Source organism: Indicator indicator, chromosome 2, assembly GCF_027791375.1.
Source record: "Indicator indicator isolate 239-I01 chromosome 2, UM_Iind_1.1, whole genome shotgun sequence".
NCBI classification, from domain to species: Eukaryota; Metazoa; Chordata; class Aves; order Piciformes; family Indicatoridae; genus Indicator; species Indicator indicator.
The window spans coordinates 25,525,896-25,814,253 of record NC_072011.1 but is presented as its reverse complement, the minus strand read 5'-3'; the positions used below and the strand labels follow the sequence as shown (position 1 = coordinate 25,814,253).

The window sequence follows — 288,358 nt, the reverse complement described above, 5'->3', positions numbered from 1 at the left end:
CCTTAATAAAGAACATTAATATTAATATATTTGCAACAACAACATTGAAAGAAAAAACCTGGAGCAAGCCACCAGCACAGCAGTTAGCTGCACAAGTCAGCACCCTGCAGTGAGCAGTAATCTGCCTGTTTTCTATCTGAGGAGATAAGAAATATTCATCCCAGCCTGAACAGCTACCACATGCTTGCTGAGCCTTCACTGCCAAGAACAGGGTTGTCATGTGTGGGAGCAGCCTTTCCAGCAGCAGCACAACTGAGTTCTCTGCTTAATGGCCACATTCCTGTTCTCACCACAGTGCAGCCAGACTCAGCCCTGCACTCCAGCATCTCTCCAGCCTGGCAGCTGTACCAGTGGAGAGTAAGGCTCTGGAGTAAATGCAAAAGAAGACATGACTCCTCCTGATTTCCAATATGAAACTGTACCAGGCAAGAGAAGCAGTGGGGTCAGCGCCTTCAGGGAGAGGAAAATAGAGAGGCAGTCTTGGGAGAGCTGGTATGTGGGTGAAGAGCAGCAACTGTGGCTTCTTAAAGCTTTTGAAACACAGGAGAACTTCCTACTCTCTGATATTTCACTATCCTCTCCCTCCAGAAGTCCCATTATCCCTCTCCAAACTTTCATCACTTTAGAAACTGTCTGTTCAAATGGAAAGGATTTCCACTGCAGGCTGCATTACACAGATGAGCACAAAGATCCAGCAGTGGACCTCAAATCTTTGGACAGACATCTCCAAGTCTTGAAATATTCCTTCACAGCACAAGCTGTTGACCAGTAGATACAACTTCAGAGTCATTCTCTATCAATGCAGTGACTTGAGACAGTCTTAATGGTACTATCCCTACACTTTCTTCTAATCCTCTGACTAGGCTTGTTGAAAGGATGCTACCATTCTTCTGTGGCATTACTGTCTCTTAAGGTTATACCATTAATCTATTGCTCTAATCACAGCCATAATGGAGGACTCACACAAACTTCTTTCATGCCATTATTTATTTTCTAGCAAGTCTTTTAAGAAGAGCTGAAAATGTGAAATGAATACACATCAAACAATGAAGCACAGACAAAAAATCCCTGAAAGAAGTCATGACTTCTCATCTCAGCATGTATGCCAAGGGGACAGCTGAGGTTGGCAACCCAAGAGGTCTTAGTTGCTGACACATGTCCAAAGTGTAAAAAAAAAAAAAAACTTACATGCAAGTGATTGCAAAGGAACTGTAATAGTCACAGGCAACTGCAACAAAGCTACTGAGAGCGCAACAGCAAAACTCACAAGTCTGAATAAGCTTAAAGGAAAAAAAAAAAAAGAAAAAAATACACAACAAAAGAAAGCATCTATGATGAGAGAGAATGAGGTGGTTCATCCAAACACAAGCTTGAGTCAAGCTGAACCTTTTTTTTGAAGATGAGTTTCAGGTGTCTGTGTTAATGCTCCTTGCGCAGGTGTGGTCTGTGTCTTTCTAAGCAAGTTCTGTTGATCAACTTGCCAGTGAAGACCTACATGAGGATTCGGTTGTACTGGAAAAAAAATAATCAAAAATCCCTCAGTTTGTCTGTTGTAGCAGTTTTAACTTATACAGTCCAGCTCAAACATTACAACTAAGTGATTTAAATAATCACACTTCAGAGAGGAAGGAAATGTGTATCACTGTAAAGCCACCAGCTCCTTCCTCCCTTAAGCCTCCAGCAGAACCAGAGAGAAGATACCACAGAAAAGCTCAGCTCATTAACAAGAAGTCTCAGTCTCATACATACATGAATGAGCACAGCATTGACATGGATGTAGCTATCTGAGTGTAATTTCAATTCATCCTCAATCTCTTGAGCTGTATTGATTTAATGTAAAGGTCTATTACCTCAACTTTGCAATCAAGGCACACCTTCAGCATTTATCCTCTGCTTCTTTTCCACAACATTTACTGATTTCACACAGTATAAATTCAGAGACTGTAACATAATCTTAACTGTCATCATATCAGTTGGTACTAGAGAGAAGAGACTAATACCCACCTCACTACAAACTCTTTTCAGGTACTTGTAGAGAGTGATATGGTATCCCCTCAGCCACCTTTTCTCCAGGCTAAACAAACTCAGTTTCCTCAGCTGCTCCTCATATAACCTGCTCTCCAGACCCTTCACCAACTTTGTTTGCCCATTTCTGGACCCACTCCAGCACCTAAAGTTTTTCTTGTAGTGAGGACCCCAAAACTGAACTTTCTCAAGATATGGCCTCACCAGTTCCAAGTGCAGTGGACAATGATCCCCTTGATCCTTCTTGTCACACTGTTCCTGATACAGGCCAGGATGCTGTTGGCTGCCTTGGCCACTTGAGCACACTGCTGGCTCATACTCTTCTGGCTGTCAATCATCATCCCCAGGTCTTTCTCTGCTGGGCAGCCTGTTGTGTTGCATAGGGTTGTTGTGACCCAAATACAGGACTCAGCATTTATATTATTATAACTTCATAGAATAGTTCTGTCCAGGTCTCTCTATAGAACCTGCCTACCTCAAGCAGATCAACACTCTTTCCCAGCATAGTGTCATCTGCAAATTTACTGAGGATACACTCAATCTCCTGGTCCAGATTATTGATAATATATTAAATAGAACTGGCCCCAGTACTGAGCCCTTGCAAACGTCACTTGTGACCATCCACCAGCTGAATTTTACTCCATTCACTACAGACAATTTTTCCCCAGTGCATTGCCCACCCATCCAAGCCATATACACAGTTTCTCCAGGAGAACACTGTGGGACACAGTGTGGTCAATTAGTGATAAACCCCTCCATTTTCATTATAATTTATTTTAATTAAAAATAGATTTTCCCTAAACTTATCTACAAAGGTTTATTATCAGTATGCCAGGAATCTTGTATGAATTTTCAACATTATACAGCATAATACTGTATATCCCAGATCACCACCTGAAAGGTCTTACAGACACCAAAAACACCAACCAAACAACAAAAACAATAAAAAAAATCCTTAAAAGTGCAAAGTATAAAATTACACAAAATGACAAAGGATATATTTTAAGAACGCAGTAACCAGTAAAAGCTACTCCTTCATGTTCAGTCTCCTAATAGAAGAGACAGCCAGATGATTTTATCCAACTTGTATCTACAGAAATCAGCTCTGCCTGGTCCTTATGAGATGCTTTAATGGAAGCCCTGATACAGCAAAGCTATCCAATAGGTGATAATAGCAATCACAAATTTGGAGGACTATAAATATTGCAGCTTTCACAGCCTGCCAAAAACTTGAACTTTCTGTTATGAAGAAAAGGAGATGAACTGAGAGGAGGCAGTCACTGCTGGGCATACCCAGTCATTAGGGAACAAACATGGGGAATATAAAGTAATACAGGCAACATATTGAAGTTTCTAGAAGGACAAAATTGAGCAATAAAGAGAAACAAACAACCCAGAATTTGATTACCAAGTACAGTCTTACTAGATTTGTGCTCTATACCTTACTTTATATTGCATTTCACCAGATAAAAGATTTTAGTAGAAACTGGGGAATGAGGCTATATATGTATGTGTTTGTGTTGATGGGTGGGGGATGTTAAATATGAGAGAAAAAGTGAGAGTTAATTACAAACATTTCTTGTATTTCTATGTCTTATTTTAGTCTCAGAAATATTATTAACTTTAATAGATGAAGCTTTTTTAAAGCATGGAGAAATGTTTTTCCTTTCAGCTGTTTTGCAGGAAGCAGGAAATAGGCATAGACTGTGATAATAGAATAGAATTATCTTCAGAGGACTTCAGCACTGTTTTGAAGCTGCTGAGACAGATTTGGACATACCTATTAGGAACTCTTTTGGTGATAAAGATGAGACCAGACATTTCCTTACTCCAAAGTCTGCCTACACACACAGTCTGCAATTCTGAGTGAAGGAGAAACCATTCTTCTCTCCCTTTACAGGTAGGGACAGCCTTGAGTCATTCCTGTCTCTTCCTGCCTTTTACCAGCTCGCATGGATCACATTATTAAAACAAGATCTTCTCACTGCACAGCATGGTAATATCAGAGCAAGGGACAAAATGCCCAAAGCTGAGAAGTCTCACCTCAGTCTACTACTAGGAGAAGCTGTAAAGTCACAGCACAGTTCAGTGATGTCAAGCATTACCAGTCAATTAAATTAAGTGTTGGAAGGACTAGACTGAGGTCCTGCTATTTCAGCCAGATACATTCAAAGAGATTCTCACCATCACATGCCACATCTGGCCCAGCCTCAAAAATGTGACTGCAGCATGAGACCCTGTTAGCCAATCATCAGCTACTCAGTTGATGGGGAATTAAAATGATTAACTGCTCCTTTATGCAGACTGAGCACATGCTGTCGCCATTTGCACATGAAGTGAGAAAGCAACTTGCCTACCAAGGGAGAGACTTTCTTACCCTGCACTACCTACTCTCCTTTCCAGAACAGGCGAACAGCAAATTAAGTCTATACAATGTATTGGTTTTTTTAAACGTGATTGACTTCTACTGCTCACCCCCACAAGTCTTATCAATTTTTGAGCTACAGCTCTCTCCCATCAGAGGCCCATAGGTGCAATAACATATTATGTCCATGTTGGTTCATATTATTTTAGGGATTTTTCTAAGAAATATTTTCATTGAGCTAAGCAACTAGTGCAACTGGTTTTCCCTTGAGTGCTCTGATAATGATTTTTACCTAGCAGCAGCTGGAAACCAATAGATCAGATGTCTTTCTGGAGAAGTTTCTGTTTCCAGGAAGGTCAATTGTCAAATAGGATTCATTTTGCACCTGAGACAAGGGATGCTGAGGTCATATAGATCTGTATAGTGTTAAAGTTTTGCAAATAGAAGAGAACCAGCTTTCAACGATTACTTCTTCTTTCTGCAAAAGACATCTCTGAGTAGACTGTATTTATTTCACTGGTAAAACAAAACAAAACAAAATCAAACAAAAAAAAAATTAACCAACCAAACAAAAAGAGTAGGTAAAAAGAAAACAATGAGACAATTGGTAGAAGTTCCCTTTGTTACCTGAAATATAAAAGTTTAACCCATATCTAAACCAGTAGTAAACTAGTAGTTCAGATATGTGTCTTTGATTTCTGTGGTTCTGGGCATCATAATTATGAGTGGAAGACCTATTTCAACAAACTTTTGTTGTTGCTGAAAACCATCAATTGTTCGTAAATCAAATCATCTGTAGGAATGCAGCAATTTCAGTTGCCTACCAATGGAAGTGTAGGAACCTGCCAGATTAAGTGCCAAATTGACAACACAGGGCCTCTTCAGACCCCTTGGCCAAATGCTTCTGAACAAGGTGAGATGTCTTCCAGGCTCCCTGAGGTGGAGCTATGAGTTCCCAAATGAAGCCAATAGTCTTTGTGGGTACATGGGACTCCCAGGAGTTTTAGACTGCTGTCTTGCCCATCATAAAGCTGGCTGCTCAGAGACCTTGGCTGAGCCAAACCCCAGTCTTGGATTTGGGTCCTATGCTAAAATTCTGTTTCCAAATTTTCATACCATTTTTTTCAGATTCTTCTTTCCTCAAATATTTCAAAAACTCTGCTTCAATCCAGAACAGATTTTTTTTTACTTTCCCAAAGATGGGAAAGTGCAGGTTTCATTTTAACTCAAAACATCACGCAATCTTTTGCTTTACTAATGATGCATTATTGCATTAGTCATCCTTACGCAGCTTGCTTTGTAGGACTGTTGCAGAGTAGAATCCTACGTCGTATTACTAGCACTCACAGGATCTTCATGATAATACTGGACAGTAAAAATCTAGTAGCAGAGGGATACAAGATAAAAGCAATATTTACTTGTTTATGAGTGACTTCTGGCTTGCCTGAGTACTGGCATCTTACTCTTCAGACATCCAGCATAATGGAGGCACCTGTTTGGTGGTTTTTCCTGAGGGAATGATGTAAAGAAGAGAAGGACAGAGGTAGGACAAACTGAATCATGACATTTAACTCTGAACTGTAGAGCATGATTGTAAAGGGAAAGTAAACCTGATGTACTACTTCCCATCGGGCACTGCTGCCAAAAGAAGGAAGTGGGAAGAGAAAGCATGCCAGGACTTTTCTGGCTTGCTTACTGCAAGGGAAAGAATAACCAAAGTTACACAGAAGCTCCTGAAAGCGATTAATCTTATTTACGCTTTAGACTTGTCTGGCAGATCAAAAATGAGAACAAAAGACATGACTACACTGTGAAACCACCAAAGCAAAATCCTAAAGTAAGAGAAACAGAGTTATGTCAAGGTTTATTGTTAAACAGACCGTACTTGCAAAGCTAAGCGCTCAGGCCAGACAGTATGTAAACTCAGATAAAATTTCCTGATGAATCTGAAGGCTAAGATAGGATGGTCATTCACATGCAGTATTGACTGGTTGCTTGGTTGTAGTTTCCCATCCAAAACCAGACAATGGCTAGTATATTGTCTAGAACTTCCTTAAAAAACTTGTGCATGAGCTAAATAAGGAGGAAATAGGCTGTACTTCCACATTCTCCCACCTTCTTCTAGTTAGCCTGGCTCCGTGGGGCACTCTTCTGGTACTTAAATGACTCTTTCCAGGGCCATCGTCATGCAGTCACTTGTTTCAGGCTTTGGCTTTGCTATACTCATCATCCATCATCAGTAAGTTTGCAGATGACACCAAGCTGGGAACAGGTGTCAATCTGTTAGAGGGTAGGAGGGCTCTGCAGAGGGACTTTGACAGGCTGGTCAGATGGGCAGAGTCCAACAGCATGAGATTTAACACATCTAAGTGCCGGGTCCTACACATTGGCCACAACAACTCCATGTAGTACTACCAGCTGGGGACAGAGTGTCTGGAGAGCAGCCAGGCAGAAAAGGGACCTGGGGGTACTGGTTGACATTAGGCTGAACATGAGCCAGCAGTGTGCCCAGGTGGCCAAGAAGGCCAATGGCATCCTGGCCTGCATCAGAAATAGTGGTGTGGCCAGCAGGAACAGGGAAGTCATTCTGCCCCTGTGCTCAGCACTGGTTATGCCACACCTTGAGTACTGTGTCCAGTTCTGGGCCCCTCAGTCCAAGAAAGATGTTGAGTTGCTTGAACATGTCCAGAGAAGGGCAACAAAGCTGGTGAGAGTTCTCAAGGACAAGCCCTATGAGGAGCGGCTGAGGGAGCTGGGGTTGTTTAGCCTGGAGAAGAGGAGGCTCAGGGGAGACCTTATTGCTGTCTACAACTATGTGAAGGAAGGTTGTAGCCAGGTAGGGGTTGGTCTCTTCTCCCAGGCAATCAGTGAAGAACAAGAGGACACAGTCTCAAGCTGTGCCGGGGGAGGCTTAGGCTGGATGTCAGGAAGAAATTCTTCACAGAAAGAGTGATTGGCCGTTGGAATGGGCTGCCCAGGGAGGTGGTGGAGTCACTGTCCCTGGAAGTGTTTAAGAAAAGACTGGATGAGGAACTTAGTGTTGTGGTTTACTTGATTAGATGGTGTTGGGTGATAGGTTGGACTTGATGATCTTGGAGGTCTCTTCCAGCTTGGTTAATTCTGTGATTCTGTGATCTGAGGTGACACAACAGGATTAGAATCATTGTATGAATATCCACCTATATTGTATCCATAATTTTTAAAAAGTGTATCTAGTCATGTGCACTTTCCTGCTTCATATTAGGCCCACAAACACCTGATCTACCTGAGAGATGTAATCAAGGGTCCAAGCAGGAGAGAATAAGTAGAAAAATTTTAAATATAGTTATGGGATAAGTACGTATGTCCTGCCACAATGTAGTTAGAGCTTAAGAATTTAACAAGCCCTTGTTACTGGAAATCACATTAGCTTGACAATGGTGACTCAGTTATTCCCATGTCATCCAAGGATTAAAAGATGTAGGTGTAGGTGAGGATTTATTAAAAAAATATTTTACAAATAACTATTAGGACTATCATTGCCCAGAATAATCGTAAAGAGCACTAAGAGTTCTTATTACTCAATCTACTGAAGAGTCAAAACCAAAGGAATGGGCACAGCCACATGACTTCTTTCTCATGAATAGGAGCATCAAACTGTACAAAGTATAGTAAAGAGACAGTGGAATCTGCTGGAAGGATCTAAGCATAGGAAGTGTAAGAGCATTAAGGTACTTCCAAAGGTCATCTAAAGCACAGGTATACACACAGAAACTGTGCTTAAAGAGATATTTTTAATTGAATTAACATTGCTATTTTACATCTGCACTGACATCACTAGTTAGCCCCAGCTGAATAACCTCCGGATTCAGCTAGGAAGCAGCTATACCATTGCTCCTCCTTATGCACCATGAAATCAGAGATGAACAGAGACCACCTAGCAGACTTCCAAAGAGCAACTAGTACAATCAGCACTTCCTTAAGAGTTTCCTATAAGGTGCTAGAGCTTTTTTTTTCACCAAAATGATTTTGAAAGAGTAAAAGGGAGACAGCAATCAGTAGACAGATGCCCAGCAGCCACATGCGTCAACAGAGAAACCCTTGTTCTGGCTACCCCCAGGTAATTGTTCCTTGCTTGAACTGATCTGTTACCATAAAAGTTTATAATTACCATGACAGGGGAAAAAAACTCCTGATGAGATCTAACACAGCATAATCAACTTGCTCATTAATCATCCAACTCAGAGGTAAGATCAAGTGCTGGTATCTATTTGTGCTGCAGTCCCACAAAGCTTGAGAAAACTAAACTTCTGCTTTATGTTTCATTATGAGTAAAGGTAATGGAAGATGATCAGATAGGCATTGGTCCATCCCCTCCTATACATTATTAAATCTGATCCATTATATGGGACAATACATTCAAGGTATTGTGGATACGGACATGAGTCTATCAAGTTTATCCACATATAAGAGACAAAAATTATTCTTTCTGCTAAGACAGCTATGTTAGATGGTACAAAAGGAAGCTGTGCAACAGACCACATGGTTTTACCTCTCCTTTCCTGTCTGTATAGGACCTTATCAAAATGATCTGGTGTCCTTTCAGAAAGACAGTTGTTAGGTATCTATAGGTATACAGCAGAGAAAGCAAGGAGCATAACAGTTACACTCAATACTTTTTTGGTGCCTAGCATGGGTGTATAAAGGGTATTTGATGGGCAGATTTACAGGCAAAGAAGCAGCAATTCAGAAAGCTTCTCCAAATGCACTGTATAACACACATAACTAAAATGAAGGTTTCAGAAGCTGTTGTTTTTTGTCCCCAGCTCAATACCAGAGTTTTTGGCAAGCAGCTTCATAAACCAAACACAATGTTTTTAAATGGAAGTCAAAGCAGCTTACAGTATGCAAACACATGGTAGGTAGCAAACACACCTGAAAGATAATTAGTAACCATTCCTCAGAATTCTGTAAGGAAAAAGTCAAAATCCTACTTTCACAGAAATAATATTTTTTAAAAAAGCCCAGAAGACAGCCATAAAACTAAGCAATTAATTCAGACATAATACATGAAATTTTGGGGGAAAACTCCCAACAATTATTTTTCAATTCTGCAATTTCCACATATACACACCAAGGACACTGAAACACTGTTATTTCCAGTTAACCACAATTTCTGCCAGAAGTAGCACTCTGTAACAGTGTGTTGACAGGACCATGTACACCTGATCCCAAATTAACATTTTGTTCCATACGGTTTGCACAAGTCCAGCTGGGGCAAGGGTAAATCCTCCCTCTTCGAAGGTATGGGAAGGGCAGCGGGAGACAATAGGATCCATAGAGAGTAAGAACCCTCTTGTTGGTTCTAACAATGTCTGGCTCAGGTAGTTCACTCATGCATCTCTGAAAATCCTAATCTCCATGGCAATTCTGTCCTTCCTCACAGTCAGTGCTAACCCGAAGACGAGTTTATCAAAGTTTATCACTATTTTTCATTGTTACTTTTCACCGAGATGCTTCTGCAATCCTGGACTATTCCTCTGGAAGAAAATCTACCCAGGAAAGGAGGGAATCCCAGTAAGTCAGACAGGTATCCAGCTACACAGTACACAAGGAGGGAAAAAAAGCTAGAGTGAAATTCACTGGACTGTCCTCTAAACTCTGCCTCAGAGATGTATTAGGCGATACTAAGGAAATTCAATGCCTCAGTTTCCTGTGATTCAAGGTTATTATTGCCACTCAACACCATGAGAGTATGTGAGGCTTAGTTCAGTATACATATGATACTTTGGATTTTAAGATGGAAAGCTATATAAATGCAAACTATTAGAGTATTACTAAAGCTGAACTCAAACATCAAGGGAATATTTTAGTGGAAAAGAAATGAAAATCATTTCTCTTTGTTCTCTAGATTCCCAGATATGAGCAACACTGTCAAATACCTCCAGAAAATAACACTCAGTGAAGAAATAAAGACTCCCTTTTGTGAAGACTTTCATTATATATTCATTTTATTCCAACTCAGAAGACTTACAAGTCTTTCCTGGGTTTTGTTTTCATGTTCTTAGAATAGTTTCCCTTGTTGTCATATTCCTTCTTGCCAACACAGTAAGAATAGGAATCCTAACACACTGCATTATAAACCACCCATCTTTATTAGGTTGCATAGATATTATCACAGATTTAATCCATTAAAGCCATTAGTATTTGAAAAATAAGGAGCAGTTATAATTTTACAGAGCTAGAAACCATTCAGAAATCAGTGTTTAGATGTATAAATAAGACAAAGTAGAAATCAGAATACTTCAGGGCCTTCCAGAGTGATTTTACATTAATCAGATTTCCTGTATCTCTCCTCTCTTCCACTCCTTGGTACATCTCCTCTCATTGCAGTCTCATGTAGTCCTTCCCTCAGTTCTCCTGTCTTAGAGACAAGATTCAATTACAGAGAATATAAAGGTCTCTCCGGACTGAGGGTACTGTCCACTCTACCACAGAAGTATTGAGTGGGAAGAGGATGTTTGCATTTTTTATTTAAACTGAGATAAATGCAGGTTAGTGATCTTGCTGTAAAATACAAGGGGCCACAGGTGCTTGAAGGTTTTTTAGCAGATGGATAAGATCAGCACTATTCTAGACCCTGAGATTTCAACCTCAGCTAATCCACCTCCTAGTAAAATCAAAATTCCTCGGTGCAGCCACTGCCTTTTCATTGTATAACAGTCGTTGTATGACTTGCCCTATGTTAAAAACTGCTTTCTTGTCACTAAAGACAAAGTAAATTGTTCTGCCTATTAAAAACGTTAATGAGCTTCTGTCTAACCAAGCTCTGCTCTGTAAGCACAGGGTTTGCCTACAGCCTGCAGATTGCCCTGCTGATAGTCTCTGACACTCCCTCAGCAGAAATATTTAGGTAGGTTTTCACTCAAGCATCCTCAGGGTGGACATCTAACCATGGCAATTCTCTCATTTTGGCTTTTTAGCCTCTTTTAATATTAAAAAAAACGTTTCTACTAAAAAGCAGGATAGATATGCTTCATATTTAGTGACAGAAAAAGCTCAGCTAGCTCAGCTAAGCATGCAACGCGTTCACATAAGCATATAGGCTACCCATAGGCAGCTCCTCAGGTAATGGACTCACTCAGAAACACAGGCTTTACTGAAATAAATGTCAGAGCTCATATTTACTTTAACAGAGTGGCAATCATATCTTCCCTAGATTGCCAAAAATTACAAAATTGCAGTGAATATCCTCAAGAATAGACAGTCCAGAGATTCAGGTACGTTTGTTTAGTCAAGTTATCAGTATCTCATAAAGAGGTTTGACCATAGCCTCTTAGTACTTTCTCATTAGGTAAAAAGGAACACATTGAAAGAGATATATAGTCATTAACTTTATTCTAAACCAAAAATGTTTTGCTCAAAATTTAAACAGTGCTGAAGTAACTAACTCTGTCTGGTTGTGGTCATCCTCCTCAGATTTTAGGTGCTGCTGGTGCTGACAAACACATTTTCTTCATCTGCTTTCTTCTCTTTCTCTCCCCTAGCAAACTTTTGGATAAATTTGAAGTGTGACTTGTCCTGGGCCACTGCTAAGAAAACTAGACGGTAAAACTCACTACTATACAAGATCACTTTAAAAGCAATCTTAAAAGATTTTGTTCTACAGCTACCTCTGAATTTTCAAGGGGAGGAGTAAGTATGAAGTCACACCTGCAGGGAGGAGCAGACAAGTGATCCTAAATTGACAAACAAGGGATTCCATTTCGTATATGTCGTATTCAGTATAAAGTTTAGGGATCCCAAGGGTTATCTTCTTCAATGGCAAGTGTCCTGAAGAGGACTTTGTCATTCTCCTGCCTTTGTTCCTGGTCTGTGTATTCCTGAAACCAGTTCCCAAATCTGAATCTAGCTCCTATTTGCCATGGAGTCTAGTCTTAGTCTTCCCTAGTGTCTGCCCACAGTGTCAGTAGTGACAGTAATGCGGTTGCCACTGGGGACTTGGGTCAGATTTTGAGGGGTTTATATATTTGTATACATCTCATATTATTGCTATTATTTTCATTAAAGCAGGTTTACGTTTCCAGTCTGTAAGTTTCTCTCCCTTATTCCCTTTCTCTTCCCCTTTGGGAAGGAGTGGTGTTAACAGAGAGCATCTGTTGTTAGCCTAGGTGCTGACCCAGCACTCACATTCCTATGGTTTACTCTTATGGATTACTCTTTCTATGAGCTGAGTTGATGTAGACTGTAAATTTTTAATTATTATTATTTTCACTCTAAGAAGGAGTAAGAAGAATATCCATATCCTAGAATTTATAGTTCACTGACATTTCCTTAGGTGAGGAAAACTTTTACCTACCAATTACCTTACCAGCAGATGTTGGCAGTAACTAGTGGATGACAGAAGAAATACAATAGATTTTTAAAAAATAATAAATGGACCTTTAACAAAAAGGGAACTTTTCATTTTAAATTCAGTTCCTTTTGGAATTACAAGTGACTTGGCCAGGTTTAAGGATTAATGAATATTCACTTGTAAGATTCAGTATGTCTATATATATTGGCCAGTTTACTGAGATGATGCAACCAAGGCTTCCTCCCTTGAGTTTGGAATGACCCTTTAAGGACTTAAGAGAAGGTTTAGCGAGAGAATTAAATTCAAAGGAGTGCCTATAAAATTAAGCTGCTTTTTGATAGCCCCATAATTTTCTGACACATTGAATTTCTTCACCCAAAACAAAGCACTGATAGTAAAAATTGGAAAGCTACCACAAACAGAAAAGTGATCTTATCAAAAATTTTATACTATTTCTGGTATCTAATTGTAGACAGAGAAGATGTTAATGGAACATTACACTCAGGAGTACACATGCATGAGAAAATGCAGGCTTTCTCCCCCTGGATATCTAAACACCAAAACATCTAGTAGACTGTGGTCATAACCTGAGTACTTATGCTTTCATGTGTTAATATTATTTTCTGAAATATCACATATAGAAATAGTGGTAGAAATAGTACTCAGTTGTTGAGGCTGCTTACCTGCAGGACTACAATGATGTACTCTGTGCCTGAGGGACCAGCCCTCAGGACACTAAACCATTCTGTCCCCTAGTCCTGGTGCTCACCAAGCAACTTCATGAGCTTCTGCAGCTTACAGCTATCCATATCATCAAATAGCATCAGCAGAGGGCTCAAGTGCCTGATTTAGATGGAACCAAATTGGGAACTTCCACCAAGCAAGCTGCAGGGATTGTTGTTCTGGCTAATAGGCAGCTGGGAGCACTGCTGGCTCAGAAGGGCTCAGATATTTCTTCATAACATTCTCTCTTCTATACTGTTAACCCAGCTGTCAACTCCAGGTACACAACAGGGCTGTGAGGGCTCTGCCTCATCAGTGACCCTGATGGTAGTACCAGCTGTCACCCACCCTCAAGGGATACTAACAACACTAGGCATATATCCTTCACCAGGCTGTCCAAGCTTATAGTCTAATATGACAGAGTTAACAGAAACTAGTACAGGTATATGTTACCCTTGCCCTGGGCTGAAAACCATGGTGGTAGAGAAAGAATCAAGCACTGAGCCTGCTCCTGAGCACCAGCCAACAAGTTCAGATATTATAGGACTCTAAGCACTGGAAAATCTAAAGCAGGGCTAAATATCAACATGGGTGTACTCAGGGAAAACTGAAATAATGCATGGATCAAATTCTTTCGTTTCTTTGCTCATGGTCACTTATGGCAGAGAGAGTTGTACAAGTTTAAACATTACATTTATTGTGCCCCTGCTGAAGATCCTAACTATCACAATAAAGGTGACAAGGGAAATTGTCATCCCATCCCACTCATGTTAGCAACACTCACTACAGAAAAGCAACCAAAGCAGGATCATCAAGGGGCTTTTCCAGGCTCCTCCGACCATTCAGCTGTAGGCTGGACAGCTCTCTGCTGAGGAATAGTAACAAATAACACATGGATAGAAAGACCACAAATAGGCGCAGCTGTTTCCATCCTTAAAAACAGAGTTGCCTCAGGTGAAAGACCTATTGCCACCTGGTGCCACTGCTGCCTATACAGAAGGCGATCAGCCATCTTTCAGCTGAAGAGGCACAACACATGCAGATGCAGGCAGTGCCTACATACAGCGTCTTTGTATTGACAGAAAATCATTTATAGAATGTTTTTTGTGCATTATGAAGACTGATGAAAAGAACACTCTTGTTTGAAACCTCTAGGCTGTTACAAACACCATGGGTGCCAGGCCTGTGTCTGAAGCCAGAATGGAAACATGGCTCCACCTTCCTCCTGCCACTACTGTGAAACTTCCTATGAAGTAGTTTTCAGAGAGGAAAAGTTGAGTAAATGCCATAGACTGAGGCAGACATTTATCCTTCACTGAAAAACAACTTCACAGAGAGCAACACTGCAAAAACCAAAGGTAACTGATGTTTTGATACAGCAGGAGTTCAGACAGCTGCAAGCCTGTTTCAGGTTGCCCTGTCTCAGCTGTTGTGCAGGCTGGTGCCTGCCTCCTCTCCTCTTCAAAGCACAGTGACCTAGCCCCAGCACTGCCACCAGCCCACGTCACAGTCCTCCAGTGCAATCCCCAGTGCCAGTGCAGGTCAGCTTTCTCTCAGGAGACCTCTGCTCATCCTGCATGCATCTGTCACCCATGACCTGGTCAGCACTCTTTCTGTCAGTGCTCTGCCCAGTTGCCTCTTTCCACCAACCAGGCAAAGAAAGGAGCTTCCTCAGATGCTCTGTGAGATTAATGGTCAGTATGGGACAGATGCTGTGCTTTTTGGCTGGCTGGGCTAATGACCCTTTGCTGTTGCACTTACTTGTCTCAGCTGCTTTTCCTCCCACTTTTGGAGACGTCCATGTTGTCTGAGCTTTTCCTGGACAAGGCTGGTGCCTTGTCAAAATAGCTTTGAGCTGTCTTACACAGGTGAAAAGATGTCCTTTTACAAAGTGAATGTGTGTTTGTTTACTAGTGAGAAGCCCACTGCACAGGTCATTAAGCTACTCCTGCCAGAAGTGGTGCCAGGGGATGCTGTGCTGGGGCTGCTGCCTTCTATCATCCCCAGGTAAGCATTAGAGCCAGTGGTTACTCTCCTGTTCCAGCTTAGCAAAGTCTAGGCAAACTTCTTTTTCTCTCCACTTATGTCAATGCTTGTTCAAACCTTTAGAGATATTTCTCTGAAAGTGCAACCTTCGGGCTGCCACATCTTTCTCACGCAGATCTCCTACAAGGTGATTTGGGAAGGGTCTCATGGATCTTTGGGCTGTGGCATTAGCACCACAGCAAGTTTACCAGTGTGCTGACACCTCTCACCAAGTACTGATGTACACCAAAGCAGGCACTGGGGCATCAACTGTGTGTGGTTTTTAAGCAGCAAGGAATGGTTGGGCTTTTGTATCTGATGGTTCCTCTCTAATATAAAAAAAAAGAAAAAAAAATCTGGGAAAAAAATGCATGATGTAGGAGCTCAAATCTGGGACTGAATCCAGAGCTGGCTTTAGAGGACAGAAGTCATGAGGGATGTGTCATATTAGTAGCTTGCAGCTAATGGGCTGGCAGAGACTGGAAACTGCGCTGGCTCACTGCCCGAGGCCCATGGAACTGCTCAGGTAACAGCTTCCAGTGTCTCAGCCAGTGGACCTTGGCAATTTCTTCATCCAGAGATAATTAGCTAAGGTTTCCACAGTGCACCAGCTTCTTTCATTGGTATGATCATCCCCCCTCCCACCTCAACTGTTTAACATCTATCTTGGATCACAAAAGCACCTGTGTCAGTGCCCTAGGTTAAGCCTATTGCAAATTTCTAAAGGGTAGTAACTGCCTTTCCACATCAGACATAAGCAGAACAATAAGCATTAAACAAAACAAAACAAAACAAAAACAAACAAACAAACAAAAAAAACCCCAAGAAAGTCTGACTATCCTGTGGGCAAAAGGATGCCAAAGAACCCGCTCACAAGGAAACATCATGAGAGTGACAAGTGACAGCTTGTCCCATCAACTTATGTCAGAACCAAATCCAGCAGAAAAGCTGCAAGACGTTGTAAAACATGCATTCATTATGCAAGCATTACCAAGCAGGAAATGTTGATACCCCCATCCAGCAAGCAGGGATACTGAAAATGTTAAAAATTATAAAGGACAAAGGGAAAAGAGCAGAATTATTGAAGGAGATTCTGTTTGCTCTGCTCTGAATAAAAAGAGTAACTCGGAAAACTAAGAAAAGCAGCATTTAATTTCATTAGGAGAGCCTCCTGTGGCAGACAAGAAAACAATACTGTTTGATGAAGCTGAGGTCAGAGGTGCAGGCAAGCCAGGCTGCACTGCACAGCAGTTGATAGACAGGAAATATCATGGCCTCTGGCTTTCTGAAGCCGTAGCTCCCACAGCCAGGTACCTTTTATAGCTGAGTCATCAGCTCTGTATCCACAGTGTCTAACAGACTGCATGAAACCATAACACCTGTCATCACAGCCCTATGGTACTTCATGAAAAACAGCATACTTTAGGCATGGGAAAGAGAGAGCTGTAAGCACAAATCTCCTTATCCTTGTTCCTGATCATTATATAGTTTCTATGGCCTAAAAAAGACTCAGGTATGAGATATAACTATTCAAGTGAGGGAAAAATTTATAACTCCTCTAACAGAGGTGGCTTGTAGGATAGAAGTCCATAGCCTCTCTTTCTCTGCACAGTTCACCTGGTTTGGATGTAACACTACATATTTTCTTCATTAGCTTGTGTTTTACTGCCTCCAGTGCCAAATATTTTGTACACCTAAGTTAGCTACAATTCTCCTGAAAGTAAATCCTAAATGTTTGTTGATAATTTCTTCATTAAAGTTCTTGGCAAAATATGACAGCCATTCTCAATACATAATCAAACATTAAGTTCCTAATTTTCCCATTCTTCTGTTCTCACAAGTATTTCAATTTGCAGAGTTTGTCTGCACTTTCCATTCCAAGCTCAATGAAAACAAACTACTGTCTTGTACAGAAAATGTTTGTTAGTTCTTCCAGCTGGGAGAACCTGTCGTTCGCTTGTTAAGAGAAGATGATTTGCTGCATTTATTTTCTTAGCTGCAAGAAGCATTTGGCAATAATGTGGATAGCTTTTAAAGTTTAACAAGAGTGAAGAAGGCCAGAAAAGCAGCATGGGTCACAGGATGCCTCACAAATTTATCGTGCCCATGCTTTTAATGGCTCTACTTGAACAAATACAATATACCAGGAGAAAAACAAAATCGTTTTCTCCCAAAATGCTCAAAATTGATAGAATTATCCAAAAGTCCAGCAAGTATTTCCCATGTATTCTCTTTGAGACCTCCTGGCTCTGCTTGTCTCCTCTCTTTCTGTTTCTTCCAAAGCTTCTGATTTACCTACAAAGGGGAAACTTCAATACTTCACCATCAAAAGCATGATGCAGAAGCTTCTGCTCTCTTTTCTTAACTTCTGGGAGCTGGATAGGCACTGAAGAGGCAAAAAAAAAACCTCCCACCCAAGAATCCACTGTTTTGACTAGTCTGAGAAAAATAGGGTCCATCTGAATTGGCCAGACCTGGGCATGGACATCTTAAAACATCCATAGAATAATGAGACCTTCGGACTATGAATTTTTCTTGGGGATCATTTCTAATAGGCAGAAAACTGCATATTACAAATAATAGAGGTTTGCTGGGTTTTGTTTAAATCAGTTTCCTGTCACAGGTTTTTCTATTTTTATTAGTGGTTTTAAACTACTAAGTGTGAAACTGCCAAATCCTATTTTGCAATTATTTTTCTGGAGCTAAGTTTTTTGCTGTCAGCTGACAGCTGATGTACTGACATTGCCTTCATATATGTCACCTGGGCTAATAAACCAAAACAAATGATTCTTTACTACAGGAATTGAATTTCTGCCTAGCACCAACAGCTTTCCTTTTACTTGAGATTTTGGATATGACTTCTTGTGACTGCAAGCCTAATGCTGACTTTGTGCCCCTTATGGATTGCATCAAATGTCACCCAGTCAGATTAATCAACAGTGTTGTTATCTTTCAGTATTTCTTGCTTGTTTAAGCAGATAAACGACAACAGAAAAAATTAAGTCAATACATCAGTACTTTGGTTAAACAAACCACTAAAAGATAATCTCAGGTATTTGGGATCCCTAAACAAAATACTTGGCAAGAGAAATGACACTATGGGGTCTAAATGTTTTAGGAGCTGCAAAGTACGTGCTAAATCATTGGAATTTATGGACCCCATTGTTTGGTGCCTGCAACAATAAATGAAGAAATGCAGGAAGAGCTTTAAAAAAATGTGAAGTCAATGCCTCAGACCCAAAATTATGGAAAAAGTGAATCATGACTATGAAGTCTGATTATTTTTCTGTTTTTAAAGAACACACTCTAAGTGAGGGAAAGAACTCAAGGAAGGTAGCGTTGGCAGCTGGGGGATGCTGCTGTGGGTGGTGTGCTTTCAAGCGCACTGAATGTTGTACACAAAACAAACTGATTTAGACCAGATGTAGTTTGTGCTTTTGATATGGTGTTACTGATTTGGTGTTGTATACTGGGTTTAAATCAAATTCAGTGTTGATTTCCTAAAGCTAAAAGTGTAAGATATCAGGCCTTCTACATAAGCAGCTTCTAGCAGTTACAAATAGTGGGTTTGTGTCAGCATAGAAAGACCTTGACATACCTTGTTATTTTTGTAATTTTTAAGAGATTTCCTGGAAAGACATTTCAAGGCAACTCTAACATTCCTTTTATAAACTCTCACCTTATTAAAGAAAAAAAAATGTTTCTTACATCTAAGGCTCTTTACTTTTACCAAAATTATGATTCTCTGTTAAGTGCTGGTTGAGGTACAAATCTCAGAACAACTCAAACAGAATTCAGCCTCCTGCTAATGAGTTGATATTGAGCTGACTATGAGCTGGCAATGTATCAACCGCTCATCATTAAATCATTCCCAAAATGAACATTAATGAACTTCACCTACTCCAGCAATGCAAGGTAGCTCATACTGCTGATTTCCAATTCAGTGAAAGTAACCTGAATTCAGACTACACTGCTGACCTCATTGAATTGCTGTATAACAAGCTGCTCTAAAAACAATGAGGTTTTGCTTACACATATTGGACATTCTCATACATACCAATTTGGTCACACAATTTATTACAGCTACTCTGGTGAACTTCTGTGTGGAAATGCACAGTCCCAACACACTGCCTTAAACTGCTAGCTTCTTGTTGGAATAAGGTCAAAGAAATCCCAAACACTTCAAATGCAAATGTGTTTTCAATGTTAAAGTTTTATAATCTGTTAACATTTTCCACAACAGTAGTGAAAAACAAAGAGAAAAAAATGTAATTCAAATTACCCTAATTTTGTAATTTGCTTTTTGCTTCTCAGAGGTATTTAAGTGGAGGATTAAAATAAGACAGTTTCCTTACCCACATTTGCCTGGAAAAGTCTACATCAGGTCAGGATTGGAAACTCATTTGGAAACAAGCCTCTGTGTGATGGACTGACATTTTTGCACTGAAAAGAGACTATGTAGACTAACACAACTTGCAGAATGATTGCCCAGGAAGGATTATCCAAGTCTCAAGCCTACATGTTGAAATACAGATCAGAAAAGTTACAAACTGACTTAAGGTCTCAAATGTACATTTTACAGTGAAACATTCAGAGGGTAGTCTATTCAAAGAAAAGGTTAGGGAGGTATTTGATCACAACTGCATCCATGGAGATGAGAAGTACCTCAGTCTAGCACATTAAAACACTGATATGCATGCAGCAGCACATCAAACCATACATCTTCAGCAAGAACCAGTTTGGTCTTTGTTTCTTGAAAGTTGCATCCCACGATCAGTTTATCACTGTAAACTGTGTCATTTCAGGAAATGTTTAGCCATTCATTAAAGAGAATAAGAAATGTTTCTACAAATATGTTAGCAACAAAAAGAGGACTAAGGAGAATCTTTGTCCTTCTTGGATGCAGGGGGGAACATAGTGGTGAGGGATGAGGAAAAGGGTGAGGTACTCAATACCTTCTTTGCCTCAGTCTTTAGTAGTAGGACCAGATAGAGATGGGGAGCAGAATGAAGTCTTCATAGTTGAAGAGGAGATGATTTGCGACCTGCTGCACCGCTTATACATACATAAGCCTATAGGGCTAGATGGCACAGAGCCATGGGTACTGTGGGAGCTGGAGGAAGGGTTCAGCAAGCCTCTTCCATCATTTACCAGTGATCCTGGCTAAATGGGGAGGCCCCAGACGACTAGACATTGGCAAACATGGCACCCATTTACAAGAAGGGCTGGAAGGAGGACCCGTGGGACTACAAACCTGTCAGTGTGACCTCGATGCTGAGGAATCACAGAATGTTAAGGGTTGGAAGGGACCTCCAGAGATCATCTAATGCAACCCTCCTGCCAAAGTAAGATCACCCAGGGCAGGCTGTACAGAAACACATCCAGGAAGGTTTTGAAAGTCTCCAGAGAAAGAAACTCTACAACGTCTCTGGGCAGTCTGTTCCAGTGCTCTGTCCCCCACACCACAGAGAAGTCTCTCCCCATGCTGAGGTGGAACCTCCTGTCTTCCAGCTTGTGCCCATTGTTCATTGTCATATGACTGGGCACCACTGAAAAGAGACCACCACCTTCATCCTGACACCCACCCCTCAGATATTTATAGATGTTAATAAGATCTCCCTTCAGCCTTCTCCTCTCATGACTAAACAGCCCCAGGTCTCTCAGTCTTCATCCATAGGAAAGATGTTCAAGTCCCTCAATCATCCTTGTAGCTCTCCATTGGACTCTCTCCAGTAGATTCTGTCTCTCTTGACCTGGGGAGCCCAAAACTGGACACAGTATTCCGGGTATGGTCTTACCAGGGCAGAGTAGAGGGAGAGGAGAACCTCCCTAGACCTTCTGGATACATTTTTATTAATGCATGCCATGATGTCATTGGCCCTCTTGGCCAGGTAACTGCTGAAGGTATTGATCAAAACTGGGCTTGGTACTGATCTCTGAGGAACACTGGGGACAGGTTTTCAAAAGGACTCTGCACCACTGATCACAACTCTCTGAACTCTATTGTGAAGTCAGTTACCAATCCACCTCATGAAGCAGCTCATCTTGAGTGTCATTGTGAAGCATGTGAAGGGCAACCAGGTAAGCTGGAAGATAGGAGGTTCCACCCTAACATGTGGAGACGCTTCTTTAGAGGTTCCACCCTAACATGTGGAGACGCTTCTTTACAGTGAGGGTGACAGAGCACTTGACCAGGCTGCCCAGGAAGGTTGTAGAGTCTCCTTCTCTGGAGACTTTTGAAACCTGCCTGGATGTGTTTCTGTACAGCCTTCCCTAGGTGATCCTAGGGAGGAGGGTTATACTAGATGATCTCTTTGGCCTTCCAACCCCTAACATGCTGTGATCATGTGATCAGGCCCAGCCAGCATGGCTTCATGATGGGCAGGTCCTGCTTAAAGAACCTGATCTACTTCTATTACAAGGTGACCTGCTTAGTGGATGAAGGAAAGGTTATGGATTTTGTTCACCTGGACTTTAGCAAAGCCTTTGACACCATTTCCCACAGCATCCTCCTGGAGAAACTGATTGCTTATGGTTTAGATGGGTGGATGATTCATTGGATTAAGAACTGGATGGATAGAAAGGCTCAAAGAGTGGTGCTGAATGGAGTTAAATTCAGCTGGTGGCCAGTCACAAGCGGTGTTCCCCAGGACTCAGTATTGGGACCAGTTCTCTTTAATATTTTCATCAATGATCTGGACAAGGGAGTCAAGTGCACCCTCAGTAAGTTTGCACATGACACTAAATTGGGTGGGAGTATTGATATGCTTGAGGGTAAGAAGGCTCTACTAAGAGATCTGAACAGGTTGAATCACTGGGTGGGGCCAATTGTATGAGGTTCAGCAAAGCCAAGTAATGGAGCCTGCGCTTGCGTCACACCAACCCCATGCAATGCTACAGGCTTGGGGCAGAGCGGCTGAAAGTTGCCTGGTGGAAAAGGACACGAAGGTGTTGGTTGACAGCAGCCTGAACATGAGCCAGCAGTGTGTGCAGGTGGCCAAGAAGGACAACAGCATTCTGGCCTGTATCAGGAATAGTGTGGCCAGCAAAAGTAGGGAAGCAATTGTCAGCCAATACTCAGCGCTGGTGAGATGACACCTTGAATATGGTGTTCAGTTTTGGGCCCCTCACTGCAAGAAGGACATTGAGTTTCTGGAGGGTGTCCATAGAAGGGCAAGAAAGCTGGTGAAGGGTCTTACAAGGAACTAGGGGAAGTACGGGAACTAGCATTGTTTAGTCTGGAGGAAGAGGAAGCTGACAGGAGACCTCATTGCTCTCCTCAACTCCCTGACAGGAGGCTGTAGTGAGGTGGCAGTCAGTCTCTTCTCTCTAGTATCAGGTGATAGGATGAGAGGAAGTGGCCTGAAATTGTGCCAGGGGAGGTTTAGATTGGATAGTCAGAAAAATTGCTTTACTGGAAGAGTGGTTAGGCATTGGAATAGGCTGCCCAGGGAGGTGGTAGAATCACCATCCCTAGAGGTGTTCAAGAAATGTGTGGATTTGACACTTCAGGATGTGGTTTAAAGTCCATGGTGGTCTTAAGCAGATGACTGTACTTGATGATCTCACAAGTCTTTTCCAACCAAAACAATTCTGTGATTCCATGATCCCTGCTCTGGTAGGTGGCAACCCCTGGGAAGGAGATGTGTAAGCAGCTGAGGCAACAGTTGCTCTAGTGATCTTGTCTAAGCCCAATGTTCAGTACCTGTTAACATCTTTGGATAATGAAATGCAAAACACCAGGGAACTGAAATTAGAAATGTTCAAACATAACATGAAATGCAAGCTTTTGAGAGAGAAGGAATAACTATTTGAACAGCTTCCTGTGGGATACAATAAATTTCTCATTTTCTGATGTGTTTAAAACTGAACTGGATGTCTGCTAAAATCTATGCTCAAAAAGAAGTTAGGGAGTTTACGTAGACATCAATGGACTGAATTCCATTTCTTGCTTTATTTAGAAGGTCACCAGAGGCTTTTCTGGCCTTTAAACACCAGAACTTGGGAAGGCTTTCACAGAAGAGCTGGATGGAGTTGATTGATACTCAAGCTATAAATTTCCTCCATTAGGACAAGGAGAGACTCAAACCACTGCCTTTCCAGAGCAGATTTTAGGAAGAAGCATGAGGCCAAAATGCCTTCTATTTGCTCATGACAAAGAAGTTATCATAGTCCTTTCCCAAAAACATTTGCCCCCCTTCACAAATCACTCTCTCCTTCTCCTGTCACATTTTGTTAATATTAACTCAAACTAGCCTTTCTCTTCTCTATGTTGCAAGCATCTTTCTTTCTTCAGGCATCCAATGATGGAGAAATAGAGCTGGTACCATGATACAGATGAGATATATTCCTGTAACAGAAGGATTTTTCTCCATATTCTAATTCAGATAAAATTTCTGGGTTTTGCTTTTGTTGCTGCAGTTGTTTTGAACTTTTAAATCAGGTCAAATGACATTTGAGCTTTAATTTTTGGGGATTTATGAAGTTTAAAAGAAGAAAGTTTCTTTTGAAAAAGAAAAGAAATAAAATAAATGTGTCATAACACATTTAAAAGACACCCTCTACTCTTTGAAGAAGCAACAAAGTCAGCCAGATGGGTTCTGGAAATTGCTAAATGTACATGGATGTCCACAGACACACTCACATACAGAATTTCCTTCATGACTGAGGACAACAAAGCACACTCTAACATTCAAACGCAGAAACTGGTGCACTATTCAAATAGCATTTCCATTTACTGTGTTTCCTCATTTCAGGACACATAACTATTTAAATAGTTTTACACATAACTGTATAATTAATTGTATAAAACCACCGATGCTGCTGTTCAGTACCCATGTACTGAAGGAATCTGTTTGACGTGTTTGCCCTGCCCACCCACCTAACTCAGCCATTTGTGTAGCTGGTTACTCTATGTTACCAGTATGCTCTTTGTAATTCTCTTTCACTGGTTTGCAAAAAAGTGTCTCCAGTCCTGAGAAAAAGATCCTAGAGAAATCATGTGGTTAATTCTACCAACCAACTTGTGTATATAAACAAAGGAAATACAGATACTGCTCCTCAAAAGCCTATGGTCTAGTTTTTCACAAAAGGGTGGCACACTCACAGAGAACATCCTCTGAGATGCCTTTAACTGTTCAGTTTCCAAAACTTGTTCTGTACTTGTATGTGCACTTGCAGCCCAGAAAGCCAACCAGATCCTGGGCTGCATCAAGAGAAGTGTGGCCAGCAGGTCAAGGGAGGTGATTCTCCCCCTCTGCTCAGCTCTGGTGAGACCCCACCTGGAGTACTGCATCCAGTTCTGGAGCCCCTACTACAAGAGGGATATGGACATGCTGGAAGGTGTCCAGAGAAGGGCCACCAGGATGATCAGAGGGCTGGAGCATCTCTCCTATGAGGACAGACTGAAAGAGTTGGGGCTGTTCAGTCTGGAGAAGAGAAGGCTCCGCGGTGACCTTATTGTGGCCTTCCAGTATCTGAAGGGGGCCTACAAGAAAGCTGGGGAGGGAATTTTGAGGCTATCAGGTAGTGATAGGACTAGGGGGAACGGAATAAAGCTGGAAGTGGGGAGATTCAGGCTGGACGTGAGAAAGAAGTTCTTCCCCATGAGAGTGGTGAGAGCCTGGAATGGATTGTCCAGGGAGGTGGTTGAGGCCCCATCCCTGGAGGTGTTTAAGGCCAGGCTGGATGAGGCTCTGGCCAGCCTGATCTAGTGTGAGGTGTCCCTGCCCATGGCAGGAGGGTTGGAACTAGATGATCCTTGTGGTCCCTTCCAACCCTGACTGATTCAATGATTCTATGATTCTACTTCTGCTCTGAAAATTAGACCTCTCTAAAATGTTGTCATCAAGAAAAGTCTCCTAGGCTCTTTCTGCACTTAAAATGGAGGTTAGAACAGATAGAAAAAGCCCTGTCTAGTCGGGAGGGATCCACATCTACTTCTCCAGACAAGTGAATCTGTTCTATTTTATGACAACAGAAAATGTTCTATCAGCGTTAAAAACAAAGTTGTACACATGGACACAAAGATTTTGGGCAACATAATGATCAAGGAATGGCTTGAACAAGTCATGCCAACAGAAACTAGGTTTTGTGTGTAGATGCAAAATGGCAAAGCCCACAAAAAGTTTATTTCCAGGAGTCTCTACAGAAGGCAGAGAAGTCTAAGAGGATAAAACAAGGAGCCCTAAAAAGGAAACAAGCTGTGCTTACAAGAGTCCATATCTGGTCTTGGGTTTACAAATGATGTCATTTAATCATCTTACTTCTTTGCACAACTCTGCAACCTCTGTCATCAGGGCTGTATTCTCTTTCTCAAGAAGGGCTGCCTGAATTGTGATCTGATTCTCCTTTAATTGCCAAGTATCACAGGAAAGCTTTACTGTCACTTTGTCATTTGTCATTCTTTCACCTTGTCCAATATTTAGCACAGAAGTCAGTAATGACCCAGTCTTGTTCAACACATTCATCAATACCCAGATGGAGGAGCAGAGTGTACCCTCAGCATGTTTGCTGAAGGTACAAATCTGGGAGGCTGACACTCCAGAAGGCTCTGCTGCCATGCAAGTGAGACCTGGCCAGGCTGGAAACATGGGCAGAGGTGAACCTCCTGAAGTTCAACGAGGGAAAATGTAGAGGCCTGTACCTGGGGAGGAAAAATCCCATGCAACAGTGCAGTTTAGGGGCTGACCTGCTGGAAAGCAGCCCTGTGGAGAAGGACTTGGCAGTGCTGGTGTTCACCTGATGTAGGTGTACCTCCATTAGCAGGGAGGTTGGTCTAGATGGTTTCCAGAGGTCCCTTCCAATCCTTACCATTCTATGAATCATTTCAGCACCAAAATTTCTTAGTTATCTTTCATGACCTTGAATTAAAGCTACCACAAAATAAGCTATCTTGCCAGTTCAAACCAGGAGAAATCCTTGTATTTAGCCCCACTCCTGACACTGCTTATACAACTAAGCAGAAACCAGTACTACCAAATTATATTTTAATTTGCTTTTCACAGAACCTCTTAGCACGAAGGAATTGATGGTAAATCAGTCCTTGAAGCAGTGAGGCATTGCAATAGCCTTTGTGCAAATCCTGTCTCATAGTGGTTTAGTATGGGGTAAAACCAGAGCTGGCAAACTCCTAGTATACAGGATGAACCCAAATATGCTTAATAGGGTTCACTGTGCACTACTAAGCTTGTCCCACTGCTAACACCTGCTGTTATGGCTCTCTGGATGCTGATCTTGGCATGGACTATAGCTGAGGAGGTGGGTACATGTTAGAGGAGGTGGGTACATGTTAGCACATTGATCCTCAGAGGCTAACATGTCCAGGTGACATCCATGTGACACAAGGCTGAAGCAGAAGACAAAAACGTAAGTGGTGACATACACAGCTGTACTCACAGCTGCATTGCAGAATATGGTTTGTGGCAGTCAAGGGCACAGGCAGCAGAAGAAAGGAGGGCTAGAGGACTGTCATCTCCTTTCTTTCTTCCTCACATATTCAGTATAGCTAGAATAACTCTATAACTCTTCTAAGGCTTGTGACCACAACAGACATTCTTGCATCCACAGCAGTTGATGTCAGCAGTTCCTTCCTAAGGAGGATTTTTTTTCCTTATTTAACCCTGTTAGTTTGTCATGCCTCCAAAGAGAAAAATATATACAAAAATCCTCTTATGAAGAACATTTGCAAAGTTCCTTGCCATTTTCAAAAATCTTGGGAACTTTCTCTAAGTTTCCTTCTATTCCAGCAGTTTTAAAAATTAGGCCCTTCTGCTGGTAGCCAGGTTTAAGCATCTGAAGGTGCTGTTTATATTTCAGAATTAAATAAGCAGAAGTTACAGTTGGTCTGAACTTTAGGTGGAAAGCCTCCGACAAAGCGCTTTTCCTTCAGACTTGGAGCAATTCCAGTTTAGAGGTGTGTGTTCCCCTCCTTGTGACAAGGTCAGATCCTCATGAAGATGATCTTCCCCTAATAGCAAACTGGCCAGTAGAAATAATCTGTAATACTGCCACCAAAGGTCAGTAACCATAGAATAATGTAAAAAATTGAAGTTTTAGAGGTAACTGATTCACACAAGAGGCAAGTTCTCTGAAAGAAAAATGCTACTTCTTTCTCATTTTCCTGGGACATGGTCTTGGATCAATGTTTATATTTATAGAGTGAAGTATTAAGTGCATCTTTCTTGTCAGCCTGCAGTGGGTCTTTTAAAATAAATGTAATGTTTATGATACCTCAAGTTTTGTATTTACTACAGCATTTTTTTCCTCACTATAGAAGATAATACAATACCTGAGTAAAGCTCAAATATCAGAGGGCACTAGAATGCTGGGGTTTTAATGGCAATCTAAACATGGAGCTTGGAAAACTGCAGTTGTCTTAGTACCAGTGAAAGACATTAAGTTATTCATGTTCCAGCAGTAAATCTACTAAACTCAGTGGGGTAAGAGCTGGAATTATGTTGCCATTTGGAGAAATACGTAAGTGTGAGTCCTGGATGGGAATTCAGGACAGAGATTTATAATGAAACAAGCAAGTCTGGGGAAGTGAAGTAGTAGTGGACTTCTTGAAAGGCTCCCTGAAGGTACTTGATATTGCAAAAGCTGTTCATAGCAAATGGTTTGTTAGCACTTCCTGTGGAGTCACAGGAAGGAGGAAAATTAGATCTGGGGAGGTTGCCAAGATAAGTGGAAATCATAGCTCAACTGGCATAAGTAAATTGGAAGAGGACAAAAACCTTGAGTTGGGGACCTGAATATCCCTTTTACTCAGACAAAGAAGCCAAAACCAGGTAAGATGTCTTCAAAAAGTTGTAAGACTTCAAAGAAAAAAGGCCCAAAGGAATAACTGTAATGCAACAGAGAGTTTATCAGCATAAACTCTAGCATACCTGGTTTGTCTTTTATTTTACTAGCCTGTAAAATCCCCACAACTACTCACAATTTATTAATTTTTGGACTGCTGCTCTGAAGAGACCAGGAAATGAAGAGGAATGGAGCTGAGCCACCAGTATGCCTCCTAGACCCTGGTGACACCGACTGAAGAACTACAGTAAAAATGTATAAAAATCACATTTCAACCAGTAACAGAGGGAGTTCAGCTCCCATCCTGATGATTTATAGATGCATCTTCCTGAACATCAATCTTCATGAAACAATGAAAGTATCCCAGCTGCCCTTTCATATTTATAAATGATATTCAGTTTGGGAAAAAGCCTCCATCTAGTACTGCTCATCATAATTTTCGGTATTAGACTGTAAAAACTAGCAACTAATAATCATAAGGGCCCAGAACAATTCAAATTGTAAGAGACCCAAAAGGTACTTGGCCTAATCTCCAGCTCAAAGCAGGCTCAGCTATGAGGTCAGCTCATGGAGTTCAACAAGGCAAAATGTAGAGTACCACACCTGGGGATGAGAAACCCCATGCATTAGTGCAGGTTAGGGGCTGATCTGCTGAAAGGTAGGCCTGTGCAAAAGGGCCTGGGAGTGCTGGCATTCACCATGAGCCAGCAATATGCTCTCATGGCCAAGATGGCCAATGGTATTCTGGGATACATTAAGACGAGTGTGGTCAGGAGGTGGAGGGAGGTTCGCCACCCCCTCTACTCTGCCCTGGTGAGGTGGCACCTGGAGTATTGTGTCCAGCTCCGGGCTCCCCAGCTTGAGAGGGAGGGATCTACAAGAAATAATCCAATGGAGCACTACTAGAGTGATTAGGGAATTGGAACATCTCTCTTACATAGAAAGGCTGAGAGACCTGGGGCTCTTTAGCATGGAAAAGAGAAGAGTAGGAGAGGATTATATCAATGCATAGCAATATCTATAAAGTGGAAGTCATAAGGATGGGGCTGGGCTCTTAGTGGTGTCTATTGACAGGACAAGGGGCAATGGGTACAAACTTGAATGCAGGAAGTTTCACTTGAACTTAAGGAGTAATCTTTTTATTTTGAGGATGACAAGCACTGGAACAAGCTGCCCAGAAAGACTGTCTCTGGAGACTTTCAAAACCCTCCTTGATGTGTGCCTGTGCAACCTGAACTAGGCATACCTCCCTTAGCAGGGAGGTTGGTCTATATGATCTCCAGAGGTCCCTTCCAACCACTAACAATCTATGATTCTGTGATCAGTTCTCTCCAGCTGAGTCTTGAAAACTTTCAAGGATGGAGACTGCATAGCCTGTCTGGTCAGCCCACTCTATTGCTTGACTATATGCCATCTGAACCTCTCATTTCAACTAATGTTTGTTGTCCCTTATTCTGAGGAATTTATCTCCTTTTTTATTGATAATCTTCCAGTGGTTACTGGAAAATGAAAAGTAAAAGGTATGTTTACATCTACAAACCACTATAGATCTTAATCAAAGAGTGTGACGTCCAAAAGATCATCAGATTTTTTGAAATCATAACTTGGATATAAATTTCAGAAATGCCTTGTGCTGCAACTTGTATCATCAAGAATGAGGTACAAAATTCACTTCCACCTGGCTTGGCTTGTGTAATTTAGAACTTGATATAAAACTATGATTTCCACAAGTCTTTCATGTCATATGCAAGGCATCTCATTCATAGGAGAGTAAACCAGGAGCAGTCCTATTTAAAACTATAAAAAAAAAAATCACACAATTTTAGACTAAACAGGCACACTAGCTGATGGCAAACTCTCAAAACAGAGTAATAAAACACCTTTCCAAGAAAAAAAAAAATAAAATCAAACACCTGAAAAAACATGCTTCTTCCTGAAGGTTTGATTTGTTTATTTTCTCTGGAATCCTCTACCCCTTCTCTTATCCATGTTCCTCTAATCAGTCTATATGGTGCTACTTTTCTGCTGGCAAAGCAGCAAGGCAGCTGTGATACCAATATGCCTGAAGCTTGCCTCAGGCATATCTCTGCCAGTTTAAAACCTTTACCGCCTTCATGAGTTAGACTAGCTCAGCAGAGAAGTAGTGATCCAAAAAATCACAACTTATGGACTTGTGTCCTTGAAAGAGAGAACTGTTTCAAAAGCCTGAAATCCTCAAGTCTTCAAGATATGTATTTTTTTTTTCCAAGAGGTATATATGTATATATATATGCATACATTTATGTGTATATATATATATACGTGTGTGTGTATATATATGTATATAGTTCTTGAATATATACATAAATCTTGAAGATTTATATAAAAGACCTTAAATGAAAATTGTTATACAGAGTCAGGAATTTAAAGCCTTCCACACAAAATGGCCTCCCCTCATTTTTCTTTTCAAACTAGCTTCCCAATAAATATTTCAAACTATTTGTCCTCTAAAATCCAATTTTCCTCACTCGTGGAGCCATTCAGTGTCACCAGGAGGTTTGCCCAACAAAGACGTGCTGAATCAGACTGGGGGCAGCAATGAATAATCAAACCATATTTAGTGTTTTCAGGATAGATCTGAGTCCAAGAATCATGAAAGGCTTTCAGCAATACAATTTGTGCTGCAGCAGCACAGAAGCAGAAGAAAATCAGATGGGTGCTTGTAGCACACTGATGTCTTGTCAAGCGCATCTTAGTCATGGCTAAGTGAATTCAACGGCACAGGCACCTTGTTCTCCATCAATGAAAAGACAAAGCACTCCATTAAATGCCACTCTATAACTGAAAGGCAGAGTCTGATGCTCCTTATGTCTGTGAGAATGGAGGGAAGGAATTGACTCCTGACTTGGGAGACCCAGGAAAAGAAGAGTTCCGATCTTCATGTTGAAAGGTCACTAATACCTCCTTTCGCACTCCCCCGTGGGTATGTGGCATCCCACACAGCAATCAAGAGCAAGTGGACCACATCTAGTCATCCTGGATCTGAGAAGATGCTACAGAGGATGCATTACACTGTATGTAGAGAAACCCCATGTACATCTCCTGTGCTGCTAGGTGGATGTCCTGCAAGCTCTGCAAGGGTAACATTACCCCGTACCTGTCACACTGTGAAGCCACCTGTTCGTTCACTGTTTGTTCCAGCAGTCGCCTCACCATAGATTTGGGGCTGAGGTTGGAGGCAGCAGGAGGAAGGCTTTCAAGTCTATTCCAGTGCCCTCTATTTTTCAAGTTTTTCAGCCTTGAAGTTAGAGGAGATTTTGCAGATGAGTGTGCATGTAGCCTAATGCAGCTATCTCCCACACTGGCTCAAAGAATAGACAAGGTAGGGGAAGCAACTCAAAATTACCAGATAGTACCTGATTTACAGCATGAAGGGCAAGGAGTGCCAAATGACTGCAAATGAGTCTCTTGCAAACAGGGCAAATTTACTGCACTTTTAATATAAGACTCAATCACCCTGGGGGACATTTTTGCAGAAGGGGCACATTTAAGCCAAAACAACACAGAAAACTCTAAAGAAATAAGACATCTCACTACCTCAAAACCACTGTAACATGGCACCTTTAAGGTGTGGGTAGGCAAGACCTTCCTCTAGAAGTTTTTCATATACCCACTCCAACCACCCCATTTCCTACTCTCCTTGAAGTTTTCACATTGACAACAGAGGCGAGAGGACAAAACATAGCCATATCTAAGATGTTACAAGGTAGTCTTCTTGCTTTAAGTAACTCAAGCCAACAGTTTAAATCAAAACTTTGTCCTGTCTCTGACCATTTTAAGGGCCTATGGAAGATGTTACAGGGTTTTATTTTCCACTACAATGTGATAAATTCTACCGCAGTTACAGGCACTCTTTGCTGTAGCTTCAAACACACCGGCCTTGCCTGTCTTGGCTTTCTAAACTCTTTCCTCAGCAAAAACATGCTCTAGAGAAAGGAAGCCTGCCCTGAAAGTCTGCCTCAGTGCAGTCAGAGCACAAGTAGCTGTCACATTTTAGCTTGAGTGGTTTGAGCAAAACCTGAAAATTGCTTGCTGCTACTTCAGTGCTGTTGACACCTGAGGCACTTCAATGGAAGACAGCTCAGACAGACTCCTCCTACTTCAGCCACCTCTGCAACTTCGCCATCCTGCAGGCATACCCTAAGGTTACTAAAGCCTTGCATGATCATTAAAATTCCTTAAAATCAATTTTAACAGGAAAATACTTCCTGTCCAGGGGATTCCAGCTGAGAAACACATGTCCACCCTCCAGACCAATAACTTCAGTGCCTTCCAGAGTCCTTCTCTTACAAGGCATTTTGTCACATCCCCTTGCTCTGCTGCATGAGCAAGCAGGGTCTCTTCAGTGTACAGTCAAGAGGTCCTTGACAGGGTGAAAACAGAATTCAGTTAATTAGAGAAATTTTCCTACAAAAATCAGCACAGCATCATATTGCATCCTGTATGTGAGACTTTTCTGTGGGTGGCTATGGCTTCCTCATTCTCTACAGGATGATAGTGAGCACACTTTGTAAATATATGGCACCCAAAGACTAGTGTCAGTTTTCACTCAGTAGCATCCTGTCACTGCTCTGCCTGCCTTTTCTGGTCCTTTATATAATAATTAACAATCCTCAATATTTATTCGCCTCCTCTTTTCATTGTTAGTAAAGTTGTTTTATTTGTGCTTATGATCATCTGCAAGCAGTTTTAGAACCACTCCGTGCTCCTGACACTCAGAATAAGAGAAGAGCCAGTAGTCTTGGCACATAAGAATACAGTGTCTGAAAGAAATAAAACACAGATCCACATATGAGCCTAGGAAATAAATTTCCTATCAGGCAAAATGTATTTCCACTTTTAGTTGGACTACACTAAATTATATCAAAATGCCCAGCAAGTGATAAAGTGATTAGTGCATCCTCTGCTACACCTTCCCATTAAGTCCCTGTGGAACATAATTAATGTGCAGTTTACACTCCTCTTGCCAAACATTAATAAACACAGTAAACAAAATCTAATGTCACACTACCAAGCAATACCTCACTTCGGCACTTCTCAGTATTCAATATTTTGCTGCAAATCACCACCATTTATTTAGACTCTTTCCATGAATGAGACAATGCTTATACTCAAGTTACTAAGAAATAATTGCTTAGAGTTGGAGGTATTTTATCAAATCCTTTAATAATATTGAGAAATAGCTGTATTTCAGCCATGCAATCATTACTATTGTCTATAAAATCAGTAATTTAAATGATATGGATCAGTTTGATATGTCAGAGATTATTTTATGTGTATATATATATAATGTTATTGTTCATGAGCTGTCATCTGTTAACATTTGCTTCATTACTTTATTAATGAAAAATGGACGTAGCAGATGCAGTTCCAATTGCAGCTTACTAGGCTCTCCCATTTTTACTTCTCATAATTTTCAAAAATTACAAAGTATCACATCTTCTTTTCAACCTCCATCTCAGATTTCTACAGTCACAACAGTTATTTTCAGCTATCTGAAAAGAGTTTACAAATTTATGGCCTAATTTCAGGAACATTACAGAAAAATCCATTAGGGCAACTTGTCATGTACTGCAGTTACAAACACTAATGATTCAACATTCAACTCTTGCTGCTAAAATCCTAAGAATCAAATCAGGCATTTAGTTTCTATGTGAAATCCAATTTGTATTAAAAGAATTATTAGTTAAAAAAATAATAATAATGACAAAAATAAATCATGTCTTAAAGTATACCCTTGAAAGGGTAAACACAAATTTAACGTTTCAAGTTCAGCTTTCCATTTCATTACTGTTTCGTTTTGATTTCTCAGACCTAGTACTGTATTAAAGTTTAAAAGTCAGATACAGAAGAAGTCTGTTTGGATTTTTATTTGAAAAGTGAGGACTTGAGAAGCATGGTGTTGTGGATGGTTTCTTTTGAGAAGTATACTGTTATGGCTGTTGGTTTTTTCTTTCTTTACCTGAGATTATGGACACTTGCGGAGTGAAATGAGGTTCTTTCAGCACAGAAAAACATGGATGCTGAAATTATTTGTTTCAATCTACCCACAAGAGTCTAGTCTTCTTGAAAAATATGCATCTTTAAATATATTGATAAATTCTGAAAAGAAACAAAATATAAGGGTTTATTCATTTATTAATCTATAAGTTTTGCTAGTGTACCCTTTAAGTCCTGTTTGGATCCTTCATATTTCAGCATTTGGCTGACCCATATCCTTATTAGTCTTTAACAGCTGCTATTCTTTCCTCCTAGCAAAAATCAGTTTTACTAGACATGACTGTTCACAATCCTTTTTCTCTAAGTTTCCCCTGCTTATTTGATAACGTGCTTACACTGTACCTTCTGTCTTGAAAAGCACTTATAAAATAATACTGTGAGGTCTTGTGCTTACAGTTTTGCAGTCTCAAATGAACTCAGTCTACAAAGAAAAAATCCTAATCCCTGGTCTTTCAAGGTCTACTTGGACTTTGACTACGGAATTCTGCCCTTTCCAGATATCATGAGAAATCAAACTACAATTTGCCAAATAAATTAGGCCTTTGCCTAAACCTTTCAATATCTACTGTTTTCATTTGACTTGTATAGATGCAATTGATTGGAAATTATTACCCCCTTGTCATAAGTAGCAATCAATAGCCCGCTGAAGTCCTAACCTGCAGAGGCTTCAGTGCTTACTACTGAAATATCTAGCTCATTAGCTCCTAGGTGTATTTGATACTTAGCTATACAGTCCCTGCAGGGCTAACAGGAATAAAAAGCAGTCCAGACCTATTTCTCTCATAAAGCTGAAGATCTGACTGAATGTCAGATCACACAACTAGTGGCCATGCTAAGGAAGAAGACACCCTCATTAGCCATCTGCTTTTCTGAGTAGAGCCACATCTATCTACCCATCAATATTCATGTCTAGGAGTTTAGTGAAATGGCTGAACTTGGTTTTGCTTGTCTTTTGTTAAGAAAACAAACAGCAAATGTTTAACACTTGATGTTTGTAAATAAAGCAGAGAAAAAAATTGCCAAAAAAACTAAGACATTCCATTTTTTCCCAAACACAAACCAGCATAATTTCACATGAAATTCAGTTTAAATATCAAGCAGCTTGAAAAAAATAACTACAACTTTTTTTTTTACAGTTTTAGCAATTATGCCTCCATGTGTCCATAGCACCTGAGAAGGTCATCACAACACCACCAGAACAGGTTCATCTAGAGCAGGTTGCACAGGATAGCATCCAGGCAAGTTTTGAATGTCTCCAGAGACGGAGACTCCACCACCTCTCTAGGCAGCCTATACCAGTGCTCTACCACCCTCAAATTAAAAAAGTTCCTCCCCATTTCTAGATGGAATTTTCTATTTTTAAGTTTGTGCAGTTACCTCCAGTCCTATCACTTGGCACTGTTGAAAAAACACTGGCCCCACCCATCCTTTAAGTGTTTATAAACAGTGATAAGACACCATCTCAGTCTTCTCTTTTCCAGGCTGAAGAGCCATAGATCTCTCAGCCCCTCCTCTTAAGATTGATGTTCCTGTCCCCTAATCATCCTTGCGGTCTTTTGCTGTACCTTTTCAAGCAGTTCCCTGTCCTTCCTGAACTGAGGAGCCCAGAACTGAGGGGGAGGAGAACCTCCCTCAACCTGCTGGACACACTCTTCTTTATGCATTTCAGGATACCATTGGCCTTCTTGTCCACAAGGGCAGACTACTGACTCATGGTCATCCTGTTGTCCACTAGGATTCCCAGGTCTTTTTCCACAGAGCTGCTTTCTAGCAGGTCAGCCCTTAACCTGTACTGATACATGGGGTTATTTCTCTCTAGGTGCAGTACCCTACAATTACCCTTACTGAATTTCCTAAGGTTACTCTCTGTCCTGCTCTCCAGTCTGTCCAGGCCACACAGGATGGCAGCACAGCCTCCTGGTGTGTCAGCCACCACTCCCAGTTTGGTGCTGTATAGAGGAACCAGACCAGAAATTGATAACGACTGTTTTTAAATTTCAGTGGTGTTTGATTTGTTGTGATCATGAAAATTGTTTCATGACCAATGGATGGAGAGCAATGAGTGTGTTCTCCCTAACAGTGAGAACACAGTTTTTCTTTGAGGTGGCTTACAGGCACAGAGCAGCTCCCCTCGTTGCTTTGTCCTGCTGCCTCTTCCAGTCTTCCCTTCTGCAGAGGGAAAGCTAGGGAGAGAAGACTGCAGGAGACAGTTTTCAGTATGAACAGATTGAAAGCTCCAGCACTTTAGAACAGTAAATATTCTTTTTCTCCCATTTCTCTTAGTGGCAGAAATCAATACAGTTGATTATTAACAAGTCTGTCCTTCTTCCAAATGTTCTAAGGCAGGAGTTTTGGGGAGGTAAAACAACCGTCAAAATGCTGCTTCTTTGCATTTGTTAAGTTTTATTTACCTTTACAAGAACTTAAAACAGTTTATGTCACTATTCTCATTTTTTTAAGGGATTAGTAACTTCCCCTTTTCTGCCTGCAGGCCTTGGGGAAAATGTAATCTGCAGGCCTTGTAAAACTATTAGTAAATGCTTGTGTATTAGAAGAGCAGCTCCCAAAAGAAATGCAGATGTGCATGTACAAAAACAAGAGTCTTAAGAGGCCATAGGTTCCCACAAAACTCTTCAAAGTAACTTAACATGGGCAAGTCTCAAAAGAGGTTTTTGACTTTTGAACCTTCCTCATAAAATTTGCAGACCAAAGTTTTTGTTTCTTGGTTTTTTGTTTCACTTCGTTTCTTTTCTAAGTGTTAATTTCTAGACAGGCAGAGATCCTAGCTTTTGCTACATGCTTTCTGGAATTCCTGTCTGGGTATAAGATGTCGGTGGTATACATTATCCTTTTTGCTAAAATGAGAAGAAAAATTTCCCTCATTAGTAGCCCAAGTTAATGGGAATTGATAAATTACTTTCCCTGCCAGTGGACATGAAATCTCCAAAGTTTTAGATTTGAATTGAACGAGAAATTATTTCTGCAACTCATTCAACAGGATGGAATATAACTGTGTTGTTTTACTCTTATCAGAGTATGACAAAAATTAGAAATTCCATAGCTTTGTGACTTCAATATGTGAGTGCACAAGTTGCAAGCACCCTGCTTAGAGAACTATAATTGATGAATGCCACCCTTGCATTCACAACAGCCATTTAAATTTAGGAATCCTCAGGATGCTAAGAGGCATCTCCCCAAGTCCTGCCAGCACCATCATCTGGAATGTCAGGAGAAACGGATCATGCTGAAATGGTTTCTTCTTCAGCCAGCCAAGCCCTGCTTTCACACTTCCCCAGGCACACCTTGCTCTCACAGACACTCAGAGCTCAGGCTCAACATACAGTAAAAATGACATACTAAGCACGAATCCACTGACTAGAGATGGGACTTTTCTCCTTTTTATATCTCTCTATTCAGCAACTTCATTAATAAATGCTTCCAAACAGTCCTTTAGGGAAACTCATTGCTGATGTATTTGTCCTACCCTGGAAGGTGTGGTGGAGGACCACTGGGACTGGTGTTTGCTCTTGTAGCTCTGCACTGTCCACAAGCCCCAGTTTTAGCAGACTGATACAAACAAGCTCTCATTAGAAAAGACAGTTTCCAAGTGACACCTGGAAGAGCTAAGTGAAAAACTGCCTTTTCCACTGGAAGCATTTGCTCTTCAGATAGGGTGAGCAAGACGGAGACTGCGTGAACTGTCAAATTCCATCTCTCCCAGATATAAACAGCAGTCTCAGTGAGACATGCCTTCAGATGGCCAAGAGATTGTGCCCATCCCTCCCAGCTGGGGCTGGAGCTCAGATTCTCTAGTCTTTTCTCACCTCCAGGTGAGTGATTTCTCACCTCCAGCATTGGTGAGTGATGTGACATGCAGCAAAGCTTGAAAAACACAGCGAACAGTGCACATTCGACCAGTGCTCCTGCCCCTCCCAAGCCATGAGGTCCTGGTGCTCATCATGCATCCTGCTTTGCCCCACAACGAAAGTCTTTGATCCACAGGATCCTCCCACATCACATCCCAGCAGTATAGCCCAGTGGGTTTTCTCCTGGAGTAAGGCTTGCACTAGGAATGGTCTAAATTAGGAATTAGAGTTCAGAAGCTTAACCAGAGCTGAAAGAGCAGGTGAACTTTTAATTCTGCAAGATCTGGCTACTTCTTGCAGTCCTTATTGAGGTAAAACTATAGCTAGCTTTAATGGCAATTTTGGCTGAAGGAAGATGAGAAGAAACCAACAAAACATCTTAACCCTAAGTTGCAAAATTTAACTTTTCCCTGAAACTCTCATCAGATCCCTAGTCAGTTTTGCTCAGACAAGAACAATTTCAAGCTGCATTTACCTCTGAGGATCCAGGTTACGACTGGAAGTATAAATATCAAACTGAGTGTCAATGAAAAATACCTGAGAAAAACTGAAGAGAAAAAGAAAACAGAAAAATGTCAAGCACTGGACAGACATTATGAAACCAAGAATAAGATGAGGGCTTGTAAGGAGCAACGAAAGCATATCCTCATCCTTCAGTAACGGGTATGTATTTTAACCACATATGTTATGTAAACATGAAAACTATGTGCAATGCACATGCACAAGAAGCTCTCATGACTGTGTAGAGACTGATCTGAAATATGTACAGCCAGCAAAGGCTGCCAGTGATGTACATACATATATGCAGAGAGAATGCTGCTGCAGTGTACACAGACTTTATTTGTGGAGCCTCTGTATGAGAAATCTGGCCATTTCCTCTCTGACAATAACAAGCTTGATAGCCATCTAATCGTGTATGGTAGGAGTTTAACTGCCTACTTCCCACTATAGCCACGAGATAACATTTTATTTCTGTCTCATCTAGCTGTTCAGTCTGTTGTGTCCCTGAGGATAATTAGTCCTGAACTCAGGGAAACTATTTGTCTTACACAGGGGATATTCTATCAAATACCTCTTCACACACAAACTCATTTAAAAGGATAAAAAACACTCCCTGAGGAGCTGAATACATTTTCAGTCTTCTAGTCATTTCCAGCAGGTGACATATCTGAAATCACAGGGGGTCCCTTTGTTGACTAGGGGGGAGCCAATTAGCATAATTCTGAACTCGGGCGGATGCATCACAACAGCGTTCAGGAGTAAGTCCTATTTGTTGTCAACAAATCTGGTTTGCTCAGTTTTGCCTCCCCACAAAAATTACAAAACAATCATAGAGAAAAGTCATTTTACAGGGCAAGATGCCATCATCATTGAAAACAGGCACCTTTTTTTTTTTTTTCTCCTTGGGAAAGGAAAAATAAGCATTACAGTTTGCATCTACTACAGGTAGTAGCTGCAAAATAAACTCCCTCACCAGAGGTTTCCCTCCAGGCTCCTTTAAATATTCCATGACTAGCACATCCAAACACATCTCCCAAAGGATCAAAGCATATTTTTCTTTCACTTGGCAGAAGGCACTGAGCAGTTGCTATCAGTTTACTCTTACAGTCATTTTGCATCACCTGCTTGCAGAAAGAAAAAATTGGAGCTTTTTTCTGAAGCAGTAACTGTCCATGCCACAGGGGCTTTATTCAAGCCAGAGATGTCCACAATCCTGTTCTGTGAAGACAAGCATCTTATTCACACTCCATTAAAAGAGGGAACTCAGCTCTTACAGCATTTTGGCAAGTTTCTGACTCTGCAACTAGAGGTTTGCTGGTCCAGCAAAAAGTAAGAAATCCCAGTTAATAGAACTAGATATATAAAACAAATTAATCCATCTAGGGTAGTTCTGGATATGTAACAGAGCTTTATTAGCAATGCAGGCATGCTGTAATTTCCATACATGGAGAAATAAAGTACCTCGAACTAATTTAAAAGCAATGCTGTTAAAGGACTAATGCAGGTACCTCTGCCTGGGTCTTCTACTACATGCTGACATCCCTTGTACACTAAAGTCTACTGGATCTGAGAAATCTGAGCAAAGCCCTTCACAGGTCTTGATAACAGACTGTTTTCTCAGGAGTGGAAATACTAGGAGGAAATACTCCCTTATTAAGGACTGAGTAATGCAATGAAGCTGAGTCGTTCTTAACAATTCATCAGGCTAACTGGCCATGATACACTGTCTGGGTAATAAATACCATTTGGTCCTCATTAGCATGTTCTTTTGTAAAACTTATATCTAGAGGGTAGAAAAAGATTACAAGAAAAAGTGCATAAAGATGGTACCACACATGGACCGCATGGTGTAGGAAGAAGGACATGCAGGCTCCTTGGAAAGTTCATCCTTGTTTTCTTGGAGGAACTGAGATTTCCATCCTTAACCATCAAGTGCAGGACCTCTATCCCAACCTGCTAAGTAGTTAGCAGAAAGCTGTGATCAGGTGGAGAACAAAATTATATTAGTACTCATGTTGATCTAACATGTACAGATCTGCACAGACATTACTCAGGTTGGAAGACCTCCATTTTTTCTATACTAAATTCATATCAATGTCCACAAATTATTACAAAATGAAATGTTTATTGACAAAGCTGGTTAACAAAGATCTTAACCTCCCTCGAGTCTCAGGCACTAATTCCTACTCCTCCCTGTCCTGTTTGTGAAATCATGGCTTAAGGAGGCCACTGAGCGTATGTTTGTTTTTTTTTTAAACAGACAAACCCAAAACAAAATAAGAAAACAAAAGCCAACACACAGAAATTTGGAAAGGCCTGCTTGTATTGTTTTATCCTTACAAAACATTTATCTTTACAAAACATTTCTTCATCTTAGGTACAGAGATTTTCTTCCTCTGTGCATGTACAACAAGGAGTACATGATTCTGAAAATACAATTTTGAAAGCAACCGTCATCATAAGGAAAATCTGAAGTCTTGTTTGCTTTTGCTTCCATCTTTAACAAGCAAATAATACCTTTGGTATCAGTCCTCATAAAGAGATGAAGGAGGAGGTAGGGCCAGGAAGTCCAGAAGGCCCTACAAACAACAGAACTGATACGACTGAGAGAGAAATTGCAGGTAGAGCTGTGGAAGGGGACATAAAAATTTGTACAATGACCTAGGGAGCAACTTGGAAAATCTAAGCTTAGTTTTTCTGTCCCTCAGTTTAACTCAAGTGAAACCATCTGGTTAGGATTACTTGACCTTAGGTAATGCAAGTTTAAAATGAACAACACAACCATCCAGAGTAATAATGCAGAAGGTTTTTTTGTTTGCTTAAAGAATAAGTCCTTTAAAAAATTCTTTTAGCACCATTATCAAGAATAACAGTTTTCATGGTAGAAAGGTAGAAGGTAAAAAAGGATATGATCACACCAAGCCATGCAATCTTTATTCATTATGTATCACAGATTTTTTCAGAATTGACTTAAGCATATTAACTCTTCATAATCAATACTGCACTGTGAATTTACTCCTTCTTTGCAGAATTAAAATTCAGTTTGAATTTTATTTTAAAAAGAGAAAAGTGCTTCTGTCTATGATACTCAACTCATTAGTCCTATCTAGGACTTCAGCTGGGATTTTAAAATCTATAAATGCTAGAGCCTGAGTCATACAAGCCATATGGAAAGATAATTTCCAAGATATTGCTAGAGGAATCTGATTAAATACAGGATTACCTATTTTCCTCCTCTATCAGAAACTGTTTAATTGGATGTTAAACGTGACTGCAGTTTTCAGTTTAGTTGTGAAGTATTGTCGAAGGCAGGAGACATACTGGTTAAGCGGCAGATATAGACATGTATATACATTTATAGGTGATACAAAGGTATTCTTTGGTAGATATTAAAACTAAAAATTTTTAAATTGCTGACACACACTGTGTTAGCTTACACAGCTTGGGTGCCACAGCAGTCGCTCAGGCTACACCACCTGACAACGATTGGTCTCCAGTGACTCCGTCACTTAAACACTGAAACAAAACAGGAGAAAACCATTCTAAAGTATGTGTTCACCAGGTGCCAGAATGGAGTATCTTCAATCATTCTTGTGAGTGTGGAAATGCTTTCCCCCCATTCTCTGGCCATGCAACTAGCGTTTTACTCAGTAAAGTGTATGGCTATCCAAGCAACAAGCAGCCGTTCTGTTTTCCATGAGAATGTTATGAGAAACTGTATCAAAGGCTTTACAGAAGTCCAGGTAGATATCATCCACACTCTTTCCCTCATCCACCAGGCAAGTCATCTTGGCATAGCAGGAGCTGAGCTCTGTCAAGCAGAACCTGTCTTTCATAAACTCATACCGACTGGGCCTCATCCTGGTTGTCCTGTATATGGTGCATAATAACACTCAAGATGATCTGCTTCACAACCTTGCCAGGCATCAAGGTCAGATTGACAAGTCTGTAGTTACCCAGATGCTGCTTTCAGCCTTTCCTGTAGATGAAAGTCACATTTTCTACCCTCCAGTCCACTGGGACCTCCCCACTTAGGCAGGACTGCTGATAAATGATAGAAAGAGGCTTGGTGAGCACTTCTGCTACCTCCTTCAGTACTCTCAGGTGTAACCCATCTGGCCCAATAGACTTGTATATGTTTAAGTGGAGTATCAGGTCACTGACCATTTCTTCTTGGATTGTGAAGGTCTTATTCTGCCCCTTCCTGTCTTCCAGCTCAGGGAGCTGCATGTCTAGGAACAACTGTTCTACTGCTAAAGACTGAGACTTAGAAGGTATTAAAGACCTCAGCCTTTTACTCAGTCTGTCACTATGTTTTCCCCCTACATTCAATAAACAATGGAGATTCTCCCTAGTCCTCCTTTTTCTGACAATGTATTTACAGAAACATTTTTGTTGTCTCTAGCAGCAGTAGCCAGGTTGAGTTCTAGTTGGGCTTTGGCTCTCCTAATGAAGTCAACAAGGAAACATACCAATATTTTTATTTATCCGTCTGATGTATGTGGTGTAGACTTTGATACTATGGAAGACCAAAGGGATTTGCCAAAGCTGCCTTTATGTGTCAAAAGGTACCTCACTGGGAAGAGGGCAAATGATTTCAGAGAAGGTCTATTCTTGGTGGCCTCACAAGGGTATTAGCCACACAAATGACTCAGAAAAGATAACTATGATAAAAGCTATTGGCAGTCAAACAAAACATGAGTAAGGCCAGTTTCTGAGCACTTTAGCACATGGCACTCCTAATGACTTATTTAAAATTAAAAGCTGCTACTCAGTGGGAAGCAAGACATTGGAAGCAGCATCAGAAAGTTTTCTAGCAATTGGCAAACCAGCAGCAATGTTATGTTATGTATAAATCATTTGATACAGTTTTAACCACTGTTTTTTAGTGACTGGGATAGCTTTCAAGATAAAGCTAAGAAAAATAACATGAGAAATTAACAGGCTTGCAGAATTGTAACTGTCATTTAGGTGTTTTTAGATCAAGGTAATACAAGCTGCTGTTCCAGCCAACTCAGTCTCAGTCTCTGCAGAAAAACATGAAACTTGTACCCTGTATACTACAGGCAGTCTAATCTCATCCCAGATAGCTCCTGCACTCTTGCTGTGTTTTGGCTTGTTACCTCTGCCAATGCTCTTCCCAACAATAAACAAAACAAAACAATTAAAAATCATACAAAGAATCACGTCTGACATTGATGATCTCATAAACCTATCTTTTAATCTGCTTAATTGAATAAAAATTATCAGAGGCCTTGCAAAAAGCCATTTTAATCATTTTGTCAGATTATCATCTCTATGCTGCCCACTACAGAGGCGGAGTGGGAGGGGAAAGGAGAGAGGACTAGATGTAACAAAAGGGAAATGGCAAGACAGCAGTATTACACAAATTTTCTGGAATTTCCTTTAATCTTTGACATTACGTTACAGGCTCTGTGCTTTTGTAGGAAGGAGATCATGTCAATTTAATGATGTCTTGGCAATGGGCAACAATAACAAGTCCACACTTAATTATCATAGAATCATAGAATCAGTCAGGGTTGGAAGGGACCACAAGGATCATCTAGTTCCAACCCCCCTGCCATGGGCAGGGACACCTCACACTAGATCAGGCTGGCCAGAGCCTCATCCAGCCTGGCCTTAAACACCCCCAGGGATGGGGCCCCAACCACCTCCCTGGACAACCCATTCCAGTAGTAGGAGGCTCTGCTGACGTCTGGTAGCTGTGGCTGAGTGGAGAAGTACTACTCAAGCAACTCAAACTCAGAGAGATCTGGATTGTACAGTAGCAAGGAATACTGAGTACGATGCACATAACCACAAGACCAGCATGAAGCAGTTACTCATGAAACACTGTTCAGGCAGAGGTAAATGCTAATGACTGTTAGAACTATCTTATCTCATTTATAGGAGTTGTGGATAAATCTTTTTAATGCCTTACTGCACTGGGTTGGACAAATCTGACCAGTGCAGGAAAGTATAGGTTCATGATACTGTCAATGTCATCATTAAGATCATTTAAATGCTGTTTCAATTAATTTTGAAAGCCACTGTGCATGAATTTAAAAATTGGCAAGCATTATGAAGAGTGAACTATGTTGATACCCATCAATGAACTCCAGCTCTTAAGATATACCAGACACGTACAGGATGTGTGAGAACCAAGTTAAAGGTGCACATCAGAGAGGCTGATGCTGAAAAGATGCCTGGAAACATTGGAAAATTATGCCTAGAAGGTGGCAGGACAGCAGTCGAGAAGCATGAGGAACAGTGCTCTTAACTATCAACTGAGTCCCTGAAAAAAGGTGCAACAAGTTTGGCTGAAATAGGAGCTGTACCCTCACCCCAATGAATGCATGGCCAAAGAGACAAGTCTCAAGTATAGGCAGTTGTAAAAAGAGCAAGTCACTGCCCATCAGCAAGAAATTTTATCCCATACCCTGCCCAGGTGCAAGAGAGAAGGTGCAGGGAGAGGGCCTCCCTGGCCTCTCAGGGCCTCCAGTATTTTTCAAGTGCTTTTAGTAATAAACTTATTGTGATCAGACAGATGTCTGCTACATCTATGTACTGTATTATGTTGTCCCCAAGGGGTAAAGCTGAAGCCCAAATGTCTCCCAGACAAGGTATGCTACAGGTGTGTATCCTGGTGTGGGTCCCAATCCACACAAATGTGCAATTCAGTAGGGTAGGCATGAAATGCTGCCCTTAGGTGGGAATAGGTGCAATAAAGAAGCATCAAAGAAACATTTTTCATCTCTACAGAGAGTAGGGTATGAAACAGCAAGCTTAGGCTGAAGCAAGAGAGGCTTAGTTTAGACATTAGGAAAACTTTCTCACAATAAGGCTAGTTACGCACTGGAACTGGTTATCTAGCAAGGCTACAGTCTATGGCATAGGAGGATAGTTAAGGCCAGGCTGCACAAAGGACACAGGAATCCCATCTCAGAAAGGGGGATGTATCAGATGGTATTAACAGGCCTCTTGCAGACCTACATTTTTTGCTGATTCTGTCCTTAACACAAAATCCAGCTGTAACTACAGAGCAGCCTATGTTAAGTGCAGGATGGTTTAAGTATTTCCTGAATGAGTTTTATGAAAATAAAACAGCTGAAAAAATAAAAACTCTAGTGCTGCAAGCTCTTATGGCTTTGTCTTCAATCTCACTGTATTGACCCATTTCTTAAAATGCCATCACCTAGAGTCAAGCAATTTCATGAAAGCTAAGTTTAAACAGGCAAAAAGCTGTTTAAATTTATGGTGCAGGAAGATATAAAATAAAGCAGACTAAAAGCATGACAGAAGTGTTTCCAGCAGTTATAAATCCATGAGAGAAATTAATTAATACCCTCAGCTTAAAAAATCAAAAAGCAGTTGATTAAAAAAGTCTTATGATTATGACTGGTTCCACTTTTTAGTGTTCATTAATATTTAATGTCTTTAATGGTTAACCTCTAAGTCTAAGCCTGAAGTCAACAAGAAAAGGAAACTGCGCTGCAGAAGGAAAGATTCAGAAGCCTTATGTATCTCCCAGGAACTGGCACAGAGACAGGGATGTGGGTACCCCCTTTGCAGTTCAAAACTGAAGAGTACCCAATGAAACCAGCAGGTGGTAAGAAAATTCTCAAACAAAAAGTTCTAAAGCAAAAACTGTTCTGCTGTCACAGAAAATACAACTAAGAAAGTGGAAAGTGTTGCCACAGGATACTGTGGATCTTGCGTGTGTGTACATGGCAATGCTGTGAGCATGCCTCCAACATAGGAACTCCAAGACACAATATTTTGACTGGGAGAAATATCTGGGAAAAGGGATCACCCTGTACTGCCTCATCTTTCATGGTACCTCCCAGGCAGCTCTTACAGATCACTGTTGAAGGCAGGATATCAGGGCAGACTTTTAATCTAACCATGAAAAAAACGCTCTCATGTTTTTCCTCCTTGATGAGGTATACTGGTAGGATTTATGAGGAAATAATTTCCATTCTCCAAAGAGCAGACTTCTATTTTTCCAGGCTGTCAGTCACACTCTGCCAATACATTCCCTAAGTAAAATCTTTTAAAATAAATAAAACCCACAAATGAAACTGAGTGAAGAATTTAAGTGAATGAATATAATGATACTTATCAAAAATCAGCAGTTTTCATCTGACCTGTCATCGCTCTGCAATGTTTTTCATTATCATAAATCAAAAAGCATTGTTTGGTTTAAATCATTTACTCCTTAAAGATGAATCACCTTTGATTTCCTGAATTTTGCTCACAGCAAAAGAAAAAAGCTTTCAAAACTGTACAGCAGTGAAAACTTCTAGTCTCACTTTGCATAAAAAAAAACCTCAGAGAGCTCTAAAATTTAATCTAGCAAGCAACATAAAATGAAACTGAACTATGATTTAGGAAAAGAAAAAAAAAATACAGTTCTCCCTCTGTGGAGCTATTAATCTATAGTTTGGTCCAGAGAGTGCATATACAGCAGTCTGTGAAGAGGAACCCCAAGCTCTAACAGCCCAATGAAGATAAGCCCTCAAATATTTAATCTAACTACAGGTGCATATCTAAGCTTTCCTGTAACATCTCTCCCAGAAGATAAGAAATCACTAAGCATCCTGCACTGTATTGCACAGACACCAGATATGTGGCTTAAAGCATATCCTGCATACTGATGTGAAAATCACCCAAGACACCCCAAGAGGTTTTCCCAATGAGCTCTTCCCTTCTGAGAAGCAGAGTCCTCTCCTCCCTTCATCCTGCTGCCATGACATTATACCCCATGCCCAGAAGTGCAATTAAATTTCTGCCACTTTTTCCAAAGACAGGAAAAATAGGGTCATTTAAAAAGTGAGTTGAATAAACCGATGAGCCCAATGGGCTGGAACAGCAAAATGGATCACAGCTTGGCATAAGTCATCCCCAGGGGGGAGACACCAAAGAAATATGCTGCATGCAATTGTATCTAGGTTTGTTCTGCAAAGAAAACTCTCATAAGAAAAGAAATAAGAAAAACTAAAATAGGCTTCATTCTTTATGTCTCCCATTAACTAGAACCCTAATGGCATTTCCCATCAATTTAACTTTTGGATGTCTGGATACTAGCCAGGGTACGCTCAGCCTCCATATGTCAGCAAAAAAGATCAAGAGCAACAGTGCAATGCTGTTGTCAGGCAAAGCAGATAAATCACTACACTTTATTTCACAAGACAAATTTTCTGAAACTTGCCTCCCAACTTAAGGAAACTGAAATTAGCAGAGTTTGTCTATGAGTCCTGGTTGTCCACAAGCAATCTTAAACCTCAGAACCTGCCTGATGAAGCCTTATTTTTTGACCCTCCTTTACACCCAAGAGGACACATGGAGAAAGTTTCCTGTGCAGAGAATAACTATCTGTAGGCCTTGGGAGGCATTACAATCTGAAAGAAAAAAAGGGGGAGAGGGGGAGCAACGCTGCAGAAAGGAAGAGGGCTGAAGCCAGATGCATGTATTTAAATGCTGATAATTGTCTTTGGGGATGACAGTTCATCTCAGCCTTACTTTCCTCTCTCCTTGTAAAACTGAGACGTTACACACAACTGTGACAAAAGTGTGAAATTTATTAAACATATTAAGCAACAAAAGACTAATTTTAGCAGTCTATAAGTTAGTATCTGGTCAAACTAGGTTATCTTTGCAGCCCAGAGACAGATAGGGGTTGAATACATCACCTTCTTTTCCTCCTATTGATTTTAGAAAATCAGACACTTGGACACATTTAGGCAAAACTAATCCCGTCTTCAATGTTGAGTCATAGTAAAGGCCAGGAATCTTCTCTTGCTGGCACATTAGGAAGTTGAGGGATGTGTTCATGGTGAGCAAGCTTGAATCTTCTGTTTGCACGTTAGAAAGTTGAAGGATGTGTTCATGGTGAGCAGGCTTCTGGATTTTTCTGTTCAGAAACTAAATTCAGAAGCTCTCCTTTTCCTTACTTAGCCCTTGATTGTTTATTTGACACATTAGGAAAACACCACACTCTGGCTTTAATCTATCAGTGCTGCTAGGTTACCAACCTGCCCCGTGAAGTACATAGGTTGGATTTTCTGTTTGTGAGCATTATTTATCTCAACTTCAAATATGATTGTGGTAGCATGCCCACATGCTTTAATGACTGTTCCTGACACTGTACAGATAACCAATACAGACCCCTGCTCCTCATGATCTTCAACCAGAAGTTAGGTGTATCTTTTGAAAAAGGAATGAGGGAGGGGGAAAGAGTGTAACACACTGTATAAGCCCATAGTCTCTCTTTAGGAGATGCCTCCAGATCTTTTGCATCTACAGAGATATTGCAGAACACTCAAATTTAACATAAACATAGACAGAGGAAAGGCACAAGTGATCACTACTGCTTGACATTGAATTCACATGTAAGTCACAAGGAGCTTGTACTCTTTTGAAGTATGACCCTTGCAATCATAAGATTGAATTGTTTTCTTCATTCTTGGGCAGTATCTTTCCCTGAAAGATGAAAGTCATCATCATCTTCTTCATTCCATCATATAGAATAACAGCTGGCACTTTAAAAAACAGCTACTGGTGAATCTGTGGTGCTTTTTTGTCCCCTGACTGAGCTAAAGATTTCTAATATACTATATTACTTACATTAACAGTAATAAACAAGCATTTCCATTGCAATTTCCATAATCAAAGCTCTCCACTCAAGAGCTCCTCTGGAACTATCAGGTGTCTTCGAAAAGAGGAAACCAAAGCAAAAGAATTATGCAAAATGCTCAAAGCCACAAAGTGAGTCAGACTCCAAGGGGGGTGGGGGTGAGGGCTGGGAGGTGTGGAAATCTCCTTCAATTCTCCTATCTATGCTTATGCCTCAAGGCAATCCCTGTCTTTCACAGCTAGGGACCAATTCGGATACCATTTACACAAAGATAATTCCACTGACACTTTCAGAGTTAGCCATGATTTATTGCACCGTCTGTGAGATCAGCATGCAGCACAAGACACTCTTATGACTGGAAAATACTTTACTGACAAGAAATATCTATAAATATTCCTTCCTGCTCTCCGTTGCTAATCTTTAATGGCCACCTTTCTTCCAATGTTTTTAGTCAAATTTTGACTGCATCAAGAAATTTTCAACTTCAAACAGCCTTGTTAATTGGGTTGAGTGTAAATCATCATACTGGCTACATAGGTTTTTTTGCATGCAGTTTGACTTTGTCCTAGTACTTCTCTTTTCCATTTGATTGAATTTTCTGCTTCTCGGTAATACAGCCATCATCTATATTTTGTCATTTGCATTATATCTCCCATCTTCTCAGCAGTAATAACAACCTGTCCATGGAAAAAAGAATCCTGAACACAACCCCCTGTATCCTCTACCTTCTCATTTGATTACAGGAAAGTCCTCAGCTTCACTTGCAGAATTCTAACAAAGCACTGATGTCTCACCTAAATCATCAAGCACTGATCCTCTCTGGAATGTATGAACAGCACCACCTGGCACCTGTGATCATCTAGATATAAATGCAGTGAGACTGAAATAAAATGTTTATTAACATAAAAATAAATGGTCTATAACTAGTGCATTTCTGCCTTTCTTAACCTATACTTAAAAAGTCATTGAAGAAAAGACTAACCTATTAACAAACATGAGATTATATCACTCCAGTGCCTCAGTGGAAGACTCAGTTATGCTCACTAACAGTTTAGATTAATTCCTTGCATCACTGGTTGCAAAGCTTCTGAGTCATTGCCACCTGGGATGTTGCCATCCCTGACCCTTCTCATGTCATGTTGAAAATTCTAACGTAAATACAAAGAAAAAGTCCAAAGGAAGCAAACAACCCCCCCCAAAAAAAAAAACAAAAAAACCCCAACCAAACAAAGCCCTACACCAACCAACCAAACAAACAAAAAAAGCCACCACCACCACACAGTTTTGTTGGAAGTAAAAAGTTGTATTCTTCCTCCTAGCTTCCAGATAACAAAGCAAATAAAATATTAGCAACTTCACTCATGCTTTCCCTTAAGCTTACAAAGTAACTGCAACAGAGGAAAAACCTCTGCATCCCACTCAGGCTGCTACCCAGGCCTCTGCTGCAGGAGGACCAGGCTTGTTTGCTCCTGAGAGCTTTGAAGCAACAGCAGTTTTTTTGGAGCTGCTAGTGCTGCCAACAGAGTCAGCACAGATGTTGTCACAGCAACCAAAACATCTGGGTCTGAGGCCCAAAGCATCTGTGTTGTCTTTCTGGTTACTGACATGAGTATCAGAGTTCAATTAAAAATACATGGCCATGAGTAGTTATAAGCATAACACATGCAACTTTTCCTCATGAGCATGTATCACACAAAAAAATATTAATTCTCTGTGGTGGGTTGAAAACTCCCTCCCAGCATTAACTTTGACAGACTATCTCAGTTAGGAAGCAAATGAAAGCTGTATTTACAGGAAAAACTACAATTTACAATTAAATGCAGTGAATATGTACAAATATACAGTATTTACAATATTTACAGTTAACAAACAACACAAGAACTCTGCAACAGCTTCTCCCTCCCTGCCTCCCCCTTGTCCCCCTATTCAAAAGGGACAAGAGAGAGAAGCAGAGATATGAGACTTAGCCAAAATAAAAGTGATGCAGCCATGGTCAGTAAAGCCAGTTATATCTCCCCAAGTGAAGAAGTCAGAAGAGAGACAAATTGTTTTGGGAACCAAATCTTATGGGAGATATCTCTCCAATGGAATTGTTTAGAATAATCATTATGTTCCTTTTTACGCCCAACAGTGATTTATTTACATTTTTACTACTTTCTGCTGAAGATCTGTGAAAAATTTTAAAGGCATAGTCTAAAACTACCACATTCTCATTTCAGATCTTACCACTCGAAAGCCAGTGTTCAGAAATACTTAATTTGGATAATAGTTTTAGGGCATTGCTGTTGAATTGCTGATGATAAGTGTTGTTTCTAAAAGGTGCAATAATTATACTATACTAGGGTTGTCATCCTCCAGAGAAGCTTCAGTTACATTTTTGTGCTACATCTTCTCCCATTGCGAATGCAGCTTCTGTGGGACAAGGTTTAGACAACTTATTAGTTCTTGATTGTACCTGGATTTTTAAACAGTGTAGTGCTCCTTAGCTTGAAAAAGAAGATGTGCAGCTGAAAAAACATCATGTAGAATAGCAAGAACAATTATCTGAAGGACTTTTAAAATCTTAGGAGGAAAGTGCCGTTTTTGCAACACAAAAGATAGGGGTTGTCACAGAAATCATCAGGCTGCAGGGTAAAGGAACTAAAGTACATTCTCACACACCATCAAGTTAAACTGTGGAACCCATTGCCACTGGATAGTGCAAAGATCAAAAGCACAAGCAAATTCAGATGCTAATTGCAAAAGTGTTTAGGAAAGAGCCACAAATTGCAGCTAAAAACAAAGATGTAGACCTAACCCAGGTTATACTGAGAGAAGGATAGACACAGCCATTGAGTAAGACATCCTCATAAATTTGCTAAAATATATATCCTTCTCACTAGATGTGATTGGTATGAACTGATTGAGGCCATAGACAGATGGAAAAATAGGGGCAGAGCCCTGCCTGGGTCTCATTTCAGCTCTGGGTATATTAATGCTCATTCAGGTAAGGAACTAGTAGCCCAAGCAAATCATTATTTGGCATAGATACCCAAATTTAAACCTAAATTTTGTGTTAACAGTCCTGGTTAGTCCCTATCACCAGGAAAACAGGAGCTGTAAAAAACACTTTATTTTCAGATATGTTTTGAGGACTAATTCTATCAAGTCCCCCAAGTGTTTCTTATTCTAGCAGCAATATCACCAAGCCACTTAACATGTTCATATCACCTTTGGTCTATGCTTTTAGAACAGAAGCTATTAACAGTAACTTTATAGATGCCTTTCTTGGCCAGAATCCCAAAACACCCTTTCCTCTTTATCAGCTCACAGATACAAGAGGTGGCAAGGGAGCTATTTCCATCAGCAATGCTCCATTTGTCTATGAATGGAGAAAGTAAAATTTTGTCTTGAAATTGGGAAGTAAGAACCTGGGAAAAAACAACAACAAAACAAAATAACACAAAAAAATCCCAGAATGTAGAAAATGACAAGAAATTGCTACATATGACAAAGTGCCTATATTTAGCCTGTAGCTAAACTCTATCACCTGATGATCCCTCTCCATTAGGGAAGGGGGATCAGGAAGAGGGAAGATCCACAGGTTGAAATGAGAACAGATTTAATGAAATACCCAAATTAATACCAATATCAGCACAAAATATTTAAAGTTACACACAGCCCAGCAAAAGTGCAGCTGTCACACTGTCCAGGAAAGCAGTCCTCAAGAGCAGGATAAGGAGTAGCCTGAGCAGGAAGTTCCCCTCTCCTCAGCAAACTTCCTTCTTATAGCGAGTGTGTTGTTCATGGTTTGGGATATACCTGTGAGCTCCCTGGGGTTAATGATGTAGGAAATCTGGAACTCTTTCCAAAGTATTATCCCTAATTACTGCCATTAGTTGAATCAAGCTGTCTTCACAGGTGAAAATGCTAGAAAGATGCTCATCTCCTGCCTCTGTCTTCTCTCTCTTCTGCCACCACCATGCTGTGGTCACACATACTACTGAAATCATCCTCCAGCTCATGCAGCTCTGACGGCTCTCATGCCTCCCACTCTGCTAGCATACCAGCTCTGGCAAATTCTCTTGTGTCTCTATGTTCCTCTGAATACATGTGATACTTAGGTAGGTGTCACAGCTGCTTCAGAGGTCTGCAGCAGATCATCCATTCACTATTTTTCTTAAGCAAACCAACCCCCACATGCTGCACTGGCTCTGTGATCCCTTATGCTCCAAGCCTGGCACACACATCCTGGTCTTGGTGCTCACTGTCACTGGAGCATAGGATGGGGAAGCAGCTTCAGGCTTCTCCAGACCAGTCCCTTGCAATGGAGGCAGTCATGTAATACGTACTCAGTGCCTACAAACATCAACCTCTGCTGCTCACTCAGCAGTGCAAGTCCTGCCATGGGGGAAGAAAAGGAAAGCCAAAGGTCCAAGAACTTCAAAATCTCCTGTGCATCCTAGGCATCATGCCAGTGCAAGCAGAGAGAAGAGCTGGAGTGCCACTGGCTCCATCCACTACCAGCACAATAGTGGCACATCCTTTCCACTGTTTAGCTGCTGTTTTGCATTTTGAGATGAGGCTGATTCTTACTATTGACCTACATACAATGCAGTGTAGGACCTGAACATCGGCCCAAAAGGTTCCTTCATATCAGTATCTGCAAAACCAGGTCTACCATCAAAGCTGGCATGCAAACCAAGCTCCTCACTGACCCAGCGTATGTTATCATGTCCTTTGGTGTACAAAGTTGGGTGCCTTTTCCACCCTTCAGTATGAGGTAGGAGGGCAGGAAAAACTGGCAGCAGAACACTCACGGTTATCCCAGCAATACCCCAGGTGACATGTGGATGTTAACTAAACTGACAAGAACTACACAGCAGGGAGAGGAAAGAAGGAAAACACCTGTGTTTCCAGTTCAATAACTGCAAATAAAGTTTCTCTACTTTTAGGAGTGTTTCAAGTACAGAAGGGTTTGAGAATCTGGAGGCTCCTGATGAAAGTGCTGTTATTTTCAGTGCCACAGTCAATCAGGGATTGTGTTTTGGTCTTTTGAGAACAGGGAGCTGGTTTATATGTCTGCTTGGGCTGTACCTTAAGGCTCTCCAAGCAACTTCGCTGTACAGAATCAGCATGTATTTACAAAGAGGGAAAACTCTTTCCATCATCTCCTGCACAATTCATCCATTCAAGTCCCAAAGAGCATACATACTATATTTTCCACAAGAATATATGTTTTATTTAAACTCTAAAACCTGGGTGTTTGTTTAACACTGTGAAAAGGGGCATACAGCAGAAGCCTGCTGTTGACATCACATACAGTAACAAATCAGTTAGCAAAGAGTTAGGTGGAAGAGTTAATCCATGACATGAAAACAGGAACTAGGTTTTTTATAGTACCTCCCTGACATGCTGGCATATCTGCTCCTTCCCAGCTCCTTTCAAAGATATTCTCACAGCACTAATCTTCCACCTTGGGATTCAGCAGTTGGTCAAACACAGTATCACCTTGTAGATTTCAGAGGAGTGGTGCCATACAAGTGACTTTGGATGTTGGAAGTCCATGAAATCAAAGGATTTGTGCTTAGGAAGAGTTTGTTCCACATTTATTCCCTTTCAGTGAAGGTTAAGTGTGTAAATCTATCACATCTCCACTTGACTCTGCACTGTGGAGACACACACAGTGACGCAGAGGGATTTTGGCAGTAGAAAGGAAAAAGCTTCAAAAACACTTCACTGAACCCTGAAACACGTCAAAATATACCAGGTGCTAAGGATGAGAACCTGACAGGGAGAAGTATTTCTCTGTTAGTGGGAGGCTAATCTCCCTGAGAGAGAGAGAGAGAGAGCAGGAATACTCTTCTACAACAACCCACACCACTCAATGAAGTATTCCATGAACATAGCAAAGAACAGAAGCAGGATCTGCTATCCCTCCTCCCTTCCACGTCACACATCATTTCTCCAGGCACCCATTTCCTGCATGGAAGCAGAGGAATGGAGCTGGAGTGGCCTGTCACAGTTTACAGCACCTCAGAGTGCTTCTGGAGCTCCAGTTCTGAGTGGAGCTGAAGGACACCCAACAGTGTCTGTGGCAGCAGAGAGTGGATGTTTTTCATTTCCGTGGTAATGCACAATTGTGACAAGTGTCCTATTACACTGCTGATCTCTCAAATTGGTTTCCATTATTCCTCCATATGGCATCCCATGTCTGTCCTCTTTCATTCACCTTGAGTCACAGGAGGCATTGAAGATTTCCACTGCATGCCTTACCTTGTCTACATGATTGCATAGAAAGTCCCCTGGACTTTGTCTCAATTTACTTCATTTTCCTTTGCCTATTCCCCATGTCCTGGCCAAGGCTTGCGTTTTTTGTGCCAGTATACGAACAGTCTCATTTTGCCTTGTGTCCTAGCTTCCCCAAATTCCCCATCCAGGATTAAGACCTTTATCTACTCTTTCAAACGTGACCTTCTTTTAAAAAGGTGATAGACACCCCAGAAGGTGACAAAGCCAGACCCTGCTTCAGAGCTCAGGGATGTGGACCAGAGTCTTTGGAGCTGGCAGCAGCCTGTGTATGGCTTGGTGAAGCAGATTTTGCAACCACTGAGCAGTGAGGGGACAAAGCCACCAGGGAGGACTTGGGAGGAGGTGGCAAGCAGGATGACAGCACCTGCAGCTCCTTGGTTGGGAACTGCAGGGAGAAGGGAGAAAAGAGGCCTCAACCCAGCTTGAAGGGTCTGTGAGCAGCAGCCCCTTGCACAAAGGTGTTCACAGCCGTGGTGTAGCCTCAGGTGCCATGGTGCTTAAAGCAACTGATTTGCTGACAAAACTTCCAGCACTGCTCCTTAGTCTGTGAGATAGGAGTGTAATTTAGATTAAGCAGGAAAGCCTTTATGAGTTAATTAAATACCAACTGCTAAACCATACCCCACCAATCATTATCTGTGTTTTCATACGGGCACATTACATAACTGTTAAACTTGGTATTTAGCAGATAACTTCCTTATTAGAAAGATTAAGCATCTACTTGACAGATTTCGTTTATAAAACGTCACCATTTTGGTTTACTAGATTTCTTGCTGTGCTTAACACAAACAGTGGATATCTAAAGAAGTAACAAATGAGCTGTCAGCTGGGAGTGCTCAGCAACAAGCAGGACCTGCCCTGGGACAGACTTCGCCGGTGCTGCTGGGGAGCTTGTCCAGGGACGCGGCGCGGGGCCCCTCCCCCGGCACGGCAATTCTCACCTTTTTTCGCATCTGCAGACTGCTAGGGAAAAACATCAACATCTCTTTTGAAAAGCAATTCCCCGGCTTCAGTGGGATCAGTCTAATTCTCTCCCAATCATCCCTGGCTACATCTTCTCCCAGGCAACATTTTGCTGAGAACATGATTCTGTGATTGAGTGCACCCTCAGCAAGTCTGCTGACGACACCAAGCTGTGTGGTGCAGCAGACAGGCTGGACGGAAGGGATCCATCCCGAGGGACCTTGACAGGCTGGAGAGGGGGGGCCCATGACAACCTCATGAGGTTGAACAAGACCAAGTGCAAGGTCCTGCAGCTGGGTCGGGGCAATCCCAAACACTGATATAGGCTGGGCTGGGACTGGCTTGAGAGCAGCCCTGAAGAAAAGGACTTGAGGGTGCTGGTGGATGAGAAGCTCAACACGAGCCAGCAGTGTGCACTTGCAGCCTAAAAAACCAATCACATCCTGGGCTGAATCAAGAGAAGCATAGCCATCAGGTCAAGGGAGGTGATTCTCCCTCTCTACTCCACTCTGGTGAGACCCCACCTGGAGTACTGCATCGAGTCTAGAGCCCATAATACAGGAAAGATCTGGACGTGCTTGAGCATGTCCAGAGAAGGGCCACCAGGATGATCAGAGGGCTGGAGCATCTCTCCTATGGAGACAGACTGAGAGAGTTGGGGCTGTTCAGTCTGGAGAGAAGGCTCCGAGGAGACCTTATTGTGGCCTTCCAGTATCTTAAGGGGGCCTACAAGAAAGCTGGGGAGGGACTTTTTAGGGTGTCAAGTAGTGATAGAATTAGGGGGAATCGAGCAAAATTAGATATAGGTAGCAACCCTCTTCCTACCTAACCAGGGGGCCACCAGGCCCCCCGGCCTTTGTCCTCCCCCCCAGTCATCATGGGTACTCACCAGTGATGAGAGAAGGATCCTCAGCCCAGATGGGCTCAGCTTAGGGCTTCTGCTTTTCCTGGGGCAGATTAAAAAGGGGAGTCGGCCAAGTGGCTACACCTGGGATGGGAGGAGACTCCAACAGAGCCCAGGTGCTCTGGGATTTGAGGGGAAAAAGGGGGAAAATGGGGCAGGTGGGATGAAAAAGGGGCAGATATGGTGGGAAAGGGGAGGTGACGGTGAAACGAAGGGGATTTTAACATAATGCTATTTTCTAGAAATCTTTCATAATGTACAACTGCAGTTCATGGTTTGCTTTGCCTCCATGTAAAAAGAACAAACCCACCAATATTTCATAAAATAAAGCACAATGGTGGCTATTCAAATGAAATCTTGCCATGATTTATCATTTTGCTTGGTGGGAAAATCTGTGCTTTTCAGATCAAGATAACAAGTTTTAACAACAACAAAAAAAAAAAATCTGCAAGAGTGAATTTTCTCCTTGGATACCAACAGACAACATGAGGATGACCGAGAGACTAGAGCACATGACCTATGAGGAGGGGCTGAGAGCCCTGGGGCTTTTTAGTCTGGAGAGGAGAAGACTGAGAAGGGGTTTATAAATATCTGAGGGCTGGGTGTCAAGAGGGAGTGGACAGGCTCTGCTCACTTGCACCTTGTGATAGGACAAGAGGCAATGGGTATAAATTACAGCACAGGAGGTTCCACCTCAACATGAGGAGGAACTTCTTCACTGTGAGGGTTACAAAGCACTGAAGCAGGCTGCCTAGAGAGATTGTGGAGTCTCCTTCTCTGGAGACTTTCAAGACCTGTCTGGATGTGTTCCTGTGCTAGATTCTATGGTCCTACTCTGGCAGGGGAGCTGGGCTTGATGATCTTCTAAGGTCCCTTCCAACCCCTAACATCCTATGATCTATGGTGGAGTGAGGTCTGCTGATAGGTATCAGTGTGTGATGTATGCAGAACTACATCATCATCTCAACTCCCAGCTGCCACTAGCACCAGCCTCCATGGGATAAAATGCACACTTGGTGCTCTGTGCACAAAACCAAAGATAATCCCCAGTTGCTCTTCTGCAAAATTTAGCTGGGGTGCTAAAATTTTTCTGCAAAATTTAGCTTAGTGCTTCCATAATTCTTAACAGGTCAGAAACAAGGAAACAGAAATCTATCCAAAGAGTATTTTGGATGAGGGAGGACATCATGGCCAGAAGACCATCCCCGAGTCAGAGGAGACTCAGTGGAAGTAGGATGCAGAGGATAGGGATCACTGGTGGTGCATCTTACCCCCAGTTCTAACAGAGGTGGTAAAACAGCAGCACTTTGGAGAACAGCTGCAGGGCTGATATGGGAGCCACAAAGCCCTAATCCTGACCTTCCTCTGGATCTTGGCTCTGAGGACAGTTTCTCTGGAAATCAACATTTTAAGAGCTAGACTGAGTCACCTGGATACTGGCAGTGATGTGGGGCTCAGTCCTGATACTGGGATGGTACAGCCATGCAGCCTTGCAGCCAAACTGGGTCTTTATTCAATTTTTGTGTAAACGCTTTTATGATTGCTAGAAACAGGAATCTTCAGTTTCTCCAGCAAGCCCCAAGGAGGAGCAGTGGGTCCTGCACTGGCTATCACCTTGGCAAACACTGGCTTACAACTTCAGCAAGAACTGGCAGGGAAGAGGTTAAGAATTAGTGAGCCTAAAAAGGCTGCTTATTGAGAGGTGGGTTTGGAGCAACCTGAGTTAAGGAAGCAGCCTTAACAATATAAGAAGAGGAAGTGCTGGTCGTTGGTTTGTTTGTTTATTGTTTCAGCAGTTTGTACTGTGTATGTCTCATGTCCTATCTTCATTCTTCAGTCTCCCAGCAAGTTAATTATCCAAGGGAAGCGGCGCTTCCTGCCAGCAAACTCCTGGGTCCCCTCCCATTGTTCAGGGAGCTGACACACAGTGCTAGAGATGGCAGAAAGGACTGTTCATGTCTCAGCCGGCGAGAAACACCCCAGAGACTGTAGTTAGTTAATAAAACAGATGGGTTTATTGGCATCAGCAAATTTCAGTGCTAGTGATGCATTTAATAGGGTTCGTCTGAAGAAAATCCACATAAAAACTAAAACAAAGAGTTTAGGGACAGGGTGATAAAAGTAGGAGAGAAAAGAAGATGATCCATACCTCTGGCAGCTGTGTCATGTCTCCATAGCCTTTGCTCAACAACCCTTTTCTGATAGGAGTCATTAATCAGCAAGAGAAGAGATCTCTACCTCTAACAGCCAGGCTCAGCTGGCCTAAATCTCATCCAAACCCTGTGCTAACCAAAGTCTTTAAATTCCCTAACATAGGACATCTGAACACTCCTCAAAGGCCTGGTGCTTTCCCTTCACTTCGTACAGAGGATGGAAGTGAGGATGACTCCAAACTCATCATATAAAAACCTTTTATTCCGAAGCCCCTGCACCCTTCGTCTCCTCAGAGTTTCTTTTCGGTGTTTCTGTAACTGTCAGGAAACAGCACCTTACAGAAGGAGTGTGCTTCTCAAATGCTGTACAGACTCTTCAATATTTATTTTTTTTTTAAAGAACACTTTGTACAATCCCTAAGCATGGCCTGAAGCAATGCAAACAATAACAAACAGCAGGCAGCTTGAGCTGTGGAGCCGGGATACAGTTGTGCATCTCAGTTTAAGGAAAGATTGAGGGTGCTTAAACCAGGTGTGTGTTAATCTCCCAGGAAAATAAAAAAAATCAGAGGGAGAAATTTAACAAACATAAACAGAACATAGATAATAGAACATAAAGGCACAAATCTATATCTCTGTGTGTTTGCTAACTTCAGTTTTTTGAAATATGTGACTCCACCCCCTGAGGAGTCAGGAACTGGAGTTAGTCAAGAGCAAGAGGATTTTTGCTTACAGACATTGTTAAAGGTAAAGCAATTCAGAAGAACTGCTTTAAAGCATGTGTTGCCAGTTTGATTGCACAGCTCTTAGAGGAAAGTAGGCTTTGCTTTGTTGCTTAGTTTTGTTAAATTTTTTCTGCATACTTTCATTTTTGCACAAGCTCTATGCTATGTAACTCCAGTGCCCAAACGTGTCTTAGAAACTGTGCCACATTTATGCCATCCTAATGTCATTTGGGGGTCAAAATTCACTCACAGAAATTTTAGAGAAAAAGCAAAACACAGATCTTGGATTTTCTCTTGAGAAGGAGACCTTGTTTCTAGGGACAAGCTGAGTGCTCCCCTTTGGGACAAGATATGGCCAGAGGGGCACTGTCATTGCAGCAAGATTTCTTTCATGAGGAAATATTATTTACACATGCTACATCCAAATAACAAGTGACAAAGAGGACTAGTACTTGATCCTGCTGTAAATAGCTCATTTTCTAATGCAGGGAGGAGCATTTTCGTGGACATTTCCGTAACAAGATGTTCCACTCACTTCTGGCCCAGCAAGAAAGGATGTCCCCTCCCCTCACTTCTCCTTCTTCCTTCCTTCCTCTCCTCTTCCTTCTCTTCCTCCTCTCTCCTCTTCTCCTCCTCCTCTTCTCTCCCTCTTCCCTTCCCTTCCCTTCCCTTTCCCTTCCCTTTCCCTTCCCTTCCCTTCCCTTCCCTTCCCTTCCCTTCCCTTCCCTTCCCTTCCCTCCTTCTGTTGTCAACTAACATGTAAGGAAAGAATTTCACTATTTCAAGAATTTTAGGATTTTGAAATGGTGCCCACACACTTGACACTACCCAGTCTCAGGACAGAGTTCAGCTGTTGAACAGATGAGAGGTCAGTCATGATTTTCTACAGATGTTTTGGATCAAACAATAGTGCTTAAAAGGAAAAAAAAGAAAAAAATGAAAGTATCTCCATACAGTTCAGAGCCATGATAAATAATTTACAAAGTGGTTAAACAAATCATGTGGAAGAGCTCTAAACCAGGATGTTTTGGCTTTCTAATGGGGATACATTTAAATTAAACAGCCAGTAGATAATGACCCAAAGACCTTCATGTCACTGGATAAGGACAGAACTTAAAGAGCTGGACTGAAATGATGAGTGGATGTTGAGTGCCTGTTCTCATTTTTGCCTCTTCTGCCTTTCGGTGGTGACAAATAAAAGGGAAAATAGTAAAAAAAAAAAAAAAAAAAAAAAAGGAAAAAGGTGAAGGAGCTATTAGAGACAAAGAAACAGAAGGAAAGCAGAAATTATTCATTCCACACCCAGTCCCTCATAGGAGAAAAGGAAGTAAAATAGTCATAAAGATAGGATAAAAGTCTCGACCTTGGGGAATGCAAAGTTGATCAGGTGGAGTAAAACCTGCAAGGGGACAACAGATGAGTGCCATCACCCCCACAAATTCTGTGTTTTGCCTTGTTTCTGTTATTTTGCATTATCACAATATCACAGTATATCAGAGCTTGGAAGGGACCTCAAGAGATCATCAGGTCCCCTGCTAGAGCAGGATCACTTAGGGTAGTCCTCACAGGAATGCATCCAGGTGGGTTTTGAAAGTCTTCAGAGAAGGAGACTCCACAACCCCCCTGGGCAGCCTGTTCCAGTACTCTGTCACCCTCACTGTAAAAAAGTTTCTCCTCATGTTGAGGTGAAATCTTCTATGTTCAAATTTGAACCCATTGTTCCTTGTCTTATCACTGTGAACCACCAAAAAGAGCCTGGCCCCCTCCACTTGACACCCACCCCTCAGATATTTATAGACATTGATCAGATCTCCTCTCTTCTCTTCTCCAGACCAAATAGCACCAGGGATCTCAGTCTCTCTTCATAGGGGAGATGCTCAAGTCCCCTAATCATCCTCATGGCTCTCCATTGGATTCTCTCCAGCAGGTCTCTGTCTCTCCATTATTTAATACTGTAAATAATTATTAAAAGCCCTGACAGTAATTCTTTCAAATGTATTGTGGCAAGCAAACAACTTAAAGAGCTATTTCTCCTGCAAAGTTCCTCTGGAGCAGGAATGAATGCACTGCCACTTTCCAAATTTTACCAAAGCCAGACTGGAAGGAGAAGCAGCTGATCATGTTCCAAAGGACTAAGGAAAAGGATGCACTAATTTATGCAGAATTACTTAAATGCTGAAAGCAACCTAGATTAAATGGATGGGAAGGCTGATTGACAAATGCTTTTGACTCAATGTTACCTATCTTGGCAAAATCTCCAGCATTGCTATTTAAATCTAAAGAATGCATATCATAGCCTGTATGCTTTTGGTGATGAGCAGGCACACAGCCAGCACAACAGTGGATCTCCCAGTGTCTTTCAGAGAGGACAAAAGACAGTCTACTTCATAAGGGACACATTTCTACTATGTACTGAGAAGCAAGCCTCCTTTTAAAATTAATGATAACTGTGCATGAGTAAGGACACTGAAATCAGGCTCTGCATATGAGAAGCTTCCTGCTGCTGCTGCAAAGGCAAAGAGTAGGTGATGTTCAATAACCAGGAAAAACCCAATAATTATATGAAGGCTACCAAGCAATGGCTGAACACAAGGGACACCAGCTGCTTTCTGATGATAGCAGCTAATTTTGGCAACAGGGCAGGAGCGGAATGCCTATTGCAATTTGAGGCAGGATATAGATTATAAACATTTTTCTCTGAGATCTTGCTGTACTTTTCTTAAATTTGTCTTTCAAAGGCAGCTCAAATTACCCCTCCATCCACTCTCCACTGAGGTTGAATCCATGATGTTTAACTTAAAGACCACAAACAAGCTTTGGAGTGGAAACCTGGGCCCAGACTCCTTCTCTCCCTTACTTCAAGACTGTTTCCTTTACAATGCAAGTACTTGGGAACTTTTCCCAAGCTGAAGTGGAAAAATTATGCTTTCGTAATGCCCACTGGCAGCGTACCTGTGCAACCCAGGACAGAGTTTGTTTAATTAAGAAATTCTCTTGAACTGCCTGTTTTACCAAGTAAGCAGCCAGCAAATAAAGAAAAGTGACTCCCATTCAATCTCTGCCAGCTCATATGCTCCCAGCTTTGACTGCTTGTGATTGTTTTGGGGCTCCCATGTGGGGTCTCTAGCAAAGAGTGAACTTGCAGCCCAGGCTTCATGGTGGAAGCAGGAGAAAGAGCTTGTACTGGTGATTACCTCAGAGCTGGTAGAATTTAACATCCATGAGTGCACCACCATGCTGAAATCAGCTTATGAGGACAACTTGGAAAGGGTCTGACACATTCACCCATAGATGTGCACAGAGGAATCACACCAGCTGTATTTCATAGGAAACTGGGTCTGCATTGAGACAATCTTCTTGCTAAGATTAATTTCAAGGCTAGAAGACTCAAGCCACAGACTTTGGCAAGAACTAGAGAGGCCTGAAACGCCCTCCACACCTTTTAGTGTTTCATTACTATCAGTCTTCCCAGTAGTGTTTTACTTCAGGAAATTACATTCAGTTTATGTGCAAAGAAACCTAGACACAGCCCTTCCAAGATACTTCTCAAACATTGGTCACAACACAAAACAAACCTACTTCAAGCATGCTCCTGCTCTGAGGTGCAAAGACATCTCATCAGCAAGGTGGAGGTCTCCCTTGCCAGCCATCAGACCATGGTGTGGAGTTATATTGGTACAGGGCTCTGGTGCATGAGGGCGATTGGTGGGAAGCCTCCTGCCTGGGCAACCTCCCTTCTCCTCCCAGATGAGCTGCATGGCCTGTGCAAGCACTGAAACAATTGTTTTTGCAGTGCCAGAGTCAGTTATGTCTGAAAAGGTACCCGCGAGCACAGCGAGGAGTGTCATTAGGCTGCTGGCTGGGCACTGGAAGATGGATGTGTTGTTCACTTTCGTGCAGGCAGTTAACAGCACAGCTATTTGGTTACATGAATTTACAAGCTTAGCTGCTGAACAAAGGAGACCACAGGTTAACAGCAAGGGGTGAAGGTGCTTGTAAAGGTGCAAGCTGAGCCCTGAACCAAGGCGATTGCAGCTCCCTGGGAGCTCCTGAAGCCCATTAGTGCCATAGTAAGAAGCTGTCAAGATCCACAGATGAGTGGTTAAGTTTGCAAGTTCTGAGGTGACCAAGTGCAAGGAAGAGAATTTGCTTTGCTCTCACATAGTCTGTTTTCTCTCTCCCTCACCAAACAGCAAACTGCAAACTAGCTTCAAGCTTCCCAGAGCAGGGCTAAGGGACTCCCAGACCATTCTTCCCTTGAAAACCACACTCCTACCTCTACATCTGTGCCTCCACAGCTCCATAGGCAATATCCCCATACTCACCAGCACCTCCCAAGGAGTCCTCTCACCATAAAGTATTGCTGACCCCTGACGTGGACCAAGCCCCCAAGCATGCAGGACTGCTCTTCACTTCAAAAAGCAAGAGAAAATAGTTTTCCTTTATATTTCCTCATACTGTCCTATCCCCCCAAAATAAATAATGGTACTTCAAGGTGCCAGACAAGCCTTTGCACTTTAATTTCTCCCTTTGGCAAGCCTAGCCACTAACTCAGTCTTGTTACAATTTTCCCACTAGGGACAAAATATATACTAAGCTTTGAAAACCCATTGTGTAGCAGCAATTGTTGCTGTAAGCCAGTGGCTGTTTTGCTTTGTTCAGCACTGTGTGCTTGTGTCTCCTGTGAGATATTGTTTTGTTAAGACCTGCTATTGATTAACAGGGAGAGGAATTGAATTCCAAATGGAGTAACTGAAACATTCCAAAGTGCTGCATAAAAAATTTGAACATTTAAAATCATCTTAAAGGCAAATAACTCTCCTAAACGAGATCCATTTTTCCATCAAGCTGTACCCACCAGCAGCATCTTACCTCAGGACAGTCTTGCAGTGCAGGCTCAGGACAAAGGCCACATCCTTACCCACATCTTTAGGGCTAGTTGTTGTTTCTGAGCAATCTGGGGTCTATGCCAGGGATGATGTCAAGCTCTGGTGCACTCTACAGGGAGCAAAACTGGACATTTGTCCTGTCTCCTAATGCTCTTCAGAAGCACCACAATCCTCAGTGTGGGTACAGTAATAAGTAAATAGGCTCCTACATCTTTATCTTCTACCTTACAGAAAAGATTCATTATACCCTGGTTGAATATTACATAGATTTTTTTCATCTACAACAGAAGATTTTTGTTGTTGTAACTACTGAGCTACACCAGAATTATATAATTTCTTAATTCCTCCAGGGGAGACCTGATAGCAGCCTTCCAGTACCTGAAGGGGGGCCTGCAGGAAGGATGGCGAGAGACTGTTTACAAGCACCTGTGGTGAAAGAACAAAGGGCAATGGCTTCAAACTAGAGAAGGGCAGACTTAGATTGGCTATCAGGAAGAAGTTCTTTACTATGAGGGTGGTGGAACACTGGAACAGCTTGCCCAGGGAGGTGGTTGAGGCCCCTTCCCTGGAGATATTCAAGGTAAGACTCGACGAGGCCCTGGACAGCCTGATCTAGTTGGGGATGTCCCTGCTGACTGCAGGGAGGTCAGTCTACATGACCTTTGGAAGTCTCTTCCAGCCTGGTTCTGTAAGGGAGGATGCTCCTGCAGAGCAGCCAGCAGTGAGTGGTGGTGTTCCAGGGAAGGGGCTGACCCTACCTGGCTGCTGCCCTGCCACAAGCAGTGGAGAGGGAGAGCAGGGGTCCTGTGGGTTGGCAGGCAGCAGACCTGCCGTACAGTCAGATGTGCTGTCTTGCATTGCCAGCAGCACAGCACACATCTCTACATGTACCCAAGCCACTGGCAATTGCCCCAGCACACTTTGGTCCCTCTTGGTGGCACCAGCTGAACTCTGAGCTCACCACCGGCAGGTTCGTGGAGGTTTCACAGTCTTCTCCAGACACTTGCCCAGGCATTGTTTTAACCCTGTTGTGCAGAAACTCACAGGAATGAGGAGACACTGTGACACTGTTTTTCATCTGTCTGGGCAAAATGTTATTTCACCAATCTTTGTTGTAGTTTGTGGGAGGGGACTGAGGAGAGAAGGCATAGATTTCTAAATCCTCTTGAACCATTTTCAGCATTTTCACAAGAACAATGATTGCATGGTTGCAACATCCTTTGTGCAACCTGCTAAGGGTTGTGCATCTAACATTTAATTTAATAAGAGGATAATGCAAGACTGTACTGTAGGAATTAACCAGAGAAATTTTGATAGGAAATGGTATAGTTCCTCTAGATTCTTCTGACCACCCCATAGACATAATACAGAAGAATAAAACCCATGTCAGGTTTGCTGTAGGATTTAATAGAAAACAGAGGTTTTCATAAGAGCTGACAGGAGGCCTGCTGCTGACAGTCTTCAACGACATCAACTATACTTGTGCCACTTGTGCCAAGCAGGTAGTCTCAGGGATGCACTTTTTGAGGTGAGGTCCTGGCAGTGCTCTTGCCATGAGCAGCACCTTCCCAAGGTAGCCATGCTCAGCAGTGCAGATGTCCCAACCAACCAATTCTAAAAGACACGAACTGTGCACATTTTAGCAAGTCTTAGATTTCAGCATCAAATACAAACACATCTGGCAAAAATAGACTAATGGCTAAAAAATACAGCCACGCACGTTCCAAATGTTATCAGAGAGATTTCTGGAAAAGAGCTGTGCTCAGCAGGGATAGTCCTTCATTTTAACTGAAGGAGCAGCAGCAGCAATGCACCCCATCGTGATGTGAGGCAGTGTTTGTGGAAATAAGGGTACAGGGCGGATCAAGAGCATACACAGATTACGGCAGCCTCCACCCATGTATACATCCCTGGCCCTGGCCCAGGCTGTCACGTAACCCTGCACTGGATAATGATCAAAGGGTTCAGCATGAGCTGAGAAAGTCACACAAGGAGGGGGAGTCACACTATCCCTGGCCTCCAGTCTGCTCTTTGTTCAGTTTGCTCACGAGTTTCCCAGTTGTGTTTGAACTCCTGTCTCACACTCACTGACGCTCAGCCGCTGCCGGTGGTTTCAGTGAGACGAGCAATCAACCTTGACTTCACATTAACTTCATCTGAATTACATTCAAGTCCTTTCCAGAGAAGCATTTTAAAGCTTTTTGTTCAAGAGAGGGTGTAGACAGGAGGGGAAGAAAAAGAAGAGGCTGCAAACATGGGGGAGGGATTTAGATTTAAAAGAGCCCTTTGGAGTTATTTCAATTAATCTGGGTACCAGAGACTTCAGGAGAAAGGCTCCTCTTAGAACTACTGAAGTATAACAGACCATTTCAGGGCCTCACTTTCACACTGAATAGCAACAGCACAGCAAAAGTGCTTTTCCTCCCAATTCATTTATCTTCACAAATGCACAGGGCTGAACCTGATGCCACGTAGCTCTCAGCTGCAGCTTACCTCTGACAAGTTTTACAGAGGAGCGTGCCTGTGCTTTGGTATAGAGGACACACGCAGATACACACAGAGTCATTTTGAACCCTCAGACATGGCAGTTTGAGAAGCAGAAACAAACATTTAATCCCAGTGTTTGTGAAAAACAGGGGCCTGCTGGTCATTCCTCACCTGGCTGGCTGTTGAAGCTAGCTGGGCGGTCAAGGCTTCGAAGCATGGAGTATGAAACAGCACTTGATTTAGAGGATCCATTTATACTAGCAGAGATTTTGTAAGGTGCTTTCTTGATGAAGCAAGCCTTCTTAATCTGCCACAAAAGCAATTTGTTTGCTTTCAATATTTCCAAACATTAAAAATCCAAAACCAACCAAAACGAATCCAAAATATCCTAAAAGGTTATAAAAGGGAAAATCTATGCCTAAAGGTCTCACACTGCATCAGTGACAAGACTGAGAGAATCCCAGGGAGCCTAGCTCCCAGCTGTAAATTCCTGGGCTTTTATCAATTCTTATAACACCAAAAAAGATTATTGAAGATTATCAGGCCAAGACTCAAAGAAACTCACTGCCTGATTTGCTTGAAAAGACTCTTGCCATTTCTGCCTCTGGTAGTTTAGTTGTTTTAGCATGAGATGCTGAGTGACTGTGTACATTGGCTTAAGTGTCTACAGCAAAATTTATTCATAGGAGCAACATGAAACAGCAGAGCTGGCTGGGCTGCACAATGTATCATAGGGGAGATTGTAAAGGTAATGTGCCTGGGACTCTATTTTTGTTGCAAGCTAACAGGCCAGGTTTCTCATGCGCAAACCCCTAACTGGCAAGAGTATGTCCTGAAGGTTGGAAACAGATTGATGGCTGACACTGAATAAAAGCCTGTTTCCTTTTGGCTTGTGGGGGTTTGGCACTGTTGCTGATACCACAAATGTCTGAGCCCAGCTATCAGTGTGTATTTAGCAGAGCGAATATTTGTTGGAAACGGAGCCTAAATTATTCATGAAGGCTTTATAGCCTTGAATCCTTTAATTCCTCACTGTCTCTAGTACAAAAGAAAACACCAATGTTCCCTACTTATAGCTTTTGTAAAGCAAAATTGGCCAGCAGAGCTTGACAGGTGAAACAAAAAAAAATAATTGTTAAGCATCAGTTACTGTACCTCCCCTGCTGAAATTAATAGAGCCACTGATTCAAGCTGAGACAGAGATCTCAAGAAAGCAGTGGACAAGTTTGTTCGCAGGTCATTTGTAATCATCCTTCCCTGCAATATGTGCATCTTCCTCCAAATATTCAGTGCAATTATAGACAAGATTCAAGGCCAGATGAGCTACAGGTCAGGCTCAGGTACCTGGCAATTCCCACCAATGCACATTTGTTTTTCTGCTGCTCCTTCCAGAAGAGGGAATATGAGTTAAATGCTTATTGCCACTAGAAAAAGGAATGGAGACTGGAGTTCTATAAACTGCTCTTCAGACTCTAAGTTCAGTATCAAAGTACTTTATAATTACTAGTCAAGTGCAAGTCCCACTCCCATGACTTTTCAGCAGGAGCTCACAAGTCTCGTTAAATGTTAGAATGAGCTTTTTCATAGGCAGGAAAATTTACCGATGAGCTGCTGGAGTCATCCCTCACCTGCTCAAAGGCTACTGTGGATGCTTTCAGCTGAACAATATCTCTCTACACAGAGCAAAGAAATCCTAGTTTGGATAGAAATGCTTTCCACCTGAAAACCTCTGTCTCTTCTTTCTTCAGAAGACAGCAGGAGGAAAGTAAGCCCTTTGTCAAGAGCAATGTCCAAGTCTTTCGACAGGGGTTGCAACTTACTGCCAATTTTCCCTCTCTATGGAAGGTCATCTCTCTGTTCCCAAAAGGAAACTGGATGCCTGGTATGGGAGGGCCACCAAAATGCAATGCATGCAAAGTTGACAATTACACAGAGGAAACAAAGGGAAGATGGTAAATTTTCTCCACTGACAAGTAATCTTACATGTTACTTGTAACAATGGGGAGTAAACAACATTTGGGCAGAAAGATGATTTTTCAAGCTGACAGAACTGCTTCCAAGTGTTGTGCCTAGGGGAGCCCCAGTCCAAGCACACAGTGAGCATTTGCAAGGCCTTTTCACTTACAGTAGAATAGATGGGGCCAGACAGTCTGGCAGCTTCACAAAAGCACAATAAGCAGGAGCCCTCTCTCCCTGTACATGTATAAACACACACACTCTACAATATTTCACAGCAACATGCCAAAGCAAACACCAAATCGACGGTAGTATTTCAAAGAGATGGCCAAAGCTCACAGATATTTTCCATGCAATCCCCTGGAACAATCCAGTGCTTTCATTAGCACAAAGGTGAAAACATGCATAGTGGAGAAAAGAGAGATGACTTTTAGAAAGGAACATAAACAGAAACAGGCCTTGGTTTGGCTACAATTCACTTTGATCCTAGCAGAGGCAAAGCCCCAAGGATGAGCAGAAGTAATGCCCCAAGGCTGCAGGATCAGGCCCACCACACTTCATGCTTTGTTTCCAGGTGAGGTTAGACAGCAGTTACAACTCCTCAAAATCCTGTCCTCTGTGGCGCAAACAGGTTTGTTTGTTTTTCTTTTGAGCGATGCATTCTCGTCCCTCTGCTTAGATTACAACCTCCAGTTCTAAACTACCAATGAGGCTGAGGCAGTTTGATAGAGGATGGCAGCTGGGCCAGCATTAGTGCAGTCAATATAAAACAACAGCAGGACTTAAAAATCTGCAAGGTCCTGAACAGCTCAGGAGACACTGATCATTTTGTAGGCCTCCAATTATTCTCAGTGCCCAGTAGCAATATGTGATGGGGCCAGTTAAGAAATGGTTCAATTGCAACCAAAAAATTGCAAAACAGCATAAGTGAAGTATTGTGTGCCAGTGTTTAGTTGAGTTTCATCATTCTCTCCAGTCTATTTTTGCCATAAACTTGGCTTGAAATCTACTTTCACAAATGGTTATCTTCAGCTGGTGACCTGAGGAGCCGTGGAGTTGGGAACAGTTTCCAGGGAGCTCTTAAAAACTGTCTATAAAGCCACCGTCTGAAAGCTGCCTCTTCAAAACCCTGCACCAGTTGAAGCACTCCCTGCTGTTTGTTCCTACTGTTGTACCACACCTCAGTTGCACCAAGATGGAACCGTGGGAGGAATCAACCTAAAGACAGGTAAAACCAACCAAACAAAAAAGGATTACTTTTAACCTGAACTGGTCTCCCTGATGATTTGCCATGTAGCTGTAGAAGACCTTTACTGGCATGCAGTTAACAGAACAGGAATGCAAGGGAAATACTCCTCAAATCACATCCTGAGGAAAGTAAGGCTCTTGTCAGTAGACTGCTGTGGTCTGCTTTCCAATGGGAAGTATTTGTGAGCTAGGTCTGTAGTTTCAGCTGCTCAACCCATTCAGCACATAGGATCTAGTGATATTAAAGCTCAGTCAAGGACTTGAGCTGCTGTAAGGTTTCCCTGCATATATCTCTTCTGCAGGCTGAGCAGACCCAGCCTCCCCTCAAAGAGAAGTGTTCGAGCTCTAGCCATCCATGGAGGAGCTCAAGATTTCCCAAACAGAGTTTTATCTACTGGTGTAAACTCTCACTTAAAAACCTGCATTCACAAGACTTGCATACCATTGCAAAATGAAGCTCAGGATAAGTTTCCCACAGGACTTGTGACTCTCATATGAAACCACTACAAAGAAGGTTTAACGCCTGTTGCAATAGGAATCTTATGCAACAAAGATAACTGCGCCAGGCTCAACCTCCAGCACACTAGGGCCATGCGCTAATGTTTCACATGAAGGTCATGAGAAGCTTCAAATGTTTTAGAGTTTCAAAAGAGATAGCATAATAAAGAAGCAGAGGCAGAGGCAACTGACTGCTAACCTAAAGGAATCTGACATTGCAATTGGGTATCTTTGGAGACCCCTTCACATGATACAGACTACAGTGAAGGCAGGGTTGAAAGCAAACCAGACAGAAATAGAAGACGGCAAGAGGTCTGCCTTTCCATCCTCACTTCTCAAAAATCAGTTCCAAGAGTTCCTTCGAAGGAGTTCTTCCCACCAACATCTGACAATTTCAGCTAATTGGCAAACTGCAGTTGACAAGGATTCAGTGTAAGTCACCTTCTCCCAAAGGGAAATAAAATACAGAAAAGCAATGTCAATTTTAAATTAAAACAGGTAGAAAAGCACAACCTATCCCTTTTTAATGCCACTTTACCTATGTCTAATGCCCTAAGTAATTTATCACAGTGTAAGCTACATGTAGTTTTGGTGTTTCTTCCCAGGTGAATAATAAAAGTTAGAGGTTTTTCTTTTACTTTATAATTTTGAAAGACAATTCAACTATGGCCAACAGAAGTTCATATTTCTCTGTATTCAGTGGAGAATGATGGAAGAAAACACCAAGAAGATTGATACAAGACACCCTAAGCAAACATTACCCTTTGCAAATGTTATCCTCTTCAGGACTAAGTGCTATAACTTCTTTGTTGAAAAAACAATAAACACAAGGTTTAAGTAGCTTATATATTATTTTATCTGTTATTTTATCAAACTTTATTTATTAAAATTATCTGTTAATTTATATGCATATTACCCTGGTCATAGGCTTTCTATTTTTATATTTTAAATGCAACATAAGACAAATTTTAAACCTAGAATTATTTCACACAGTTCCTTAGTTTTCAGAAACCCTTTTGTCACCCATGTCTTTAAACTTATCAGCTATGTAGTACATAGAGATAATAGAACGTCTGGAAAAGGAAGGAATAATAACATCAGAAAAGCCTACATCTTAAAATAATATATGAAATTCTGGTTATACCCTTTCAAATATATGAAAATCTGGTTACACCCTTTAAAAGGTGTGTGGCAAAATGAGGAAATACAGAAATGACAAGAATGGTAGGAGGAATGGGTCAGCTTCAGAAAAGGGGAGATTAAATAAGTTTTGGAAAAGGAGACAACAGAGGAGAATGAGGCACCTATCTCTGTGTATATGAAATAGAAAAGGTATACAGCAAACTCTTGTCTGTTGATTTTCTTAGCACAAGAGTAAGAAGGTACTAAAAGAAATCATAGAGCAGAAAGCTGAAAACTGAGAACAAAAAGTATTGTTTTACAAAGCCATGTGACAGCACTGTGCTACTCACCACCACTGTGAAGACCAAGATTGTCTAAAGGCTTAACTGATTAAACAAAGTACTGGAAGCAAGGTCCCTTCAGGGCTCTTAGAAAGGCACAAACATATCCCACAGCTCTGAACATCCTGATCTGTGCAAGATGCAAGGATCAGAGTGGGTTACGTTGTGAACAGCATTATTGTACACTTGCTTTGTTTCTTCTCCTCCTTCTCTGAGCACTTGCTGTCCACCATAGTTAGGCATAGGGAAAGGCAGATTCTAGGGAACTTAAAGCCACTGCTTTTATACGGTCCCTTCAGGAACAGTCTGCTTGAGCTGACACACTCTTACTTAGCAGAGATTCTGAGGTGACAGCACCAGCCAGGCTGAGAAGAAGCACCATAACTCCTCTAAACATTTCCAGGAAAAATGATTCCACTTTCTTTATTATGCTATAGCTTGTCATATAATAGCAGTAATCACAATTGCTTTGTAATATACCTGGAGCAGCTTTGGAGATTGATTAAATGCTTTGGCTTCTCCTCATCTTTAATCAAATCAGCAACTGTTTGTCATGTAGAATACTTTAGATCAATAAATCTTATGCCTTACTTATATGTTTCAAAGGATATGCCTATATGAACTTCCTTGAAGCAGTGAGCAGTAATTACAATAAGTGGTCATACTTTGTAGAGTTAAAAGTAAGTAGGTGTAATAAAATTGGTAGAATCACCAGTGCCACTAGCATAAGACACTATTAAAAAGCTGCCCTTCTTAGCTGAAAGTTGGTCCCAGTTCTTTGGTAAAGGAGGGACTGGAAAAGCTGTGAGCAAAATTCTGCTCAGACCTTTCCATTAGCCTGAACACAGCCTGAACACAGTGACCAGAAGACTGAACAGGACCATTTCCCCATCAACTGCAGAGCTGCCCTCCAAGCACCCAGCACAAGAGGAAAAGCTAAGAATAAGGTTCTGAGGAAATTCTAATCAAAATTAGAATGCCTCAACTTACATGGAAGCACAACAACTAAAACCATCACTTTTAATCATTCTATGGATATACTTATGTCTTCTGACTCCACTCAGCCAGCAGTTTCAGAGGCATTACATCAATAAAGCTTTACATATACTTAGATTACATAAAAATAAGTGATGCTACTGAAGACAGTATAAAAACTTCTGCTGAATTCCTTGAGACTAGGACCTCACTCTCTGTGTTAATCATAGGAGTTAAGTGAATGAAAGTTGAATACCAGGCATAAAATCATCAAATCCAAATGAAACATACTGAAAAAAGTCTGCTTCATTATGCTGCCAGACAAGATAAGACAAACTCTTGGCTGGTGCCTTGAAAAGACAAATATTTGGGAATGAAAAGAAAGAGTGAGTAAAGTCATTGCTTCTGAAATTGTGTGTTATGGAAAATCCTTGCATCATTTTCACTAGCAGTTCACAGCTACTCAATTTTGCAAAATTGCAAAAGCGGTTACTCTCTGAGGTCTTCTGGGGCAGCAGAATGTCTTTCCTTCTCATAAGGGGACAAAAAACAATGCCCAATGGTACAGCTACATGAATTTGGTATATTCTGTACATAGCCAGGATCCTGTATGGAAGAGACAACATTAGGGCTTTTTTTCCACCCACACATCCACAGCAATACAGGTTGTTTTCCCCAGAAGGAAAGGCACTGTAAAGTGGCATTAATGTCATGTGTCAACAAATACATAGTACACCAGGATTTAGGAATCCTTTAGGTGGGCTAGCCCTTCAAACCTCACCTGATCCCAGAAGCATTGCAAAATATGCCACATACTACATTTGCTTTGATAGAGATTGAGTCATATTAAGTTAGTGATCATTAAAAACCAATTAAAAACCTGGAGGGAGTGGGAGAATTCTGGGTACTTAGGAAACCCCAGCCTTCCAGTCAACCAGGCAAGGGAAGGAGAAAATGGACAAAACAAGATAAAGGCAGCCTGTTGTTATCATTGCTGCTCAGAAGAGGAGGAATGCTGGACAATCTAGAGCTTTCCACTTTACTTTGTTTTGCTGTTTTTCTCAGACCTGTCTGGGATTTCAGCTGCTAAAAAGAGGAGGGAGATGGGGGAAGACAGGCTCTTCAAGTTATTTTATGAACCCAGCAAATGCTTCACACGTTTCAATTTCTCCCTCTCTGTGTTCCTTTTCACACTGCTAACCACTTGAAAGCATCTTGCAGGGGAGAAACTACAGGAGAAAATAGCGTTGAATGCTTCTTGTTTATTATATGCAGATCAAGCAGTTCTTATTAACTCAGTTTCCATCCTTCTTTCACAGGTAGCAGTGCTGTGATATTATTTGCAAGCAGCCAAGGTAATTACCATCCAGCAGGGTCCAATTGTTTTCAATTAAAAGCTTGACTGAAGTCTTTAGTTTTTAATACCATTGTGACCATCTGCTTTCACTGAAGTTCATCAGCAAAGGCACAGGCCTCATTCTAGTGCTGCTTAATTATATAGAGGAACTTTTTTTTTTTTTGGTCAGAGATTCATTTTTCCCTGCTAAAGAAATGGGCAGCAAAGAGACTGCCTGGCTTTGCTAATAGCCTGCAGCAAGATGGAGTATTTGGGAAGATCATTATCTTCCTAGGAGATCCAGATGTTACTGAACTGACAAGAAGATCCAAGGGACCAACAGGAGAAAGCAGTTAACCTCAGCCGCCCTCCTTTCCATTCAGTCACTTTTTCTTCCACCTAAAAAGGCCACAAGGAAACTGAGCCAGGCAGTACAATCCTCCTCTGCTGATTACACTTTCAGACTCTCTTCCAGGCCAGGAAGGTAGGCAGGCTTTCCTGCCTGGGTACCCACTCCTTCCTCCTTGCACGTGCAGTGAATCTTTTGCAGTCCTGTGTCGTCTCAGATCTGAGGATCTCCAAATCCCTTACAGGCATTCATTAAGCCCTATGCAATCCTCAGGAGAAGTGAGTAAATATAATTTTCCAGATGGGGAAATTAGGGCAGCAAGAGGTTAAGTGACTAGCCTGGAGCCAAACAACAAATAGAATCAGCATGAAGGTCTGCAAAGTCCCAGGTTTAACAAAAGTCTCTTGAGTGCTCAGCTCCAGAAAAGAAAAAGGAAAAACCACATCCCAGTCCTCAAATCCTCAGGACACTTAACTCATTTACTGCAGCTCTGTTTCATATGTGCCAGTGCTAAGAAGCATGACTCTTAGCATTTCCAACTGTACTGTGAAGAGAAAGGCATTTTGTAGACTTAGTGAGGAAACTGCTGTCTCAAGGCAGGGAAGCACCCTTGATATTGCTCCATACCACCGGCCCAGACAGACACACACCAGACAGACATACACCAGACAGGCCTGCTGCCATTTCTGTTACTCAGGGCTGTTTCCAAGGATCAGCCCCCTGAGAGGCACATACTTTGCCAAGTACTAGTTAAAGAGGAAGAATACATAGTATGACAATGTCAATGCTGGGGAGATGCACTGCACTGCTCTAGTTGCGGTGTGGATCCCTGAAATGAGAAGCCAGAGGTCTTTCCATCTTTTTGGCCAGCCATGTATGTACACCTGTCTCAGGTGTACCTACCCCACTCCTCACTAATCTTTGGTGAGATAGAAAGTTGAGTTTCACTCTCTCACCTTAAGGTGACTCTTTCCTTGGCACAAGTCTTCACTCACAGCACAGTGTTAGACCCACGTAACTCTGCGTCCCAAAGGTCACCAATTCTGCCCTGAGCTGGTGCGTCATCCAGGCTGGCTCTTATATAACCAACACCAGCTCTATGATTCCTGTGCAACAAAAGGCAGAGAAGCTGGAATCTGAGGCTTGGGAGATAATTACTTCAGAAAATGGTGTAAATTACTTCAGTATTTTAAAAGGCTTAAGGTGTTGCTATTCAACTACCTTCAGCTACTGCAAATGTAATGCAATTTGTTTCCATACAGATTTAGTTTAAAGCTTGTGTAGTATGTGTCCTAAATGCGTAATTACACACCAGAGTATAATGGCTCATTTGGATTTATTTTGTAACCAATGTGCAATTAAGAAGCAAATTCTGATGTAATATGCAGCAACAAACATGCAGGACACATTCTGAAAGACGGTTTTCTTACACTTTCATTCCTAAGAAGCTCCCAAAGGCCAATTCCTGCCAGAGAAGCAGACAAGAAAAAGCAAGAAGAAACAAACCTTTTCTTTAAGAATTACTTTGAAGGAAACATAATGACCATGTTAAGAAAATAGTCCAGTAAACATATGTTTTGAATGAGTGTCCTGTGAATTGGATGGCCTAGGAAATTGGTAATAGGATTTTGCATCTTTTCTTCCTGCATTTGAAACTAATCTGTGCTCATAGCTAGTCAGCATAGCTATTCCAAAGAGTTTTTCAATGACTTATGTAAAATGATTTGGCAGTGTCTGTTTGGGCAGCTCTTATGGAACTGTGTGTGAACTGAAAGAACTATGGAGACACTTCTGTCCTTTCCCAAAGTGCTCTCTATAATATTTTCCAAAAAGCTGGTTTCTGGTGAAAGGTCCTACAATGTCATGAGCCATAATGCATCAATATGTCCAAGTGAAAAGATGTAAACAGCACTCAGAGTAATGGGAGCCATCTGGGGCTGATCTCTAAGAATATTTCAGAAAACCACTCTCACTTAAGTTGTTAGTAGTTCAGGATGCTACTTTATTCACTAGTTCTAGCCAAAAAGTATTAGGACTCTTGCTTTTTTTGTACTTCCATGAGTTGCCATAAGACAAAAAGCTGCCTTCTGACAGGACTGCATGACGAGCAGTGCCTTTCCTTACATCTTCTCAGCAAGCTCCCAACACTATGAAGACTGCTATGTCCATCCTACTTAACTGGAAGCATTTAAAATTGAGATACTGAAATCAGTTCCATCTTCATCAGGAATCAGGCACTTCCAAAGGGCACATATGATCTACATCTCCCTTCAGAAGCATTTATCTTTCTCCATCAGCTACCGAGGAAATTTAACACAAGCAGGCTCCTAATTCTGGCACCTGAGTTAGTTGCTTAAAGAAAAATAAAGATTAATCAATTCTGCCTCTTTGAAACTACTTGTTAGCTATATCTAAACAGAGGTGCTACTGGGTGTAAGAAGTTCCCTGTTTTAAAGATGAAAGGGAAAGAAATGCCCTCATTTTCTATCTCGAGGTCATTTCCTGTGTAAATAGATGAGGCAAATCAAGACATCATGAGACTGGACTCCAGTAGGCAAAGTCAGAGGTGTAGTCAGTCTATGAGAGTCCATTGAAGACCAGGGATATGGGGCTGCAGGTCAAGGCAAATATCAGTCTTTGTTTGAATTACAAGGACTGGTTATGCTTGAATATCTGCCAATGACTCTACAGCATCCTTCACAGCAGCAAGCAAATGAACCCACACTGTCATGCAGGCAGGTTTTGCCCATCTTTGTAGAGGGGACTGAAACAAGCATAGGAGGCAGCCTAATTTTAGCAAAGGCAGAAGGAATAGTTTGAAGTGCTTTCTGGATAAATTTGAGACTGCACTATCAGGTACAAAGAATATAGCTCATCCCAATTACTCTCTCTTTATTGGTCCATAGACTATGCACCTGTGCTGTACAGGCAGGTGTTTTCCTGCCCATAATCAATTCAATAAGAATACTAGAGAATGTTTGAATGAAAGTATACAGAAAGTTACTCACAGCTCTAGGATCTGTGTGGAAGGTTTGTAGCACCTCCTTGCTGGAGCTCCAGAGGAAGGAAAACTTTATTCAATTGCCTTCTTCCAGGCAAATCTGATTTTTCAATATACATATTTGAAGTCAAAGAATTGCAGTATTAGCATTCAGCTGTTACCATACTTTTTCAGGCCTGAGTAAAAATAAGATTTCCAGGTGCATTTGCATCATAACACTTCTGTTGTATCTCACAGTCCATTCTCTTCAGATTTAATAATGCTGAAGTTCAAGTCAGAGGCAGCTGAGCCTAATGAGATGGCTCAGTGAAAAGGACCTGTTGGCTTCAAGATGAGAGAGGTGTGCCATACCATTCAAGGAGAGGCTGGCTGCTCTTTTAGATCTCTTTGTATAAACTCAGTGTTCTGTTTTCCTGACTTCTTTCCCCTCAAAGTCAGTTCCCCTTTCTCCTTGTTTTGTTAGAAACACGTGTGGTGCAGCAAAATGCTTCAGACTCAGCTGAGGGTGAGAGAAAGGGAAACTAATATTTCATGGATCATACATTTTCTTCTGTGAAAAGTAAAAGCTCCCCATTTTTCCAGTGTCCTTCTTAATTTCCCTTCTTAATGCACCCAGACAGCTTAAAGACATAGGATGCAGAGTCTGAGTACCAAGAATCTGTGTGGAAAACAGTATTATCAAAAGATCACTCTGAAACCCTGTACTTCAGTGAGCTTTGTGCCATTTCCTGAATAGCACTCTCAGACCTCATGTGCTGTCTTGTAATTACAAAAAATATAACTTGGGGTGGCATGCGCTACATCAGCTTTGATTATGCCAGCAGAGAAAGACATGGGATACAGAGAAAAAATAAAGGAAGAATGATGGCTGTCTACTGGCTTATCAATTTACGTGTCTCTGCAGTAAATCTAAGTCCTTTGTGCTGTCAGTCATGCACTCCTACAGCAGTGATTGCTGGAATATGAAAATCACAGCTTTGAGATCCATTTGTACATTCACACGTTTGCAAAATCTTTCTGGGTTTACTGCTTCAGTGGCTGCAGCGTCCTACATCAGACTCGTGATTTGAAACTTGACATTTCTCCCTACAATGCAGCTTATATCCAACACTTCATATGAACACTCTCTGGACCACCACCTCTCCAGCTTAAATTACAAAGGAAAATGGAAAAAAACGCTCAGGAAACTGTAAAGGTAACAAATGATCGCATGTTAGATGACATGTTTCAGGCCTATAAATCCTAATTATACATTGCGATTGTGCACCTCCTGCACCTTACTCTGACATAAATAGCTGCCTAACCAACATCATGCTTGAACACATTAACTGCAACTGCATATTTCAGCTGAAATGGCACACTGGAAATTAATGAAAACAGGAAGACATGAGCAAAACCCATCCCAGGGCTGCCATTGTCTGTGTAGCAACTGTCAGCAGCAAAACCCCCAGCTTCCTGGAATTTTTAAAGGCATGGTGTTCAGAAAACAAAAATCATACTTGTTAAAGGCACAACATATGGTCATGAACACACACACACTACAGCTAAGTTTCCTATGACCCTTCCCAAGATCTCTCCCATCAGGACCCACAACCCCAGGAGTGGGTCAGAGAGGACTCTTGCTGTTGTAAAATACAAGTAGCTGTAGAAAAGCATTTTTTATGTGCCCAATGAAGACAAATACCCCACCATGTAAGATTTTCTGCAGGACCACAGGTGACTAACAAGAAGGAAAAGAAGAATCAGAAACCATCTTGAGAAATTCCTTCAGATATTACCCTAATGTGGAGTAAGTATTACATCTGTAGCAGAGTACAACCCTCATCTAAATACTGGAATACAATTTGCCTTTAATGGATTAAAAGTTGTGATACAAAGAAAACAAAAGCCACTGGAAAATATGACAGGATAATAAACTATTGCCAATGTTCTGTAAGTTGACCAGAAATCCCTCAAAAACTCCACAAGCAGTGTTGCTGTCTAAAATTCTCTGTATTAAAGCTCAGAAAACTGTCATATTCGTGCATTCAGCTTTTGAGCTGCATTCCGTAAGACAAGTATAATTCTTCCAGATCAGCAAATCTGTACAATATGGCAGTGTTTGGTTCCCATACTGAATAAAACATGCTCTGTCCTATTTGATCCATTTATTAGACTTGGCACAATTTTCTCACTTGCATTCCTAACAGTTTTTGACCACTTTTGTCATGATGTAACAAGAAGAGCATGAAATCACTACAGTCTTTAAACTAAACATATACATTAGGTTTTTTTCTGATATTGAGTCTCCTAACGTTTGGCACTCCATGGGGCTTCTACAAATTACATGTGTCTGGGAGTAAGAAATATTACAAGCAAGTAAACAACAATAAAGAAAGCAGAAGGCCAGTGTTTTAATAATTAACCCCCATTTTTACCTGGAAAATATATTTCAGTCCTGAAATCTGGTTTGAATCAGTAAGGATCCTTATTTAGGGAACAGAAAGTTACCAGCAACAAACACCATTTTGAAGCACTTGTTATAATAAATAACCCAAAATAATATTTGCTTTTTTTGCCAGCTCCTTATACATCCCCCACTTGAAGCATCTGTTATTCCAAGACCATTCCTTTCTGCACCATCAGAAGGAAGAGAGATGAGATTAACCTGAAGTCCACTGAAGCTGGTAGCCTGTTACTGACAGTGGCTGACTGAGGATGTCCAAGAGGCAGTAAAAGAGCAAAGAAAGCCCACAGTGAGCCACATTTATGGCCTTGCATTTCTCTTCTGTGCCCATGTGTCATGTGAACCAGCCTGAATTTTCATTTGAAGGTACTGCCTGACAAAATTTCTTTAGAGAATCAAAGACAGAGACCAGAACATAATGTAGACTACCAAGTCTTGATGATCTTGCCAAAACCCTGAAGATGTATCTGTGCCTATATCATAGAAAATTGCTATTCAGTCTTTCACCTACTGCTTGTTCTTTCACCTTTGAGGCACATTTTTGCATGAAAAGCACTTGAATGAATGACAGCCCTAGCAGCAGCCTATCACACCGGAATAATAAAGGATTAATTACCTCCATCATCAGCACTCTATTATTATTTGAAGCATCAAGCACCTACTTGTGAGGTACAAATGCCTGCAAACAGAAAAGAAGACACTGTGCATTAATTCAATACGTTTTCTAGCCTGCACCTGCATTTAATTAGTTACTCTCAAATCAGACCTGCAGAGCCAGAAGCTGCAAGTGAGAGCATGGCTGACTGCTGGCCTGGCTGGGCTGACAGAGTAATTAATTGTGTTCTTACCACGGCTCCATCTTCTGTGCAAACAAAAGTTAATCATTTACTGGGAAAGTCTGACCTGATGCTTCTTCACCATTTGAGACAGGGCATGGAGCATTTCAATAATATCATCCTCCACTTTACATTTACTGCTTGCATCCTAAGATGACATGCTGACCTCTGTGTCACTGTGAGCCACTGGAGTGCTACACGGAGGCAGGGGGTGAAAAGGTATAAAGCACATAAAAAGAAGTGAAAATCTGAATTAGAGAAGTGCTGACCAGAGAAAACCACCACTGGGCAGCTGTCAAAAAAAAAAAAAAAAAAAAAAAGGATACTTGGGCAGAGGTTTGGCAAAATGTCAGCTAATAACCTGGCTGTGTTGGCATTCCTCTAGCCTTCACATTACAGTGAACATGTAATCTTCCAGATATTCATACATATTAATGACTGTATTCTCAAAGCACTTTGGAAAGAAGAAAGCATCATTAGGGCTCTTAAATACATGACAAAGAAAGTGGCTAGGGGTCTTTTGTTAAGTTTCCACAGAAAACAGCAGAAAAGCAAGGTCCATTGCACCTTGGAATAGGTGCTGTTTTCAGCACAAGGAGGTCTCTCTTTGCAGGAGGACAGGCTACACTTCACCATAGAGCTGACAAGAAAACCATGCAGAAACACAGGGTAGGCATTGAGCTGTTATCTCTGAACTGAGTGGTACCTCCAGAGCATGTCTGAGTGGAAAGAATGGGGCACAAGTCTGAACAGGATCCTTGCACATTCATCACTGCAAAATAGTGAGTGGGCTACTTCTCACAGCACCATGTCTTCTGCTCCTTCCTCCAAGAATGGCCAACACCATTTCTGGGCAGTATTCGTGGGGCTGGAGTAGGAACAGGAGGGAGAGGAATGGGGGAGCTGAGCAAGCCTGGGAATGAGGAGATGTTTCCTTTCCCTGATTAATGGAGTAACCCTCCGGGGTGATGTGAACTTTCTTCCGTGTGAATGAAGACTGAATGGACTGTTTGCTTGCTTTGCAAGCAGAGAGACTTAATTAGCAACCATGTCTGAAGCTTTTGAAACATGAAGTTAAGAAATTAATTCCTTTCTTTTAAAATCTTTTTGTTTTGCTTCTTGAGAGCAATCTGGTACATCTCTTTTTAAAATTAATAGCATATATTTGACCAAAAATGCTAAGATGCTGGTTCCAGCAAATTACACAGATAATTAAGCCTAATTTCAATAGTGTTCCAGAACACTACTAATAAATCTTTGGGCTCCTGAATTCCTTGAATATACACAAGACACTTCACATACACCAAATTCCTCACTCACAGCCCCATTTCCGTTGAGTTTTGGCAACCCTGAGCTAAATTCTACTGTCAGTTAAATCCCTGTAAGTCTGGAGCAATTGCTTGTCCTTGATGGCATAACTCAAGATTACAGCTGTGTAAATGTGCACAGAATGTATCTTGAAATGTTGTAAATCTGACCTTCAGCTTGCTTTCATGAAAGGGGAAAACCCAGAAACTTATTTTCACATCTAGTAGGCTCCTTGAAAAACTACCCTGCATAAATATTATTTCAAACGTAGGTATAGCAGCATTAAAACAGAGTTAAAACTGCCCAGTATCTAGGTCTACTGGGAGGGGGCAAGATGCCAAGTGTTATATATATGAGCTACCACAAGCAACACTTACTTTTAGTCACTCATGCGCACTTTGGCTCCTTACTATGGCACATCAAGACCTTCAGCTTCTTCTTGGTTAATAGGTCACTGTCTGACCTCAAGATACTGAAGCATTTCATTGTTGGCAGCACTTGGGTGTTGATCACCCAACCTCCCAACTCACATGGCTGGCTCTATTGTTTTATGGTGCTCAGGGGGTGTGCAACTCCCAGACAACCAGAGAGTGAGACCTTTACAGACCTGGGCATCACCATTGCTCCAACTGAGCTGTTAGCTCATTCTTTCCCTACCCCCACCCCTCCCCAAAAAAACCCAAACAAACAAAACTGATCCAAGGCATTTGGAGCTACATTTTCACATGGGAACGGACAATGGGGGTTTTGCACTGGCTCAGCAGCACTGAAATACCTGCAAGCAGAGAAGGACTGGGAAAGTGAAATCTCCTTTGTTACCCCAACTCCTCTTCATAAGCGGGCCCAGAAAATATGAAAAACATTCTTGCATCCTTGAGTGCTTTCCCGGATTCCCTTTAGCCACCACTTTTCTGAAGTGTATTGTAGACTTGCCAAATGGAGGGTGTTGTTACACACAGTAAAGTGGTTTAAGGAAGAATGTCACAAAAACTAAATAAAACACCCACAAGGAAAGAGAAAATAACAGTTTCAGTGTCTTCTGTTTGTAGATGCATGAGTTAAATAAATCATTATTTTTCTAAACTGTGTTTGGAGAAAACATCATTTGCCAAAAGTGCAGTACAGTCCTTGCAGAGTTTGCCATTCACAGTTATGAAAGCATGTCCCAGTTATTACTTCCATACATGTACGAAGTCTTAGCTAGAAAGAAGCTAGAAAGAACACCAAAAAGATGCACAGCAAGTTCTCCTATACATGTTGAATCCGATCATCAAAGTGTCCAGATCAGAAATCTCTATCAAGACACTAAGCATAAAAATTAGTGGCCTATCCATTCAGAACTTTCCTTTGCCCAAAGAATAAAATGATGGCTCTGTACTACAACATACAGCTGGACAAAGATGCATATATGTGTGGCAGTGAGGCTATTTATCAACAGAAGAAAAGCTTGTAGAAGATATGGCGGCATTTTATTCAGCTCTAGACTGCATTATCAATCTCTGACATAATGCAAAACTAAAAGTCATTGCACTTGTGCAAAATGCTTATAAACAAGTGGCATCTCTTGCCATAATTGCTGTCTTTCTTAAAGCATAATTCGGTGTATTGCTATAACTGAAAGAGTCATGAAATCTCATTAAAATGTGAAGGGAAACTGGATGCAAATATGATGGCCAGTAATTCACCTCACATGGAGGGGCTGTTTTATAAAATGAACATAATTCACTTTGTGATGATTGCTATTTTAAACACTTTAACTATTTTTTAAAACATTTCTTTTTTTCTTTCTATATTAAGAAGCAAATGTGCTTGAAGCAGCCATTTCATGTACATGTCATAGAATCATAGAATCATGGAATCAACAAGGTTGGAGAAAAGACCTCAGAGATTGTCAAGTCCAACCTATCACCCAGCACCTCATGACTAAAACACAGACATGCACCTGGAGATAGCAGAGGGGGCAATAATCTGGACTAAAATCATCAACAGATCAAAAGACTACTAGGAAACTCTGGTAAGTCAGCTGAGGATCTATATCAGTGATAAAAAATAAGAGACAATTTCTAGATATTCAGCTATGAAAACAGTTTCTGTGATAAAGTCCTCCTGGTTTGTTTTTTTGTTGGTTTTTGTTTGTTTGCCTTTTTTTCTTCTTTTTTTTTTTTTTTTTTTTAGAAACTCTGTGGGCTCTTTTAGAAACAGCTGGGGCCAGTTCTGTGGAATCAGAACAAAATTTTTCACAGGTATTTAAACTAAAAATCATAAATAAAAATACCTAGATTTAATTTTTTTCCTACCCTGCTTTCCAATATCATATCACTTCAGACTTTGTCCTGAGCTAAATGTCACTGCAAACTGATATGCTGAGTGCAGAATAATAAATTTTATCATAGACTTTTTGAGTTACAGGTCATTTAATACAGTAACTGTGGGTAAGTGGGGCCTTCATTGTGTTCCCACTAATGTCAATGAGTATTTCTTGCCCATTAGTTTGGAAATGGACATCATCCCTGGCTGTGACAGATTGCTTCTATGTTTGTTGCAAACTGACACTGTGTGTACCTTAATTTCTGGGCGCCCATCTTAAGACACCCAAAGTCTAATTTGCAGACAGGTGCTATTGGAAGATATTGGAGTAGAGACAATCTCTGCTTTGTGCACAGAAACTCTTGCCATTTGGAAGCAGTCACTGTCCTTCATGCACAGCCCTTGCAAAAGACTCTTCCCTGCTGTTATCCTAAATACAGGTGAGTAAATGCAGGTGCAAAGGGGAGAGCTTATCTGGTTCTTGCTTTGTGTTTGCAGCAGAATGGCAACAGTCCAGGGAAGCAGACAACATTAAAAAAGGAAACAAGAACTGGGAATTTATATCCACAGGAGACAAAAAACAAACAAACAAAAAAACCCCCAACCACCATTTCATGTTAGTGCCAGCAGAAAGCTGAGTGCAAGGACAGTTATTTGCACTTTGACTCTGGCTGTGGTCAGGATTTGTATGTTTTTGTAAAAAAGTCCATCCTGCATTTTAAAACAAACAAACAGAAAAACAACCAAAATCCACCACCAAACCAACAAGACCAAAAGAACTGCTTGCTTCTTTCAGTAAAGACTAGCAATGACCTCTTCTATCGGGCTAAATTATCAGGTGAAAAAGATTAACATCATGAACTGACAATTCAGCAAAAGGTAATTTCAACAAAAGCAAGGTCCTTGGGTTCCCTACAGGGACCTGCCCAGTTAGCTGATCCTCTTTTGTGGTTTTCTTCTCTATGACTAAGTTTTTCAGGAAACAAAAAGAATAAGAGCAGTTCAGTGTACCCAGTCAGCTGTGAATATGCACAGGATGAAGATCCTCTGCTGAGAATGCCACAGGGAGAAAATGACTGATCCTCTGCAGAATCCAGAAAACCCAAAACCCCCTACTAAATAGAGAGAGTGATAAATAAAAAGATGAAACAAACCCAAGCCAACCACAAAAGATGCTTATTCAGTCAGGAAACAGCATCCATCTGTAGCCCAATGTTTCACTTCACAATTCCAATACGTTTTAATACATTTTGTTTCTAGGCTACATAATATACCATTAAATCCATACATACATATTAGTCCTAAAAATATGAACAGTTTTGCTTGCCAGCTTTTCTATATCAAATTTTCCCATGTTTATAACATGTTTCTCTGTTGCTGCAAAGATGGACCTGCACAAATAAATATCAATGCTCTGACTGACCAGGGAAATGCTGACCCTGAGTAACCTCCATGTGCAAGGGGTATGGGCAGGCTAGATCTCACTCTTTTAACCTGGATAAGTCTTGGAAGGTGAAAACCAGGTCAGGATCTTTGCAATGGGACTTTGATTTTTTTTCAACAGAATTGTTCTCCTGAGGTCTCCAAATCACTGTTGGAGTACAGGAGTTGCCAGATGCACATGAAAAGAGCCCCTGGCACACGGCAGGCCAGTAAAATATAGACTCTGAAGCCCTTAGGAGTGTGTTTAAACATACAAGGAGCAGGTGAATCTCTACCCCAATGACATCTGTGGAAGTTTTGCTGTTAATATCAATGGCTTCAAGATTTTACCCAGTAGCATTAATTTATGAAATTAACATAAAGGGCCAGGGCCCAAACTGTTCTTTACTCATCACAAATGAGCAACACTGAATTTGAAATAACGACAGCTAGCCAAATTACACATGCAAATAAACACATTATGATGAACTGCAGCAGTGCAAGTGAAAAATATTATTCACCTTCCAGGAGAAAATAAATAGTTTTAAAATGAACCTTTAATTTAATCTGTCCCTTTAGAACATTAGCTTAAAAGAAAAACTTATTGCCCTTTAGGGAATATACCCCTAATGGAGCCTTCCAGGTAGCTCTCATGAAAACATTCAAAACACGTGTGAACACACACTCTAGTTTTCCATAAATGTCAACATTTATTTCTGGTAAATATTGTCCCTTGCTTTATTTCTGCCAATGGTATCCCTTCCAGACCAATAAATCCATGCAGGAGTCCACACCTACTTATTTCTCTCCTTGGATTAGCAATGATTAAAAGTGACTGTTGCATGTCTGGATGTACTGGATGGGGTCTGAACTCTTCCCCCATGGGATACTGAACTCACAGGGTTGTGTGACCCCCAGCAGATATTTTTCTTCTTTCAAGCAGTACAGGTGTTTCTGGTGCACCAGGAAAGCATAAGGTTTGCTCCTGCTCTCAAAGTGACCACAAAGCATTTGTTAATGGTGACTTATCCCATAGCTAGAAGAGCCATTGTAGCATTCTACACTACACTGCTACATATGCCTACCTGACTGACATGCAGTACACACATGTACTAATCTTACAGACCAGAGGTTAGGATAATTTATCATAGTCCATATGTACCTACACAGGCCTGTAAGCAGGCCTTTCATGATCAGCATGGCAAATGGCAACCACAGCCAAAAAAGTCAGGCATTATGGAGGAAAGATTCTGCTAAAAGGGAAAGGACCAAATTCACCCTGGGACTGCACTGAGTATACAGGATCCTGAGGAGCAAACAGTCCGAGTGCAGGCAATTGGATGGTAATACAAAGCAATTCTCTGGTTTCCCAAAGAAGACAGTAGTGGCTGTGGGAGGCTAGCAGCCAACTCAAATAGAGATGTGCTGATTGTACACAGGCTAATTGTGTTGAAATGGAAAGAGAGCCCTGGAAACCTTGAGATGTTTTCCATTGCAGGAAGCCTTAGTGATGATGGGAATGCAAAACCGCTCATTTTTGCCCCAGGAGTGAATTGTCCTTGGGTTGCACCAGGTGTGAAGTCTGCTTGAACAAGGTCTGTTTGAACCAAGACCAAGGACCAAAGGGAGCAGGAGGGAAAAATGAAAGCAAGATCAATTCCATGTGAACACGGAGAAGAACATTTAAGTTTTTGCAAAAGGCAGAAAAAGGACTCAAACCCACTGCACATGAACATCTGTGCTCCTGAGTGAAAGCCCACCCTTGCCTCAAGAGGCTGAGAAACAGAGCTATGGAAAATTAGCTGCGACAACACATAGCAATCAGACTCACTGTAAACTTCTCTTTTATTGACCAAAAGCAAGCACACAAGAGACTCCAAGAAAAAAACAAAACAAAACAAACAAAAAGACATAGTGCTACTGGTGAAAAATAAGTATTTGTTCTGTGGCAAATGGAGTAACCTGAAAAGAAGAGAGACTGGCAAGAGAGACTGATAAGTGACCCTAGATAGGAAGTGCAGTGATTTATCTGGGAATCCAGCCTCTATACAAATAATATGTTCAGTTCTCCTGAAGCTTTTCTCAAAACATACTCTAACAATGATGAATTTGCACTCTTTCAAATTTGTGCTGAAGATGGTTAATTCATGTAGATGAAGGCCAGATGGATGGCTTGATCTTGGAACTTGGCTTGGAAGGTATTCTTAGCCTCAGCAAGAAAAGTGCTCTTCATTTTGCATAGCAATTCCTGAGGACATGAGAAACCCAGGGATGTGCTAATGACCTGCTTGAGGTTTCTACTCACTTGAAGCCACCTCAAGCTTCAAATTGAGTCATTTCTCCCTTTTCTACAAACATTCCCCAAACCACACAGAGACATAAAACCTGCTCTGGTACTTTTCCTAGCATGTTGCTACACAGACCAAGAAATCAGAACAAGATCCAGGTCCAACCTTCTTCCCAGGTTTGGGAGAGACTAAGGCCTGGCCTTGCAATGCGTATAGCCTTCCACTGGGAACTGCCTCTCCTGCTCTAAGACGTTTTCACATTCTGAAAAGGACAAATGGAGCAAGGAGAACTTGCCCTGGAAACCAGACAAACCTACTCATTCTATTCCACAGAGTGGATGAAATATTTCCTGAGAAGCAGATCCTGTGTCCACAATAACTGCAGGTGATTTGCCTTCTGAGAGGTGAGAGGTAGCTATCACTTAAATTGCTGTTACTGGAGCTATCCTGACCAGACCTACCCTTGGCATAGGTATGGAAGATACCAATGGGCAAATGAGCAATGATACCTCTCACCTTTCAGTCTCTGTGATGGTTTATTCTGTGGAGTAATATGCTTCAGTCCATGGACTGGCATCTGAACTGAGTCAGTCAGTTCAGTCACTGAGCAGTTTCACTGCAGTTAGGTACATTTAGATGCTGACTTGAATCCTTCTCAAGCCCATGCAAAGCCCTCAGACTTGAACTTTGTGCGTGTTGCTTTTCTAAGTATTGCTTTAAATCCTGGACTCTGTCTTTTGTATTGACAGCCCATCTGCTTTCCAGCAAGAATTTAGGGAAAATCCCTGGTGCTGTCTGCACCTGGATGCCATGACAGCCAGGCTCTCAGAAACAACATGAGGAAGAGCCACAAGGCACCCCAGTGTACTGCAATACAATTGCTGGCAGAAGAAGCCCAAGCAAACACCTAGGGGTGAGGATGCAATGCAGCACTGATGGCTGTAATATGTCAGCTCTCATGTGACCCAGCCTAATCCATCTTTACTCCACACGGTCCTGCTGCTAGGAGCCACCCTTTCCAAGAGTGGCACAGTCCTTCCTGTATGGTGGAGACCCACCTTGATCCAGGGCTCCTTCTACCACCTACTCTCCTCAGGGCACCACCAGCAGTGGACACCTGGGGTGACCCCTGAGGACACATAGTGAGAAAAAAAAAAAAAAAAGGAGAGAGTTTATGGTTGTTGGAAAAAGGGCCAGGGCACAGGGGAGGACACCATAGTTGTCATGAGGATATGAAAGGAGAAAATTAGAAGGGCCAAAGGCCAACTAGAAATTAATTTGACTTCTGCTGCTTAAGATAACAAGAAATGCTTCTACAAATATACTAGCAACAAAAGAAGGACTGGGGAGAATCTCTGTCCTTTCATGGATATAGAGGGAAACGTTGTGGATAAGGATGAGGAAAAGGCTGAGGTACTCAATACATTTACCTCAGGTTTTAGCAGTAGGACCAGTTGTTTGCTAGATAACCGAACCCTCTGTGCTGGAAGACAGGGATGGGGAGCAGAATGTAGTTTCCATAATCCAATAGGAGATGGTTAGAAACTTGCTGCACCGTTTAGACACACACAAGTCTACAGGGCTAGATGGAATCCACCCAAGGATACTGAGGGAGCTAGTGGAACTGCTCATCATGCTGTGGAACGTTCCATACTCCAGCTTCCACCCATTGCCCCTTGTCCTATTGTTGGACCTCACTGAAAAGAGCCTGGCTCTGTCCTGGCACTCACCCTTCACATTAATGAGATCATCTCTTAGTCTCCTATTGTTCAATTTAAAGAGACTCAGCTTCCTCAGTCTTTCCTCATAAGGGAGGTGTTCTACTCTCTTAGTCCTGGATAAGTGGGGAAGTCCCAGCTGACTGGAGACTGGCAAATGTGATGCCCATCTACAAGAAATGCTGAAAGAAGGAGGATCAATGGAACTTCAGACCTGTCAGTCTGACCTCAGTGCCACCAAATGGAGCGGATCATGTTGAGTGCCATTATGCAGCTCATGCAAGGAAACTGGGTGATCAGGTCTAGTCGGTATAGGTTTATGAAGGGCAAGTCTTGATGAACTGCTTGAAGTCCAGTACAGAGCCACAAAGATGACTAAGGGACTGGAACATCTCTCTTACGAGGATAGGCTGAGGAAGCTGGGTCTCTTTAGCTTGACCAAGAGGAGACCGAGAAGTGACCTTATTATTGTTTATAACTATGTAAAGGGTGAGACTCAGGAGCACAGAGCCAGGCTCTTCTCAGTGATGTCCAATGACAGGACAAATGGCAACAGGTACAAGTTGGATCACAGGAGGTTCCATGTAAATATAAGGAAAAGCTTTTTCCCTGCGAGGGTGACAGAACACTGGAACAGGCTGCCCAGAAAGGCTGTGGAGTCTCCTTCTCTGAAGGCATTCATAACCTGCCTGGACACATTCCTGTGTGACCTACTCTAGGTGATCCTGCTCTGGCAGAGTGGTTGGACGATGATCTTTCAAGGTGACTTCCAACCCCCCAACAAGGTGACCCACTTAGTGGATGAGGAAAAGGCTGTGGACTTCAGTAAACATTTGGCACTGTCTCCTACAGCATCGTCCTGAGGAACTTGGCTGCTCATGACTAGTTAGCTTTTCCCCTTTGCTCACTCACCTGTCCCTCCGCCCTTGTCCTCTCACCAGGATGGGAAACAGAGGCTCCAAAAGGCCCAGGGAGCTGTCCCTCAGGTTGTCCAGACTGGTTGGAAGCAGAAGATCCTGATGCAGGCAGCATGAAACCTGGTCCTGTGAGAGTTCATCTTGTAAGTGCAGGGAGCTCAAGATGTGATTTGAATCTGGCAGCTCTCCTCTAAGTTTCCCACTGTTTCCTTGGCAGAAACGTGAGTCTCGGACATGTCCCAGCTGAAGTCTGGGATCAACTGTCCTCTATGTGAGAATCCAAAAACAAAGGGACAGAGCCTGTGAGCTGCAGAAGGCCTCCTTCTGAAGTCACTAAGAGACCTTAAAGCAAACCATTTCATTGAAAATACAAGGCCAGACATGCTTAGAATTTCCATACATGGTACTGCGCGATATATCTTCTGCAAGTGCAGTTTAACCATGTCTCTGCTGATCCTACTTTGTGCCTACTCTGACTTGTATTTAACTTTTCACAACAGACCATACCCAGTGTTTGGCACAATAAAACAGAAAGATTTCTTCCTTTTTATTTGTGCATGTCATTAGCATTAAAAACATGATGCTGTGATGACAATGAAATTGATGGCTTAATAGGATGAATTTTAATTTAAGTAATACTTCCATTAATCTAAAAGCTCTCCCTTAAAAGTCTGTAGAATTTATTTACTGGAAAAATTCCAGCATAATTCTACTGAAAATTCTCCTCTGAATGATAATATGTCAGACTTTTAAGGCTCTCTTCTGGCAGGTTTTCTTTCTGCTTTTGGATGTTACTGACATAAGAACACATTTCTCAGAAGCAACAAAAAGAGGAAAAAAAAAAAGGAGAGAGAAAGAAAAAAGAAAGAGAGACTGCTTCAGAAATCACAGTAGGTGCAAAATGCCATAGCCCCAGATATGTCCCTTTGGCTGGAGAAGTGCATCCCTGATTTGTTACTGGTTTATTTTAGGTTATGGAAAATACAGAGGATTAAAAAGGCAGGGGGAAGCAAATGCCATGTAGTCAGAGGCAGCTAAAAGCTGATCTCCATCTGAGAGCACAGAGGCACTGCACCCTGCACAAAAATGTGTTTTGAGGCAAAGCTAAGCTGCAGCAGATGGGGCTGGGATAGAAAGGTACAGCTGTGCTTGAGGAGGCTAACAAGCAGGCAGCGTTCCTGCTCTCAGAAAACAGCAAAATTCACCATGCAAACCAAATAACTGCTGGACTGCACTGTGTATCTTCACACCCCCGTGTTTGTGCTCACTTGCTGCCAAGCACAGGGGAATGAGATGGAGGCAGAGCTGCCTCCAAGCTTGATCTCAACCTTCAGAGAGTAGTTGCTTCAGGTTTGCCCCTTTCTAGCTCCATATAAAGGCTGCAGCTCTGCTTGTGCCTTCTCTAAGCATGTGCCACCAAGGGTGCACAAACAAAACCTGTCTCTATGTGCTTTCCTGTGAGACAACAAACCCAGGTACTCTTCCATACAGACTTCTTTCAGGGAGGAGAGAGAAGGTCAGAGACATGTGACAGTTGTCATCATATCACTTCGTGCTCAGCTGGACCACACTCTCAATCCTCAGCAACTCCAATTAGGCTCGGGAAAGTGCCTAAATAGGACAGCATAGAGCAGCTCCCCTGGGAGCGCAGTCCCAAACTTGAGATGCCACAGCTCCATCCAGGCACATTTGTCTAGCCTCCGCCTCCCCCAGCCTGAGGATGAGGTTGTGCAAACACCAGGGAGGTACAGGCGCGTGAGGATGACTACCTCTCTCCTAAATGGCAACAGGCTCTCTGCCAGAAATCCAGCATGGAGCCCAGTGAGTCAGCACAGCCTAGAGAGGCCCACTCAGGCAGACACACTGGGCTTTCCTCCTTCCCACACTACCCATCTGCCAAAACTGCCTAGCCCAAAGGCACAGCCAAGGCTGTGTGTGCATGAAAACAAGGTACATCAGCCCAGCACCACCCCAGGGCCAGGCCAGCACAGCCAGATCCTCCATTCCACTGCAGCTGCTTTGAAGAATTTAAATCCAAAATGACTGCTCTGGCCAGTGTGGGTGAATATCCTCACTCCATAGCAAGTCCTCTCCTGGGTTTTACAGGGGTAGGTACAGGGCAGCAGTGTACTGAGACCCTGAAGACATCCAGAGCAACACTAGTGAGCAGAACTGCTCTCCCCTCTCCCTGCTACAGACCCAGGTTAAACAGCAGGAGTGAGGTCTAGGTCAGGACAAAACATCCCTCTCCCTTTTCTCCAGCCACCACCAACACACTCTTGGCTGTACCAAGCAACCCTGCACTGCAGCCAGCGGCCTATTTATTTTAATTGAGGGTAATCGTCAATATGAGCTCAGAACTTAATCACATAAAAGAGCAACATTTCAGCACAGCAGAATTTCCTCAGGTTTTGGAAGCTCTTTCAGCTCATGTCTCCACCTGTGGGTTGTACCTTCAAGATATGCTGGTTTGTTGAGCAGATGGGGTGGAGCTGCTCCAGCAGCAGGTGTCCAGCAGCTGGAGTACTTTCCATACAACTATTCAGCTCAGCAGTAGGAACACACTACTCCCAGCAACCCTGTATGAGGCCAAACAAAACCCATTCTGTTCCTTGCTGACAGGAGATGTCTTCTGACCGATGGCACTGACCACGCAGTTTCATGGTACTCACGCAGAGAAGAGTGTGCTCCTTTCCAGACACAACACTGTTGCAGTCTGTCTTTCTTCATGGTTATGGAGGGTCAAGAAGGGCATCCAACCCTTTAGGTGTGGCCCAAGCCTGGTCAGCATCTTTCACTCCTCATCACTCCCATCTGCAGGGGTTCTAGATATCTCCCTCTCCTGTCCTCCCCCCCACTCCTCCTTTGCATGGATTGGTTTTGTAGTACATTGGAAGGAAGACAGTTAAAAATACATGAACTCCTGCCTGGACAATATAAAATACTTTCACTTTTTGCTACCCAGAGAGCTAAGTAAATCCAGCTGCTTTCTTCTACATGCAGTATACTGATGCTAACCATGTCCTTACACTCTTGTGTGGTAAAACACATGAGAGCCATGAGGATGATTAGGGGACTCGAGCATCTCCCCTATGAAGAGAGACTGAGCTCCCTGGGGCTATTTAGTCTGGAGAAGAGAAGACTGAGAGGGGATCTGATCAATGTCTATAAATATCTGAGGGGTAGGTGTCAAGTGGAGGGGGCCAGGCTCTTTTCAGTGGTTCACAGTGATAAGACACGAAACAATGGGTTCAAACTTGAACATAGAAGATTTCACCACAACATGAGGAGAAACTTCTTTACAGTGAGGGTGACAGAGCACTGGAACAGGCTGCCCAGGGGGGTTGTGGAGTCTCCTTCTCTGGAGACTTTCAAAACCCACCTGGGTGCATTCCTGTATGGACTACCCTAAGTGATCCTGCTCTGGCAGGGGGGTTGGACCTGATGATCTCTTGAGGTCCCTTCCAACCTCTGATATACTGTGATACTGTGATAGCCACACTAAATACCTGATACAGAATTCACTGAAGGAGATTGCTCTTATTAGCAGCCATTTGGTTAATTCATAAGACCTCTGGAGACAGATGAGGACTTTGCCTTCACATTCCTTGTTCTTCTCATTTGTGCATAACTCTCTTTTTCCCTTGTCTCCACCTCCACTACTAGCACCTCCTCATGTCCAGTCCAGGTTTCAGCCATAGTCTAGTGGATTGGGCAGAGGGCTGACTTATAACTGAAGAGCCAGTTCACACCTCTGCAGGTAGCTCAGCTCATATCCTGAAGCTTTTTCCCCAGCTGGGAAGCAGTTATGCTTATCTATTTTAGGAAGTACAGTATTTCCACTTAATATACCTAAGAATAACATGAGCCTTTGTTAAATTGGAAATCTAAGGTGAGAGAGCATGTGTACAGACTGTTTTACATGGCCACACACAGCTCCAGGAGAGCCATCTAGGATCTGCATCCCCTGGGGCTGAACTAAAAATAGCAACTTCAAGATGGCATATGGAGGAGCCCATCCACCTTCCTCCCAGCAGGCCATTAAGCAACTACTCTAAAAGCAGGTGACAGTGAGAAAGTTAATGGGTGTGTACATTAACCTACATAAGCATGTTTAAACTAGGAGGGCTATACAGAAAACAAAAGTGCTAAATTTCTGGGCCTCCTGTTCCAGAGATCATGAAAACAGCTTCAAGGGCAACAGCTCTGTTTTGGGATGGCAGTAAAGTGACTTCACATCATTTCATGTTTTATCTCAGACTCTTCAGTGCAAACCTGTATGTGTGTGTCTGTATATGGTGTTCAAACTGATTTTTTGTAACTTCTCTTCACTACCTCAAGAAATATAGATCTATTAAATGCATGACACAGGAGGGATTTATTTCTTTAGTGTCAGAAATTTTCAAGTTTAAACATACTTCTTCTACGCTCGCTGATCCAGGCCAGAGTCAGCATGCAGCTCACCATGACTTGGCATGAGCCCGGAAACAACCACCTAATAGATCTGTGCCAGAAGGTCATGGTGAAGTTTTATTTCCTTGGCATCAGCAACAGACACTACCATTGGGCTTAACAGCAGATGCAGAACCTCAAAGTAAATATTTCATGATAAACAAGAAACCTGTGTAAACACTGCATATAGATATATAATTGATGACAGATGCACCTGAGAGTGGATCAAGATCTAGAGCACTTGGCTTTAGACACAATATCCAAAGGAGTTACTTCTCCCTCCAGGTCTGACTTCTGACAGGACCTCCAGGGCTAACTTGTTCAGCTCAGCTGTATCTAGTAGTTCAAACTGCCCTAGAAAGCTTGAGCCATGTGGATTGAGAAAAGGGAGAGGGAACAGGAACAAAGCCTGCTAAGTGGAAAGTCTATCTCATAAAAGCTTGCAAGACCTTTAAGGATCATCATAATAGCTTTTGTTGTTGTAGTTTCAGGGATCGGGGTTTTTTTAAACAAAGTGATAACATTTGGTTCATTTCTTTCATTTTGGAAAAGTGCAGCTCCTAAGCCCTTATCATCAAGAAATAAGAGCAATGTTACATGTTCAAGCAATTTATGTAAGGTTCTGGCTGTTTGTTATGGGAACAGCAAGTACAACTGCAAGGCCATTATCATCCCTCCCTGCCTCTGCATGCACAGCATGAGCAAGTGGGGAAGGCTGGGGGTAAGGGCAATGGAGCCTGCAAAGTCAATGACAAATATTCAGTACTTAAAACTCTTTCTGAAGATTTTCACAATAAACCGAAGCTTTGATTTGATCAGTGACCAGACAAGGACCCACTGATTTTTCTCCAATTTACTCTAAGTCTCAAAAACTAGTAAACTCTGTTTGTGATCTGATGATTGAGAAACAAATGACCCAGCCCTGATGAGCAGTGGTGATGGGAGGTGGGTGGCAAAACTGATGGATAAGTTACTAGTGTTGGAAGGAGTTTCTGGACACTTGCCCATGTTAAAACCTGCTATTTTTATCTGCCTTTTTACTTAAAAAAAAAAAAATTGTTTTCAAACCCACATTTCCTCTGACCTCCACTCCCCATATCTTCACCCTCCCACTCACAATTAACCTTTCCCTGCCTCCCTGCATTTCTCTGTTGTTTCTGCAGACAACACATTTATGTTGCTGCGAGTACATAGCAGCCAACAGACCATTTCTCATAATAAACTACTGCAGGCTGCAGAGCCAGGCTGGGTGCTGCCGTGTGAGCAGTCGCAACTTTATGGGTTTTGGAAAGAAGCAGCTTTGTATACAAGTGAAAAAAAAATATCTCCTGTAACAAGAGCCCATGTGAGGGCAAGCACAGTGGGGTGGAAGAGGAGGAAAGAAGGAGCCAGGAGGTTTTCATGCAGGCCTCCACAGCATTCCATGCAGTAAGTTCTCAGCAGCGAGCCCATCACAGGCAGGAAAAAGGAAACACAGTTGCCAACAGCCAGCAAGGAATGGTAAAGCACCTGCTGGATTTACTTAGTAAAAGCTTAGCTGCCTTTAAACAAAGAGAAAATTCCTGAGGAGTGATAGAGATCCAAACAGCAATTTAAGCAGCTCTCCGAGAGCGTGGTGTAGCTGTTCAGGCACGTCCTTCTGTTCAGCACATCTGCCTGCAGACGTGATTAGGCACAGGTGCAAATGGAGGGCCCTGCTAAGCAGAGGCTGTCTGCCGTGCTGCGCTGTCTGTTTAGACAGTGACCTGTGGTGCTTCTGTCATGGTGACCTGTCAGGGCAGCAGCCAGTGCTGGGTCAGGTTTCGGGGCAATTTCCCAGGGAAGGCATCCACAGATGAAAGGTTGGTAGCTCCTATGCAGAAGGTGGCAGTGGCAGGAGAGCCAACCCCGTGCCCAGCTGCTTCTGACGCCCTGTGGATATGATGGTGCTCCTGCATGCTCAAGTCTCTGGAGAGGGCAGTAGCTGGCAGCAGTACCTGGCAGCAGTAGCTGTCTCCAGTAGCTGGCTGGGCTGGGACACAGAGGAGAGGGGTACTGGTCAGCAGCCATGCCCCCTTCCAACCATTGCAGCCTAAGCTGCCTGCTAAGCAGGCAGCAGCTGGAAATAGCTCCTGGCAATGATGGTTTAGGATGGGCAAGAGCAGAAAAAGTGGGGGGAAACCTTACCCAGGGAGAAGATGTGTCGGGGGACTGATGAGGCCCCTCAAGCTGAGCACCATCCCCAATTACAGACTTGCCTCTTTTGGAAAGAGCAGAACCTTGAAGGAAAACCTCTTTGAGAAGGCTGCATGGGCAGTGGAGGAACACCTCACTAGGGGATTACAGGAGGAATCAGAGGAAGTCACTATAATTCTTCAGTCTTGTTGGGACTGTGTCCTCCTCAGCCCCCTCAGCAGCAAGCCTATGGTGTTTTCCTCCCCCTTCAGAGAGAAACAGATTTACAGTCTCAGCTGACATTATTCATTTCACCAGAAATCCTGGAGGGAGTCACTTGTAAAAGTCTGCATAAAACAACAAAAGGAAAATGGAATAGAAACAGAGTCAGTACATATTGACAGCTACAGATATCTTTATTCACCTGAAACAGAAGAACTGCATGGAGTACTCCAGACACTGAGAGGAGAAAAGGAGAGAAGGGAAGGGGAAGGGCAAGGGCAAGGGCAAGGGCAAAGCCTATTTAAAGGACAAACAGATCCTTAGGCCTGGAGAAATCTATGTGTCCCTACAGAATCACAGAACGTTAGGAGTTGGAATGGACCTCTGGAGATTGGGACCAACCACCCTGTCAAGGCAGGTTCACCTAAAGAAGGTCAGACAGAAACATGTCCATGCGGTTTTTGAATGTCCCAAAAGATAGAAACTACACCCCCTCTCTGGGCATCTGGTTCCAGTGCTCTGTCACCCTTAAATTAAAGTTTCTCCTCATAGTTAGATGGAACTTCTTATGTTCAAGTTTGTGCCTGTTACCCCTGAGCTACTCCTGAGCTGAACTGCTTGCTGCAGGCCTCTGCAGCTGACCCTGTGTCAGAACATGGCTGTCATAAGTGGCTAACACAGATACCATGCCAAGCCTGAAATACAGCCTGATATACTTCTAAGAAATATTGAGATGTGATAGAAAGCACCAAAGCTGTAGGGATAGCAAGTTTATTGCTTTCTGGCTCTTCTGCTGATCTTCAGGTGTTTTGGACTGTGATCAATGAGGGGAAAACAACAGTATTTTCCATATGTACTTACTAAAGAGACACACTGGTATGAGCAGCTGCTGCAGCCAGAGCATCCCACTGGCTTCTTCCGCACATATATCCATGGCTGAAGCAAGATGACTCCTGTTACAAAGGCTTGAAAAATGCACTGCCTTATAGAACAGGAAGCTTTGCACCAGTGAGAGAAGAATCAGAGCTATAATCTCAGGAAATGCTGCTTTAAATATCAAAACGTTGGTGTCAAGGCACCAAGAGAAGTCTGTGCCAAAGAGCACAGACAAATGTGCTAAAGAGTGAGGGAGGTATGGGTGCTTGGCACATGTTACTTTCATTACTAAAAGAATCCAATAAATACCCAGCTTCTCTATTGGAGTATTCAGTTCCTGCAGAGTATGTTGTTTCCTTCCAGATGCCAATCACATCAAGGATGGGGAGTGCCTCCATAGCTCACTACCAACACAGACCTTTTCCTCTCTACTCCACAATCCCCTCAAACTGGGGGATCTCTGACCACAGGGACCTAAACCTATTAACTAATTCAATATCCTGGCAGCAGTGAGCAGGAGCCTCAGAAGTGTTAGAACTGTCCCTGTGGACATACCAGCTCTCTTTTATCTCCCAATGCTTTTTATTTCATGCAGAATTTAATTCATACAGTCTGACACATGTTGGCAGGGATGTGCGTCAGAAGCACCATGAAGGTGCCTCTCTTAGAGCTCTCCATAATTCCCCAGTTTCTGTAAGTGAGTTGTGCAACTGAATGGATGGGAACATCAGCAGAATTTTCCATTACATGTAGAGAACAAAAGACTTAAAATTTAACCTGAATGAACTCTGAGGGCTCAAAACCGTAGACTTAATAAAATTCATGGCAGAGAAGAACACCAGCACAATTGGTTGATATTTTCAATAACATTTTTTTCAGGTAGTCTTATAATTTACAAGTTGAGTAGCTCTGACTCATGATTTTGGAACGTTTAGGGTTGCAGCAGACGATGCCCCATACATGTTTGTACCTGGCTGCCTCTGAAAAGATCAGTACCACTCATTAAGTGCTGTGTCATCGCTGTTGTGGATAAAGCAGCCACACAGCTGGACAAGAGATGTACAATGAAGTTGCAGTGTGTCTTATGTTTTATATAGTAGGATGTTTCTACACTGAAGTGCTGATCTAAATAGGCAGCTTGATCTCCTGTCTTGGTTATATCCTGAGATTCTTTGATCTTAAACAAGGTTTATGCAAAGAGAATGCTACACTATCCATCACATTCATATGTCCACCACACAGTGGAGGTATGTGAGATTTATTTCTGCAAAATTCACCTCAACTTCTCTATTCTAGTCAGTAGTATCCTTTCACACAGCTTAGGTGAACTTCCATACTGAGTTAGAGAGTTTACCAAATGAACATCTTATGTTACAGTTTACTCTGGGGATTAAAATCCCTACTTACTGTTCATCTATTTACAGTCATGGAACCTGTAGATGAGTAAACCTGCAAAAGAAAAACGCAAGAAAAAACTCATGTACATGTATTAAAATATGAAAACTGTCTATAAAATGACAGCTTTCCCCTTGTTCTTAGAAAAATTAACAAACCAAATGTGTTTGAAATCATTAGCACATAAAGAAGGATTTGTTTCTATTATCTCAGCAAGCAGGATGCAACACATAATACTGAAATGTTCACAACTATGCAGCTCTAAAGAGGTTTTTGCCAGAAACACTGCAAAAATGAAATGGGGCTATACAAATTCAGGGTGGTTTGCTATGGCTCATTATTATCCAAGTTAACGATGCTGTGGTGCCACAGCCACACACCCATGCTAAGCGGGTCTCCAGCAGTGTTATTCTGCATCTGTGGGGTTGACAGCCTTCAGAGGGGCTGCCCAAGGCTGCAAGGCCAGTGCCCTTCCTCACCTGGGGAGGTGGGTGTGGGACAAATACCAAGGGGTGGGGGGCAAAGTGGGGCCCTCAGTCGCAGCTGTGATGGCTGGAAAGGTGGGAGAAGAGTGAAGATGATTATGTGCAAGGAGCACTGGGAAGGGCAACTCGTCCTTCTTGTCCCTTTCCAGCAGCACCCACTTCCTTGCATACTCCCTGCCCTCCTTGAACAGCTCTATCCAGCTTGGTTTCTCAGGGCTGTAGGATGAGCAAAGCAAATGATGAGGGCAGCATCTATTTTGCTCTTGCCTTGCTCATGCTTGAAACCAGATCTGTGTGCTGTGCTTCACACTTAGTTATAAGTCTGTGAATTTTTTAAAGCAGATAACCCACCTTAAGACTTGATGCTGACTCAAGCTCCTGGCTGGACCAGAGATAGCTAAGGAAACTAAGTATTAGTTTGGTACTAACAACCTTTATTGTCTATCAATTAATAAAATCTGTGCCCATTAACTTGCATTTATTGTCTGCACTGAATCATGCATCCAAAGCTTTTTTGTTTAAGGCAGAGACGACTGGGTCATTATCATGCTGGTTTAACTGACTACAGTTTTTGGAAATCCTTCCTTTTCTTTTTTCTTTTATTCTTTTTTTTTTTTTTTTTTTTTTAAATCTATGTCATCCATTTTCTTGCCTCCTCCCTGGCTCCTATGCCCAACAGCAGAGCAGGAGAGGGAATGGGGGCTGGCTCAGGACCCTGCTACAGCAGACGGGAACTCAAGACTCACCTCACAGGACCTGGCTTTCAGTCTGTGTGCACGTATTGCACCAACCCACAGTTGCAAGTTGAAGAAAATCAAAACAACATAAGGCTAGTGTCTTGCTGCACTGAATGAGACCATTGACATCCAAGTGAAAATTTCAAAGCATAAAATACACATTTGTTCTATGAGGGTAGCAGCTAAGAAAGGCTTTTCTGCATGAGATTCAGTGAGGCTCTCTTCTCTAACTCCCTGAAGAAAATCCAAAAGCAGAAAGCGAGACCAGCATTGCATTGGTATATTGGCTGATGGGTACAAAATCTTCTGACAAGTCATTTGCTCGGCCCTGATTGGAAAATATCTTTAATTAAAACACCACATCAGAATCCTGAACCAATTTCATCCCAGCTCCACTAAGTGCTTTGTACAAAACATTAACTCTAAAATCTCATTACACATTAACAATCCCTGTGACAAACATAAATGATAATTCAGCTCTAATGCATTCTGGAGCAAGCCATTTTTAAGAGAGACACAGGATATCAGCTTGCTAGGAGGAGAGGAAATGCTGAATTTATTTGCCTCTTTATTTTTTAAACAAACGGCGGTAGCTGGTTCAGCAATAGGCTGTACAAATCATCATAGCGTGTAGATCTGACAGTACACAGCAGCTGTTTAAGCCAAATCCGGCACTTGAGCCCAGGCTGGGTTTTGAAATCCCACCAGCAGTGGGAGTTCCAAGGTCTTTAAGCATTCAGAGTAGGGAAATGGGGCTGGGGAAGGTAGAGGTGTTTGTTGATTTTTACAGGACAGTGGGCAGGGAGATATATCTGAGTCTGCAGGTAATCTGAGCTTGTTCAAAACCACAAGCAGAGTCAGGGAGGAGGAACACAAAGGTAGGGCCAGCTGCCTGCAGTTGCTGCAGCTGGTTTCAGAGACAAGAAGCGTGAATGCAAAGGCGGCAAGGCTTGCAGTGGTAGCATGGTCCCTAGCACCAGTGGAAATTTGGCACCACTAAACATCATACAACCCAGCCAGGACAGCAGATGACACCATAGTGGTTAATATGAAGTACAAGAACTGTCTTAACAGCACTTCCAGCCCAGAGGAATGGCAGTGGAACTAACATTGTTCCTTATCGGAATGATGTCAAATATCCCTTCTTCAGTCAACAGCAACACCCCCACTCTCTCTGCAGTCTTGAAAATGACCTCTCTAAACTCTACCAGCTGCACCTAAATCAGTTTCCTCTGTGCAAGTGCATAGCTGGGCATTTAACTTTGTGAAATGGGAAAATCATAGGTATTTACTATGGGATTATGAAACATGTACATCATGAATATTATACAGACATTTCAAAACCAGTCAAAACCCAAACAATTTATCTTCCCTCACATTTCCTCCAAGGACCAGATTTGATCATTACCTTGAAATCATGAGCTGGCAATCAGGTTTTGAACTGCCTGACACGAAGTTGCTGAAGTTTTCAGTGAAGGGAAGGCTTGCTTTCTACCACCTGCCACTTTCTGGCTGCACTAGAAATCAGCCATATTGTTTCTGGTCAAATTTTGTTTGGGCATGTGGGAGGGGAGAGATTGCCTGTATCCATTGTCTTGTCAGAGCTAAAACTTATCCCTACGCCTTTATGGATCATAGATTCATAGAATCAGTCAGGGTTGGAAGGGACCACAAGGATCATCTAGTTCCAACCCCTCTGCCATGGGCAGGGACACCTCACACTACATCAGGCTGGCCAGAGCCTCATCCAGCCTGGCCTTAAACACCTCCAGGGATGGGGCCCCAACCACCTCCCTGGACAACCCATTCCAGGCTCTCACCACTCTCATGGTGAAGAACTTCTTCCTCATGTTCAGCCTGAATCTCCCCAATTCCAGCTTTATTCCATTCCCCCTAGTCCTATCCCTACCTGATAGCCTAAAAAGTCCCTCCCCAGCTTTCTTGTAGGCCCCCTTCAGATATTGAAAGGCCACAATAAGGTCACCTCAGAGCCTTCTCTTCTCCAGACTGAACAGCCCCAACTCTTTCAGTCTGTCCTCATAGGAGAGGTGCTCCAGCTCTCTGCTCATCCTGGTGGCCCTTCTCTGGACACATTCCATCATGTCCATATCCCTCTATGTGTTTCCAGTGGAGCAGATTGTTGCATCTGGAGAGAAAATGATGCAAACAAAAAACTTCAACTTTGACAATGCACATCTCTCTCCCATAAAAATATTTGAAAACACGTGTTTGCTGCAGCAAGGAACAACCGCCCTTAAAACTTGTTCCAGAATGGGTGCAATCTTCAATCAGCTGTTCCTTCAGCACAAGCTCTCCTTTCACTCCACCCCCACAGAAGTAAAGTGATGTTTACCACCATCTTCAATGGATACCAAGGTAGGATAGAACTACATGCTTTTGAAACCCCTTTCTTGTATGACAGATAGAAAATGATCACACTAGACAAAAAAAAAAAAAAAAAAAAAAAAGGGTGTGTGCTTAATTTTTCCTTGTAAGAGAAACGTCTAACTGTGATTTTCCATACCTGTAGTCCTGGTGCTGCCTGGTAATGACAAAGCAATGCAGGGGCTGTTCCCACTGCCCTCTCCCAGAGTTCTGTAGTGAGTGTAAAGTCCACCAGTCTCCATATAAAAATCCGCTGAATGCATAGCATTTTAGTCAATTCTCCATTCCAAAACAACTAAAACCTATCACACTGATCAGACCATGAATTTCTGCTTGAGATTTAGGGAAAAATGAGAAGTCCCGTAGGAGGTTTTTGTGGAAAAGTCAATGAAGTTTTCTTTAGGGAGGCTGACGGCAGTCAGTCTGCCTAAGAATAGTAACTTAGGGTTACATCTTTCTCTGTCTTAGTCTGCAGTGAAGATCAGTGTCCCAAAAATCATCCAGTGTCTTTAGAAGACCTTTCCTTTAAGCATTCTGTTTTTCCAACATGGCCACCCAGTGAATCCACTGGTTCTCAGGAAAGCCTCTCTGGTAAGCACTTTCTGATTAGCTTCTCTTACCTCTTCAACTGTTAGCTCTTGCAAAATTCAAAGGCAGAAAGCAGCTAAGAATTTACCCTGTGCATCTCATTTCCCTTCCTCTTAGCTATGCTCAGATTGGATTTCTCTTTTCTGAAAAAGATAGAAGATAGACTTAAACCAGGTATTGGACTTTGCCACATTCATGTGTTGGGTATTCCTCCCTGTCTTGCTGCTTATTGCTTACATTTTGGGCTTAGATTGCCTTATATTCAGATCACATCACTGGGAGCCTTTCTGATGAAGCCACAGATCTTGATTTCTTCATTTACACTAAAGCCTTTCTGGAAGAAGAAGAAGAAGTTGAAAGTGTGTGGGTAAGAATAAAGAGACAGGCTCATACGGGTGACATTGCGGTGGATGTTTACTACAGGCCACCTGATCAGGAAGAGGAAACTGATGAGGCCTTCTACAGACATCTTAAACTATCCTTATGATCACATACCCTGATTATCATGGAAGACTTCACCCTGTTATTTGCTGCAAAGACAACACAGAAAGGCACAAATAGTACAGGAGGTTCCTGCAGTACATTGATGATAACTTTTTGACACAGGTGGTGGAGGACCCTGTGAGAAGAGTTGCACTGATGGGCCTGGTGCTAATGAAAAAAGAAGGTCTGGCCAGGGATGTGAAGGTTAGAGGCTGCCTTGTCTGCAGTGGCCATGAGATGGTGAATTGAGGATCATGCATAGAAGTAACAAGGTACTAAGTAATATTGCAACCCTAGACTTCAGGAAAGCCAGCTTCTATGTCTCAGAGACCTACTTGGAGGAAGCCCATGTGTTAGAGTTCTAGAAGATAGGGGGCTGAAGAGATTAATACTAATAACCCCCTTCTCCAAGCTCAAGATCAGTGCATTCCCATGAATAAAAAATCAAGCAGTGGAGGCAAAAGAACTGCATGGATGAAAAAGGAGCTTCTGGAAAAACTCAAATAGAAGAAGGAAGTCCACAGTATGTGGAAAAACGGGACTGGCCACATGGGAGAAATATAGGAACATTGCCAGAGTATGTAGGGATGCTACAAGAAAATCTAAGGCCCTCTTGAAATTAAATATGGCAAAGGATGCAAAAAATACCAAAAAGGTCTTCTTCAATTACATTAGCAGGAAAAAGAAGAGCAGGCAAAATGTGGACCCACTGATGAATGAGGTGGGTGACAAAGGTTACAGGGTGGAGTGAGTGAACACCTTCTTTTCTTCAGCCTTTACAGCAAAGGCCAGCCCTCAGTCCCTGGAGGTAAGAGAGAAAGTCTGGAGGAAGGAAAGCCTTCCTTTGGTTGAGTAGGATCAATTTAGAGATCAATTAAACAAACTAGAAATCCACAAGTCCATAGATCTTGATGGGATTCACCCATGAGTGCTGAAGGAGATAGCAGAAGTCATTGCAGGGCTGCTCTCCATCATCTTTGAAAAGTTCTGGAGAACAGGGAAGGTGCCTGAGGGCTGGAGGAGAGCCAGTGTCACTCCAGTCTTGTAAAAGGGCAAGAAGGAAGATCCAGGAAACTACAGGGCAGTAAGCCTCACCTACATCCCTGGAAAGGTGATGGGACAGCTGGTTCTGTGCAACATCTCAAAACATGTGGAAGAAATTAAGGTTATCAGAAGTAGTCAATGTGGATTCACCAAGGGGAAGTCATATCTGACTAATCTGATAGCCTTCTATGAAGGCATGACTGAATGGATAGATGAGGAGAGGGTGGTGGACATTGTTTACCTTAACTTCAACAAGGATTTTTTCACTGTCTTGCACAGCATCCTCGTAGGCAAGCTTAGGATGTGTGGGTTAGGTGAATGGACAGTGGGGTGGACTGAAAACTGGTGGAAAGATAGAGCTCAGAGATTTATAGTCAGTGGTATGGAGGCTAGTTGAAGGTCTGTAACACGTGGTGATCTCCTGGGATTTGTACTAGGACTAGTCCTAGTCCTGGTCCCTAGACCAGTCCCTGGATGAAGGGATAGAGCAAGTTTGCTGATGATGCAGAAGTGGGAGGGGTGGCTGAGACACCAGAAGGCTGTGCTGCTATTCAGCTTGGCCTGGACAAGCTGGAGAGCTGGGCAGAGAGTAACCTTATGAGATTCAGTAAGTATAGGGTACTGCACTTAGGGAGGAATGATTCCATGCACCAGTACAGGTTAGGGGCCAACCTACTGGAAAGCAGTTCTGTGGAAAAAGACCTGGGAGTCCTGGTGGACAACAGGATGACCATGAGTCAGCAATGTGCCCTTGTGGCACTTAAAGGGTGGGTGTCAAGAGGATGAAGACAGTCCTTTTTTCAGTGGTGCCCAGTGACAGGACAAGAGGTAGTGGGCACAAATTTGAACATAGAAAGTTCTATGCAAACATGAGGAGGAACTGAGGGTGGCAGAGCACTGGAACAGGCTGCCCAGAGAGGCAGCAAAGTGTCTGTCTCTGGAGTCTTTCAAACCCCCTCTGAATGCCTTCCTGTGCAACCTGCTCTAAGTGAACCTGCTCTGGCAGTGGGGTTGGACTAGATGATGTTCAGAGGTCCTTTCCAACCCCTACCTTTCTGTGATTCTGTGAATTACTTTCCTTCTAGAGATTTTGTCTTCCAAACTACTCTCTCTTACTGCCAGATCTCAGCATGATTTCTCTTCCTCTCTGTTACGCTTGCCTCAGATATTGAATGCTTTTGTCATACACTTTAAAAATCTTATTTGTTAAAGCTTTTGGTAACAAGTACCATGATGTGAAGGCAGCTCTACTGCTGCAACTACTCAGGTAGCTGTACTGTTTCTGTCCTGTGAGTTGAGAGCAGTGCCCCAAGTTTCAAACAAAGTTCAGATAAAATCTATTGCATGTTGCCCATAGAGGGTGAGGAGTAATTTGAGCTTTACTCTTCTTTCCTCCTTTGCACAGCCTTTGGCTAATTGCTAAGTCATGTCTGCTGGCTCTGCAGAAGCAGGCCTGTTTTGGAGGGGACTAGCTTCATAAACACTGTGGGGTGGGAATGGGAGCTCTGTTTAAAATTATGTTTGGCAGTGATGATAGCATTAGCAGGCGATGGTTCATTAGTTATGTGAAGAACTGGACAATGCTGTTGCTTTATTTTACAGCCTTCTGCTTCAGTTACAAATTCATGCCCTGACCTTGGTCCATATAACTCCAGCCATAACACTGTCCTTCTGTGGTATATCTAACAAAAAGTCATTAAAGTCTTTGTTAACTCTTGACATGCTTCACTGCTCTGCCTACATCCCTGTATAGTTGTGTACCACACCTGCCCAGAGCCTCACCACTCTTATCCAAAGGTAGCAATCAGCTTAAAAGCTTAGGGGGAAAAAAAAAAAAGAAGAAGAGTTTGGTTTGCCCTACACTTCATTTTAGCTTATCCTAGCAGAAAGTCACTGTTGGTGTGCTCTGTGCCAATCACGTGTTCAAAAACTACGTTTGGCTCACATCAAGGGGAAGTTACTTCTCAACACGACCCCAGCAAAAAGTGTAAGCTGTACTTTCCGTAGAACACATTGCATCACTCCAAAAATAGTCTGATATTTCTTCAGCTTCTTTAAGAACAACCTGTAGGGGAGAAATACTATAGCTACAGGCAGAAAGCATGCTGGAGCAAGGCAGAAGACAAACCACCTCCTGGGAAGCAGTATGGTGCAAAGCAGAAGCAGGAGAGGGCAGGAGAAATACATTGGAATGGGAAGATTGTGGAGTGCAAGGAAAGGTGAAGGACAAGAGAGAAGTGTGACAGTCCTTGTGTATGTTCTCAAAACTGTAGATCAGCTATGTCTGGGTGTGAATCAGTTTGATGGGTGGGTCAAATAAAAATAAGACTGCATTTGTGAGAGATGAGGTAAATCTACACTGGCAATGACACTACAGCAACTATTTCAGACCTGCAGCTCTTCATGCTGCATACTGTGGTTCACTTGCAGTCTGCCTGTGGCCGCAAGAAGGCTCCTCAGTGCTCTTACTGCATTCTCCCAGCAAGGGCCCTGACACTGTTTCCTAGGCTTTCATAGATTTTTTTTTTCCCCTGGGGGTTGCCCACACTATGGCCTGCACCATTAGGCTATAGCTTCCCACTCAGCTGGTAGAGCCTGAGGAAGGGAAGCACAAGGCACATCACAGCCTGCTGGAGCAGGGGTTGCTCTCTGTCTGGGTTCAGCTTGGCCATGGCCCAGTCCTACCACCCCAGCAGCCTCTTCAATTGAATAGAGATAAATGTATCAGTCTCCACAGGACAGCCACTGTCCAGGTGGAAAACATCTGCGTGGGACTTCTGCTCTTTGTTCTTCTCTCCTCTCCTTTGATGGCATAATTTCTGGAAGGGGTTTGTGGTAGGACACCCACAATTGCTGCTGGAAGTGGTTGGGAAATGAGACCTGGTAATTAGGAGAACTATCTACTCTCACACAGATCAGTGCTCCCCTTCAGGAAGGGTCTGTGGGAATTGTTTTCCAGCTCTGCAGACCTTGCATTTTCTATTGCATCCCCTGATTAGTCTCCTGTTGCTGGCTATGCTGCAGACAAGAAGTTTCTTACATCATTGCACCAACTGTACCCGCACTGTACCTGTGCCAAGGAGTGGCTGCTCCAGCTCATGGTGGTTGTGCTGTCCTTTCCAGTAACCTGCATTCAAAGAGATTTGTGGCTGCCTATAGATCTGCCATCTGTGCTTGGTGCTATCAGAGATCCCCTGGGAAGGCTCCTTGCCATGGCCTCTCAGCTGGATGGTGCTCCTGGAAGGGAGGCTGGGATTAAAGCAAGCTGTGCCATGTGCTTTGCTGCAGGCAAGGCATCCCAGAACACAGAGTGCAGCCATCCCCAGAGAGCAGCTAGGCTGGCTTGCAGAAGAACATCTGGGATGGCACACTGGCCATGCAGGCAAGTCCTCTAATGGGTTTTGTTCCAGCATTGTGCTACACAGCACAGCAAGGGCACAGCCATGACCTCCCAAACAAACACAGATAGAATGCATTGGCAAAGGGGATGACAAAACATGAGGAGGAGGAACAGGGCATGCAGCAGCCTCTGATGGGATCATAAGCAGTGCTGCTTTCACTCAGGTTTTTGCTTAGCATAAATGCTTCTCTGATGTTTCATGAGTATCAAAGGCTTTGAAATTCACAGGAATTTCAAGAAAGGCAGAAGTTCACCCGAATGAAAGAAAGATTATATTTTACCTCCCACCATATTTCCAGCTTCCTAAGAACTTTCCTTTGAAGATTCTACTGCTCCCAGAAATGTCTTTATAGTGTTTTTGAAGTAGCTTCCCATACAGGATTACCACTGCACACCACAGGCAGATGGCAGAGGTTCAAAAACCTCTGGTGCTAAGAAGTGAAGCTATTGGTGAGCTTTGGTTTCTCAGCAAAACCAAACCATTCCACGATACAGTAGTGTGGTTAGGAGACAAGCACATAATACAGATTTAGGTAAAGGAAGAAATTCCACTTTTTCAAACTTTTTGCTCAAGTCTGGGTATGGGCAGTTCCCATCTGGGAAAGAAAGCACCTGCAAGTTGTCTGAAGCAAGGAGGAAGGGAGAAGGGTCTTATGATGAGCCATTTTGCTTTCCAGTCCCTGGAAGGGGACTCCTCTAAGTGGCCTGCTCTGATATCTGGCCACCAGGGTATAGATAAACATGGAACAGACTGCAGAAACTATGAGATGAAACTGCTCATTTCTATCTGATAAGAAGGAGCTGAACCTATTACATTATGGTGGATATGAATTCATTTCCCCTTGAGCAGCAGCTACAGAGAGAGAACAGATGGATTAAGTTTAACTTTCCTATGTAAAATGAGTTAACTGGGTAGATAAAAATATTTTGTGAAGACTCATGTGTTTCCCTGAGCCTTGATCTCAATGTCTTATGAATGCATTGGTTTTTTGTTTAATGGATTATTTTTCTCCTCTCTGACTGTTAATAATAAATTATAAGTAAAAGGAGTATACAGAATGCTTGAAATAAACCCTCTCATTCAAGTTGGGCTACAGAATTCATGCTGGTTTGATTCTCGCTAGATCTGAGAAAATTATTTATTTTGGAGCAGGGGAGCTCCCTTCCCCTCTTTTAGTGAGAGAGGAAACACCTAGGAACCTGAAGGTCAGTGACTGAGCTGCATCAGGGAAGGTCAGCTTCAAAAATACATGAGACTTCAGCAGAAACCAGCTAGCTTTGTGTGCACACTGTTGTATACCTCCCAGATGGACTTCTACTCTGCAAAGCAGACACGGGAGGGATGAAGAAATTTTGGAGCCAGGAGATTCCTATTCCAATGCTGTGGCATGGGACTAAGATCTTGTTGTCTATCTTGCCTGCCATAGGCTTTGAGAGAAGTTCAGTTCAAGTCACATTCACCTCTCATGGGTTTTGCTGTCTGAAGGGCTCATATTCAACCAGGCCAACTACACTGGGGTCCTGGGCAGGTAAGAGAAGAGAAGAAATATCCCCTCTATTTGTATCAGACTTTTCTCCTAAGATAGGATGAACTTTCCTTAGAACTGCCTGTGGCCTGCTGCAGACGAGGGAGAGAGCCTAACTGAAAAGCCCAGAGCAGGACTAGAGTCAGGCATCCCACTGCTGGTGCCAACACCACCCACCCCCACAGGAGTGTTATGCGGACAGGTCTCTATTACAACTCTTAACTATAAGAGGGGGGAGCTATAAGAGCTCAAAGTTCATAACCCTTGAAATTATTTTCAGTATAATCCACAGATTATGAAAGTCTGTCCTTAGAACAGTTCACCATGGAGGTTTCATGGATCATTTCACTTGCAGGGTTAAAATAACAGCTCACACTCTACCCTTAGGCATGTAAATGGATCAAACTCAGCTAGCCCAGTTACTCTCAGCAGCACAGTGCTCACTAGGGGAAAAACAACAGAGCATTAAAAAAATAAGAGAACACCAGAAGAGTAAATGAAGGATGGTATGAAAGACATGGAGTACTAGAATGTCAGCTGCATTTATAAACTTCCCTTATTAGCCTTCACCTTCATCTTTGCCTGTTCCAAATCAAAATGCTTTCACTTTAAATAGTGTCACGCAGGCAGGGCAAGCAGCTGAAATCAGTCAGTGGTACAATTTTCTGCATGCAGCCAAACCAGCCCATGCCTTGCATTCAGACCAGAGGCAAACAGCTTTCGTAATCCCTGACATGCCAGTACCAGAGGTGGAGCTGAAAGCTTAAAGCAGGACACTGAGGACATTCACACAGGGGACTGGAGATGAACAAGAAGGCCTTTGTAGTGGTAGGATGGCACTGTCCTGCCCTGCAGTACATCATGTACAGTGGAAAGCAGGAAGGACAGAGGCAGCTGATGAACTTCATTATGTCCCCAGGAACACAGGGCCAAGGACTTCCCCAGAGGCAATCCCATGTTTCTCTGCTGCACACCAGCCCAAGCAGTGCTAGCTGGCAAGATTTGTGTGTTCAAGACAAGAGTGAGTGATCTGCAACTGAAATCCTGAGAGAGAGGGGTAAAAACAGAGTTATTCAAGTGAAACACAATTCTGCAGCTTTAAAAGGAAATGACAAACACAGAAAAAACATGGAAAGCTAATTACTTACAGGGAGTGTTTGAGCATACATACATACTACGAGAGGACTTCTTCCATTAATAAGGTTTGCATTAAAACCACAGTCCCAAGATCTCCTCTGCCCACAATGTGGCCCTGAGGCACACCAATGCCTAGAGTCTCAAGTACACAAACATGAGCTCATCAAAGCCCATCTCTTTCCAAAAGCAGTTAGCAATTGTCACCTTTGCAAGCTAAGGGAGGGCCACAGCTGCAGCTGGACACATTACCATTGTTTAGAGGTTTATGAGGAAATACTTCTTTAGTTTGAGGGTGACACAGAGCTGGAACAGGCTGCCCAAAGAGGTTGAGGTCTTGTTCTCTGGAGACTTTCAAAACCTGCAAGGACACATTCCTGTGCAACATGATCTAGGTGTATCTGTGTTAGCAGGGGGGTTTGTACTAGATGATCTCCAGAGGTCCATTCCAACCCCTACCATTCATAGAAGCATAAAACTGTTAAGGTTGGAAGAGACCTTTGAGATCATCAAGTACAGCAGCTCACCTACAGCTCTCAATCCCACCATTACTGCTAAGCCATTACCATTAAACCATACCCCTAAGCATCACATCCACATGTCTTTTAAATGTCTCTAGGGATGGTGACTTGACCACTTCCTTGGGCAGCCTGTTCCAACACTTGATAACCATTTCCTCTTGTCTTGTCACTTGCTGCATGTGAGAAGAGACCAAATGCTGCCTTGCTACAACCTCCTTTCAGGTAGTTGTAGAGGGCAATGAGGTCTCCCCTCAGCATCCTCTTCTCCAGACTAAACAACCCCAGTTCCCTCAGATACTCCTCACAAGACTCGTGTTCAAGGCCCTTTGTCATCTTAGTTTCCTAGAGGCCACACTTCAGCGCCTCAATGTCCTTCTTGTAGTGAAGGACTCAAAACTGAACACATTCTGTGGATCTATGATATATGTAATATGACATATTCTGTGGCAAGACAGTGCAGTACTGCAGAAGAGCTGGGAGGGATGCTCTGGCTTCTCTGCTGCATCTGCTTACTTTATGGTTCCCACAGCACTGATCAGCTGGTGACATGACAGCTTTCCACCACACAGGCAAAGGAGCTCCTGCGCTCTGCACAGGGCAAAATCAAATTTTGAGTGGTCCTCAGGTTGGAGGCTGACAGATTTTAAGACCATGAATAACACTGCTTCATGACCATCATTTGTATGAGTCAAGCTGTTAGTTTGCCTTTCCCATAAAATCCAGAAGTTACTGAGGTCATTTCAGAAGAAAAACAGAATAAAAAAAATCTAAAAGTAACTAAGAAAGAAAAATAATAAAGAACAACTTTGGGCAGCTAGAAAGCATAGGCAAGGGCTGGAAAATTCAAGTGACATCAGAAGTCTGAAAAGTGGTGGCCAGTAGACACCTATGCCCTTAAAGACCTGTAGGCACGTAACTGCTGACTGAAATCAAAGGTAAGGTAGATTATCTATGCACTATTGAAACTAAAGGTGTGGATTCCTCTTAGGCTGGCACCTGATCCTCAGGAATGGCATGGACTAACTGAGTCCTCAATGGCAGGGCCCCAGAAAGGTGCTTTTGTTATGAAGTGGGATGCTACAACCCCTTGAGTTCTTCTTTCTCTGCTCCGATAATGAATGCTTTGCCATTAGCTAGTCTCCCCTACCACCTTATCTATATGAAACCACCGTTTTAAAAGCACTGAGTTTGATGCTGCATTGCTGACTCCCACACTTGGGCAAAATTGCTGCAGGAATCAGAAACCACTTCTAGGTCAATATTTAATAATCTAGTACTAAACTCTGTGGGTCGTTTTCACCCTTGTGTTATACTATGCTCTTGGCAGTCACTACAAGTACACTTGGAAAAATACCTACTCATGTCTACACTTTCATCATGCTGGCTTACTAAAATAGCTCCTGTATGGCAAACACTCTTCCATGAGTATTTCTCTCTACAGTTGCATTGTTTGTGCAGCTGATTTTGTTTTGGCTGTCAGATCCACTCCTGACCTCTACTATGTCTGGCATTCTCATATCTCCCTACAATGACAACAACATTATTTTTAGTATTTGGAATGCCAGAGAATAGGTAGAGAAAGGAAAGGAGATTTCTAGCAAAAATGCATGCCTCAATTCTGGAAAAACTTCATGGTTAAGGCATTAATTCAGCCTCTAATTATTAGGGAAATAGCTAAGATAACCTTATAACTAACAAGCACTACAGCTGCTGGTTGAAAGACCTTTGGGTCTTCTTGTAACAAATCACAATAAAATGACTGGTGGTTGGAATTATAGCTTATTTATAAGGATGCCTTATGCAAAATCAGTAGGAGAGGGAGAGGAGGGGAGTAAATATCTGACCAGAAATTGTATTTAATTCATGAAGGAGCAGGCGATGACTGAGGAGATTCAAGAATACTGGGTTCATAGTCATGAAAATAACACCAAACACTGTAGGTTTGCATTGAGGGTACCAAAATAGACATCTGGTGAAGCAAGCAGGTAGGGTTGATTTTAATGCAAGGAGGAAGCGTCTCTTGCAGCAAGTAGGGATAAAATAATCACTTTGCTCCTGTTTACGAGATATCTCAGAATAGTAACAGACATAGCAGCAGACCACACACACAGGAGATGATTAAAGGGAGTCAGGGGTCAGAAACACAGAAAAGCTTGTGATACAGAAGAGAAGATTTGCATGGGCATTAATATTTCATGACCTTCCAGTCATGTGGTTCAAGACAAGTACCTGCATAATAAAGTAGGATTGTCTGCCATCAGGTTCCATATTTCAAGACATACTTGAGTCATAAAGGCGTTATTTACATGCCTTTATCCATGAACAGAAGGCAAAACCCCCTGGATCTCTGTACTTACAATAGTGGAACCTGGAAGGCTTGTCTGAGGGCTTAGCAGGATTTAAGTGGGGCCTCTGCCCTGGGCTAGACCTCTGCACAGGCTGAATTTCAGCCTAAAATTAAAGCATACATGGTATTTCTTGTATTACAGGCTTATTAAATCTGGTACAAAGGAAAAGAGCTACCACACCGTTGGTACGTTTTCTCAGCCATTTTTCTGACCTGTGAAATAAAAGTGCTATTTATATGCAAGTGTATAGGTATCAGTGCAGACAGAAGATCTTGAATTCTCTGCCATTATTCCCATTATAGACACATGAAAGATGGTAATTAAATTTGGAGAAAAAATCCCAAACCATAAATGACTGCTTTTCTCCCAGTGAAAAGAGCAAAATGTGTAAGGGATTAAAGCAGAAGTATTTCAGCCCAGGATTTTGGCAATTACGCTTCATAAGATTTTATTCTGAGCAAACAATTTACTGTGGCAACATAAGCAGGTCCTTTCCTCCCACACAATCAAAGCTAGGAATGTTCCCTGCCTGCACATGTCTGACTGTGGCTAGAATAAGCAAGTGGAGCGAGTGGTTCGGCTGACTCACCAGCACAACCAGACTCTCCTGTTGCCACCAGCCACTGATGTAATTTTTATCCTACCTGTGCAATTGGGATCTCCCTTTCCTAGCCTTCTATCAGCCATCAGGCTCTTGACTCAAAAGGAACATCAAGAGCCGGAAAGACATTGCTAAATTGTCCGAGGGGCATCCTTCAGAAGAACAAGGCACGTTAGCATTGCTTGTCAGATCTGCTGCTGCTGCTCTCATTCTTGTAGTGTTCTCTGTGTGCATGAGAAAAAGGTGAGCAAAAATGAGAAGCTGCAGAAAGAATGAAAAAAAAAAAAAGGAAAAAGCACAGCACTAGAATTGCACCAGTGTTTTACTGACAAGAAATATAAGTTCTTGCCCAGAGAATTTATAGCTGAAATGAGTCTAATAGCACAGGGCCTGATGGCTCTGTCTGCACGCATTGCAAATTACTCACATGAGCAGCCCCACTGACTCCATGTGAAGGATTCTTAGACATGCATAGTGTGGCTCACAGTGATTAGTGACAGCAAAGTGCAAGGGAAAAGGGATGACAAGGAAGAAATTGCTCTAAGGCAACATTATTTACTGCTTCTCTCCCTTCTAAAGAGTCAGAAGTTTGACTATTTAATTCACCAGTTTCACTTTTGTTTTAAACCAGGTGCTTGCCAGAGTGGAAATCATTCATTTCAAGGTTCCTTCACACAGGGAAGGCTGAAGACAAATCCAGAGAAGGAGAAAGCTCTACTTCAGTAATATAATATATTATTGCCACTGTGATGTAGATAGCAACTAACAACATGCAGTTGTTTACTTTGCCAAGATTGTGGCAGTTTTAGGTCAATGCCTAGGAAAATTTTCCATAAACTGAGTAGAAAAGTGGTAGAATGTAAATAAGTTACCATTGGATGTGAAAGGGAAAATAATGATAAGGTCTAAATAATTCCATTGGTCTGATAACTAACATAAAGTTAGTTGTATAAACTAACTTTTTCTCTTTTTGGCTCTTTGCTCTAGCAGTTACTAGCTGGTGCTTTTGGTTGGCTGTTGCTGACTTTGGCTGCATTCTTCTTGTGGCTAAGTACTACTAAGGTACTCTCTGCTCCTCTCTCTCTCTTACCTTGTATAAGTGGGGGAAGGGAGCAAGGAGGGGGAAGCTATTAGTAGCCCCCTGGTTTTGTCCAGGGGGGTTCTTGTGTTGTTTTTAAGTTGTAAATATATGTAAAAATTGTGTATTTTGTATATATTAATTGCATTTCATATTTCTAGGTTGTAGCGTGCTTGTGAATTTGCTTCATTTGCTTTACAACTGAGCTAGTCTGGCAATTTTATTTTGGGAGGTAATTTCAACCCACCACACAAGATAAAATCTTAGAAGAGTCTCAACTAAGGAGCTAAGTCCCCACATCTGAACTTTTCACTATATGAGCCTGGTCAGAAGTGTTTGGTTGCCAGCTGGCATGTGGTTGAGTGTGACCACAGACAAATAAGCTAATACTAGGGTTTGCTGTGACTAGTGGTATGGCTGATAAGGTCTTTCTGGTTTATATCTTCCTTCCAACTCTGGCTTTTGCTTCAGAAACGCATAGCTCTGTCTCTCAAAAACAAAGCAAGCAGAAAGCTCCCTACAGAGATGGCATCCCACATATAGCCATCCACAGCTATAAGCCTGAGGCTGCAAACTCACATCAGCTATTTTTTTAAGGCATTTCAGTTTCAAAAAATCATATGGTAGCCTGAAAGCTGAACTATCAGAACATCACATGACTGCACAGGAGATGTGGTGTGTACTAACTTTTGTGTCAAGGAAGTATATGAACAAATACACCAAAAAGAAGCATGCAGCACTTGAACATGGATTTTTAAAAAGCCATTTGATTTTTAAGCTCAACTCTCAAATGGAGATGGGGTGTGTCATACGTAGCCTCTACCACATTCAATAACTCATGCACCTTTGTTTAACAGGAATGCAGAATGCTGCCTCACTGCAACTTCGTCCAGAATTTTAATTTACTGTGTATATCATAGGAGATCTGGATTTCTAAAGGGCAGCATGTGATAAACCATCACTGTATTGTGCCAGTATGGGGATTGCCATAGTCAAAAGCTCAAAGATGTTCAACCTCAACACACAAAGGTCAGTGACAATATCTGTGTGCTGCTCTGCAGTAGGTTCTGTGAACACCGAAGAGTTCTTGGCACAGATAAGTATTATCCAAAAAGGCAGCAGAAAAATTAAACAATCTTGATATTTTGCTGTCTGACAATACTAATGAATCCATGTTGTACCAGGAAATTCTGACTTTTACCAAGCAAGCTTGCAATATTGTCCCATTTGGCCTGTTCTCCTGGGTCTCAAGAGCAATCCCCATTCCCTGCTTTCACATTCCACTGGTGAAGAGACAAAGCAGCACTGTTCCCTGCAGCTGCATTTCTTTCTCTTCACTTCTCCTTGGATTTGCCAACTATGAAAAACTGGCACGCAGCTCAGTCCATCCACAGTGAGCCTGCAGGATGGCGAAAGTTATGAACACAAAGTAGGAAACAGCCACCTCTGGCACATCTGATACTCACTGGGGTAATATAGACTGAGACAGAATACAGCTGACCTATGAGGTTGTGCAATCTCAGTCGCACTGTGGGCGTGACTAAGAAGTCAATGATTTTTTTTTTTTTTGCTTACATCCTTTATTTTTAAGTACATTCAAGACTGTAAGACACTTGAACACTGTGATGATACCAGAGAGCTGTCAGCATTGTACTGTTTGAGCACTCCACAGTCTTGAATGCAGTCATCCACAGCTGACACTCTACTGGGGTACTCTGGTAATCTCACTTCACCAATGGGGAATTGAGGTACAAAGATTCAGAAAAAGAGCAACAAAGATACTTGAGAACACTGAGCTTTTTTATGAATAGCTGAAGAATGCAAAAGGCTAAGTTACGACCATACACTGGGGAGAAATACTCAGGCAGCTCAGCTGCTAAACTAATTATTATGGGTGTGGTTGAAAGACAGGGACTTACTGATCTTCTGCTCTCAAGCAGGTATGTTGTTTCTGGGTACCAGGGGTTTTCTTTTTTTAATTGATACTGCTAAGAACAGACACAGAACCACAGAATGTTAAGACTTGGAAGGGACCTGTGAAGATCACCTAGTAAAACTTCCCTGCTAATGCAGGCACACCTAGATCAGGTTGCACAGGAAGGCACTGACAAGTGTTTTGAAAGTCTCCAGAGAAGCAGACTCCACAGCTTCTCTGGGCAGATTAGTTCCAGTGCTCTGTCAGCCTCAAAGTAAAAAAGTTTCTCCTTAAGTTCAAGTGAAACCTTTTGTGTTCTAGTTTGTACCCACAGCCCCTTGTCCTATCACTGGGCACCACTGAGAAGAGCCCAGCCCTATCGTCATGACCTCCACCCTTTAAATATTCATACACCTTGATAAGATTCCCTCTCAGTCTTCTCTTCTCCAGGCTAGACAGTCCCAGGTCTCTCAGTCTCTCCTTGCAAGAGAGATGCTCCAGTCCCCTATCAACCTGGTGCCCCTCCATTGCACTCTCTCCAGTAGCTCCCTGCCTTTCTTAAATTGCAAAGCCCAGAACCGGACACAATATTCCAGGTGCAGACTCACCAGGGCAAAGTAGAGGGGGAGGAGGAGGTCCCTTGACTTGCTGGCCACATTCTTCTTAATGCACCTTACAATACCCTTGACCTTCTTGGCCTTGAGGGCACATCACTAGCTAATGGTGAACTTGCTGTCCACCAGTGCTCGCAGGTAATACAAAGTGACAGAGTTTTGTTTTATGAAACAAAAGAAAAAACTCCTTAGATGAAAAGCTAAGTAATTACACTCCATACTTTGACACATGAATAAGGTCTAATCCCACTTCTGGTGGCTGTGGGTTTTTTTGTGGATTTGAATACAAGTGTCTTGCCCCAAACTGGACAATTCATCAGTAATTAATGAAGCATCTCAAATACAGGTGTTCCAAGCGTTAAGATCTGTGTCCTCACCATTGAGACATATCTCTTCCATCTGCTTGGATGGAGTTGTGTATATTTAAAACAGGCTTTCTAAATAATGTCACACCTGTACATCCTGATTTAGACCTGAAGTCTTGCTGAAGTCTACTGGTAATGAACTGTGCCACCTGGCCATCCTAATGAAGGAGAATTTGTCCATTAAATGTACAAAAGCACAGAAGTGGGCAGGGCAGAACCTCAGAAGAACATGAAATTCAAATTATGGTGAAGGAGGGAAAGACTTCCAACAGAGAAATTAATGAGTTTGCTTAATAAAGCAGGGAGTTATAGCAAACCAGCCATTATCAAGGACTCATTCAAGGACTGAGAGAATTTCAATTCTCTTCACTTAAAATTCCAGCCTATGGTCTCTGATGAACTTCTTGTCAACACAGCATGTGATTCTTGACAATGTGGCTCTTGTTTGTCTCCTAGAAAGTCCATAGTAATTTTATTCATATAAATTCCAAAGTAATTTTATTCATCTGTTGAGGACAGGCTTCAAAGCTCTGGCACTACTGTTAATTCTTTATCTTCGTTCAGTCCAGAGAGGCATACATTTTCTATTTTCTCTCAGAAACAAAGATGAAGATCTGCTTCATTTGTTGCCTTTCAGGGAAAGAATCAAAATTGTCTCATCACTAAGGTTGCATTGGAAAATTCACACAAGAGCATGCAAGCAAATGGGCTTGTGGCCCCCTCTGCAGTACTGGATCCACCCTCCATAAAATGATCCAGAGATTTACTAGAGTAGCACACATGCAAATTTTGCCATGGCAATTAACATTCAAGAACATCTCAGAATTGGTAATGGATGTTTAAACTTTTGGAGATTAGCAGGTAGGCTAACAAATAAACTGTTCTACCTGCACTGTAATTTAACCATGTACTATCTAAAAATCTCAGGCCAAGACATTAAAACCTTTCCTTTCAAAAAGGCTGTGCTTCCTGTGAAAAGACAGACATAGGCACAATTTGCAGTATCTTGTCAATTCACTACTTCTGAACGTTTTCAGTCCCATGAAAACCACCTTCTCTGGAAATCATTTGGAAAGGTGTACACTGCTAACAAGATAAACGTTACACTGCTCTTACACTGTGCGTTTCTAATGCACATAATACAGCGAGATTCCAAAATAAAGATCCTAGTACTCTTATGGTACGTTAACACACTTCCCGCAATGTTACTGCTCATTCAACCTGTCTTTTTACTTTAATAACTTCTCCTTAAAACCCTGCCCCACTAAAGTGGAAATTGATATATCTTTCATGATACTAAAAGAATCTGGATACAAAAGATGGATTTTCATAAAGTAAGACAATATGAAAACAAACCAGAAGCAATACTGTGACAATTACTTGCTGAAAGACTGACCTATGGCAAGAGAACTTAGGATCCTCCTTCTTTCAAGCAGTGGAAGTAGCACCTGTTTGAGAACGACCACCCTCAGTGAACAGAATATCCACAGCATTCTGAGAATGTCTCACTAACAGAAGTTATTTCTCTACTTAGTATCTAGTCTGCAAAAGACATTTATAAATAAATAACATTTTAGTCTCTGTTTACTGATGAGCTGCTGATATGACAGTGTTGAGAGGTGTGCCACTATCTGGTGTTTGTTGCTGAAGATGAAAACATGTTGAAAACACAATGACAGGAATTAAAAAGGCAAATACATGCTATGGCACTTCCTAAAAAAAACCAAAACCAGCCCTTTAAAACATATGTTTTGGGAGTTATGAATACTTACGATTGGTAAGTATTAGAAGAGTTCAACTCAACAGGATCTGGCTGTCATGTGTCTATTTTTAACTGTTTCTGAACTTGATAGGGATACTAAGAAAACAATCGCATATCTATTTGTTGGTAGGCCTGAAGGTCAAAGTGAAAGATTTTGTGCACTCTTTGGAATGGATGCCTCTCATTATTTTGATATGGATAATACTTAAGCTAGCATTTCCTCAAGGGAACTACAATGACTAGTGAAAACGTTCAGGAGACATTTAACAACATTAGGCCAACCTCTACAAACATACCAAAACACATAAGCAAAAAGCATTGGTAGAACAGTAGTAAAATAGTATCTGTTGATATAAATTTTCCGGTCATTACATTCCACATCTTTTAATAACCAATAAATGCAATTCTAAGCATGAAGGTGATCATAACCAGGTATTACTGACTTGGTGCAAGAGATAGAGAAGATTATCACAATTCCGTTTTCTAGGCATCTAGGATTGATGAAGGAAGTTTACAAAGTACAGCCAAAGATGGCAGAACAAATGAGGCTGTGCCCAGGACTGCAAATGCACAGCATCCAGAGGAACAGCAAAGATGTCAAGGGCTGCTTTACCTCCTTGAGTCACACATGCCAAATATCTCCATATTCTATGAACTACCATCATTAAAGCTAGGTCAGCTATGACTATACACTACCAATTTGTTAAGAGTCATCACCGAAACTATTTTTGAATGACAATTATGCAAAGTTTTTCTTCCTTCCTGGAAGAATGCAGGAGACAAAGCATACCTAAACACTGGTATTTAGCCTCCTCTCCCTATTCTACCAGACTCCAGAAGATGCCACATTCAACTTTTACTGTACTTCTGAAGCAAAACACTTCATTTAAATGGTGTAAAGTAGGACTTTTAGCAAATAATACCTTGGCAAAGAAATTGTCTTAAACTGTAACTAGGAATCATCATGTAAGTATAATTGAAAACATTAAAAGACCATGAACTATTTCTTCTCCAAAGTGTTTCTGACTAGATTCATCGTAATAGCATAGCAGATTTGTTGCCTTGATTTTCTATAGTAGCCAGAACCTCCCCCCCAAAAAAGTATGTTTTACTAGAACGTAGTAGTCCTATTCCTTATTTAAACAACTGTAACAGTGATGCTTACAGAAGTACAGTAACATCAAAATCCCTTGGCTATCTTTTAAGAAATTTATAAAATTAGTGGATCCACAAATCTGTATTCAAAATGTGTATCACACGTTTACAATACGTAACGCACACTTGCTTCACTTACAGCTGCACACAACAGCATATGCAGTAAGAAACTGTTCAGCAGAAAATGCCCTGGTAAACAGATGACCATGACATCTTTTGAATAATTAACATCTTTCACAACACTGCTAAAAGCATTAATGAAAATGGAAGTGTGAAAAATGTACATTCTTTATTCTGCTGTTTAGGTACAGAATAAAACTTAACTTTTCAGAAAATAAAACTATAGCTACAGCTTTGAGAGCTGTCAGTTTGCTTTTGAGGATAAAGTACATGCATTTTTTTCCAGTTACTTTATTGTACACAATGTAGTTATAAATGATGTTTTATTTACATGTGTTTTGGCAATGTCCATGTTTTTTTTCCCCTCAGAATACATTCTTTTGCACAAACAAAACCTTGAGTGTTTCACACAAACTGCTATAATACAAGTCAAAGGATGTATGTATATATATTTTGTCTTGCTGTTGTTTATTCAATGAATTCTTCTGTTGCAGATCTCACTTATCTTTGCCTTAGGAATCAGATTCCTCCCAGTTCATCTGTTGTTGAAGATGGACATCTGAATTGCTGGCACCAAGAAATCAGCACTGCAACCTGCTGTGCCTAACACCCACCTCCTACGCAGAACCATAGCACCTGCAATTAGTGCACAGGCACATAGAAGGAAGAGCACTACTTCTGTTAACCAGTTTGATTCCGCATTGATTACCATGTGGTTCATGTGTTATTTGTACAGTATGCCTTAATAATGTCTTAGCAAAATATATCAAATACATCAAAATTGAAATTCCAGTAACAATTATGTACTTTCAATCTTAGGAATGTCTTACTCGAATTCCATTCTGTACAATGTGCTGTTTATGATGAGTGCTATTTTTACCCAGACACAAAGAATGAAGTTTTGTATACTTGTGCTTCCCCTAAATTAAAGCAGTTTCTTAAAGGATGGCAAGACACTTCAATGTTTTCCTGTATTTTCAGGGCAGAACCCTTTATAAAGAGTACAATCTGGGAATAAGCAATCCATTATATGCAGATTTTGGACATACTTTTGGAAGGTATGATCACAAATAAAATATCTGTATTTTCAGTATACACTGCTCATCCAAAACATACAAAAAACATCCCTGAAGACTCTTAATGAAATACACTCTGATGGAAAACATATTACAAAATACTCTCAAAGAAACAAAATTTGTTGTACTTTGGTACAACAGTTCACTTTTCAGAAATGGATAGCATTGCTCAGACTCTACTTTGAAAAGCTCTTTTAAGTTCTTGTGAATAGAAGTCTTCTTCTGTATAGAATACTTATTTCTTTGTCCCATCTGAGTAGTTTCACCTAAATGAGACAGTACTTTACAGAGTTTTCACGTGTGTCTCTGAAAATTCTTTAGGAGTAGAAATTATTGGTTTTGAAATTACACTTGTGCTGTTATCCAATCAAAAGGTCCTGATGTTTTATGTTGTCAATATTGTATTTTTTTTTTATCATCTGCCTGTGGTTGATTTTTAGGATAACAACGTATTTGTCATCTGCTAAATTTTAAAAAGTCTGTACAAGTGAAACTATTTTAAATGCATTGATATTTCAGCTGTACCTATGTTTTCATAAAAGAGAGCTACATGCCATTAGAAAACTAACATTTTCTTCAGAGCTAGAATATTGTTACATAAAATGAAGATGCATTCTTTTTATTAGCACTGTTTTACTAGCGATACTGTGAGAACTTTTAAAGTTTTGCATTGAATAGATTTCAAGATAAGTAGTTTAAAACATCATAAATTAAAGGCATTTGAACAGATGCAAAGCCTCCTCATCTGAATTTTTACTATCTACATGAAAAAAAAAAATAGGCTTTCACAAGAACGGTTGATATCTCAAGTTATCGACATTGAAGATCTCCCTTGACATTTGTCATAATTACTGTCCACTTAAGATTACAGATCTAGGAGGATGACCTGGGATATGTAAGAGAGCCTCACACAAAGGCACACTAAGAAATGTTTCTGTAAAAAAATATTTGCATAGATGTATACTCAAAACAGCATTTTCACCATTTAAATTCCCTGCATTCATGTTCCTACAGTCATCCACAGGGAGAAAAATCACATAAAGGCAGCCCTGGAATTCAAAACGGCTGTTGCTTGGTAATTTAGTGAAAGGTGTATTTTTGTACTTTCTGCAGTCATTAGGAAACAATCCAGTTTGACCTTTGGCTTACAGAACCTGTACTCCCCTGAGCTAGGCAATACTCATAGACTGTATAGCAGATCTACAACACAAAACAAACAAAAAACCCAAAGAAACCCCCCCAACACAAAAAAAAAATAAGGCACTTCCGGCAAGGAAAAGCCCTAGAGTTCGTATTTCACTGTATGCTAATTCTGTCTAGAAGTATTTTGTGCTTCGAAATGTCACATGATGCAACAGTCAATCAGGTGCCAAAACCAACACATCACAGACTACTGTAAGATTAACTGCTGTTTCTGAATGGTTCAACAAAGAATCAAACTGGTTTCTGTACACTGCCACGATTTACCAATATGCTGGCCATCTTTCTCTTTTGCTGTGAGCAGAGAGTAATTATTTTAGAGAAAGAAAAAGAAAGTGTGGAATTAGTAATGCAGATGCTGAAAGGCAAGTGGCAAGACTCTACAAGAAGAATGCCTCAAAAAATGCTACTTTGTTCCCGTTTCCACTGGCACCGATTCCCCAAGGTAAAAGGCCAGAATGACCCAAGCCAATTTAACAGTAGTGTGCAGAATATGTCAGCCGACAAACAACATAAAAACAAGTCACGTTGTGTTATCTGTGGTCACGTTCTTCAGGGTTAGTCCAGTAACTCAAGACTTTACATTCTTCTGTCTTTGTTTTTAACTTCAATTAAACATGTAATGGTTAATAAACAGACATAGTCCAGAGTTAGTAGGTTGGTATTATAACATTTATTAAAATAATGCTATGGGTTAATAGAAACAGCAAAGAACCAAAGAATTAAAATGCAAGCTATGTAAAAACCCAACTAAAACCCAAATATGTCTAATGTATTCATCCAGTAGCTAACTAAAACCCAAGAAAGACAACACTCCCAATATAATAAAGTACTGCAAAACAATTGGCAATTTTTCAGTTATCAAAATTGTGGGTTTTGCATTTTGTATCCTTTTTTTCTCAATCAGGAAAAAAATTCTTTTGAATGTTATATAACATACATATAAAACAAGATAGAAAAATACATTATAAACTTGTAACAATGGCTGTAAATACATTATCTTACATGTTTCTCATAGGCAATAGGTTGGTTATGGTACATACATAGCATGAAACTACTAAGATAATAAAGAATAGACAAATACATGTCATCTGTACGGTTACATACAAGCGACACTCCCATCTACCCACTCTAAAAAAATTACATAATACTGTCAGAAAGAAGTCTTAAAACTACTTATTTTAATAAAGAAAAAGTCATTAAAGAATGATAATACTGAGAACCAAGGCATTCAGAGATTTCAAAAGTCATGCTTTTTTTTTTCCTTAAGCTGATCCAAAATTTTGTCAACTAAGTTTTCAAAAGTTTGTTCAGAGCAAACATTACTTTCACATGTCACACATCTATTTCTTACACTTCCCCTCCCCCCAGTAAAAGACCTTTGATAAACATCTAAAATGTCCAGGTTTTATCATAGTTGAGATGAAACTGGATCAAATACTGGTATTGTTTTAGCAAATCCCTCCTCAAATGTTTGAGTGTCGCAAGTTTATTCAACCAACCAACCAAAATAAAATCAAAATGGCACAGCATATACTATAAGTAAAATCAACACAACTGTATGTGTAACAGGAAGACAAAGCCAGTGGCACAATAAACAGAAAGCTAGCTGAATACGAAAGGATGAATGTCTATTGCATAGTAAATAAACTGATAATTATTTCCAGGTGAGACAAGATGTTAGATGAGGTCACCATGCAGGTGCTTAAAAATGTAAGCCCTCTTAGCTTACTATTGACCTTTCATTTGGAAGCTGTGAAGATTTGTAGGAGGAGAACAAGTTGACATGAGAGGAATAGTTATCACCTGATATTTGCCAAGTATAGTACTGAGCCCCACACAAAATAATACTTAATGCTTTCAGAATTAAATACTGTGCGTTCAACAGCTTCAGCTCTTGCACTTGCCCAGCTATATGAATCTCATGTGGAAATAAGGGTTAAAAATAAAGTATAGCTGGACATCAATCTATCAGCTGATGATCCTCTCCTGCTTATCTTACAAAGAAAAGCCAGCAGACAGTTCTAGTAGTCAAAGAAGAGCTGAAAAAGAAGTAATTTGCATGCTGTTTGCCACTGCAGGAGCTGCTTGTGAAAACTGGAGACACACTCAGACTCTAACTGAAAACTAGCTAAACACTTTCAATTTCGTTATCCACAGAACATCAGTTTTCTGAGTGATGCCAAAGCCTACAATATTTGATGTTTATTTATTCCAACCAAAATCAAGAAAACTCCTCTCCCTCCCTGAAAAAACCCTACGTACTCCCAGCTCTACAAACATTGTCTCATGCTGAAAGAGACTATTAAGCTGACAATCTGTATCACGGAACCCTTTGGTTTACATTGCACAAGTACAGCAGTTGCTATGATTTACAAAGTAGAGTGGCTGAAATAATGATGGGCTGGTTTGACAAGAACTTAGCAAGTATTTTTCCATAGTGAGATTTTGGCAAAGTTTTATCACTCTAGTATGGCAAAAATCAGGTAATTAATATGGTCAACTCATCATTAGTCTTTCCTCACAGCTTCTTTCACATACTGGGCGACTGAGTGGCATGCAGTAACTTGTCTGAGGGAGAAGCTGATTATACAAGACATTTGACTAAATGACCATGAAGAAAATAAGGCACTTCCTTTTCTTTAGACTTATTCCAATACTTAAAAAATAAAAAAGAAAGACTAAAAGGCTCTTTTGGTCTTTTGTTTCTTGACAACCACCAGAAAAAATCATTTAATGAAATAAAGGGTTTCTTTGTTCTTTTTTTCTTTTTTTTTTATAACACTTGAAAGTATAAAATGCTACATTTCCAAAAATATATTTTTTCTGCACCAGCACCCTTGTATAGTAAAAGTATCTACTTTTTTGTTCATTTTGTTTCAATGCACTACACTTTATCTACAATTTCATTACATGTATACAGCAAATAGGCAAGCATGGCTTTTACATCCTTAATGAAATTTTTTCTATACAGGGAGGTTTAAAAAAAATATTTGAACAGTTTGCCCAGTAATGTGACACATAATGCATGTACCTTGTTCTCACGTAATTTTCTGAGGAGATTAAAGTATGGTTAAAATAATTTAAATTCAGATTTTGCTTTAATAGTGTTGCTGTTTTGTTCTCTGCATTAACGTAGTTCTGAAAAGTCATCATAATCTGCATTTCATGGCACTCTTTCTTTTAAAATGTCCGATTTGGCAGGCAATAGTTAAAAGGCTGCAACTCCTGCCCTTTGAGGGCATGGGTAGTGATTAAACAGCATATCAAATTTTGAATACTTTTTTGGAATCCCTTCCCCAATGACATCCCTGACCAAAGGTTCATGCATGATGCATCATCACACAGTACATTCAGAGAGAGCTTTGACTTTTTTTTTTTCCTTTTTTTATTTTTTTGTTTGAGAAGAAAAATATTCCTAGAAGTCTCTCACAGTAACTGCCTCTGTCATCGGGTAGTTAAGGGACATCTGTCTCCATCTCGTGCGAGGCCTCCTTACCGTTCGCTTGGGGCGGGACACTAGAGGATGATCAGTGCGGAGGGATGAGTTGGACCTTATTGCTTTACTACTATTCAGTGCAGGTTCTAGAACCACTTTCACCCAAACAGGAGAACAACAAAAAGCGGAGTTGGAGGACAACAATTTCTTTGTCTGTTTTGTTAGATGGTAAGACGAACGGACAAGTGCCCCAGCTCGCTGCACTGAAGACAGGCAAGCAAAGGCGTTTACCAGTTAACTGATCAGCAGGCAGGCATGGTCAGGTCATCATTGGGTGAAGAGTTCAGAGGTCAGAAGGTCATAGGTTAGTTGCCGGTGGCGGCTGGGTGGTTAGAAACAACAAAAAAAAAAAAAACCAAAACAACAAAAAAAGAAAACAAAAAAAAAAAGAAAGAAAAGATAGAGAAGAGATTAGTTCCAGCTAGTGACGGCTTAATGACAACATGAAAACTAATCACAACTAATAAAAAAACCAAGCATGTTTAATTCTGACATACTGATCGACACCATCTACAGATTGCAATAAAATCATGACAGCCCTCCATCATGATTTGGACACGTGAAGGAGAAGCCCGCTCCCACAAAACCGGTTAACAGGAGAAATAGAGATAAAATACAACTAATGACTAATGGTTAGTAGCAGTCGATGAAGGAAATTGGAAAACAAAAAACAACAAACAGTTTTGTAACTAGGTAGAAGATTTCTGGAACAACAGTCAGTGCACAGCATCAGTATCTGACTGCTATTAAGCATTAGTATTTCCCCAGGTGCAAGCATTAAAGCAACTATTAATGATGGATGTGATTATTAATAACTGGTTGTTAAAAGAATGGAGTAATCATCTAAGAAATCCTGGATTTAGAGAAAAAATTTGGTTCAACAAACTATGGGCCAAACAAAGGTGTTTTTGTTCAATAAATTTTTTATTGCCTTTCATTTATTCTATTTACAAACGACATGGAATTTCTTGGCCTCATGATACAAAGCAATACTAAACTGTAGTCTAGCAACGTAGGCATCATCATGGGAACCAGGAAAATGCTCAGCCTGCTACTTTAGCCAGCACTTTCCCGTTCAAAATACTATTTTACACATATAGGACACTTAAAAAATGCACTTGCATGTAAACACTGTAAAAGTCCTGCCATTTTAAAGTCTATACTTAAAAAGCTCTACGTACATCAAAAAATAGAGAAAATATCTAACTGATACTAATAAGGCATTTTAAAACTACAAACAGCTCTCTTTATTCATTTTCAAGGCTAATACTCTGCAAATACAATAAAATCTGACATTTCATATACATTCCTGCTTTATATTTTATATTTTAAAAGAAGCCACCTGTAAATACTATTTTCTTTTGAAAAAAAAACAAAAACAAAAAAAACAAAAAATACCCCCACAAAAAAAAAAAACAACAACAACCCCAAACAAACCAAAACCCAAAACCACAAACAAATTACAGTAAAAAAGTTCTCAAGTGGAAAGTTATCATTCCCAATGTTCTTGAGCTGCTCCTTCTTTAATCATTCTCTTACATTCTCCTTCACCAAACTTGGTCCACTTAACAGTAGTATGATTTTTATTTTAAATATTTTAAGACTTATTCAACAGCTTAATTATAGCTCATAAATTCTGAGGTTGATAGAAGTTTTTGTACTGTTGCCATTTTGACTAAGGCAGAGGAGATGAAAGTGAGAAGGGTTTCAGTGCAAAGTCAGATTTGTGCCATTATACAAAAAGAAGTCCAGTAGGTGTAAAATTCACAGATAGCATTGGTTTAGCAATCTTTCTTGTGGGTTGTTTTACTTTCACAGAATAAAAATGGCCTATCATTTAGGATACAGTTTATAAAACTACAAAAAAATTATTACTGCAATATAAATGATACCATATACTCCCTGATTTTTTTCAGATTCATGCTAAGTGGGATTTATTTAAACTGAAACAGCTTTTTCAAAAATAAGCAAAAATAAATATTTTATGTGGCACAATCTCACCACTTTACAGGTATACTAGAAACAGACTCTTAAAGCATTTTGGTACTGATTAAAAGGTATTAAAATTTATATATAAATTATGTGACTGTTGTTTTGGATAAAACATTCAAAAAAATTCTCAGCATTAATATTTCTTGTGGTGTTTATAATCACAGTAAGCTACCTCTTAAAAATACTAGTACACCTGTGATACATCCTCTGCCAAGTCTCTGGCCTTCTACAGTACACACAGGTTTGTCAACTGTGCAACACCATTACAGTTTATTACAATTAAATCAGTCAGTCTCTCTGTTACATGCATCAAATTCAATTTTGTATTACTTATAAACTGGGGTTTTATTCTGAGTTAAAATTAGCTATATTTTTCAACCCCTCACCAATTCTAAATGCTTAGTTGTAAGAATAAAACACTTAAACATTTGGGGATTTTTACTTCAAATGCAGTGCTTATCTGTAAAAAAAAAAAATTCAACCATACCTATGCAAAGAATAAAACCTACTTAAAAAGTGAATGCAGCAGTACTACAAGGTCATCTGAAAGTCAATTTAGAATTAAAAAAACAACCAAAGAAAAGAAAACAACCCCCCCCCCCCAAAAAAACTTTAGACCCAATGAATGCAGATACAGATTTAGTGACATTTCATGATTGAAAAAGAGTTTCTGCACTGAAAAAAAAGTATTTCGGTTTGCTGACATTGTTTTTCGTGGCTAAACCTGCAGAATTATATTGGTGACAGAATAACTAAATAGGTGAATAAAGTAAATACTGATAATATTTTAATTCTACAACATAGTACTAGCACATTAAAGGAAACAGAACAGTAAGCTGTGAACTGAACATTGCTGAACAAAGTTGTCTTCCAAACCTTTTGTGAAACTGTTAAACCTGTGCAGCAATAATCTATAATTACAGTTTCAAAACACAAGAAAATACAGTTGAAAATTGACTTTAAATTTCTTAATAGACACTGGGATTGTTTATATAAGACTAAAATAACATTCTCCTGAAACATGAGCATGGTTTTTGTGCTAAAAGCAAGAAACATGACTTCTTCCACAGAACATAAGCCATGTGCATTTTTCTACTTAAGGCTTCCACTACTGGCTGTATTTTAAAAGGTGAAATGACACCAATAATTAATTTCAATTACATAACTGACCCAGATGAAAGATCTAGGTGCTTTGCATAGTATTTAAGCTCTCTTTGTTGGGAAAACACTACAATGATGAACTCGAACTACGAATTGGTATTTCCCCTCTCCATGCTTTATCACTGTATTTACTTCTTGTCTCAAGCAAATACCTAATTAAACAAAAAGGTAGTCTTGCTTGTCACCTGAAACTACCAGTCCAGATCATGAAAGACCAGTAGCAAAAACTGAATTTTGCAACATTAGGTTGTACTACTTTCAAAGACAACCAAATCCTTACCACCAATTACTCTTGACAGACATAGGTTTTTGGTAAATATGGGCTGTGACTTTATTCTGATTATACCCTTCTGTCAACCGAAGAGCTCTCAAGAAATAAGAACAAGCCTATGGGCTGCAAATAATATGCAGTAATATAAAAGAACAAGCAATCCTCTAGAAAACTTTAGTGTCATACTAGCTTTATGCTTTCTGTAAAGCATAAGAACATATGAAAAAGTGTTATGTAAATATAGCAAATATCCAGGAAAGCCCTTTTTATTCTACTGACTGAAACCTGCATTGTTTTCTGAAGTTAATTTATGGAAGGTTGTGAGAAGTGAAGTGTACTCGATGTTAGGAGATGTCAGATCTGTCACCTGAATTTGGTTTTTGAATATTACAATATCATGGAAACCTGCACATCAGTGACTGATGTGAGCAGAATAATAATACTTGGCTCATAATGCTTTGCATCCTCAAAGCCCTGTACGAAACAAGAACCCCCACAACACCCCTGTGAGGTAGGGAAGTATTATTATTCTTATTTTACATATGGGAAAACATACATAGAGAGATTAAATGACTTGCCAAAACCCACAGTGAATCAGCAACAGAGATGGGATAAGAATTCATCCCAAACATTGCTTCCTAGCCAATGTCAATAAACCGAAAATAACACTTTTCTCAATAATTTTAAGTACTTCATTCAGGGGTCCAAAGGCATTACACTTGAGGAAAAGGAGAAAAATGAAGATTTACTTTCCATTCAAGGGTTAAAGAGAGATGCCCAAATATTGGATGTCATCTCACCAACAGGACTTCAAAAGTTGCTTCTCCTTCAGGTTACACATTTTAGCAGCAAAAGGCAAATATCAAGAAACAGATTTTGGCAAAAAAACCAAAACACACTCCCTACCCTTAGTAATTCAAACTCAAACAACTTTTGAATTATCTTCACAGCCCTTACCTTTCTGAATTCAGACAGGTATCTGAGAACATGCATCCTCCTCATAATATACAGTACAGTGGCTCAAAAGCGTATCGGAAAAAAAGGAACCTAAATCTTCAGATTTCTCCAGACACAGACAGGAGGCATTAATTCCTTTACGTCTTTCTCATAAAGCAATCACCCATTCATTTTATTTTGCAACACCAATCTGGTATTTCCACACCAATTAAAAGAACAAATTACAGGAAGAGGGGGGAGAGGGGAGAGAATATGACCAAATTAATTATTGTAGCACTGAATTAATAGTGTTTCGTGATGCAGATGGTTCTTGAAATAGTTCTTAAAAGGGAATCAGTTATAGCCTTTATACTAAATATATCACAAAGTTTATATATTTAATTGAGCTGGGAAAGCCAAGATTTATGAAATGTTTTTAAAACCACAAACATTCCCAAAGCTCTAAAATATTAACTATTCAGATTTGGGGGGGAAAAAATAACAAATAGGTCAAAATAGTGTATTTGGTTAACCAGCTGTGGTGTTGCAAATCTCATGTACACTCAAAGCACTTCTTACAAACAAGAACTGCAGAACTAAACTAACCTCGGTCTGCGGTCACAATCCTTTGGTAAGGATGGACACGCATATCGTGCCTTCGAACTTTAGTAGCCACCGCACCTAGTTAAATTGCAATTACCAAGACAAAGTTAGAACACATTCAAATAAAACATTAACAGCAGGTTTATCAAAATGGATTTAAATGACCATTAACTACAAAGTTCATTTTAAGAAAAGCAACAAGTTAAGGCACAGCAGTTTCAAATCTTAATCTCAAAAAGAAGTTTATCTGTGCAGATTAATATTGCATTTATTTTAAACATCCTGGCCTTAACGTGTTTAATCCATTCATTTACAATCCCAAAAATTACAGTATTTCATGAAATCTATTAGACCCAAGGACATAAGCTTTACTAGTCACATATTCACTGAAGTGCCTTTCTGCAGCAGGACTATTTTAAATAATGCCATCTTTTAATACTGACAATTATTTGCTAACCTTAAGATCACTTCCAGTTCTACCACAAAAAAAATAGTTTTAAAGCAATTCTTCAAGCCTACAGATTGTGATTTTAAACTTTAAGTCAATAAGTATGAACTGCAATGAATTAGGTGATTAGTAAAGCAAACACTATATAGAACACTTAGCAGTCAGTATACTACTATACACTCATAAATTACAGCTACTCTGTAATAGGAGCTAATCCAAATTAATAGCACTATTTTATTTAAAATCTATGTGCAAAAAAGTGCAAGTAAGTCACTGACTGCTAGGCCAAGCTTTTTCAAGGCTGCTGAAACTAAGCATTTGTTAAAATTCAGATCTGATGAAGGATCAGTTAAGACCGTTCTTGAATTCTTAGCCTTTCGTTGGGAAAGCCATACCTGAAGATAAAAGGAAGGGAATTAAAAGTTAGTCACCAACTAAAATTTGATTCCAATACCAATATCCCCCAAAATACTAAAAGGGATACATTCCTCTGTCATTTTAAAAGGAATTATTTCAAAACATCTTAAAGGTCCACTACTGAAATGGACAAAATAAAGCCTACCATTGACTGCAACTATGAAATAAAACTCAAGAAAAAATTAATTTAAATCAATTAACGCTACACAATTGCTCAAATAACAGAGCAGAAGTATTAAGAACTATTGATTCTATGCTACTTGAGTGTGTTCTTTGCCCCCTGCCCACTTTTATTTTTTTCAGTATGATCTGGCAGTGCTGGGTTAATTGTTGGGCTCATTCTTAAGGTTTTTTTCCAGCCTAAAGAATTCTATGATTATTTGAGATCTGTTTTGGGCAACACACCTGTGCTCTCACAGCTAAGCCTGGAAGTATGCAATGATTTCAGATGCCATTTTAGGAGTAATTTTCCCACCCTCTCTCCCTATAGAAAATTTTGCAAGAAATCAAAATTCCCTAAATCATATTAAATTATTACTATAAAACGATCTATTTTTTCCTTGCTATTAACAGTATTCAGAGAGTGTTTTGCCACTAGCCAGCGACTGATATCTACCGTGATGGTGCCTGTAACTGTGACTTCATCATAACACATAATGCAAGTGGACTCACAGATTGGGGGTGGAGGAACTGGGGAATATATTTACATGTTTGTGAAAAATTAGTAAATGATGGCATTATCATATGCTTACTGAATTTTGGTTATAGGGTATTGGACAACCACCATAATCAGCTCAAAAACAAACCTACTGAATACTTGTGCCCTACTAAATTTTTATTATTGATTTACTAACCCTGAAAAAAACAGAAATCTGAGGTATGTTTTCTTTTTTCCTCATTTATAAAACATAACAAGGAAACGTGTATGCACACATACAGATAGCAAGTATTTGTCATGTAAGTGAAAGACTGATTTTGTTTTTGCAATACTGTCAACAAAATACTGACTTTGAACCTTATTGTCCAATGTCCATTAAAGATGTTCAGAATTTGGGTAAATCAATAACTGCCACTGAACAAACTAAGATCAAAGTCCTCAAAAACCAACATTATGAAGCACCAAGGTCATATGCAATTCAGAACAAACTGAAGAGAAAATATTTAGATTCTGTGGATGGTAGTAAAGGAAGAAACTATTGTAACTGCTTGTTCCGTATTGGCCCAGTTAACTGAATTGTTGCAGCTGCTTTATCATTCTCACTTTTACACAGCTAGTCAGTGGTCTGAAATATGAGGAATGATGGACGTTTCAATGCAATGCATACAAAAGAAGTGATCGGTAAAGTGACTGATTGTTATCATCCTTTGATTAGAACTTAGTTTGCTTTACTGAATGCACTGAAATTTTTCTCAGCTTACAGAATGATTTACAGCTTTCCGATACTGAGGAGAGATTTATCAGTTGTATACTAAATAAAGAAGTAAAAAAAAAAAAACAAAATGGAAAAAGACCTCTACATTCTCTTCAGTTTTGATACAAAAAAGGTATAGCAAAATAGGAAGTTTTCTCTTTGAAAAATTACTGGAAATTAATTTACATTGCATAGAGCAAACCCAAAATTGCTGTGCAGCCAGCACAGCCACTCTGCTCTTGAGTACTGCGTCCAGCTCTGGGGCCCTCAACACAAGAAGGACATGGACCTGTTGGAGCAGGGCCACAAAAATGATCAGAGGGTTGGAGCACCTCTCCTGCAAAGACAGGCTAATAGATTTGGGGTTATTCAGCCTGGAGAAGGCTGTGGGGAGATCTAATAGCAGCCTTGCAGTACCTGAAGGGGGCCTAAAAGAAAGCTGGGGAAGGACTGTTTTAACAGTCCCCTAGCAACAGTTTTAAACTAGAACAGGGTAGATGTAGATTGGACATGAGAAGAAATTCTTTAGTATGAGGGTGGTGGAACACCGGCACACATTGCTCAGTGAGGTGGTGGAAACCCTATCCCTGGAGACATTCAGGGTCAGGCTTGATGGAGCTCTGAGCAATGTGATCTAGTTGAGGATGGCCCTTCTTACGGCAGAGGGGTTGGACTAGATGACCTGAAAAGGTCCTTTCCAACCCAATGCATTCCATGAAATTTGGTATTTATGGGAGCCCAAATGGCATATAATAGATCTGAACTTCTACCTGTTTGTCATATTTTTCTTTAATTAATTTCGATTTTGGTTTGTTGTGTCAATTTTTTTCTTTCCCTTTTTGTTTTTGTTTGGGTTATTTCCCCCTTTTCTATGTATCCACCATCTAGTATCATACAAGCACTAAGATTTTTATTTTTGGTAATCATATTAATATACTTGACGCATTTAATAACAGAAAACATATGAAAATGTTTGAATTATATAATTTGAGCAGGGTTTGTAGGCAGTTTTGATATACCCGAAATAACACTGTTCTGTCATTTTTTTCTCTTTGAGCTCCACAGACTCTAAGTTGCAAATATCACAAAACTATAAGCAGTACATTCTCCAGTCATCCATGGACAAATATCTTACCTAATACACCACTAGGTTCAATAGGATACTCAAGGATTGATGTAGCTGGTGCCAGTGTGTAGGGGTATTCATATGGTGTGTAAATTAAACCAGCTTCGGGTCCAGGTGGAACTATTGCAGCGGTGGGATGAGGAGTTCCGTTTGGCATGACAGCGGTTTGTATTTGTCTGATCAAAGGCATTATGGTAGGGCCAGCTGGCGTAGGAGTACGCAGGGCAGCTGGTGGGAGAACAGGCGCAGGCCCGGTAATAATCCTTGGAGCCTGGGCTGTTGCTGCAAGAGAAAAGGCAAGGGCTGCTACAGTAAGCAAAGAAATTCAGAGGAAAGTATGGAGATAGCAGTACAAAACGTGGAAAGAATGGGAAAAAAGGGGAAAAGTAGGAAAGAAGAAAAATAAAAGGAAATCATTAGTACATGCGCTGATCACACAGTGCCAAAGCACACCATTCAAATGCAAACAGCTTTCCATTTTCCAGTGTGATTAAGTATGAACATGCAAAATAAAAAAGCCATTGTAAAACAGTGAGGTAGATTTCTCAAACAGGTTACACAGCACAAAAGCTCAATTTAGACCACGTTTCTTCATTTATGCTATCAAGACTGCATGAGACTGAGATGCATGCAGGAGATACACGGAAAATACTGTCATAAATATGGAATATAAAATTTAGTGCAACTAGAGAGTCCACAGACACTCAGTTATGCAGAGCTGCTATATGAATCTAGAGTTATTATGTGTGTTAAAATTGTATTTAAACATATACAAAATTCTGATTTGCAGGATCAGTGAGTTAAAGATGACCTGGAATCACTGAATCACCTCTCCTACACCTGCATGAATAAAATGGACTCAAGGGCAACAGTTTGCATCAATTTAAGCTACCTTGAAGAGCTATTTTACTCATAAATTTGCCAATAGTTTAGAGACTAAAATATATTTAACACTGATCTAGCTTTAAATATTAAAGTGTTCATTAGGGCTGAAACATTTACCACTACCATTGTAGTGGTAAAAGCCCTTGCTTATGTCTCTTTTCAAATCAGAATAATTACACTAGTGTAAGCACATTCAAATTGACCTAACTGCATTCCAAACTTCAAACATATTGGACACTGAAACGTTGACCCCTAGTGAGATGAATGATTTAACTGTGCTTCTGACATCTGTATCACAGTGACACCAAAAATTTACTTTGGAAGGCTATCAGCAACTACATTTTCAGAATGAGAAATAAGAGAAAATAATTTGTACCATACATAATAGGTATATGCTCTCATTAGTAGGTGTATGTAATTAATTGTCAAGTGTGAAACTGTGCATACATGCATTTGCAAAAGCATTTTCACACAAATGTAATGGAAGATATTGTACAAGTGGCTTATTACATCATTGAACCCTGTGAACTCAGCTGTGAAATCAGTTGATGAATTGTTGGAAAAACGTAACATTGGAGGGACACATGCAAGCAAGATGAAAGAAAGGCATATAATAAAGAAAAACGTATTCAAAGTATCCCAAATACACTTAACGTTTTCAAATTAAAACTCTAAAATTAAGATTGAAAAGGAGTCTGTTGTCCTTTGTATGTATTGAGTTAAAAATTACTATATACCGAATGTCTGGCTTAAGGTTTGAATTTTTTGAACTATTTGTAAATATTTCAACCAAGATACACTGTTTAAAAATAGAGGGAAGAACCCCCCCCCCCAAATCAAACAAAACTGACAGTTTATCTCTAGAAGATCTTTTTGCAACAGCTAAGCTACTATTATTATGTTGACCTTTTACTGCCTTTGATTCACCAATACAGTCGCTACTGAACATTTGCCAAAAAGTAGCTTGAGGAATCAAAATCTACAAAATCGCTATGTCATTGGTCCTTAAGCTTATCACACGCTTACGTGATTTGATGTTGGCATCTCTGTAGGTGCCATTCAGAATTGCAAGCTCCATCAGCTGCATCTTTTTAAGGCTGTCTTCACCTTCTGCCTGTGTGTGAGAAGATGGGAAGAAAATCAGACTTATTAATTCGCTAAGAAACAAGATACATGGGATCTAGAACAAAAGGTCTTCAAGTTTTAACCAAGCAAAATACCACTAGTCACAAAACTAGCAAGCTTTGTCAACTTTTCCTCAAAATTAAGTGCAAGCTACCTGTTGTCTATTATTAAGTAGTATTCATGAACATCTCAAGAGAGTTGTGGAATAGGCTCATATCTTAAATGATAAAACCAGAGTTAAGTGCAAGCTGAGTTTGGTAAGTTAAGGAATTTTTTTTCAAGTTTTAATAAACATTTTCATGTGCTCCTCAAGCAATCTTTTCATTTATTTTATTACTGGGCTAGAGGAAGAATAGACACCAAAAATTTTAAGCATCTTCTATTTATTGTAACTCGCTCCACTTTAGCTGATACTGACCTCTTCAAAGGGAGAGGGGAGTGGAATAAAGTAGCTTTCCAAGCAGGACATCAACAACTGCTGTAAGGCACAACTCTTAATTCTAGCAGATGTAGATGAATTCTGATCAATATATGACTACTATTTACACAGTATATACCATTCTTGTTTTTTCTTCATTGTAAATTGCTTCCTTGGAAGTTATACACTCCTCTGGTATCCTGCAGCTTTCATAAATACTATGCAGTATTCAGTAAAAAAAGCTCACAGTTTCATTTTCTAACAAGAATATGTCTACTTTGTACAATTTTAGTTTTGAGATCAGACATTTTCTGATCTGTCTTTCCAGGCATACTACCAATTGTTTTGTCTATATCAACCAGAAAACAAGATTATAATATAGGAAGCCCAAGAGAGATGGTCAGTGTCTACTTTAAGTTACCACCTCACTTCTTGTTCAGAATGCAACAGCTGAAATTCTTGGTGACACGGAAAAGAGGGCAGCTTCAGTGTCAGTTACACTGCACTCTTCCTTTGCTAAACAGGATTTCCTAAATTTTTGCTTATCTTGTTTACTCACATAATGTTTTCCAGATACTTGGAACAGTATTTTTCAAGTTAATGTGAACCTGGATAATAACATACTGCAACACCCATCTCTGAAAATCTAGTCTGAGCTCAGGTAAGTGTTGTCCACCTTTCTTAAACTACAACTTTACAGACTGCTTGTACTAGGACTTCTGAGAGGATGAGTGACTACCAAAAAAAACCCTAAAACCCAGACCAAACCAACCCCACCAAAAAACAGAATTAGAAGCTACAAAGGAATAGCAATCGACACTAATAACAACAATCTATTAAATAACTTTGGGTTCATTACAGCACTGCACTGGTGAAATATCTATTTCAAACCATTTAAGAGTTAATAGCATTATCTACATCGAGGCTTACAAATGTATGCATTCATGTTTTCTCAGGCAAGATTGCAGCAAAATATTATTATACATACTTCATTCCCAAACTACAGAGAAGTAATTTAATAAACTGCAAGAAAAAAAAAATTGTATGTAAGAAAATGTAATACTGTGTGTGAGGCATGCTCAAGGACCACCATCCCCTGCAATGGAAACTTTAAAATCTGATTTTTATCAGCAACTTAAAGCCAACATGTTAAGGTCAGTCAATACTAGATTATTTTCAGATGTCAGAAATTAAATTCCTAACTGTAATACTGAGGGGACTTGCATAAACACAAAGATTACATAAACATAAAATGTTGCTGTTAAACATTCAGGACATACTGAAAGTCGGATATTTCTTTATATGTTAAACATTGTGTGACAGACCAAGTAACACTAATACTGAAAAAGTAAATACACGTTCAACTGCCATTTAAACTACAAATTAATTGTACACTTAAGTACTATATTATCAAAAAATCCTCAGGCTCCATAGTCATTAAAATGAGACCCTCTGATTATAGCACGCTTAATATGGCATACTCAAACAGACTTACAATTTACATGCAAAGAAAATTTAGTTTGGTTTTTAGAAACTACCACTGCATCTTTGCTGGTAAATTACCCAGACAATCATAATGAAATAAAAGCAATTCCAAATCTATTTGCCTATTTAGATCTCACATTCTTGTCATTCAGGATATACCTTATCCAATTTATTTTAGCAATAAGGATTCTTAACACATTGATTCCTCTTTTTCCTTCCCCTCATAATGGTTATAACTTTGTTATTGGCTTTTTTCTCAGGTTCCTTTATTTATTTAATTGAAGTGTGTAACAAAAACACCTCCTCACAATGCCAGCCTCATCTCCCATTTAGTCACATTAATGTTACTAAAATTGCTGACTTCCTCCAAATAAGTGTACAGGTGATTGATCTGACACCATTAATGTGTCTCAGTAAATGCTGAATCTTACATTCTACTTGCTAGGATAATTTTAGTAACTAATCCCAGATTTCGCACAGTGAGTATTTCCCAAATGTCACTATTTATAGGATGGCAATGTTAATACAGAAAACATTTTCTATGACATCCAAAAAAGGAGGAGTTACAACAATTTAAAAGGAATAAAACAAAACCAAGGTAATAATTCATACTTTGGATCTTTAACGTTTTCTTTTAGGTCACTATACTTCCTATGAGAAAAGACACTGCAATTATTTAGACTTTACGAATGACATTTACAAAAATAATAATGGACTTCAGCATACAAAGCAGACCAAGTCCTTAACTTTTATTTTTGAGATTTACTTGTCTGGAGCACAGCTTATCAGTTGAATAAGCTCTTCTTTTAAACACACTTGAAAACGTAGTTTAAACTTGTTCCTTAAAGAGTGTATCAGTGATTATTCAGATGTTGGATGTGGACTTGCATTACTTGACATTAACACTGTCTTTCAAATTTGGGTATTTTGTTTTCAAAGCACTTACATAGATTAAAAAAAAATCCAAATGAAATAAACACATCAATACAAATTTTTATAAACCTCTTTAATGCTGATCACAAGGGCATCATTCTGACTCCTCCCAGAAGATGGCACTGTTTAGTACACAACACTACCTGCTCTGGACATGGGTGCTTAGCACTATTTGCACCAAGGTAATAATAGTACTGCCCTCAACGTGCAATACTACACCCTCAACGTGTAATGGCTTGCCACCTTTCTTCAAGGTCTGAATCACAGAAACGGTCAGGACCTTTTCAGATATGCTGTCACGTCCTTCATTCTCTGGTATCAAGCTCTCCACTTGAACATCATTCACCAGTAGCCAAATCCTCAAATTTCCAAGAGCTAGGATAAAGCAACAGGCACATATTTTTGCCTACCCTATCCTTTCCCTTCTTTGCTGACAGATGATCAAGTGAAGCACTAGGATACAATCTATCTTAGCTCCAGGCATTTCTGCAGGCACTCTCTGTTAAAGCAAAAAGAGGTTGCATCAGGGATATAAAGGCAATCTCTAAAGGGACAGTACATTACACGTACAATAGCTACAACAAAGCTCAGTCATTTGTACCGAAAGGAAGCTACTTTGAGCAAACATCAATAAGGTCACTTAAAGCCAGATTTGCATTACTAAGTTGAAGCTCAAGTGATTGACTCAAACCTCTCATCCTCTAAATCTCCAATGCTTTTCCTGTATCTCTCCCATACAATTTAACATGCAGATTAGGAAAAAAACTTAAATGATATCAGGAAACATAATTCTTTAAATGCAAGCACTTGCAACTTGTCATTGAATACAAATACTGAAGATGTAGGCAGTAAATCCTAACAAAGCCAACTGTGCTCAAACAACAGTGGCTACTGCTTTGTGAACACAGCCAGTATCCCTCACAGTAGCTCAGCTCTCCTTGGGCCAGCAATAAAAAGACCCTAAAGAGACCATATGCCAGTGATCACTATCATTTTAAGTAATTTGTTGACCATATGCCAGTGATCACTATCATTTTAAGTAATTTGTTACCTAATCATTGCCCGAGTAAGCTTAATAGTCACAAGGTTCAAAACACTAGTAACAACTACAAGTTCTACACCTACACGAAGTCTCTGGGGAAACACTTTCCAAAATAAAACAATTTCAAATTAAACACAAACCATTGACCATACTGATGGTCAGTTAAAACTACCATTCTATCTCCTACATTAGGTAATACTGTCTCAATAAGAGGAATGCAGTTATGTAATAAACCAGCATGAGTAAGAAGAGCCTGTTTCATATAATGAAATAAGGAGCTCAGATAAAGCACTCAATTTTTTAAATGACTTCTCTTTATCAATGTCTGAGTTATACTTCAACCAAAGATACCTCAAGATCCTCAGAGAATTATTTTAACTAATGCTTCTGAAATTATTAATAGCCATTTAAATGCCACAGATTTTCCTACACATACAATAGCCTTTTAGAGTATCATACAGTCTAACTTATTTATACACAAAACATATACATAGTACACAGATAAGGTATCAAGGTGGAAGACAAACAGGCATACAGACTCCAAACACAAGTGCATTTCACTGCGCTGTGTCAGTGAAGGACTTGAAAAGATAACAGTATTTTCTTTCTTCAGAGGTGACAGGTAAACTGTTAGATTTTGTGTACAGTCAAATCTGAGAAGCCTGTAACAAATTACAGCAGAGAAGGAAATAAAGATACTAGCTTAAAACAGAAAGAAGGATCAAAGCAGAAGTGCTCACTACAGAGCAGAAATCCAGGAGCTAACATCCAGTGAAGCCCGTCAGTGCCCATACTGCCCCTGCCATATTACTGACAGACCTAAACTGATGCACATGGAAGGTGACTGTAGTTGAGTTAAATTCACAAACCAAACAATCCACTCATATGACAAAGCAGGGATACCTCAACCTGACAGAGCTCCTTGAGCCTCACAGTCTTACCCAGCTAAGTCTCAGAACATACTCTGACTCTTCATCACTACCAGCTCTGGCAGGGAAGGCTTTCAGCATTCCTGTACAAATGTACGTGCTTTCCCTGTATAATGCTCCTTTTCCTTAACTACTCTGGAAAATACAACAAATAGACCTTTTTCCTACATTCATTATAATACAGATATAATTATTTAGATGATGTTTGTGACTTCCATTTATAGCCTAGTTTCCAAATTTAATGCATTTTGGATGATGTTTTTGCAATCCTGTCACACTTTATATGAATTCTCATAAGCTGAATCGAGCCCAACCCTAAGAAAGGCTGCAGAGAGTTTTATCTTTCAACAAATGCAGCCAACTCTGGCTTTGTTTAAGGAAGCTGTCCGTTATAAGCTATTCTAGGGCTGCCCTGTCAGGATCAGAGCAGGTGCTGAAAAAGGAACAGGAAATGATGGTGAAGCGAAATGATGGATAAATCAACTGTGAATACAAGAGGCTAAAAATCAGTCTTTATCTTCTCCAGCCAAGTGCAGCAAGCATGTTTCACCAGGCTCACGGCTTTTGGTTAAACAGCAATACTCAACACAAGGCATTAAATAATTGTACGCACACTCCAAGCAGAACTTCAAAGAACTTGGCAGCTGTGGAAGAACACTGTACTAACAAACAAGAACAGATACTTAAAACTCTCTGTGAAACAGAAAATCATTAACAATTGCCACATACAATAAACATAACTTTTCTACCGCCCTACCTCTGGAAATATATTACAAAGACTTCTGTTACTTCTTAAACTGTCTATCTGTACAGCATAATCCATCTGCACTGTATTAATTTAACATAAATTCTAGTAAAACACAATAGCCTCACTGAAATATTTACTGTTACTGATCTTATCCAGGAAGCACTATGACCTTCTGACGTCTGCCACCCTGCCTTCCTACAGACTCCAGCTGCTATATAGCTGCACAGCTGCAGCTTGGAGGCTTGTACTGTGAAAATCACTGGACTCTCCTCTCAGGCTCTAGAATGCTTTTATCTTCCTGACAAAGAAAAATGTTCCACTGCAATTCACTTGTAGATCAGTAAATATTCCTAACAAACCATGTGCCAGTCAAACAGCCTTTACACATGAATGTCTCCATTCAAGAACAAAATCCTTCCATTCATAAATTGATAAACAAAAACCCTCACAAATAATACACTACAAACTCCTAGACATACACAATTTAAGCTAAGGAACAGATCTCAAATGTCACTGTATTATAAAATATATTACAAAAGATCCTAGACTAAAACACATATGAATTCTTGAAACTAAGGTATATACACTTAAAATCTAATCTGCGTTTGGAGGGATTTTTTTTTTAATATCTAAGTTGTTAAAAGACTGAAGTATATATGACAATGGAATTCTAGGCAAGATTTCAGGTAATCAGATGTAAAATGCAAAGAAAAGAGCTTTTAAAACGAGTCTGAAAACAAGTACCTACACAATCAATTACCTACTGCAAGACATCAGACTTCATGTAAACTACTCCACTACATCCCATCATCCCATCCTCTCAAAAAAAAAGGCAAAGACAAAAAAAAAGACAAAAATTTTCCTATGCTAGAATGTAAATACTGGTAATAAGAAGTTGTCAGTAAACATGTTACTCAAGACTTTCTCATCCTTGATTATACAATTCTGATGGAGATGGAGCAGAGAACCTGCAATATAGCTTTGGCTGTACTGAGGAGCATTTGCTGAAGTGGTCTTTAGTAGCACAATTTGGAAGTTTTTCTTGCACCAGAGAAAACTTTTCCAAATACTTTCAAGACTACTTCACATAAATCACTACTTCAGGATCAGCCGTATTTTGTAGAGCCCTGTATGCCATCAAAAATACTGTGGCATTGAATAGGTGGCAAACTATAACTCCGTTATTTCTCAGTTTCTTTTTCAATGCTGATGCACTCGGCTATGTCTGTGAGGACAAGGAAAGATAAATTAGCATCATTATTTCTTCTGGGCAACACAGTCTGCTTATCTTCTTCAAAGCAAGCTCTCAGTTCAAATGATATGCAAAGAAGACTGTGCTGTTTCACTTGACAAATTCATTGGTCATAATGTTAAAGATACACTCGGGGAAAAGGCAGCATATCCTCTTATGCTTCCCATCACCTTATCTGACATATTCCTGTTTAATCATGATACTTGGCTTACTAGAGTCCTTATGCCCTCCCTCCCTCCCTTTCCATTTCTGCAGGAAGAAAATACAGATAAGGTACAGAAAACCAACATGAAGTGCATTTTATAAGCCAGACTGAAAAACTGCATCAGTAGAACTCACAGGTTTGCTTCACTGTAGACCCTCTGGGTATTAGTTGTTAATATATTTTGAGAGGAGAGGGAGGAAGGGAACCATTAGTTGCACTCTGCTTGACCTTAATGACTTTTTATGTCTTTTCTAACACTACTTTAGAAAAGATTTGACAGATTCATGTTTACATCACAGGGTTTGGGACTTTCAAGGAAATAAAGTCCCTTGTATCAGTTATGGTAGACACTCAACAATACTCTAATTTCAGCATTTGGGTTTTGTTTAGCTTTTTTATTTTTTAATTATCATTCCTCTTTCCTTCACATCTCATTCTTTTAATGGCATTAATAAAATCAGTGATGAGAACTTCTATACACCACACAAAACAGCTTCAGCAATTCACAAAGCTCCAGAAGAGAAAGGCGTTTTTCATGACATATATACACTGAACTGCCAAAAGATATTTATACAGTACTTTCTAAAACGCTTTCAAAAAGACAAAATTATACCTAAATGCATTAAGAACTGTTAGAACAGATGGTTGCTAACATTTGTACTAAGATGCAAATGAAATAACTATCAATAATGCAATCTAAAGCATTAAATCTATTTTTAGCAATGTGGAAGCCCAGTTAAAAAACGCTGTGCTAAATGCTTTATTTTTGGTATTTCTAACTTTGGAATGGTAGACATTCAAAATTCCTTCTTACTGGTTAGTTCAATTCTGAAAGCAGGAGCTAAAGCAGAAGCACCGTGAATGAGATACTACCAGGCAAGCCTCTGGTGAAAATTTCCCACATACAGCACTATCGACATCCTAGGAATTGGAGCAGAGTAGAAATCAAACACCATCTGTATTATGCTGGTCTTTATTCCAGCTGTAGCCATTTGAAAAGACTGAACAGTGCGAAAAACACTTGGAGACTGCGTCCACTTTTCTTAGGGAAAACGCTTTAACCCATCTTGAGCTTTAAGTAAATTATAAAAATAATTTAGCCTACACAACTACCTATGATCAATGTGGTGGTTCTAACAGGTACAGGTTAGTGGCATTTGTTAGAAATATAACAATGGAATGATTAAAATTAATTGTACAAAAGTCTGGCATGACCTGTGGCATTTATTTTTCCTCTATTATTCCAGGAGTCTTGTATTCAAAGTTTGAGTTTGTACACTCTGAATGGCTGTAAATTTCCGTTAACAATGATGATACTGAACTCAAATGTAAAGGCAAGGGGCACAGGACAAACATCATTAAGGTATTTCAAAACTTTTAATTTGTTGTAAACACTAGAGACTTCAGCGCCTGCTCATTTTGTTTCCAACTTTGCTAATGTTTTAGTACACAAACAAAGCCTTTCATTCTCAGAATTGTACTGAAATATGACCTCATGTTTTCATATGGAAAACATGTTCATTATGCTTTTAAATCTGTTCCTACCCTGAGGAAAAAAAAAAAGAAGAAAATTTGTATTTGGTATTAAGTATAGTAACCTAGAAAGAACATCAGAAATCTCTCTCTTTAGACCAACAAAATAAAACTAACTATTGGTCTTCCAATAGCTTCTCAGACTGCCACATTTACTGCTGTGGTCATGTTTTCAATGAGAACAATGGCAGCTAAATGTAATTTAAAGAATTGTTTCTGCATTTCACCTACTTTCCCTTTTTCAAAAATCTGCATAAATTGTTTTATTTTCCAAACAACAGAGTGCAAAGGCACAGTGCTGTTGACACTTTTTCTTCATATATGTAATTCCTAAGGTGGAGTCATCTAATAACTTCAATACAGACTTCTTTATAAAGCTACCATCTAGAGAAATTTTTTTTAAAGTAAGATTCCAAAAAAGTGACTTCAGTTGTAAATTTCTAGCCCAACTGAGGAAACATAACATAGAAAGTTCAAAAGGACATTTGCACTCAGTATATGCCTTCAGTAATTCTCAACAGCTAGTAATAAAGTACTAAACCCACAAAAGTTACTTCCAGCTGCTTTCAACTATATGAGCAACAGACAGTTCAGCTGAAGGCAGTATTATCAAATGTATGTCTTACGTGTATTTTACTGGCACTATTATACAAACATTACTGTTTAAAAATCAAAGTTCTCTTCATAAACAAGATGCCTTTCCTGTTGTTCTTGAACTCCGAGCTGATGAAGTCCAGAAGAAAGGGGTGGTAGTATTCCAACCGGCTAGTCTCCTCTCTTGTACGGTTAGCTAAAACCCACTCTCACACAGCTTAAAAACACAGACAAGCAGAAAAAAAAGAATTGTGTGCACTCTCTTTAGGGGACAAGTATGTCAATCATATGACCTTCCGTTTAACGGCTCAGGCTGCTCAAGGCAGTGTGTTGCTAGGGAGAAGGCTTTCTTTGCTATTTATTGAGCTTTCCTTTCAGCCTTTAGAGACCAGCCAATGCTTATTTTCCACAGACAGGAATGAAAACTCAGCACTGCCTGGCAGAGCCTGGCACAAAGGGCCTTTGAGGAGTGCCTCTTCCCCAGAGAGCTGTACTGCTGGGTCCAACTGACCAACTTAATCACATTCCCTTATTCATGAATAGAGCTCCAACCTGTGACTGTTTTGCAAGCAAGTAAACCCTTCCTGCCTCAAGAATGCTGTTGAAGGATGCTATCAGGAGCATGTGCTGCCAAGGAGCAGCAGTATGCATGTGCTGTGAGTTTGTCTATCAGGTAAGAGCATCAGCTGTTAAAGCACTCATTTGAAGACAACACCACAATATTCCATAAAATGTGGTTTTGGATAACTCTGGTGTAAAACTTAGCTTCCCCCCTTCCCCCAAACTATTCAGATGCTCTGCATACATAAGAAAATGGACTATTTTTGCATATGGGTCACGTTTCAGAACTGTATCTCCTACAATCAATTACAGATAATGCCAGTTCACATACAGGAAAGAGACCGTAGTATAACAAGTACAATGACAACGTCCATCTACATAGATCATGAAGTATCTGTGCATCAGTGAGAACCTTGCCAAAATCAAGGACTTCACCTACTGGAAAATCCGTGAAGAAATTACCAGAATTTTTTCACCTCTTCTTTCCTCAAATGTTATATTACCAGAATCAACTAATTAGCATTTATTCTGTATATAATAATTAAATAAACCTGCATGATAAAACATTTAAGTCTAATTTTCTGTTCTTGAATGAGAGAAGCATGTATCAGGCCTATCTTAAATAATTAATTTCACATCCTTCCTTGCTCCTGTACAGACCAATTTAAAAATCTGCCTTCTCAGCAGAAACACAGACACTACACTTCAGTAACCATTTAACAGGATTCTACCGTATACACTTAATCAAATTTCGCTGCTATACTGGGACAGCACAGACTTCTGTGCTTCTTTTTGTTGCTGCTCTTCACGTATTTTATAATGTTGTATCTGTATAGCTTGCTACAGATCAGACATTACACTAAAACTTCATTTAATGGTTTTCCTTTTTCATTTTGTAAGCCGATAACTCCCTGAACTGTGGCTGAAAAAACAGTCACTGAGCCATCCTGGCTCAATGCTGTCACGCTCAAAAAACCATTCGCTGTAGTATCTCTACGTAGGATCTGCCTTATAGCCTCTCAACAAACCTTAAAAGCCAAATACATATTGTATCAACTCTGCAGAAAACAAGTAACAGTAATATTGAAAAAACAAACCCATTCTAATATGATCAAACTGTTCAAGTGGTAATTTACTTTCTTCCTACACTTTGACCATGAGTGTCTTGCCCACCACTATATTGCATTGTCAACTGCATATTGATATACAATTTCCACCTGTTTTTAGAATGATCCTCAAGTCCTTGTTACACAAACAACATTCATTTTCCCATTTCTAGATTTTTATCCTTGGTTGTTTCTCAAATCTTTCTGTATAGATCTGTTTAAATATTGTTCAAGCACTCCCTAAAAACATTGCTTGAATCCAATTATTAGGAGAAACTGACTCCATTTAGATACTTGAAATATGCACAATTAAACAGTCTTTAAGAGACTGTAGAATTATAATTTCTTGTTCCAGTAGACAAGGTGCACACATAAGCAAAAGCATCTTCAAGTACATTTTCTACAACAGGTTAAGTCACCGTAGTCCATCAATCTCCTGAACTCCAGAATCTCATGAATATTTCATAGTAATCCTTAAATTCATTTATCTAACTTTATGGACTATATAATTATACATAGTATTTTGCATTAAAAACCTACTTTAATGTGTGTAAAAATTTTACTTAAAAAAAAAAAGAAAAAAAAGAAACCCAAACCCTCCAGAGATAGTACAATTAAAGCTTTTATTTACAAGATGTGGCTGAAAAATTAAAAAGTAAACCTAAAAACAAATGCCTATTTTTGGACACAGTAATTAAAGAATATTAATTTATTCGTCATCAATTGGAAGAGGTAAGTGAAGCCCTTTTCCTTAAGGGAAATACAGACAGCACAGGTCCGAAAGGCCTGAAGAGCTAGGAAAATTCTGAAGTGATTCAATACATGGAAAAATTAATGGCACTTTTTTCCACAGAGTTTGTAAAAAAAAAAAAAAAAAAAGCTGCTGTGTATCTCTGCACAATTGAGTTTAGAAAGCTGAATCCTTAAAAAACAGAGAATGGAATGGGAATCAATCAGATGAAAAACTTACAGAGAATAATTTTAGCTGAAACATGTTCAGACAAGTTTACCTAGAAAATACAACAGCTGATTCTAGAATATAAAAAATTAAAACACTATCTTAATATATTTTTTCTAGGCTACAAATAAGTTCTGGATGATTAGGCTGAGCCACAGCTTTATACTGCTGTCATAGAAGTGAAAAACTATTTTTGAAGCTGTAAAAAGCCCTTGAAGCTAGCAATCCTGTGGTACTTTAAGCCAATTTAACTGGTGGTCACAATTCTACTCTTTCCTCACTGTTGCTCTCCTGTATCCATGACTCAAATGTTAATCTGATAATTTGGTAAGACATTAAGAAAAAAAAATCTGAATAGTTCTAGCACATTACAAACCTGAAAAAACTCACTGCAGGCTCACACTTGTGGCAGCATGAGGGAGGAGAAATTGAGGGGAGTTGAGACCTCCCATGTGCAGAGCTATCAACTGACTCAGCGGCATGTGCAATCAAGAGTCTTAGTCCTGAGAATTCTGAAGCCCAGCAGCCTAATTTCCACACAAAAAGCACAGATTTTTCTTTTTCAGCTGGAATCCACCACCTGATAACCAACAGAATCATCTTTTTATTAAAATATTTAATTTATTTTTCTTATTCCTCTTTCTCCTAGAATATTGGGGTTTTTTTCACTCAGCTTGACAGATTCTCTTTACTTACAATCATTTTCCTTTCTGATTTTTCTTCTTTCTTGATGCTGACCTTCAGTAGAGGAGTATCATTATAGCTTCCCTGACCAGCTGCATTAATCATGCTCCTCTAGTGGTTAAACTGTGTGAAGTATGTTTCTCCCATTTGTAGATTACCTCATCAGAAACAAAGTCTATGATCTCAACCCTTTCTATCATAATTATTGATACCCATTCATGTTTTGCAGAGACCTCCAGGTTTCTTTGGTATTTACACTCAGTGCTATAAAGACACTGAAAAACCCTAAATTTAAATCTCTTCAAAAACATCATCCTAAACTGGTAATTTTTACACCTTCAACCACCAACTTTAAATCCATAGCAGTTTAAAAGCTCCAAGTTAACAAACTGAAAATACATGATTTGACAGTGTGAGGACCCTACAATAATCAATTTTCCTATTTTTCTTTCCCTTTTCCTATATTGTATTCATCTACAAAACTATTCTAAGTGCAAACCGTTGATACTCTTTAGCCAAAAATTCTATGATGTAAGGATCACAGACTTAAAGATGATGCATTTAATTTTCATGCCTCTGCATGTAACGTTAATTTTAGCATAACAGTGTATCATAAAACTGTTCTGATCCTGAGGTCAGATACCACCAACATGCATGCATAGCTTCTACTCCCAAAAGCTTACAAGTTAGTGACAACATGAACAGAATAGATCCTGCTCTGGCTAGATATCTCTTGAGGTCCCTTCCAACCCCTAACATTCTGTGATTCTGTGTACAGCAGAAAGAAACAAACTATTGGAACTTAAATATCAGTGACCAATGTAACAATGCCTCAGCAGAAGCAACATTAAATGGAGAATGTATAAAAATACTTTAGAAGAATTTATCAGAAAAAGGGGGACAGCCTTGGGAAGAAACAGCTGCTACCCCTATTGGTCTAGCAGAATGCAAATTTCTTTGATTCTCAAGATTCCTGGTCCAGCAGGGGCCAAGAACCCTAGAAATAAACCAAACACAGACAAATACTTTGCATAGCTTTCCACTTCTTCACCACTGTGGTATTCCCACCAAAAATTCCTGACACTTCTGTGTGCTCTGGTATTTGTGATACATTTGGCAAAGTGATTTATCTCTCAAAAATGGGCAGAAAATCTTGTGGGTCACTTTTTCTACCATTTAGCAAATAAAATCAGCTCATGGAAAGGCCTGACAAGTGCTCTATTACATTAACCCCAAAAATAAATAGCCTGCAGCTGGATTCAGCAGCGAAGTATTTGTTCAACAGCTTCATCATGTCATGAAAACATACTGTTATTTGGCATCAGATTCAGATCTCAGGAGGTTCAACTCAGTTTTACCTAAAACAACATAATACATAATTCGACTCCTATCTAGACTTTCTTTGTATCTCATACTTTTAGGTGATAAAACCATAAATTTTAAGACAGAATATTCCTCAAAGAAAATACCCATCTTTTATCAGGTAACCTGTCTGATGCATGCCTTCATTCACTCTGGAGAAAGATGTTTCTCTGGTGTGACTGATCAATAATACTTGGGTCATGAAAACCCTTCATAGGAAATTTAAGAGAAATGTTAGGTAGCAATTTCCCCTACTTTCCTCCCAGATATTGTAAAACTAAGATCATACTAAGTTGCTCAGATTCAGCTATCAGTAATAATCAAATAACCATAGCCCAACATCCAAATTGGTAAGAAAAAGTTTAAGCTGTTCCTGTGCTCCCACTGCCACTTCCACCTCAGCTGTGCAAGTCAAGCAAAGGGGAGGAGAGAAAGAGGGCACAAGACTTGAACTAGGACAAGTTCCAATCAAACCCCCCAACCTATGGAACCAAAACTCTAAAATGCAGAAAACCAACCAACCAACCAATCAACTACACCCCCAAACCCCCCCCCCCAAACAAACAAAACCCCAAACCAAACCAAAACACAAACTAACACCCCCCAGCTCCCCCCCCCCCCCATAGTTTCCCTAAATAGCATCGACTCTTGTAAACAATCAGTACTATGGATCTACGTGATGCACTTAGTTCAATTCAGTGTCCTGGACTGTTCTCTGCAGCACTGCTTTTTCTATACTTTCTTTTTTAAAATGCTGTTCATGTCCCCTCATCATTTAGCTTCCCTCTTTCCCTCTTAGGGAAGTAGCAGTATTCATAGTTTCAGTTTCACAAGCCACTTCACAAACACTTAGATGATATCTTTAGATTTTGCTGTCCTCTTCTACTACATATAAGAGTCCAGGGGTGAGGATCAAGTCTGATTAAATCAATTTGCTGGAAATTTTAAGCATACACACTTGGGAGCACAAATAATTCATATGAGGAACCAATACTTCTCAAAGTAACTTTAAATGAACACCTAAAATTTGGAGTATTAGTAATAGTAAATGCTGCTCTTGTCCTTATCTAATTTCTTTGGAGATAGTTCTAAAGCTTCACAGAAGCAATACCCTCAGGCTACAAACCAAAGTTTCATCTGCATCATTAGTAACAGTTCAGGAATTTGTTAGAACTTAGCAGCTGTTCAACTACTGAATCACCAGCACAAATTTATTATTTTCCTTTGCTAATTTACAGGATTCCTGCTAGTGATGTAAGATTACTGCTTTAAACAAAATTCTAAATTAATTAGTTCCTCCACCATATCCTTATAGTTATAAGTGAAGATCTGAGATACATACTAAAACAGGATCACGGGGCAACACTTAAGATTTAAGCTATATACCAAATATAAATAATTTTTGGGAAATTGAATATATATTTTCAAATCTAATACTAAAGTATCCAAGCATGTATGAACTTCCCTATTTCTTTCCATAAATTATTAAACCTAAGTGGCTAGGAGAACATTAATATATGCTTCCAAACAAGCAATGCAAAACACTGGTCATCAGTTCTTGCTACTAGAGCTGACTCTTTGGGCACAACTGAAGGTTAAACAAGCGTAAGTGATGTTCATCACTCGAGGCGTTTGTGAAAACACCAAGTCCATCTCCTCACATTTCAATAGCATTGGTGCTGACAAAGAAGTCAGCAGGTCAAAGCCCATCTCCCTTCAGAGAGAAGATAGTCTTGAGCAGGGAAAACATTTACATGTGACCTGAAAAAAGTTCGAAGGGCCATAGCACCTTATTTGTTTTCAAAAGAAACCTTCAATGCCCTCCTCTCCCTTTCAGAAGCAATCTGACAAGTGTTGTAAATAAATATTACATGTGCAGAAGAAAGTTGAAATCAATAGCAAGTTAATGTTTATTGAAACAATACAGAGAACAATTTTTAATAGCATTACTTGAAGATAGATCTAATCTACCAAAGGAAATTCAATTTATGTTTAGAGCAATCAGATTGTTTTTTACTCCAGGGATTTGTTGCAAACTGTCTCTCGAAATGTGCTTACTGTACTGTATTTAGCAGGAACAGTTTAGCTTTAATAAGCTGATAGCCTGCACGGGAGCACGGATCAACTTATTCTCATTAAGAATGTAAGCAGCTTTCTAACAGCCGTCTTTGCTGTTCAGCCTATGCCAGAGAAAGCCGGGATCCCTCCTCTAAACCCCGTAATTTAGGAGTTTATTCAAACCCGCCAAATTGCTTTAAGTAAACGCCTCTCGTATTTGAAAATTCCCATAGCAACTCATTTAGTTTGGCAGGAAGGCCGACCCAAATTCAATCCTTTTATCCTCCAGCTAAACCATTACAATGGTAATTCTGCTCTGACATTCTGAAGAGACTGCTAATTACTGTACTCAGGTCCCTAGACAGATTTCCCATTCAGATTAAAATGGCTGGCAGAGAACAGAAGCAACACCTTTGTGCACAGGAAGGGATGTACGTGTACGCTCACCTTACGGCTTTCTAGAAGAGAGGCTCCACGACTGCAAAGAATCTTCTATGGGCTACGTTGTGCAGAACAAAAATTAAGGCAGGAAGAAGGCGTGGATTATGACAAAGTAGACAGTTGAACCACTAACTTAAGCAGTTTGACTACTGAAAATATTTAGTCACTGCTCAAATGAAATTAATCTCTAGTTGTTTCTATTATATTCTGCATGTAATACTCTAAACTACCAAGGAACTACATAAACCACTACTGAATACTGTGTTGCATCATTATACTGACCATGTGAGCACCCAGTCTCACTGTCACCAGAACATCTCAATTTTTAGCAAGCCACTCAGGTCCTTTTACAGAATTAGTTTATTTTGACAAGGGGGTGTGTGTGGGTTTTTGTGACAACGCTTTATTCCCCTGTCGTTTTTAATCAAGAGAAAGTGAAGGAAACTAAAGACTACTCTCTTGCTCTTCTGCCCTAGCTGTTCCTTCTCCCATTGAAATGTAAACGGCAACTCAATGTTGAACAGAATAAACATTTACTGTCTCTGGATCAACATTTATTGTATTGGAAAAGCCTAAACCTTGGCTTAATTTTGTCTTCTGTAAAGTATGAAGATGACGGTCTCATTGTCTTCCCATAAATTTTATTTTCTTAGTACCCTGGAGAAGTGGAAGTGGAATTTTTGTTTTTGAAGAAGCAGGAAAAGAGGAGGTGTAACTATTACAAATGTGTACAGCAGATGGACAGACAAGAAAACGTCCTCTCTGAGATGAAATAAAGATCCTTCATAGACTAGCACTTCCAACCCATGAAAAAATGCTCTTAAAAAACCCCATTAAGCTGTATCAGCATATTTTACAAGTGAGCATAAAAGCAAGCAGTAAATTATAGTCTCCTACATGTACTACCTTTTTCCTTCCTTAAAGTGGCAGAACTATCATAACCCAATGGTTTAGCATTGACACCAAAACCAGGAATTATCAAAAAGATAGGATGAGAGAGCAAATGCACTAGATAGTGATTACCAACTTATGAACTCGTGAGTATTTTTTCCAGTGCAGGCCATGACCTCTTGATCAAGCACTTTGAGCACATGAAAACAGATCTGGATGTTTTTATTTATTTTTAGATCCTCCACAGCTGCTTTACAAATAACCTACAAGTACTCAGTGTTACGGAATTCTCTCTTGAAAATGTCTAACAATCTGTCCCAGTTAGCTAATGATGAACTGTATTAATGAATCTGTATCAGTTTTGATCAGCCTGCATTTCAGTTTCCATTAAATACTGTAGGAAAGGCATTTGCCTAAGTAACGCTAAGACCGTTTTGACACTGAATTTGAGGACTTCTGTGGCATGTAACTCGGAGAACAACATCCATGCCAGTGAGCTGCTCTTCAAAATATCTGCAGCTGATTTGCACAAGGCTGTTCATCAGTAAAGAAAATCACAGGTGTGTGGTTAACCAAACATGTATTTTAAAGAATCATAAACAGAGTGGTATGGCCACAGCTGCAAAACTACAGCATAATCTTTTTTGGGAAGGTTAAGTAGCAACCTCAACATAGGTGTTCTCTAGAGAACACTTGTTAAATTTTTCAGGAAAGCGTAAGAATCAAGCTGAGACACATTATAAGGTATGGGCTACTACTGTTTGAAGTTGACAGTGCCACCTCCAACAGGTCTTACAAGCAGCAGCTAAACCTGACCCCCTTCTTTCTCAATCCTAGACTTAATAGCTGACCTCTTTTGAATGACTTTTCTTTGCTTCTTTTCCTCCCACATTATCCAAAAATGCACATCTACTTATTAAGTCTTTTTGTGGTTTTGTTTTACATTCTATCACTTTACCAGCTCGGAGAAACCAAACAAGGATAGCACAGATAGTAAGGATGATTATATCACACCATCACTTCATTTAAAACTTTTATGAAGAAATATTCATAATGAGGGATACTGCTGTACTTTCATATGATATAGCAAATCCAGCACAATCTGTTATCAGGATATTACATAGGTTGGTCTATTCAGAGACCAAACTGTTGCACAGTTAGGGGACCTCACAGTTGGAGTTTTTGATCCCTTTTTCTAAATGCTAAAAATCCAATTGATTCAAGTAATTTATTTCAATGCTGTACTCTTGCTATTTTTTTTTTTCATTCTTATTTGCTTCACTTACATGTTTATTAAGTTGTGGCAGTTTAGGCTGGGTGCCCCCTGCCACTGCCGCATGAGATACACCTCTGGTGTCCCGGGTGCCCACCCACAGGGGTGGACACAGGAAATGGCGTATTTCTACCTATAAGTCCTGCACCCTGTAAGGCCATCTGCAGAGTCATTCTCTTCCTCTTTCTTCCCTCTCTGCTCCCACGGGAGATGTCCTCTCTTATCGGGTAATGCCGGGGGAGTATCCTCAAGGCCTCTCAGGCCTGTCTAGGCCTAATGCCAGGAGGAGAATGGAGGGGGGGGTAGTCTCAGACCTGGCCAGCCTGAGACTTGCCTAGCAGCGGGAGGGGGAAGAAAGAGCCCTGGGGGGTTTGGGTTTACCCTCAGGTGGGAAGAAGGGAAGGATTGGGAAGTTTTGGGAATTATGTAACGGGCTCTGTATGCTTTGGGATACTCTTTGTCACTATGCTTTGTAGTTTGTAGTTCTCTGTAGCTTCACCAATTGTTTTTCCATTTAAACTTTCCATCACTCTCCAATCCATTTATGTGAGTCTCATTCTTTTGTCCCTTTCGGGGCAAGAGACGATCTGTCTGGCCCCAAACCAGCACATAAGTTAAGCATTTAATTGACAATTTTAAAAAGCAAGTCAGTCAGTGAGGAAAAAACCCAAACTTTGAATACCATCTTCAGTCAGTTTACATTTTCCACCATTGACTCTGACCTGAACAGCTTCTGTTTCAAGTCACAGTTAACATACTTAAATAATTAAAAAAATATCTGTTTATATGAATAGCATTTTAAATGGTCAGAATTAAAGCATTTTACCTTCACAAGGCTGCCACTGGCTTCTCACTGAGGTGGCCAATCTATCAGGCAAGCAAGCTATCAGCATTTGCTCTGAAGCTTGACTGTCTCTTGCAATGGTCTTATTAGTAAGAGGGTTTAAGACTTACTGTATACGGATATATATATTAAAAAAATCATATATATGTGCATGTGTATATAAAACCCTAGTTAAGCTTTGCTTACATAATACTGATTATTCTTTTATTTATAATCATATTTCTTTCAGACATTTCAACTAAAAAAAAAGGGTTGTCAGCTTCAACTCAAAGATTTCCATTTAGTGCCATAAGTAAAGGACATATGATTACAGTTTAAACTGTTTTGATATTTTTACATCAGAAAACACTACTGCAGGGAAATTAAATATTTTCACACTACAACTACTATATTAGCTTTTAAATCTGTTTTTTAAAGAAAAGCATTACAATTTTGGAACAGTGAGCCAAGAAGCATAGTTCAATTTAGCTATTAATGTGTAAGTTCAACAGGTATTCATCACAAGAAGGCCCAGCATATCTAGAGCTGTATAGATGCCAAGACACATCAGGAATACGTCTCTGAAAAGTGTAGGAAAATGTAGAAGCGCCAGTTCAAAGCTATGTGAAAAGAATGGCATAGCTTTACTGAATATTTCACTGATGAGATTTAATCAAATGGGGTTGTGCTTTCTGAGGCATTTCAGGGAACACGAAGTGTAAGCCTGAAAGGTGCAGACATTTGCCCAGTACAAGAAGACAACAAGGAAGGAAACCACAGGTGTTAGCATAACAGAGTTTCACTTAGATAATAAAATGTTGTAGGTAAAAGCAATGAAGTGTTGCAGGAAAAGTCAACCATTGACAAAGCCAGTATTTTGAAAGGAAAAGAACCTAAAATGTAGCTGGAAAAAGGCAGAGCTTCTATGTAAAATACAGGACAAAGAATGAGTATTCTTTTACTCAGAAAACTAAAGCACAAAGATGAACTTTTGGCCTTTTCTATAAACTACTTGATTTTGGTCATGTTGCCATTTCTTGTACAGCAAGAACACTTACAGTAAATATCACAACTTTTCTTCCATTCCCCTGATGGCAACTTACCAGAACTAGTACAGAATTAGATGTACAAAAATGAGGTATGTTCTTAGAAAGTTACACAAAGTGGAAACAAATTCAACTTTTAAAACGTTAGAGACATCAAATGATGCATTTCATTTTAACATATTGTCTGATTTCCCTTTAAATCTAAAAGTCCTATAATAGCCAACATCTTATATTTTTGCAAAGTATGATTTTTTAAAATGCCCTATTAGCTCAATTCATAACATTTGTGAAAGCTACTTTCAGTAAATTTTAATTAAAAAAAATACTGAAATGTTCTAAACTTACTGAATTTTTGCTGTAAGAACAGATGTAGTTCAAAGATCCTATATGCAAAGAAACCCAGAGACAATTTTATCATGAAACATTTCTAATGAAATACAGCCATATTGATTAAAAAAAAAAGTGCAAGCTTACTCATCTAAGAAAGCAGTCAGACCCATCTGGCCCAATTAGTCATGCAGTCTACAACTTTTATCCACAGAAAAGCAAAAAAAAAAAAATTTACTCCAATATATTACCTCATCTGACCTCTATATGTAGTGCATTCAGTGGTTTTTAAGTATGCTACTGAAGTCAGGACTAGTACCAAAGAAGAGGTACAAACAACCTAAAGTAACATACTTTAATCTAAGACACAGGAGCATTTAAAATAAAACCATATCATGCTTTACCAGATTACATATATTTTTTTTTCTTATGTGCCTGTTATCTTCGTATGCCTGTAAAATATTCAATGCATATCTATACTACAGCATCAGATACTGCACATATTCCTTTATATACAGTTTAACTAGTACAACCGTCTGCTTGACCAACTCCACTAAAACAGGAGCAATAATGCAGAAGCCCATACAAGAAAGCAGCTATGTTAAGTACTTTGTATAACATTTCCCTTCAACACATTACATATTGAAGTTTACAAACACGTTACACATGTAACAGCAACTATGCTTATTAAATGCAGAATGTTCCCAAGTAGTGTATATAAATTCTTCTACAGTGCTACCTCCACCCTCTCTAATAATAATTCATTTGCAAAGTTCAACTACAGAAATATGATTTGTTTTCATTTAAAGCAAGAAAGAATCATTGCCTGTTGCTATTACTTTATTTTTTAATATGGATAGCATTTCAGTTTCATTTTAGGGTTTCTGTTTATTTTTTAAGTTGAAAACTATGCTATACACTTACATTTGGCAGCTTATTGCGACATTAAAACCACTCACCCTTCCTTGTGGTGCTTTGTCATTTTTAAGTATTTGTAAACAGATCATTAGCCCACCTAGACAGTCTCTGAAATCACCATATGGCTACATGCTTTGCATTGCAGTAAGTTTGTTCTTTTTTTCCCATCAAACAACAAAATCTGATTTCCCTTTAGTGAATCCATTTACTAAAAAGATTCAAGTCACCTTTATCACTTCATGCCCCCAGTCTTAACCCTTCCGAAGGCTCTTTCAACAGTGTTAAGACTTATATGCGTAACTTTCATAAAAGTTTAACTGCAAAAATAAATTACTGTCTAAAAATATAATCACGCTTTCTAAATAAGAAAGCTCTTCAAAGGTAGTATTCAACAGTTTTCTTTGTCCCTTCCAGTATGCATCTATTTATAGTTGTGTACACGGAAGTATAAATTGCTGCTTCTTCCAATACCTACTGGCAAAGACTAATTTTTGTAGGGTAGAAACAACTGCTATAATGAAAGCCTTGAAGCAATTTCCTGACTCACAGGAAAGTGTTTTGGCCTAAATCTCCACTGCATTACAAAATATATACTAAGTACAAACACGTACTGTTCCATGTGACAGCAGGAATCAGAGAAATGCCACTTACTCTATTACTTACTACAAACTTCTTTTCATATGTTTTACAGTGCAATGCATTTAATCTCAAACTCTTACCATATAAAGAAATTAATATGGAATAAGGATTTCAAATCAAAACTTTTTGTTACAGAGATAGAATTACCAGTACTGATATTGTAAGATAAATTAATTACGCCTGCACAGTTTAAAGACTCAGAACACAAAAACTGAAAACATTTCATGGTAAGGTAATGGTGAAGCAGTCATTTCTGGGAAATGTTCTTCATGGAATCATCATAATAAAAATAACATTTAATAATAACATATGCTGAAAAATCTAAATCTGTGGACATTAAGGTAAACTATTTTGAAAATCTATTTTGCAATAGAGAAACTTTCTTCAGGAAGCTGTCTTCAGAGAATTATCTGTAAACTCTCTTGTGTAACCTCTAGAAACAAAAGTTAAACAGCATTAAAGATGAAGTATGCTAGTGTTGCTAATGAATTATCTCCTCCAAAGAACACTGCTTTCTTGTAACTTTTTCTTAACTATGTGATTCAGAGAGATGTACAGTATTGGGAACTACAAACTCCAGAACACATTTAGAGCCATCTCTATTTTTTTGGACAGTCAGAAAAATCTTCTCAAGTCTTACAATGATATAATTCTTTTAGGATTAAGAAGCTGAAACAAGAAACTGGTAACATTTCAATTGTGGTACATTTTTCTTTCTGCAAAAAAGGTCACCTGCTTTCCGTGGCTGGTATGACACTTAGAAAACAAAAATCAGCTGAAGTACACTGCAGCAAGAAATGCCATCTTTATCTCAAGTGCCCAAGTCACTCTTGAGGGTAAAAGATTCAGGATTAAAAAAGTTGAGCCTGAGAGGAACCCGATTGACAATGGTGAAAAGTATGACCAGCCACTGAGGAGCTTTTCTTTTTAAGCTTCCAAAGACAATATATTGAGAAATTAACAGGATAGTCAGAGCAACTGGTGTTGACTGATCATTTGCATACTTTGAAGGATCTCCCACCATCTATACCTTACATGAAACCATCCTTGCTGCACTTTCCATTACTACCAGGATATATCACCCAGGGAAAGCAGTTGGAAGACACGCATGACAGTCCCCAGTTCCAGAACCTGAATGTACAGCCTGTACCAATTTATGTCTACAGACCTGTATCATTTAATCTTGAGTGAGGTTCAGCTTTCAGAGGCAATAATTAACCCAAAGCAATGGGGCCACAGATGCTAGAGTCCAGATACAAATACTTTCACAGATGAAAAGTGTAATTGCTAAAGTTGCAAGTCATTTCAAGATCCATAGATATATTCACCATTATGCACATGTACATCAAGAAGCAGAGCTGCTGTTGGAACCAACAAAAGACAGTCTTGAAACCAGAAACCAGTCCTGAAATCATAGAAAGAACAAACATTTACCTGTTCTACATGTGAATGACAGAATGGTACAACTGACTGTCAGTCTTACTAGGTAGATCAAGAAGTGTCTCAAGAATAAGGAACTGTGTCCAGTCCCAGGCTCCTCAGTTTAAGGACATTGAGGTACTTGAACATGTCCAGAGAAGGGCAATGAAGCTGGTGAGAGGTCTCAAGCACAAGCCCTATGATGAGGGGTTGAGGGAGCTGGGAGTGTTTAGCTTGGAGAAGAGGAGGCTCAGGGGAGACCTCATTGCTCTCTACAACTACCTGAAGGGAGGTTGGAGACAGGTGGGGGTTGGTCTCTTCTCCCAGGCAACCAGTGGCAGAACAAGAGGACACAGTCACAAGCTGCACCAGGGGAAGTTTAGGCTCAAAGTGAGGAGAATGTTCTTCACAGAAAGAGTAATTGGCCAGTGGAATGGGCTGCCCAGGGAGGTGGTAGAGTCACCATCCCTGGAGGTGTTAAAAAAAAAAAAAAAGCTTGGATGTGACACTTGGAGTCATGGTTTAGTTGTCAGGAGGTGTTAGGTATCAGGTAATAGGTTGGACTCGGTGATCTCTGAGGTCTTTTCCAACCTGGTTGTTTCTGTGTGATTCTGTGTGAAACTCCTCTGATTTACCTAAAGAAGGAAGACAACAGCAGATAACATAACAGAAAACTGCTGAATGTGTATAGAATATAGAAGCAACGAAGTACTTTTTGTACATCTTCTCATAGTTGTGAGTGTGAGGTCTTGATGTTAACTACACAGACTGAAGTGAGACTGGATCACACACCATTCAATGAATTCTTGTCCCAAAACGTCTTTTGGACGTGGCTGCAGAACTCAGAAAGATTCAGAAATACCAACTGCTATGCTTTTCCAAAAGCAACGTATTTGAGACAAGGCAGTAGAACACAATGTGTAGCACAGATTCTGGAAGGTGGTGAAGAGCCTAAAGAGAACCTGATAAACTACATCCAAAAGCAGCTGTGAATACATTTAAGTACCAAAGAACTGTGCTTGAAGAAGGTGCTCATTACTGGGATGAGAGGCAATTTCACTTGCATTAGATCCTTCAGGATTATAAGCACTCTGCTCTCCAAGCACAGTATCTCATTTTAAGACATCCTTCTCCTCCCTGATGCAACTGTGAAAGAAGAACTCAGATCTACAAAAAACAACAGGAAAGCCATGCTCTGGTTAGCATCCATTTGATGCCATACTTCAGGTATCAAGAGAAAAATAGGGTCCTGCACTATAACATCAGGTACTTCTCACAGGAAAAGGAACTGACACTTAAATACTAATCAGATCTTTTTATTCTTCTGGATCAACAAGCACTGACTCAAGTGTAGGATTAGTCATCTGTATCTATTTCTCTTTTCCAAGAAACTCCATGGAAAAACACTTCAGCTCAACCATGCTTTCCAGATGATGCCATTGTTTGTACCTCTTAACTGTAGATAATGTGCCACACAGGACAGATGCTGTTCTCTGTCAGAAATGCAACATATCAACATTCTTTTGAGAAGAAACTTCTATCACTAGATGCACTAAAAGATAAAGATATTACACCGAATGCCTGAGGTCAAAGTCAGGGAAAGAACCAGTCTAATTAGTTAGATATCTAAAGGATGTTTTAATATTGAATGTGAAGTAATGTATAGAGGAGCATTGAAAAGTTAATTTGAGAAAAAGATTCTCCTCCCCAAAATTCCATAGGAAACCATTATTTCTATACTTTTAAGTGTGTTATTTAGCTTGTTTGAATTGGCAATACATGGTGATAATATTAATGCTTCAGAAAATAGATATGCTTACTCTTTAATTTCAATAATTACAGCTCTCCAACTAAGGCTTTTTTTAAAATTACAAGTTCTAAAGACCTTTAAAGATAAAACTTCATTTTTCTACTTCTACATAAGCCTCCCTTGAAATACAAGCGCTTTAGAGTGGTATTTACTGTTCTTATGTCAGTTAAGGTTCTGCTAGTAAAATGTTTTAATTAAACAGGATTCCACTCTGACACTTCTGTGAAATTATTTATTAAAGTAAAAAAGCAAAGCTTCTAAAAAAATTTAAAGTTATATCAGAACACCAAAACTAGTAACTGGGTTTTTTCCCTGTCTATGATCCCCTATAGCCACCTCCACTAGAAAAAGTTTACTGAATCTATTTAGGAGAAGCCATGTCTTAAACCACAGGTGCTTTTCATTAAATGACATTTAATTGTGTATCTAGTTTCCTTTGTTCCCCTCAACCTTAAAATTGGGCTGAAAGAGCACGTGTTACTCAAATTTGAAGGAAACTGATTAAACAGATTAAACCACTGCAAAATAAATAAAACCAGTACCTAGAGTATGTTGGGGATTGTGTCTCAACTACCTCATCATAAAAACTGTCTCAGCAAAGATTTCTAACGTTTACAAATCAGTTTGAGACTTCTAGTAAAAATAAAACTCCTAGATTTCCATCTTAAACTGTTGATCATTACTACTATAATCACACAGTCACGCATCATACTTTTAAGTTCCTAAAAGCTCCTCTTAAAAGAGCCTGTACATATCAGATGTACGAAGTACCACTAATTTTAATGGGATATAATTACTGGGCTCACTTAGGATCTTATTTTTTTTTTAAATCCCAGATACAGTAAGTACTGAAAAGAAGTTATTTAATGCTGATTAAAATATAAATGTTAGGACTGCTAAAAGAGAATAATGTAACAGTTGTATATTATATAGAAAGTAAAACATGGCATAGTAAGAATAAATTGCACTATTTATCAACTTTAGTGTCTTAGATGCTTCACTTTATTTTCCAAGCACTGCAATATGATTTACACAGGAACAAGTGATGACATTGTCACAAATAGTATTGTTAGATCCACTTTGAGACTGCCCAGTTAAGCATGACTCCAGGTGACTGCACAACTGCTAATCTTCCGACTTACTTTCTAATGAAGGCAAGACACCACTTAATATATTGCTTACCAAAACCTTACAAAAACCCTGCTACACAGATATACACATTTGTAATTTAGAAAGTTCCTCCACAAAAAATATTTCAGTAATACATAGAATTTACACAAAGACTTATGCAACAAAACCATTTCCAAGAAAAATGGAAGTGGAAATCAATGAAATTGATTCTTATTAGCACAACTTTCTGTACAAAGACCAAGAACCCTTCTTGGAACCGTACCTCTAGTCTTACAGGATAACAAACTTTGTTCATTCATTTTCAGGTCAATCTGCAAAACTATAGATTGCAACAAAAGGATTAGTGCTCCAGTAATGACCTTTCATACAATTTTTTCCTTTAAGTAGAGTTACTCCTCAAAGTATGTCACAAATCAGTCAGGAGTTAGTGCTAGGCTTTACAGATGAGGAATGTAGCATTATTTCTGTGACCAGAAGGATTTTCAAAGTTTGATTTTTTTTTTTAATGCATATCTGTCTTAAATCTGATCAACCTATGTATCTTTAAAAGTTACAGATTTCCCTGAAGCTTTTCTCTTTGCAGAGTTCATCACCACCCATGAAGACAAAAGCTCCTACTGAAAAGATCACTAAAAGGAGTGCCCTCTACAGCCCAGCCACCTTCTATGGAAATCAGTAACTTCAGGAATGACTACTGAAAGGCAAATACAGCTCTTGCTTTTGCAGGCTTAAGGAAAAAAACTCTGGTGGTGTTCTCAACACCACAGCAATTCTCTAGCTGTTCCAAATGACAAGAAAACTTATTTTTCAGTTAATGCTATTAGCACACTATTACCATTTGTGCTACATTGGGTTAAAAACATAGGATAAAATTCAGACATTCCTCTTATCTTCCTTTATCTTTCATAATTTATTTTCCAAAGCAAAACAAATAGCCATACCCTCTCAAATACCTTTCCTATACAACATAAAATTCTATTATTTAACATGTCTGTGCTGATAGCACTGATGCCAACTGTAAATGCTAACAAACTAGGCAAGCAAGCTCTTATTTTAGAATTTTGAAAGTTTTCTCTAGGACTCTAGCAGCTACAGGTCTACTCATTAAAACCAAAAGCTCAGACCAGCAGACAGAGAAAAGGCCGGCCAGTGGCTGCCTAACATTGCCAAATATCTTAGCAAAGAACTGCCTGCTTGCTTAACTTCCATCGCTACACCTTTCAAGTACCTGTGAATACATATGACAAATCTCTACTCCTATTTTCATTTCACCTTTCCAGACATATCATTTCCTTGTGTTAGTACAACCATATCATTATAGTTACTAAGGTGCCCAAGGACAGTCAGTTTAAATTTTGTTTTCAAACTAGGATACGTTAGCTAGAGAGTACAGAAATCCTCAAGAAGCTAATTCTAAGATGAGAGGATTGTGGTGCATGTAATTACATGACTGTTCATTTTTACCACAATTACTACACATTATTTTAAGAAGGCCAACTCCAAATAGTGGTTTTTGGGGGTTGATATTTTAGTCTCACGGGAAAAGATTTGTAACACACAGTTTTTAGAGACACTAGAAAAGTCTCAAAGTCTGTATTTATTAATTTAAAAATCAAGTAACTGCAATTCTTTGTATCTACAACTGCATCTGGTCAAAGAGTAAACATCAGTAAGAAGCTGCAATCTCAAAGGACTGGATACAGTGTTAGAGACTCCTGACTTCTCTTAAGAGTTGCTGGTGTTCAGTTTTCTCCTATGCAATAATTCCAAGTGATTTGAAGTTTAAAACACACTTCCCTTTCTAATACAAGTGGAACTTGATGAACGTAACTGTGTACACGTATGTTGTGAAATACTAAAATTTAGCTAATGATGGTAATATTCAAGATGTAGAATGCAATTCTTATTTTCATTAAGCTTCCCTATTAATATAGTATGCTTGAAAATAAGGCATAGCTTTTAAAATACTTATTAAAATACATAAAATATAAGAAAAAATGTAAAACCCTAATACCATTTCTAACAACACACACAAAATATACTAATTGATGAAGTCTTAAAACACTTATCATTTGCAACCGTGTTCCAAGCAATACACTTACCCACATCTTTCACTTTCCAGAACATGTATCAATCTTAAAGTATGCTACAAATTGCCCAGTGCAAAATGGTACCTTGTATCATTCTCACCTATGTTTCTCCTGGTAAAAGGGCCTATAACATTCCCACACAGATGATTAAGAGAGTGGAACATTCCCCTTATGAAGGAAGGCTAAGGGAGCTGGGTCTCTTTAGCTTGGAGGAGACTGAGGGATGACCTCATTCATGTATATAAAGATGTGAAGGGCAATTGTCAGGAGGATGGAGCCAGACTCTTCTCAGAGATGCCCAATGATAGGACAAGGGGCAATGGGTGCAACCTGGAGCATAGGAGGTTCCACGTAAATGTAAGGAAAGGCTTTTTCACTGTGAGGGTGACAGAACATTGGAACAGGCTGCCCAGGGCGGGTTGGGGAGTCTCCTTTCTGGAGATACTCAAAACCTGCCTGGATGCACTCCTGTGTGATCTGCTCGGGGTGATCCTGCTCTGCAGAGGGGTTGGACTAGATGATCTTTCATGCTCCCTTCCAACCCCTAGCATTCTATGACTGTGTGATATTAAAGCCTTAGCCTACAAATAGTTTAGGAAAGAAAGACAAATCTTAACAGTACTCCACTCAAAGCTCCAGCATTTCTCTACTGTTTTAAAAAAGACACACTTAAGTTTTCTGTTGAATAGTAAGTCATAAATCCTGGGCACTTTCCCAACAGTTAACATTTTCTGTACTCTGACATAAAAAAAGCATAATGCAGAGAAACTTGATGACTATAAATCAGTCAACATGAAATCACAGATGTTTGTATGACAAGCTTTATTTTTGTGTAACTAGAAATCTGTATTTTAGAACTAACAGCAATAACGAATGCTTTAAACAGCTGGAAAAAGGAAATGCTTGCTGATTACTATTACTTCACACAAAAAAACTTTGTAATTGCTATGATCCCTCCAAAAACACACCAAGATAAGCTGCACATAAAATGATCTAACTTTCTTAATACAGTCTGGTTAGTATTTAGTACAAAAATATGTTAGAAGTGCAGGACAAATTTCTACTCACTCTGTCCCCAGGAATCACAACTCCACAATAAGCATTTTCTCCACTTACATATAAGGCTGCGACTTTTAAAAGGAAAACCAACCCAAGTGTAACTATAAAGAAAAATAATGTATGGGTAGTTTGTTGCAGCTTTCCTGTCATCACTATCAAGACAGACAGACAAGGATAATCACAGCTTCATCATCCATTTCTTGAATATTGAGAGAATTACCTTTACAAGATTTTATATAAAGATTCCCCTCTTCTCCTCCAGGGCCAAAAATAAAAAAGGAAAAAAAAAATCTGACTAACAGAAAGCCCTGGAAAAATAGCCAAGAATAAAGGAATTAATCTGGGAAAAAAAAATGAGATAAAGAATGAAACAAGAAGTTACAGATACCACAAGAAGAATTGCCAGAATAGGTCAATGTCCATTTTTCCTTCTACAACCATGTCTACCAAAACCCAAATAGATTATATTATGATTCTGGAAGCCAGACAAAAATCATGTAGAACCTAATTAGAGCTTCTAATCAATGCATAATCCTCCTTGTGCCTAGTGAGTTTCAGGCAATCGTTTCCTTCTCTTTGAGAGAGGACTCTTTTGTAACTTTGCTAAGGTCTTTTCTTCTTTTTCCCGAGAAATTAGGATCTAGCATTTATCAAGTTAGACATTTTTCTGTAACACCTTAAATAAATACATAGGAGGGTGTGACACAACTCCAACAAATACTCTGGAGAAGGAGAAAAAGGGATAGAATATTCACAGTATCACAGTATATCAGAGGTTGGAAGGGACCTCAAGAGATCATCAGGTCCAACCCCCCTGCCAGAGCAGGATCACTTAGGGTAGTCCATACAGGAATGCACCCAGGTGGGTTTTGAAAGTCTCCAGAGAAGGAAACTCCACAACCCCCCTGGGCAGCCTGTTCCAGTGCTCTGTCACCCTCACTGTAAGGAAGTTTCTCCTCATGTTGAGGTGAAATCTTCTATGTTCAAGTTTGAATCCATTGTTCCTTGTCTTATCACTGTAAACCACCGAAAAGAGCCTGGCCCCCTCCACTTGACACCCACCCCTCAGATATCAGATGCCCTCTCAGTCTTCTCTTCTCAAGACTAAACAGCCTCAGGGAACTCAGTCTCTCTTCACAGGGGAGATGCTCAATTCCCCTAATCATCCTCATGGCTCTACAGCCATACAGCAACTGTATGTAGAAACAATTCACTGATCTCCCTGGGTTCTAGAAGCCATCAAAGATGTCCAGAAGGTGATTCCAAGTAACGGCTGGATTAAGGTGCTTAGAAATTACTGTTGCAACACAGACTTGCACTGCAGTAAAAACTTTCAACAGAGTAAGACCATTAAAACCCATAGCAGAATTTTAGAGAGTATAAAATACGAGAGGAAAACGTACAGACCAGTTGGCTTTCTTCTTTTGTTTTCTACTTTCATATTCTGCTACATCGAGTTTCTGATTATTTTGTTCTCATTCTATCTACAGGTGAACATACTTGCAGTTCTACAGAAGTTCAGGTTTATTGTAAGGATGGGTCTGCTTCAATCCCATTCTCTTCTGACTGCATGTTCTCATTCCATCTCTTCTGTTAGTCCTAAACCAAAACTGACTTCATAGCAAATCGTCTATTCCAAGATTAAGCTCTCCACCAAATGGATTTGACTACACAGTCACATGAAGGCCTGATGCAAAACAGGAAGCAGAACAGCAAATGATGAATGAATGGTAAGACTGCAACAGCCATACTACCGTGGATACATTGTCTGCTTCATGCTACTAAGAATTACGCACTATCACCTCTCCTCCACATCAAAAAGTTTATTGCCTGTTATCATAGCATCATAGCATTGTTTCAGTTGGAAAGGAGCTCTAAGGTTATCAAGTCCAACTGTCAACCTAAGACCATCATTGTGGCATATCATGGCCATTAAACTACATCCCGAAGTGCCATGTCAACACATCTTTTGAACACCACCAGGGATAGTAACTCTACAGTCTTCCTGGACAGCCCATTCCAATGCCAGACCTTTCTTTCAGTGAAGAAATTTTTCCTAATATCCAATCTAAACTTTGCCTGGTGCAACTTAAGACCACTTCCTCTCCTTCTATCACTTGACACTAGGGAAAAGAGACCAACCCCCACCTCACTACAACCTCCTTTCAGGGAGTTGAAGAAAGCAATGAGCTCTCCCCTCAACCTCCTCTTCTCCAAACTAAACAATCCCAGTTCCCTCAGCTGTTCCTCATCAGACTCGTTCTCCAGACCGTTCACCAGCCTTCTTGCCCTTCTCTGGACACACTCCAGCAACTCAATGTCCTTCTTGTAGTGAGGGGCCCAAAACTGAACACAGCATTCAATGTGCAGCCTCACCAGTGCCAAGTACAAGGGCACAATCACAATCACAATCTCTACTCCTGCTGGCCACACTGCTCCTGAAAGTGGCCAGGATTACTGCTGGCCCTTCTTGGCCACCTGAGCACATTGCTGGTTCATGTTCAGATGGCTGTCAACCACCAATCCCTAGGCCCTCTTCTAATGGGCAGCTTATAGCCACTTTCCCCAAAGCCTGTAGCGATGCATGGGGTCATTGTGATCCAAGTGCAGAACCCATCACTTGGCTTTTTTAAACATCATACAATTGAAGATCCATCCAGCCTGTCCAGGTCCCTCTGCAAACCCTTCCTACCTTTGAGCATATCAACACTCCCAACTTGGTGTTGTCTTCAAACTTACTGAAGGTGCACATAATCCCCTCATTCAGATCATTGATAAAGATATTAAACAAAACTGGACCCAAAAGTAAGCCCTGAAGAACACCACTTGTGACTGCTACAAACTGGATTTCACTCTGTTCACCACCCTTTGAGCCTGGCCATCCAGCCAGTTGACTCAATGGAAGCACCTACCCATCCAAGCCATGAGCTGTCAGTTTCTCTGGGTGGATGCTGTAGAAGACAGTGTCAAATGCTTTACTAAAGTTCAGGTAAACAACATCCACAGCCTTCCCCTTACCCACTAAATGTGTCTTAAGAGATCAGATTTCTCAAGCAGGACCTGTCCTTCATGAATCTATGCTGACTGGGCCTGATCACTTAGTTGCCCTGCACATGCTGCATAATGGCATTCAACATGACCTGCTCCATGACCTTCCCTGGCACCAAGGTCAGACTGACAGGTCTGTAATTCCCCAGGTCCTCCTTCTAGCCTTTCTTGTAAATGGGTGTCATACCTGTCAATCTGCAGTCAACTGGGACCTCCCCACTTAGCCAGGACTCCTGATAAATGATGGAAAGAGGCTTGATGAGCACTCCTGCCAGTTCTCTCAGTACCCTTGGGTCTATGCCATCTGACCTCCTAGACCTGTGTATGTGTAAGTGGTGCAGCAGGTTTCTAACTATCTCCTCTTGGTCATTGGAGCTATATTCTGCCCTCCATTGCTATCTTCCAGCTCAGGAAGGCTGGGTATGCACTGAACAACTGGTCCTGCTACTAAAGACTGAAGCACAACGGGTATCGAGTACCTCAGCCTTTTCCTGATCCTTGACCTCTATTCCCTACGCCATTCAACAAAGGCCAGAGGTTCTCCTTAGTTCTCCTTTTGTTGCCAGTATACTTGCAAAAGAATTTCTTGTTGAGATAACAGGTGAAGCCAAATTAATTTCCAGTTGGGCTTTGGTCCTTCTGATTTTCTCTCCCTGCATGGCCTCACAACAACTTTGCAGTCCTCCTGAGTGGCCTGCCTTCCTTCCAACAACTATAAACTCTCCTCTTCTCCCTAAGCTGCAACTAATTCCATCTAGCAGTCACTCCCAAGCAGTTTGGCTGTTTTGTTACCTACAGAGCTTCACTTTCAATCATTTACATGACACACACTGTGAGAGACTTGCAACTGAACTGACAAAACAAATATCATGAAGGCACTTTCAAAAAGCTATTAAGGACAGCAGTGTCCCTTTTCTGCTACTGTTATCATTTATTCATTTTATGCTTTTAATTGAACAAGCAGCAAACAATGGACTGCACAGCATGACCAACATTTCAGCAAGGAGACTATGGAGGGTGGCACTTGCTTATGAAAGCAGAAATGTAAAACCGGTACACCATTCAAGAATTAATTAGAAACAGCTATTCACGAAAGTCAAACTTGCATGCAGAATTTTTTGTGGTTTTTTTTAATTGTTAAACCAAATTAAATCTTCTACTAAGATCTTTCAAATTTTAAGCTTTTGCTAGTCTTAGCTACTAAGCAACAAACTATGTACATCCTTACTACAGTATCTACCTTTTTCAGTAGAACTAAAGGCTGATCTAACATTATTTAAATTCTTTTTACTCTATCAGTTTTTTTGCTATGGAATTCACAGTGCACAGTGTCAGAGTTAAGAGGATGACAGTCTTCTCTTTATTTTAAGAATATGAAAATAAACCACACTGGAAATTTACAACTACACTTAGAAAGTATTAGAAGCTTAATTAAAAAAGACACATCGCCTCATCACACTTGCTGAAAGTAGACTTTGGAAAAGAAATGCCTTTTATTTACCTAACTGAAAACCAAAACATTATGCCAATACCATTGCCCCCTCATTATATTCTCTCTTGTTATACCTTGTGTTGTATACAGAAGTGACTGAAAATAGAAACACCATCAAAACAACAGGGAGTAAATAGAAGGAGATCAAGTAGTTGCATGCTAAGTGTCACTACAAAGAAAGTTCCAATTTGTAAAAATCATGCAGTATACATCACATCAAACTGGATGAAACACTCGACTGTCATTTTCTGCAGCTGTTTTGATAAGGAGTACAGCAAACATTTTCAAAAATAAACTCTGAGTAAAAACCCTACTGGACTACCATTTAAAAGACACTTTAGCAAAGCAAGTCATTCACTGTAAACACAAAATGCTTGTAGTGTATCTTTCTAACATCTCTTCTCAATTAAAAGCAACCAATACCCACTTAACACAGATTTTACTTTTGTTGTTGTTTACCCATTGGGTCACATACGTTTGTTGTAGCTCTTTGCGCTCCACCTTCATACAATGCTTTGTGATATTTTTCCTGGCATATGTTTCAAGACACTGAATATAAGAAGAGTATTACGCTCCACGATTCAGTGAACAGTTTATTTGATGCTTTCATTCAGTGATTTTTATTTCATACCAAATAGACGGCAAATATTGTATTCAGATGAAAATCAAATCCTGCTTCTTCTGATTTCTTTCCACTATGTTTTTGTTCTTAATTCCTCTGTCTTCTCTTCTACTACACAGAATATAATAATCCATTATTTTATAAACAGTGTATCACACCTGTTTTAATCTTCTGACACATTAAGTAATACTTTTCCTCATACTATACAGCCAAACAAAGATATTCAAGACTGAAAAGTCTAAAAATCACTATTACAGGCAAGAACCAAATGTATTAACAAACTTAATCTTCTACTGAAACATTATTTCCTACTCATCACAATCTTAAAATTCTTAATGGAAATGATACACAGTTTGACAAGGAGGGATCATCACTCATTAAAACTGTAGTGCAGTTGTCTTCAGACAAGCTGGAGGCAGCAACCAAGTAAAACCAGAGCTGCCCCAACACAGGAAGAGCAATACAAAGAATATTAAGACCAGAATAACGATGTTTTCTTCAGAAAGGAAGAATGGGTAATCAAAAGATAAAGGGGTAAAAAGCCATCTGCCTGAAATTTTAATTCTGTTGTATGTACCTCATCCTATATGTAAAGTCAATTAGTATAAAGGAAAATTAGTAACTAAAGAAACCTGAACATCTGTATAATGAAAAGACTATCTAGAAAACACATTCAGCTGGAAGAGTCTATTCAACACTTCAACACTAAGATACAGAAACCTTACATATTTCTAGGTGAATTCAGCCCTACTGCCCAGGACCTTAAAAGGGAAAAAAAGTATGTGTAGTTAGGATTATAAAAGTCTCCCAACTGCTTGAGTTACTCAATGAAACAGAGTATTTTTAAGACAAAGAGCTGGATGACACCATCACAACTACTATTAATTTTTTTTTTTGAGTATCAAAACATACCTATTCACAAACTTTAGAAATAAAAAATAACACATACACAGAGCATACAAGTTAATACTTCAGACACACTGGGGTTTTGTAGCTTTTGGTTGTTTGGGGTTTTTTTTGAACTATCAGGTCATCTTGACTATGACCCTTCAGTGATACTATGTGGCAATAAGACAGAAGCAGAATAGTCAGTAGATGTTTGATAAAGTTAGTTCTGCATCACACAGAAGTTTTGAGTTGTGCGCATTTTTAACTATTTGACGCATCATAGTTAAAAGATTAGACATAAGAATTCCAGATTTTGCCACTAAAGTCTTTCTTAATATTGTTTGTAATCCTGACTATAAACTTAATCCTAATGTACTTCAGTATCTCTGTAGTAAATAAATGAATTCTGAAGATCTATTTTCTCTAGTTGTCTTCTGCTTTCAGAGACTGACAATGTGCAATGTGTAGAGGTCTAAATTCCTTTTTCTCGTAGCTCCTGCTTAATATTCTACCATATTTTGTTAGTTCAAAAATTAAGTCTGTCTCTCAATCTTCAGTAACTTTAAAATATGTGTTCTGAATAAATGGACTTATACGGCATGTCGCAAGTTTTTTCACAGCCAAGATCTATTAGCATTTGCTAAGAGACCAAAATCATCAAGTCATTTTAATAACTACTACTATATTTCACAAGACAATCTCAATTTTTCCTTGTAATATGGAAATTTTTTCCTCTACTGAAAAAGATACAATTTATTTCCAGCATTTTTAAATGCCACAAAAGTGATGGTAAAAATCAGCCCAAGATGCAACTTAATAGCATAGGATGCGCTACACAGCCACACTGAATCACATTGTTTTGAGTGAGAACAAAGAGCAAATCTAAGGAAAGAACTCTCACATGGCAATTTTGGTACCTTCAAAAAGCTTTAAGTCACCTGGCTGGGCAGGAGACAGTTCACATTATCAGGAACTGAGAAAGACAACCACTTTTCAGTTCGCAATGTGTTGTTTTCCCCAGTATACAGATGGCAAAGTTTTTTTGATACTGCATTCCTGAAGTCTTTTATCCTTTTTGGAAGGTGTTTAATGTGACAATCCAAGAAACATGTCTTTGTTAAGGTATCAGAATCTTCTCAAAGCAAAATATAAAAGCATGCCATATTTCCCAGCCTTAAAGTCAAGCATCCCCATACCGAAAGAAGTTGAGAAAGCCAGTGTTTGTAACAGTTCAGCATTGTCTTTTAAAGGTGATAACTTCCTACATGTGTATCTAAAACAGGCAAAAAAACCCTCTCAAAAATGCTTTTCTGTTCTGAAGATTAATTCTCTGGGGTGAGACATATTAAAGATAACTAGAGTACTACAGAACAGTATCAGAACTTGATTTTATGCTGCTCTGCAGACTTACTGCTGCAATATTAACTGTATCTCAGAAGTAACTTCTAGAAATAGAAATTAAAGACTTGCATACAAATACTTACTGCAGGTATCAGTAGCTTTTTCACTTCTTCAACAGCCCTCTTCAGTTTTATTTCTGCTCTATTCTGAGCATCCTCCACAGTGATAAGTACGTGTAAATCTTCATTCAGGTGTTCCCAATTGGGCTTGCCTCGGTTCTGTTCCTCCTACAGAACAAAAAAAATTAAAACATGGAAGCTATGAAACAATTTACATTTTGTATAAAGCAATCACATAAACAGTAGACAAGCACAATTCTGTGAATAACAAAGTACATTTTCAGCAAGATTGGAAAAGACTTCTTCATATTATAGAGATTTTGGTTTGTGTGGTTATGTAGCAAGAATTTAGTCTTCAAAACATCTTTCTGGTGTTTTGGAGCCTCATTTTTTTTTCTTTTTTAAGACTGCAAAATGAATGTGATTCCTCAGAGTACCTTTCCCAACTGAACAAAAGGACAAGAAGTACTAAAAACAGTGTTGTTTTTAATATTCTTTGGAGCCTTTCAAGGGTCAAACAGATAAACTATTTGGGTGGTTTAGCAGCCTAATATTTTCAAGAAAAGTGCAACAGACACCCTACACGTGAACTCCATCTGAATCACTGGAAAGGACAAGAGAATAAGAATTCTTCACTGCTAAAATTTGCTTTGAAATACTCATGAAGGAAACGTTCAAGAACCAAACATTACAAAAGCAAGTTTCAAAGCAGAGCTTCGTGTACTGGATGAAGGGCACAAAGGAGGTGACAACAAGGCTTTAATACTGAAGTCACAGAGCAGAATGTAACAGACAATTGACATTACACAGATATTCTGTTACATCAGTGGCATTAATAACGTCAAAGATAAATCTTAATGATGCTTCCAGAAAGGGACGGCATGTTAAACAAAACAATGTTCTAAAGTAAACATTTTTAAATAACAAATATCAGTAAAGTAATACATTAAAGTATCCAGTCTTTCAAAAACTAAGATAATAACACAGAAGAAGCTTTTCAACTCATTTTTTATTAAGCAGTAAATAAAGCTAGTTAAACTTCCCAATTTAGACAGTATCTAAACCATAATAAAATTAAGGAGGGGGCTCGAAACTTTAGTAAACAAGAAAGGTTTATTATAACTTTTGAATGTAAGTAAAGGCCTGTATAAACAAAAAATAATTACTTCAAATTTCAAATCCTGGGTACAACAAAAGAGCCTTCACTTGTGGCTTAACCACAATCCATGGAATTGTAGAACAGTTTGTGTTGGAAGGGACCTTGAAGACCATGTAGTTCCTAATTCCCCTCTCCTCCTACTACACCAAGTTACTCAAGGCAACTAGCCTTGAACACTTTCAGGCTTGGAGCATCCACAACTTCCCTGGGAAGCCTGTTCCACTGCCTCACTACCCACACTGGGAAGAATTTCCTCCTAATGTCTCATCTAAATCCAACTTCTTCCACGCTGAAGCCATTATCCAATGTCCTGTCACTATATGCCTTACTGCACTGTGTGGGTTTCTTTCATAATGAAAGTAATATGGTGTAAGTCTCAAAATCTTGGAGTATTTGAAAGAGTTAGCACCTGTGTCAGCAGTGAAAACCAAAATGCACATTGTTATAGTGACTGTCTGATTTATAACTTTTAAAACACACAAAATACTTCATCTAAAACAAAGTAGCCTTCCTCTCTTATTTGGTATTAAAATATTTCAGAATAAAATACTCTCAGCTGTTGATGCTGTACTTCTAGTTAATTCTATTGTACCATGAGGATTCTTTTGCTCAGTTAAAAAACAAAGCTGCACATAGGACAAGAAACAGGTGATACTGTAGAATTTTTTTTTCCAAACTCCCTAATTTACTTTTAGGCAGAAAATATGTTTCCTGTGTAATAAGGTCAATAATAATGTATATAATTAAGATAAGAACTCACAGTACAGTCACATGAATAATTAATGACAAGATAACTGAACTAGCATATGACTAGTTCTAGATATCCTCTTCCATGGTCATGTAGCACATTAATAGATGCCTGTTGTTGAGAATACTATTTATTAAGTCAAATTAAAGAAAGGTTAAAAAGAAAACTGGACATAGTATAAAAAAAAAAACAATTATTCAAAAAAATATGAGAACAGAGTTTGGAACAGGCTTTCAATTTCTTCTGTTCTACCTCACCCCACTGGGGCTTCAAAATACTCCACTGCTTCTATTCCATCCCATAAGGCTACTTTCTTAGTGAGTTAACAGTTTTCCAAGGAATGTCATCTTTTGGCTTATTGAAAATGCTACTTGAATGTTACACCAATATGTATGTTTTATTGTTTGTTTGTTAGGTTTTTGTGTTTTGTTTGGTTTTGTGTTGTGGTTTTTCTGGGTGTGGGGTTTTTGGGTTGTTTTGTTGGGTTTTTTTAAACCAAAAAGCAGGCAATTCAGAGCTACACTAGGTCTTCAGTTCAAACAATGTTAGCAGTGAAATATACGACAAGGCTAGGCTTATAGAAGGAGAGAGAACCTGCAACTTCTTGCAGTTAAATGCTGCAATTTCTTACGCTACATCATTCTCCTTCTAAATCCTGAAAGGATGGTTGGGGAAAAACATTTTCCCCTAAATAAATCTGCACTTAAATTAATCCTTTGTGCAACAAGACTTGAAAACATCTTTTCATAACCCTGTTTTATTACAGAGCAGGCTGAATGGGTAAATTGAAAATATGTGGAATTCAAGCGGGAAGGAATCTTTCTTAAAACTCTCAAAATAAGGTTCAAGGCTTTAAGGTTTGGTTAGGGTTTTCTCTTGAAATTGTTTGAAGGAAAACGGTGAAAAGATGGGCATGAGAAAATGACTACAACTTGCCCTGCTGCCTAACTTTGTAGAAAAAAACCTACAAACTGTGGTTATCTTGAAGCAAACTGCAACTAAAACAAACCAGATTACTCCACAGAACCAGACAATGGCTGAGATAGGAAAGGACCCCAGACACCAATCCAGTACAACCCCTGCTCAGGGGCAGGGACCAGGTTTTAAATGTTTTAAATGTAAAGCAATTCGGCTTGGTTGCCTGCTCTGCCTATAGAAAAAAGCCACAAGGAGTAACAGAAATTGCCATAAGAGTTATTTTGGGGAGTGGGGGGAGAATTTATTACCACAGTAGGAAGGGTATACACAGAGAAGAAAGAAACAGCAACAAGAAAGACAGGAAACCTAAACAAAAGACTCAGAGAAAAAATTCCAGTTCATATATTCAAACTTACATTAGATACACGAGAAGTAATTCATAGCATGAAGTTTTTGCTGCATTACAGAGAAAGTTTATAGAATAATTATACAGGAAAAATGGAGGCAGTGAAGATGTGGAAACTATATAGAGTATAATGATTTATGCCGCAGCCTTAGGGAGCAACAATATTAGACAAGTTTAATTATAACCAAACTATCCTGTTTGCTAAATTAAAGAACATTAAGACCAACATAACTGGTAGATGAAATTTCCATTGTGCTTCTTGTTTGGCAGAAATTTCAGTATCCTTAAACATAACTTAATTCTGCAAATAGGTTTTGCTTCCATTCTGTTGCCTGTATATATACACACATCCTCAGGGTACCTATACTGCTCAGTATTATCTCGTTATTAAGGTCAATTAATTAAGCAGTTTACAAAAAATAATCTTGCTACAACTCCTCAAAAACGTAGTTGCACAAAAGGTAATACAAATACAGGGTGTCCTTTTTTTCCTGTGGTAGGCAGAGGGAAGGAAGAGAGGGAGGGATTTAAGGGGTAACCAAAAAGCAGGCAGAGGATGCAACTGACATCTATACAGCCAAGCTTTCATATTAGAAAAGTTGTTCCATGAGAAGAAAAACTGAAGTCCAGATCCCTGTTGATTTGTGTCTTCTGTTTTCCACACATCTCCACAACATGTTGACAAACTAAAAACTTGTGAAGGAGAATCCAGTCATTTCCAGCTGTCAGAATGCCATTAAGGGAAAATGAAACACTGAAAAAAAACCCCAAAACTTACTAGTATCTGTTTATATGTAGGCATTGATTTATTAGTTTTTCAATGACTGTAGTGTGGTAAGAATAAAAGGATGTTTTCCAAATGGCAGTTTTGTCAGAAAGCTATAGCCCATAGCATTTGAAAAAAACCCCAACAAACAAAAAGGAGCCCCATCATTTGCACTGTTTCTGCTCTAACTCAGACAATTTCCAGTAATGATGGTCAAAAGAATAAAACCACTGGCTCAAGGAAATGTTGAAAATGAACCTTAGTATCCTCACTCAGCTTGGAGCAACATGTTATTAAATTCTATATTCACCAACCCGTTAGAACGAGTTGCTCTTCCTACAGAATGACAAAAAGCACAGAAAAGGTAGAATCATAGGATGTTAGGGATTGGAAGGGACCTTCTAAGATCATTGAGTCCAACCCCCCTGGAGCAAAAGGGAAACCGCCCCTAGAATAAAAGGGAGTATCTTTTTTGTATAATGTCAGATTGAATGCTAGGGTGTGGCTGGAAAGCTGTCTGCAGAAATGCACCTGGGAGTTCTAACTGACAAGCAACTGAATATGAGCAAGCAGTGTGCCCAGGTGGCCAAGAAAGCCAATGGCATCCTGGCTTGGATTAGAAATGCTGTGTCCAGCAGGAGTAGGGAGGTGATTGTCCCCTTGTACTCAGCACCGGTGAGGCCACACCTCAAGTACCGTGTTCAGTTTTGGGCACCTCAATACAAGAGAGATGTGGAGTTGCTGGAGCGAGTGCAGAGGAGCACAAAGAAGCTGGGGAAGAGCCTGGAGAATAAATCTCATGAAGAGTGACTGAGGGAGCTGGGGATGTATAGTTAGGCTGAGGGGAGACCTCATTGCTATCTACAACTACCTGAAAGGATGTTGTGGAGAGGCTGGTGCTCGCCTCTTCTCACAGGTAATTATATGGAGTTTTCTCCTTCAATTTTAACCCGTTAATGCAAGCCTTGACAGGGACCAGTGAAAAAAAAAAAAAAAAACAAACAAGAAAAACTACCCACCTCCCCAAACTTGCATTCACATGATATACTCGTGACATTAACATTTCATTAATTGTTACTCTAAAAGAGGCCTGCAAAAAGAAGTGCTTAGGTAAGTAGCAAAATACAGGATTTTAATAAGATGAAACTCCAAGTCAGCCCTACAGAAAACTAGTTTAAAATGATGCACTAATTACAGTATCTGTTTGAACAACAGAAGTAATTTTGTAACATGAAGCACTGGAACACACTGATTATCCTAACCCCTGCTGATAAACTGCTTTAATTGTGCAGTTACAGTCAAGCAAATTAACATATACTTTTGCTCCTACTGAGATTCTAATAGTAGCAGTTCACAAGCAGAAAACTAGTGAAGAAAACAAAAATGAAATGCTGAAGGAGTAGCACCTGGTCTGGGAGAACACTGTAGCTTACTCTGCATTTCGAATTTTTGATTAAGGTTTTCTCCTACAGAAGCAACATATCAATTGCTTCAAGTGAACAGTCACATATTTACTATTTTGATTGTCAGACAAGTTAGCATTATTTAATAGGTCTTTAATTATTCGTTATTATTGTATGCTAAGCCCCTTTCAGACAATTCTGCATTAAGAAGTGAGTGTCTTCCAGCTCACATTAAAGTAGCCATTAGCATTCATACATTGTCAGAGTACTAGCTAAAAAAATCTTTTAAGGGCTCTTAAATAATAAAAAAGTGATAGCATGAAACAACCTAACGTTTAAAGGCACAGAAGAGGATTCTGCTCTCTCTTTTGAAGCCTCAGTGGTGCTCAGGAAACTTCAAGCCCAAGTCCAAGTCCCAGTCAGCCTGGCAGTCAAAATGGTTCCTGCATGTGCAAAACACAACACTGGATCTTCCTACAGCTGTAGTTCCACTGCACAACTGAACACAACCAATGACCATGGTCTACTGATGGAATAGGAAGCTCCTGCCACTGCCCAAGCCAGTGCCCTTACACCTGCTCTGCCCTTCACAGCTACAGCTGGGCAGTGAACAGCTCAGACAGCAGAGCCAGCTGAAACTCTCCACTGCAAAGGTCAAGTTTCTACGAAGCATGCAACAGCGTTCCATCTCTCCGGGATTTTCTTCTTGACTATTTGTCTGAAGTTGTGCCAGTGTGAAAAATATGAGCAATGATTTGTGGAACAATTTTCGTATTGCTGAGTGCTATCAAAACCAAGGAGTTTAAAATTGAGTATTTCTCTGTTTGGGGATGAAAGTTAAGAAGTGCGCATGCCTTGGTATCCTCAGGGAAGGAGAATTACTACATGAAACACAGCATAAACACAATACCTGGATAAATTTCTTAGAAATGAGTATAATTGTTAATGCTGATATTTAAAAATTACCATGAAGTATCAAATTTTACCTAGGTCAAAGGAGTGAGGCTATTCATTTCTCTTGTCTTTGGACTACAGGTGAGAGTTTTAACATTTTAACTTTAGCAGTATTCCTGAAGCAGTAAACTTCATGTAGGGACAGTGTTACACTGATACCAACTAAAATTTTATTTCTCTACAGAAAAGGGAATAAGCAGTACAAGGCATTTCACAATACTGTGACTATTTTCACACATTGACCACTGCTAATGTATTTGTAAACAAATATCAAGTTCTCTTGAAAGAAGATGAAGTATCAGTAAAACCTGAATACAATATAGTTGTCTTAGTTCCAGGTTATCTCCAAATTCTTTTTATTTTCAGGGAAGTACTTCAATATTCTGAATCTCAAAGTACAAGAGACAATTTGAAATGAAGGCTTAGATCAACAAAACCTGATCTGTGACAGCAGATAACATTCCTCAGGGCATTCTCTAATCAGGAAATACAGACAGTACGTTTATTTCAGATGAAGTCCTCAACTGTTCTAACATCACTTCTGCATAAATCTGCCTTTATGTTTAGGAGCAGTATTGATCAGTATAAAACTGATTTACTACTGAGTTTTTGATGATAAAAAGGCTGATAAAAGTCAAGTTTTGCCCCTCATCTACCTTAGCATCAAGCAGTACATATATACCTTGCACTTTTATACACACAGATATTAAATTGCTCAGTCTACAGAGTCTCAACATACTTTAAAATGCATGTCAACATCAATAAAGTTACTTCATGAAAGAAGTTGCAACTCCAAGAAAATGTGATGTACATTGGCTCAGGAAATTCCAATCAAGATCCTGGTACTGCCTCAGCCAAAAATCCATTGAAATCACCATACTTATATTCTAGGAGCACCCTAACATAAGAAAGATGTCAAAGAAAGGCAGAAGTCACTTTCCACTTTGCTCTTCAAGAAGACAAATCACTGCCCAGGAAAGGAAGAAAAAAACCCTCATGTGCACGAGATGCTGGAGCCATCTCTACACCAGTAACAAAGGACCTCAACCAGAAGATGAATTCCTGTTCTTTGACTTTGGACTGGAGGCTTTTTTTGCAGTTGTAGAACATGTAAGTAGCACTTTGAAGAAAGCCTTTATTTACAGCTTCAAGGTGAGCCCCTTCAATTCTTCATATGGAACTTTCTTTCATATGAATAATGATCAATAAAGATGAAAAGCATTATCAGAGCCTGTTAAGAATTTGGGAATTAATGGGAAATACCTGAGCTACAGCTTCACATTTCTGACTACTTACTCTCCATTTAAAAGGAAAGGCTACTATTCCTCCTCACCTGTACCTAAGAAAACATAAAAAAAGAGAAAGAAGTCTGTTCACTGGTTTCTCACTTTTCTAATCTACACAGTATGTTACTTCCCAGTATTTCTTAACACAACAAATTCCCCCCACCCACCAAACCAAACACACAAAGCCCCTAACCCCAAAACCCTATTTCTGACTGCAATTATGGATTGTTTACATCATACTGAATTTTGAACACTGCAATCAATGTAATATTAGTCACTAGCACATATAAAAGTGAAAAATGTAAAATAAATGTTTAGATTGTTTTTTGTTTGTGGCAGGGTGGTTTGGTTGGTTTTAATTCAATGGAGAACATGATCAGCTCTTAGCCCAGTAACATAATTTTATATTATAAATATTGGTTTTCCTCTTTTGAAGGGTTATCATTTAATTACTCCAGATAATTGTGGCATCTCTTTTTACTGAATTTCAGCCACTTTTATTTCTCTAATCCAGGTATTTTTTCCTCTCTGCTTTGCTTAGATTCGACTGCTGCCTTGCACAGCAAATTTGGGCAATGCACAAGCACTTCCCTCCTTAGTAACTTTAGCTCAGTGTTAAATTGATCCACTTCTCAGTAAAGCTCATTCCTTTAAAATGCCTGTGCTCCAGCTCTTTGACAGCTCCACATGTTAAGAGATGCTGAACAGTTCATGAGGGTCAAGAAATCAAATGAAACTGTACATCTCTGCCTGTGCTATTTCTGCTTAATCTAAGCATGAATTCCATGAATTAAATTTTCACTCATTTATGTCAAAAATCTAAGAAACAATCAAAGCTGAATTAACTCATACATGACTTCATTTTTATAATTAAGAATGACTGATTTTGTATTTGACTGCATTTATAGCACTGTTAAAGGAGGAAAAAGAAATACAAACTAAAAATATAACAGCCAAGTTACCTTAGAGCTATTAAAATAGAACTGCTTACACCCTGCATAAATGCCAACATATCCACACTTCTACTTTCCTGCTCGATTTGCCTGTAACTTCCAAAGTTCAGTGAGTTAGCCTGTACTTAAAAATCCATTTTGCTTTTAGTATTTCCTCAAGGATGAGGTGCATATATACCTCACATATATACACATACATGTCAAAAACATGCACCAAAAGGGATTCCTCTGCATAAATCTTGATGAATGTAATGGGAGCATATTGTAAAGACAAAAATACAGTCACAACAACCCTTCACTTTTTTTTAGTTACAAAAAAAATTGTAAGCTTTTAAAAGCAAGAACTACTCCACAATAAGCAATTACTAATCTTCTCAACATATTTTCAGAAACTGCATAATATTTAGTAAGAAAAGTGAAAACTTCACTTACTCCAAATCTTCGCACAAGTGTACAAAGATGTCACTACGGAACATTTTTAAGGAAACTTGAGCATGTTAACAACCTAAGTGTGCTAAAAAATGGAAAAGTACCATCTCTTAACCCACATTCCAACAGGCAAGCTTCAGCCAGTTATAAAACTGCACAAATCTGCCAGCTAAATTTAAGAAAAGGAGAACTGTTCCCTGTTTTGCCCATGGAAAACACCCAACTGAAGTAAAAAACCAAGAGCTTCATAGATTTTACTCTTGTATGTACAAAAAGGTTACGGGATCTGCATTTAATAATATGAACAGTTCCCACTTTCTTTAAAATCAGATGTCTCATAAAATAAAATTGTTTTTGAAGAAATATGCTGTTAGCTTTTATTTTAGGACACACTGATCCTTAAGCAATAAATAAAAGACTCATAACTCAAACCAAATATAAGCTTTGAAAAACTTTCCAAGCCATAAAGAAACTGTTCACATTCAGTGAAGTTCAAAAGAAAAAAAAATAAAGAGAGATAAAACCTGTATCTTACACTGCCTAGGTGTGTAAATTGAAGTGCTTTGTGGAACCTTGACCGTAATGAAAAACAGTGTATCAGCATTCATATGGTTACATGTAGTATTTTTCTTATTCCCCCTTTCTTATTTCAAACTTTGAGATCAATCTGCCCTAAAGATTTCCTCAAAGATGCATAACAAAAAGCAGGTGTCTGATTCACTTCAATTTCCTGTAGATCTGCAGGGAGGGCAAGAAGACTGAAGTGCCCAGGCAGCTAAATGCTATCCTCAATAATTAGATTCAAATCACCTCTTATGCCAACAAGAAAACGTAGCACTAAAACAAACTGAACTTTTTAGTAAGCATTGTTTAAATGAATATTGCCAGATTCAGACACCTTGTCTGTGCTTACAATTAGAATAGTGTTCTTACACAGTCACCTCTGTGAAAGAAACTCTCCCAAATTGCAAGTGAGAACTACTCTGAGGTTTCTTGCAGAGGAGGGTTTCTTCCTTAGGCTTCAGTTCAGCAACGAGCTGAAATGGTAACTGCTCACTTCCACCAAAACAAATGGCTCTATTACTTTATCCTTCCTCTTGGCTGCCTGCACAGTCCTTTCCCCTTTGCACCAGCAAATGGCTCTCACTGGATCCTTTTAGTGCCAGCTTAACATGGCAGCAAACTACTCCTGTCAGATTAGGTTTTGCCTGTTTAGCAAGCTGAACTGGCTCAGTGACACATTCCACAAGTAGCAGGCTGAGCACAAAGGAGGGCACAGACATATCCCTTTGTAGGAAGCTGCCAGCTGTCAGTCACACCTCCAGGAGACTGCACAGCCAGCCCTGCGACACCAAACCACTCACAGCAGGGGTTAGGGTTAAGATGAGGGTTCCGATGTTGTGACCACTTGACTTGCAACTCAGTGGACATGCTGGATGTTTCTCAGTGTCACTTCTGTAAAATGTAATTTTACTGCAACTTAAAAGTTAGGGATTCTGAAAACTGAGTTTCCACTCACTTCAAGTAAAGCATGCAAAGCAATCAAGATTTTCCATTTCAAATGTTACATCTCAGTTGCTTACCTGAGAAATGAACATACCGTCTCTCATTTATTTAAATAAGGGTGTGGCAAAGAAAAACACCTAGTAAATTCACAGCATAGTGCTTAACACCAACTTAATTCTGACATCTTACAATTTGAATTTGCAGTCTCGCTCTTAAAAACCTGTAATTTCACAGAAGATATTAGCTGGGTTTCAATGGTCCTGTTTTCCCCCTTTGTCATACAGTGACACTAATAGTGCCAGATTACAAAAGGCTTTAAAAAAAAACCCCAAACCAAATACCCCCCAAAAGCCTAAAACACTCACTCAAAGAAATACCACACCCAGAAAAACAAAACCAAAAAACCTAACACCACCAACACAAAAATAACCCACTAAAATCCCACAAAACAACACAGCCTTTTATAATCACTTAGAAGTGTTTTCCACTAACAAACTATATCATTAATGTCACTCAGTTCTTTGCTAGCTCTCATTTCGTTGCAGTGACTTCTCTCACAGTACTAAGTTTAGCAATTTTCAGATTTACAGCAGCATCAGGATGCCTTGCATTTTGGATTAGAGTGGAGTGAGACCAGAAATGATGTTCCAAGTTAATTCTGCAGTCAGCAGGCCCAATTTGTTAAAGAAGGGTTTTATCTTATTGACCAGGTACTGTTAAGCAGATGATTGCCCACAGTTATATCCCACTGCTTAAATCATGGCTTGCTCAGCCCTAGTGGGTCCCTCTATAGACTGTGGATCTTTTGGAGAAGATAAGCAAGTAAAATTCATTGACAAATATAACAAACTCATTTTCCACAGAACATTACTGTTAAACAGACATTATACTATAGGCAGCATAAATTCAAATCATCTTACAAAATACACTGCATTGTTCAGATAGGGTAAAAGGCTGTTTACCAGTTGGAAACAACTGAAAAGCTCAATTCCAGGGTCACTCTAACCCATATACTAACTGATTTGGCTCAATAGCTAGAAAACTCACCAGTTAATTGCAGTGTTTTCAGTCAGGCTGAGCCTCCATTCATACAGGTTTTCTGTGGTTTTTGCATTTTGTCTTTACCTTTTTTTCCTGTTTCAATAAATGAGCTATGTGAGCTTTTTGGAGTATATAAATAATAGCATAGTATATTGCTGTGCATGATTTATTCAATTATTTTGTTTTCAACAGTGACCCACAATCAGTAGTACAGTACTGGGTGGAACAAAGAATATAGTATTTCTATAACTATACTGTATATACCACTACTGCAAGGACTGTTAGATTTTAGCACAATTAGTAGTAAGTCTAGCCTTGTATTTTGTCTCCATTTTCTTTTTTTTTTCCTCTCATTAAAACTGCAAGTTTACTGTGAAATTATATTTTAATCTTATGGTGATTACACAAGCATGTATTTATGTATCTTTGGTGTTTAATGACTTTACTCCTATCTGAAACAGTTTGATTTTTTTTCCTATTTACTCAGATGCAACAATTACAAAAAACCCATAAAATTATTTGTAAACAAATAACCCAGACACATGGAAAGTAACAGGCAAGACAGTAGTGCAAATTAAAAAAACCTAACTAACTTCTACTTTAAAAATAAATCAAAACTTTGTCATGGAGAATACAGAACGCTGCTTAAACTTGACACTGAGTACAGAATTGACAGTATTAATGAACTGCAGTTGAGCTCTTGAAAGAATTAAAGCTACTGCCACCAGTGGTCTCAGAACACAAACTTTCCAAGTGCTTGACTGAAACCTTTCTCACAGACTGTAACTATATTGTTTCACTGCAGCAGTTGTCACAAATCCTTGCTACACACCCAAGCTACCACCTAGATAACCTAAAGTACACTCTCTGTTCCAAGCCTTCTTTATGACTAATTGCATGCACCAACTCTATTGATTATGACTACTGCAGGATATTTTAAGTGACTAATTTTTAATAGATGCCAGTGCATTACCAGAAATACACAAAAATTAATTAAAAAAGTTAACTGCTTCTACTCTTCAGAATTTACAAACTTGTTTTGTTAAAATGCTCATTATATACAACTGCATGCTTACTGGCCTCTGCAAAAATCACACCACAGCTTTACAGTTTATACTAAAATACTTCTGAATAATCAAAAAATGAGCTACAATGGTAAGGCTAGGGAGAAAAGATCATTATGTGCATGTCTTTTTAAATTCTACAACGGTTTCATCCATCTTAGAAAATAAGACAGCATTGTGTATGAATTGAGGACAAAAATAATTACACGCTCTGCTTACAACCTAAAGTGATAGCTAGAAGGAAAGTGGCTTCCTTCATTCTAAATGTTTCCTACACTTCAGGAAAGCACAAGCATAATCCCCTTTTTCAAAATGCATTTCCAACAGATGCCAACTGGAAGGTGCTGACCTCCCACTTCCTGACCTGGTCACTTTATTTTTCCCCTCTTCTGCATTGTCAAACTGGCACAGGTATTAACTTCAGCCAATACAGCTTATTAACTAGCAAAATTTATCCTACTGAACTATACTCTCAAAATAGCTCCACAAACTCTAGCTCCTCTCTTGACCTCGTTGTAAACCTCTTGACACGGAATAGCACATTTCCCTCCACCTCTCAAAACAGAACTTTCGCAAATACACGTAATTCTGTATTGCTATGAAGCAATGCAGATTTCCTTATCATGAATAAAAGAGACAGAAGAAAGTCAAAACCCCAACTAGTTTCCACACTGAAGAAAGCTCTTAAAGCATTCAAAGAAATGCGGTAAGAATTAATAACATCAGCACACTACTTATCATTAATATGCTCCATGTTACAACTGCAAGCTGTCAGCAGAATTAAAACATCTCTAAATATTTGCTATTAAATGTTAATCTTTGCACTGTATTATGACTTAAGAGTCCATCCAGGTGTCACAAATGAGCTTCACTATTTTAGAACAGAAAAAAAAAAAAAGTCAAAAACATTAAAAAGTTCCAGCCCTTCACAATAAACCAGCTGATATTAAGAAGAACTAAAACATAAGTGCAGAGTTTCACAGCTTTACTTCCCAGTTATCAGTTAGCACACATCTAGTATCATTCACAGTCAAAAAGTCTTGGTCTGTTTCAAACGTCTGCATAAGACAAATACAGCAAAAAGAACACTTGTGGAGAGAACAGGTGTTTCAAGCCTGCCTAAAAAGACGCTGGGGTAGCATCTGAAGATGTAAAAAGCATCACCTCCACAGAACGAGGATGACTAATTGTCTGGAAGGGTCAAACCCCCAAACATGCCCTAGCCCAGACAATGGCTAAGCACCTGCAAACGTACTAACCTAAACCCTTCCTGGGGTCAGGATGGTCCAGGCAAATGTGTAATAACACATGTAATCAACCTTGTAAGCCCCTATGAATGTGCAAACCTGGACACTTCCTGGGCTCCAGATAAACATGTAGCACATATAATTAACTTTGTAACACAGCCGCGAACTGTATGCCCCAATAGCGTTTGGATATGCCCCATCCTATAGGTTTAGCTATCAGGGTTCTGTGTTACCAAAGGGCATTAATTGTCTTGGAACAGTATTTAAACCAGCCAAGAAGTTAGGCAACTTGCCTTGTTCTCCTCCCAGCAAGCAACAAGAACCAAATGATGCTGGAGTGGCAGCTGAAGGGCTTGCACCAGCAGAACAACTACACATCCAGGCCTTGTTCTTACCACAAAGAGAGAAGAGCCAAATGCTGCCAGAGTAGCAGCTGAAGAACTTGTCCTAACAGTCAACAACTACACCTAGCCCTTGCACCTGGTCCAAGGCAGAAAGAGGAAAAGGTCCAAGAAAATTGAATCCCAGAAGAGCCACAGAAAGATTACAGCCCAGCAATGGAGCACACAAGACCTCTAGAGAGGCCCCTAGCCCTCTCTGAGCCAAGGGCAACTCAAATTATAGTCACAGCATCTGGGGAGATAGAGGACGGAGGAGCAAGTCATGAGTACCCGGCTCATCTGCCACAGAATCCCATTTGTGGGAAACCGCAGCACCTTTATTTCCAATTTGAATCACTGTATTGGAAATTCTTAGATCTGTGCTTAAATTGTTTAACTGTCTTTATATGTGGAATGTGTCATTCACAAAGGGATAACAGAACCTGTAAATATACTTTGTAAATACATTACAGCAGTGTTTGAAGATACCATCGTCCAAAATATTAAATAGAAAAAAATATATAAAAGTATACATTTTATTACACTAATTCAAGCACCCTTACTGTACTTTCCAAAAGCCTCTAGCCCCACAACAATTTAAATTATTCTAAGTCAGCACTGTTAGTCCCACTTTTGTGTATTTAAGTGCCTGAAATCCGGTTCATGGTTCAATAGCAACAAGGAAGTTCACAGCTCTAGTTTCCAGCTGCCTTAGCAGCGAAGCAAGTCAAAGTCATTTAAATCACCAGCAACTCTCTCAAGAAAGGGAGAAAGCATGCCTGGCCAAGGTCTAAGCGCCACTGAACAGCAAGTGTTGGCTTGTATCATCCAAAGAGAGGCCTGGAACTGCAGCCTGAGATAAGTGAAGGAGTCAAATTTCCTGAAGAGCAATAGCATTCAAAAAGCTGACTAATTTTTAAAACCTCTGCCGTACAGATGGGTAATTCCTTCCTGTACCTTCAAATATGGCTTTCAGAAAAGAGCAAAAATACTAATTCAAGAGTACAAGCAATATCTTCAGAAGAAACTCAACATGAGCTCTCAGAAGTGTGCCCAGCACAGAAATAATTACAGACATAGTACCTAAGAGGTTGCTGAATTGTCTTTAGTGAGAATGCTGAAAAGCTGATTTGAACTCTAGCAGCAGGAGGTAGCAAACATTACCCAGAATCACTATATCATGAATGACCCAACACGATTTACGTTTTGAAAACAGGTTCACAAGAAAAAAAGAATTATTATTACCTTACTAATATTAAAGTTGTGTATGTTTACACCAATTAGGTATTGCAACAGTGGGTAACTGATTGAAGCCTGTCAATAATAGCTTAAACATATTTTTCCCCACATCAAAAATACAAAGCAAATTTATCATTCAGCGAAGGGGGAAAGGGGTGTTTGAGACTCTCTATCAGGGACTCCTCAAATTATAGGTGAATTGCTAGAGCTTATTGGAATGTTTACAATAAGTAAAACATTTACTTGCCTCTACCTCCAAAACTGCTGGATCATGGCTGTCTCTGCTCTTAAAGGAGACCTGAAAAGCAAAAAAAAATTGGGCTTGTGCCCTATTTTGCTTCTTTAAGATGTTTAAGAGAGGCATGAAGAGTTGGAATTAGGGTTTTTATTTTATCCTATGGTGGATACTATTCATTCCTTCGTGTTTACACTCGAGATTGACATCCTAAGAAGCCATAAGACAATCTAGTTAAGGGAAAATAATCAACAGCAGCTACATCACAGAACATGGAACAAAAACTCCATCTTTCTTCTCCTCATCTCCCCCAATCCAAGTTTTCCTTCAAGTGATAATACAAAATGTCTTTCCAGAGTTAAGTCTTCCTGCACTATCATTACTGACTTGCACAATTTAATTAATATCATACACAGAAAAAAAAACTCAAAACCCAAACAAAAAAACCCAAATGACACAAAACCAAGACACCTAAAACCAAATAAAACCAAAACACAACAGAACTTGGGGGGGGGATAAAATCAGAACAAACAAAACAGTTCCCCTTCTTTCCCCCCCCCTCCCCCCTTAAAACAACACAACACCAAACCAAACAAAAGCCACTCCACCAAAAATCCCACATTGTATATTAAAATTTTAAGATAAAAAGCAATCAGAAAACTAAAGATGAAATCCTTCTTGGGCCCTTTTTATGTTTCAAAATAGCAAGATAAGGAGTAAAATGATTTTTAGAAGTTCTTCACAAATAGAAACGGGGGAGGGAAATCCATGAGTTTGCTACCCGTAAAAGGGATACAAACATTATTTTCTCTTCCACTACCAACATGTCCGTAAGACAGTTCATATACACGCTACAATGATGCTGCTACCAGAATTTACAAGCTGCCAAAATGCTTTTACTACCTAACAGTGCATTTTGTCTGATAGCACGATAGGCTAATTAAAAAAAGGTCAAATTCATACCACATGGAAATGATAAAAGAGGTTAGCTTAAACTAACACCAATTATTGTTGGAGTAACCACAACAGCTCATCAATTTCAAAAAAAAGGTTTAAAAAAGCCCATCCTCTATTCCTTCCATCTACACTTCAACTATGTAATTACTAATTAGTAGTAATTGCTAATATATTAAAGAGAGAAGTCTAATTTTTTTGGTAAATAAGGAAGGTAAAAATGTTGCTTATGAAAAGCACACAATTGAGAAAAAACAAAGCAGGATGCCTAAAACCAGGAATATATCCAAAGCATACACTTAAAACACTACCGTGAGAAGTTGTCTTCAAATTATGTATCACAGAAAGTATGCTTGACCAGTACAGGGTTGTAATCAATGTTTTCAGTAATGTCAAATCTGTGAACTGGAAGAAATTCCTCATCACTACATACATGGAACGTGATCTTGTTGGAACTCTAAACTCGTGTTAGCCTCAACGCCTTTCTCCAAGAGCATTTTAGTTTGATGTACTCAAATATGAGCACCTTGTGACACAAGGTACAGTTTAATACGTATTTCTTTCAGGGGCAGCATTGGCTTAAGCCACCTACCAATACTGTGAATTCTGCACACCTGGGCTTTTCTATCCTAGATCTTTTCTTCAATGTAGCTCCCTGTTTATTCATACCAATTAAAAAGTTATTTATCTAGTTGCAAGGAGCAGCAAGCACCAATTCAAACAGTACTGACACAAGATTTAATGTTCCAGTGATGTAATTCAAAGGTAGATTGTATTGGGACTTTTTTTATTATTGTTTTGGGTTTTTTTTTTTGAAGATGCAGTTGAGAGTGGAAGATCGCATGCTTAGTGGGTGTGTTTTTCCTTCCAGAACTACGAACTGATACCGGATATGATTTTTTTTAAAGGGCAGGGAAAGGGGATATCTTTCTCTAAAATATTTTCTAATACTTAATTTTCAGTAAGCCAAAATTAGGAAAATCAAGTTGAGTTCTGAAGAATAGCTTAGAAGTCTACAAAGTATACAACTACAGAATCATACATCAGATTCTTGATTCAAGGCTATGAAGAAAAAAATTCATGAAATAAGTCTTTTCTGTTGAACACGTATTCTTCTCATCAAAAAAGTCTTACTTTAATAGGTGAAATTAATGGTGAAGTAGCATACTATGAGTTAAAATTAAAACATTGTAACAGACATTTAAACAGACATGTAAAATATTTCGAATCATAGAATATAAAGGTGAAATTTAACTCTGCATGCTTAATAAACATCTATCGCTGAAAAAAGTGGTCCTTACTATGCCACTTCCTCTGAGCTGCCCCTGCTGCTTGGACAATTGCAGAAGGGCCAATTTAAGAAATTCAAACTCAACTGACTCCTGAAGATAAACAAGAAACTGTGGGAACAGATGTCCTAAGGTTTTTAATGGCAACTGACCATTAGATCAATCCAACTATAGTGCCATACCACTTACAGAGAATCTTCAGTAATTTGTGGCAGCAAGAAGATTTTGTCTGTTTAGGATAACTAATATGATTAACTTACAGAGCTCAAGCATTACTTTCCTTAAGAGTGAACAAGCCTCTTCAATCCTGCATAATTTGATAAAAATTTAGTAAAGTTTTGAATTAAACTCGGATTTAAGGACATCTGTGGTTATTTCAATACCCATTATATCACCCACTTAAAAAAATATTTATACTGAGTCAAATTCCTTTTAAGATTACCAGATATAAGTTTGGTTTGATCTGGGTTTTTTGTTGTCGGGGGTTTTGTTTGTTGTTTTGGTGCTGGGTTGGTTGTTTTGTGGTATGCAGACAACCACACACAGTCTTGTTAGCTAGGTTATCACAGAATACTGAAATCCATGCATTCCACAAGTTCTGTATATCCCAATAATCACCCCCACCTCCAAATAACTATGTGATTCTTAACCACTACAACTGCTGGTATGAAGATAGAGTGAAGAGACTGGAATTTAAAGAAGTGGTAAATTACCTAGTTTGATACATATGAAAATTACTCTTGTAAACTAGAGAAAGCAAGAAACTGTTTATCAACATAGAAAATGCATTTGCAAAAAAAAATTCATCATTTATGAATACGTTCAGGAAAAGAAGAAATGCCTTTTGCTACTGTTGTGGAGACTTAACACCTTGTTCTCAGTTCCCTCCTGATCTCTCAGACCTGATACTATTTATCTCACCAAACTTGCTTCAGAATTTAATTTTCTATTGCCCATTAGTGAGATGTCTCACATTTTTTCCTCTACAAAAATCCTTGAACAGTCTCAAATTTCTCACAGAAGTGAATATACTTTTCTTAATGCAGACAAAAAAAGACACTCCGAAAACACTGCCAATCTGTTTCAATGAAGTTTTTCTAAGGTAAGGCCAGTAATAAGACACACAAGTAGAGCACAGTACTCTAATAATTAGAACTTGCTGCTGAATACTCTCTTGAATTCAGGATTACTGAGGCATTTTGCCACTACAGAAGTGCCCTATTCACATCAGGACCAAAGTAATAGAACTCAATATACAAAAAAAAAAAAAAATCCACAAAATATCTGTAATACTTTGATTCTCTGAGATTACATGAAGCCAAACCATACTGGACTCACCAAACTTTATGGTAAATTAAATATCTCATTATGGAATTTTTTCATATCTCATATGGAATTTTTTTTCAGCTCATCTTACTTTTATTTCTCTTTTTATATCTAAGCTTAAATCCAAGTAATTTTTTTTTCCAATTTCAGAGACTTTGACCAGAAGTAATCATCAGGATGATCTAATCTGGCATCCAATATGTCATAGGCAATTACCTTTCAAGAGAAGAAGAACTGCTCTGACATTAATCATTACAAATTGGTTTAAGGCATATCCAAGGTCATCATAACTTGACTCTGCTAATATATAGAACTAAAAGTTTGTTTCTAGATGGATTCTTCACATTTTCTTGAAGAGAATTTGGAATCACTCAAAATTTAATTTTATTTAAAAAAAAAAATCCTAGCTTTGAGGCACAGACATTCAAAGGGCTAAATGGTAAATTCTCCTTACCTTCTTTCCCAGTAAATTTTTAATTTTTACCCCTTAGAGAACCACATTCTCCCCTCAACTGTCCAAATTGCTAAGAAAAGGGAGAGAGGGGATAAAGAACATCAATATCACCACTATCTACTTTACAACCTTATGTAGTTTTGCTCACGAATGACCTCAGCAGACGGAATACTGAAAATACCAGATGCATGCAAGTGCTTGCTTAAAGCTAAAAGCACAAAGGTGACACATGCTCTATAGACCCCAACCATAAATAAAATACCATCCACATTGTCAATTTTTTAGTTGCTGATCCTACACAGACAGGATCTCAGACTGCTGGATATTATGATTCATTGCTTATATCTGCAATAAAAACAAGTTTTATGACATAGAATCATAGAATCAGTCAGGGTGGAAGGGACCACAAGGATCATCTAGTTCCAACCCCCCTGCCATGGGCAGGGACACCTCACATGCTTTTAACAGTACTGTTTTCATCATCAAGAAAAAACAGGCATATTTAGTAAGTGGGTATATATTTCAAATGAAAAATACCATCAATTCAGAGACTGTAAAGGGGAGATTAGGGGTCTGAATTTTCCTTATGTGTTGTGGTATGTAAAACCTGTTATGATGATGCTTAACAAATAGTGTTCTTCCAGAGGATGCTTTGGAAGGCTGAGAGAGTCAACTGTTAGCTTCTATACTTTTCATGTCCCAAACCTCACTGGAAAAACAAATTTAAGGATTTTTTTTTTAAAGATATCAAGATATTAAGCTTTTCCTTTCCTATTTAAGAAAGTTTAAGACCAAAGACAATTTTTTTGTTGTTGTTCAACTTAAACAGGAAAATTCAGGAAAAACTGTTGATGAAGTGAATGCAGAAAACCACTTGATTGGTTCATTCCAGCTGGCATTTTTCAAGTTACAACTAGAAATGAGAACTTCTCTTCAGTCTCAGATTTAGGAACCTCACCCTAGGGCACAATCAGATATACCGAAGTTCCCCCCAGAAGTGACTGCAAGTCCTGGAGGAATAATAAGGAATGTAATGGGAAAGCCTGCTCATAACAAAAGGGTCTAGGAAAGGCAACTGCTAAAGAAAATGTTCGTTTACTTTTACATGTTTTAGCACTGTAAATAATTTCAATGTCAAAATTCATCTACAGTTTCAGTGTAGAAAAAAGAAAACTGGAAAAAAAAAAAAAACGGACAGAGATCATTGCACTTCAAAATGCCAGATGATAAAAACCTTATCTAATTTAATGCTTAGCACTATTTACATTAAACTGTTTAGTGAGTAAAAACAAATTTACGTTTGACTTTATGAATCATCTAAAGAAAATGCAATCAGTAGTCATGAAAAAATGTATTCCTAACTTTAAGCAATTAAATAATCCCATTAAATTTATCACTTCATATGCCCAGAAAGAAAAGCAGACTAATGCAAAAATCACACCATTTATGAGATCTCATCCAAGTGAGGCTTTCTAGTTTTTTTTCTGTAAACCATGATTGTCTAACAAACAAAACCTTTTTTCAACCTGATTTTTCTCTGATGTTTGCTTGTATTTTGTGAGATTACAAATCTCCACTACCAAATAAAAGCTAGCTTTCTGCTCTTTAACAATGATACTCCTTTAAGCTTTCCAAGAAAATAAGAAACACTTTGAAGTTTTTCACACCTGACAAAACTTTTTGAAATAATGGGGCTTGTTTGGTTTTGTTCAATTCTCAAGTATATCTAAGACCAGACATTACTGCTTAACCGCACATTCAGTATATGCAACATGCTTTATGAAACTTTATTGTGTCTAATGATTTCAGGCAATCTTACTTTCTGTGTATGACCTCTATTCACCTAAGAGATAAAGCTCTGAAGTTGCAGTTGAATTAGCATATACCACCATATCCACTGAGATCTTCAACTGTGTACATGCTTTAAAGCTGTTACAGTAACTACTCCTTTTCACTTAATTTCTTTGGATGAAGGGAATACAATTGCTTGATGAATGTTAAGTTTTACCATAACCTTATTATGTATACTGAATGAAAGAAGATCCACACAGATTACCAAGTCTTTCTTCTATTCCTCGCCTTACTCTTTCTCCTGTTTAGATATGCATAAAACCAGCTGCTGCTTAGAGAATTCTATCTCATACCGAAGGGTTCCCACTCAAAATACTGCATTCAGTTCCGTCACATACTTAAGACATTTGGGAAAAACATATGATTACAAAGCCTTGCAAAATCAGATCTGAGGACATTACAAAATAACAAACACTAATAGCACCTGAGAAAAAACAACTACATTAGAAAATACTTGGATATAAAAACCCGATCAATACATTTTAAACTCCCCTGTTTTTCTAGCAGGTGAGCAACATAATAAACAAAAACAACAATAAAAACAACCCCATAGTGAAATAAGGATTGCTTCACACAGTAATGACATGAACCAAGACATACAGAGCAAGCATCTTCCAAATTTATACTTCGACATTACAGTAAAGGATTTATTTTATCTTCTACTAGCCACTATTAGTTAAATGCAAGATTTAAGACTCAAAGAATTAAACAAATAGCAAAACACCACACCAAACCACAAAACTCCTTTTTCTTTACCACCACTAGGTTCATGAGGAAAAAAAACCCCACCACACAATAAACCAAACCAACAAAAAAAAAAACCCAAACCACCACAACACACAAATCAGCCTCCAAACAGCTGAAAAAAAAAAAAATCTTGTTAATTGTCATCACCTCACGTCTTCCTCACCAGATAAACAAGAGCATTATTACTGTTTAATAGAAGTTTTAATTGAGTACTGTCACTGGTGGGAAGAAAAGTGCAGAACCACCACTTTCCATATCAAACAAAGCAGGTAATTAACAGCTATTCTGGCACAATCCCTTATCATCAAAATACACAACACTGTTAAGTTCTCTCAATGCCAGTGCTTTGCTTCAACAAAGAGGAGCTGATGTTTCAGGGTCACATTTGCTCCTTTAATACACAGGCATAAATTTACTGCTCAGTCAGACACCTATAATTAAACACAAGAAAAATGTAATTCTAATATCCAGACAGGCTTGCATGTAAGTGGGATATTTCCCTCTGTAAAGATGATTGCCTTTAATTTTTTGGTTTCAAGTAGCTACAGTTCACTTATTTCTGATTACACAGCAATTAGATATGCAAATACAAGATATCTTAAAAAAAATGCTTTCTCAAATGTCAGACTGTGAGCAATCAAGCTTATTCTTTTCTCCTGTACATACAAGCTATTCATTAAATAGCTATTGTCTTAAAAGCATTCCATCGGATTGCACTTATCAGGGTTTTAGAAGCAAGTATGGGAGCGCATATTACCCAGAATACAGCTCATCAGGGAATGAAAATGATCTGACAATTAATTTAATATATACATGACAGTAGTTAACTAAGTTACAACTAAATACCATACCGTTTGGGCATTTTTCCTACTTCCGTTACTAATAATATCTAAGCTCACTGCATCTTCAAATGAACAAAGCCTCCTTAGTCAGTATATAGTTAATGATGTGTTGATATTAAATTTCACAGCTAAAAATGCCAAATTGTTGAATATAAGTTTTCTTCCCTTTTGTACTGAAAATACACTCATATGAAGTCACCATGAAAACAAGTGGTTACCTCAACTTTGACAAGAACAGTTGTTCTGAACCACTCCCATTCTTTTTTTGTGAGGGCCCACAGACTATGTTCTGTAAGAAGTGCACACTTGAAATTTTATGCATCTAGATCAGATGGATGAGCTTGAGTCCTCATGACATTTCATGGGGCCTCCAGAAGCAATTCAGAGTTTCAGAAATCCACTGCTCACAGGTTAAAAAGGTGAGAAGGGATGTTCAGCAGAAGCTCTGAAGAGCCCAAGAAAGTACAGTTACTGCAATGTTGATCGACTAGTCTGTAAAACACTGTCAGTCACAACTATGGTCTGCCATTAACACTTGTAAAGCTGGCTCTCGAAAAACTCTAAAGAAGCAGTAACGAAATGGGAGGGAGGGCTGGGCTGCTGTTTCTCTAAATGATCATGAAATCACCAACAAGCTAACAGGGGGGGAAAAAAGATCCCTAAAAGCAGGCCTGTGTTTTCAGTGACTCAGCTGTGAAGAAATATATACTAACAAAAGAAGCTGAAGCAGTTCTTTCCTAAGGCTTAGCTTTCAAGCCAGGTAACTAAAGTAAATAAAAATGCTTTGCTAGTTGATTCTGTGATTGCCAACCACCCTTCAAGATGTCTCATCAGGAGTACAGATCCTTTTTCAAGGTCAGGAGAGCAGCAAAAAATTACAAGAGATATCAGATTCAGAGTTTTCTTTTAGAACTTGGAGAGAAAAAAAATCATTTTCACTTTGAAACCTAGTAACAGGCCCTGAAATGTTCTGGAAACTCAGATTCAAAGAAAAGTTGGAAAGGTCTTTTACAAGAACTGACATTTATGAGCCAATAGATGAATGTGTGTGACAAATTATGTGACATTTTGCAGGTCTTCAAATCCGCTTCATATTTTTTTTTCCCCTTTAAATGTTCAACTTGATTTTATCTTTCCCTTCTCTTGCAATAAAGAAGTCTTATTTAACCAGCCAGTAAGGCAAAACACATTGCCTGTCAGCCTGCTGTTGTTGCCCATGCAACCTTTATACACCTTTTGTTGCTTCTTCCCTAAGGGTCACTATAAACAACTGCTCAAGCAGAAAATGCAACCTGTGTATTGAACTCCTACTCACTACAGTATGATGTAAAGAATGATACTGCTGACAGGGGAACCTGAATATTCCCTCCCAGTAGTATCCCTGCAAACACTCCCCCATCTATTATGTGGTTCTCCAAGACAGACACTGGAAAAATCCCGTACGTACTACAGTGAAAAGCCAGGATCCAAAAGAATATTCAAAAAGCAAGACTGTTGCCAGTTTCTGCATCTGGCAAGGTAGTAGTACAGTATTTTATAGTCAAAATTCCTCCACTTAATATTCCCACTTGCAAACCAGCCAACTGAAAGTGGATGTAATAGGAACATAAGTAATAGGTCAAATATTGCCAATTTCAAACCATCACACTGTTTTCTACCTGGTAGATGCTTTTCCTTTAAGTCATGAAATAAGTATTAAAATACAGCATGTCTGAAGCCTGCAGTAATCAAATAAATTCAGACTTCCTTAAGAGAACAGGAACATCTAATCAATAAGAAACATGTTTTTCTCTTCCAAACATTTGTTTCTTCAGGTGCATACAGACAAAATGGCAAATTCAAAGTACTTGATTTTTTAGATGGGGTTTAAGGGAAAGTTGACTTTACCAGCAATTAGCTATTGTTAAAAAAATATGCATTTTAAGCTAAACTGAACTTAGAAGACTGGATACTGAAAAAAAAAAAAAAATCCACTACTTGGGCTGCAAAAAAACCACCTCACTGTATATTGACTAATTTCCAGATTAGCTTCAGTAATCCAAAACCATATTAATAGCTATAAAATATATCACTTATTTTAGTTTGCAATGATTCTTATCATAAGACATTTTCTGATTAATGCTGCCAGGAGTCAGTGTGAGTTAAGAGATTTAAGTTTTAGGTCTTTTTGCCAGCCAAAATGAGTGTTTGATTCCAGTGCTGTCAACTTGAAACATAACTGATTGTTTCAAAGCTACCTAAAAGATTGTGTGGTCATTTGAAGCTTATTTACTCACTAGACGGGAAGTGAATAAAACATTATCAACACAAAACAACATACACTTTTCCTATTAAAAAATCATTCTAAAACTAAATTCCTTTGTCAGCTACTAGCTTTTAGTTATTCAAATTATATTTTTGTCAGTTTGTCAGTTCAGCAAGCTACTTAAAAAAACCCAAGCCCCAAGAACTCTAGCAACTTTAAAATTAAATTCCTTGAATACATATGATTGCAAATATGTGGGGAACTTGGAATACAACATACTGCATCTTAAGTGGCTCCCAAATAATTCCACTGAGTGGATCAATTAAATAAGTCAGACGACTGAAGTGGATTCAGACAGTTGGCTAAATGTGGTTTGGCATTCCACTCCTTTAGCAGTATTCAATTGCCAGGCAAATATTAATTGCTTCAGTACAGCTACAGAAGCAAATATTCCAGGTAACTTATAGACATACTCCAAACTGTACATAAGCAGTAACAGAATTGGCATTAACATGCGAGGGGTCCCATCTTTCAAAAAAATTGCTTCTTCCTTAGTAAAGACAAATATGTGATTGCTAAAATGAACAGCAGCTTTCCCACAGAATGGACTATGTGGTGTCACCACTTCTTTCCCTACACCTCCAAGTACCACCACAGCAGAAATACTAAGGACTAATATATTAATGTACAAGATCAAACTAACTTAAAAAAAACAAACCATAAAAAAAAAAGGTTTCTGTAGGCCAAATGTCAGTATCTGTTATCCAGAATTTAAAGACAGTACAGAAATAACTGTTATTTTGACATGAAGAAATGTGGGAGCCAAAAAAGAAAAAATACTGAGAAATAGAATATGTCCATGGTTTGGGCAGGATTTTGGGACCTGTTCCCAGAGCTCTAGACTGCAGAGATGATAGGATAAGAGAAGAGAAAGACCAGTTTTCAGCTTTTCTTCATAACACTGGCATCTGATGTAGCTGGCTATCAAGTCAGAAGTTTTCTTAAGCTAAATTGCTACTGAGAGTTTAAAAACAACACAACTTTTTTTTTTTTAATCCAAGGAAATCCACCATAATACCAATACTCAAAACAATTTCAAAAAAGACTCAAAATAATTAAATAACCACCCAGTAGAACATCCAACTCCTTTTAACCACCACAAAATGTTATGCTCACTGACAACAGTTGCACCAACCTTGTGCTACCACACATGGTCAGAACAGTAGGGAAAGACTGGGGAAAAAAGTAACACCTGCACCAGACTTACTAATTTAATAAAAACAAACAAACACAAACCAAAACATCATTTATGTAAGTATTATACCCAAATATTTACATTACATGCACTGACCAGCCACAAGACACATCAAGGCATTCAATTAACAGGTTCTGCTTTTGAAGAAAAATTTCTTCCGTTTCTGCATGGAAAAACACCGCTAGCATACTTGCAAAATGGTGCAGAAAAGTCAGGACAGTTTAGTTCATAATTACATTGCCTATTGTAATTGTCAGCAATCAAGTGATTTCAAAAATTCTAGTTTTTGAGATACCAATTAATCTTAAAGTACATGCTTAACTTAATCCTTATATTGCATCTACAAATTACCTCCAAAAACCTCAATGCAGGCAGTATTATCTACTCTGCATACCTCTTCAAGAGCTACTACACTCAGAGTTCATGTTCCAGTTGCTTCAAGGCAAGTAAATAATGCAAATTCACCAATCATCCTGACTCCTAGGAAATTTTTATTTTTTGTTTTACTCCTGGACTTTTTTAACTTCCCTTTTCAGATGGCATGTTAAATGATTCTAACTATTAATTAGTTATTGCATGAGAAGTCTGTTATTTACTTTCTTTTGCCTCATGTTATCTTCCTTGTTTGAATTACTCAAGTCCCCCCCCAGTTGCAACACTATTTTAACTCCAGTGTTTGCATCATTAGCAAACACATGCAATACTGCTAGAAACTAAAACTCAGTCTAGAACACTTTGACAGCACCTCATCACATTTTCAGAGGATAAATGAAGCACTATGGAAATTAACCATCCCTTTATTATATTTATACAGCATGTGACCATTGAGAGGGCAGTCAGCAAAGATCAAGATGGAAAAAGACAGCCAGAGAAGATCTCTGTAGAGACCTATGAGGAACTGTATGTCAAAGCAAGGAAAATGAAACAAGGGAGAAGCTCATGAAAGGGGAGCAAAAAGAAAGAAAAAAGTGTTGACCTAGTCATAAAAAAAATGCAACAAAAACATTAACAGATTCATGATCCTACAAAGACACAAGAAGAAAAAAACCCTGTGTAGCTCTTGTTATGAAAATACAACTGCTCTATAAATTATTTTGGATTGCACTCTGCATGACTGTACATATGTTCATTCCCCAGAAATATTAGTTCTTCACACATGAAAACATTCTGCAGCTTCACAGAAAGTCTGTAGCAAATTCATAACATTGTTGTAACAACTAAGACACCTCCATCCTGTACTGATTCCACCAATAAAGTTTCTACATAATTCTATTTTATTCTGAGTAAGTTTTCATCCTTTCCTGTGGGTACTCACTGAGTTGTTACAAGTTTTAAACATGTGGGGTTTTTTTAAGACATATTCAAGGTGCATGCACTTCAATGAGTCCTATATTCATCAAAACATCTCCTGCTTACTGTGAAAAAACATGAAAAATATGAATTAGTGCTAAGATGTGCTACTAATTATTCTCAGAAAAGTCTGGTAAAAATGTGAAACTGTGTGTCAATAAATTCCTCTCTATACCTGAAAAATGTAAAGACTGTATTCACGATACTGTCCCACTGCATTCTCATCAACATCTACACAGCTACTTGAATTTCATTAACATCCTTAATATACTGTACTGTAAGCCATATCCATCATCTTGCTGCAATGAAACATTACAAATTATTTCTATCTGGAAAATAATAAACTAGCAGAAAGTACAATATTTCTCTTCTGTTCAATTAGTAATTCAAGTATTTAGTTTCAGCAATAGCAGTATCTTTTTTTGTGCTTACTTCCCCTCCCCTCCCCCCCCCCAGAAAAAAGCCTTCCCATCAGTCTCAATAAATTTCTTAAATCTCATCCTAAGATGCTACATACAGGATGTTAAAACCACCCTATATTCTGGCCTGCCAGCAGCTCCCAAAAATTATAAAGAAACAAGAGATTCCAAGAACTGGTACCTAACTCAGGAGATACACAGGCATGCTGTTTTCCCAATAGGTTCTGCTTCTATTCTTCCATTTCAGTAGAGCCAATCTTCACACAGGAGAGGGAAATTCCAGTGAACCTCAAACTAAACATGGTCTTTCCCATACAGAAATCCAGGCACAGTTTCACAATACTTAAACACACTCAAAACTACCCTAAACACAAGTAATTTCTGGTATAAGCAAACTTACACCATCATGTTAATTCTTAAGAATGAAAAAACCCAGCCACACACAAAACAGAATCATCCACTGAAGGAGAACCCAAGAATTAAAGTTTCAGCCTAGACAAATCTAGAATCCAGTAATTTTAATGGTGCTGATAAATGAGAACAGTGGTAAAACTCTGTGAGGGGAAAAAAAAGAAAATAGGTAACAAAAGTATTTGTCCTTTCACAATACATTATGAAGACATGAAGATAAAAAAATATCACTGAATCTATCATTTATGGAATCTTACAATAATCAGCTCCCTTGTTACAGTATTATTGGCTAGAACTCGACACTATTACTCCCGTGAGAGAAGATTAAAGTTTTACAAAATCATGACTTTATGTTAGAATGCCTATACCCTTAAAGTATCTTGTCTCTTATCCTTTTGTGTGGAAAAACTTTTATGTTACAGTAAATGTTCATTATTTAAACCATTAACTTCTTCCACTACTTTGCTAGACAAAACAAAATAATGTGGCTTTATTTATTTTTTTGTTGTTGTTTCAGGGTTTTTTTTTGGTTGGTTGGTTGTTTTTATTTCACTCTTCACAGGCGACTTTGTCAATACTTCGCAACAGTTCAGCACAAAATGTCCCCCAGGCCTCTGTAGACTTCTATTCAAATGTGAGACACAAACAGTTGTGAACTGTAACTTGGTCACCTCTCAATAACACAATTAACACCTTCTGTCCCTCCCACATAATAAAAGCTTAGGAATAATTTTTACAGAAAGGCACTTTCTACTGTGGCACAGATTAAAATGAGTCAATTATTCAGACAAAGAGTTTTACTTTATGAAAGCAACTTGTTTATACGCAGATATTCAAGCAACAATTCAAAATTCCCTTGATACATGCTTTTTCACTACATTTCATGTTACTTTTTTCCAATTTCAAGATAATATACATTCCCTTACCTCTTGATCACAAAGGTTTTTTTGCACACAAAGAACTAACAGAAAAACAAATAAAGGGCAAGTAAAGAACACAAATAGGTTTCTACTAACATAAAATCATAGAATTGTTAGGGTTGAAACGGACCTCAAGAATCATCTAGTTCCAACCTCCTTGCCATGAGCAGGGACTAGATCAGGTTGCTCAGAGCCACATCCAGTCTGGCCTTAAAAACCTCCAGGCATAGGGGTTCTACCTCCTCCTTGGGCAATCTGTCCTAGCGTCTCACCATCCTCATGGTGAAGAATTTCTTTCTAACTTCCAATCTGAATCTACCCATTTCTATTTCTGTTCCACTCCCCCTAGTCAAGAATCAAGAAGGTTGGAAGAGACCTCAAAGATCATTGAGTCCAACCTGTCACCCTAAACCTCATGACTATCTAAACCATGGCACCAAGTGCCACGTCCAATCCCCTCTTGAACACCTCCAGGGATGGTGACTCCACCACTTCCCTGGGCAGCTCATTCCAATGGCCAACCACTCTCTCTGTGAAGAACTTTCTCCTCACCTCCAGCCTAAACCTCCCCTGGCGCAGCTTGAGACTGTGTCCTCTTGTTCTGGTGCTGGTTGCCTGGGAGAAGAGACCAAACCCCTCCTGGCTACAACCTCCCTTCAGGTAGTTGTAGACAGCAATAAGGTCTCCCCTGAGCCTCCTCTTCTCCAGGCTAAACAATCCCAGCTCCCTCAGCCTCTCCTCATAGGGCTTGTGCTCAAGGCCTCTCACCAGCCTCGTTGCCCCTCTCTGGACATGCTCCAGCAATTCAACATCTTTCCTAAACTAGTCCTATCATTACCTGATGCCCTTTTTATAAAAAGCCCCGCACCAGGCCACAATAAGGTCTCCTCAGAGCCTTCTTCAGACTGGATAGCCCCAACTCTCTCAATCTGTCTTCATAGGAGAGGTGTTCCAGCCCTCTAATCATCCTCATGGCCTTTCTCTGGACATATTCCAGCACCTTCTTGTAATAGGGGCTTCAGAACTGGATGCCATACTCCAGGTGGAGTCTCACCAGAGCAGAGTAGAGGGGGAGAATCACCTCCCTCAAACCTGCTGGATATGCTTCTTTTGATGCAGCCCAGTGTCAGAGTTTTAAACCATCACACCCAGGATATGGTTGGCTTTCTGGGCTGCAAGTGCACACTGGTGGCTCATGTTGAGCTTCTCATCCACCAGCACCCCCAAGTCCCTTTCTTCAGGGCTGCTCTCAAACCAATCACTGCCCAGCCTATATTGGTGCTTGGGATTGCCACGACCGAGATGCAGGACCTCCCATTTGGTCTTGTTGACCTTTATGTGGTTGGCTTGGGCCCACCATCTCTCCATCTTGGTGTCGTCAGCAAACCTGCTCAGGGTGCACTCAATCCCACTGTCCATGTCACCAACAAAGATGTTAAACGAGACTGGTCCCAGTACTGATCTCTGAGGGACTCCACTTGTCGCTGGCCTCCACTGGGACATGGACCCATTGACAGCCACCCTTTGGGTGCAGCTACCAATCCAGTTTTTCATCCACTGAACAGTCCATCCATTAAACTGAGACTTTAGCAGCTTGGAGACCAGGATGTTGTGCAGGACAGTGTTGAAGCTTTTGCTCAGGTCCAGGTAAATGAGGACAGTTGCTCAGCCTTCATCTATTAATGTTGTGACTTAGTCATAGAAGGCCACCAGGTTTGTCAGGCAGAATTTGCCCTTGGTGAAGCCGTGTTGATTATACCAAATCACCTCTTCATTATTCTTCTGCCTCAGCAGTGCCTCCAGGAGGATCTGCTCCATGATCTTACCAGGCACAGAGGTGAGACTGACTGTCCTATAGTTCCCTGGGTCATTCTTCTTTCCCCTTTTTAAAACAGGGACTTCCCCGGACTGCCATGACTTTTGGAATATACCAGAGGGCAGTTTAGTGACCTCATCTGCCCAGTTCTCTCAGCACCTGTGGGTGTATCTCCTTGGGTCACATGGACTTGAACAGGTTCTTCAGATGGTCACGAACCTGATCTTCACTCACAGTGTGCAGTTCCCTCTTCCAGTCCCTACCACTATCTTCTCTTATTCCTGGAGTATGGCTGGAGCCCTGTTTTGATTTGACTACTCCAGTCTGCAGCTTCCAGTATCTTTAACAAAATACTTAAGTACTATTAAGTCAGTTATTTCCACATTTCATTAGTTCAATATCCAGTTAACTATTTACGAATTTAACTGCTCTCAGAAAAGGACACATAACCAAGCCTTGTCAAAATCACAATTAAAGGCTTCAGCTACTTTTCACATTACATAGGAAAGCATCTTTCTAAATAGTGTTAAAATCTTCTCAAAGCTGCAACTTAGTATTGAGCACACAGAAATATATCCAGTATGCAATCAATAAAAAGCAAAGGCATGATGGAATAAATCCAGTGAAAAGATGCATTGTATCTTGTATCAATTCTGATGGACCTTGGACACCTATATTTTTCTGTCCTTCTGTCCATTCTGCTCTTGAAAGTAAGATCATTCCTCAGACTTCAGTGGAAAGACTTAAGCAATAAATTACTTTAAATACAAATGTTTGTCAAATCTTCTTTAAAACAAAGAAAATATTCTCCTCCTGTAAAATTCACGTTCCTATACATAGCTAGGCTAATTGTGCCTACATGGTATTCTTCACAACTATCCCATGTGAACTCTACGATTTTAGAAGTAGTATACAGGATAAGATCTAGAAGATGGTACTCCAGAGACTTTGGACTACAAAATCCCCATAAACAGGCTTAAGAAGAGTCAGCCTTCAGTCAGAAGCAATTCAAGAAGTAACATCTGTTACCCTCAACACTGCTACCTGTTGAATTTAAGTATATTTTCTACTAACCAGTTTTTAGCATTTAATTACATAATCGAATCAGCAACTCATTTCAGGATTTTGGGGCGGGGGGGGGTTGGTGTGGGTTTTTTTTCCTTCTATTTTACAGTCTTAGCTAATAGTGTAAAGTCCTTACTCTTTGGAGTGTCACTGCTCTCAGACTACCAGGGATGTAACTCAAAACACTGCTTTGTAGGTGAAAGGGAATCAAGCCATGCTTCTGTACTTCTTCAATAATTAAAAAAAAAAAAAAAAAAAATCAGCTTTATGACTCCTCTTGCATTCAAAATTATTGGTGCAAATGGAATAAAGGTTTTAATAATGGAATAAAAAATATTTTGAGAAGTACTACTAAAACATTAGCTTAAGAGGAACCAAAATTATTTTGATTATATCTTATGTTTTACAATCAACCTCTAGGAAGGCAAAGTGGTACTACCAGATACATTTGTTAAACAGGCTTGGATTCTAAGCTACAGGATTTTCTTCACTACACAGCTACACAAATTCTCATACAGCTTAATATAGTACATTCTTCACTTGTATTTAAATGGCAGATATGTTGAATATTGAGGTTCAATAGCACCTTTATATGAATGACTTTTTTGTTTAGTTTAAAACTAAAATATCAAGTACTACAGTTGTCAAGAATAAGGTATGACAAAAACCTCAACACAGAAACACTTATTTATGAGAAACTGCATTTAGAAGAAATGCCACTATAGAAGATGCTACATGCTGAAGTTAAATAGTACCCTGGGAACAATCTTAAATACTTCAATCTCAATGCTGTAAGTAATTTTCTACTTAAAGTTTATAACCTAAATACTGTCAAGTCAGAAATACGCTGTATAGGTAATGCCTTAATCTTAGCTAAGCAGTCTGCTCATATAATCACTTTTAATGTATAGTCACAGAAGCTGACAGCAATTACAAGTGAATGCAACCATCAGTTTGGCAGTCAAGTCTTACATAAACAAGTTGCAGCTTCCACATTCAACAAAAGTTAGTAGACCATGATGCTGATACCCCGACATTTGGAACTGCTACTCCACACTGCCTCAGCCAGTGAGTTTCCAGTAAGTAGACATCAATTAATTTTATCAAACAGTAACCTTAATGACAGATACTGACAAAGGATTCTGCTATATACATGTTAAAGTAAAGCATCTGTCTGCCAGAAACTCCATTAGCATTGTCATTAAGGCACTTTCTCCTTCTAAAAATACTAAAACAAGTCCAAAAAAAAAGGGACACACAGCAAAAGGACAGTCACTCCAATAATGTATTACGTATACAGACTTGGTTCACCCTTTCACATGCCACTGTCCCCAATCTCCTTCTTCCTTTTCTTTCCTCTCCTACTATTCCTAACAGTCCTGACAAACGCTCAAAACCATACCTTTCCAACTAGTTACAGAATTTTTGTTTACTTGCCATTCCAAACCATGGCCTTGATTTCTCAACACAGATATACAAAACATTCAAACAGCAGCAGCATGCTTGTGTGTGGACGCAGATTTTAGAGGCAACAGTCTTGAGCCACACAATTTATCCACAGAATAAAAATGAAGGCTGGTCAACCCTTCATTCTGAAACACAGACTTTGTATTTCCTATCATATGCTAAATACATTCCATTTCAACAGAAGTGTCTGCACCATAGCTTTATTGTATGTTCACGCACAGTACTTTTCACAGAATATAAAAGCTTAGCATCCTGTAATTATAGGGTAGCAATAATAGGGCTTGTTTAACAAGATGCACTATGACGTACATATGGCCTGATGACATAAGGCTGCATAAACCTGTCAGCGAGGTAAGAGCGGTCAGGAGCACAGAGCTGACTCCTCATGGCCATGCCAGTGTCTATTTTATGAAATTCATGTAAGAAAAGGAAGATGACACAAAACACTGTTTTACTTATCCGTCATTGGGCAGTCTGCCCTTTTATTAACTAGCATTCTTTGACTGGTGTGAGAATAGCTAGCTTTCCTTACCACCTAAGCAGAGGTGCGTTCAGACTAAGTAAAAAATGCCTTGGTCTCAATTAAATTACATGTTCATTAGCTTTTGATGAATGCCTGCAAGCCCTCTCCCCTCCCCAATAATCTTCAAGTACCTTCAGGCTCTAATCACAATATTCTCAGTAATTGAGGTTTTGATTTTAAATTTGTCTAAAGCTGCCTAGAGAGATGTTCTGATTACCAGCTGAGCCTCAGATACAAACGATTTGAGGATTTCTCTTGCTTTGAGGGAAATCTGTCATCAGTTTTCGAGATCTGATGCTAACTCAAGCAATTTGGCCATGTGACAAAGATTTCTAATTCTTTACTTTATTCACAGGCTGACACAGGAGAGTAGAATTTTTTGTCTCCAGAACAAATTTAGATGGTTTAATTTCCAGTATGTCAGCCTTTGTATTTTCTCTTGGATTCTGCAACTACTAGCAAGGTAGAAAAAGAGAAGTAGATGGACAGTTTACTGTAAGAGATGGTATTTATACCATGAAGCTGTCACATTACAGATTGACATTGGTTTAGTAATTAATTTCTTTCCTCATACAGTAAGGTTGGGGTTGGGTTTTTTGGTTGGTTGGTTTTGTTTTTTTGGGTTTGTTTTTTTTTTTTTTGGTAACTAGCACTGGGAAATCTTAGCTTTGCAGATACTAAATATATACATATATATATACACATACATACCCATTAACCTGCATTTCTTATCCTCTCCAATTTTCAAAGTAATGCAGTCAAAAACTGGAAAAACCTTACTTTTCTAAGTAACTTTGTCCTGGGATGAAAGGAAAGGATAAAAAAAAAAAACAAAACAAAACAACAGAACAATTAATGTACCATAACCTTCAGCGAGACAATACTATTACTTCTGTAGTTTACTTTTTGAAATACATTAGCATTCTGAAGTAAAACCTGCAAAGACAGAAGTTCCTTGAGAAAATAAAAAAAAGCTTATCATTAGAAGGCATCTGCAAGACTAAGAAGTTCAAACTGAGCTTCAAAAAACTAGGTGACTCTGAATGTCTCCACTCCTCTAATCTTCTTTTCAAAGACAAAAGTCAGGTAACTCACACTGCCTGTTCTCCTTTGAACACCCACAAAAAAAGGAGAAAAAAAAAAGTGGGGAAGCCTGGTGGAAATCCATCCAAAAATACCATGTTCCCACATTGTACACCTGCCCAAGCTATCCAGAGAAATTGTTATCCAAGTGAAACTGTGTGAGTAAATACCTAGATTATGGTGTGATATGAGGCTTTATGGAATAAAGCTGGTCACATTGAATAAATGGTGTATGCCTTTCTAACAGCTCCAAGAGCAGCTGACACATTGATGATGCCTAGCCTGTGCTAGAAGGTCCCAATGTAAGTAAAACAAAAGGCTGTAAGGACACACTACAGACATCAAGACCTAAAGAAAGAACAACTTGAAGATGTAGAAATGTTGCAAGTTCCTAATGAGTGAACTTTACTCATTAACATATCAATACTTAAACACACAGCCCTTTGATCTTACCTATAAGACCAGCCCTCTCAAGAGTACACACTATTAATTTTGTAGATACTATTCACCGTATCACAGTATATCAGAGGTTGGAAGGGACCTCAAGAGATCATTGGGTCCAACCCCCCTGCCAAAAGCAAGCTCAGTTAAGGTAGCCCACACAGGAATGCATCCAGGTGGGTTTTGAAAGTCTCCAGAGAAAGAGACTCCACAACTCCCCACGCAGCCTGTTCCAGTACTCCATCACCACCATCACTGTAAAGAAGTTTCTCCTCATGTTGAGGTGAAATCTTTTATGTTCAAGTTTGAACCTGTTGCTCCTTGTCTTATCACAGTGAACCACAGAAAAGAGCCTGGCCCCCTCCACTTGACACCCACCCCTCAGGTATTTATACACATTGATCAGATCCCCTCTCAGTCTTCTCTTCTCCAGACTAAACAGCCCCAGGAATCTCAATCTCTCTTCACAGGAGAGATGTTCAAGTCCCCTAATCATCCTTGTGGCTCTCTGTTGGACTCTCCAGCAGGTCTCTGTCTCTCTTGAACTGCGGAGCCCAAAACTAGACACAATATTCCAGGTGTGGTCTCACAAGGGCAGAGAGGTAGAAGAACTTCACTAGACCTGCTGGACACACCTTTCTTAATGCATCCACTGGCTCTCTTGGCCACAAGGGCACATTGCTGTTCCATGGAGAACTTGCTGTCCACCAGCACTCCAAGGTCTTTCGTCACGGAGCTACTTTCCAGCAAGGCAGCCCCTAACCTGTACTGGTCCATGTTGTTCTTCCTCCCCAGATGTAGGACCTTGAACTTGTCCTTATTAAACTTCATGAGGTTTGCCTGCACCCAGCTCTCCAGCCTGTCCAGGTCACGTTGGATAGCTGCACAGCCTGACAGGGCATCAGCTAACCCCTCAGTTTTGTATCATCAGCAAACTTGATGAGGGTACTCTCAATCCCCTCATCCAGATCGTTGATAAAGATATTGAACAAAACTGGACCCAGTACCCAAAGAAGCTATAAATCAATCAGGTTATTAGGTAGTCAAACTTTGATGATAAGAAATAGTATATAACACATGGAGAATTTTTAGGAGATATGCTAGCTTTGCAGGTGACTACCTAGCATCTGTACTTGAACAACTTTGTTAATAAATATCTCGTCTCTGCATATATTGGCACAGGTGAAAATCAGTTTTTCTGACAGCAAGAGTCCTCACATGAGAGGACAGGTTCTGAAGCATAGTGGTGGGAGGTTGTGAGCACTAAATCTAACAGCTGTCTTGACATCATCCTAAGCAACCTGTTCTGGGTGACCCTGCTTGAGGAGAGATGTTAAAAAAAGTGAACCTCCCGAGGGCTCTTCCAACCTCCACCATTCTGTGATTCCTGTAAGAGATTTCACAAATGGAGTGAGGGGATTATGATGTGGGCCAAGGAACACACAACAATTTCCAGAAATCCAAAGTCATCTTTAATGCTTTTCATTCTGCAAATGAATTTAACAGGGAATGGGTCTCTTCAGAAGAAAAATTGAGGCCTCCAGAGATATTTTTTCTTTTGCACACAAGTGTAGCTGTTTGCAAGTATAGCTACTGCTAACACAACAACTGTCTGCTTTTCCACACAGCAAAGTCAATCTGTAAACCTTTTAAGGATGTATCAGATGATCATTGTTTATGACTATTTTAAATAGACATACATTTACTACTAACAGAAAGATATTATTTCTGGACCATTAATCTTGGTGTCTCGATCTATACTTAAAAATTTTTGTGAAGAACAGAAACATGAATAGCTAATGGTATCTAGTAACATAAATTAGCTACAAATAACATTTCTATTCAGAAGAAAGATACAAAACCTAACTCCTGATGAACTACCCTGATCTACAATTACTATTCCTAAACCAAAGAGCATAATTAAACTTAAATTCTACCCATAAATGAAGGTAAGAAATGGATTCTAGATGAAAAATACAATGTAACTTTAAAACTATGTTTAAATTGGAAAAGAAATTAATGGAATTTTAAGTACTCATTTTTTAAAAATATCTGTATTTATCTTTGTAATTGATAGCCTGACAATTCATTTGCTGCAAACTAAATTTTAGTATATTCTACATAGAAAGAATTACTTTTTTAAACATGTTATCAGAACTCTTAATGTCTAACTCATCTACCAGCCTAGTGGTAGCTTTCATGAGTTGATCAAACAGTGTTCTCTTATAAAAACTAGGTGAAGCTGCAAACTTTCAAAGGAGTATTTTCACTATATTCTGCCCCAGAATATATATTTTTTTTAAAACAATGCAACACAATATGCAAAACACTGACTACTATTAATAGCCACAGACCAAGCCGTGTAATTAAGATTGTTTGCATATAGGTAAAATTTTATTATGCCAGGTGAGGTATGCTGAAATTTTAATACTCAAATTTTAATGTCTACTACCACCCCCAAATTATGGGAAATCTGTATTTCAGAATCCTGTAAAAAAAGTATCAAGTCAAGTTCTATTTACCCACTTACAAGTTTAAACCCAGTAATAGCAGGATTTGTTTATATATTAAATGATGCCTCCCCTCCCTCAGATAGAAGTACTTCAGGACATAAACTGTTTTAAAAAAAAACACCTTTACAAATCAAGCATTAAAGACAACATCATCCTGTATTATGGAACCTGAACAACCAAAACTATCTAGGTTAGAACAGATGTTTGCTCAAAAGCTGGCAGTCTAAACATCCAAAATAGCTATAGGTAGAATAAAAGAAAGATGGGTGATAGTACTACAGTAGATCATGATTACAAAGAGGTATTAAAGGAAGTTTTGAAAGTGACAAACTCTGGGATCTGAGATTTTTAACTGGTTAGAAATCAGCTTTCCATTTTAATTATCATGTTCTACAATAGAACGTATTACGTGCTGATGAGGTAAGAAAAAGAGGTTTTCTAAAGGAAGAACCAACAGAAACAGTTCTTATGGGAACAAAGAGGTAAAGAGTAGTTTCAAGTGCACACTTCAAAACTGCAGTGGAGGTATCAATGCAACTTCAGCAGCAGCAACCAGAGGAAGAGGGAAATAGCTAGAAAATAAACCTGCAAAAAGAAATTACTTCCAGGAGTTATCACCAGAGAAATTTGACATTCAGTCCCAGTACATGTATTAGAGGACAGGGCAAGGAACAGTCTTTATTACATCACAACTCCACGTGAATGCAAAACACATCTAGAAACAGAGTGTTTCTTGGATTACTCAGACAATTCACTACCAGAAATACATTAAACGTTTTGTTTTAATCCACACTACTTGCAAAAATCACTACTTTGGTATTTAAATACAAGACAGTTATGTAAAAGATCGTTTAAGAGTTTTGCCTTTGAAAAATATGTTTAACTTATTATTTTCCCTTGCCTTGTGAAACATGGCAGTTACAAGAATAATTTGTAATTGCTAGTTAGACTTCCAATTGCACCACTATGGAGCATGTACATTTGACTTCTTTAGAGTAGGCTGTGTTATTTACTAAGTTTCTAAAACATACTAGATTATAGCAAAACACGTAGTAAAAGCACAAGAAGCAAGACCAAGAGACAAGAGCTTATCCTCTGTTCGAAAGTAAAACTATGCATCCAAAACTATACTAGCTCTCAAGAGCTTACCTTCTTTTTGTCCCTCATGGAGCCCTTCCCTCGGACCATTATCTTGCATCCTGTCTCTGCCTCAAGTTGTTTAGCTGTTAATCCTCTGGGCCCAAGGATTCTTCCGACAAAGTTGAACTGGAAAAAAACCCACAGCATTATTTCTACAAAAGTAAGTAAACAGAACTTAACATTTTATTAATGAGATGTATTTGTGTCTCTAAAATACCATCAAGTGCTTAGCAGTTTAGAACACTGTACACTAAATATCTGAGGTTAAAGAAACATTTAAGCACCATTTTTATATATTTGATACCTACGTATACACTGTTTTGGGGGATATGGGTTTCAGGTGAAAAAATATTTTTAAGTTTAACATCTGTTAGTCTAGGGCAGTAGTAGTCGGAATTTCCTCCTCATTAAGTCACATGAGACACAACAAACCACCATTCCCTCACCACTAACATGACTAGACATGCTCATTAGCACAATAATGTGCATCAAATTGCAGAACACATAGGTCCTGGTTGCATGACCAGACATGCACACAACTTTCATGTGGTGGGATTGACGGGGTGCCAAATGTAGACCCATGCTGGGGGAGAGGGGTTATTTTGGACAGTATACTGGCTGCTCACCCACATCTATGGAATTGTATTTATCTACCAGAGCCGTAGCATTTCATTCAGAAAAACAATCAAACAAATCAGCCAATCCAAACAACAACTGAGGCTTCTTACATAACCACTGTACGTTGCCTGGGAACATTTCTAGAAGGCACTGAATTTGCCACATACTTATATGTACAGACACATTACATGTATGTATATATGCGCATATAGAGGCACATGACAAAAGCAAGTATCATTGTATGTAAGTTGTACCCTTTACTCAGTTGTGCACACAAATAGAGTTAAGTATTTCACATTTAGGTGGCTAACTTCAATATCACAAAAATCACAGAATTGTCAGGGTTGGAAGGGACCTCAAGGATCATCCTGTTCCAACCCCCTGCCATGGGCAGGGACACCTCACGCTACATCAGGTTGCCCAGAGCAACATCCAGCCTGGCCTTGAAAATCTCTAGGGATGGGTCTTCTGCTGCCTCTCTGGGCAACCTGTTCCAGTGTCTCACCACCCTCATGGTGAAGAACTTCTTCCTAATGTCTAATCTAAATCTACCCTCCTTTACATTTGATCCATTCCCTCTAGTTCTATCCACTACCCAACACCCTAAAAAGTCCCTCATCAGCTTTCTTGTAGGCCCCCTTTACATACTGAAAGGCAGTCCCCTTGACACTTTCTCTTCTCCAACCTGAACAACCCAACTCTCTCAATCAATACAATGTACACAGCATCCAAAAAAAAAATTAAAAAAGTGAAAAGCTTGGATATGAACATATTTTGCTAATTGCTGATAAACCTTTATGTTTATAGCCTTGCATAGGCTTCCTTCACTTGCTCTATGGATGCAGCTATCACCGCTATTTATAAATATACAAAAATTATATTGGAATTAAAGCACAAAAAGCTGGAAAGAAGTATAAAGATTGAATACAAGTTTCCTGCTCAGCTCCAGAAAAAGCTTGCCATGTCACAACATCATAGTATATAGAGGTTGGAAAGGACCTCAAGAGATCAAGTCCAGCCCCCCTGCCAAAAGCAGGATCACTTAGGATAGTCTGCACAGGAATGCATCCAGGTGGGTTTTGAAAGTCTCCAGAGGAGGCTCCACAACCTCTCTGGGCAGCCTGTTCCAGTGCTCTGTCACCCTCGCTGTAAAGAAGCTTCTCCTCATGTCGAGGTGAAATCTTCTATGTTCAAGTTGGAACCCATTGTTCCTTGTCTTATCACTGTGAACCACCAAAAAGAGCCTGGCCCCCTCCATTTGACACCCACCCCTCAGATATTTATGCACATTGATCAGATCCCCACTCAGTTTTCTCTTTTCCAGACTAAATAGCCCCAGGTGTCTCAGTCTCTCTTCCTAAGGGAGATGGTTCAAGTCCCCTAACCATCCTCATGGCTCTCTGTTGAACTTGCTCCAGCAGATCCGTCTCTCTTGAATTGGGGAGCCCAAAACTGGATGCAGTATTCCACGTGTGGTCTCACCAGGGCAGAGTAGAGGGGTAGAACAACTTCACCAGACCTGGTGGACACACTTTTCTTGATGCACCGCAGAATACCATTGGCCCTCTTGGCCACAAGGGCACATTGCTATCCCATGGAGAACTTGCTGCTCACCAGGACTCCAACCAAGGTCTTTCTCTGTGGAGTTGCTCTCCAGAAGGGCAACCCCTAAACTGTACCAGTGCCTGCTGTTATTGTTCCCCAGATGCAAGACCCTGCACTTGTCCTTATTGAACTTCATGAGGTTTGCCTTCCCCCAGCTCTCCAGCCTGTCCAGATCTCATCAGATGGAAGCACAGTCTAACAGAATGTCAGTGCCCCCTCTACCCCAAACCCCCAGTTTTGTATCATCAGTAAACTTGCTGAGGGTACAACAAGGACAAATGCAAAAGTCCTCCACATGGGTCAGGGCAATCCTTGCTGCCCTGAGGCTGGGAAACAATATAATAGAGAGGATTCCTGCAGAAATGGACTTGTGGGTATTCATGGACAAAAGGCTGGAGACAAGCTACCAATATGCACTTGCAGCCTAGATGGCAAATCACATCCTGGGCTGCATCAAAGGACGCATGGTCAGCAGATCAAGGGAGGTTATTCTGCCACTCTGGTGAGACCTCACCAGGGGTACTGTGTTCAGTTCTGGGGCCCTCAACATAACAAGGATGCAGACTTGATGAACAGGGTCCAGAGGAGGGCCACAAAAATCATCAGATGTCTGGAGCACCTCTCTGGCAAAGACAGGCTGCAAGAGCTAGGGTTATTCAGCTTGGAAAAGAGAAGGCTCTCAGGAAACCTCATAGTTGCCTGCTGGTACCTCAAGGATGCTTTGAAGAAAGCTGGGGAGGGACTGTTTACAAGGGCATGTAGCAAGAGAACAAGGAGCAATAGTTTGAAACCGGAGAAGGGTAGGCTTAGATTGGACATTAGGAAGAAATTCTTTACTATGAGCATGGTGGAACACTACAACAGGTTTGGCCAGGGAGGTGGCGGAGGCCCCGTCCTTGGAGACATTCAGGTTCAAGCCTGATGGGTCTCTAAGCAACATGATCTAGCTGAAAGCCCCTGCTTACTGCAGGACGTTTGGACTAGATAACCTTTAAAGTTCCCTTCCAACTCCATTCTATGATTAGTCCCAAGCTTGCAATTTCATCCATGTTGTCTGAACACTCTTTAGAATTGTGGCTTCTGGTTGAGAAAGTGCTGACTTACACTACAAAACATTCTATTAAATGTTAAGCCAGTTTCTTATCTAGCTACTCACAAAATATTCTTCTCATAAAGAGCCTTCGTAAATTGTTCCAAGGTAGCTCAAAATTCCATCTTTTCAAACTGTATGCATTAGCTCTTGAACGTTTTTTAATTTTAATTGACCAAAATATGGATTTTTTTTTCTTTTCATCAAGTAAGTTAGATCTTGATATATCTTACTTCCAGGTTTCAAAGCAAAACACAAAATACAAAAAGCACAATAACAGTATGAAATTTAGTACTACTGCACTAATTCAGCTCAAATTTTGCAATGCATGGAAGTTTCTTAAATACTGCATTTCCCATACACTGTAAAAATCAAACATGCGTCTTCACAACCTCTTACTAATCAACAGCTTTGAGTCTTCAGCATAATCTGTTCTTATTTTCCTTCATTACTTTTGTTCTGGGTGTAGGCACTAGTGAGGCAAAGTACTGTTAAGTGCTTAGTTTGCTTGGAAAATAATTGTTCTGTACATAGGGAATACAAACTGGTTTTATCAAGTAATTTCTGATATTGCAAACCTGTTAGGTAGGTCACCAGGCAGAAATTTTGACAGCTCTTGAGAACATCAGTTGCTGCAGAGTAATCATAAATATGCCACGGTAGATGCAAATGTTAGGATTTAGAGCAACTTTTTTTCCTAACAAGGTAGCTTCTGCTTAAACACCTTCAGGAGCAAAGATCCTTACATACAGAGATTTCCAACATATGCTGTCTGTCTCATTTAAGATTGTGATTTGGGGCATCTTCTCAAAGAAAGGCCAACAAATATGTTACTAAAGGATCCTGCCAGTGTGTACTTCGTACATGTTGGACACTTCAATCTTGTAAGATCAGCAAACTAAGGGAAAGGGAGTGACAATGCAGAGAAACAGAGAGGAAGACCAATATGGTATAATTGGTTCAAAAATCAGCAAAAGAAGAAAGCCTTCGGCACCTGAGCTCCACCAGATGCTCAAAGTTTCGTCTTTTTATTAATAATGTTAGTGTTGTATACTTCCTGGTTCCCTCTATTGTCCCTGAAACTAACACTTTAAGACACAATAATAAATATTAAAATACAGGAAACATTCTATAAATACAAAAGAGACTTTTCTTCATCAATGATCCCAAACAAATCCTTTGCAATATATCTACATTTCTGTTATTCCAGCATTTGGTCACAACCTTCTGATTCCAACTTATAAAAGTCACACAAATCTTGTGATTTCCTCAAACCAAAACAATGTAACTACTAAAACTGAGTATTTGTAACCATAAATGTCCACTCAATATTTTTTTAATTGCCTGTAGAAATCTGCTTCTGCATAGCTATGCCATACACCAAAACATGTTCTCCATTTTGAGACTACCTTTACATAGAGTTAAAAAAAACACCACAAAAGGAATTAATTATAACAAGACACTAGAAGCTTCGCATTTTTTTCCAAATATAATGTTTTTACAGCAAAGTGTTAGACATAACTCTGCCAGCTCTAAGTGGACTTTCACAAAAATGGAAGATTGTACTTTGTATTCACTCTTCCCATGCCCAAATTAGCTTTCAGATTGCCTACTAATACATTCAACGAAAATGTGGTTGAAAGTGTCCTGATATTTTATCTCGCTTTTAGAAAACATGCAGAACAGCATTTCCTGCTTACTCCATTTTCATATGCTTTTTCTGACAAAAAAAAAAAAAAGGCAGCTGAAGAAAAGACTGCAGTGCTTACAATATGTGAAAGCCAGGAAGAAACTGAAAACAATGTTATAATGGATTACATCTGGTAATTTTATCTGAAGAAGAAACGATGACAGTTAGGTTAGCCATTTTGGGAGGGAGCCTTCTAATGTTCTTGAGATCATAACGTGCTGTTCCAAGACCATTTGGGAGGTAACTTAAATCTGTCAGATACAGGCTGAAGTGGTAACTTTAGAAATAACAGTAGGAACCAATTAAAGACACAGGCTTTTGGTGCACATTTAGAACTCCTCTCCATTTTTTCAGTCAAAAGTATTTTCTGGAAATACTTCAAACTATTACTATTTTCTCACCCAGTACAGAAGATGATACCACTAGATTTTTGATAGGTGCGATTAAGGAAAGTATCTTTTTCCATGAATAGAAAATTCCAGATATATTTCATGCCTTATTAAGTACTTCCAAGGATTCAACACCACACTTATCACAACAGAAAACAGATACACAACTTTTGTTGATGAAAAGAAACAGTCAAGAGCTACAACCAAGTAAAAATAAACACATCATATACACAGCTCACTTAGTGACCATGCCATTTAAGTGAAAGCAAAGAATGAAAAGTTTACATATATAGTCACTTGTACACATTTAATAAACCAAGTGAGAAAAGTATAATGTTTCAGGAAAAAAATATTTTGAAATTACAAAAAATCTTTCAGCTGCATTTTGATCATTAAATATGCTCCACTAGAATGTGACAGATTTTAAAGGGAGAGGAGACCAAACAAAGAGGATGGTATTATCATTGTCAGTACAATAAACATAGACAACATTAACCATATATAAACATTTTTTATATACAGGCTAACTTTAGGTAGTTAAGACTGCTAGTGACAACAGTGAAGATGTTTACTGAAGTCTCTTCCAAAAATACCTCATAGTAATAAAGAGAAGCTGCAGACCACAAGCAAACATTACCTCCATCCCTTAAATGCAGCATGTTCTCTGAGCAAGGTAACCAAGTAAATGCCAAAGTACATATGCAGTGAATACCAGCATGACACACATAATCTGCTTGTGTCAGATATATCCACTTATATTTGCTGGGTCCACCTGACATACGCCATTCTAATAATATAAACAAAGCTAAATAAGAGCTATTGCATTTAAGTGATGAGTTACACAGTAAATCAGAAATGCTGTCCTGTAAGAAACTGGAATCATTAAATAATACCTTCATCACTTAAACACAGAAGTTCAACCATTATGGTACTGAAGAACAAAATACACAGTATCAACTCTCAGAAAGAAAGGATCTGTCATATTTGCACTTAGGTGCTTTTGTGCTAGATAAATATACCCAAAGCCCTTAGCAAGTAATGTGAAATACTCCTGAGATTTTACTTCAATTGTGAGAAATTTAATCCTCAGCATTTCATAAAAGGGTCATTGCAGCTAAAAATATTTCAAGTAGTTAAAATTCTCTGAAATCTGACTTGTCACAAAGAAAACAGCAAAATCTTTATCACTGGTGGAAAAATGGAGATAACATTTTTTTTTCTTAGTTTAGTAAGCTAAGCCAAGCATCATTTTCAGTGAATATGTAATTCATGAAGATTGGTTCCATCTTTATTTAGTTAACGGTATACTTTTTTTTAACACAGATTATGGGGATTTTTAATACTTTTTTTGGTTCCTAATTCAGTAACCATAATCACTTTTCAGCATCAAAGCTAGAGAATAACTCTTGTTACAGGAAGAACTGACAATGATTGTGGGAATAAAACAAGCTTAGTCTAGTTACAATGTTTCATAATGTAAAAATAAAGGATATTAATGTAATAGTGTGGTTATTGTAGCACTAATTCTGGTAATATTTTAAATGCTTTAAATTACATTATTTTCTTAAGTCTATTGCAACAGCATAGATCCCATGGGATCTCCTGAAAGAAGAAAGAGCTCCAGAAAGTTTTTCAAAATGCCTAGTGAACACTACTTTAGGCAGTGGAAAACACAAATCTCAGTTCCAAGTCTCCTCCATATTATTCGACCTCTAACCTCTTCTAATAAGCTGTAAAATGGCACCAGTACACTGAATACTTATGGTCAGAATCAAATAGATACGTTATGATATAGTTGCCACCACAGACACATGATGTGACACCTCACACGACTGGAATGACAAAATGGGTGGGTTTATACCCATATATACTCCTCGGAAGAAGTAGGACAGGAAGAGACATTGGAGTAGGCATATATGCCACTATCTTAAACTTGATGATGACAATAAGGTTGAGTGTTTATAGGTATGAATTAGGTGGAAGGGCAACAAGGCAGATATCACGGTGGGAGTCGGTTATAAACCACCCAGCCAGGATGAAGAGTCAGAAAAATTTTTCTGTAAGCAGCTGTGAGATCTAAATTACTAAAATTTGTTCTCATGGGAGATGTCATCTTACCAGATGACTGCTGAAAATACATAAAGGAAACAGTCTAGAAGGTTCCTGGACTGTGTGGAAGACAACTTCCTGACACAGCTGGTGAGAGAGATAACTAGGGAATGCACCCTACTCGACCTTCCATTTGTGAACAGAGAAGGAAGGACTTGTGGGTAAGGTTAAGGCTGGATGCTGTCTCAGGCACAGTAATAGTGAAACTGCAGAGTTTATAATTCTTACGGAAGTATCAGCAGCACTGCCACCTTGGACTTCAGAAGGGCAGACTTTCACCTGTTTTGAAGCCTGCTTGACAGAGTCACTTAGAGAGAGACCTGAAGGGTGGGGAGGGGAACGGATGGCTGGACATTCTTCAGGAAGAAAATCTTTAAGGCAAAGAAGTTGGCCATTCTAGTGTGCTGTAAGACGAGCTAATGGGGAAGAAGACTGCCCTGGCTAAACAGAGAGCTTAGATGGAACTCAGGAACAAAAGTTAAGTCTATGACCTATGAAAGAAGGGGCAGCTCATTCAAGAACAGTACAAATATTTTGAAGAGGCTATATAGGGAGAAAAATACAATGGCTGAAGCCTAATTAGAACTCAACCTGGCTAAAGCCATTTAAAAAAAAGTTTCTATAAATACATTAACATCTAAAGGAGAATCTCCATCCTTTATTGGATGCAGGGGGGAACACAGTGGTAAGAGATGAGGAAAAGGCTGAGGTACTTAATGCCTTCTTTGCCTCAGTCTTTAATAGCAAGACTGATTTCATGGAGTGCCCAGCCTGTTGAACTGCACAACACAGACAGGGACAAGAATGAAACCCCCACAGAAGAGGACCTAGTTAGCAACCTGCTGCACCACAATTCTAAGGGGCTTACACCCAAGGGTACTGAGGCAGCTAGCAGAAATACTCAACCAAGCCACTTTCCATCATTTATCAGCAATCCTGGCTCACTGGGGAGGTCACAGCTGACTGAAGATCAGCAAATGTGACACCCATCTACAAGAAGGGCTGGAAGGAGGATCTGGGAAACAATAGCTGGGCTAGGAGTGTTGATCTGCTTGAGGGTAGGGAGGCTCTACAGAGGCATCTGGAGAAGCTGGATAGACAGGTGGAGGCCAACTATATGAGATTCAATAGGGTCAAGGGTCAGATCCTGTATGTTGGTCACAACCCCATGCAATGCTACAGGCTCAGGGAAGAGTGGCTGGAAAACTGCCCAGTAGAAAGACACCTGGGGGTATTGGATCAATAGCCAGCTGAATATGAGCCAGCAGTGTGCTCAGATGGCCAAGAAAACTAACAGCATCCTGGGTTGTATTAGAAATGGTGTGGCCAGCAGGAGTAGGAAAGTGATTGTCCTCCAGCACTGATGAGGCTGTACCTTGAGTACTGGGTTCAATTTTGAATCCTTCACTACAAAAAGGACACTGAGGTGCTGGAGCGCGACCAAAGAACAGCAACAAAGCTTGTGAAATCTAGAGCACAAATTCTATGAGGAGCAGCTGAGGGAACTGGGGTTTATTTAGCCTGGAGAAAAGGAGACTCAGGGAAGACCCTCTTGCTCCCTACAACTATGCAAAAGCATGCTGAAGTGAGGTGGGTGTCAGTCTCTTTTTGCAAGCAACAAGGCATAGGACAAGGGGAAAGAGTCTTGAGTTGCACCAGTGGAGGTGTATCATGGACATTAGGAAAAATTTCTTCATGGAAAGGACTGTCAAAAGCATTGTAACAGGCTGTCCAGGGAAATGTTGGAGATACCACCCCCAGAGGCATTTAAAAGAGATGTAGATGTGGTGCTGACAGACATGGTATGATAACAGTTGGACTCGATCTTAAAGGTCTCTTCCAAGAAAAACAATTCTATGGTGCCTGTTTGACTACAACTGAGCATATTTACCATTTGTTGCCCAGTTAGTAAACAGTCCTTGCATATACAGAAACTGTACATGGTCCTTTAATAAATGTTAATTACAGCTTTATCCAAGTTTCCAAGCAAAGCTTCAATAATAAGACTATAAAGAATCTGTGATGAACAGTTACACCCCATTCTCCCTAGGAGAGTAAGTAGCCTTACTCCCCAGACATCAGCAATACATGCTATTGTGATTTCAAGGATAGATCACTGGGGTCTTCTACCTTAAGAATTGCTAGCTTTATTACTGTTTCTTATTAGTGAAGTTCTCCAACATGAAAACAAATGAGACAATAAATAACAACTTCTAAGGATTTTTTAAATACTAAAAATCAGGATACTTTTTGATTTTTCTTTTTCGCTTAAAAAAAAGGTGATTCCTGTAACTAATAGAATCATAAGTATTACATTTTCCAAAGAGAAATCCCAAGCCCCACTCAACTGTAACATTCTGTTTGCAAGTATGTATAATCCAGCAGCATAACACTATTTAACAAACTAAAAACTGCTCAAATTGTGTTCTGCAATATGTCAAAACAAACAGCATACCATGTAATTTCAGATAGAAAACTGAGATTGCTTTAATTTTAATAAATACATTGATTGCTACAATATTTTTTTATGAAGCAGAACTGTACAGTTAAATGAGACAACAAGCAGCATTAAAGAAAATAGCCATCTTACCAACTTACTTCATCTAAAGACACCACAATTCTGCAAAGTTAGTTTCATTGCTACAGCTGACTTGCCAAACACAAGATTATTTACATTTGCTCCTGACTGAACAGAGTATCAGCAACTGATTTCAGAAAGCTCAGAATTTTTTTCTGATCATTGCAGTCGTAAACAAGACAAACCAGATTATCCATGTGATATCAATAAAAGACAGTTTTTAGTCAGACTATATCCTACTGCTTAAAATGCTCCTTTTAAAAAAAGTGAAAATACAAAAATGCATTTGAAAGGATAGATGGGATTTAGAATGAATTACTAAATCCTTTAAATCCACATTATTCACTTCTAATAACGTCTCTGCTGAAGGCTTTGAGAGCTTGTTTAACTGACAAACAGCTTTACAAACCCCAAGTAAATACAATGGATCAGATGCACTAAAAAAGAGAAGGGAAAGGAAAAGGCAGGAGGGAAACAAACACACACCCTCAGGATAGCTTTCCAAGTAATTTTAATAGTGGTAATACAGCTTTATTGATTAAAAATTAAAATAAAAAATAAAAAAATCCCCCAGAGCAGATAAAAAAAGACACAACTTTTTTTTTCCCAAGTTCTTATCTTGCCATAAGAGAATCTGAATAAATTATCAAACATTGACATACTTGGTGCTCCATTCAGGTATTAGTCTTTTTAATAAAATTATCATGACAGCTAGAATTCCTTTCCTAAATAACAAAACTTTTTAGCACAGAAATTCTAATGTATGTGACAGAAGAACCTTAGCAGTAACTAAACCTAATTAACTGAAGCTTAGAACTAGTCAGAAGTGAACACAGTTTGTTTAAACTAGGCAGAGATAACATCATTCGTTAAATTCTTCATCTACGTTGGGAGGTCATTCAAACATCATACCAAAAACTTAAATATACTAGATCTAAAAAATTATCACATCTGACAAGTATTTAGTTGTTTTCTAAAAATTAACCCAAAACAAACATTTATGCCAAAATGTTTATCACTTAGTTTAAAATTAAGTGGTTACTAAGGACTTTTACTGTCCTAGGATTTAATTCTTTCCCTCCCCATTTTTCTGTAGCAAATTATACCTCCATCACATAATTTTGGCATTAGATAATACAACCTTGAGACAGAAGCTAGAAGGCAATCCAAACAAAGGGAGATGTATCCTTTTTCTTAAAATGAATTATATATGCTGCCGTAAAGAGCTTTCTTGACTCTTTGACAATGTCATGTAACTTTAAAACACTACGAAAGCTGCAATGCTTAGTCTGCTTTAAATAGAAGCAGTGGTAGTCAGATGAATGAACTACAAAGTTTGAGTGAATTAATATAAGAATAACTCTTAAATTACTGACCGTTACCACAAATCTATAAAAGCTTTGTGCTTGTTTTTACTGTATATAATTAAACAGTCCCTTGATTGCTAACAACAGTTAGTAATATTAGCAATCATCACTTGCATTAGAAAGATACAAGGCAATTTTACTAAATTAACTAGAATTTTCTGATATTTTTGTATAACCTCCCATATGAGTAACCTTTGTATTTAAACAACGTATAGAATTTAAAACTGAGATCCACAAAGCACTGCTATGCTAATTATAAAGGTAACCATCACTTCAATGGTATCACGTACTAAACACAAGAGAAGATTTTTTCAAATGACTGTATAGCTCCACAATCATAAATCTCTCTATATAGAGGCATATAAAAAAGTAAATCTGACTAAACGAAACACAAAGTCCCTTACCAATGAAGCTCAAATCTCTCTAATCTCTCTTACTCAAGGCCTGAAAAACACATCTGGTACATCATGCTACATATAGTACACCAACTTTTGTATACCTATGTTGTACTCCTAGTAGAAAAGATAAACGGATAAAAAGATAATAAATTAATGCAACATCATCTCCAATGGATAGAAAAAGCCTTCTGATAAGTACTACTGTTACAAGCAGAAGCTGATTTTGTGGTGGCAAAGAAAAATAGCTCTTAACATTAAGAAAAATGAGACTCATCTATCATTTTTGCAGTATTCCAAAAGCTGCCACTAAAGTACCAGACTACAAACACTCCAACAAGCTTTAAGGAAGGGCACATACCAGCTCCTCCTACGAGAAGGACATTTGGAATTTCCTGATCTCTTCTCACAGTGTCAGATCATGCCGACAAGCAAGGAGCCTGCCGACATCTAAGCACAACAAAACACTGCAACTCACTCGACTGAAAGCTTTCATGCAGGAGATACGTTTCACTCTTGATCCCACAGCTTCCTTCATGGAAAGCCTAGTCCCATTCCTTTTCTCCCAATAAAAGCAGCAGAGGACTGCCTCTAGCATGCCTCACCAACACAAGATGCCTATTACCGATACGAAAGAGTGGACAAAAAGGCTGTTCATGACTAGTTTACCTGTTCAGGAGATACAACGGAGGTTTTGTTCCTTACTCCTCTTGGGCTCAAGAGCTAAACAAGCTATTGAGAATAAACCTCTATCACCTAAAAAGTATCAGACAATACCAAGGAGAATTAACCTTCCAGCTAAGATGCTGGACTCATTTCAGGGTTACACTCTAACAGCCTTTACTGTGTGTAAAAGAACTAGATGTATTTTTACATCACATATTAAGTATCAGGTTTTTAAGTAATTAAACATTGACTGTTCCAAGCATTGTATTTGATGCATTTTCAAAAGTTAAAATCACATATAAATCACATACTTCAATACGTCTTTGATAAAGAGAAGGATTAAGATACATAAAGCTTATACTGCTCAAGAACATTCATGCTTTCACCTGTTACAAAAATACTTTTATTTCCTAAATTGTCAAACAGCAAGATACTTAAGTAACAAAATACTTCCAGAATCCCATTAAAGAATGCAAAACCAGTAAGAGAATATTACTGTAAAATCACCTAACAAAGTGCCTGGATCAAAAGTAAGTTCACTTTAAAAATAACGTCCTTCAAACAGCAAACTACATATTCATTTATTTTTGCACTGAACAAGCCATCACAACCTTCAAAATTCTAGCACAGCTTTATACAACTATTGATAAAAAATTAAAAATGTTGTGATACTAATAAAAGCATTCTTTCACAGTTTGTCCTTCAAAGCTCTATAACCTTCTCTGTCATTAGGACTGACTGATAAGTCACCAGCTGTTTTTTCTTTTTTTTTTTTTCCTCCTCATGCTACAATGCGTTCTCTTCCTTTTTAAGGCTACCCAAGCAACAAACAGGAGGACTTCAGCCAGCTGCTAGAATGTCACAAATCTATATATTTAGCTCCCATCTCATTTATTGCCATCCCTCAGTGTCAACCATTTCGTGTTCCTTTTGCTCCAGTCTACTAACATTCCCCTCACTAAACTGACAACACTGCAGGCTGGATAAGCAGCCAGGAGGCACATGAACACAAAACAAAGAGACCTTATCAGTTATCAGAGACAAAAGCCATGCCTTGTCAAACATTCTCAAGGTTAAAAACATTCTGGGTTTTGTCTGTCATCCCCCAACTTCTGATCTCACTTTCACTATTTATAAATCATGAAGTTGTTGATATAAATACTAATTTTAGATCACTAGTGAGAAAGCAATTTGTTCTTTTAGCATGTTTAATTTGCATTATTATACCTTCACCTATTAGGACAGAAATCCTCCCATTTGTACTATATTAATTTGCACTATTTGCTTCACTTCTGCTTTCTCAATGCTTTTCACATATAGTAATATAAACTGCACATTAAAGTCAAATTTACTTTCTATTTAAGATTGCTTTATACATTAACCCTTTTCCTCACATCACAAGTTTAAAGAAAATTTTAATAGGACAGTTTCAATTCCATTTCAAGTAACTATAAAATAATATCCCTCAAAATTAATTTTATGCTGCATGTTCTGTTCATGTAAAAACACTAATCTAATTACTGTCATATTTTGGAAATAATTGGATTTTAAATTGCTTAGAATTATCTACGTAAGTGAGAAAGCTGTAAAGATAGACAAATTAACAATTTCATGGTTTTAAAATAGGAATCTCTGTTATCGTGAGGCCCATTTGCAATGATTTAAAGGCCCACAGTACAGTTTGGTAGTTCCCTCTTTAAGTGGTCATAAAAACCTTTAAACAGTAATTGAAAGATTGTTAACAAACTCTTTCAGGAAATCAGATCCTGTGAACAATCTAATAGTAGGCATGCTAAAGTGAGATAGTGAGTAATCTGTTTCATCCTATTCACTAAGATGAGGTTTTCATTACAGTGACAAGACATCAGTTTCAATAACACCAGATGAGTAAAAATTGTTCAATTCCATGCTCTACTTGGGAATAGTGACACATTTATCTAGAGAATTAACAAGTTGTGCTGTGTGTAAATTGGTCTCCAAAACCTAATTCAAGGTTCCAGCAGTACCCTCTAAGCCTCACAGTTTACATCATTAAACTCAAATTCCAGTAACAAAGTATCCTCAGGATATACAGTCCAACAACTAATTTCCATAATAATACCTTTTAATTAGATATGACTACATGTGACATTACCCGAGGCACTTAAAGTTGGCAATTCTGCCATAGACTACTTCCAATTCTCAGTAATTAGAAGTGAGAAAGATATGTTCAAATTTGAGTACCATTGCAAATGGTGATACTGTAAAAATACTTTGTAGAAATGAAAATTCTTACATTATTGGACACCATTCCCTTTCAAAAAAATACCAGAGAAATGCAGTAACTTTTCCTCCCACAAAAAAGGAAGAGCTAACTGACTAGAAGCAGTCTTTGGGTTTATATTTAAGTTCATGCAAAGGTGAGGTGGGCAGTAACCACTTCATTTCATTTCATCTTTGTTATTGGAACTTCAGACAAAGTTCTGCACTCCTTTCAAGCAATAGATTTTATGCTAAATTATTCAGTGTTCCAAAAATAAATTTATTAGTCACCTTGAAAGGTGGGAGGAAGCAGAAAAGTTGCACACTCCCAAATCAGAACACCTGAAAGCTGTATTATATTAATAGCAATTACGATTTTTTTTCCTCCACAATAGCACTCATTTTGACAAATGAAGTTGAAAAAGAAAAAACAAAATCTAAAAAAGGTAAAGCACCGGACCAAGAAACAGAGCAACTGAACTCCTGATAGAGAGTCATAGTATTATTCTGTGGATAAAGGTGGGCATATTCAAAGGTATGTGGAGAAAAAAAAAAAAAAAAAAAAAGAGGGAAGAGGGGGTATTTTATGACATTTATGAAGTGAATTATAAATTAAGATATTTAACCTTCCAAACCAAACATTCATGTGACTAATTTTCATTACCTAATTTATCTGACTACATTGTAATTTGTAATCACAACCAATATTAGAGAACTTTCGCTTTGCTCCTTCACTTTTACATACATTCACATATTGGTAACAACTGCACTGGGTTAATTAGGAGTTGATTAATCAAACTAGGTCTAGAATTTCATGCCATGAACATGCTGTAACATGTCATAGAAAGCAATTTTAAATTGTTTCATGGAAATTAAAGCAATCCCCCTCCCAAAAGTTTAGAACAAAAACCACTAGGGCTATATAATTGGTATTGTTTATCATTTTACTGCAAACTCCAAGTGACATGACACAAGCAGGTGCAAAAGAAAGACTTTCAATGTCTACTTGCCATTGTCCAATTATTTCTTCTAAATAAAATCGTAATGTTGACCATATTTAAAGTGAAAAAGCAAACAATTCCATTCACCTTCTGAAAAGCATTCAATATAGAAATACAGCTGCCAGAATCAGTAATTTTGCAAATCTGAAGCCTAGAACTGCAGGAGAACACATCAGAAATGCAGAAAGTATCTCAAATTATAACCCTTTGGACATTTTCTTTAGTCAAGCTGTTACATAGCCAAGCCTTAACTCTCTGCCTTTTATGTAAGATAATACATAAGACAAATTAGTTAAAACTGAAAAGTGCCTGAAACACAGGCATTTAAGGGTGCAAGTTTCACAACACAGTACAGAGTTGTGCTTCAGCCAGCACCAAGCAGTAGAGTATTAGAGCAATAGCAGCACTTTTGCATATCAACTAACACTGAATGCATTACCCTCAACATTTACAATTATATAACACTACTAAAATAGCAGCATATCAACTATTACTACATTTCGGTTTTATTTCTAACTAGTTACTGCCTTTTAGCCAGGGGCTTTTAAAGGAGACAGACAGACATTACCACATTTAACAGTTCTGTACTGACCACCAGTCACTGCAACAAGAGGAACTGCCTCCTATCTAACATAGTGACCTGGTTTTATTTTAATGTTAAAGCAAGTGACATTCACTTTAAAAACAATAGTAATCAAATACAGTCAAATGAATTCAAGCTATAAAATTCAAACAATGAGGTTAAGCAGTATGACCCAGAAGCTTAATACGAACAGTACATCTGCTCTTGTAAATAATTACGATACATTAACAAAAGCACAATTGGTCATTTCCATTAATAACAGTAATAAATTTGGAAGGGCAATATAGAGGTATCTATTTCATGAAGCATTAACACTTCCAGACCACCTGTACTTGGCAAGCAATAAAAATAATCTGAGAAACCCTTGCATATTTAAGAAAACTTTAAATTGTAATTCAGTTCAGGAAGGAAACCCTCTATCACTGACAGCAGCAAAGCCTTCAATGTCCTTGGATGCTACAGGCCGTAACATTCACAACTAGGATTAACTTGACTTTTTAGGTCAGTATGTTCTGATTACTTACAAAACATATCTAAAAAATACTGATCAAGCTTATGTCAGTACTCTAAAGAAACAGAATCTTATGAAAAATTATCGCAGTATTGGGTGGATGAATGTACACTATTAGGACAGGTGCATAAGTCTTCCTAGAAGATGGGGGTACAGTGCTGTATAAGAAACAATAAAATGCAAGTTAAAGAGTAAGAAGGAACTGGCTGCTCAACAACTAGCATTTATATGAAAATACTGAGTGTACATGAATTAAAGCACAATGCACACAGTTTCAAAGTATAGCTCTTAAATGAAACAAAAACACAATTGCTAATATTAAGCTATGAAACAAAACTGGGAAGGGAAGGAAAGGAAAGATCTTGAAGTTTACTCCACAAGCTGGTATTTGTGTCCAATCTTCCTCTCAAACATCACAGAAACAGATTGAGTGACCAACATCTATGAGACAAATCTAGATGACAATCTTATTCTTTTGAGTTATGGATCAAATTCAAATCAGAAATGAATGCTATAAATGCAAAATCACACTTAGAATTTTCTTGACAAGTTATACACACTTCAAAATGCTCCAGAAACAGAAGAACCTAAAACCAGCACATTTAAAAACTACTCAATGTTCTTGCTTAAAAGGCAACTTTTTTATTAATATGCACTCCCAAGGCCTGTGGGAAAAATTATTCTAGTAATCAACAACAAACATTTAGTACTGAGGATGCGTAACCTGATTACTATTTGGGTGTACAATACAGAAGCTACACAAGGGAAATACCAGGTTTATATTTTGACTGGTACTCAATGCTACTTTTAGTAGCAGTTCAGGATGGGGTTTGGTGTGCCTTGTACTTGCAATATATAGAGCAAGCATAATTACTGAAGTCTTGCATTTCAATGATCTATCTATATTAAGTTACAGAATTCATGCTGTCCTCTGACAAGAAAAATATTTAATTACTTTTCCAAGGGTAACTCCATAAAAATGTGAGCCTGCAAATAGTAGTGTCTAAACTACAGATACTGACAAACAGATACAGAGGGAGGAAGAAGAAAAAAGACAGAAAGGAAACAAACAAAACACCCAACACAAAACAAAAAGACAGTATGGTATTGTAACTTCCAGGTAATGTTTCTGGGGAAGGTACAGTACAGCGGCCTAGTGTTATAGCTCTCCTGTATCACCTTACCAAAGTTTAAAAACTTCTTCATAGAGAAAGGGATTTTCTCTATTTCTCATCTCCTTAAAACACTGTATTTCTGAACTATAAACTCTGCCCTTAAAACACTGTATTTCTGAACTATAAACTCTGCCCTTCAGTATTCAACCTCAGCTCTCTGAAAAGGGAAGATCTGTTCTTGACTTCGAGTGCATCTACCAGAGATTCTAATGCCTAAGCAGTGATTTACAAAATCATGTATTTTAAATGCAGCTCTACCTTGCTTAGGTACGTTTAGCCCTTACTGATCCATCTCCATGTTTACTGCAGTCCACAATTCCAGTTGAAGTACACAGAATGTTGATTTGTTAAAAGCTACCAACACGTTCAGGAGGTGTACCCAAGTCTACCTGACCTATTCACAGAACAGGAAGCAAAAACGTCATTCCAAGGCAGCTCCTCCTCTCTGTGTAAAACCCAAAACAATAACAAAAGAACAATGAAAAACAAAATTTGTATTCCTTACATCTCTCTGCCCCACAATTGAGCTCACATTACTTCCATTTAAACACAATTCTCTGGAACTACTAGATCTACTACACAAAGTTGAAGTTCTGAGGAAAAGCAGTTCAGCAAAAGGAAGCACAGACAAAATGACACAACAGAGCTATAGTTAGTTCACAATTAACTGAAACCATGCACTCAAGATTTTTGTGGTCACACAGAATCACACCGAACACATCCAGTTGGAAGAGACCTCAAAGATCATCCAATCCAACCCTTGATCCAGCACTCGAGGGTCAACACTAAACCATGTCCCTAAATGCCAGGTCCACACGCTGCTTAAACACCTCCAGGGACAGTGACTGCACCACGAAAGAAATCTATACAAACTGCAAAACTCTAGAGCAAAAAAGGGTATTAAGAAGACAGCTCTTATCAGATAGATTGCCCACTGAACTCTGCAGAGACAATTACAATTGAGAGAACAGCCACAATGAAGGTGCCACACAAGCAAAACCAAGCATGACAGATCCTTTGCAAACTCCAGCTTTGTAGCTCCCAGTATTAACAACTTTTAGCAAGATCAATTTATTCCTCACTGAAACTTCAGTGGTTTTATTCTCAAAAATTACAGGCATCTACAAACTGTTTTGACTAATTTTCTAGCCTACCATCCTTCTTCAGCACTTGGCTTACACACACACACACAGACACTCCTCTTCATCCACCGTGCACAGGTTTGTCTAGCACTAGCTGTTAATGTCAGAATAGAGGACTCCTACGATTGTGAATTGAATCCATATAGTGAGTAAACCAGAAAAACAATCCACTACTTTCTGCCAGAAGTGATATATATGCTCAACATCATTAAAAGTTTAATCCTATGATATTCATTTGAAGAAGGTATTGGTACAAGCATCGTCATGAACTGTGATCCTAATAAATAACTTCAACTTGTGAATCAGTACTAGATGCAACTCCTTTCTCCTAAACCTGTGACTTTGAAAATATTAAGGGAAATCTTGTCCTTAGGCAAAGGAAGTACCATTACCCAGTATTTACTTGTCTTACCATCCTGCCTTCCTTTTAATTGATACACACAGAGTATGTACAAAGAGTTGAAGAGCAAAATTTGAAATTAAGAATGAAATAGGAATAAGAATAGTATCAGATAAATAACTAGGTAATCACTTAAATGCACTCAATGCTTAAAGAGTTAAAGGCAGGAGTTAACTCTTACAAGAACAAAATAAGGACCAAGTTAACCAGTACTGCTGGACCGATGCTGTACCTGTACGGTTACCATCAAAGACTAAAGGACAGGAGTTATGTTTCTACCTCACTATAGGATTGTCTACTACCGTGTTGTGTCCAAGAACAAATACGCTCTTGATGTTTTACAGGCTTATTTCTGAATAAAACTGTGACAATGTATGTCACCTTTCAGCAAGGTGCACCTAAAAAACTACTGTGGAGCCAGGCATCAAAAGAAATTTATCTTACAGAAGGTGAATCAGACATTAAGTAACAGTATCCAGTAAGTCATTAGTCATCAAGGGTAAAAAGTTCTTCCTACACCTGAACTATGTGCAGGTGGTCAAGAAGGGCAACATCATCCTAGTCCATACTACAAACAGTGTGGAACAGAGAAGCGATCTTGCCCCTGTACTTGGCACTGGTGAGGCTGCACCTCTGGGGCAGCTCAGGCTAGGTGCCTTCTAAACTAAAGCCACAGTCACACCTCCAGTGTCCAGCCAAGGAGGGAGACACAGGAAATAGTGTATTTCTACCCAAAAATCCTGCACCTTATAAATCTGATCGCAAAATCACTGTCTTTCTCTTTCTTCCCTCTCTGCTCCCATTGGAGATGCTTCCCTATCGGGTAAATGCTGGGGGAGTATCTCAGGCCTCTTTGGCCAGTTTAGGCCTAATGCCAGCATAAGAAGCTGCGAGGGGGGGCAGTCTCAAGGCTAGCCTGAGACCAACCTAGCAAGGGGGAGGGGGGGGGGGGGTAGAGAGAGCCCTGGGAGTTTTGGGTGCACCCTTGTGGAGAGAAGGGAAGCATTGGGCTTCTGGCTGTGGTGTAAGGGAACTCTGTATGCTTTGGGATATGCTCACCACTATGCTTTGTAGTTTTTGTAGAATATTACTTGCTTTTCCATTTACACTTTCCATGACTATCCAATCCATTTGTGTGAGCGTCATTCTTCCGCTCCTTTTTGGGCAATAGAGCATCTGTCCTGCCCTAAACTACAACAGTCTTGAACACTGTGTTCAGTTTTGGGCCCCCCAGTAAAAGAAAGACACTGAGTTACTGGAGCACATCTGGAAAAGGGCAGCGAAGCTGGTTGAAGAGCCTGAAGAACAGGTCTTATGACAGGCATCTGAGGGAACTGAGGCCGTTTAGTCTGCAGAAGCAAGTGCTGAGCAGAGACTTTATTGCTCTCTACAGCTACCTAAAAGGATGATGCAGTGAGGTGAAGGTTGGTCTCTTTTCCCACGTATCAAAAGATAGAATGAAAGGAAATGGCCTCAAGTTGCACCAGGGAAGGTTTAGATTGGATGTTAGCAAAAATTTCTTCATTGAAGGAGTGGTCAGGTACTGAAATAGGCTGCCCAGGAGTCACTGTCCCTGGATGGGCTCAGAAAAACATGTAGGCATAGTACTTTGGGACACAGGTTAATGACCATGATGATGCTAGGTCAGTGGCCAGACTCAATCTTAGAGGTCTTTTTCAACTGAAACAATTCTATGACTGTATGAAATACTAACATATGTCTCTGTTTCATTAGCATCTCAACAAAGTAACCTTTCTCAATGAATCCATTCACTTACTGTTTGCAACCAGAGTGCATATGGCCTCTCAAAGTTCAAAGTCAAAATTAACTTTGTTCCCTCCGCTTACACTAAAATATTTTTCCAAATATTTCATTCAGACTGGGAATTAGTAATCAAACTATTTTTGTTTTTTTCATATACATTTGTACTTGTATCAGTAGTTGACCTCCTTGCTAAATTTTATTTTAGCCTTGCTGTTACTCTGCAGCAGAGTTTATTTACAGAGATCTGTTATATTCTCTCTTTCCTTCACAACTGCAAGGGTAAACAAGGCCAGCTCTTTCAGCCTCTTTCCCTGTTTACCACTAGGGAATGAGGAGCTTAAATAAAAGAATCAGAACAATAAATAACAGAAGATATTATCATATTTCTAATCCACATTAGGGATGCTATTAAACTCTGATATAACCAAATTGAAAAAGGATTTAAATGTTTTGTCAGGAAGTTCCCCATAGTAAAATGAATCCCTATGTTCATCATTCTGTTGTACTAATTAAACAGTTTCAAGTAAAATGGTCAGAAAGTATGCACAAGCAGTTTATCACTGCTGGCCTTTGAGCTTCAGTTTACACTAAGGACATGCTACTTTAGATGCGATAATTACTTGAGTTCTTACATTTTTACTGAAGAGACACAGATGAGTTCCAGCACAGAATTTCACATTAATCAGAGCTAACAGGGTACTTATTAATAAAGCCATGATTATAATAGAAAACCATTTATTCAGTCCAACATTTGCAGGTACTAATTTTACAAACTGTTTAAATTGATATCAGACAAAGTTTAGACTCAGTTCTTTAGGGAAATTCAAGAAAATTAATCATTTATCTGAAGCATAAGAAGCACTGAAGACTATTAACTATTCACCCACAAACGATCGCATATCCTCCATTCTTCTGCTTCGTAAGAGCTCAATTTTCCTGCCATCTTTTCTTCTTATTGTTTTTAACTATAATGGAAGATATTTATCCATGAGCTGGAAATGCCTTCAAACTGTAACACTAAAGACTTAAATGAGAATACAAAGATGTAATTGTAGAAAGAACACATTTTTAACTGAAGGGTAAATTATAGTTCTTCTGGGGTACCTTCTGCACAACTTCAAGTTTTGGGAGCACATACTTGATTCAGAAAAGCTAAGCTGCTCAAATTTCAGTTTTAAAACCAAATTTTTTTAAAGAAAAAACACCTTTCAAGGGTGCTAGAAGAATATACGCAAATATATATAACTGCATTACTGCAGCTTGCAATGGAAAAATCATAAGCCAGAAAGCAGACCACCCCAACAGTTACGCAGTTTGTCAGATGGCAACTACATAATGGCAATACAAGATACAAAATAAAACTTGTTGTTTTCCAGCAAAGTTTCTGCTATCTTCCACTTATTAGTACAGAAGTAGAAATGCAGGCTCTACGCTGTCAGCATTTAAAAAATACAGGCTGTTTCAGACCGACAGTTTTTTTGAGCAGTTGAACTTCGCAACAACTATGGTCTTAGAATAAAAATTAAGAGTAAAAATACTCAATATGCACTCCTAAAAAAATAAATATGAATACACTACAGGGGTTTTTAGGTGTTTATTTAAGGTTTGTAATTCAATCATATGGTTTCCCCTGTGTAGGTACTCAACAGTAAGGTGACATGAGTAATTAAAATTTGTTTCATCTTTTACACATATCTTTATATATATATATATATATGTTTGCTTGAACTTATGGCAAACCAGTGGTTTTATGTCTCATAATTTATGATTCTACACACAAAATAAGTATTCACTAACTGATCGATATCGTTAAAATTGCTTAAAATATTTACCAAGGTAAGTTTATTACAAAGTTATAAAAGTTCAATTTTTAAAAAACTTGTTTAAAGCCCTACTAAATCTACATCAGAAAAGTTTGTAGGCACTCTTGTCCGAATAACTCTGAAGTTTATCTATCCTTATGTCTCTGTAAGGTATGCAAAATTGTCAGTTTTAAGAGAATGACAGCAATAGAAAGAATTAACAGGATTTATCTTACAAACTCATTCATACTTTGCACAGCCTGTCTTCCCTGTGCTCAGTAATAATTAAACCAATTGCACTAGATACAAGAATTTTCAAATAACACTGTTATTATAATAAAATTACCTTTACAGGTTAAACTAATCTTTGTAAGTGAATATTAAGGGCTTTTTTTAAGAGAAATTGGAATCACTGCACCTTCTGTATGCTGTACTAGCCTGAACGCAAAGCTGAACTGCAGAAAGGTTTTAGTAAGAGCCTACATACAAACCCACAGCTTTTTTTGTTATGTAGCAGTATATTCTAGTTGCTTAATCGATTACTGAGGCTGTGCAGATCCCATTCTGAGTAGCTGGGAACCAATACAGACATAAAACAGGTAAGAGTACAGAGAATGATGTGTTTGACTCCCTAATGAAGACTGAACTGCCAAGCACCACTCCAATAGTAGAAGCTCTACATTTTCTAGGAAGCATCATCTCACATGAAACAACTACCCTTTTATTCCACGTCACGAGTGTACAAATCACATGTTGCTCCAACTTCTGAATTTGTAAGTTTATTAAAATTAATTAGTGACCACTTCAAGAGCACTGTATTTGTTGTTGAGATATGAATGCATGTACACTCACGTACAAACATGCATACAAATGTGCCTGTGTATATTTAATTTAAAAGACAAACAGAAAGGAAAGGGAGGTGTTTTTATTGCTAATGCAAACTCTTTGAACACTTTTCCCAGTACAGGCATTTTAACCCAAACGCAACAAATCTTTGTTAAAACTGAAAAGGGAGAAGAGATATTCATCTACATATTCTGTTCTGAAAAATGACTTGTGCTTAATTTTCTTAATGGAGTATGGCATGGCAAGGTTTTATTTAGAAGCCTGTATGTTCTAAGCAGTGTTAAACTAATAAAGCTCAATTTGGAGAGATTAATCTAATTAATGATACAAAGAAAAGACAAAAAACACGAGTATACTTCAATTTTTTTCTACTCTCTATTTTTTCTATTTTATACCACTTCAATATGAAAATGCTTCACTTGGACCATGCAATCTTCAACTGCAACACAACCTCGAAATTCTATTAGGGAAAAAAGTAACAATTTTTTGTCAATTATCAATTAAAATGGTGTAGATTTTGATAGGACTGTTTTACCCTGAGTTGTTTTAAGAAACCATTCAGATCACAGGAATTCTGAATAGTTTTTTTAGTTAAATAAAACAATTCTCCCTCAAAAATAGGTTTACAATGGAACACCCAGTGTAGAATGTGACATTGGCATGCAAGCAAGGAGCTTTGCTTAAGAGGGGGAAAGGGGAAATGGGCAAACCACAACCAAAACAAACAACAAACCAGCCTCAAGATAAAGACATTTCCACATGCAACAGAACTGTTTACAGAGGTATGGGACAAACAGTAATTGAGATTAAGTGGTCTCCAAAATGTCTGCAAAGATTCTCCAACTGACTTTCAGAGACATACTAAGGGGGTGGGGGGAGAAGTGCCCCAAGAGCTACTTCCCTCATAAAAAACAATATACATTGTCTCAGATCTGGCAATATCAAATAAACAAGATAATTTAAATCTTATATCTATGGCTTTATAATACATACTAGTTAGGCATTTAACACAATCATCCTCCAATCACACTCACTACAAATCAAAAGACTAAGTGGAATGCACACTAATTCCCCCTATGAGGCATCTTATTAAAAGCCACTCAGTGTGATCCAAGGGTAGCATCACATGAAATCTACACTTCAAGAAAACCACAAGGATCAAAAAATAATTTAGGGACTAAAAAGATATACTTACATCTGGATATTCTTTTACAGGCACATATAGTTTCTCTTGTAACTGTACAATAGGTCCCACAGCATCTGGTAACTCTGCACTTCTCTTCTCCGTACTACCATTTAATGTGTCGTTATACATGTCTTTCCGTACTCTGCTAATTTCTGTAGGGGGAAAAACGTATATTAGGTATTAAATACAGTAACAAATTATAATCTATCATGACAGTCTTCTCTTTCTAATTCTCCCAAATCCTAATGTCATTTTCTACCTCTCTTCATCCTCATCACAGCAACTTCACAGAAAAATCTACTCTGGTTTTGTTTTTGTCTCAGATTTGATTGTTTGGTTTGGGGTAGGGTTTCCTTCGTGTGTATGTTATTTGCTTTTTTTGGGGGGGTGCTGTTGCTGCTGCTTTGTTTTGTTTTCTTGTTTTTTTGGGGAGGGTTGCTTGGTATGGGGTGTTTTTTGTGTAATGGTTGCTGTTGATATTTGCTGGTGGTGGTTTTTGGTGGGGTTTTCTGTTTTGTTTGGTTGAGTTTTGCTTATTAAATTGCAGCAGTCAATGTTTTCTTAATGTCTGTAAATTTGCTGCCTACTCATCCTGTTTATGGAATTCTGCTACTTAAGTAAAAATTATGTGCAGCTCCTTAGAACACTAATAAGATTGTTCACATCACTCAAAAGGTGTATAAACCCAGTCATTTTTGTATTCTTATTAATATCTAGAAAGCAAAAAACCTGTACATAAAAAAAAGCAGTTACACGGTATTATTTGCCAGCTAGGAAATTAGCTCCAGCATCTGGACATGGAATGTTGCATGTTTCAGCAAAGAGAAATCCGACAACTTAAGGGTGTGGTTACTTAGCCCACAGCAGGACAACAAACTAATTAATACTGTTCTACTGGCCACCCCTAGTGAGGTAATGAAAAAAGTGAATACTTGAGCAAACTATATACACCCAAAAGTCCTACTACTCGATTGCAAAGTAATAAAAAACTCCTCACCACCAGTAGGGAATGTCACAAGTGGACTTAAAAGCACTGTTTCTACCAATTATGCCTTGAGGTACTTATTTGGAGGATTTGAGTCATTATAAACAAGGTAGTTAAAAAAAATCGATCATTTGATTCACATTCAGGTTAGTTTCTCCAAAACATAATAATACAACAAACCAAGTTTTCTCCTATTTAACAATTAAATGTACTTCAATGGGCATTATATTTCACATTTAGAACTGTTAAACTGATACTTAAATTGCTGCTATAAGAATTCAAGACTCCACATTTCATAACTTACAATATACTAACTAGATAAAACTTTCTCAGTGAGTTTATTCCAATGCCAATAAAGAATTACTTTAAATGAATGTGCTAATTAAGTTCCAACCTGAAAAAACTAACATTTAAACAGGCATTGTACCTATTGTTCCCTATGATAGTGTGGGCTGTAAATCAAAACCAGGGATCAACAATTTCAGTCTTTTACTTAGTATAAAAACTGCTGTCAAAAATCTTCATAATCAAAATTAAATTGAAAAGAACAATGTTTTCATCTGTCCACAGGAAGAGAAACAAGAAGTCACTTGAAATTTTAGCAGCAGACAAGAGATAAGTTTAACTTCTGTTTCATAATCAATTTATTTCCTTGCAAATTATTTATAGCCGAGATTTCACCACTTGAAAGCTAGGGAGAAGAGGGAGAATGTCAGAAATGACAAATACCTGAAACACAGCAGACCTAATTTTCAACCAAGTCTGAATGAATCTTATCAAACAAATCCTATCTGCATAGTCAATAACAAGTTTCCCCACTGGAAACTGATATACTCAATGGTGTATACTACATAATGATTTTGAGGTTAACACCTGTTTAGCAGGGAGAACCTGAATTTCATCATCATATAATCACAGCTCAAAGAAAAAACCCACAGCTGCTTCTACATTGACAATTTTGGCTAAGGCACAAAATCTCCAGAACTACAAGCAGTTATTTATACTGGCTTCAGCATAGAAAGAAATTCTTTAGCACATCTCTTTGAACAAATACTATTATCTTTTGGCAGGCTTTGTTTCCTGTTCATTCTCTTCAGATTTTCCATTAACTTACACTACACTGTAACAAGCTAGGCGGCCTGCAGTCTTAGTGAAACGCAAGTAGCAACATGGCTATTTTTATCTTTCGCAGCTAGAGTTAGTAGCACTGAAAATTTCATTTAAAATTGTGTATTTTATGGAGAATACTAACATAATATTCCACTTTTCGCAGGTGATTAAGAACATAATCTTTCCCTTCAAATTCTCTTAACACCACATTCATGACAAGCTGACTTAGGGCTACCACTGAATTCTGGCTTGTCTGAAACAGAAGTTTTCTATCACATTTCAAATGTTACACAAAATGAAGACACCTACCCACTCAAGATTTTCCACACTACTACAGGACCAGAAACTTGAAAGTTAGGTTTTGGGGTTTTTTTTTGCATATGTAGGGTTTTAATTTCTCTTGACATTTAAGTAACTGGTAACTTTCACAAACATGAGGACAGTATAGTCAGCTACGTTAACTCAGCACTATTACCAACTCAAATGCTACTCTTCTTGGCAATTTTACTAGCTTTGTCTTATGTACTTTCCCTAAGGCCTCAGAAGAAACATTCAAACCACAGGTGATATAAGCACATATTCCCAGTTTATCTTTAACTGCTGATCAGGTCTACAAACTACTTTTCTGTACAATATACTGTCTGGGACTTTTTCCACTTATTTTGCATTTGGTGGCAGAACGGAAGGACTACTGCTTAAATTGCAGAACAATTAGATCAAATCTCCAGTTCATCCATTCTTCCTCACTTCTACGTGTAGAACACAATCCATCTTTCTAATCCCAAGCATTCTTTCAAATACACAACTCCTGAAGTTACTTATCTGCTTAATATTCATTCTCATTTTTCCAAATTGATCTTTTTTATACATATTCAAGATCTTTTTTGGGACTAAACAGCAGTTTTCTCTCATACCTACTTTGTTTAATCACATTTCTTGTGTGCCTAACAAGAGTCCATACAAAAGTATTGCAGCATTTTGAACATACATTTTCCTTTTACCATCTCTATTAAAGCAGATTCAACCTACTACACTCTAGTTAATCTTGCATCTTTGCCATCAACTTTAAGAAGTTACAGCTATAGAACTATCTGCTACTGTATTTCCACCACACCACTCAGAACTGCAGAAAGATTCCAGAGAGCATCACCAGCGTGTTAGAAAAGCTAAAAGCTCTACTCTCCTTTTACCGCTAGTAAGCATCCATTTTATTGTGCTCTGAAATACTTTAAAATCTGAGGACAGGAGTAGTACAAAAGTAAGAAGGTCATCTCCTCATAGCATGCCTTTTTACTAATGATTCCACCTATCATTAAAAATAAGAGGAACTCAAGTAAGCAGCCTTTTATTTAGATATATTTCACATAACTTCTTACACACTACCAAGCAGATGTTTCTCCTCTCAAAAGTTTCTGTGGCATCTCTATCATAAAATCACACTTCAAGTCCATTGGCAATGATTTAGCTCCTCTACATTTGCAATTCTTTTCAAATTCTTCTATCTTGATATCTCACAGGAAAGCGACCAATATGAAGATAAGGAAAGCTTCACTTTCAAAGCAAACATATAAATCCATTTCTAGCTACTTTACTTCTATCTTAATACTGCAGGTGTAATTATGTTGTATAACACTCTAGGGATTTAAAACAGAGTTAGTAAGAGGTACTTAATTGTAATAGTAGATATGACCAAAAAAATACAGCAGGCTCACCATTCCTCTAAAACCTGTGAGCTCTGCAAATGCAGTAAGAGGCCTTCCACTGAAAAGGTCTAAGTACCCATCTCTACTGTAGGCAGAAGCAGACACATATGGAGAATTTCAGAATCTACATTATTCCCCTTTAACAGTACTCTGCTCTGTATATTTTAAGCAGTGAATTCTGCTGTAAATGACAAAATTGTGCTGTTCACAGCAGAGCAGTGAAGGAGTAGACTGGAGAAAAAATATAGACAAACTAGTTTCAGTATAATTATCTTGTTCCACCTTAATATGGTGCAACAGTCACCTGTAGTGGCAATGAAATACATTGTGCTCCATGAGACCATTTTAATTCCTCCATCCCTAGAAACTACACCACTAACAATCTTCTGTTCCCTTTGTCTACAGATGGTATTTTTCAATCCCCATACAACTTTGAGATACAATCTGAGGCAGGACACACTGTTTATACTCAATATATCTGCGTCCAGAAATGTACTTTTTTATTTCTTCACAACACTTCAGGTGTTCATACATCTTGAGCACATGAAGGAGTGTGTTCAGATGAATGTTTGCCATCACATTAAATAAAAAAAAGAAAAAAAAAAAAGAAAAAAATCAAGAAGTTACTGCTTTTCAGCTGTCAATTGTATTCCATTAGGGGAAATAAGACTTTTCATATGTTTAAGATCTTTGGTCACAACCTTAAATGGGTTTACATTTTCAAACGCACTCCTCATTGAGTTTAAACTAGAAGTAATAATTTGAAGAACTGAAACAAATCTAACATCAACTATTTGCTCCACTTCAACTAAAGCCATTTAAACAGAGCTAAAGTGATGCCAGACTCAGCTTAACAAAACGTAGTGCACATGGAACTTAATTCTTTAAACAGAAGAGCTACTAATCTATCATTCTTGATTTCTACTATACACAGCAAATGAGTGGAACAAAGCAATAGCTATAATCACCAAGAGATCCAGAATAAATCAAAATACTAACCATCTTACAATACCAAACAGCACGCTCCCTTAAGCGAGCAAAGCAACACACTCTTAGGATTCTCCATCACAAGCTAGTTTCCTTATTAAAAAAAAAAAATATAACCAAAATTTTTCAAGGCACACATTTAAGAGGTATAGTAAGAAAAGTAACAATGTTCATGTGGTGAAAGATCTATATAGTATTTGAATAGCAGTGATGCACAGAACATTCAGTTTAAGTTTTCCAATTTTTCGCAGAAATCAATGTATGCCTGAGGTACCAGTAACACCAAATTTTTAAACATACAGCGTAAATTTTATGCATTTTGACAGGAAAAGTTAATTCTTACAGAAAGTTTGTTTCTTACAGAATGCATCTCTGAAAACAAGTGTAAGTAATACCTCAATTCTTTCCACAGTAATTCTTTGTGAAAGTCAAAACTCTGATAATTTTATCTATCAGCAGTGACTTCATTAAGTCCATTCAAATTCAGGATATCAGCACACATTTACCTAAAGCAGTTGTTGGGGAAAACTACTGGAGTTCCCTCTCATTGCTACTCCAACAAAGCTTAATGTGTTGGGGTGTTTATGTGAAATGAAATAAAATGCATGCAATGATAATTTTATAAAGTATTTCTAATGCACATAACTGCTGCCGGATCATCAGTCTGGGAAATTAAGAGATACTTTTCAACAACAAAACACTTTTTTTTCCCCCTACAATTCTTTTGGAATCAGATAGGTTCCCCCCAAGCTAGTTAATTAAGGCTACAGACATTCTAACGTCCAAATATACAATTACCACTTCAGAGGATCCAAATTCAGAGAATATGGACCCAAGGTTTATCCAGGTAGACAATCCATTCCATGTTCCATTAAACTGTACCCATCAATGAAAACTGTAACCAGTTAATTTTATATAATTCAGTGTTTTCAGCATCCAATATTGTAAACAAAAACAAACAAAAAAAAGAAACATTTAACTAAGAACGGAGAGGGAAAAAAGCAGAAATCATGCAACTATTACATTCTGCTCTTTTTTGAAAAAATCTCCAACAAGTGGATTGTTACATCTATTGAAAGTGCTCTGAAGACTAGTAATATACAGCATGTAGGCAAACTATAAAATGAGCAATGGGCTGATGTTCATCCCTTGCCCAAAATGAATCTTGCTGACACAACACGTACCTTCATTACAAAAAAATAAAAACAATAAGCAAATCAATAGGACATCACTCCATATATGTACAAAATTGATCAACACATTCTCTCAAAAGATATTAAGTATCTCCAAGTCCTAGACACCATCATTGAGCATATGGTGTGTAAGTCATAAAGCGCTGTCACCCAAATGAAAACAAACAAAAGCGCATTGGCATTTCAAATTTCAACTAGTATTTAAATGCCTTAGAGAAAAACCTAGCCTCTTCTCCCTTGGTCTTCTAAGCACAATCTAGCAGTACACTTGCTATGATTACACTGTCAGTCCATTCAAAAGCAGCCAGTACTTTCAGCAAATTGCAAGAACCTTTGTTACCAAAATTCAGTCATTTCTTTTGTCAAGCAAGAGCATGCAAAACTCCTTCTGTTGTGGACAGTGGTAAGGTTTGCATCAAATGGACTTCAAATACAAATAGAGCATACTCATCTGTTCTCTTTGTATAAATGTCAACTGAAAGCTTTTAAGTGCTTTATTATTGGTGGAACATTGCAACTCATGTTTTCTAATCTAGCAGCTTTAGTACGCTTACTTAGCAAAGAAATAGTTGGTTTTATTCATCACAATTTTTACAGTCTTCACTGGTAACACTACTGTTTGCTACTGTTGCTGATATAGCAGAAATGGCAATGCTACCAAAATATAAAATAAAATAATTTTTAATACTGTGCCATGTAGACCTGTAACCTGCATGCATCAGCAGCATACTGACAGAAATGCTGGCAAGCACTTACTCTCCTTACCCATTGCTACTTATCAGTGAAATGCCTCAGCATCAGGCAAACAAGATTCCTATCATCTTTCCTTGAGAAACTAATAGAGTGTAAAAAAATAAAAATTTAGACAAACACAATCAACATCAAAGCTCGTAAAACAGACAGTCCACTTCAGACAAGTTTTCATACATGAGCAGTTTTTTTGTTTAGAGCACAACATTGGACTCTGACATAATTAACTGGCAAACTGAAAACAGCCATGCATTTGTTTCCACTTAGTAAAACTTGCATTTACATTATTTAATGTGAACAGCCAGAACAGGTGTGATCAAAAGTCCACCTACCGGCATTACCTCTGACACTGGCAATCTGCATTGACTTATGAAAATAATACAAAGAAGATTAAACACACTCTTCTCATTTTGTTGGTAAACTCAAAAAGCTGTACATTCAATACAAAATCCTGTGTCTCCTCATATCCCAGTGCTACACTCAAAAAAAAAATACAAAAATCAGTTTAGAAGTTCCTAAGAGAACAGTTAAATGAGCATTTCAGTGATCTCCTTGCTATCCTCAACCAACACCATCTATCAATTGACACACTATCCACACACAAGTGTTTTTGTAAAACTGAAAGCTTCTTGAGGCAATTAGCCAACAGACAGAAAAGAGCACAACTAAACTTTTAGGAGTCATGGAAAATTAAGTGTTGTAAAAGTCAACATTAAAAACCAATAAAATTAATCCAGAATATTAATCCCTAAAAGTCTTAGCATTAAAGATCACACAAGAATTCAGTTGAAGTAAGTGAACAGTTTCCGCATGTTACAAAATTTCCTTAAACATGGGCTAGATTAACAGTGTCAAACTCTTCAAAACATTTCCTACTAGCAAAGTCCATCATCAGCACAGCAGGACTATTGAAGCAGATTTGGTGGCTCACATTCCCATCACACTTATTTATTATTTTCAAATCTTCAACTCCAGTTCCCTTTAGCAGCAAGTTGCCCCTAAATACTCAGTTACAAGAAGCAGATTGATGCATACATCAAGCTGATGAGTCTATTCTAGGTTTATTACTTTTTTCCATACCCAGTAGTGTGAATCAAATGTTTGGCAGCTAACCATTTCCTTCCTTGCAAGTTTCCTTCCTCTTTGCACACTTATGACCTCCTATCAGATAGTTGTAGGTTTCTCCTCAATCCTTTCCTCCAGAATAAACAACTCCACTTCCCTCAGATGTTCCCCGTAAGACCTGACTTAGCTGCCTGATGCGGGACCATCAACAGTAATACAATTTTGTAAGAACTCATGATCAGAAAGATGAAAGAAAGGAGTTATCCATTCTATGAGACTTAAACAACAACAATCAACATCACTTGTTTAAAAACATCAGCTTAACATTATCAGCTCAGAGGCTTTAGTTCCTCAGACATATATCATTTTAAAGTAAAAACTTTTACCTCTGTTTACTGTCTGGTTTGTAAATTGCTCTTTGTGAACAATGTAGACTGACTGGCCTGCAATAGACATTGTCTACCCAGACACTATTCCTAGTACCCTATATTAAAATCCATCCATTCACAACAGTCAACTGCCATCCAATTTCTACACATATTTTCAGTATGTGAAATAAATTGTATTTATGCTGAACAACTATGTCATATAATGAGAAGCTCTCTAGTAACACAGCCAGGATGACCTTCTCTCAAAACCTATACTAAGCACTTCAGAAAACAGTCAAACTCACATCAGAATCCTCTCAGTATCAGCAAAGAAACCCCACACTCTATTCTACCCCACCAGTATATGTGCACGAACTGCCTCAAATGGAAAGGCAAGATGCTATTTTATACTCATTAAAACAAAACTAATTAAATTCATGTTAGAAGCACTCCAAAATAATCAGTTTTGAAGTTTAATGGAAAATTAAAATTCTGGTGGAGTTACCTAAATTTCAGGTTTGTTCTTGGAACAGAGAGTAAATAATGAAGACTACTAAAAAAGCCCACCTTACTCAAAAGAACTATATAGCAGCACCATCACACTCTTTCCTGCTTTCCAAAGGTGCTTCCTAACAGTCACCATTTACAAAGACTGACATGAAGCACATGCAGGTTTCTTACTCTTTTGGAAATCATCCACAACTCCAGAGTTAGCAATTACAAGAAAACATTCCACTCTTCTTCTGTATGAAGGATGAGAGCTTTTTTTATTTTTTACTTCCATGTCCACTCAAAAATAATTATTCATTAACACAGTAATAAAGTGAGAGTGTCCTGTTTTAGTAATTGTTTTGAGACCAACGTACTTTTCCCATCTCTTCCACATAAAGTCAATCGTAGGGAACACAAAAAACTTTCCAGTTACTATAAACTATTCCATGAATTGCTGGAAAGCAAAAATGCATAATCTATCTCCTCTATTAATTTTTCACATAGCTTTGTATCCAGTCTTTTCTCCATAATAGAACTGGATCTTCTGCAATATACGCACACAGTGATTATCTGATATATTAAAAAAAAAAATTTGCTATCTGAACCATAGCTACTTACTGAGTTCAGGTAAAAAAATTGGTCAGCATTAGCTGATCAGTCATCAAGAATTATGTATTCTTTATTTTAAAAAAAATATACTGCAGACACTTCTTAGTCACGAAAACCTGGATTTTTGGCACCAAGTTTTTGTATCTGTGACATCTAAAAAAACCTGTGATCGGTGGTTATCAAAACTGAAAAAGCCAACACCTAATGATAAGTAAATTACAGAGTTAGAAAGTGAACATCACTAATTCTAATCTGCTAGCGTATCAAAACAAAGATATTCCAGTGACTTTAAAAGCAGTATCTCTACATATATGAAGTACTGTTTCATAACAGGCTGACCTGACAGCCTTCATCCATTCTAATCTAATCTAATCCATTTCAGTAAGTGACTAGTTACTTTTCATGCCCATTGCTTTTAACTGATTGTGTACAACTGCAGTACAACCACACTTTTAAACACACTTCTCCCAATCACATGGTATTACTTCACATGCTGCTCTATCCTGGCTCCCGTATAGGACTGTAAGAAAGTAAGAATTTTTGTTTGGCAAGCATCAACACCGACATTACCAAGTTAGGCATCTACCACGTTAAATATATTAATCACTACGCTGCTCTGACATTAAATACATTATCAAGATGCACTATGGAACTTCAAACTAACTTTTAAGTTAGTTTGGAAGACTTCCTGGAGTTAGGCAATAAATAAACAGAATCTCTACTTAATCACCATTTCTACTTACCAAATACATGAGCAACACGGTAGCTTAAGAGAGGTACAACAGCTGACCAAACTACAGCCCTAAACTAAATATTACTGATCTGCACAGCATAACTTTTTGCTTATATTTATTAAGTTACCAAGCTTAATTAGCAAAGGCATCAACTGTTATTATAGCAGTAGTCAAATTATCTTGTATACAGTAAATTGACAGATTTATCACGCATTTGATGAAACAACATACAAAGTCTTTTTGTATCTGTCTTTATCAAATCAAATTATAAACCTTGAACAGAGTAACAATAAATTATATTTAAGCTTAGATTTCAAAACAGGTGACTGATGAAGAAATGGAACTTGTTAGCAAAATCATCTAAACAAAATATGTCAAAGATTAATGCTGGAAAAACTGGAAACTGAATTTCAAGTACAACAACCAAATATGTACTTATGCAAGAAAAGGTTCCAAATTGTAGTTCAAGAATAAATCTTCCACCTGGACACACTATTTGTGTCAAATTTCAGGAATGCTGAAGAAATTAAAATACTATTGTCGAAGTCTGCAAAGCATAAAAGTTTACCAAAGTCAGACCATTCTAGGCTAACATAACTACTAGGAGAGTGGTTAAGAAAATAGGGCAATGCCTAGTTGAGTTTCCCATGCAATACTCTGCAGATTTTCCTATAACAGTTCTTCAAGGTATAAGCAAAACCAAAGTGACAATAGCTGTCCTTAAAGTAGACCTAATTATAAGGAGCATGACCAAAGATGATGGAAACTCTCATAAAGAGTGAAGCGAATAATCTATAAAAATGAATTGGTAAAGTTAAATCTTGCTCTGAGTTGTTAACACTGCAGAATTAAGAGGATTTCCCCCCTACAACTCCCCAGTGAAGAATATTGTTTGAAGCTGACAGGATGCAAAACCCAGTGTGTGATTGATAAATCACACACTGACAAGGAGGGACCAAGCAGTGATAGCAGTGGAAGGAAAAATATCTTTGTTGATGCAGCTCCATATGGTATTTAAAAAAAAAAAAATGGAAAAACTGTATGATAAAAATGCAACTCTGATAAACTGATGTATACAATTTTCCTTATAATCATTCAGAAAAATACTGAAAATATGAAAGGATATTCCAATCATGTAAGTATAGACTCATGGGGTAGGGGGGAGAGAAAAAAAAAATAAAACAAACCAAACACACACCACAAAAAAGGGTTGGCTTGGAAAAAAAATGAAATGAAAACATGATCTAGTTGTAGGTAACACATGATACACAGCTTGGGATATGAATTTTTTTCCCAAAATAGTTTTCAAATTAGGTCACACACAAAGAAGAAAATAATTCTGTATGCAGGTGGTTTATCAAACTGTTTTATGAACCATGCTTATATGTACAGTAAGATTAACTTTCTTATTTCAAGCACCAGTGTTAAAAAGAAACCACTAAGAACACTACATGTTCTAGTAAGTACAGTTTCTCCTTACTTGTAATTTATCATACAGGCAATCAGTGACAGAAATATATGAGAAATCCAAGTAGCAAATTTAAATAATACCATTAAATATTTTAAGCAATATGTTGCAAAGATTAAAAATGCTTTTATTTATGCTATGTGGTACATACAGAAAATAGCACTACTTAAAAACTGTGACTGATTTCCTCTATTAAAACTGTTAAGTAACTTCAATTTCACATTGAAGTGGACAAAGCTTTGAAAAGATGACAGTTTTTCCATCAACCTAGAGGAAAAACAGCATGCTTGAATTCACTGCAAATACATACACCTAAATAATCTTCTAACAGGTAAACATAGCTATGTAAACATTGTTCTCCAGGGAACTGGAATCTGGCAACAACCAAACTAACACAAAACTTTAAAAAATAGGCTGTTTGCAATTATCTTTTTTTTTTAGTAAATTTGAATATTTTTGCAGACTTGGAACAAAAGTTAAAACTGAAGAGATATTAGTATACTAATCTTATTGTCATCCATCCCTTTGTACTGTGCATTAGTTAAGCCACCTGACTCAACACATTACCAGCAGGCAGGAAATCAGCAAATCAACTAACTTTATCTGAACATGCACAGCCAGCAAAATGTTAATGAACAGAATCAACTGCCACTGAAGCATCAACCTCTGATAAAGTGAGAAACAAGAACATTGCTACCTACAGACTTTTTGCTGCAATGATAGGTAATTGCCATTTGCCTTATTTTATTTATTGTTACGCCATATCTAATTTGCAGTTGAGTATATTAAAACATTCTTCGCTGATTTTTCAAAGTTTCACTTTCTTCAAGAAAAAGTAAAGCTCTTCAAACATAACATATCTTCTTTAAAAGTATCTTTATACTACAACAAAATGCCATTGACTATCAGAGGTATATCCTTTATAAGATATTCACTTTCCAAAAACTAGTGTTATCTGTTCTATTGTGTGGATTCATACTCCAATAAACAGAGAGATGCACTAACTCCTTTCAGCAGCCATAACAGCTTCAATGAGAATAATGAGACTATAGATGGCCTGCCTAATATGTAAACAGGAGTAAAAATGTCATTTGCAATACTACTCTTACTTCTATAAGTAAGCAGAATAAAATAGACCAGACCAGGCATTTCAATCATCCTTCTTGTTGATTTTACATACAATACTTTATTTGCCTGTAACACCGGGCCCCCATGATGCAGATCTGCCTTGACAGATGGGGTAGCTACAGTCAAAACTACTGAGTATTTTGGTCAGTATCAGTCAAAACAACCTTGAAGATATCTTTGTGAAAGTGCATCATTTTACTGGGTAACTTACACACTTTACCAGGAGATTCCATGTGTCATGGTTATATAGGCTGTCACAACAGCAAGCAACTGAAACCTAATAAAGCAAAGCCACAGCTTTTCAAAAAAGACACCAAATGCACTCTGTTCAGGATGATGATGAAGTTAGTATTTCTTCAGAAATTACTATTTTACAGTTGCACACCACAATGATCCTGGGAACTATGACAATATTCTCATATAACCTTGATTACAAAATACATAGCAAAAATACCATTATTAATTGAAATCAGCAACAACAATAATTACCTTGAGACAACCCATCAAAAACATATCACCTTCAAGCATAAGCACAATGCTTCCTTTCATATAAATTAATACACACTGTCTTGGTCTACAACTTATTATGTCTTTAAGTTGAACTCTGTTGTTCAACATTAAGAGGTATTTTCTAAAAAATCTGAAGGAATCACCCTTTTCTTGGAAGTAGACCTTAATGAACAATCTCATTAAAGACCATGAAGAAATCAGAAAGAGCTCACACCGACACAGAGCTCTTGGAAATGGGATTTTTCTCTTCCCCCCTAACACACTTGAGGCAACTGATTCTAGCAACCACATTCCAGCTTGAGTATTTGTTAAAACATGGTTTAAGTTGAAAACTGAATATACTCACAGCATGCTTTGGTGTACTTTGACAAAAAAGTAACCTTGACTTTATGATGAACTTGAAAGAAGAAGAGTCTGCTTAATAAGCATTCAGACCCTTTATGAAATAAATCTGCTCTACAGAGATTAGGGAACATGTGTGTGATATCTTTTGTTTTTACAAGACGTTTACTTTAAGAAAGTAAACTCCAACACAACATGCATACTCAGAAAAACAACACACATTAAGCAATGTATTTAAGGTAATTGATAAATTTGCAGGTAACTGAAAATTATTCCTCAAGCATAAGTACAAGGATTTTTTTCTCTTCCTTACTTATACCCTTGTTTCCTTATTAAGCTCATCCTTAGTCTGTAAATCACCTGCATAGTCACAAAAATCCAGCAACAAAACGGTAGGATACTGCATCTTTCATGGAGATAAACATGGTCCCTAATTAATTACCAAAAAAACAACAAACAAACAAACAAAAAAAAACTATTCAGAGAACTCCTGCCTGAGATCCCTCACTATCAGAAACATCACTCTTCCTGTGAGAAAAAAAGCATGCCTGAGAAGTCCTCATCTGTGTGCATCTCCTGGATTAGTTTTACCACCGCAAAACAATTGTATCTGACAACTTCCTAAATTCAACCAGTCAGCTAAGCTGGCATTTTTACATTAAAAGACCTCTGCCACATGAAATAAGGTATTAACTGACAGCAGAAGAAGATATTGTCCAGCAGCAGAGGAGGAATGAGACAATTTGCCTCTGGGTTTCACAGATATTTCCTGACAGCAAAGACATGGCAAGACTCCAAAACCCTGGGTTTACTCCAGGCTCGGGAGTATAGTTTGCTCTAGCAGACATATGCTGTTGCCCATTTCCCTTGTCCCAAACACTCTCCCCTACTCCCAAGCTGTCTTTTCTCCATACTCAAGTCCCATTTTTTTACCCATGGAAAATATCATTCTTTATTCCTTCAGTTCTTCAGTCAATTCCAGTTCCCACACAACACTGCCTTATACCCCCAAACTGTCTGCAAACTGTGAAGGATGGCTGTATCACCAGACATTTTTTCCTTGAACACAGCATATTCCTGACAGGTCTTAAAAGGGGAAAAAAAAAATCCTTTTTAAAAGCTGAAATTTCAGAAAAAAGAAAAGTAATCGCTCACAGCACAGGAAAGTGAGTCCCTTCTCTCGAGTACATTCCACAGATCCACAGAAACTGACAGCTGCAATTACAGAGTCTTCTCAGGTTGGAGTCAAGCATGCCTATCCACTCTAAGATAGCCCAGTAAGAGAAATTGGACAGAAGTGCAGCACATACAGCAGGACAGTCTTTTTGGAAATCTAAGTGCTCAAATGCAAACATGTAATCTGTCATTTGAATTTAGGCAGACTGTTAGACAAAATTGAAAAAGCACTCATTTTAGCAACCTCTCAGAGCAAGTATTTTATAACATACTAAGATTCTTTTCCCTATGTTCACTCTTGAAAACTTTTTCACTATTCTAATTGAAACTTTCAGTACAGTTCAGCCTTTAAAACTAGAGGCTTGGCATGAAAAGTTTCAGGCAATTCTGCAAAGCTACATACACAACAAGAGGTCATTTAATATATTATACAATGCAACTTTAATCATAACTCGTATCAGAGCAACTTAAAACATGTTATGATAGCACAGCACATCCTAGAGGTTATAGCTGCAGCTTTACATTGCATAGTTCATATGCATCTTCAGAAACACACAATCTGAATGACTGAAATAGAACTTCAATTTAGGGACTAAAAATACTAGGATTACTAGTATCATATTAAAAGTATATTCCTTTCCAGTGTGATAGCATTTGATACCAGACACTACAATGAAAGATAACCTCATATTTGCTAGCCTGCCTATAAAAAAAGGCTCCCCAAAACCCACAAGCAACCCTCCCTGCTCTCTAACCCTCAAAAAACCCACCACTGACACTATGCTAAGGTGTATTTCAATACAGGGTATTGAAATGGCACCAAGGTGAAGCCTCAAATATGCACCAGCTTACACTATTGCTTCAAATATTAACTGCCCAGAAATATATTCTGCCTGAGCAGATGAACCATTGCTCATTAAATCAAAGCCATGCACAACTACTAATGGCATATAGCTGAGGCTATACATTACTAGAAGGGAAATAAAATTTAACACCTGCTATGTCGAACTGCATAGGAAAGTTCCATTTTCTTCCTCCATTTAACATTCAAGACTTGTTTTTATAACCTCTGAGTCCAGAAGCAGTCAAAACCTGAAATAGCATTTCAAGCTTATATTTTCTGCTATCCTCTGTCTCCTTCCATCTAATTCTTCTCATTCACCCACCTGTTCCCACATACTGGCTGAAGGGGGAAAACAACTCTCTTTTGAAACCATCAACAGAAAAAGGCACAGAAAAAGGATAAAGAAAAAAGCATAGGCAAATAGTCGTCTCCTGCCACTAGACCCACAGAGCATCTGGTAAGAGCTTGACTGCTTTCATTACGTTGTGCTGGGGGGGCAGGAAACCACACAACAACCAACCACCAAAAAGAAAAACCCCACAGAACAGAAACATATAGAGGAGCTTTTCTGTGTCCTCTATCTATAGCTGACACTAACTCATTTCAACGTGATTTTCTTATAGAAAATGGAACTAGACTTAGCACACCATAGTGTTCTTTAAAGTGCCAACAAGCACTTTACATTAAGTTTTTAAAGCTCCATACACACTCTAGGAAGGAACTAGATACACAACCAGTAACAGTAGTTATAAATCAATATTCAAAACAGCATGGATGCATGCCTAATACGGTTCAGCTTGCCAGAAGAAGTTCTCATGAGTAAGTTCTCTGTTTTCCCTCATTAATATAATGAGTACTGAATGAAAATATCTTGGTTTGTGTATCTTTTCAGCTTTGAAAGGTAGCAGCAATTACTGGCTTCAATTGTCATACTTCCTCTGAAAATTCAATAAAAAACAAAAATCAACAGTGCAACTGAGAATCATAGCTGTGCACCTCAAATGGGGCGTAAATACTGAGGGCTTCCCACTCCACTTAGGACTTGGGAATGACTAGGAGTTCTATTTAAGTCTTCCTTAATGACAAATGCCAAGATACGCATTTACTAATGAAAAACTAAAAAGAATGCTTTACAAATTCAGTCAGCAAAGCAAAGCAGAATCTAAACTAAGAACAGTAAGGCTGCAGTAAACAATACATAATGAAAGCTGTGAAATGTTAGATTACATTGCAGCTCTTTGGAAGCACTAGAAAAGAACATGTATTTAAAAAATTAAAATATTTAAATCAATGCCATACTCCAAGTAAACTGAATGGGGAAAAAACTATGTACACATATATATTTTACTACGTTTCAACAGCAACGATTCAGAAAAAAGTCCATGCCATTCTGTGGTGCTAACTTTAGGACTTCTAAAGAAACATAATGGAAAATAACAAGCAGAGCATGCTTAAAACAAAACAATGTTGACCATTACAGGGTGAGCAATGCAGAACACATATGAAGTAAGTTAAGAAATTAAAAAAGACACTAAGACCTCATTTTAACTCAAGAAAAAGCTCTTTCTGAAAGCTTAGAATGTAGGCATCAGTATGGGGAAGCAGAAAAATTAGGTGAAAGAAGTCAGCACAACATACTTGGTTACAAGGAGAGACCTAAAAGAAAAAACAGTTTAGACAGAAAACAAAGATGATGTAGGATGAATAGCGCAAAAAAAAAAAATAAAAAGCCAATCTGACTTACCAATTGAGCAAAAGCTGTTTATACCTTTTCCCTTTTTTTGCATGATTAGCTTTCTTCCAGGTTACTGATCTGAACCAGATCACTGAAGAATCAACTGAGTATCAGAACTAGCAGTAAGGAAGTAACAGGGAGATCTTCCCAAATAAGAATCTCCTGCTTGCACCATCAAACTACTAAATTAATTTAAAACCAAAAACTTATAATGACTCCTAAGGTTTTGCAGTAATTGAGAAAAAGAAAAAAAAAAAAACACACAACACCACCACACCACCACAAAAAACCACCCAGGTTCTATAGTTTTACTTTTGCAGTAAACATGGTGGATAATCTCCTTTTGTGTCAAATCAGCATACATATTCCAGTTTCAGCTCTACTCAAGACCTCTACTTGGGTCTTTCCTAATTTAATCAGTGCCTCTGAATGCTTAGTCAGAAGGCAATAAAGAGCAGGAGGACATCAGTGAACATTACACCAGCTAATTCTGAGTGGCTGTATACAACCCACCTGGTGGTAAAATAAGTATCCTTAGGAAAACCTGATCCATCTGACAAGAAAGCACGTAAGCCTGGTTAGTACGTTCATTTGAATCTACTGCAGGCTCAGAAAATTAACATAATAAGTTTATAAATGCTAATCCACATTTCTCTGTTTTTCCTGTGACCAGAAAATGTTTTATATATATATATATATATACACACACACACACACACAAAACATACATATACACAAACACACATATACACAAAAGTATCTATTTCCATAGAAAAATAGAAATAATCCAAACTGGTGAAACACATTCAAGATCTTGTCAATCATTCATTTTATTTTGCTACAAATCTACACTTTAAACACAGGATTATAAGACAATCATTAACTAGAGCAATAGCACGTGGTAAACTTCCGACCATCAGAATAAGGCTCAACTGTTTTCACCACAACTACTTAATAGTTCTTACATCTTTTGGTAATAAACAGCACTACCTCTTAAGAAACTTTACTAAAATAAAATTGTTTAAAAAAAACCAATCAGGATTGGTAACAAGTTCTGCACAGCAGAACAAAGTTAAATCAAGAGCAGAAAATGAGCAACTTTGTTTCATGTACTCGCTAAAAAGATTCTTCATGGTAGGCCATAAATCAAGCCATGTTTTGCCTTTGGGATCATGCAACCAAGAGAATCATTCTAGTACAGACCATACCTCTGACTTTATTTAAGAGGAGAAACGGGACCAATGAAATATTTGAAAGAATATCACCAGGTTGTTCCAAATGTCATATACAGTTTTGCCATTAAGTGTTCTTTTCTCTTCACCTTAAAGACAGTGACAAAATCTAATGTTACTCACTCTTAACTCTGCCTGAATGATGATCAATTCTTGAAGCACCCAAAAGAGCAGTCCAAAAGTGCTCCAGTAAAGGTGTTCATTTAAATGACCAATAAAGGGGTACCTTTCTAAATGAATGTATTTGCCATTAGTTCTACAAACAGATGGTATCTTTTAGTAGGCTCCCCAAATAATGTTTTATCTTTCTTTAATATAGAGCTTACTGTATATAGGAATCAAATTTGTCAATTCAGTTCCTAGTGACCATATAGGAAGAACACCAGCATTTGGTACTTCCAAAAATATGAGATTAAGAAGGTGATTTGCTAAAATGCATCAGCACTAACAATTCTGAAAAATGCGGTGGCTCTGTCAAAAATTGCGTTGTATACTATTAGAGAAAGTATCACACTTGCAGTGGGATTTCAAGACCAGTTATATCATTTCTAGCATTGCTTCTCACATCGGTGTAACGCTGCAAACAACCTTAAAATACATGCACGTGTTTTAATCCATCTCAAATCACATTAAGGTTAAATCTGACATAAGGGACAATCCATGAAGCAACTGATAAGATTAAATTAATTGTGCGTATTAGGTCCTACCTTATAAACAGAAGTAAATTTCAAACTAATAAAGGAATAGATTTTTCCAAAAGAAATCAAGTTTAAGCACCAAGGTCAATTTAAAAACAAAACAACAACAAATAAAAATAAACATCAAACAAAACAAACAAAAACCTCAAACAAATTACTACACAACAGTGTATCTAGTTCTTAAATAAAGGAAGACTGAAATGATATCCATCTGAACTAAACAGTCCAAGCAAAATACCCTGCAATTCCTATGTTCTCCTCAATGTCGAAATGGGTGGATAAATTTAAAGCCTGCTCTCTCAGGAGTTGCTTTATAGGCAATTTTCTCCCAGTATCAAGGTCTGCAATTTCCATTTGGCTGCCAGTTTGTGATTAAATTCATCACCTTTATTATAAAAATGTGCTGCACTCCACGGCCTGCTGCACAGGAATCATAAGGAAGACATTTTTCACTGCTAACAGCAGCATCATTCTGAGGCAGCCATCACATCCATTCACACATTAGCATCTCCGATGCACTGCAAGGACCTATCACTCACATGAAAAAGCCCTAACAGCAAGTATACCTTAGAAGGAAAGTTCTTCACAGGTGGTACCTTTACTTCAACTTTTTCAGTAGAAGCCACCATTATATCCTATACTAAGTATTTCTAGAAGTCAATAGTTTAAAAAGAAATATATTGACATTAGACTTGTGTACTTGCATTAAAATGTTTCTGAAAAATCAGTCCTCATACTGAGTACATCTTCACATACATGTCGCATTCCTTACTAAAATACATGAAACTGTCTTGAAACATTTGTCTATTTTTAGTAAGCAATCTATAGGAAATTTTATGTACATTTTCTCTTCGTATTAAGTTCTTCACATCCCCAGCAACTTTGTTTTCAAATTTCACTGGCTATTCTCACCTTAACATAACCTATTTTTCTTAAACTCTTCGGACAAGTTTGAAAAGTAGTCAGAAAAGAAATAATCCAAATATTTGCTATCTCTCAATATGGAAGTCATAAGAAGGAAAACAATTCAAGTAAAAATTATGCTTCATGTTGTAATATACTCCTCTGCTCAGAATCAAAAGAAATGCCCTAACCTCATTTTGATGCTTCTTATAAATGCTACCTCAGCTAAGTAGGATGTAATGCAGGTTTTAACCTTAATTTAAAAACAAAACTATACTACTGCAAACAGAGCAGCAAAGTGTTACCTACCAACAGAAGTAAGAGCTAACTCAAGGCCACATGCCAAATCTTGATGAAACATAAGAGTTAAATTCATCTTGGCTTGTACTTCATTGACAAAAAGACTTTCAATTACATTAAAACAACAAAATGATAGCATGCAATCAGCAATTAAAAATATTAAGCCCTGAATACTCTAGTACGGAAGAAATGAATGTACTTTTAACATGTAAAATAGCCACTTTAGTAATACTGGAAAGGTAATCATTGTATCAGAGGTAACCTAATTTATATGCTCAGTATGATTTAATTTCACCTTATCTTATGTAAGCATTACTCAGTTCTATTTACTAATGCTGCATTTCAAAAGGTGTGCTTTGCACTGTTTTTCAAAAATACTTCCTTATCAGATAAGCAAACAGTATCTCATACAGTAAAAGATGATATCTCAACAGTCAAACTATCCTGCAATGCTTGCTTCACTCATTTCATTTTATGTGGCCATGTGAAGATAATACACTGGAAATTGTAGCAATGTTGTTCTGGTAGATTCTGAAATGTTATACACGATATCGGATGGGACACAAGAAAAACAATGAAAGTACCATCTAGACTTTGATGACTAATATAAAAGGGACATATTGCATGGCATTAGCAGCAGTGTAAATTAGAGACACCATTTAAGAAGCCATTTCATGAATACGAACTTGAAAAATCAAATTTAGTTAAACGTACAAAGGCTCTTTAGCCTATTTGTCTATAAAATTAACTGACGTTTCACTCAAAACTGCAAAACATTTGTCCATATTGCAGAACACCACTACAAACTTTCTTTCAGCAATAAAAAAATGGCATCTTGTCACACGATTAATTAATTGATTTCCACTGCAATGCAGCACAGAAAGCTGATTTCAACACAACTTTATTGAAAACAATAGCTTGGTATTTGCAAGCTGAAGTTCCGATTATTTCACAGCCCAGCGCGTTTAACAATTGGCACATCAAGTTCCGGGACTATTAGATGAAATTATCAACTAGATAAGATAATGCAGCATCAGAGTTTATTTACCTCTTGCCATTACAGAAAAAAAAAAATAGAGTAGAGCTTTTCTAACTATGATGAGAGAAGGATTATTTTGTCAAAAATCTGTAGAATTAAACAAAATGTGGTTTATTATAAAGGAAAGAGCTTTGCATAACACCAATAGACAGCAGGCAACAATCAGCATTTAAAAAAATACGAATGCAAGTTTGTATGATGATCTCCACCATGGTTCATTAGTAAATTTCAACATTGTATTTTAAAACAATGGAATTTTAAAGCCCTAAGTATTTTTTTTTTTTTGCTGTCAAAATTTAAAATATTTACATTTATCATTAAATCTAGAAAGTTTTCTTTTTAACAGAAATACTTGGAAGTAAAAAAATTGTAATTCTGGTATTTCTAAGCTGCACATTCATAAAGAGAACATTTCAGTTAATCATAGACTGCAAGAAACCATTCCGGTAAGTCATACTGCTTTTCACTTAACTCTATTCTTTGCAAACATAAAAAGATGCTGTCTACTTCAAAAAGAACGTAGTCTCAGGTCTCATATCAAACACTTTTTCACACAATAGCAAAATATAAAGCCTCAAGAGCTAGGTTAAGGAAAAAAAAAAAATCTCTTTAATGTTACTTTTTGTTCAAGTGACTGCACAGTTTCACCACAAAATGAAATATGCCTGCTTTGTAACTCTCTGCTATGTCAGAAAAGGTTAGGGCAAAGAGTGGCTAGAGCAGCTCAGTGAGACAAGGAAAAATAGTATAGATTAAGTTGGAAAAAGATGGTACATGCTGAGGAAATCTTGATTAGATTGTGCAAACATTAACTTCAATATAAGGTAACTCTCTCTCTTATCCTAAGAAAATGTTCTGTTAAACAGATGATTCAAACTTGATGAAAAGCTGCTTCAGATCTCTCACTACAACAGCTACTGACAGCTTTATATCTGTGTTATACTCCTTCCCTAAATCAAGTGTAACGTATAATCCCGTAACGTTTGACAGCTAACTGAAATTCTTATATTGTTTTAATAAACTGAAAACATTTTGAGCAGAAACGTATTTCAGGCTAAAATGAAAGTACTGCAAAGAAATGTATTTTGGTATTTCTGCTCCTCTCATGTAACTGGTTAATTTAACAGTTTCAAGAATCAACATAGAATACATTTTTTGTAGTTACATACACAGCGATATGTTTTTAAAAATGTACTATGTCCTTGGTTTTTTTTCATGATTCATGAATATCACAAGGGGTATAATATTAGCATCCAGATTTGTGGCATGTAAGTTTCAATAATTAGCTTAACAGCATGGAAATTATCCAGGTTTCGTTACTGGCAATATCCATTCCTTTGACTTCCAAGCAAAAAAATGAAGATAAACCCCCACACATTTATAGCAGCAAAAGTTGTGTTTCAAGTAAATATATTACATACTAGGAGAAACTATTAATCTATAGCTAGAGAAAGAAAAAAGCTCTTCAAGCGTTTGCACTTCATAGTATCTTGTTTTCGTACCCAAAACTTAACACTAAGAGCACACAATAAAAATATGAAGACAAAGAGAACACAATGTTCTTTGATTATTCAAGAATACATTTTAGTTATTAACACTTGCTCAAACCTTTCATCTGCCAAGTTGCTTAACCAGAAGAGAAAAATGCACTAAAAAATGTAGACTGATCTGTTTGGCAGTTTTTCTTATATCATTATACTATACCAGTTATGACTACTTTATGACAAACTGAAATGCTCATCTTCAATACTGATTTCAGTATTGAGTTCTGCTCGGGGCTGAGAAAGTCTGCACATATACTCCTCAGCCTGCATATAAAGATTTAGTTACCTACAGTAACTAAAAGGTTAGAAAAAAATCTATACAAACAGCTCCCCACAAAGTAAAGATCTTGAACACTATTAAACTGTCCTGCATATACCATGTTCAATCATTTGATATAACAGTAAGCAGTGAAAAACAATTCTAGCACAAACTATATTAAGTGGGATTAGAAAGATCTGTGTTCATGACCAAAAAAAACAACTTACTTATGCTAATATATGGATAAAAGGAAAAAAAAAAACAAACAACAAAACTTATTTCTGATTTACTCTCCCTCATTAATGCATAACTATTTTAATTATTCTAAAGAAAAAAACCCAGAAAAACACTGCACAAAACCACCACAAAACAAACAAACAAAAACACACAAAAAAAAAAAGCAACCACCAAACACTGAAAATAACCAGTAACTGGAAACAACTGAAAGAGGTGAGAATTAAAGAAAGTTAGTGCAAAATTTGAAGCAAAATTAAGGTCAGAATAAAATTAATCTGCCTTAAAGTTAACTTATCCAAATCTTTACTACCAGATAAGGTTGCTGAGTTTCCAAGCATGAGGGAAAGTCCAGGACTCTGGCTCCAAAACATAACTCACATTTACCAGTTACAAAGTCTGATGCAAATCTTTTCCAATGAAGTACAAACCAGTTGTCCATCTGTCGTTTTAAGCTGGATTTAGCAAGCTTCTTGAATTGTAGAAGGGACATGTTTCTTTTCTACTCAACCAAGTGAAGGAGTGCAGCTCCTCCTCACTTAATTACCCAGCATATACCTAAATACCAACTGCCATCCCTCAACACTCCAGCTAGCTTTAGTGGCTACTTCAGCATCCATTTCTCTTCAATTCATCATCGTCACCTTTCTTGCTGACACTCTTCAGGGCTGCCTAGTTGATGAATTGCTCTGTTATTCATCCTATGTTAATCCGAGGCTGATTCAAGAATACCTTTCTGAAGACACTTAACAGTATTAAAACTTGGCAATACCAAGTGCCCTTAGTGTGCATTAAACCTCCCATTCGGAACCAACAAGATTCCTCAGGAATAGTTATGAATCAAACAAGTTACTAAACTAACAGGCATTAGGTTTATGTACCTCATTACCTACTGGCAGAGCTTTCAAATTATTCCTTACTTCCTTGGAGTCTACACCCTAATTATTACAAATCTGGAATACTTTGATCCATATAGAATTTAACCTAAATTACCCATCTTAATTATTAAGCTGATGAAGAGGCTTTTCTCCTCCAGATCCTCAAAATATTACTGTATTTCTTAAATGCCACAGGTCTCTAAAAAGAAGAACATTAAAGATTTGTACGATTAGTAAGATTTTTTTCAAGAAAGCCAGTTGTATTTTTCAGTTTCTTCCAAGATGGATTGGACTCTCAGATAATGCTTTCTCCAGACTGTTTCCCAAAAGATTATGCTAGCCTTGTCACAAAAATAAAACTTATCCACAGAAAATTAACACTAAAACACTGTAAGAAATTTCGAAATACTAGAAGCAAAACTCTGTAAATATACTGCAACAGCTAAATACACTTTCATTCTAAGAGCAACTGTAGTCTCTTATTTTATAGCTGAGAGATGCTAAAGTATCATTCTTCCTCCCAAGGCATTTTAATAGACATATAATCAGTCTTCCTGACAGAAACTTCTGATCCCTACTACATCATCTGTGCCCAGATTTTGCTGAAGTCTGTTTACTAGTTGAGCACAAAGTTGACAGAACTACGTGAAAAGCAGGAGCATAAAAATCCATGTAAGGAGTCTTGCTTCAGGTTGAATCAGAGGCGCAATATCATATTTCCATAAAAGTCTCAAGTGATTTAAAGTAGTAAATCCCTCATAAATTGACCACATATAAGCCTCTCTCTGACTACACTTATCTTTATAGCTGGTATGACACTTAAGCAATTAAAAGAACTACCAATGACTCGTCTCTACCTTTATCAAACACCATTTTCTCACTGTGCAGACAATCCTCACAGCAAAAATATCATACTTAGAACAGCTGGGCCTATTACAGAATTTTAACCTTCAAGTTTAACACACAAAACACACCATTAGAGAATACACTGTCAGTACATGATATATGTAACACTTAGGCAGAGTGAGTTTGGAAGTTGGGGGGCCTGACAACAGTTTGACAACTGGACATCCCTGGTAGTTTCTGATGTGCAGTTCATGCTCTCTCAAAAGGAGAAAAATTAGAAGTAACTAAAACCAGTACGCACAGATGAATAACACTGCTCAAAAGTAAACAGCAAGAGTCAGGGAATTTTTCCTTGTATTATCCTCCTTCCCATTCCTGCAAAGAAACTAAAGATATTCCACAGCAAACAGAGGTGGATTTGGCTTGTTCTGCATCTAGAAATTGAAAATTACTCATTAACTTTTTATATAATGATTTGCAGGTTATTAGACTAAGCTGCATTAAGAATATTAACAGATTTGCTACCACTTTGAAGTCTGATAAATAAACTGAAGCATTATTGCAACATCAGCTGAATGCTTTAGTTGAGTTGCCATGTAATGGATGAACCACAACAGTAAATTTTCATTAATACTTGTGCTAGACAGATCGGTTGCTTATGTTTTAAGACTGCAGGCATATTCTATCTCCTAGACACTAATGAAGAAAACTACAGTTAAAATAGGAGATTTTAATCCAATAATGGTTACAGAGACTTCTAAAACAGTTCTTTCATTTGAATTAGACACAACAATAAGGTTCGTTATTTCAACGGGTGAAAGATTTAAAGAATTCAGCAGTCTGGATTCTATCTTGTGTCAGCTAATCTGAAAATAGTCACACATTTAAAATTTTGAATGAAGCAGATGTACAATCAGTTGACATCAACTAGGAATTTCGTACTTGTAAGTAAGTGTTTAAGCAAATACAATTCTCTCCCCAAGGCTCTGCTTTACATCTTCCATATCAAACCGCCTCACAGTAACACAACTACTCTGTCATCATACATGGAGAGTTCCATCATAGCTCTGAGATATCTTAAAAGCCAACACCACGAAATCATAATCTAAAAGTCAAAAATATTTTTAAAAACAATCCAAAACAACCTTAGTTCCTACTATTCAACCAACTACACATCACTAAAAGCACTAAAAGGAAAGTCATACCTATTGCTATTTTCCTTCAAAAGGATTTTTTTTTTTTTTTTTGCAATGAACTTAGAAGCAAAATGTACTACTTCGGTAAATAAAATCCAGTCTCAAATGAAAAAAAACTTAAAATATATTTTGAACTTTTACTCACTGCTTTAAATTATGGCAGCAAAATAAAAAATCTACTACCATTACCACACTCATTCCAAGCACTAGCATCTGCTCAAATAACTGCAGAGTATCAAAAAAGCTGCAGCTTCTAGTACCAGACACACAGCAAAGGTTTAGTAACCTAACTGCCCAAATTGAAACACTTTTACTTGCACAATCTTGTTATTCTCAGACACCCAACTACCCTGCAACAGGTACCTTTTCAACGGCAACATCACTGGGGAGCAGCAGCTGTACTGATGAAACTGGACATTATTTCTCTTTAAAGGTGCCATGGTTGCTCTGCTCGCTCAAGCATAAATTGTCTCAAAAAATTTTAGCTCTTCTACTAAAAAGCTAACTACACTTCTATTAAACATTTCCAAGAAAAATAACCAAAGAAACTCAAACCTGGAAATTAACTGTACTGTACAAGATAACACATGATATTTGCTCAAGTCAAAAGTAGAAATGTAATGTTGCTTAACTTTCAGCAACCTGACCTTTTGTCTCATCAGAGCAAAGGGATCTAATTCAGATTATTAACATTACCCTAGTATTTGTTTCAGAATACAAACAACAGCTCCAACATCCTTCACTGATCCAGACTCTTCCCTACAAAACCATACTACTTTACATGTTACTTCTACTGACATAACCAATTGCGGTTAAGTAATAGCGAGACTAAAGGAATAGTAAAACTTCCAGTTTCTACTGCTTTTTTTTAGCACTGGGTTATTAAATGTCAATAAAATATCAAAATCAAGAGCAGATTTGCATAGTATGCATTCTGATTAGAATCAATAGGACAAAAATTCACACCACCCAAAAGAGCAGCTGTGAGTTATATTTCACTAAAGACAAGGGTCAGTAAACAAGGGCATTACTTCACAGGTTTTCTGGCAAGGCATTCCCCCATCTCTCTCCCACTTCCTGACATTCCGTATAAGCAGTCAAATATAAATTAGTCTCCATGGCAGACTGCTGCTTTTACTTCAGTCAGCCTAAGCTGTTAGGATGGCCTGGTAATTAACATTAACACAGGTCTATCTTGTCAGCCAGAATATAGGCCAGATCAGCATCTAATAATAAATCTAACTGAAAGGTTACCTGTATTAGTATTCATTCTCCAATAAGAAGAGAATTTTAAGATTACAGAAAATAACTGAAGTAAATTCAAGTGTACTTGCTTTTTTATTGAAGTCTACACAACTCAAATCATTTCAAGTATCCCACTCCTGATTTGGCATTTTTTAAGCATACTCAGAAGAAGAAAGTTTTATTATAAAAAGGACTGAAACATAGACTCTCCTTAAAAATGTTACTGAACAATAAAAATAATGACATCCAGCCTTCACTTCACACAGGCAGGGCTCAAACACCAGCAACTTTTTTCTGACTTGACCTTTTCTCTTTTGATGCATGTAAACTTCATTTTCATAATTAAGACATTCCAAGTGCTCTCTTAAAACCTCTTAAATGTTTCTCAACTGGTGATTTGTTGGGTTTTGTTTGTTTTGTTTCAGTTTTTTTATTTCACTTAACTATAATATTAACCAATACGTTTTCAGTTATCCCTTTGTGCTTTCTGAAAGCATCCTGTAACTCCCTAACCTAATCAGCACTTGGTCAGTTGTTTCTAACCACAGAAAGATTTTATGTAACACTAGTTATTTTGAAAATTACTGTGTAAAATTTCAGATGAGGAAAATGCAACCCAATTAGAACCTTAAGGAACAGGTAACATTAAAAAAAAATTAAAAAATTCAAAGAGATCTCTTGCAATTTAAAGACAATTAAGACAGCAGATCCTGCATAGAATTAACTTCACTATGGTTACCCTTATTTAGGAACTCCTCTGATTAAAAATATTTTAATAATCAGTTATTGGTAAGCAACAGTGGTCAAAGTGTTTTCAAAATACAAGCTTATAACTGCTTTACCAAGTAATAACTTTTATCAGTCAATATTACACCCATCTTTTTAAAGTTACACATCAGGTGACTGGGATCTTATAAATGGTGCAGATACAGCTCCAAAAATAACTTCTTTTAAAAAAGAACAGAACTGCTGCAAGGGACAAGGAGGAAACTAAGTTTCAGTATCTTTTTTTCCCCCCAACCTAAACAACCACCAAAACTTTTTTGTAAGCATAATGCAGTTTTTGGTTTGATGTTGTTAGAGGCTGATGGAAAATTAAAAAAAATAAAAATAAAAACAGAACTACAAAAGAAAACACTCACCAAATAACCAAAACCAAGCCACATTTCAGAGCAACTCTTATGAAGTTTTTGAACACAAGTTCTAGAAGCTTTAAAACCTCATTATTAAAACACAACTATAAACCAGAAAAGCACCTCAGACCATTATCTTAAGATTTGGAGATTATTAAAGAAACAGATTCAAAACAGCACTACTGACTAAAAGTACTCAATACTCATGTTGCATTCTGTTTTTTTACATTTTTAACACAAAGTTTAAAAATTAATCTGAGACTCTCTGGCCAAATATCCATTATAAGGCCTTCATCCTAAAAAAATACCTATCTTTTATCTTTGCATTAAGAAGCATGGCTTGCAATTAAACAACAGGGTTTTATTGCAAGATCTGAAACAACTGAAAAACAGACATGCTAATGCAGCCAATGCCCCTTCATCAAATCTGACAAGTCAGCAAAACCCTAGCTAAGCACAGGCTACATTTACATAACCACAAACAATAAGGTCATGTACAAAAGTAACTAGATAACTTCTCAGGGAGAACATATTTACAACAGAACCCAGTTCTTTGGTCTTAACTCATGCAGACATTGTGGCTAAGACAATGAAGGAGACTGACAGGAAAACTGCAGTTTTGGCCACTGGGCTCTGCAAGTTCACATGCACTTCTCTCCAGGAGCACAATAAACAAAGAAAGCAGCTTTCAAGAAAAATGTATCCTTCTTAATCCCTACCTAGACATTTTTACACATAGCTTTGTTTAAGTGCTACTCAGAAAGAGGCAGCCCATTTGACACAAAACTGGATTTATCTCCAAAAGCTAGATGTATTTGCAATTAAATTTGCATTTAAAGATAGACATTTTAAAGTAATTTTCAACACAAGTCTGACAGGAAGGCAGAAGTATTTGAAATCTAATTTACGAAGGAAAAATGAATTAATTGCAAAAGTTTACATCAATACCTTTTTAAAAAAAAATATTCAGATAACAGGTTTGATCTGTGTATGTTCCCAACAGGTACAACATTCCGACCACTTACAGGTTCAAGAAAACAAACCAAATAAATATCGCAGTACTTGAATCTCAGTTAATAATTTAGTCGTTTGCTCACAATCTGCTAAAAAAATAAAACCAAACTACCTCGCTACTTTCAATAGCTCAGAGTGCAACTGCAGAGTTTGACATGTCCAACTGCAATAAAGAAGGCACAACTTTATTCATTTTCCACAAACCATTGTAACATGCAAATTGTCACCAAAAAAACCAAAACAACCACCACCACCTAGGTTAGAATCACAAGAGTTATCATCCGAAATGCTAAAGCACCGAAAAAAAAAAAAAAAAAAGGGAGGGGGGGAAAAAGTAATTCAGGTCACATTTGATGGTGCAAACAATTACAGGAAATACGGCCTATTCCACATGCAGGAAGAGCCCTCTCTTCCCACAGGTTTGCGCTACTCTGATAAAAACAATCCAGCTTCCTAGTTATTATGATGTGCACTTTAAACATCCTTGCTAATCCACAAAAGCCTTATTTATACATAAGAATTTGAAAGTACACATATGAAAAAAAAGAATCTGTTACCTAAACAAAACTGACTTTCATTTTACTATAAAGTAGTTATTTAAAAAGTAACCAGTTTTTTTTCCTTATGCCTCACACATTTAAAGTAAACTTCAAAATCAAACGTTACAAGGCAGAATACCAAGTTAAACACTAAAATTTTCAAGGATCAAACACAAGAATAGAATTCAGAAAGGAAAGTATGTTTTAGATAATACAAACAGTACAGAAATAGGCAAAAAATAGACATACATTCCAAAAACTAGCCATTAAATGTACTGCTCATCTAAACTGACAGGTCCATTTCTATCTTGTTGCATACAACTACGATAAGTAATCACAACAAGCTCATTTGTTTTTTTTTAAATACCAGCATGAAGAATAAACAAACCAACCCCAGCATTTCTAGTAGAGAAAGCAATCCCATGTTTTATTTGTTTGAATTCCTAGGGTTGTGACTTTATTACTTCAATTTGATAAGCACAAAATAAAAGACAAAGGCTGATCATAATATTATTCTTCTGAAGCATAAACAAAGGCTTCAGGAAAATGGTTGAATAATTATTGAAAAAATAAAAATTAAAAAATTACAACAAACCAACCAAACACCTGCCCAAAGCACAGAACAAACTGGAAGAAATAAACCAAACTGTAAAGGGGAGACTTACAAAGAAGGAACATATATAATCTAAAAATAAAGTGAGTGTTCAAGTGTGTGTATATATATGTCTGTATAAGTGTATATATACATACGTATATACACACACACCTGCCCCTAATAGAAATATTGTCAAATGTACCATGAAACAACCGATGAAAACTATTAAATACTATACTTTTAAGTAAGCATTGTAAATCTTGCAGATCTCTCGGGCCAACTATCGTTTTCTATTGCTAAATCCTTCTGGACGATGTCAGTATAGCATAATAGTTCAAGATACTTAACAAGGTGCCCCTTTGTTAAACGATGTAGGTGTTTTCCAGAACAACAGTTGCTCCAACTTCTTAACTGCTCATCACTACTGACTATTCCACCTATGCTATACCGTTTGTAAATATACAATGCATGTAAGACCACACGAATAAGGATACCAGCATAAATCCACAAGCATTTTATCATTCTTTAATATCTTCTAACAGATTTGTTAATTTCACTACTCAACCGTTCGGAGGCCAGTCTCACGCCTCGGAAGAAAAATAACTGGCGCCCCTTAGTGTTCAAGTTTTGAAGTCTTAAAGCTATTTGCTAGATTTTCATAAAACATTTTTTTCAACATTCCAAAAAGTTTTCTGCCTCCACAATACTTCCACCTAATTGCCAAAGTAAACAGGAAAAGCAGAAAACCTTAAAGGGATAGCAGACTTCTTCCTCACAGTATTTAGAAACACAGATTGTATTTTATTTTTCTTTTAAAGAGTGTGAAGAACAGCTCCAACGCAATCCTTAAACATATTCAAGCAGGAGTCTCCAGAACTCTCATTATGGAACCGTGCAAACTTCACAGATTTGAAGAGCTTTCAGTATTTAAAAATATATCAAAAGATAAAAGGATTTCAGCCATTCCTTTTTCAGTGTCCATTTCATATTGTGAAATGTTTTTCTTTCTTTTGTTCTCTGACAAAATCAAAAAAACACCAAACAACAGGTTTCAGTCCTCCTCTCGACAAAAACATTAAGTTGAAGAAATTCAGGAATTTAAAAATCCAACATCAAGCCTCTGAAAGGCTCATTTGTGCCAAAAAAAGTCTTCTCGGTCAGGTTTCTCCTCGATGTTTACTGTAAATCTGACTATTCTGAAGAAGTTGCTCTATGTAGTGACCCACAACGTAAGTTTGAAACAGTTTTACTCTCCACATCCAAAATCTTTCCGACATAAACTCAAACTTCACCAATGCTCTTGAAAATAAAAATAAAATCTCCCATTATATGACTTCCCACAGTCCATGTTTCAGTATTCCTTCATTGGTTACTGTTTTCTCCTTCTTTAGCATTATTTCAGAAGGTGGCATTTTCTCGATATGCTGGGTTTTTGTTGCACTACAGCCACTATCTCATTTTTACAGTCTTAGGAGAGGGCGGGGAGTTGTCCTACCAAATATAACCATCTCTTTCATCTTCCGAGGTCAACAACTTCCCAAACTTCTTTTAGTGAGGAGTAATATATCCACAAACAAGAATACTAACTCAAAACCTCGAAATTCAGCTTTTCATGCTACAACTCACAAGTTGAAACAGTATAAATAATTTATGATCTTAGCATATTCTGCAAAGCTACGATTGAAAAAAACCAGGTCTCTAACTCACCAGAAAGTCTAGTTTTAAGGTAGTAAACAAGGAAATGCTTAAAAAGCATAAAGCTGAACCTTATTTTTAACAGTGTGTCTGTGACTGTAGTGGGACGACGTACGGGACGCATTAAGTTCCCAGCATTTTTTTTTTTAACTTTATTGAAATACTGTTATTTATTTGTAGAAACGAAACCTTAAAGGGCGCTATTTGGGGACGGGCGGGGGGGGAAGGGGGGAGGAATTAAGGGAGGGGAGAGAGGGACGAGGAGGCCAACCCACAGAAGCAGTCCCTCGCCCTCCTAAGGCAGGAGCGGGGTGCGGGGCGGGGGGTGGCAGTGGACGTTTGGCAGGAGTGGACGAGGCAATTTCGTAATTTTTTTCCCCTTCACTGTAAGTCACACGTAGTAGTTTTTTAAATTAGCTTCTTTAAAAGGCAAGGATAGCTGAAAGAAAAGGCAGTGTTTGCTTTTCTTGTAATATAGGGAAATTATAATTAGTTTGTGGCTAGTTTGGGGTGGGGTAGTGCTAGAGCTCAAGAAAGAGTTCAGCCCCTCCGTCTTAGTCATTCAAGTTCAAGCAGCTTCCAGAACGGCCAACTCTCGAAACTAAACGCCCTCCCAGCCCTGCCCCTCCCCGACAACCCCCCCCCACCCTCCCCCGCCCCGCTCGGGGCCCTCCGGCCGGGCCGAAAAGCACTCCCCGAAGGGCGCCGCACAGGACCCCTCTCCGCGCCGCCGCGTGAGGGGAGCGCCGCGCCGCCACTCAGCCTTTCCCCTCCTCCCTGCCTTCCCCCAAAGCACATTCCTGAGCTCCTCTCCTCGCTCCCTCCCCTCCGTGCAGTTGTTACCCTTCCCCCGATTTTGGGAAGACGGTATGGGGAAAGGAAAAAATAATAAGGGGAAGGGCAAACCCACGAGAGAGCGGGGACCTGTGCGGACAGGCTGCCTCTTCCCCCTCCCACTCTCTCACCGAGCCCCCCGGCACCACACGGCAGAAGCCAGGGCGTGGGGAGCCCGCACTTCCCCTTTGTTTTAGGCTCTCCAGCCGGGGGCCGAGAGCGTACCGAGAAAAGCGGGGAGAGTGAAACAGGCCCCAGGCTCCCCCTGCCACCCAGCCGGGGTTGGGGTGAGGGGCCGAGCAGGATCCCGGGAGCGGCATGGAGGCCCGAGAAGGGGGGGAAAGCAGGACAGGGCGGCGGAGCGGGAGAGAGGGCGGCCAGGCGAGCGCTTTTACCTTCGTCCAGCAGCCTCTCGAGGTGGTTGAAGATCCCGCAGAAGTTGGGGAGGCTGCTCATCAGCTTCTTGTCGTTCATCAGCTGCATCAGGTAATCAGGGCTCGGCTTCGGCTTCTCCTTGGTTTCCATTTCCCCGACCATATTCCAATCCCGCGGAGAAACGGCGAGCGCCCGCAGCAGCTCCGCCGAGCAACGCGACCGCGGCACGGGGCGCCCGGCTGGATCCGGGCGGGCAGGGAGGCGGTGGGGGAGGGGAGGGGGCGGGGAGGGGAGCTTCCCCGAGGAAGGAGGAGAAGGAGGAGGATTCAAATCCGGAGACAAATGCAGACTCGCCGCCTAGTCCAAGGGACCGAAAAAAAAGAGGAAACTCAAAAGAAACCCCCGTGCGGGCTGCGCCCTCCGCCCTGGGCACAAGGACCCGCCGCCGCCTCTCGGTGCCGCCGCTGCCGCTTCCCTTCTCCGTGCGCCCTCGGCCGGCGCAGTCCTCGGTGTGTTCCCCCTCCTCCGCCTCCTCCGCCCGCGCACACGCTGAGCCCGGCTTCTCCTCTCGGCGCTGCCCCCTGTCTCCGCGGCGGGGGAGGGAGGGAACGAGCGGGGCGGGCGGGCGCTGCTGGCGTGGCTGCCGCTTCCGAAAAGCTGCCGCCGGTGTCTCTCCGCTGTTGTTGCCGCCGCGCTGCGCCTGGCGTGTCCTCCTGTCCGCCGCCCGCCCGCCCTCCCGCCGCCGCCGCCGCTGCTGCCTGTGGCTGGTGAGTCTCAGCCCTGCCGCCGCCTCCTCACTTCTCCTCAGTTCGCTCCAGAGTTCGCTTCAGTTCAGGCTGCGCTGGCAGCAGCAGCAGCGGCGGCAGGAGGGGAGGGGGCAGGGCCCGCGGAGGTGGGGACATGCCAGGGGGTGGGCCCAGAGGCGGGGCGGTTGTTACTCGATGGGCGGTGGTGATGGCAGCGCCACTTGGCGGAGCCAGCTGTTGCTCTCTTTCTGCTCTGGGGCCCCGGGGCGGCAGTAGAGCGGCGTTGGAAGGTTGGGGGTGGGGGGTGGGGGGCCGAGCTGCTGTTGGGTCGAAGCGGGTTTTCTCTCCCCGACCACGCCCCTTTCCGAACGTCTCCGCGTGGGAAAGGGGCGCAGGCGCGCGGCGTCGCGTGCTGCTTCCGCGCCCCTCCCCCCGCCCCGCGGAAATACGCGCGTGCACAGAACTCTTCTAAACAAAGTCGGATTGCTTTGCCTATAGCGCGGGGGAGGGGGAGAAGTGCGGAGCTGGGCCACGTGACACCTCGGAGGTGGGGAAAGCCCCGCCGAGGCGCGCGTGCGCCTGCTGTTTACAGGGTTGTCGCGTCGCGCGGCCACGGCCTCGCGCGGCACAGGTGGGCAGCCTACAGGGAGCTAGGGGGATGGGGGAGGGCGGGGGTTGGTTACGTTGCGCATGCGCCCATGAGCGGTGGGCGTTGCGCGTGGCGGAGCGGCGCGAGGAGCGTTTTCTAACCGGTAAAGGGGTAGCGATGGTGAGAGGCGAGTGTGGTGTGGCTCTGAGGTATCGGTATCGAGGGTTCGTTTGGGCAGCGAGTCCTAACCGGCTCTGCGGGAGGGTAAGGAGGAACGGGGCTGGTAGGAGCTGCTGTTTCCTCCGTCCTCTCCCTGTCTGTCGGCCAGGCGGCGGGAACCCGCGTGCAGCGGGAGCACTTTAATGACAGGCTTCGGAGGGTTGCAGAATGGGCCGGGAGCTGGTTGCAGCTGTCAGTGCTGAGGGCGGAAGAGCAACGTGGGCTGTAGTGGCCCAGCCATGTTCGCGCCCCTTCCCCTGGAGCAACGACGGCGGCCCTCGCCTGCGGCTGGCGCTGCGCCGCGCCTTAGCCGCGTGGCCCGGCTTCCCGCCTCGGCCGTTCTCTGGGTCCTGGTCGCGGCGCTGCCTTTCCACCCTTGCCTCACCGGCAGGTAGTTAGACACGTTTGTTGCTTACAGGGCAGCGCTGTGTTTTGACATCAGGCATAGCTTGCTTCACGCATTTGGATGGGAGACGAGATGAAGGAACCAGTATCCAGCAGCTACAACCAAAATTAATGTGTTCCATTCGCTGTAGCCGCAGAGGCAAAGCAGGGCGACGCGACTGCTTGTACGTATTCCTCGTTCCCCACGCTGCTACTTGGTGGTTTTGTTTGATTTTTTTTTCCTACTTAGAAGATCGTCAGAAAGCTTTGATGCAATTTTCAGTAGCTCGATAGAGCTTGATATAAAGCTATATGAAAATCGCTTTATGCTTCATTTAGTTTGCCTAGAACAGTCGTTTTCAATAGAACTAGGTATAAAGTCTAGCTATGCTTGAAGTTCTGTACAAATTCAAATGTATTTTCATATATACTGTACAGCATGCGAAGAAACTAAGTATTGGGTTAATTGCGGTGAGCAATGCTTCCAAAACTAAAAAGAGCAGACACGTTGTCTTCGTGACAGATGTACAGTTTTGTCGGGTATTGTCTAGGAGTGTTACCCTACCTGAAAGGTGTGCGTTGACAAAAATGTAGAAAAAGTATAGTTCTCATAGTAAAAGTGCCTTAAGTTACTGCATTCCTTCTACTGTCTATTGTATTTTCCTCCTTGAAACAGGCCATGAAAATTTTCATTTTCTTTCAAGGCTTTGTTTACACTAAGTAAAACTCGGCAGCTTACATAAGGCATCTTTTGCTTCCATCGTTTCAAAAATATAGATTCAGCAAGTAAATATTGGCTGTGTTATATAAAATATTAAAAAAACACATTCCTATTTTTAAAACATACAAATCCTTAGTCCATCAGTAGCATGCCCAAGGCACACTGCAGTATGAGTATGAATGATGAAACAATTAAAAAAATTAGTAATAAGACTGGGGTCTGTTTTCACTTTTCCAGTTTCGTTTTAAAACTGTGACAAGCTAAAACACAACCTCACATGCTTAGGAAATTGCCATCCTTTTATTTATCATAGATTAGTCTGAAAGACGATAGGTTTTTTGTAGTGCTTTATTTGCTGATTTTCAGTGCTGAGAAAACTTGCTATTGAATCCTTCAATTAGATTAACAACATCAATCAGACAACAGGTTTCATCTTAAAAATAGATAATGTTAGAATAATTGTACTGGACTGCTGATTCTAACAGTAAAAAATAGTATATGGATACATTTTTTTCCAGCAGATCTAGTGCAGTTGTTCCCATATTGATTCATTATTGCTTCCAGTGCTTGAATATGAGCAGGCACTGTAGAGTAAGAAACACCAGCATAGGTTATTGTCTTACCTACTAACAGGAACAACATGGCTTATCCTAAGATATTTTGCACTTACTTACTGGAGAAGAAGATGGTGCACACCAGCAGTTATTTTGGAATGCAAAATTCAAGCTCTAGTTTGCTCTGTGTTAATATGAGTTGTTTTCTTGGTCTGACTGGAACAGAATTTGAGGCAAAGCTAAATGCTGAAGCTGCTGATGTGGTTAGGCATAAATGACTTAAGAAAAATTACTATCCTTGATTTTTCCATTAATACTTCAAGACACTGAATGTAAATCATTGTTTAAAAGCCCTTGGAAAAGCTGGATTCTTTAACAAAATGTCTATAATTCACAATTAGTTTTAAATACACAAATCAGCATGATCTCTTCATCAAGTGTACAGTAAAAACAAACAAAAAAAGCTATCTAAAAGCCCTTCTCAGCATACATTATGTTCTTCTCTTTGCCTTTACTTTCCCCACGCTATCTCCTCCCAGGAAGGAGGTGTTTTGAGAGTGCCTGGAAGATGAAAGTTGAATTAGTTCTGGTTAAAAAGCTGTGAAAAGCTATAGCTCCCATCAGCACTGGTGTGTCTGCAGCCTGATCTAACAGAGACAGTAGAAGTACTCTTCCGTTGTATTGAACTTTGAGACTTTCCCATGGGGGAAGGGAGAGTAGGCGAGGAAGGACACAGGGCTGGGTAAACAAGTCTTCTGGGTAAGGAGGAGATGTTGTGCAGTGTTTATGTCATGAGTAAGGAGTAGGAGTTTGGTTGGTTGGTTTGAAGTTAACTAGTTCCTGTGGTCATGTAAGGTTATTTAGGTAACTACCTAATGCCTTAACTTCTGTAAGGATGCTAACAGAAGTCCCTGTGTTTTAAGTTTTCTTCTAGGTAGTTTCTCTTGTGTCATGTAACCTGTAGCATTCTCCAACAGCTTCTCTTTTAAGGTGAAGTTTTACTGCATTAATCTAATCATGAAGTAAGAAAAATCATGATAATGCCAGCAGCAGCAGTCTCTGTATATTACAGTGAATGCCAGCAATGATCATAAAATGCAAATTCAATTACTGCTATAACATTCATAGCTGATAGCACCTTGGGAAGTAGAAGAGCTGAAGGCTGATGGCTACTGGAAAACATACTCTCGTTAGCTGTTAATTTCAGTATTTCTGTTCACCAAATCATAGGTATATACAATTGGATGTCATCAGCCTTCTGCAATGCTGCCTGTAACAGGAAGGTTGTGTGCTGTACTACTCTTTAAGGAAAGAAACAATTTTTCACTTAACCCATTACAGTCACTCAAGAAGAAAAAAATACATTCTCAATTCAGTATTGAATAGTGTGCAAGACTGTAGCTGCTGTAACTAATTCAGCAATCAGACATGGCCACTACTAGATGGAAAGCTGAAATTCACTCATCTCTGCAAGCTGATGAACACATGAACAGAATAAAGTCTAGGGCCAGACTAAATACCTCAAGAACCAATTATACTGAAATTCTGTGATGTGTCTGACAACAAAAACATATTTCCTTCAACATGAAGCCAAACCAACAGGCAGTTTTTCAAAACAGAAACCATAGTAGTGCATCGAAGTAATAAGCAGATAGTATAGTGTTCACAGTCTAAAAGGGGACATTTCTGAGTGCTGTATGTTGTTTAGAATAGATAATGTGTAAATTTGTCCACTAGATTATAAGTGATTGCTGAAGAAGTGGAAGATAACAGGTTTTAAGCACACTTTAATCTGGAATGGTTCAGATTCATATTTCTTATACTTCAGGAACTTAAGACGTAAAACGATTGTGAAGGAGGGTGTGGTAACCCACAGTATCACTCCTGCTAGAGCTAGCCATTCCTCAGGTTGGAATAAGCCAGAAGAAGGTATCTTTGTGATTATCCACTTGTGCATGAGTAGGAAAAGCTGCATTCTCACTGTTCCTGGGACTGTGTCCTAATTATGCAGTCACTAAGTTGGCAGAGAAAGAAAATGCTAAGCTAAACAAAAAAGTGTTTTCCACCTTTGACCTATATCTTGTACCTGGCAGTTTCCTTGGGAAGTTACTCCATATGTCTTACGTTACTGTGATAGGATACTGCTACACAAATAGAAGAGCCTGAATTCTGCTTCACAGGATTTCACAAGCATTTTGTTTAATTCTCAGTAGTTAGGGAAGGCATGGATACCTCTGTGTTGGGTTTCGTCTTAATACCAAATAATCATGGTTGTGCATGAAAGATATGTAAGTCAATATATAGAAGAATGTGTTACATCACTGTTCAAGTTTTCCATAGATTCCTTTGTAGATTCTATTATTAAGTAGTTAATTTCAGTGGATCTGTGTGTGTTGTTTCTTTATCTACTACTATGTGGACTGTTCTCCAGAAAAGATAGCATTCTAGCAACAAGAAAGTGTGTCTGTGTAGAGAGGGTGGTAGTTCTGCTAGATTCCTGAGCAGTCTCTGTGCGTTATTTTTGTGCATTTTACTGTTGGATGATGTGTAATTAATATTATAAATAGCTTACTGAAAGAAGCCAAATATCACTTGAAATAAACTATGCACATTTCCAGTGTTTCTAATCCTTTTGCTCAGCTTCAGTTAGTATACTAGATACTATGTTCCCATTCTGTACAGTCACAAAATTACTCCTTCGGTTATACAGCTCTAGGCTTGCATAGGGGAGAATTTCAAATTGGTTCTGGCCTGTCTTTTTCAGAAAAAGTCATGTATGGAAACACTACGTGAGCCAGCCAGTGCCACATGTTGCCAAAGTGGAAGTAGCAGCAAGTGTGTATTGCTCTAAATGCTGCCTAACTGAGGATATACTGAGCTGATCATTGCTAAATATAATGTCTGTCATTGGAGTCCATCTAGTACACATTGTAGTTTAAAAGACACTCAATACTAATTTCCATATATACCTGCTCAGTTTTTTAACCTTCTATCCAGTTTGTACTGGATAGATAGCTAACAACATCCTGCATTTTAACAGATGCAGTTATCCCAACTACAGTAGTGCCCTCAACAGCTTTTTTATTTGCTACATGTAACTGAAAATGGGTTGAAAGACACATTTCTGTGTAAGATGTGTAATCAGAAGTATTTTAATTTTCACCATGGATGTGTTTTCACCTTAAAAAGTTCATGTCAGGGAAATTTGCAGATTTATTTTAGGAACCACAGTGGCAAATAGCTGACAGTTAAAGAAACTGCTAAGTTCTGTTTTTTAGGTGCACCATCTTTTGATAAAATACTATAGTATATTGATTGTTGTTGAATATAAATAAAATGCTTTTGGCCCTAACCATTCTTCTCAGTTACTACTAAACCCAAGTAGATCTTAAAATGTAATGAATGCATTAATTTAACTTCTAACGTACCTGAAATGTAGACATATGTATACTTACACTGAGGGATGGCTAGTGGTGTGTTGCTTATGCTTCTTAACGTTCAGTACTCAAAAGGCAGCAGTTCTACCCAAGGAGCATATATTTATCTAGACAGAAAATATCTAAACAAAATAGAAGAAAACCTTACACTTTCTAGTAATGAGCAAGCAATTATACTTTATACTAAAGCACTTCAGATTTCTTGGATCAAGACCATTATAAAAGTACAGAAAATTATTGCTTAAGCACTAGATTAAATTCAGGATTCCCTCATAGAAACAGTGACCATCCCAAAACTCCTGCCATCTTTTTGGAATTTGTAGGCTGGTGCATCATAATGCCCTATTTTACCATCACCAGAGCTCAGAGGGCAAGTCATAACAATCAGTAAAACATGACTTTCGGGCTCAAAGCCAAAAGATGAGTGTTTCTGGGCTGTTAGCTAATCTAGAATATCTGACTCATTTTGAGGAACAGTCATTTCATAAAAACGTATGATCTTATTTATCTAATACTGTATCTGATTATTATTTAAAATCAGTTCATTGTTCAATTACAGCAATTTATTGTTACAATAAGGACAAAGGGTTGGATTCATATGCCTATGGTATTCCACTTTAATTTACAGAAGGTTGCTTTGCTCTCATAGTTCTCATATCACATCTGCCATCTCCTACACATTTTGGACATCTGAAGTGGCCACTGCACTCGTGAATGGTCAGCTGTCTCTCACTGTAAGGATCCATAAACTCTATTAGCTGCCTTTTTTTTTTTTTTCTCAGATTTGAGCAACAGTTTGGGTTCAGGATTTTGGCAATTAAATTACTGTTGAAGGTAATTCAGTCTTCCTTAGCTTTAGCTTTCAGAAGTGTTAGTATTTTGTATTCATCAAGTCATTGTGCTGGGTAGACCACAGAATAGAGGGCAGGGAAACAGGCTTACAAGTTCACTGTGGTGTAGAGGCAAAATGTGTGCAAAATAGAGTAATCGCCCAGATTTAGATAGAGTGGTCTGATAAAATCCCTTCAGCTAAATTTGAAGTGGTCTGGAAATTACACTTCTGGCCATCTCTCAAATTCTCATAAATCTTTATTGCTAGTCTGAAATGTTTTGTGGTTGGTCTCCAATTGTGACTGAAATACAGGGAAGAGAAACATAATGCGTTTCTTGTAGAGTCAAATTATTTGTGCAGATCCAGTTCACATGAGCCTAGATATTTCTTTTCACTTAGAACATGAGATGTTTCCATGTACATGTTACAACTTTTCTTACAACTTGTAGGCTTTAAGGCCATTTTCTCAAATAGGCATTATAACATTATCTCCTATGGTATTTTTTTAAATAAATGCTTATATGAACGTTTCATGGGCGCTTTTTTTCACCTTTCAGGTCTCAGTAATTTCTCACGGTAAAAAGGTGACATGTTGATTATGGGTTTTCAGTTTTGCAGAACAGGTATGTCAGTCATCTCTGTAGCGCACACACACACCCACTACACACACACCAAGTCCTTACAGAAGTGAAGAACTGTTATCCTATCATTGTAGGGAGCAGAGAAATGCAAAAATAGGTTTCCCAGAGAATATACTCTGTCATCCAGTTTGCATAACAATACTGTTTTGTTATGTATCAACAAATGATTATTTGGTCTGGTCTGACAATAAGCTCAAGATTCTAAGGTTATGGCAAGAACTATAAAGAAAACAAAACTATCTTCCTGCCTTGCCTCAAGTAATTTTTAATTTTTGCAATTCTATTTCAATTAAAGGTCAGCATGAAAACAGGTATTAAGAAATCCAAATTAGGCAGCCTTCCTTCTCACCCTAGAAAGGTCAGAAACTGACAAACCACTTCTCAGTTAGAGGTAGAGAAGAGGCCCTACAGTGTTTCCTCACCTAGATTTTTGTACTTGCTTTTAAAAAGCCATAACATAATCAGAAAGCCAATTCTTATGCCAAAAGTAGGTCTTTCCTCTTAGATATACATCCTTTCCTGGGTTTTCCTTACAGGTAGTCCTATCCATCTGATTTTCATTACTAGAAGTAATTAATCTTTTGTCCCATTTTGAAGTTTGAATGCACCTGTCTTATAGGTCATTAGTGAAATTAATTCTCTCTCTCTCTGTTGGTCAGTGTAGGTGGAGTCCTTTGTGTTAAGGTGATAACAGTGATTAGTGGGGAGAGTCATAGCAGCTTGATGCTCTAGTAATAGGGTTTTGGGGAGGTCTGGTAACAACAGATTGATGCTCTAGTAATAGGGTTTTGGGGAGGTCTGGTAACAACAAATCACGAAGCAAATACATCCAAAAAAAACCCCAGCCCTATCCCCAAAACAATAATAAAAAAAATTAAGGAAGAGTCTGAACTAGAGATTAATTTGGAAAAAAATATTTCAACTTTTTTTTCCCAAAAAATGGAATATTAGTAATGTACTAAGTATTGTAAATATATTATGTGAGTAAAATTACCATTTTTCATATAGTATTAATGTAATTCTGTTAATTCATATGATTGATGTGGAGCATGATGTGATGAATTGAGTGAGTTACATTATTTCACAACAACCAAAAAAACCTGCTGTCTTGGCTGCTTATGATGAAAAATTCTGTTATGTGTGAAATCATTATTTGCCTAATTACAGATTACTACTCAGTGGCTTTTATGGCCTTTTGTCTGAAAAGGATACCTAAGTACAGCAGTAAAGTAAGTAAGTGTAAGTAGTGTGATGTAATCCTTCAAAATTAATTTGATCTGAGACCATGAAATAAAAAATTACTGGATGCATTAAATAGTCATGTATGTGCTTGAATTCAAGAGGTTCCTTCCAATCTAAACAATTTTGTGACTCTTCAATTAGGAAAATACTAAATGCCAAATTTTATTGGTGATCTATGCTTTTATCTGTAATTTTGGTCTTTTTACATTGTTAGAAATAGTAGAGTTTTAGATACAAAAATGTGCAGCACTTGGTCCAACTTCTATGTCTTTGTAGCTGCACAGCAGGTATTACTATGCTTTAAGCTATATTATGAACTTGTTACCACTCATTCATTGTTAAGTTACCTGCAACTGCTTTCCATATAACCTACTCATCCTTTTAGGTAAATGTTTTAGGTTTGTATGTCAGTATGTGGGATGACAAACAAGTAGAGAAGCATTTGGAAAAATTTCTCCGCTTTTCAAAACCTGAAATATTTTGCTTCTCTGGAAAAATTACACAATAGAACAAAACCAGGAAGAAAGCAGGCACATCCTTTGCAGCATTGTCTTTGTACAGCTACTCTGTTGGGTCATGCGCAGAGAACAGCCAAGCACTGGGACTGGGTTTGTATTGACAAGAACAAGATGAATGCCCCCCTGGAGACTGCGGGGTTTGTATGCTGGTTTCCACCACCTTTTCATCCTTTTGTACCCCCTTTTCAGTTCATATGCAGATTAACTCAAACCAAGTCCTCACTAAATACTCTTTTTCACTTCAGTTTTGGAAGGTAGATGGAGAATCTAAATATTTATGAGGCTCTTTTCCTCTGGTTTATGATGCACTCTTGTTGAATGTTGAGGAATTACGTTAATGAATGCATGCCTGCACACACAGACACAGAAACCAGGCAAAAAAACCCCACAACACATAAAGCATTGTCAGTTCTAATGTCAGTACTTACTAAAACAGTTCCCATGAAAAAAAAAAAGTGGCAAGGAGATTTAAAATCTGTTGCCAGGAGAAAAATAAATTGTATGGCTGAGTACAAAAGAGCAAAGTTTCATCTTGGCTTTCCTCAGCTGCAAAAGTAACTCATTTCAACTCTGAATAAATTTGAAATAAAACAGGTTAATTGAAAAATGAAAGCTTGTCTAACGTCTCAAATGGATTTATGTTTTCAGTAATGAAGAAAAGGCAAAGCTTCAGTCCTGTACAAGTTTCTTGCAACATCAGTAGTAATAAATGTATGGGGGTTTTTTGTATGATAAAAAGTGTAGTTGTATAATTGAGTTACAGGTCAATTAAATTAAACTGGTTGCACTGTGATTTTGCCAACTTCAGTACATCTGTTTAAGAGGGTTAGATTTTATGAGATTGAGGGATTTTCTGACATTTTTTTTGATACATAGAATTTACTGAGATTATAGCTGGATAGACTAGAACATGTTTTCAGAATGGTTTAAAACTAACTTAAACATTAAGACTATTGCATTAAAATAGTAGAACTGACATATGGATATATTATTTTAGTAGTATACTGACAAGACTATTCTTTTCAATCTTTAATCATCTTCACATTCTTTCTACCCCTTTTCATTCTCTGATTCACACATAGCTGTGCCAGACAGAGCCCTAACTCATACAAGTGGGCCAGTAAATTCTTTCGTATTCATGAACCGGAACATAAGATCTTAAAATGTGCTTTTGTCCTGTCATTTAAAAAATTACTGACAATTGCAGAATGTTTACTTCTAATGTAATGTTTACAGTACTATTTCACTCTCTAGGCTTTGGGTTTCATATTTATGCCCATGTGAATTTCATAAAACATTACCCTAGTAAGTATGTTGGTGTTACTGTGCTTTGTTTTCAAGGTATTGGATTTAATTACACATGAAATTGAATAAAGCCAATTACATGTCATTTATTCTGAAGTTACTGTTTGTTACAGTTACAGTAGTGTTCAAGTACTGACTTTGTTACTGTCACTGACTTTGCCTGTAATACCTAAGGGTTAAGTGAAACAAGTTTTGATTAGGAGATCCTAAGACAGTAAAGTTGTATACAACCTAATAAAAAAACAAATGAGGATTTGACAAATTAAATTGTATTGCTTTTGTTTAGTCTTTCATCCTTTAATCTGCATTTTCTTCCTGCCCTTTTTTTTTTCCCCTGCCAGCTGCAACCACACATACAACTTTAGATATTGTTGAGGTACTCCTTAAACATAAAAGTGCTCAAAAATTTCAGTTTTGTCTCTCTTAACTGTGAAGATTTCTAACTTACCTGGACTTTTCTGGTGGGGGCAAATTAAAACACTTACATGGCATCTCAGTGAAATTTGCACATCTTAATAATGACTTGCCTCTTTTTTGTGGGTGAATTTCAGAGAAGGGAGGAAGGATCTCCTGTATATACACATGTACAGAATACAGTAGATTAATAGGTGAATGAAGGACAATGCGTCGAGGAGTTAAATCTTGGAAGAATAGAGCAGCAGGGAGGTAAGAATAAGCTTTGACAGAGTAGGAATTGGAAGCAAGGAACATGAAATCTGGGGGACAGCACTGAAGAGTGATGTAGTGGTAGAAGCAGACATTGCAAAATTCTTTTATAATGAGGGCAGTAAGGAAAAAAAATCGTTGCAAGAGTCCTTGGCTTGAGTAGGGTTGGGGATCCCTTTTAGCTATTTAACACTCCCAAAGAGACAAGTGGCACAGAAGCCAAGGTTATTGAAAGTAGTTCTTGGGACTCACTAAGGTAGATGAACCATGGGCCTAAGATGGGCAGCAGGTATGTCAGACTCCTGTAAAAGGCTTTTAATAAAAGACCAGAAAAAGCAACCCACAATCCCAAGAGGTTGGAGCCCACTGGAATGTCATATTAACGATGTACTTTGGCCAAAAGGAAATGGCACAGGAAAATACAAGAATTTGCAAAGCCAAAGGTTGTGAGGTGGGTACCATAGACATGTGCCCAACACACTGAAGTTGAGAACATTCTCCAATATGAGCTGTGAGTAGCCAGTAAGCCCTGTCTAGACCAACAGGACTCCTGGCCTGTGTACTAGCTAGCTTATATTGTTTAAATAGAATACAGGACACGAACTAGTTACCTAAGATGAGTGCCTATTTTCTTCCCCTGAAACCTTTTTGCATCCACAGATTTCTGAACTATTAGAACAATCTATGCTTCCAGAAGATGAAAATGCACAAATAAACCAATAATGTTTTCAGTGGACTCTTAAAGGCAAGACCACAAACCTACCTCATGATCTTCTGCTTTGTGAAGTTTTGGTTAAAAACTTCAGGATAGGAGCACATTCTTCACTCTCCTGAATCAGAGTCCTACAATGGATTCAGACTTTAGGTCCAGGGTAAAATCCTAGTTCCTGAAGAAAAAAAAAGTCATGGAACTCAGTAAGTCCACAAATCACAGTGCTGTTTGGCTGTTGGGATTACCAAAGAGGTTAAGATTTCCAACAGTAGGAAGCTCTTTTGTTTGATAGGTAAAGAACAACAACAAAAAAAAAAAAAAAAAAAGAAAAAAAACCAAAAAAAACACTAAAGACACACTCCTGGAATTAACAGGTAAGTTACCTTAATGCTCACCTTTTGTGCAAAGCACTAAAAGTTAGCAATCCTCTTTTCCCCCAAGGCTGATTCAGAAGCGTTGCATTTTCTATGAAGGCAGTG

At 39.1% G+C, this 288,358-nt stretch overlaps 1 protein-coding gene across 4 annotated transcripts; it reads right to left on the bottom strand.

Moving 5' to 3' along the window:
- Positions 1-128,187: 128,187 nt before the first annotated feature.
- Positions 128,188-275,518, bottom strand: QKI (QKI, KH domain containing RNA binding). 4 transcript variants are annotated; one of them, XM_054397988.1, is made up of 8 exons: positions 275,334-275,518; positions 241,565-241,707; positions 216,407-216,523; positions 176,577-176,720; positions 139,209-139,296; positions 137,307-137,603; positions 133,898-133,972; positions 128,188-129,253 (listed from the first exon to the last, which is right to left on the bottom strand). In XM_054397988.1, the coding sequence occupies exons 1-8, from the start codon at positions 275,473-275,475 to the stop codon at positions 129,237-129,239; spliced, it is 1,023 nt and encodes a 340-aa protein (XP_054253963.1). In that variant the 5' UTR covers positions 275,476-275,518; the 3' UTR covers positions 128,188-129,236. The 4 variants fall into 4 exon arrangements, with proteins under 4 accessions (XP_054253963.1, XP_054253945.1, XP_054253954.1 ...); XM_054397970.1 differs by having other exon boundaries at positions 137,307-137,579; positions 275,334-275,505; XM_054397979.1 differs by lacking the exon at positions 128,188-129,253 and having other exon boundaries at positions 133,936-134,737; positions 137,296-137,603.
- Positions 275,519-288,358: the final 12,840 nt, after the last annotated feature.

Coding starts and splice junctions, on each gene's coding strand:
- QKI (XM_054397979.1), bottom strand. CDS start 275,475: ATGGTCGGGGAAATGGAAACCAAGGAGAAGCCGAAGCCGAGCCCTGAT. Junction 176,721..216,406: donor CCATGAGGGACAAAAAGAAG/GTAAGCTCTTGA, acceptor TTTGTTCTGTAG/GAGGAACAGAACCGAGGCAA. Junction 134,738..137,295: donor GTGTATTAGGTAAGATATTT/GTCCATGGATGA, acceptor TTTTATCTTCAG/GTATGGCTTTCCCAACGAAA.